This window comes from Pogona vitticeps, chromosome 1 (genome assembly GCF_051106095.1).
Source record: "Pogona vitticeps strain Pit_001003342236 chromosome 1, PviZW2.1, whole genome shotgun sequence".
NCBI classification, from domain to species: domain Eukaryota; kingdom Metazoa; phylum Chordata; class Lepidosauria; order Squamata; family Agamidae; genus Pogona; species Pogona vitticeps.
In genome coordinates, this window is record NC_135783.1 from 37,237,522 (window position 1) to 37,525,879 (window position 288,358).

Consider the following 288,358-nt stretch of genomic DNA (forward strand, 5'->3'; position numbering starts at 1 on the left):
ATGATAGACCACAGTTGCTGCCACAGGAAAATGCATGCAGGTGTAGACTTTAATTGTTGCAATCTACAGATGGACTGTGAATCATTAGATTGTAACTGTAGCTGTAGTTTAGATGGGGTTTATACAAATGCAGAACCTAGCACTGAGAGCACCATTGTCTTCATGAAAGTGGCAACAAATTATTACTGTTAAATGAATACATATACATCATAAAACAGGGGTTGATCAGTTAATACAGGAATGTTAAGAAGTACCAACAGATCTGAGTCCAATTTAAGAACACAACGTTGTTTTCATATTTTTGCCTGCTCTGCAGTACAAGGACACTATGGACCTAAGGAGTTTCTGTCAAACTTTTGTCATGACTATATGTAGTATTCCTTAAAAGACTCACTGTGGTCACCATCAGCTGTGAGCACAGCATTCAGCTATTGGCACATTTGCTGGATGAGAGATTAAAAACGTTTAAATGTCTTTTTTTTGTATATCTGAAGTTATATGCCTAGAAAAGAATTATCTTAGTCTGAGAAGGCCTACTGTCATGCATCACTATACAGTGCATTGTTTGCTTTTGCCATGTCAGATTTTATGAAAAGCTAAGGTGGCTTTTCCTCCTCTTTTCTTTCTTTCTTTGTAGTAGAATGAAGACTAATTTGTTTTCTACTACTTCATAAAGTACACTGGACAGTTAGAAACAGCACAAACCAATAGAATTTTCAATTTCTGTTTGTGTGATGCTAGTGCCAGAAGTTCAAATCCATGCCAAGAACTACAGGTCTATAAGTATGATCATACTATACTCACTTTGTAGCTCCCCCTCAAAAAAGGAGGCAGCGCAACTGCACCTAAAGCAACAATGTTGAAGACAGTACCCTTTGTTCCAGCTGCCCTGTCTGTCAAGAATTAAGAGATTCTCTGTTCTCAGAGTCTTCTGTCTACCCAGTTACTAGGGTAGTTACTGCAGTTACTGCATTAGCTCTTCAAATGTTGATAGAGGGAAGGGAAAAAAGTGAGTGGGTCACTAAAGCACTTACAATCCAATCCACACCCAACTCTTGTGCTTGGCCTCAAACCCAAGGAATGTCCCTATCCAGAGGCAAAATTCCATCTTCTCTACAACAGTGATCTTCTGTGATTTTAACATTTTTTCATTACATTTTGACTGTCCTACCTTCATATCTCCAATTCAAAGCAGAGCTGGGATGTGTAAAAATTAACAAGTCCACTACTGTTGTGAAGAATACATAAAAGTGGTTGATTGCATCAAGAGGCATTTGCTCCTGTTTTGAATGACAAAAGCCAACGATATTTACTTTGTATACCAGCCATCAAATAACTATGCTATCACCTTTGTAAATGTCATACTGCACAAAGAAACTGTAGGGAAACTTTTGAAACACTTTCAATGGAAAAAACTAGCAAGCACAGACCAAGCAAAAGGTTTGCCCAAAGTATCACAACTGCAGAGTTGTGTGGACCAGCATATTTTTGCTGGAAATTGCCAACGATTCCAACTGCATCATAACAGGGACAATCTGTTTAATCAAGTAAGAATGATCTCAAACGAGATGTTAGGCTACTGTTTGGTACAAGGAGAATGCCTCTTTGTGGTTACCCATAATGATTTCTTTCCTTGGAAGCTTAAAAATATTTTTAAAATATTAATAACTATTATTAAAGCAATAAAACTGAATGCCCAAACAGGTAAAAGTCCAACTTCTGCCAGCAGAGGGTCCTTACACATAGGTTACCAAATGCTGTTTTCCGAAGAGCATAAAGTCTTATGGTTTATTTATTTATTTATTTATTTATTTATTTAATATCCCGCCTATCTGGTATATTCTACCACTCAGTTTAATTAACTGTTTATAACACATCTGTCAGAGATCTACTATTTCACTATTCCCACATATTTTCAGCACACATCTGTAACTTACCTGCTTGATATTAATCTGTTGAGATTCTCTTATGCCCTCTACTTGTACAAAGGTGATTACAAGTTACACTGCATTCATTGAGTCTGTAATTCAGAGTCTGTTTGACCTAATTAATGACTGATGTTATATTTCTAAATTAAATTTCTAAATTAAGTATATATGGGTTTTTAAATTAAGAATCTATTCTCTCAAATTATGTAAAAAGTATTACCTAATATGTGAGAAACAATTACATTAGAAGCCTGTTTCCAGATCTATTTTGACAACAGTGAAGTGTAACAAAGCAAACAGTGTAAACAACAGTCTAGCTGGAATCCTGTTGCACAGTCCTACAAATGGTGCAAGTTTTGGGAGTGAATTGTTATGTTCCGAAATCTCTATAGTTGTTATCACATACTAAGTTATGCAAGTCAGTATGCAACAGATAATGTCTACTGAGATTTCTTAACTGAGAGCAATTTGCTTCCAAAAGTTATGCCCTTTGTGTTACTGCACAACACTATTTCCACCTTTGTTTTTTATTCAACACAAGATGGCAGCAATGGAAAGAGAGGATGGGGGAACATAACGTATTAAGAGAAACTCACTGATCAGATTGGAACAAAGTAAATTATACAAACTAGGATTTCAGCAAAAGATATAATTTTTGATGGCTTGTATAATCTGTATATACAGTACTTTCTAAAACACTGGGGAAATGGGTAAAGAGATTCAAAGCTGAAAAGCAACTTTAAAAAATTCTAACAATTTACTGGATTAGGCATCAATATTGTAGTTGAGCACTTTCTGTTATATTCTTTGTGGAGGCAGAACTTTCAGAATGCTATAAATCTAGAAGAGCAATAGAAACAAATTATTGTTTTGTGCCGTAAGTCATTTCTGACATGGCAATGCTATTAATAAATTTGAAAAGGTCCTATTATGAACAATTCTGCTCAGGTCTTGCAAACAAAAGGTTGCAGCTTGCTTTATTGATATTACACTAAAAGTAATATTTTTCCCCCAATATGACATCAAGTTGTAAAAACAATAGCAGCAGCATGTATATATTGCAATTTTATTTCATCTGCTCAAACAAAACAAAGTTAGCATTTAAGAAATTTTAAAATGACACAGTATGGTAAAAATAGCAAAGAATTAACTGAAAAACTCAAAAGGAGGTAAAACTAAATGCATGAAAATTCAACATTCATTAGTGTTTCATCTTCAGTTTTGATTGACACTTGATGCTTGCAAAACCTTTTGAACAATGTTGCATGACAACTCTGAAGAGATTTCAGCACCAGCACTAAGATTTGTACATTCAGTTTTTATGCAATTGACTTGTTAGCCACTTGTGTATGGATAGGACAGATTTATCACAGATCAGATCACAGTGTTGAGGAAAGCAGTACCTTCCTTGAATTAAAAGTGATCCCCTAAACCATATTCAGCTTAAGGCATCCGCTGTACAAAAGACAGGAACCATCATAACATTTTAAAAGAACAGTAATTAAAATAACCTATTAACCGGTAGCTAATTTTGATTACAAGAACGTCTGACAATGGTGTTGCTGTCAGTACAACAGCCTTAATTTACAGTTTAACTAAAAGTAGATTTTCCAAACAGTCCAATTCAGGGTTATGCAACTATGCATGTAGAAAGAATTAAAGAACTTTTGATTCTTTTTCCTTTTACACAGAAATCATGTTAACTTTAGACCAAGGCACAAAATGTTTAGTGCATTAACCAGTTTCGTTCACAATCAGTAACTTAATTTTCTTACCTTTGGACCACTTATAACATTCTGCTAGACAATCTCTGAATTTTCTTTACAAACAAAATCAAACATGATTTCTGACAAGAATAAGTATTTAGTATCACATGGTTTAAAGAATTTAGTTTTAAAAGATGAAAATGCTTCCACTTAATTTTGGAGCAACATTATTTGCCTTGAGATTTAAATGCCTTCAGCTAATGCATGCAGAGAGAACATTTTAAAATTAAGCACTGACTCGGGGTTACACTTTATAAGCCGTATCTTGCAAAAACAGGGGAAGTGACAATTTCCTCATTCAAGCATATAGGCAGCAATAATAGTTGTTAGTTTGCTTTGGTGTACAACACTTGGGAGGATGTGCTAATTAAAGCTCTTTATTAACTAAACTGCATGAAACTAGGTAATTAAAAAATAGTAATTATGCCAAACATGTTATTTTAAAATCAGTTTAAATTGCAAAATATGTATGGCACTAATATAGAATGGAGAATTTAGGTTGTAAAGGACAGGTTAAGATTCAGTTGCACATTATTTGTCAAATCATAAATTCAATTGAAAGAAGATTCTCTTCCTTTCTCCTACTCAGGCTTACTTTTTGAAAGTCTGCACAGGAATTTATGTAAATATTCAAATGCTGGATCAGAGATGAAGCCAAGTAGATGAAGTCCTTAAAAATATACCTTTGCCACCATTGTTCTTAAGACTTTCCCTGCATTGTGATTCCGTGTGTATTTGACTGCTAATTATATACTGTAGGTTCAAAGCAGGAGCAAGCTGTAGTGTGCATCATCTTCCATCTTGAGCCCTCGACTGATATGTTTTAACATACCATACCAGCTTTAGCCACTGTTAAAGACTGCATTGGCACTAACTGCTTTCAAATCCTCATAAAAATAGAAGCTTACTAAGGCTGAAGCTAGCAGTAATGTAATCACTATTCAGGAGGTGAGAAAAAGGCAAGAAGAATTTTTCCTGGGGAGAGGATGAGGATACAACAGCCCATGATCTCATGGCTTTTATCAATCACTTAACCTGGTGGGAAACATGTGGCCTTCCAGATGTGGGAGCTCTTGTCATACTTACTGGCTATGCTGGCTATTGCTGATGAGTGCTACAGTCCAACAACTTAGAGAACACCACAATTTGTCTGCTTCTAGATTAAAGGATTGAGAGCACAATATTTGCACTGATTAACATCAACATCTCCCCAACCTTCAATTAAACAGGTTTAAAGAACTTGCCTCAATTCATGGTGCAAGGAACTATTATGAGAAGTATTCTATTACTTTTATATGCCTCTTTTAAAAATCGTATCTACGGATAATCATGATGCTTAATTTATATCAAGTTAAGAAAAGAACAGAACCAATTGATAATGCTATTACTGAAGCATTATTAAATTTGAAATACGAATGTAATGATACAAAAATATTAAGTACTTGGTTCTATTTAACATGGTTACTGATAAGTCACAACATTTTCCTTATTATTACACATGCATGCAATATAAGGAAAAATAGTGCAGCAATTAATACAAACTTTTTAAATAAAAAAGTCACCCCCTGTCCCAACCTTCCAAGTTGCCTGGGCATTATCTAGGCCTTACTGTAAAAAGGCTACTTATTATTTGTGGCATGCAAGGATGTTTTAAATTAAAAAGCCAACTCTGTGGTTGTGTTATATTACAAAAAAGTCTACATGCATAAATCTTAAAAGCTCAAAAATCTATGGTAAGTGTCTAACAATCTAACAATTTACATTTGACCACTGATTTGTATTCTGGAGAATCCTTGAATTTGGTAAAGCATAACATTTTAGGAAGGCATCTACATCTTTATGTTCTGGACAGCATTTGCATTTTTCTCTACAAAACAGTACGAAGGCTAACTAGAGAGGCTTCCTATCATAAGATTACAAAACACACATCCTAGATCTCTCATTCACCAATACTGTGTTTCACAACACACTCTCCTATCTGTTCTAGTTTGTGAAGCGAAGTCATGTTTGATCTTTAATTCACAGAAATATTCAACATGATAGGAAGACTAACCTGAGATACATTTGTACAGCATAACTTGCTAAATCCTTCTTTAAGAAAGCCTCTCTTAAAAGCCTCCCCAAGCTTTTCTTCTCTTTTTTGTCTTAATAAACTGTGCATGTGCAGCTTCATCTTGATATGAAAACATTTCAGTGTACTGTGATCTTGTCCGACTGGTATATGATTTTCTGCATAAATCATTATCGCAATTTAAGACTATTTTCCACCCTGTTGAAAGTCAGAAAACAGCAGCAAAGGGAAAGAGTATCACCATAGTGATGTCTGAACGTTTTCAGAATGTCGCTCTTTCTTCTTCTTCCTAGTGTATTTTTCCATTTTCTTCTAACGGCTCACAAAATGTAGTTGGTTTTGTGCCAAAACTGGTGGTCATGATAGCTTAGTTCTAATTTCTCTATGCTGTATTTGACTTGCCCAGTTCTTGCCGGATTGCTGTTTTAATAAGGAAAAAAGGTGTTAGGTTTCGTTTGCATTATTATCTTGTAAACTGCCAAGAGAGTGCTCTAGCACTATGGGGCAGTATACAAGAGATGAAACAACGACAACAAACTGCCATACTGAAGAACAAAACTTGTTTTGAGACAAGTTTTTTCAAAGCAATGTGTATTAACTAGCATCCAGTATATTACAGCATTATAGTGCAGAAATCACTTCAATCACAATTTTGAAGAAACTTGAACTGGAAGTATCCCAAGTCATGGAATATCTGTTTTGAAATTCTGGATGAAGGGCACTATATGTTTTAATGACTTTGTTAAATATTATTTTTTTCATTGTACACTCAAAAGATGAAAAGCCATTACAGATAGTATACAACATCTAAGAATCAGGACCAAGGAAAATGGCAAGTTAGAGGCATGAAGGTGTGGTGGGAGGAAACAGAAACATGGCTAGGACTATAAAAAGAAATAAAAAGTCCTACTGAGCACTAAAAGAGCAGAATAATGGAAGAAAAATGTTGTAATATCATTGCAAAAGAGGGAAGGGTCCTATGAAATATTTATATAGTGCAATATTTATTTATTTATTTGTTTGTTTGTTTGTTTGTTTGTTTGTTTGTTTGACTGATTTTTATCCCGCCTATCTGGACCAACGGTCCACCCTAGGCGGCTTCCAATATAAAATCATGGGTAACCCAGATGTTTCTGGACTCTTAACTCCCAGAAATCTTGGCCAGCAAAGCTGGTGGTGAAGGCTTCTAAAAACTGCAGTTCAAGGACATCTGGGTTACCCAAGGTTGGGCACCACTGATAATGCGCAATATTGTTAACATTTACAATACAGTGGTGCCTCGCAGAACGAGCGCCCCGTAGAGCGATGAATTCGCTCTACAGTGACGCTTTTGCGATCGCTAATGCGATCGCAGAGCGATGCCTCCAATGGGCGAAAATCGCAGAGCAAAGGTCGGTAAGCGGTTCGCTTACCGACCTTCGCTTTGTGACCCGCCGATCAGCTGTTCTGCGGCTTCAAAATGGCTGCCGGAACAGCCAAAATGGCTGCGTGCAGCGTTTTCGCGCCCTCCCCTCGCTTACCAAGGGCGCGAAAACACTGCGGCCGGCCATTTCGGCTGTTCCGGTGGCCATTTTGGACCCACCAGACAGCTGATCGCAGCCATTTTCGCGCCCTCATTCAGCGAGGGGAGGGCGCGAAAATAGCTGCCGGCCATAGAGGGACATCGCTGTACGGTGAGTAAATCAGCCAACTGGAACGCATTAAACTAAGCTTAATGCATTCCAATGGCTTTTTTCTTTCCGTACAGCGATGTTTCACACAGTGAGGGTTAATCCGGAATGGATTAACCTTGCTGTGCGAGGCACCACTGTATTTATTTTGCCATTTTACAGATAACATTGAGACAGGAAGTTATTTGCTGTTAATTGCAAGACAGGATCATAAATAAAAAATAGAAATGGAAGTTGGATATCATCATCATCATAGGCATCCTTCAGTCTTGAGAGACTATGGTATCGTGCTCTGTATGGAGGACTTGGAACAGCGTCTAGTGTGGCTGAGGAGGCCAATTCGAGAGTGACAATCCCTTCCACACTTAGGACAAATACAATCTGTAACCCGTCTAGCTCCCTGATTTTGCTGCTTTCGTGACTGCCTCTTTGCCTCAGCCTGCTGGGCGAGGGTCTCTTCAAATTGGGAGAGGCCGTGATGCACCGCATGCCGCCAGGCTGAACGCTCTGATGTCAGGGTTTCCCATCTGTTGAGATCCATTTCCAAGGCCTTCAAATCCCGCTTGCAGATATCCTTGTATCGCAGCTGTGGTCTCCCTCTGGGGCGATTTCCCTGCATTAGTTCTCCATACAGGAGATCCTTTGGAATCCGACCATCAGCCATTCTCACAACATGCCCAAGCCAGCGTAGGCTTCGCTGTTTCAATAGTGTATATATGTTAGAAATTCCAGCTCGATCTAGGACTATTCTATTTGGAACTTTGTCCTGCCAGGTGATACCAAAAATACGTCGGAGGCAGCGCATATGGAACGTGTTCAGCTTTCTCTCCTGCCGTTCTATGGATAAAGTCCATAGAAATCCACAGCTAAAAAGTAGAAGGGCACTAAGGCACAGAGAATAGGAACAGATTGCAGTGAATATAAAGGAAGCTAGGACTGTTGTTTTCTAATCAATTTCTACTAATTGGAACATACCTATTCTACTCAATTATTAATACATAAACAATTACTAGCCTGCTTTACATCCCCATACAGTAAGTTTAAATACTCACCATCAATTAATTCTTCTTTTAGCTTTGTTAATTCCTTTCTCATTTCATCTAAAATATCCTACAGCAGCAGAAAAAAACAAGTTGAAAAGTTTAACCAGTAGAATTCAAAACATGTCAAAACTAAACAGAAATTAACACACTTGCTTGTTAATGACACTAGCCAATGCTCCAAATGAAGTATTCAATATAGTTTGCATTAACGGTATATTTAATACACTGTTATCCAATTCACAGCTTCTGGGACCATTAAGAAAATCATGTAGTATCGTTCTATATTCTTGTCATGAAGAGGAAATCAGCAGGCATTACATTTTACTCTATTTTTTTCTAGTTTGAATTATATGTAAGTAAACCTATATGGCCTAGGACAAACTAGATGGTCCCAAAGCAGCCCCAGCAGGCTTTCTCAGTACCTCCGAGAATTTTATACCTAGAAAACCCTGAAAAGGATTTCAATAAATTAGGGCAGATCTGATGCCATGAAATTCTTATTCTTATTTTTATAAAAAGTGCATGATTAAAACTGCATAATTTGAAAAATGGCCAGAAATCTGGTTTAAGAAAAATATATTAAAACATATTCATTTTTGTTATATCTCATGCAGTAGACTGTAACAACACAAGAAGACTACTCTCTTTTCCACAAAAATACAAACCAACAAAAACTCTGCTTCAGTCCATGAGTGGCTGACAAAAGGTACTCTTCATAATATGCTTCTGTTGGAAGCATGTTTAATCACTTGTTGGCAGTCCAACATCTGGTTAACACATTTTTGGTACATACTTGTGAATTTAATATATTTATTTATTTATTTATTTTATTTACAATATTTTTTAGCCACACCATTGCCAGTGGCTTCTGGGCAGCGTACAACATCAAAACCCAAAAACATTAAAAACATTTTAAGAAACAGTATAAAATACCATATATTAAAATATTTCTTAAAACAATTAAAACATTAAAATTAATTAATTAAAATGCTGGGTGAACAGAAAGGTCTTTGCCTGGCGCCGAAAGGCCAAGAGTGTCGGAGCCAGGCGGATCTCTCTCACTAAATGTGATTTATATCATTTGTACAGTGCTGATTTAGGTTCTCCATATATGGAAGAATGAGCTGGAGAAATAAATTGTGTTGTCCACCAAAAACAGTCATACAACATTAACAAATATCACAACTAGGACTTGAAGTTCCAGCAGAAAATACTTACTTGTTTTAATCTGTCATAATCTACCCCTTCTGACTGTACTCCATTAGTACTGGGCTGCCCAGAAGATGCAGATTTTGGTCTATAAAGAGCAAGCGGACATGGGTCTTTCAAGACAATGATGCTACCAAGCATTTCCCATCAAGATTTGACTTTTCAAAACAACTATGCCTTAACAGGGCAGTAAAAAACAAATCAACCAAACAATGCCTCTGTAAATTCCATCGATTCAAATGGGCCTATTCTAGTTGTGACATATTTTAGCACAGTAAATCACAACCAGAGTAAGTCCATTTGACTCAATGGAATGCACAGAGGAGTTGTATCACCAAAACAATGCTGATTCAGTGGGCCTACTCTAGAGCAATCTACTACACTAAGCAACAGGATTTCAACCAGTATTTTAGTAAGTCTATTCAAGTAGTAATATGGTGGCCATCCTAATGTATATCCAGAACACAGCCATATATAATGTGTGAAGTGTAACAACGTAACCATGTTTTAACAGCACAGAGATAAAACAGAAGAAGGCAAAACTGGGTTATGTGTCGGTCTATGTATAATGATTTCTAGTACTGAAATCAATGTACTGTAGGAATTTCTTTCAACACATTGAATCCCATGACTGCTGCACAGTAGGAAATACCTACACTGATTTCTTAACTTTCAGCAATTCACTAACAGGTTACACTGATGATAGCATGCTTATGGGCATAACAGATTTTTGGCCATAGTTTCTCAAGGTTTTGGGGATAAATATTTGAAATAAAATAAATACAGTAATATAAATAAACATGGCTAAAAAGGAACAGGAGCAGAACTGTAACCAGCAATTTTACCGCTTGGGGCAAGCAGCACAGCCCCCCACCTATGGTACTCTGAGGCACAGGCATCAGCCCCCCATGAAAAGAATGAGAATCTGGTGTCCCCCACGAAATAGGAATGTTTATGGTTTAAAAAAGAGCAACATGAATTGAGCCATGTTTTACTGCCATTTTATTTCTTCACACTCAAACAGCAGACTTAACTCTAAATGCTGATGCCCTGGGGGAAATCAAGAGCCTAAAAGGGTAAATGGATCATATTTTCGTCCTCATCCTCATTGCCATGATTGTATTCAAAAGAATGGCATGCAGGTCCACTGGGCTGAATGGTCAAAAAGATAGGATATATTTGGATATTTAGCTGAACTTGCCATAATTCATACTATATATACAGTATCTACAGATCAAATTGGTTTACTTGAATGAATGATATTAGCAAAACAGTAACTACTATGGCCAGAATCCTACTGGCTATTTCATAGACTCACATAATTATAGAGCTGGAAGGGACCCCAAGAGTCACGGAGTCCAATTCTATACCAAAGCAGGAAATACTCAATGAATGCATCCCTGACAAGGAGCAATCTAAGATCTGTTTGAACCCTTCGAACAGAGAGGCCTTTTGAGGAGAAAGGTGGGGTAAAAATATTTGAAAGAAAGAAGAGTCCACCTGCCTCCAGGGCAGTCCACACAAATGCTGAACAGCACTTAATGTCAAAAAAGTATTTATAATGTTTAGAATTTGAATTATTTCATTTTTTATAATTTCAATTATTTCATGTCCAGTCCTCAGGAATGAAAACAAGCTCTCTCCATCTTCTATTAAACTATTTGAAGATGGTGACCATATTGTCTCTCAGTCTTTTCTTCAGGTTGCATATATCAAACTTTTCCAATCATTCTTCACAAGACTAATTTTTCAGACCTTTTACCAGCTCTAGCTGTCCTCTTCTGAACACTTCCCAACTTGTCAAAACCCTTTTTAAACTGTGTTGCCAGAACTGAATATTTTAGATAAGGTCTGACCAAAGCAGAATAGATATGAGGATGTAGCTACATTAGTGGCAAGGAGTGAGCTAATGTGGGTCAAAAATGGAATGGTCAGGCTTGATTATAGCGATCTAATCAAGCTCTCCCATTCACACAGAAATCACTTCTGCCAATATTGGTGAAGTGGCTTAATAAGCAAGCTACTTTAGGATATTGTTAAACTAATCACTTCCTCTGCTCCTTGGCAGAAGGGTAGAGGAAGGGGGGGAATTTTCAGACTGCGTATTGATGTGTTGCATCAGTTATAAAAAAAAGAAAACTAAGAAATCTTTTCTTTATCTTCTCTTAAAGGGCTGGCTGAGAAACTGCCTACAGTCAAAGTCATTTGCTGTGATTTGACTGTGGGCAGTTTCTCATCCAGCCCTTTAAGAAGAGGTGAGATATATATATATATATATATAAATAAATCAGAAATAGTCTATTATTCAATAAAACTATTCAGTTCCCCTGCCCTTCTGCTGAGGAGCAGAGAAGATGATTTATTTGCCAATATGCTGAAGGAGCTCACTTATTAAGCCATTTCATTATATTGGCAGATTCAAACCAGAAGGCTTTCTTTGGATCGGTCCTAATGATCACAAGGACTGGAACTGATTCAGACCAGAGCGATTCTATCAGCACAAAAAAGCAGAAGCCCCTGACAGTGGCTTGGAAAGGTATGATGGCTAGGACTGCTATGGGGGCAGGGTGATTTGCCCCAAAAAAGGTGTCATCTGATTGCCATCTTTAAGAGTGAACCAGCTTGTTGCTCTAATGAATCAGACAGTGGGCTAAACATCTATGTAGTCAACCTTTTAGTTCCATTGATCAGGTTTATTTCTGTTGATGCAGCCTATTTTTGTTGCCATATCTACTGACTAATGTTTAGCTTGTGATCTACTACAACTTCTAGATCTTTTTCCCATATACAGTACTATATGTATTTGTGTCTCTGATGTTTCTTGCCTAAATGTAGTCTACATTTTTCCCCTTTCAAAACTCATTTTCTTTGTTGGGCCTGCTGTCCAATCTGTGATGGTCATTTTGAATCCTGATTCTGTCTTTTCATGGATTAGCTACCTCTATGGTCTCATTTGCAAATTTGATGTACGTACATCCTCTCTATGGCCAGAATGTTACTGGTGACTTCATAGAATCATAGAATTAATAGAGCTGGCCAGAACCCTGTGACCCAGGAGAACCAAATTCATTTAAAGTCTCTAGATGTCCCCATATTGCTCTCTATATTGAGCAGGTGCCCTGTCCCTTCTCCTTTTATCCTATTTGCATTAGGCTCATTGTTTTCCTTTTGGAAGAAGATGGAGGCAAAGTCAGTGTTAAGCTGATCTATCTACCTGCCTATTAAAATTTCTCCATCCTCTTCACACAGAAAACCTTCCTTCTGAATCTTTGCAACCAGGAACATGACCTGTACCTTTTTAATTAACAGCAATTCCCTACCACAACTTATGCAATTTGACTTACGCATGCATAAACTCTCACTAGGATTCTGGCCTTTGTTCTTGAAAACAGTAATATACATAACATTTCTTTCTAATCACAATTTGTTGTTGTTTAGTCATTTAGTCGTGTCTGACTCTTCGTGACCCCATGGACCATAGAGCAAGTTGCCAAAAAAATTAAAAATAAAAAAATCTAAAACATTTGAATCAAAATGCAAAAGGTTTTTCTGCTACCAAATACCCAAGTTTTCAATGCCAAACTACAAGGAAAACAAAAAGCAGTTTCTTTTTTTTCTTTCTGGGACTTTTTATATCTCACTGAAAGATCTTACAATACCCCAAAATAATATGAAGAGAGCAAAAATCATGGAAAGGCAAAAAGGAATGTTACTCCTTGCCTGTCAGAAATTCATCTAATGCATATCTTTATGTAAATCCATAAAACAAGAAGCAGAACTGACTTTTACATATAAAAGTCTTTATATTCTTACATTCTAGTTAAATCTGGAGAATACAGTCTGTTCATTACAAATGAGGAAAGTACCTTGAGATAACAGGTGACTTGCTTCCATTCACTGTATTTGTTCTTTCCCAAGGCTTTCTTGTCAGTTCTGCAAGATACAAAAGCACTGGATATTAAGAGTGACATACAATGCACCAGGGACGAGGTGGCGCTGTGGGCTAAACCGCAGAAGCCTGTGCTGCAGGGTCAGAAGACCAGCAGTTGTAAGTTCGAATCCACGCGACGGAATGAGCACCCGTCGCCTGTCCCAGCTCCCGCCAACCTAGCGGTTCGAAAGCATGCAAATGCGAGTAGATAAATAGGGACCACCTCGGTGGGAAGGTAAACAGCGTTCCGTGTCTAAATCACACTGGCCATGTGACCACGGAAAGATTGTCTTCGGACAAACGCTGGCTCTATGGCTTGAAGAGCGGGATGAGCACCGCCCCCTAGAGTTGGACATGACTGGACAAAAATTGTCAAGGGGAACCTTTACCTTTACCTTTACAATGCACTACACTCCCTGTAGAAGACTCCCTGGCTCTTAAGATCTTAGAGGAGGCTCTTCTTGTGGTCCACGCCAACCTAATAGGAACCTTTAGTGAGGACATGAGGGAAGGCCCTCCTAGGGGACGATTCCAGATTGTGGAATGCCTCCCCTCATGAGCCTACGTTGGTCCTCTCCCTCCTGTTTTTCTGGAGACAGGTGAAGGCCTTCCTTTTTAGACAGGCTTTTAATAACTGAATTGGTCAATGAAGAGTTTTTGATTTTGGAATGTTACATATTATAGTCACTAATATTATTTTTGTGTGTTTTAAAATGTTTTAAAGTGTTTCAAACAAATTGTTTTAATATGATTTCAATATAATTTATTGTGTTTTAGTTGGCTTGTTTCTAAACAATTTGTGAGCTGTTTTCAGTCCCTTTGCCAGGAGAAAGACAGCATAAAAATGAAATAAATACAGAAATGTATTCATGCATGCATATAGTAAACAATGAAGTGACTATGGGAAGTACCAAAGGGTGAAAAAACCCCAACATTCTCTCACTCATATATCCCAGAAACCAGTATTCAGACATATCTCCTCTGAAACAGAAGGTAACAGTGACTAGTAATATCCTGATCATTAAGATATTTTTCTTGAGTGACTCCAGATCTGGGAAAAGTAGCTAGAAGAGTATAAGTACTTTCAATATAGTTATTCCACAAATCCAAACATTTTTACTGAAATACTTAGCATTTTACATTCCATTTATTTGCTAATAAACTTCTACTGGGTTTTAACTGAATTTAACTACACTGAACAATATATTAAGCAAATATTTTTATTGGCAGACCATTGTGTCCTGAATGTCTTTCCAGAGTAGTCACAGCCAATTCAAGTCACAGGGTTAGGATATTTCAAGAAATGTATTTATTCTTTTAAAATGAAGTTTAGATTGTAAAAAACTGAATGACCGTATTTTTCCATTTATAAGATGACCCAATGTATAAGACGACTCCCCCTTTCCTAACCCCAAATTAGAAAATTTGATCCCTGCTTTTCCCTTCCTTTTGCAAAGCCATGGGGCTTAGCAAAAAGGAAGGGAAGGCTCCCTTCAGGTAAAGCAGCGATGAAAGGGCTGCACAATCGCAACCCTTTGATCCTGAAGCCCTTTCATGGTTGCTTTACCCAATTCTTAAGCCCTACGGGGCTTTACTTTGGGTAAAGTATAGTCCCGTTGCTTTACCTGAAGAGAGCCTTCCCTTCCTTTTTGCTAAGCCTCATCGCTTCGCAAAAGGCAGGGAAAAGTGGCTGCCTTCCATGTATAAAACAACCCTCAATTTTTTTGTCTAATTATTTAAGGGAAAAGTATTGTTTTATACATGGAAAAATACGGTAGTTGCCACAACTGCACTTTATATTAGGATGCCAAACATAGAATTTTATGTCAATTATGAGCATGTCAAGCTTCACAATTTATACAGAACTTACCAGGTGTGTTTGTTGAAGGAGGCTTGGATGCTGAAGGCTCTGGTTCTTCCTATTCAAATGTGATTGAAAATGCAGTTATTTTGCAGTTCTCGTGAAAATTATAGTTTAATAAACAGAACCAGACAAACCCAAGAAAACAGAAATGAAATATTTCAGTGTAATCTGATTTTGGTGCTAGTGCACATCCTTATTTATTCAGACATCTACATTAGGAACCTCTTGTATTTACTGCCCCAATGTTCAGTATCTGAAACATATTTATTCATTTTGTATTATGATGAAAATGCCAATGTATTGTCTATATAACAGCACACCAGTTCAATAGCCTTTCTATATAATTTAAATACACTATTATCAATAATGGAGTCTATTTACTGCAAAACTAAACTTTTATTAAGCACATTAAAATGCAAATACTACATTGCAAGTGTACAACTATCAGGTCATACAGATCCTCAGTTTGCAACAAGATGAAAACACTCTTTTGTCAATCCTGATGAAGCACCTACATTATCTGTAGTATACAGTGCCTCAATATAAAGCTGTCCATATACACTGTATCACTAAATTCTATCTAGTGCATCTTACCCACCAGCTGCTTTGTATTTCTTCTATGGGCTGCTTACCATGATTGAGCAAATGAGTTAACACAGCTGCCATTATACAAGTCATGTGGTTAGCTGGACCATCATATTGGAGGCAACAGATCTTGTTTTCCAGGCTTTGTAACCTCCACTGGTGAACATTTTGTTCAACATAATTTATGTGCTTTTAGTTATTGAATTTTATGTAAGTTTGCTACTTGTGGTTTTTGGTTTTGCCTAAAGACTGGAGATATGTACACTGCTAACAGAGTGACAAATTTATAACCTGAGATAGTAAATGGTCAGGCAGGCAAAACATTCCTGGAAGAAACAAGAGTACAGACAAAACATTTCAAGGTTATCTGTCAAATTTAAAACACTGAAGTGGTTTTTCCTTTAGAGGAAATAGTAAAGTCAATCATTATAGTAGTTTGGTCATAGAATTATACCACTTTTATGCCAGACTCATTTGGTAACTTACATTTTTTTCTTCTTTCTGTTCTGGTTCTGAAGTCCCCTTTTCAGCAATTCTTCTCCTGCAAGGAGGGACAAAGGTGTATTCCGTTACATTAGCTAATATAGCTTACCAATGTATGTGCTGTGTTTCCAAATCTAAAAAGTTGCCCTCAACTAGAGTAAACAAATGCCAGTAACACTTGTTATTAAATGCTTAATCAAGATAAATCAAGTAAATGAGTTAATGCAAAAAAATGCATAACATGTTTTCATATGCAGTTCAGGCGAAAATTACAACCTATCAAACTTATAAATGATGAAATCCAGTTGGCACAACTAAGTTCATAAATACAGTGGTGCCTCGCATAGTGATCGCTCCGTATAGTGACGAAATCGCTTTGCGATGGATTTTTGCCACTGCAAAAGCGATTGCTTTGCGATGGTCCCTATGGGGCAAATACGCTTTGTGATGATCGCTTCCCTGCGATCATCGCAAAGCCCTCATTTTCAGACAGCTGATCGGCGGTTTCAAAATGGCGGCTGGGTAAACAAAATGGCCGCCCGCTGTTTTCAGTCACGGATACCTCACTTTAGATGCACCAAAAATGACAGCGCTATGGAGGATTTTTGCTTAAAGGTGAGTTTTTAGCCCATAGGAACGCATTAATCGCGTTTTAATGCATTTCTATGGGCTTTTTATTTTTGCTTAGCGATGTTATCGCTTAGCAGCGATTTTTTCTGTACAGATTAACATCGCTAAGTGAGGCACCACTGTAGTAATAATGTCATCACTCAGTGGCATTAATCTTTATTTTAGTTAAGTTTAAAACTTTGCATTCCCTTCTCTGAGTTTTAAGGCTCCCTTGGGATCATTTTCACCCTGGGGAAGTTTTTGGGATCCTTGGTTGGGGTGTCTTTAAAATCAGACAATCTTTGCTCTAGATCCAACAGCAAATAGGGATCACCGTTGACAGTCCTGCACTGATCTCCAGCCCCCCCCCCCGGCTCCTAAAAGATTCCACTGGGCAAATGAGGTTTAGGGAGCCTTTGAAACTGAAGAGGGGTGATTGGGATAGGAAGCTTCGTATTTAATTAAAATAAAGATTAAATGTGCAGATTATTATGTCATCAACAATTTACACAACATAGTTGTACCAACTAAATATCAGCCATAGAGTGAACTATGTAAGATATTTAAAAGTAATCCTAAATCTACCACAAAAGCTAAGTAAAAATAAAACAGTTTGCTGTCCTCTGAAGATGCTGGCCACAGAGACTGGCGAAACGTTAGGAAAAACCACCTTCAGAACACGGCCAAGAAGCCCGAAAAACCCACAACAACCAAAAATAAAACTACTTACCTTCTTGCCAACAGTGCACTCATTTCTTCCATTAATCCACTTCCTCCAAGGGGAAGTGGCCCATTTCCACGACCAGTATCTGTTTTCGGAGAAGCAGAACTTGTTCCTCCACTCAGATTAGGAGATTCTTCATTCTGTAATATGTAATGTACAGAAGTAATGACATGTGGAAATTACATGCTGAACAACATACAAATAATGAATCTGAAAGGCCTAGAAACAATTCAAAATATTTGAAACATGAGCTTTAATTTCATAGTAGAAAAACTTAACCACAGATACTGGGTTGCATCTAAATATTGTACAGTATATTATACTAAATTCTGATTAAATTACATTTAGCTATTTTAGAAATAATTCTTGGCTCAGTATCCTTGGTATTGTACTCACTGCAAGCATTGATTGTGCAAGGAGTTTTATATTTTTGGAGCTCACATAAGAAGATGTCCACAAACTCCCTGCAGAAGCTATTTTCTTTTCCATCAGCCACATATCTGCCTGCCCATGAATCAAGATGGCTAGTTACTAGCTTGGGGAAGGCAGCTGTCAGTCAGCTATACTAATTTAGGTAACAGCTCAGCACGGTTCCTGCCACTCTGGAGTGCATTCCACCCAAGTACCCACATAAACAGGCTAGCAGATTTCTGCTCTACTGCTATTATACAAAATCCTCGCCTTGGCCACTACTGTAGCTACTAATTATAGAAATTAAGCAGATGGAGGCTTTAATTTAAAAGGAAACAAAGTTTTAACTAACAGAATTGTATTTACCCGTGATACTTTTCTGAGTTTGGCTCCAGCAAGGGCAGCTGCGAGTCCTGTCATAGGACGGTAGTCTTCGTACATCAATCCTTTGGAAAAACCAGTGGTGGGAAGAGGAGGGGCAGGAGGAGGAGGAGGAACCTGGTTAGGAAGGGGAGGTGGTGGTGGTGGTGGCGGTGGCGGCCCTGAAGGTGGAAGAGGGGGTGGTGGAGGTGGCCCAGTGGGAGGTGGGACTGCTGGTGGAGACTGGACAGGACCAGGTGGAAGAGGGGGTGGGGGTGGGGGTGCAGGTGATCCTTGTACAACACCTAATTAAAAACACACATACGCACACACACAAAACCAAATACAAAAATTGTGACAAGCTGTGAACACTCAGGAAACCAATTCTACATTTCTTTAAAGAAAAAAAGTACACATATCCCATAGATCTGTTTCAATATTGGTCCATAAATATATCCCCAGTTTTAATGTACCTCTGTGAAAACTAATGAATCAACAATTCACCTCAAAGAAATACCTTGGAACTTTGTTAGAGGAAAATCCTGAAAAAAGTCACTCTGACTCTTGGAAAGGTATGATACTAGGCTAGCCTATACTGTGCCCACTAAAGAGACTACTCCTTAAAGAAATAAGTATACAATAATATTAAAATTAAAACCTGAAGGCTAGCCTGTGTCCTGACAGTAAGCCTTAGAAAAGCATATGTTTTAAAAAATAAAATCAGGACATTTCAGTTTTATCTGTTTTATTGATTGATTGATTGATTAATTGATTGACTGACTGACTGACTGACTGATTGATTGATTGTATTTTTACCCCGCCTATCTGGTCAGATCTTTAGCAAGATTATGGGCAGGGGTATGAGGAACAGAACATTTGTGCCTTTTTTAATAAAGCATACATTAGTTGGTTAGAAGTTTTAAAAAACTGACACATTGTCCATCTCATCACAACAGCTAGAAGTAAATATTTATGCATGCCCCGCACGCCTATACACCACTAAAGAAGAGTTGCTCATTAATACAGATAACAATTTTTGCATGTGAATATATGCTTATTTTCCTCTGGCTCTTTAGTGAAGGAACATTTAAAATTAATATGGGGGTTGTCTATTCCTCAGCTGTGAATCTGACTAACAGGCTCCATAATAATTTCGCTCTAATTTAGAAGAACACTCTATCAATCACCATGTTGTTAGTCTGATTTTACAACACAGTAGGCACATGATCTTTGGATTCCTCAGACGTTTCAGCTAAGCACATTGAACAAATGACACATTGGCAACTTAAACCTGTTTGCATACTGAATCCAAGTAAGTTCTAGTACTGAAATATAGAACTGTACACAAAAAGGTCAGTCATATGTCCTTGATTAGTTTTATTAACGCTGAACTGAGAAAAACCCAATCCACAAACAGGTATTTTAATTTAACTAACAACTCACTACTATGCTTATTTCCAGTGAGCCCCACCTAAACTCCTCCAGAAATTAGATAAGCTGACCTTCAGGTAAATAAAATAATGAAAAAAAAGCATCATACATGGTTACATTTGAGTCAAAAACATATCTAATACAGTGGTGCCTCGCAAGACGAAAGTAATTCATTCCGTGAGTAGCGCCGTCTTGCGAAATTTCCGTCTTGCGAAATTTTCGTCTTGCAAAAAGCAGTTTCCCATAGGAATGCATTGCAATGCATTCTTATGGAAAACCTCACAAGATGAATGAATTATTTTCGTCTTGTGAGGCATCGGTCTTGCGAAAAAATCGCCTTGCAAAGCACGGCCATAGAAAAAGCCATCTTGCGAGTCACCAACACGATCGCAAGGCACCACTGTATAACTTTGTGAAAAACCTTTGTTGGGACATAAAGATAACTGCGGCATTCCACAGGTTAATTTTTCACAACAAATCAAAATCTGGATGCAAATTAGTTTTGAATTCATTCCTGATTAGTTAATTAGTAGCAATAACAGAAACCTTACCCTGCTGGGACGGAGGTTCAACCGGCTGAGAGGCCGTCTGCAAGACTGGCTCAGAAGCAGAAGAGTCTCCCAGCACAGAGTTTAGAGAGCTCTCAACAGAGGCAGGGGGAGCTGCAGAGGGAGAAGGGAGAACACTAGGCTTGGATGAGGGAGCTGAGGCAACAGGGGAGCTTGGAGAAGAAGCTTGAGGTCCGGAGACTGAAAGAGGCTGAAAGGAATTTGGCGGTGGTGGTGTTGGACCTGAGGTAGGTGGTGAAGGAACTGGGTAATTTGCCAGTTCTAGAAGACCGTTGGGTGCAGTAGGGGATGGTGACATTTGCGATAATTGAGCAGTAACAGGAATTGGAAGAACAGGCTTTGGACCAGTGGCTTTGCCTGGGGGACTGCTAATCATCACAGGAGGAGAAGGGGGAAGAGGAGCAAAACTAGAAGCAGACCAGGTAGTGGATTTTGTACTTGGGGGCAAAGAGGTAGGGGGGTTCACAGGTGAAGGTGGTTGAGAATTTTTGTTTATTGGACGAGGAACTGTGGCATAATGGGGAAGAACAGGGTGAAAGGCAGAGCCCAACGATGTAGCAAAACGTGATGCAGAGTGCCTTAGAGGTGGTGTAGGGGGAGAGGCAACTGGTTGTGCAGAAGTCACCACCGCATAATCTGGAGTAGAGTCTGACATTGCTTTAGCATATGAAGGAGGTGGTGCTGAAGGAGGCTGGCAACTGGAGTATTCAGGAAGTGAAGTACTATACAGGGAGTTGTCGTAAGATGAAGCTGGACAGAAGAAGGAAGGAAAGAAGTAGTAGAGGCAGGATAAGAGGAGAGAGAGAGAGAGAGAGAGAGAGGAGAGAGAGAGAGAGAGAGAAAGGGAGCTAATGAAGCAACAAAACCAGCATTCGAACAGAATTTATAAATGTAGACTATAGTTAGTTTCAGGGGATTAGGCACAAGAAAATTATTGTTAGGAGAATTTACATACTATCAACAGAAGCTTCTGGTTTTGCCATATAGTACTGTGTATGTATTTATGCTGATATTTTAATTTATAAGCACAATCTGGAAATGTAAAAAAAAAACCACAACACAACAAAACACTAAATTCACTGCAGAACAAGCTCACAAAAGATAATCAGCAAAATTAATCAACTGCAATCAAATCTAATGATAACAGTTGTTTTTTTTTAAAAAAACCTACTGAAAAACAGTATCATATATGAATAGTGCAAACTTCTACATCTTTATTCAGAACTAAGATCCACTGAGTTCAAGAGGATTATTCTTCAGTAGGTAAGCATAGCATCTCACTATTCCACTCTATAAAATCAACACTGCATCCCAAATAAAAATTCCATATAAAAAGGAAGTTTAAAAAAATTCACAAATGACTAGGCTCTTGCATGAGTGTCTGATTTACTGATTGTTGATTTTTTACTTAATACCATAATAATAAGAAACTAGGAACAGAATACTGTAGCAGAACAGCTGCAAATTTATGCTGTAAGTAGGTATTTGCTTACTTGCATATGACACTTGAGAACTGCCTCTGGGCTACGAGGCAGGACCCAAATTTTGCATACTGGGAGACAGTTTGCTCTTTTAGGTCATTGGCATGATTAATGTGACATGATTAATGTGTGCGGACAAGCACCAGAAAAAACTTTCTAGGTTAACCTATAGACTTATTACAAGGCTCCATAAACTAAATATATTTGTGTGTTGCTATACAGTCATGGCCAAAAATACTGCCACCCTTGCAATTCTGTCAGAAAAGGCAACCCTTCTCTCAGAAAATTGTTGCAGTTGCAAATGTTTTGGTACTCTCATGTTCATTTCTTTGGTTTGCGTTGGAACACAAAAAACAGAGAAGAAAAGTCAAATCTGATACAACCCCATACAGAAACCCAAAAATAAACTGGCCAAAATTATTGGCACCCTGTCTAAACTGTAAGAAATAATTCCTTTTCAAGCATGTGATGCTCCTTTAATTTGTATTTAGACACACCTGTCACAAGTAAGAAGTGTGGGCAATATAGTAATCACACTTGCAACCACTTAAGATGGAGAAAATTAACTCTACCTTTGTGTTGTGTGTGACACTGAGCATGGAGAAAAGAATGAAGTGTAAAGAGTTGTCTGTCGATTTGAGAGAAAAAATTGTGGAAAAACATTGACAATCTCAAGGCTACAAGTCCATCTCCAGAGATCTTAATGTTCCTTTGTCCACTGTGCGCAATATCATCAAGAGGTTTATAGTCCATGGCACTGTAGCTAACCTCTCTGAATGTGGACAGAAGAGCAGAAGTACTGAAAGATTACAACAAAGGGTTGTTTGAACAATGGATACAGAACCCAGATAAACTTCCAAACAAATTCAAGCTGATCTGCAGACACAGGGTACAACAGTGTCAGTTCATACTATCCGTCGCCATGTGAATGAAAATGGACACTATGGAAGGAGACCCATGAGGACACCACTGTTGACACAAAGACATAAAAAAGCAAAACTGGAGTATGCCAAAACCTATGTGACAAAACTACAATCCTTCTGGGAGAATGTACTGTGGACAAATGAGACAAAAGTAGAGCTTTTTGGTCAAGGACATCATGACACTGTTTACAGAAAAAGAAATGAGACATTCGAAGAAAAGAATACAGTCCCTACAGTCAAACATGTTGGAGGTTCAAAGATGTTTTGGGGTTGTTTTGCTGCATCTGGCACTGGATGCCTTGACTGTGTGAACGGTATCATGAAATCTGATGATTACTAAAGAATACTGGTCAGTGTCAGAAAGCTGTGTCTCCACCAGAGGGCATGCATCTTCCAGCAGGACAATGACCTGAAACAAACACACTTCAAAAAGCACTCAGAAATGGTTACAAACAAAGCGCTGGAAAGTTCTGAATGGCCAGCAATGAGTCCAGATCTGAATCCCATAGAACACCTGTGGAGAGATCTCAAAACAGCAGTTGGGAGAAGACACCCTTCAAATCTGAAGGCCCTAGAACAGTTTGCAAAAGAAGAGTGGTCCAAAATTCCAATAGAGAAGTGTAAGAATCTCATTCATGGTTACAAGAAGCAATTGATTTCAGTTATTTGTTCCAAAGGGGGTGCTACCAAATATTAATTTAAGGGTGGAAATAATTTTGGCCAGTGCATTTTTGGCTTTCTGTGTGGAACTGTATCAGATTTGACTTTTCTTCTCTATTTTTTGTGCTGTTCCAACACAAACCAAAGAAATGAACATGTGAGTACAAAACATTTGCAACTGCAACAATTTTCTGAGAGAAGGGTTGCATTTTCTGACAGAATTGTAAGGATGCCAATATTTTTGGCCACGACTGTATATTTGTAATTGTTCCTAAATTCTAGGTTTCATTCAAAGGGAAGAATGTTCCTGAACTATTTAATCATACAGAAAAGATAAAGAGAATATAACTTTCTGATCACATAATCAATCACATACTCCAAGGATCTAATACTATTAAGAACTATTGGATGAACTCTTTCCCTTTACCTGTTACAACAACCACATTTTAGATGCAAATGCCTGCTCTTTGGAAAGAAATTAACATAGTTCAAGTTTTTCACGTCACAATTCTTCTTTCAGAGCCGTACTCAAATAATGAACCAAGAATTCAGGAAAATCTTGGATCCATGGGGCTTTATAATTTAAAATATTTTTCATACAATTTGATACAAAATTTTGTGCAAGGTCTTTCTAGAAGCATTATTAGACTTTCACATCAAAGACCAGTTATACACACAATGGGCTAATGTAACTTTTAAAGATTTCCTTAGTTACAAAGTTAGGTGGTAAAACTACCAGAGCCCCTGGCTTATATAGCTGCAGCTAAAATGATGAAGAATCTTCTACCAGAAGCAATGTACTGCAAATACTGTACACTAATTTTGTTTCAAATGCCAAATCTTTTACTCCAACCTTTCAAAAAGAAAGGAACACACTCAAGCTAGCTTTAGTGAAAGATAGAACAGACCAAGGCTAAGAAAAAAGGGATGTATGAGCATAAAGGAGGGCAAAAACAGAAAGCTGAGTTTGGGAAATAAAGCACTCTACAGAAACAGAGGCCCCAACAAGAAGAGAATTTAAGCTTTGGTATTGGAATTAGTACAAGGGACAAGGATGTTGGACAGGTGAAAACAAGTCTATAGACATGGAACAAACTGTCAGATATTTTCGAACTTAGAAAAACATATAGCATTACTATCTTAAGGGACTGGTTAATAAATATACATCAGCCTGAAGGCTGCATAATTCAATTTATAACTCCAGTGTCATTTTTTATTTCTCTGTGAATGAGATGCCTCTGTAGTTTAAGATGTCAGAATGCCCATTACCCAGAATATCACCACTTACGTTAGTAAGTATTATTTTTAACCAGTCATAAACGATTGTGGGAAATTAAAGGCCTAAAATACAAAATGTTAAAATGGACTTCAGTAGTTAACGTATGTGCAGTAAGTAGATCTACCCTCCTTCCAGCCAATTGTTCCCACAGTAGGTATGTATTCCACAGCATACCTAGAATCTCTGTCCATCTGAATTTAGTTCCTGTTGAACACAGTTTTGGATTGGCACAATTCCTCACTCCTTGACATGTCTCAGTCACACTAGGATTCCAGCACAATATACTTTCTTTCTCATGTAAGGCACATATTAAGTATGAATACAAACTTAACTGCCAATGGTAAAAAACAAAACAAAACATAATCCATCTCCAGGACATATATGCAAGCCAGAACACTACAATAAACCAGGAAACAAGATACTTGTCAATAGCTATCCCTGTTTCCATGGGGCAGGATTTTTTGTGAACACCTTATAAGAACTCATTGAACAGTCATCTATGCATTCACATGGGGTTAGTCCTGTGCCTACACAGACATCACAGGATCTTGAATGGAAGTGAAAGCTTTTTGGCAGGAGTCCTGCTCTCCTGCCTGATATGATAAATACAGCCTCATCTCAGTTCTGGAAGTCGACTCTTCATCAGGGAAGAAAGCAGGATGTGTGAAAGCACAGATGAACACTCGAAGAACCAGAGTTACAGGTAAGCAACCTGTTCTTCTTTGCCGTGGTCACTGTGCATCACACATAAGGGTAATTACCTAGCTGACTTACCAGGTGGTGGGTGTCATCGAAGCATTGAAGATAAAACTGTAATCTTGAAGATGGCCTCCTTGCACACCCTGAGATCCATGCAATAGCACCAGTTGAAAGCCATCAGTGGACACTAGGTGGCTGCCTGGTAGAAAGCATCTAGTGGAACTCCATGCATCTGGTTGAATAGGTGTGGAGACCCATCAAATACAGAGCAAAGGTACCAGGTCATAAACCAGGGTCGTGGCAGCTATGACTCATTTGGAGAGGCTTTCAGTGAAAATGGAAAGGCTCTTATTTTGCCTGATATAAGCCAAGAAGTGACTGGCTGGAGTGTACAGATGAAAACTGTAGGGTTCAATGTTGAGCAGCCTGCTCCAATGTCTGTAGGGCCTTTTCCCAAGAAGAGTCCCGTAGACACAATTGCTGGCTTTGAAGTGCTGATTTTGAGAGATTTTGGCAGTAGCAGCTTTCCTCCATGGTGTGGTCTTCTCTGAAGCAAAACAAACACTTGAAGCCAGTACGCACAACTTTACTGCCCCACTGGGTGCACCTTTTGAAAAAAATCTCTTGAGGCCATAGTGCACGGGTATAATAATATGAAACCAAAGTCAAAGACAGAATTCAGGGCCAAAAGAGTGCAATGAAGCCAAGAAGAAGTCCAAAAGTGAAGTAGTGTAGCAGGTGAAGATAATCAGAGAAAAAGTTAATAGCAAAATAAAGTTGGTAGAGCGAAGAACTGTTCCAAGGCTGCTGCTCATGCAGCAAACAGAAAAGAACTGAGGGTGAAATTTTAATTCAGGAGGGTAAGTATGACTTGATAGGAATAACTGAAACTTGGTGGGATGACTCCCAGGACTGGAATACAGCAACTGAGGGACATAAACTGATCAATAAGAATAGAGAGAATAAAAAGGGAGGTGGAGTTGCAGTATATGTCAAAAATACTCATTCCTGCACAGAAATACAGGAGAAGGAGAGTGGCTGCCCCAGCAAGAGCATCTGGATAAAAAACAAAAAGAACTTGGTAGTGGGAATCTACTACCACCCGCCCAATCAAAGAGAAGAAGCAGATGAAATTTTGAAAAACAAATTGCAGGGTTTTCAAAGAGACACGACGTAGTAGATTTCAATTATCTAGATATATGTTGGGAAGCAAATTCTGCCAAATATGGCCCTTCCAAGAAATTCCTGGCTTGTGTGGCTGATAATTATACAAAAAGTGGAGAAAGAAACTAGAGGATTTGCTATCCTTGACTTGATTCTAACCAACAAAGATGACTTGGTGCAGGAAGTGGCAGTAAGGCGAACTCTAGGTGAGAGTGACCATGTCCTTCTAGAATTATTGATTTCAAAGGAAATGAAAGCAGAGAAAGCAGAGACACAGGTCTGCTGGATTTTTAAAAAGCCAATTTTAATAATCTCAGAAGGATAAGTAAGGTCCCATGGCAGGAGATCCTAAGAAGGAGTCCAAGAAGGGTGGGAGCTTCTAAAAAATTCTAACGGCACAACTACAAACAATTCCAACAAGAAAAAAAGGGAGGAGGCAGCAAAAAAGGCCAGTGTCACTTCTCAAAAAGCTCAGGGAGGACCTAAAAACCAAAAAAGAAATGTACGGGAAATGAAAAGAAGGCCAGGCCACCAAGGCTGAGTAGCAAGGAAATGCAGGGATGGCATTAGGAAGGCAGAAGCTGAGAATGAGCTGAGGTTAGCTAGAGACACTAAAAGCAATAAAAAGCATTCTTCAGGTATGTGAATAGCAAAAGACAAAGAAAAGACATAGTGGCACAGCTCTGCAATGGAGATGGAAAAATGATAACAAAGAAAAGGCAGAGGTGTTCTATTCCTGTTTTAGTTCAGTCTTTTCCCATAAGACAGACTATGAATTTCCAAACAAATTGGAAGTGCAAGTGTGTGTGGGGGGGCGGGGGGGGCGGAAGGACAGAACTGCAGTTGAAGATAGATTAAAAAAATAGTCAAGGAATACCTTACCACCTTGAACAAGTTCAAATTTCCAGGGCTGAATGAATTGCATCCAGGAGCACTGAAGGAACTGGCTGAAGAACTCTCAGAACTGATATCCATTATTTCCTTGAAATCATGGGAAACGGGTGAGGTGCCAGAGGATTGGAGGAGGGCCAATGTTGTTCATGTCTTCAAAAAGGGCAAAACAGAGGAACCTGGGAACTACAGGCCAGTCAGCCTGACATCAATCCCAGGCAAAATTCTGGGACAGATCATGACACGATTATTGTGCAAGCACCGAGAAAACAATGCAGTAATAACCAGAAGCCAACACGGATTTGTGAAAAACAAATCCCGCCAAACTAATTTGATCTCGTTTTTTGATCAGGTAATCTCCCTGACAGAGGGAATGCTGTAGATGTAATATATCTTGACTTCAGCAAAGCATTTGACAAAGTGCCCCATGACTGGCTACAGAGGGTGATGATTAATGGGTCCTTCTCTAACTGGAAGGAGGTAACCAGTGGGGTACTCCAAGTCTCAGTCCTGGGCCTGGTGCTCTTCAATATTTGTATTAATGACATGGATGAGAGAGTGCAGGGAATGCTTGTCAAATTTGCAGATGATATCAAATTGGGCAGAATAGCTAGAAGACAGAAACAAAATTCAAAATGACCTTGATAGGATGGAGCACTGGGCCAAAAGCAACAGAATGAAATAGGTACAAAGTATTACACCTCAGAAAAAGAAACCAACTGCACAGTTACAAGATAGGAGATACCTGGCTCAGCAAAACTAAGAGTGAGAAGGATCTTGGAATTGCCATAGATCACAAACTAAATATGAGTCAACAGTGTGATGTGGCTATTAAAAAGGCTATTGCTATTTTAGGCTGCATTAATAGAAGTATAGTTTCCAAATCCCGCGAGGTGCTAGTCCCTCTCTATTCAGTGCGGGTTTGGCCTCACCTTGAGTATCATGTCCAGTTCTGGACACCACACTTCAAGAAGAATGCTAACAATTTGGAACAAGTTCAGAGGAGGGTGACAAGGATAATCAGGGGGCTGGAAAACAAGCCTTATGAGGAAAGGCTTAATGAATTGGGCATGTTTAGCCTTGAGAAAAGAACACTGAGGGATGATATGATAGCACTTTTCAAATATATGAAAGGCTGTCATACAGAGGAAGGGCAAGTTCTGTTCTCGATCATCCCAGAGTGCAGGACACGCAGCAATGGGCTGAAGTTAAAGGAAGCCAGATTTCAGTTGAATATCAGGAAAAACTTCCTAACTGTTAGAACAGTATGACAGTGGAACCAGTTACCTTGGGAGTTGGTGAGTGCTCCAACACTGGAGGCATTCAAGAAAAACTTGGATAATCACCTGGCAGATATGTTTTGATTGTATTCCTGCATTGAGCAGGGGGTTGGACTTGATGGGGATGTGGTGGCGCTGTGGGTTAAACCGCAGAAGCCTCTGTGCTGCAAGGTCAGAAGACTAGCAGTTGTAAGATTGAATTCACGTGACGGAGTGAGCTCCCGTCACTTGTCCCAGCTCCCGCCAACCTAGCGGTTCAAAAGCATGCAAATGCGAGTAGATAAATAGGGACCACCTTGGTGGGAAGGTAACGGTGTTCCGTGTCTAATCGCGCTGGTCACGTGACCACGGAAACTGTCTTCGGACAAACACTGGCTCTACGGCTTGGAAACGGGGATGAGCACCGCGCCCTAGAATCGGACACAACAGGACTAAACGTCAAGGGGAACCTTTACCTTGGACTTGATGACCTTGTAGACCCCTGCCAACTTCTATGATTCTATGTAGCAGTATCACATATTTATCCTGCCTGGCAGGAGGAAAGAGCTTCTGCCAAAATGCTTTTGCTTTACATCTAGATGATTCTAAGATGTCTGTGCATGTATAGGACTTACCCATATGTGTAATGCACAGGGACAGTAACGAAGATTAACAACTTCTTTGGAAGAACAAAAAAAATTCCAGCCACTTCTGTCTTGGAAGATAGCATCTCAACATACATTTTTATACTTCTGAATTACAGTTTCTTTTCAGCTGAAAACAATACTGCCACACATTTGTGGGAAATAGTTAATTCATAAACACAGAGAATATGAATAACTGTAATCTTCAATTACTCTTGGTTACTCTTTAATTATACATCAAACTTACTATAAATGAGTATATCAAAATTCTTACCAGCATTTGATAGTTTTCTTTCCCTTTCCCATTCCAGCTGTTCTCGTTCTAGTTGTTCTTGCCTTTCTCTTTCCTGCTTTTCCCAGTCTAATCTCTCTCGCTCTTGTCTTTCTCGTTCTTGTCTTTCTCTCTCTAGGCGCTCTTGCCGATCTTGTTCCTGCCGCTCCCTCTCTTGCCGCTCCCTCTCCAGTTGCTCTTGTTCTACTCGCTCTCGTTCCAGTCTTTCCTTTTCTAGTCTCTCTCGCTCCATCCTCTCTCGTTCGAGCCTTTCCCTCTCCAGTCTTTCACGTTCCATTCGGTCACGCTCCATCCTCTCCCTTTCCAACTCCTTTTGTCGCTGCTGTTCTTGCAGCTGTCTACAATAAAGAAAATAAGAAACACTAAAATGCAGAAGTGAAACCAAAATAATAATTAATTTTAAATGGTGAGACAATAATTGATATTTAGGGAACTAGTATCTTACGCCTTACACAATAGTCTCGATACTATTTCAGTATGTTTTCTAAGTGGTCTTTTAACCCAGAAGAATCCCCAAGATAGCTCAAGTACACCAGTAATTTAACAATCACTGAGGGACTGCTTCTACCCTGGAACCTAGCATTGCCCTGGAATAGAGAATTTTTCTAAGGCAGCAGCAGCATGTTATGGATGAGCTACTGAATGACTGCAGATGGCCATAGAATGTGAGCTTCTCTTCTGTGCAATGATATCGTTGAAAATTACCACTTTTATCTTCAAATATTTGTAAATGAAACATTAATCATATTGGCTTAGAACTACCTGGGATACACAGTTTATCCATGTCACATGCATAGCAAGTCAAATAAGTAACTAAGCATAGAAATGAATGAATAAAAAAGAGATGTCTAACTCTCTAATAGGCTCCTACATTTTGTCTGAGATAAACATTTCAGCATGGTAAAGCTAACTACAAACACCATTTGACCACTTTCACACTGTCTTTCCACAGTCTTTTGGGAACAATTCAAGGAATTGGCTTTAATGTACAAAGCCTTAATCCCATTAGCTCCTGTATACCTTCAAGAATACTTTCAGTACCATAGCAGCCTGCTCTCAATTATTCTTCCCACAAGCTTGCAGATAAAGGACAACCACTGAGAGCTGATCTCAGCAGGTGTCATGTAACAACTATCAGTAATCAAACCGGGATTTAATGTGTAAAAAACAGCTTCAGTTATCTGGTTGGAGAAGTTGTTTACTACATGCCCCGGGTCATTGCTCATACCTGATCTTCACAGAAATACCGAAAAAAGGAAACTGGTGGGAAAAAATCCAGAGAATGCAAAGGCATTGTGTTGGGACTTTGCAACCCCACAACCCCCAGTTGTGAAGTGTAACTTATTGTTATGTTGAACTCACATGAAGAGATATCCAATATGTCCTTTCACACTTTTTTCTCTATTTCATAAATTGTAGCTCTGCTGCTCAAGAGCTGGGAAGACTGACGGGGGTGGGAAAGAGCTGAAAGCTCTGAAGCTCATTTGAACACAGCTGAACACTGCTCTAGCTGCCACCAGAACCTCCATAGTCTCTATCCTCCCAGAGCTCCTGTGCAAGTACTGTACACTGGTGGAGCTTTTTACTCTGCAGTATCATGATGGATTCAAGGCAAACAAATCAAAATACTGGAGGGAGCAGAGGTGACTTTCACAGGTTCTGCTTTCATTTCCTAGTTCCACCTCCACTGTTATTCCTAAAGACACCCAGGATCCTTCAGAGTGACTTTTCAGTGGGAAAGGAAGCACCCTGTAAAACTGATGAAGATTGCTTCCTCCTTTCCTCCAACAGGAGAGTCCAATGGAAAGAACAAGGCAGGCAGGGGAAATCTTAAATTGCATTTCTGTAGTAACAAATAACACACAATTCTACTCAGGGTTGATTTGGTTTAAATCATTATTCAGGTGTATCTGATTTGATAATGCGATTCCCTCCCTCAAAAGTGCACTCTTGGTTGTCATAACATTCATATACATGTTCTACAACTTGGAGATACAATTGGCACAGTACAGAGAAGACTTTCCAACATGAGGTACTTGCTCTGCCACCTCTTTTTTCAAAATATACCAGCTAGTGTCCAAGATCCTGGCAAACCTGGTAAGATTCTTGTGGCACCGCAGAGCAAACGAACAACCTGTTGTGGGAGTTCAGTCAGAGCTCTAGGATATTACCCAGCATCCCATCCCTTGTATCTATTTGTCTGAAGCAACATTTTCTTATGCAAGCCAGAAGAGGTGCAACCACCCTCTTATTCTACAATACCTAGCAACAAGCAGACAGCTTTTTGTTCAGCTGCTTATCCCCATTGCTGAAATGGTTGGAACCCTGCTTGCTGGGACAACAACTAGACCAGCACCTCCTACAGCAGCATTGTTCCCAACAAGAATAGGAACAGAATGTGGATGAAGATAATCTTTACTCTATGATTAGAAACATCAAACTTATCCCTCCCTCAGTAAAAGAGGGGTAGTTAACTTCTATCTGGATTGTTGACCCACTTCCTGATACCCACGCCACAGGCTGTGGCTCTAAATGAAAACTGGACTATGTCTATGGATGAGCTGGATAGAAATTCAGCTGCCCATATCAGTTTGTTAAGTGTGGGAAACTTCTGCTTAAAGGTTGTAGCTGCATTCTGTTCCACTGATGTGCACAGATGTTCCATTGATCCTTCCTGGCAGGAAGTGGCAACTGCCAGCAGGCGGGGTAACCCCTTATTCTGCCCTTTCGCTTAGAGTTATAGCATAAGATCAAAGAGTTATTTAAGCCAATCCTAGTTGCGATTAGGTAACTAGTATCCTATCTGAATTCTAACAATATACTGTACTATGAAATCATGCTAAGTAAATAAAAGAGCTCTCAGGGTGTTGCCTGTAGGGTCCGCTGGCTCGGATATCTGTTGTCGACTCCTTTGTTCTTTCTCTAAGGCAATTAGACTTCCTTTGTTCCATGATCACCAATAGTTAAGACCCTTCAGAAATTAGTAAACATCTGCCAGCACCTCCAGGAGGACGAGGGTCTTAGTCCACAAGATGGAAGCATTGACCGTCAGTAAGCTGGCTACTAAGCCGCAATTGGTCAGGGCACATATCTCTGTGTCATGCTTGTATTCCACAGACTTCAACCAGGTACTGCATCATTTTTATGACCCCTTGCCCTGGAAGTCAAAGCTACCATTGGAACATCCATGTAAAATATCTTTAGGTAATCCACTGCCACAGCTGGGGAGTGAAGCTTTGGTCCAGAGGCAGGGATGACTTGTAGTTTAGCTCAACATTGAGAACCCTGCGGGGAAGGGACCGGGAAGAACTTAAGAAAGGGTATTACAGTATCTGTTGAAACATGCACAGGAAGCACTCCAACACCCATGGAGACTAGGATGGCCTGAGACTTATTGAGGTTCAACATCTCCAAGATTTTGTTGGGAATAGTTGGAAGCAGCATGAGCTTGAACAGTCAGTCTCCTTTGAGGGGAAGAGGCCAGAAGACTGATCCCCTTCAGAAAGCTCATGCTCTTCCCCCCCCCTCTCTCTCTGTGTGTGTGTGTGTGTGTGTGTGTGTGTGTGTGTGTGTGTGTGTGTGTGCGTGCGCGCACGCGCACGCGCACGCGGCGTGTGTTTAGTCGTTTAGTCGTGTCCGACTCTTCGTGACCCCATGGACCAGAGCACGCCAGGCCCTCCTGTCTTCTACTGCCTCCCGGAGTTGTGTCAGGTTCATGTTGGTTGCTTCGCAGACACTGTCCAGCCATCTCATCCTCGGTCGTCCCCTTCTCCTCTTGCCGTCACACTTTCCCAACATCAGGGTCTTTTCCAGGGAGTCTTTTCTTCTCATTAGATGGCCAAAGTACTGGAGCCTCAGCTTCAGGATCTGTCCTTCCAGTGAGCACTCAGGGTTGATTTCCTTTAGAACTGATAGGTTTGTTCTCCTTGCAGTCCAGGGGATTCTCAAGAGCCTCCTCCAGCACCACAATTCAAAGGCATCAATTCTTCGGCGGTCTGCTTTCTTTATGGTCCAGCTCTCACTTCCATACATCACGACAGGAAAAACCATAGCTTTGACTATTCGGACTTTTGTTGGCAAGGTGATGTCTCTGCTTTTCAAGATGCTGTCCAGATTTGTCATCGCTTTCCTCCCAAGAAGAAGGCGCCTTTTAATTTCAGGGCTGCTGTCTCCATCTGCAGTGATCATGGAGCCCAGGAAGATAAAATTTGACACTGCCTCCATATCTTCCCCTTCTATTTCCCAGGAGGTGATGGGACCAGTGGCCATGATCTTAGTTTTTTTGATGTTGAGTTTCAGACCGTTTTTTGCACTCTCCTCTTTCACTCTCATTACAAGGTTCTTTAATTCCTCCTCACTTTCTGCCATCAGAGTGGTATCATCTGCATATCGGAGGTTGTTGATATTTCTTCCGGCAATCTTAATTCCGGCTTGGGTTTCTTCCAGTCCAGCCTTCCGCATGATGTATTCTGCATATAAGTTAAATAAGCTGGGGGACAATATACAGCCTTGCCGTACTCCTTTCCCAATTTTGAACCACTCAGTTGTTCCATGACCAGTTCTAACTGTTGCTTCCTGTCCCACATATAGGTTTCTCAGGAGACAGATAAAGTGGTCAGGCACTCCCATTTCTTTAAGAACTTGCCATAGTTTGCTGTGGTCCACACAGTCAAAGGCTTTCGCATAGTCAATGAAGCAGAAGTAGATATTTTTCTGGAACTCTCTGGCTTTCTCCATAATCCAGCGCAAGTTAGCAATTTGGTCTCGAGTTCCTCTGCCTCTTCGGAATCCAGCTTGTACTTCTGGGAGTTCTCGGTCCACATACTGCTGAAGCCTACCTTGGAGGATTTTGAGCATAACCTTGCTAGCGTGTGAAATGAGTGCAATTGTACGGTAGTTGGAGCATTCTTTGGCACTGCCTTTCTTTGGGATTGGGATGTAGACTGATCTTTTCCAATCCTCTGGCCACTGTTGAGTTTTCCAAACTTGCTGGCATATTGAATGTAGCACCTTAACAGCATCATCTTTCAAGATTTTAAATAGTTCAACTGGAATGCCATCACCTCCACTGGCCTTGTTGTTAGCCAGGCTTTCTAAGGCCCACTTGACTTCGCTCTCCAGGATGTCTGGCTCAAGGTCAGCAACTACATTGTCTGGGTTGTCCGGGATATCCACATCTTTCTGATATAATTCCTCCGTGTATTCTTGCCACCTCTTCTTGACGTCTTCTGCTTCTGTTAGGTCCCTCCCATTTTTGTCTTTTATCATGTTCATCTTTGCGCAAAATGTTCCTCTAATATGTCCAATTTTCCTGAACAGATCTCTGGTCTTTCCTTTTCTGTTATCTTCCTCTATTTCTTTGCATTGTTCATTTAAGAAGGCCCTCTTGTCTCTCCTTGCTATTCTTTGGAAGTCTGCATTCAAGTTTCTGTAACTTTCCCTATCTCCCTTGCATTTTGCTTCCCTTCTCCTCTCTGCTATTTCTAAGGCCTCGTTGGACAGCCACTTTGCTTTCTTGCATTTCCTTTTCTTTGGGATGGTTTTCGTTGCTGCCTCCTGGACAATGTTACGAGCCTCTATCCAAAGTTCTTCAGGCACTCTGTCCACCAAATCTAGTTCCTTAAATCTGTTCTTTACTTCCACTGTGTATTCATAAGGGATTTGGTTTAGATTATACCTGAGTGGCCCAGTGGTTTTTCCTAATCTCTTCAGTCTAAGCTTGAATTTTGCTATGAGAAGCTGATGATCAGAACCGCAGTCAGCTCCAGGTCTTGTTTTTGCTGACTGTATAGAGCTTCTCCATCTTTGGCTGCAGAGAATATAATCAATCTGATTTCGATATTGCCCATCTGGTGATTTCCATGTATAGAGTCGCCTCTTGTGTTGTTGGAAAAGAGTGTTTGTGATGACCAGCTTATTCTCTTGACAAAACTCTATTAGCCTTTGTCCTGCTTCGTTCTGAACTCCAAGGCCAAACTTCCCTGTTGTTCCTTTTATCTCTTGGCTCCCTACTTTAGCATTCCAGTCCCCTAGAATGAGAAGAACATCTTTCTTTGGTGTCAGTTCTAGAAGGTGTTGTAGATCTTCATAGAATTGTTCAATTTCAGTCTCCTCAGCAATGCTGGTTGGTGCATAAACTTGGATTATTGTGATGTTGAATGGTCTGCCTTGGATTCGTATTGACATCATTCTATCATTTTTGAGATTGTATCCCATTACAGCTTTTCCCACTCTTTTGTTGACTATGACGGCTACTCCATTCCTTCTACGGGATTCTTGCCCACAGTAGTAGATATGATAATCATCTGAGCTGAATTCGCCCATTCCTGTCCATTTTAGTTCACTGATGCCCAGGATGTCGATGTTTATTCTTGCCATCTCCTGTTTGACCACCTCCAGCTTCCCAGTGTTCATAGATCTTACATTCCAGGTTCCTATGCAGTATTTTTCTTTGCAGCATTGGATTTTCCTTTCACTTCCAGGCACGTCCACAGCTGAGCGTCCTTTCGGCTTTGGCCCAACCACTTCATTAGCTCTGGAGCTACTTGTACTTGTCCTCCGCTCTTCCTCAGTAGCATGTTGGACGCCTTCCGACCTGAGGGGCCCATCTTCCAGCGTCATATCTTTTAGCCTTTTGTTTCTGATCATGGGGCGTTCTTGGCAAAGATACTGGAGTGGCTTGCCATTTCCTACTCCAGGTGGATTGCGTTTAGTCGGAACTCTCCACTATGTCCTGTCCGTCTTGGGTGTCCCTGCACGGCATAGCCCATAGTTTCTCTGAGTTACTCAAGCCCCTTCGCCACGACAAGGCAGCAATCCATGAAGATTGCTTCAGGTGCACGCGGCACCTGAAACCAAATCAAGACAGGAAGGCCTCTCAGAATGCAGTTGACTGCTAAACCTGGACTGCACTCAGAGACTTCCTACCTTGATAAATGATGCCTACAGGAAGCAGGAAGACATCATTGGTCCATTTTACCTATTTATCCAGAGGGGAATATGTTGCAAGTGGATCCCTATGACTCCTAGTACTGACCGCAATATCGCAGGCAAGCTTGTGTTCAGCCTGCAGCAAGAAGGTGCCGTAAGGAATGGTGTTATTTGCAATTTTTCTTCCTCGATGGGAGACAAAGTGAACAACAAAGAAGAGGAGGAAGATGAGATAAGAAAGAATTAAACATTTCTCTTCCTGTTACTTTTCTTGCCCATCAGGCACAGGAGGTCTTCTTGAAAGGAGGAGTTAGCAGCCCCTGTGAACACTAGTGTGAGGAGTTGTATATGGTAATGCTAAAATACAGAAACCGGCCTAAGCCTTCAAAAGAAAGGAAAACTGAAAATGACTTTTTGAGCCACTCACCTAAATATCCTGCCAGTGAAGAACCTGGAAAACTCCCATGCTTCCTCAGATACTGCATCAGACTGATCATCCAAGAGAGGGCAGCAAAATCCTTCAGATCTTATTCATTTGCAACACCACTGTTCATTAGTTAACCTTATTTCTCCCAGTCATCTCAAACAGATTTGTTTCCTTTTATAATGGATGCAATATAAATCCTTATCTTCTCTTCCCTCTCCCATTTTCTTAACAGTCTTTCTATCTTCCTATTCACCATACAGTGGGGTCTCTACTTAAGAACGTCCCTACTTAAGAACAATCCAACTTAAGAACAGCTCCATTTGCTAAATTTTGCTTCTACTTGAGAACAGAAATCCAAGATAAGAACAGGAAAAAAAACCTTTCGTGCTCTTTTTTTAACCTTAGGTCATCTTAGGTTAAAAAAAAATTCTCCCCCTAGTGGTAGAGTACGTATTAATCAGCTTTGCATTAGTTCCTATGGGAACTAATGCTTCAATGTACGAACACACCTCTACATAACAAAAAAACAGCCAGAACGGATTAATTGGTTTTCAGTCCATTCCTATGGGAAATTTTGCTTCAACTTAAGAACGTTTCAACTTAAGAACACCATTCCAAAACGGATTAAGTTCTTAAGTAGAGGTTCCACTGTAGTTTCTATGGACGGAAAAGAGCAGATACGGATTAAATGGTTTTCAATGCATTCCTATGGGAAATGCAGATTCAACATAAGAACTTTTCAACTTGAGAACCACCTTCCAATACGGATTAAGTGCTTAAGTAGAGACCCCACTGTACAATCTTTGCCTTGCAGGGAATTACAACCGTTCCTCACATGTACAAAAGTATCTGTTACCTGTTTCAGTTTAGTCTGGACTCTATATGGAGATGGCTATTGGGACAGAAGTCTCCCCCTCCCCCACAGAATTGAAGAGTTCGTTTTTAAGATGAAAAATGATTGTGGGGGTATCATTTTAACAATCTGTGTGGTCTGAAATATTCTCTCCTCTTCAAGAAGCAGCTTTTATTGCCTGTCTCCAATGCCTTGGAACCCTTCACATTCAGGATTCACCCATATATTTAAGCTGAAGTACAGTGGCGCCTCGCATAACGATGTTAATTCGTTCCGAAAAAAAAAGTTATGTGAAAACATCGTTATGTGAAGCACCATTTCCCATAGGAATGCATTGAAAACCGGTTAATCCATTCCAATTGGAACGGATTATCCGGTTTTCTCCCTCCCCCGCGGCTTGGATCTGACCCACGGCAGCTACCTCAGCCATGGCTGGACTCCCTAGAGTCCGGCCATGGCTGAGGTAGCCACAGCAGCTCGGATCCAAGCCGTGGGGGGAGGATGGTGGGATTGGAATGCCTTTCAGGCATCCTGGGCTTGGATCCCACCCGCCGCCGGTTACCCAAGGGTAACCGGCGACGGGTGGGATCCAAGCCCAGGATGCCTGAAAGGCATCCCAATCCCACCACCCTCCCAGTCTCCCCCCACGGCTTGGATCCAAGCCGTGGGGGAAGGCTGGGTGCAGACACCCCTCCACCTTGCAGCCGCTGCTTGAAGCCTCCCCGTGTCGCTTTCCCCAGCTGTTCTCGGACTTCCAGGCGTCCGAGAACGGCTGGGGTAGGCGGCGCGGGGAGGCTACCGGTATCGGGGACAGGGTGGGGGGATCGGGAAGGCTTGAAGCCTACCCGCGCCGCTTACCCAGGCCATTTTTGGCTTCAAGCCTTCCCGATCCCCCCCACCCTGTCCCTGATGCTTGAAGCCTTCCAGAAGTCCGAGAACGGCCGGGGGAGGCGGCGTGGGGAGGCTGCCGGCGGCGGGGACAGGGTGAGGGGGGGTGTCTGGAAGGCTTCCAGGCCTTTGCCTGGAAGCCTTCGACACCCCCGTACCCTTCCCCCGCGGCCGCTGAGAGCCTTTTGAGCTCTCAAAGAGCTTTCTCCAATATCGGAGGGGGCCCTTTGAGAGCTCGGAAGGGAACTGTCGGCAGGGGACGGTGGCTTCGGGGTCCTTCCGAGGCCGCAGCCCACTGCCGACATTTTCCCCCAGCTGAGCGGCGGGGCTTCAAAGCTCCCACCGCTCAGCTGGGGGAAAATGGTGCCTATGGGGAAAAATCGCAAAGCATAAGTATACAGTGGTGCCTCGACTACGAACATCCCTAGTTACAACCATTTCGAATTACGATCAGCTCTGGCCAAAAATTTTGCTTCTACTTGCAACTGGAGCTTCCACTTACGAATAGAAAAAGGCAGGGAAAAAAGGATGGGAAATTCAAATTGCTAACTGTAGCTGGCAGTGAGGCTGCTTCTTTGTAGTTCTTTCACCCCAGCATTAGAGAGTGTGGGTCGGCATCGGAGCCTTGGGACTGCCTCCTTCTGTTTCTGAGTGTGTGTGTGTGTGTGTGTGTGTGTCTCTGCAGGGAGGCTTCGGGCTGCCTTGTAAGGTAAGGTGCTGTTTTCTGCTTTTTAAAAACTGTTCTAGTTGTTTTTGCAGCGTGGTTTTGAGCTGGGGGAGTTATGATTCTGTGCTGTAATGGGTCTTGGGGGGTTTGTCCCCCCCCCATTTCCAATGGGTCTTGGGGGGTTTTGTTGCTTTTTGGGATTTTTCCTCCATTTCTGATGGATCTTGGGGAGTTTGTTTGTTTTTTCACTCCCCCATTTCTGATGGGTCTTGCGGGGTTTGGTTGCTTTTCGGGGGTTTTCCCCCATTTCCAATGGGTCTTGGGGGTGTTTGGTTGCTTTTTGGAGTTTTTTCCCCATTTCCGATAGGTCTTGGGGGGGCTTGGTTTCTTTTTGTTTTTTTTCCTCATTTCCGATGGGTCTTGCGGTGTTTGGTTGCTTTTTGTTTAGCTTTCTTTGCATTCTCAATGTGCTCTGCTTGCTTCGCTTGCTTTCTGCTTTGCTTTCTTTGCATTTCCAATGGGTCTTGCATGCTCCACTTGCTTTTTGCATTGCTTGCTTTGCATTTCCAATGTGCTCTACTTGCTTTTTGCTTTGCTTTCTTTGCATTTCCAATGGTTCTTGCATGCTTCACTTGCTTTTCTCCCCCCCCCCCTTGACCGGAAGGGATTAATTGCATTTCTGGTGGGTCTTGCAGTGATTTTTTTTTTTTGCTGATTTTTTTTTCTGCACCCAGAACAGATTAATTGAATTTCAATGCATTCCTATGAGAAATGATGCTTTGAGTTATGACCATTTCGAGTTATGACCAGAATTCCGGAAGCACTGTGCAGTGGTGCCTTGACTTACGAATGCCTTGACCTACGAACATTTTGAGTTACAAACAGCTCCGTTCACATAATTTTGCTTTGACTTGTGAATGGAGTTTTGACTTACGAACCCAAAAAAAAGGCAGGGGAAAGGGCGGGAAAGTCAAATAACTAACTGTAAGTGGCGACGAGGCTGCTTCTTTGTAGCTCTTTCACCTCGGCAGTTAGAGAGTGTGTGATCTGAGGAGGCTGCCTACTAAGGTAAGGTGCTCCTTTATACTTTTAAAAAACTGTTCTGGGTATTTTGCAGCATGGCTTTTGGCTGGGGGGTTATGTTCCTGTGCTGTGATTGGTCTTGGGGGCGTTGTTTTTTGTTTTCCCCCCATTTCCGATGGGGGGTTGGTTGCTTTTTGGAGTGTTTTTCCCCATTTCTGATGGGTCTTGGCGGGTTGTTTGCTTTTGGGAGGGTTCTGTGCTTTTGCAATGGTTTCTGCATGCTTCCCTTGCAAATCAGAGAAGTTTTTGCAAGGGTCTGTGCTGGCTTGGTTTAAAATATGTTGGTGTAAAGTGTGTGGGTTTAGCATGGGTTTTAGACTCCAAACTCTCTCCCTCCCCCATTGTCTTCTCTCTCTCTCTCTCTCTCTGTCTCCCTCCCTTCCTGCCCTTTTAAAAACCTAAGTCATCTTACATTTAAACAAAATTCTCCCCTTAGTGGTAGAGGATGGGTTAACCGGTTTTGCATTAGTTCCTATGGGAACTAGTGCTTTGACTTACAAACCGTGCCTTGACGTAAGAACTAAAAAACAGCCGGAATGAATGAATCCGGTTTCAATGCATTCCTATGGAAAATGCTGATCTGACTTACGAACACCATACCAGAACGGATTAAGTTCGTAAGTCAAGGCACCACTGTACTGAATTTGATCAATATCTGCATTACAAACATAGACACCTTTCTAACAACGAATCTAGAGGAGGTATTAAAAATGTTTTAGAAAGTTACATTTTCTCTCAAAATATTTATTTCTAGAAAAAAAGTTACTGAGGCTATTTCTGTATTCTACTTTTCTCTTTTTAAAACCTACAAATAAATTTTCCTTCCTAGTTCTCTAAGAAAACCTAATCTAACTGGTTCAGAAAAAAAGTTATTTACTACCTGGAAATTCAGCCTCTGTTCTCCTTTAATATCCCTTCTTTTCAGGTTTTTAATCTTCCCTTAACAGAAACTTTGGCAATTTAATCTGGTTTCCCCAGTTTCACATTAGCGCAGTCTTGGACTAAGCCCAAAGGTGCTGGATAAACCATCCTATCCGTCACAACTAAGGAGGACAGAGATCTAAAGTATACCAGAATCTTGTACTGAATATAAGCCAACATTTCTTAGATGATTATCAAATGTAAAATATTGTACTGTGTCTGCTATAATTCCCAGCTATATTTCCTTACTAACCAGTGCCACCTCACAAACCCTACTGGTGATTAGAGAAATACATTACCATGCTGCTCCTACTTCTTACCTATAGCCTGGGATTAATTTAGCCACCATTCATTGTTATTCTTTACAGAACAATGCTTTCAGGGAGGGGAACTGATTATCAACAGAGTCTGAAAGGTCATTGCCAAGTGTGAAATACTGCACTATCAACAACCCAGGAAATAAACAGTCTCTTCGTTTTGGGGCCATGTATAAATGTATAAATATTTGCCATGTAGCTTCTGAGAACGTGGGCATGTCCACAAAAGCTCACATTAAAATACAGCAGTTAGTCTTTAAGGCGCCACAACATTTTTGTCTTTATTTTTTTTGTTTTTGCCTGATATCTTGCAGCAACTGCTCTCTAAAGAAGGCTAAGAAGGCACCTTCAAGCAATTTGATCAGCAGAAATTACGACAAGGGTCTTTTTTCCTTATTAGTTTACCTGCCAACAAAACAGCCAAATACTCTTCCTTGGTTATCTACAGGCACTTCTATACTGCCACAGATGAATAATCATTTACAAACCCGGCTTCTTTCAGCCAAGGTAAAGGCTTTAAATGGAGCTTTCAAAATCAGAAACAGGAAAGTTGATTGGCAGTTGAAAGTAGTTAAATTCTACTCAAGTGTATTTTTCAAGTCACTGCAGAAGAACTGTAAGAATACAATAATCACTGTGTCTTTTTCTACAATTATATTACAATGATGAAATGCATGGCTGCCCAATTATACATTTTTTCATTACTCTGTATGTGAAGGAGATACCAGGCTAATCTACTGTGGAAAAAAAGGTGCAGTACAAGAGGTAAACAATATATTTTGGTTACATATAATCCTGTTAAAGTACTACAGGTACATAAAAATACACATTCAACAGTCATTTCACTCCAACGTTCTGTTCAAAAGTAATACATTTTGAGCATTTTTAAGTTAAACTAGGTAGGGTGTCTGTGTGAAAATGACTTAACATTAACTCATTTTTTAAAAAATAATAAAGATTACTTACTGCAGAAGCCGGTCAACCTTAGGTCCATTATAACTCTGAATGATAAGAGGTGGCCTATACACTTTCATCTTTCCTATAGTACTTTATAAGCTTAATAGGTTCTCCTCTTTATACGTTCTCCTCTTTATAAGCTTACGCATGTAGTAATTACTTTATTTATAGCCATTAACTCAATGAGCTACCAATGGATACCAATGGATTTATATTCATGACATTTGTACTACTTCTAGCTGTGATGATGCTATATTAACATCATGATTCATTCAAAGGTATAATACCAGCTAATGTTCTATTTAAACCACATCTTAAATGTGCTCAAGATATTATAACTAGCAGAGCAGGCCTCTCAACCGTATGCGTGCAAAGTGTATTGGCATAAAACTCTCATAACTCCTAAAGGCTAATCACACTGTTTGGGGATGATGGGAGTGTTAGTGTAATCAATCTGGAGAGTAGTAGCAGGTGAAGCAAGGCTGCAACAAGGAGTACAACAGAACTAACTGTCCTAGAACATAGTCAGAGAACATATTATGTAGCAAAGCTGATTTGGCTAGGAAATGACCTTGGAACATCATGTAAGCCATAATGGAATAAATCAGAGATGTGTATGTATATGTAAGCCATAATGGAATAAATCAGAGGTGTGGGTGTGCGCGCACACACACACACACACACAGACACACACAAAACCCTCACAAAGAAGGGGGGACCCTTAAATAGTAAAAAATCAATTCTGGATCACTGTTGGCAGCCCTGATCCTAATGGCAGCAATCTGTCTGCAATTTTTGATTATTTAAAGACTCCCCAGCCCCATCCTGAGGCTCCCAAAGAATGCCCCAGGGCAACAAGGACCCTCAGAACATGAAAAGAGGGGGCAGGGAAGCAAATTTGGATCAATTTGTTTTAAATTAATTATTTCCGGCACCTGGATCTAGTTTACACCAACAAGATTGTGCCCAAAGTCTCTTGTATCATTTTAAACTACTGAATTTTTGTCTATTCAGGGGTCTCCAAACTACAGCCCACAGGGCACATTCAGACCGTGTTGCCATTTTGTCCAGCCTGTTGTCGTTCTATCCATGCATGCGGGGCACATGCACATCCACATATAGCACTGCCTTGTAAGAATCTCTGCACAACCCCCATAAATCCTTTCCAATGGTCAAATTAAACAGAAATTTAAGGAATCATTGCAAAATCTTAAGGGGGGCGGATCTAAGATAAATTACTTTTGTAAAGTTGCCTAACCAATGAATAAAGTGTACTAAAATATAGCTCTGGCTACAACACACTCCCTCCCAAAAGATTTTGTCTGACATTTTGATATTTAGATTGCAGGTATTTATAACAATGGTCTACAATTTTTTAGCAGTTGTCTGCTTCAGAGATAAAATGTGCTGTTTATTATGTATTTTGATATGATGAATTGAAATATGACAATTAAAACAACTGATTGGCTGTCTCCAAGATATTTAAGATTTTACATTTTATGTATATTGTGTATAGTACAGTTTTCTGGTGAAGTTTCTCACCATGCTTGTCGCTCACTGCTCCACAGTTCAGTGGGGGAAAAAAACTACATAAGAGTGCAAAAAATATATATTTAGTGACTTGTTGCAACCAAAGCTTTTGTATGCCTCGAGGAGGCTTTCCACCAACAATTTGTAGTTCTCTGCCTTGTTTCTGAGAAAATGTACTGTCACAAACTGGAAGGCTTTCTATGCCGTCCTTTCTTTGCCATGCAATGGATAGTCCAATTCATCATCTTGAAGAAGTTAATGAATCTGAGGACCAACAAGGACACCTTCCTTCTTAGCTTCACTTAACCTTGGAAATTTTCCATGGAGATATTTGAGTGTTTTGTCCATGACATTGACAAAGCTCTTCATCAGACACAGCTTGATGTGTAAGGTTTGTAAAAAAATCTTCCGTGATTCCACAAGTGGTGGATGGATGCTCAACACTTTTCCTCCCAGGCTCCAATGACTGCTGGAGTGGCCAATCTATATTGGTGTAGTATTTATTTATTTATTTATTGGACTTATATACCGCCCCATAGCGCTACAAGCACTCTCCGGGCGGTTTACAATTTTAATTATACAGGCTACACATTGCCCCCCCAGCAAGCTGGGTACTCATTTTACCGACCTCGGAAGGATGGAAGGCTGAGTCAACCTTGAGCCGGCTACCTGGGATTTGAACCCCAGGTCGTGAGCACAGTTTTAGCTGCAGTACAGCGTTTTAATCACTGCGCCACGAGGCTCTTAATGGCCGGCAGATGGTCTTTGGCTCCTTCTGGGTGTAGGCACGATGGTCTGGTGCGGTCCCAGGAGCAGCTCCGGCCTGAAAGCTCTCTCTCCCCTTAGGCCAGGTGGTTGATGTTGAGAGGGGGTGAGGCAGCCAGGAGCAGCAGGCCGCAAGGCCTGTAACCATGGAGGGAGATCCAGTAGGGGCCCAACCACAGACTCACTGCCTCTCACACAGTGAGCTATGGCTGGCAGATGATCTTTGGCTCCTTCTGGGTGTAGGCACGATGGTCTGGTGCGGTCCCAGGGGCAGCTCCGGCCTGAAAGCTCTCTCTCCCCCTAGGCCAGGTGGTTGATGTTGAGAGGGGGTGAGGCAGCCAGGAGCAGCAGGCCGCAAGGCCTGTAACCATAGAGGGAGATCCAGTAGGGGCCCAACCACAGACTCACTGCCTCTCACACAGTGAGCTATGGCCGGCAGATGATCTTTGGCTCCTTCTGGGTGTAGGCACGATGGTCTGGTGCGGTCCCAGGGGCAGCTCCGGCCTGAAAGCTCTCTCTCCCCCTAGGCCAGGTGGTTGATGTTGAGAGGGGGTGAGGCAGCCAGGAGCAGCAGGGCTCAAGGCCTGTAACCACAGAGGGAGATCCAGTAGGGGCCCAACCACAGACTCACTGCCTCTCACACAGTGAGCTATGGCCGGCAGATGATCTTTGGCTCCTTCTGGGTGTAGGCACGATGGTCTGGTGCGGTCCCAGGGGCAGCTCCGGCCTGAAGGAACCTTGCACAGGTATCCCATTAGCAGAGAAAACAGCAGTACTTTATGCACCTGGTCTGAAGACCAAACAAGAGAGCAACAACCTTCACATCGCCACAAAGCGATGCCACTGATGTTGGTCATAGTTTATGTACAGTGGTGCCTCGCATAGCGATCGCTCCGTATAGCGATGAAATTCCTTTGCGATATACTTTTTGCCATCGCAAGAGCAATTGCTTTGCGATGGTCCCTATGGGGAAAATTCACTTTGTGATGATCCCGGGGAAGCAATCATTGCAAAGTCCCCATTTTCGCACAGCTAATGGGCGATTTCAAAATGGCCGCCCGCTGTTTTGCCTCGCTTTAGAGGCACCGAAAATGGCCGCCCCTATGGAGGATCTTCGCTTTAAAGTTAGTTTTTAGCCCATAGAAATGCATTGAGGGGGTTTCAATGCATTTCAATGGGCTTTTTAAAATTGCTTAGCAATGAAATCGCTTAGCAGCGATTTTTGCTGCACTGATTAACATCGCTAAGCGAGGCACCACTGTATCTCAAAAGTTGTTTCATGTTGTCCATGCATTTCCTTCACATGAACTGCATGACCAACTGGAATTGATGGCAAAAAATTGCCACTATGAAGCAAAACAACTTTAAGACTCTTCTTCGACGAATCAATGAACAGTCTCCATTCATCCAGATAATGAACAATGTTGAGGGCTGCCATCACACCATTGATATTGTTGCAGGCTAAAAAGGTTCTGCCCAAAAACAAGTACTGTCCAAACCCAGTCAAAGATGTATTTTGGTTATTTCTGGTTTAAACTGAGATCCCTTTATAACTCACTTATCCTCCACCATTCCAAGTCAAGGGTCGCAGATACTAACCCAATAGCATATCTTGAAAACTACAGCCTATCAATAATTTTAAGCATCATTTTCATTTTCTATGACCCAGAAGTAGTAAAGTTTGACTTTTGAAAGCATTCATTTCGAAAGCATTTTGGCTATGGACTTGTGTAATGCAAGCATTACGTAATATCCTATTTGATCAAGGAATAAAATACAAATACAGTGGTGCCTCGCTTAGCGGCGTTAATCTGTGCAGCAAAAATTGCTGCTAAGCGATTTCGTCGCTAAGCGATTTTAAAAAGCCCGTAGAAACACATTAAAACCCCTTCAATGCATTCCTATGGGCTCCAAAACTCACCTCAAGTGAAAATCCTCCATTGTGGCAGCCATTTTCGGTGCCTCTAAAGCGAGGCAAAACAGCGGGCGGCCATTTTGGAACCGCCAATCAGCTGTGCGAAAATGGGGGCTTTGCAATGATCGCGGGGAAGCGATCGTTGCAAAGCCCCCATTTTCGCACAGCTCATCGGCGGGGCTTTGCAACGATCGCTTCCCCGCGATCATCGCAAAGCCCCGCCGATCAGCTGGCTGAAAATGGGGGCTTTGCGATGATCACTTCCCCGCGATCATCGCAAAGCGAATTTTCCCCATAGGGGCCATCACAAAAACAGCGTTGCAAAGAGATTTCTTCACTGTGGAACAAGAAAGCCATTCTCACAAAACAGCAAAAACCTTCTCAGAACTAATCACATGTGAACATAACAAGATGTTGAACACAGGAAACTTTTATATCCAATATGTGTAAAAATGTGAAATATTATTCAGAACATTCTGCAGTGTAATTCCCAATATAATATAAACGCTCAATGTTCATGTCTTTCATGATGACATGAACACCATGGCATTTGTAGATGGTAGAAAGTACCAGAATAGCAAGAGCAAAAAAGGCAACTGCTCACAGACTGTTATCTGTTGTTACAGGAAAAAGAAGCAGAAATGACACGGTGCTATTGTTGATGTAATTTGTTTTGACTACTTTTACATCATAAAGAAATATATGTAATGTTCATTGTGTGAGGCAATGCAAATAAAAATCAATGACCCACAAATAACGGTGCAACTCTGTAATGGGTCCGGGTTACCGGGGACTGTTATTACCGATGGACAGGTGTCGCTATGTGACTGCAGACTACATTAGGCTGCATTGAGTGCTTTACTTTTCTTTTATCCTGCCATGCATACATCACTTTGATTTATTTGTGTGTGTGTGTGTGTGTGTGTGTGTGTGTGTGTGTGTGAGAGAGAGAGAGAGAGAGAGAGAGAGAGAGAGAGAGAGACTTCGTATTAACTAAGTGCCATTGATGTGTGTGTGTATGTACAGTGGGGTCTCAACTTACAAACGGCTCGGCATACGAACGTTTCGACTTACGAACCACTCTCATAGGAATATATGGACTCGACTTACGAATTTAGATTCGAGTTACGAGCTCTTTTTTTCCTTTTTTTTAAAGCTAAGTCATCTTAGGTTAAAAGGAAAAAAGAAAAAAAATATCCCCCTCTAGTGGCAGAAGGCGGAATAGCAGCTTCCCATTGGTTTCTATGGATGAAAAGAGCAGATACGGATTAAATGGTTTTCAATGCATTCCTATGGGAAATGCAGATTCGACTTAAGAACTTTTCGACCTGAGAACTGCCTTCCAATACGGATTAAGTTCGTAAGTCGAGACCCCACTGTATGTTCCGCTGGGCAGCAACTTTAAAAAACTTTTTTTGAAGTGTTGTGAATGCAGCGCGCTGGGACAAATGTCTGCGTGTGCCCAATAGAAACGAGGCAGCCAGGCAGGCATGGAAGAAAAAACTCCATGGCAACATTGCTGTAATTTTCACTCATTGAGAAATGTATCTCTGCTTGCATCAAGCCCGGCCGATATCCCGCCCCCAAGAGCCATATACCCCACCGTGACTGGTAGGTTCGTTCAGCTCCGCACACAAGACCGTAAAGTGCCATACATATCAAACCCGCGGGCCGCACTAACATTAAACTTTCATATTAAGGCAGGGGTCACAAACTATCATCCCGTGTGGCGCAATTGGCTTGCGGGCCACAAGTTTGAGACCCCTGTTTTAAACCTATGGCCTGGCTCTGCATTGTATGTGCAAACCAAAGAAATAACAGCCACTGTTAAAAATACCCCAAAGATAGTTTTAAGCACTTGTTTGAGCTTTTCAGTTTACAGGTTCTGACAAATCTGTCATCATCATTCCAAGTGTGAAAGCAAGTATTTGTCTGGAAGCTGGTAATTTGATTATATGTACAATTTTGCATTTGATACATGGTTCTTTTTTTGCCACATGCTATACAATTAAACTGATGCATTTTCATGCATAGAACGTCTGTATTATAGATTTTTTTCCAAGCTGTGGGAGCTGCCATGTGATATATTCATAGGAAGCACCATAAAATTTTCAGTGATTAGGGCCACTAAAGGTCTTAATCTGGCCCTAAATGTGATTTTATAGTTTCTGTTTGTTCATGACACTAAGGAACATATCATGCTTTAATTAGTCCCTATCCTTAATCTCTACAGAAAATACCAGAGTGGCCACCACTTTGAAATCGGCTACAGATAACAATTTGAAGGACTTTTTAAGATGTACTCAATAAGACGTAACATTTTAAGAACGCACATAACATACGAAGAGCCCTGCTGGATCGGGCCAAGAGCCCATCTAGTCCAGCTTCCTGTATCTCACAGTGGCCAAAACTAGATGCCTCTGGGAGCACACGAGACAACTAGAAATTTGTCTCCTGATACGCCTCCCCTGCATCTGGCATTTTGAGATATCTTCCTTTTAAGCCTGGAAATTACACATCACCATCATGGCTTATAACCTGCGATTGACTTTTCCTCCAGAAATCTGTACAATCCCCTTTTAAAAGCATCTAGGCTTTCTTTTGGAGCTTTGTAATAATCTCAGTACCTCTCTCACTTTCATAAACATACTTTGTCCTCCTCTGTCAAAGGAGCAGAAGGAAGCACAGGATGTGTGGAGGGGATACTAGTAGAGGTGGAACAAGATGACCGGGAAGTGCAGGAGCATAGAGAAGTGTGTCTGGCTGATGAGAGAGGGGAGGAGCTTGATTTAATTGTATGGGAGGATATAAAGGAGGACGAAAAGGCGGGAAGTTTCAGAGTGGTGAGGAGTGAACCAGCGGATAAGAAAGATAGATCAGCTCAGACGGAATGGAGCATGGGACATGAAAGTTTTCTGAAGCTACTCAAAGAGTTTCCGAATCTGCAGGTGGATGGAGGATTGTTGCTGGGACCTCCAGAGTTCGTTGTGCGCGGTCAGGAGGTAGACCCCTTGGAATGGACTGTGGTGGTGTACCCATACAATCAGCGTGGCGGTAGGCGGGTGATCCGTCCCAGTCCCTCTTTGCTTCAAAACCAGCGGGAGGGGGACTGGGCGCGACACCCATGTTGTGGGACAGTTTGCGCGGTGCGGACCACTCCGATCCGCCCTATGACCGACAGGGAGCGATTTGGTCCAGCCCCCCTGTAAGAAGGAAAGATAAAGAAATAACCACAAGAGTTCGAAGTTATAAGTTGTTACCCGAGTTGAGTTTAATGGATCCGTTTGAGCCAGATGAGTTGAGTTTGTTTACAAATAAAGCTGATTCTGTTCGAAAAGAACAGCCTCCTGTCCTTTTTCCCGCACTGTGACCCATAGTCACATACTTTAAAAAATTCCCTTGCTTTCTAAAAGTAAACTGCTAAGGGAGAACAATGGAAGGGAATGGGCAGTAATGAAACTAAATAAAACCCTGCAGAATTTAGCAACCAGTTTCCAGGATTGTGACAATGAAAAAGAAACTACCAGCACAGCAAGACTGAACTTTATAAAACTACTAAAACGTACTGCTCAGTCGACTGATTTTAGTTACAACAGTGTTTTATTTCTAATGGGCAGGTAGGCTCCTTATCCTCATTATTCGTTTCACTGCTCTCTAGTAATGGGAATGACAGATTTCCCACCAGTCCAGAGCAAGGTAGTCTCCCTGACATCACTCACAAGTGTGGTATAAAATTTTGGGTCAACATCCCAATCATATTTAATCTGGATTACAACTGAGTTTGACAGGGCGTCTCTCCACTAAAATGAGGAGGCATGATCCCAGTCCAGCAGAAATGTATGGATTCCCATGTGCAAACCATACCATCATTTTGTTTCACATATCTAATAGGCATCTAAACAGAAAATGCTATTTCTAGTGAAGAATGGTATAGGTCACTTCAATAAAACTAATAGCTCTCATAATCATCATTATAATTGTCTTTTAAAAAGAATAGAATTATACTAACCTCCTTTGCATTTCTAAATCTTCTTGAGATGGGCCATTTTGCACTTGTGGAGCAACTTGTGCATTTTGCCGAGGCAACGTCAGACCTAGGAAAAGATACATTCTACTTCAGTTTTTTAAAATAAAATCACTTGTAAAGTCTATGGTATGTATTAAATTTTACACCGGATGGGTAACTCTATTAGAGTCAAAACCAGCAAGTAAATTTTACATTAGCAGAGGGATGGACTACATAATCCTTATGGTTCCTTCCAATTCTACAATCCTAAAATTCCATGAATTATGTGATCATAAGACAAAGTCACCAAACTGCTTTGACTAACGTATTTTATTTCCAATAACCCCATAAAATGTATACACCACACCATATAAACTGGCCACCACCCTCAATAACACTTAAAATATTTGTTTTAACAACTCCAAACGAGATTGAGACATGGAATGAGCAGGGAGTTGAATTTAAGAACCAGCCTTCACTTCCCTAAGAGGCCTGTGCACCTGTATTTACCAAGCAGATTTTGGGCTTCTTTAAAACAACTGTTTTCCTAAGCATATCCAGTTAAATCTTTATTTAAGAAGTATTTGGGAGTGGTAAAGGGCAAGGGCTGTGGTAAAAAAGAGTATTCTCAAATGGATCAGAGGATACTGAGAATCTATGTTTTCTAACTTTGCCCTGAATAACTAGCTGAATCCAAAACAATAATTAATTTATCAGCCACTGAATGCATTATCTCTACACTGCAGAGGTTTTACCAGTTCCACTCCCCTAGTCAGTATCCATGGCTGAGTGGGGATTCAACCCTGTTCTCTCAAGTCCTTGTCCATCACTCTCTCTACTACACCGTATTGCGAACTTCTTGCCTCCTGATTGAAAATAATACTGTAATTCTTAGTACAGTACTAAGGAGAACAGTTCAAACGCCTTGAAACACTGAAACAACAGACTGGTAAATCTTTTGTCTATAAATTGTTCCTACAGCAAACATGTACTTTAAAAAAGTATATCTTTGTATATCTTTCATTGTAGTGTATCATAATCTAACAGTATAAATATGAATTGCTTTAAAACAGCTCCTATACCAATGTACACGGTTGCCACTGAAATTTTATTTTTCATTTCCCTGACCAACATTTGTCAATTTTCCTGACCACCATTCAAATATAATCAGTTTAAAAATGAATACATTGTGCTGTCTTAATGAAAGGAAGATAAACACTGGTTAGATATTGTGTGGAAGCTTTATGACAATAATCGTTCCCAAAACGGACCACTAAATCCATCTGTCCCCTTTGAACTATCTTATTCAAAGTTTCATCAAATAGATAACAACCGTTTGGCACTGTTTCAGAAAAAGAGCAGAGAAATATGGTGCCAAGTCAAAAGCAACAACATACAGTGGACCCTCGACTTACGGAATTAATCCATATTGGAACGGTGGCTGCAGGTTGAAAATTCCGTAGGTCAAGGTTCCATTTCCGATAGGAATGTATTGAAAACCATTTAATCCGTTCCAGAAAGAAAAAAATCCCAGGCTTCCAAAATTGCACCTGCTACCTTCTGCCTCCTGTCCCCGCAAATAGGAACTTTCCAAAGCTGGGAAAGTTTCACTTTCACTTTCTGGTTCCAGAAAGTGTAATGAGAGGATAAGCAGCAAGAAAGGAGGTGGAGTTTAAGTGCCTGCAGATAATTTCTGCAATCTAGAGAAGCAGACAACCCTTATTTGCAACCTTTATGCACGGGAGAAGTCAGGGAAGAGGATGAGAGAGCTGGTACTCTGTAAACTCCAGCAGGAACAAGGAATCACATTTAAAAAATTTACAGTGGTGCCCCGCTTAATGATTACCCCACTTGATGATGAATCGGCTTCACAATGATGTTTTAATGGGCAAAATCCGCTTTACGACTATTGGTTCCCTGCTTTGGGAACTGATTCTTCGCATTACGACGATCAAAACAGCTGATTGTCGGGTTTTCAAAATGGCCACCGGCTGTTCAAAATGGCTCCCTGCTGTGTTCAGGACGTATTTTTCGCTACCCAGGCATTGGAAAATGGCCGCCCTATGGAGGATCTTCGCTGGACACTGAGGTATTTCGCCCATTGGAACGCATTGAACCGGTTTTCAATGCATTTCAATGCGCTTTTTTATTTCACTTGATGAGGATCTTTATATGTAAGTTAAATGCAGTACAAGAAGGTAGGGATTAAAACAGTTAGATGTTTAAAGTTTGTATCTTGCTCAATGTTTAAACTAAACTTGCTTTGCAAATGCTACCAGCAGACCCTGGAAATCATGCAGGGACAGAGCTCAAAAAACACATTAGGCTAGTTGATGGGGTGGAGCCAAGAAAAAGGTAGAGCTGGGAAAGGGCATCATTATGTTTTACTTGTATTCTGCTACTTCTCTATTCCAGTTGCCACAAGAAAAGATCATGCTCTTGCAGCGGCCAGTAAAATCCACTGCTTCAATATATTTTTAATCAGAATTTCTCTGATTTTCCCTGACTTCAGACCAATTTCCCTGACCAATTTCCATTTCCCTGACTTTCCCGAAAGTGGCAACCCTGACTTAGCTGTTAGCTATCCCAGCTGTCCACTACCCCAGAGAGATAAGTGATGTTTGTTTGGGTTTTCTATAGCACACAGAGTATAAATATGGGAAATAAATTGCACACTTGCATAAGGCATCTTATCCATGGGGGAAGAAAGAGCATGAAAAATAGAATGAAACTGATGCCAGGTGAACATTGTTAGAGCAGCAGAGAAGATAATGATGCGTCAAAAGAAAAACAACAACAGAATTTACATAGTTTGGCTGGGTGATCTCTTTTATATTTAGAAATGTTTTTCTGTGTGTCTAAACATGCTTATAGCTTAGATTTAGTGCTACTAAATGTAGGTAATGAAGGGGATAGATCTGGGGAATAGACTTTCTTTGCTGATTGTGGAGCTTCAACAACTATTTTATTATTACTTATGAGCTGTGAAATCTGATGCTCAGTTTTGAAGTTGGTACACACACAGTGAGTGACCATCTCCCTCTAATTATATCCCCATCCACTCAGAGTCAGGGTACCATGTGGATTATGGACCACAGGCAGAAACAAGAACATCTAGTGGGAGATGGTCAACTAAGGTGAAGTGCTGTTATATTATATGGCAGTCTCAGAGTAGGGGATTCACTTCTGACAACAAGATCCCCTAAAAAGGTGCTGGAGTTGTATCAGAAAATAGTTACATCTTTACAAAAGTATCTGATATGTAACAATTTGTAAGACTGAATGCCCCTTTTTGTAGATCTATATCTTGCTTTGACCAGGAATGTCTGGATATGAAGAATCTACTAAGAACTTATAAGAAATATAAGGAATCGAATTTGTCATTTTTACCACCTGACCGTTTTTTTTTTTTTTTTTTTTTTTTTGCTAAAGAAGAAGTATAATAAAAGACTAATTCAAGATAAAAAGGAATTGGCACAGAGAATGAATTAACAAAAATTAATTTTTGCATCAAAGCTACACAATCCAGTTACTTTCTGGAAGATAGTTTCCAGGGGGCTAGATAGTAAAGTAGGTCCAGCAGATTCTTATATCCCTGTTAAGAACTGTGAAGTATATTTTACCAGTCTGTATGCTGCAAGACAGTCTGGGTACTCAATTCCACAAACAACATTCCATAATCTCCCTGACCCCCCTCTTCCCATTTCCGACACTAGTAGGCTTATTTCAAAGCTTAAAGTACTAAAGCATGGGGGAGTGATAACATCCCTCCTGAGATGCTAGGAATTGGTGGGCCCAATTCCTAGCAGTGTTATTTACATGTATTGACCAGCTTGCATGTACAACAGAGGCATGGAGACTTTCTATTATTATTCCAAGTAAAAAAAAAGGAAAAAGATCAAACCTGAATTACAGGCCAATCAGCTTGCTAATATTGTCACTCAGTTGTACGCCCATCCTCTAACTGAAAAATTATTAAGCTGGATAGAAGGAGAAAACCTCTTGCAGGATGAGCAAGCATGATTCAGACCACGATACTCTACTGGAAATAATTTATAGTTCTACAGCATTGGATACATATTCATCCACAACCAAGGAGGCACTATGCACAGATTTTATTAATTTTAAGTCTGCAATTGGTATGGTTCCACAAGGCAGGTTGTAGTAGAAACTAGGGACAAGTAACATTGATAGGCATCTGCTAATTTTGATTTACAGCCTCTGCAAAAACTTGGTTGAAAGCAAGATGCAACACAGTAGGGCCATCTCTTCAAAGCCATTTCAGCATATGCTAGTTTTAAACAAGACTGTGTTATAGCTCCCATTTTGTTCAATAGCTATATTCACTCTCTGTTAGAAGTCTACCTGGAAGAAATGTGTACCCTCCTAACTCAGGTAGAGTCTGTCAACTCCTCTACATGCAGATGACATGGTACTTTTCTCCATAACTTGTGTTAGCTTGCAGCAGTTATTAAGAACCGTGGGTAATTAGTATAATATTGAAAAGTTTGTAATTAATTACAATAAATCTAAAGTTCTATGTTTACCAAGAAATACATCACACATAATTGGCAGATAAATGACCACCCAATTAAGCAAGTTAAATCTTACAAATATTTGAGAGTAACCTTTCAGTCTTCTGAAAAGTTCAATTATTTCATGTCACTGCAAATGCTCAGAGAAATACTGTATCAAGTCACTTGCACCTTTTTTCCTTTGTCAAAGCAAGTCAGTATGAACCAACAACCATTCAGATGATAGCGTAGATGTTATACTAGCAAAACTTTATGCATTACCTTCAACTTTGCTGGAAGAAAGATTTAAAAATGTGTCTTATGATACACTTTTTTGCCCTTATGAGGCTGGCATAGTGGAGACAGTAAGGCATGTATTGCTTGTTTTATGGTGGTTTCTGTCATATTTTTATTTACAGTGGTGCCCTGCAAGACGATGTTAATTAATTTAGCAAAAAACGTCTTGTGAAAACATCGTCTTGCAAAACGCGGTTCCCCATTGGAATGCACTGAAATCTACTTAATGCATTCCAATGGGAAAATCGTTGTCTTGCAAAAATCGTCCATAGAAAACATAGTCTTGCGAAATGCGGTTCCGCATTGGAATGCATCGAAATCTACTTTAATGCATTCCAATGGGGAAAAATCATCCATAGAAAACACCATCTTGCAAAGTGCAACAGCGATCGCAAAAACTAATTGTCTTGCAGATTAATCGTCTTGTGAGGCAATCGTCTTGCGAGGCACCACTGTACCCAGTTCTCTGAAATATTCCTTTGCTATTTGTTGGTGAACCAGTACCCATTGGTAATAATTGAAATGGCCAGCTTTTGCACAGCAGTATTGATTTGCTGGTGAGAAATGATATAATAGAATTTTATAATGATTATCTTATCAAATTTCTGTGGAAGAGCCCCTATGGATAATCAAGTCCAGCCCCTGTCAAGGAATCAAACTCACAACCTCTGCGGCCAGATACCTAAACCACTGAGCTATCCATCAGTTCCATGCTTAATTTGCATTTAACAATACCCATTATTATATAATTTTCTTACCATAATTCTATCTGATCTGCTGATCATAACAAAGACATAACATATCAATTGTATGATATTTTTAAGATATCCAAACAATTATTAATAGATGTATGGCTAAATACGTACTTCAGAAATTCTTCGATATTCAATACAGCCAGCATTTGGACATTATGTGATAACAACAGCTCTTCTCTGCAAATTAACATTTGTTCAGTCATTGTAATTATCTGGCTTTTAGCCATTCCAGAAAGATGGGTACAAGCTAAACATTTGTCAATATAATTGAATTTAATCATGATTAAAACAGGATACAGATTTATAGATAGTTTTTGTTCTAGTTTTCTTATGGAGTTAACCAATTTATAATCTCTTTTTTGAGGTCTTGTCCATGTTGCAATTGAAAATTCATTATTTTAATGTTGGACCTTCTAGAATTGACTTCAAGATAAATCAGATTTTTGTTTGTTTCGCTAATTCTCTCATCCGAGCTGCTTATCCTGATTTCATTTGCTTCTGTCCTGTCTCCCAGTTCTTTAACTTTCTGTTTGACAATTTTCAACTCCTCTGTCATTCCTGCAACTTAATCTTGAAGTTTGTTAATGTTCGTTTCAATAGACTTGGCTCGTGTCACTGCTTGCTCAAACTCCTGACTCATTTTACAGGACATGTCCTTCACAATCTGTGTCAGTTCGTCCATTGCTTCCTGGTTATCTACAGCTTGGGCTGGTGGGACTATCACCTCTATACTGGATGAACAGGTAATAGAGTTCATTTTGTTGGTAATCCTAAAAGCCCAAGAATAAGACCAGTGGTGAAGTTTTTTAATTATACAAAAAGCAATTTATGAGAGAAATTAAACAAAAACAAGACCAGCTGGTCTACAGGAGCACTACGCTGCAGATTTTCCAAGATTGAAGCAGTGATTATTTGAATTGGAGAAAATCTATGAAGCCTGTTACAGCAATACTGATCAAAAATAATCTTAAATACCTATGGGGTCATCCTGTTTTTTGGAAAATTTGGAAAGACCAGGTTCTGTTTAAAATCCACTCATGTGAAGAAGCTAAAGACCTGTTGAAGGCTTGGAAACTGTGGAAGGAGGAAGAGGGAGGTCAGGAGTTAACCCCGACTTCAAGCAAAAAACAGAAGGTTGAAGCAGAAAGGACCAGATTCTTGAAGGAGTAGAAGATGGACCAGCTATTGTCTCTCCCCCTTCCAAGTCTTTGAATTTTTTTACTTCTACTTTTCTTCTCTCTTTCCTTCATTTATTTATATCAATTTTTTCTCTTTATTTTTCTAGTTTAGTAATAACTATACTTATTATATTAATATTAGATAGCAACAGTAATAACAAAACAAAAATTATTAATAATTTTGGATTTTAATTATTTCTTTACTAATAATTATAGGGGAGACAGGGGTGGAGAAGGGGGGCTCAATGTTATTAAATATTAAGAAGAAATGCAAAAGTTTAATAAAAAGAGCAGAGGCAAGTTTCTGGTTGCAGTTCCACCAGACGGTGGTGCCGTCCTCCCCCACCTTGTACCCTCTCTAGTAGTTATGGTGGAAGACTATGGTGGGGTGGGGAAAAAGATTAATGTTCAGAGGGTTGTTAGAGGTAAAATATTGTATGTTTGGGTAATGTTGAGTTTAATTATTAGTGTATTTTTGTTAGTTTGTTGGGGGGAGGGGTTGCACATGGGGCCTGTTAGGAGGAGAGATCTTGAATTCAAATGGGTAAGAGAATAAGATAGCTACTTTAAACGTGAAAGGCCTGGGATCAATAGTGAAAAGAAGAAGAGAAGCATTGTTGAAGAAAAATAAGGTGTACACTGCCTTTCTGCAAGAGACTCATCAGTCATAAGATGGAACCAACGAACTTAAGATGAATAATATAGACGTTTATGAAAAAACTTTAGAACGTCTAAATCTAGAGGTGTGGCAATTACAATTTTTTAAAATTGTGAATTTATAGTGAAGCAGGTAGTAAAAGATTGCAATAGTAGATTTATTATAATAATACACGGTAAATGAGTTTGGAAGAATATACTTTGGTTAATGTGTACACATCTAATAATAAACAAGGAGATTTTTTGACACGGTTATTAGAGAAATGGAGAAGGTAAAGAAGGGTTATGTTATTATGACAGGGGATTTTAATATGGTTATGGATAAGATAAAGGATAATACTTTTTATGACTGGAATGTTCTTCAATGAAACACAAAATCGAGCAAGAAGGTAAAAAATAATCACTTGAAGGATATTTGGAGGGTAACAAAAGGTGATGAAAGAAGACATGCTTATTTTTCAGCAGTATATAATAGTTACTCAGAATAAATTTTATATTCACATCTCAATATTTAATTCCTAAGATAGTTAATACTGAGATCAATTCCATAAAAATAACAGATCATGCTTTCATGTCAATGGAGATTGAGATTTAAAAAGATTATAAAGACTCTAAAAGATGGGGAGACCGGCTTGACACAGCGACGAGACAGCAGCAGGAGGACAGAGCTCTGTTCCCTGGGCTGAATCCTGACCTCTTTGGGACACCCCAGGGTGTTGAAACCACCCCGAAGAGGTGGTGAAATGGGGGGGGGAGCCTGTTGAACATGGGGGGGACGGCGGTCAGCCCCATTTGACCCAGGAAATTCCCCAATCAGCCAACAGGCAGAAAAAAGCAGCTAGGAAGCTTGCTTGAAAGTCATTGGCAGCCGGCAATAAGAGAAGCAACAATCAGCTATTCAACATCAGTGTTTTTATCGGGTGAGATATATTTTTACAACTAACTGCTTATGATTACCCCTGGAGAAGGCAATTCCTATATACATAAAAAAGAATATTCTATCAATCTCATCATTTGTAGAGCGGCAGAAAACCTGGAGAGAGGAACAGTTGATGCAAAGAAAATAATTTAAAGATTAATGGGACTAGCTACTCATTTAAATACATTTAAAATATATTTTAAGAATATTATAATTCAGCGTTATAAATCTTAAACTTTTCTTGTAAGCTATTATCAGTCAAGCTGCAAGTCTGGAGTTATTATCTTATGTTTTGGCTATCTGAAGTCTTTTGGCATAATGCCCAGAACAGTGACCTTGAGCACTCTACTGCTGTTTAAAGCTTGGAAACCTGTTTTTTAATTTCCTTTTGATGTTTTCATGCCTGGCTGGAACATAGACAAATTAACCCTAAAGTGGATCTTTTTAAACTGTACTTTGGGAATCAGTATATTGGGCCAGAGCGGGCTTTTTGGAACCATCTCCAGGAACTTGGAATTTCAGTTTTGGCCGATGCATAACTGCGAGAACTAGGCTACCAGGACATGGATACAAACACTGGATTTGACTGTGAAATTTGGGGGTTTTGAGACTCAGTTTAAGCCTATTTGGTCAAAGTAGATCCTCTGAAACTGCCCCAGGAGCTGGAAGTGTTTGTGTCTGACTAGCTGACGTAAACTTGTGGGAATTAGGCCATCAGGCCACGGATATAACCACTGCATTGTACCTTGGTACTTTGGGGGTTTAAATTTTGGTTCAGGTCTATTTAGCCAAAGCTAAATTTGAACTGACTCTGGAGACTTGGAATATCTGTTTGGCTGGCATCAATCTGCCAGGGATCAATTAGGCCACAGATACAATCATCAAACCGGACTGTGATACTTGGGGGTTATGAATCTTGGCTTAAGCCCTTGGGCAGCTGGAACAGAATGGCACAACAAGGACAATTTCGGGATGAAACAAAATCTACCCTTCAAACAATCCTAGAAATAGTGAGATCCCACTACCAAGAGGCAAAATTATTCAACGAACATCTGAAGAGGAATTATAGTCAACAAGAGACAGGGAATAACGAAAAAAGAAATGAGAGAGTGCCGGATGATGTATGGCAATCAAAAGAGGAGCTGAAGGAAATTAATGGGGAAAACCTAAAAGAAACAACTTCAGTCTTGGATTCGAGGAGAGAATTAAGGGAAGACAAGGGGAGAAAGTCAGCAAAATTGATTTTAAAAAGCCTGGAAGATCTATTGAAGATAGACCAAGTGCATAAAGATCTAGTGGAGATAAATCAGATGCACAAAATGGTTTCAGAGGGCATGAAAGATGGCAGAATGCTTTGAGAGTCAAAAACAAAAAGTGAAAAAAGAGAAATAAGAGAGGGAATTACTTAGAAAGATGAAAAAGGGGGAAATAGGAAGGGGGGCCTTAATGTTGAAAAGCATGTACAGTATATATCTAACTTCGGGAATCGTAAAGGAGCATATCTTTTATATTAAAAAAAAGAATTAAATTTAAACGCCTACTCCCACCAAGATCTACCCGTGTCACTCGTGCGAGCCAGGAGGTGAGGCTGAGGAGCCTAATGCCAAGGGAGGCCCGGAAGGAAAAGACAATAAATCAGGCCTTCTCAGCGGTGGCTCCTCGCCTCTGGAACAATCTCCCTCCTGAGATTCACGGGTCTCCATCGCTGGGTATCTTTAAGAAGCAATTGAAGACATGGATGTTTGGGCAGGCCTTTCCATCACATTCCTCTTGACCTCCCCCTTTCCTCTTTACTGTTTTGTTTTGCGTTTCGTGTAATGTATTGTAATGCTTTTATTAATTAGAATTGTTTATTTATATTGTTATTGTATCGTTTTACTGTTGTTAGCCGCCTAGAGTGGTCCTCACCGACCAGATAGGCGGGGTATAAATAAAATAAAATAAAATAAAATAAAATAAAATAAAATAAAATAAATAAATAAATAAGAAAGCACTAACCAGAGTAAAGACGTAATATGGTGGGTTTTCTTTTTAGGTAAATTAAACTAGATATAAGGTTGGGGCTTGGATCTGGTACTACTTTTATGAAGTACCGTATTTGCCGGCATACAAGATGACTTTTTGGGCCCAAAAACATGCCTCCAAGTGGGGGGGGTCGTCTCGTACGCCAGGTGCACTTCATTTGGGCTCGCTCACCCGCCACCCACCCATTTCCCTTTTCCTCCTCCTCCTCCTGCCGCCCCCCCAGCTTCTTGCCCTCTTCCTCGCCCTCGGCCAGAGCCCGCCACCCCGAGCCAGCGGCGCACTTGCTCACCCGCCACCCCCGGTTCCCCTCTTCTTCCTCCTCCTCCTCCTCCTCCTGCCACCCCCCTTAGCCTCTTGCCCTCTTCCTCGCCCTCGGCCAGAGCCCGCCGCCCCGCGTGCGCTGAGCCAGCGGCGCACTCGCTCGCCCGCCACCCACCGTTTCCACTTTCCTCCTCCTCCTGCCCCCCATGCCACCCCCCTCAACTTCTTGTCCTTGTCCTCGCCCTCGGCCAGAGCCCGCTGCCCTGCGCGCGCTGGGTCGCCCACCACTGTATTGGCAGGGATTCATTAATGGATTTTGTAACCAAGGTAAGAAATCAAGAATAAATAAAAGATATTGGTATAAGGCTCAGAAAATTGGAGGTTTAGGTATTCCTAATATAAAAATTATTATATAGCAAGTCAGTTAAGATTTATTGGAGATATTATATACAACAAAGGAAGGTTAATTTGGTGGGATGTGGAATCCTTAGAAATTAATGGGAATATTGAAAAATATTTGTTTACTATAATAAAAATACAATAAATCAGGTGAACAACCCTTTTTAAAGAAACATGTGAAATATTTGGAACAGAAATAAAAAGAAGTTATGTCCCTTTACTTCAGCATTAAAATTAGTGACTGAAATAGAACATTTCCCAGCAAACTTTAAGAGTTTAGCTGATTTCATTGAGGACAAAAAGTTGCCAGATTGAAGGACTGGATGATTAAAATGAGATCGAAGGATCAGATTATAGTTAAACTAGGAAGGAGGAAGGAAAGGTGGGGGCAGCTCCAGATTACCACCAGGTGCAGGAAACCGGTATGCTCCCTGCCCATCCCTGGCACAGGCCTACTCATGAGTAAGGCCTGCCGAAGGCACAGGTCTACTCATGAATAAGGGTGGCAGAATGTGTGGGTCTACTCATGAGTAAGGCCCGCAGAAGGCACGGGTCTACCCACAGGCACAGGACTGTGCTGAAGTGCACAGCTGGGAGGGTCTCCTCTGTGGAGCGGCGGCGGTGTAGGAGGAGGCTCCCCGCCAGGAGTGAGTGCCATCGGAGGCTTCAGTCTGCCTGGTAAGGTGCTGCTTTTTCCTTTTTAGAAACTTCTTCATGGGTTTTGCAGGGTGGGCTTCAGCTCGGGGGGGGGGGTTATGTTTCTGAGCTGTGTTGTTTTCTGCAGTCCCAGCGTGGGGATTGCTCGATGTTTATTTAATGCTCAAAGGAATTGATTTCCTATTTTATGACAAGTGCTAGAATATTAATAGCTAGATTCTGAAAATATAAAAATGATATTAAATTAGAAGATTTGTATAATGAAGTATGGGTCATTGCATTAAATGATAACTACTGAGCTTAAGATGAAAAGAGGGGAAATAAGTTCAAATATTTATTATGCTATTGGGGTAGATTTGTTGAATTTGTATTAGTGAAAGGAAAGGGGAAAGCCTCTAAACAACAATCAATACAGTTTTGGAAAGGAGGTTCGTAGCACTGTGGTTTAGATTGTATTAGTAAGTACAGTGGTGCCTCGCATAACGAGCACACCGTTTAACGATGAATCCGCATAGCGATGCAGATGTTTCTTCGCATTGTGATGGGGGAACAGCTGTTCGGTGGTTCCAAAATGGCCGCCGGAACACCCAAAATGGCCGCCGGAACACCCAAAATGGCCGCCGGAACACCCAAAATGGCCGCCGGAACACCCAAAATGGCCGCCGGAACACCCAAAATGGCCACGGCCGGATGGGTAACATCGCAGAACGGTGAGTTTTGGGCCCATTTGGAACTTTGGGCTTTTCCGTTCCGTTTAGCGATGTTTCCCCATAGCGAAGGTTAATCCAGAACGGATTAACCTCGCTATGCAGGGCACCACTGTATTTTGTATTTTTGTATTTGTTTTGGAAATTTAAAAAAATAAATAAAGAAAAAAGAAATTACAATTGGCTACAATGTAAAGCAGTGAGTATATAGCTTGTATAATTGTAAATGTGCTGTCCCCTCAAAATAATGCAACACACAGCCATTAATGTCTGAACTGCTGGCAACAAACATCACTACTATTCCACCAAAATGTCATCTGCAGATTTGATAAGTATTCCCTGCAAAACTGTGGCTTTTCCATTTTATCTGGAAGCTGCTTCCCTTGGAGAAGTCAGGTCACAAATGAGTTTCCAATATGCCACCTGAATATAGCATAGCCTCTAGTTCCATCTAGTAGCCAGTCCTGGTAGTACACCTTGGGAAGGCGTATTCATGCAGGGTTTATAAAAAATTTATTTTATTATTTTCAGGCAGTGAATAAGCAAAATTGTGGGTACTGATTCCATGGATATGACAGTCCTACTGTACTGGGGAACAGCAGCCAGTGGCCAGTACGTAAAGGGAGCCATGAGTCAAAAAAGTCTGGAAACAACTGTCTATAGAGCAGACAAAAAACAAAAAAACCCACCTTGATTTGAATGTGCTTTCTTAAGATTTAAGACATAAGACATAAGACATAAGAAATTTATTTGTCATTGCGCTCACAAGTGGGTGCAACGAAATGAGGTGCTCTTCCCCAAGGTAAAACTGGACAACACTACAAAAAAAAGTTAAAATATACACAACTTTCACCATCCAAATATAGATACCCCGTTTTCTCTCAGCAATTAAAATCCACCAAAAACCTATGGCCCCACATTTAAACTCAATACTGCACTTGGGTAAAAACTGTTCTTGAATCTGCTTGTCCTTGCTTTCAATACCCTGAATCTCCTTCCTGATGGTAATAGTTTAAAGAGCTGATATCCCGGATGAGAGGAGTCTTTCAGTATGTTAGATATCTTCCTCTTACATCTGTTCTTATACAATTCTTCCAAAGAGGGGAGTGAACAGCCAATGATGTTTTGGGCCGTCTTAATCACCCTTTGAATTGCCTTTTTCTCTGCCACTGTGCAGCTCGTGAACCATACACAGAGACAGTAGGATAATGTGCTCTCAATCGAACTCCGATAGAAGGTGATTAACAAACTCTCAGTCAATTGTTGCTTTCTAAGAATCCTTAGAAAATACAACCGTTGTTGTGCCTTCCTGATTAACGCAGCGGTGTTTGCACTCCAAGTCAGGTCATTTGTTATGATAGTCCCAAGAAACTTACATTCAACCACCTGTTCCACACAAACTCCATCTATATACAGCGGCTGAATGTCTGCTCTTTTTTTCCTATAGTCCACTATGAATTCCTTGGTTTTTTGGATGTTAAATAAAAGATTGTTTTTTTTGCACCAGCGGGATAGCTGTAATACCTCGTCCCGATACGCAGACTCATCATCCCCAGAGATAAGTCCTACTAGTGTAGTATCGTCTGCAAATTTGATAATCCTATTACTGGGATGGTTATTGGTGCAATCCGATGAATAAATGGAGAACAGTAGTGGACTAAGGACACAGCCTTGTGGAGTGCCAGTGCTGAGTATCTTGTCAGTAGAGATGTACTCATTCAGTTTAACCCTTTGTGGACGATTTGTTAAAAAATCCAAAATCCACAGACAGATAGAATCTGGAAAATCAAGATCTTTAAGTTTGTCTATTAATCTGTGGGGTATAATGGTGTTAAAAGCAGAGCTAAAGTCCGCGAACAGCATTCTTACATAATTCCCTTGTGTTTCCAAGTGGGATAAAGCCATATAAAGCACAGTATTGATCGCATCCTCGGTTGATCTATTTTCTTTATAAGCAAACTGAAGCCCATCAAAGGGATGAGGAAGGCAGGAGATAATATATTTCCGAACTAACTGCTCAAAGCACTTCATTAAGATTGAAGTTAGTGCCACCGGCCTGTAGTCATTCGGACTGTTTGTAGGCAACTTTTTAGGCAGTGGAACGATGACGGAAGCCTTGAGACAGACGGGAACTGCGCATAGTGTCAGGGTTCTATTAAAAATTACAGTCCATATCCCGGCTAGCTGATCAGCACAGTCTTTTACCACCCGACCAGGAATTAAGTCGGGTCCATCTGCTTTTCTGGAGTTAACCACTTTCATAGTCTGTCTCACATCCTGCTCATTCACAATGAAGGGGAGACTCTGCTGAGTAAATGATGGCAAACGAACAGTTTCAGTTTGATCGATTTCGAATCGAGCAAAAAAGTTGTTCAACTCCTCAGCCACCTCCACACCTCTGCCTGAGGAAACCTTTTTTGCTTTGTAGTTTGTTAGTTGTTGAACCCCCTGCCAAACTTGCCTCATGTTATTGCTGAGAAAGCAGTCTTCAATTCTCCTCTTGTATTCGGCCTTAGCTTGCTTAATGCCTCTTCTCAAATTCGTTCTTGCTGCACTGTAGTCTAGATCATCCCCAGACTAGGGGCATATAGTCTATCTCTCATTAACTCACTATAATAATATTAAATAGTTTAGTTGAAATACTTAACTGATATTTCTATTCCAACTAGAAATATAAACTGCAGTAAACTGGAACCATTAACCACCTACATATCTTAATATTTTGGGCAGCCTTACCAGAGTCTTGTGAATTTAACACTTCTAAGGCATGCATCATGGCACTTGCAAAGACATTGGCATCTTCTTTGCTGCCAAAGTTGAGTCCATACACTTGTCTAGCATCCCGCCACTGGTGAAAAGTCTGTGTTGCTTGATTATATTTCAGTCCTTTTGGAATGGCACAATTTATTACCACCTAAACAAATAATAAAGTTACATTATTATGTAAGCATATTTTACAATATTTTAATATACAGGTGCATACTTTTCTCTCAAAGCATTTGACAGCATTGCATCTGATACTCTGCAAGTTACTTCCAGATATCTGCATAAGGTCCTATATTCACTGACTTCCCTAAACAATATTGTTATAATTGTTAACTATCGAAAATCCTCAGTATTGATTGATAAAATTAAGATGGGGAAAAAAGGATAAAGACTTAGTTTTCATAAAAGCAAAAAAATATAGAAGACTGATGAAACAAATAATTGACAAGATTCAAAAAAACTACATATCTCATGTACAGTAGTGCCTCGCACAACGATGTTAGTTGGTTCCAAAAAATTCATCGCTGTGTGAAACCATCGTTCTGCGAAACACCATTTCCCATAGGAATGCACTGAAAACCAGTTAATCCGTTCCAATTGGAATGGATTGCCGTCCTTAAGCGAAAATCGCCATAGGAAACATCGTTCAGTGAAACCCGGTTCCCCAATTGAAATGCACTGAAGCCGACTCAATGTATTTCAATGGCTTTGCGAAGTCCTTTTTCGCTCCTGTAAAAGTGTCTTAAACTGTTAGAAACCTGTTTTAAATGCTTGCAATCGTTAGCCCACCTCCTGAACCCTATGCAACTTAATTTGGTGTTGTTCTGAGTCGTCGTTAATTTTTGGTGATTTTTTAAATTCTCCATTGAAAGCCTTTGAACGGTCATGCTCATACAGTATTACTTGCTTTTGGTGGGACAGATATTATTAGCTTTGTGACTGAACTGCATAGAAAACTCTAAAAATAAGCTCAATTTTCAGTAAGAAGTTGTAGAATGGGTAAATATGTTAGTCTATGCAAGCATTATAGGTAAAAGCAAAATATAAATATAATTCAAAAGTAAAAAACAACAATGAAATGTGAAAGCTCAATGTGAAAGCTCACAATGTGAAAGCTCACATTAAAAACATTAAAGTTAGTCTTCAAGGTGCCACCACATTTTGTCTTTTTTACTTTTGATTTTTATATTGCTTTTACCTATAATGCCTAAGTAAGAAAAATGTGGTAAAGGAAATGGTTTGGATCCGAGAGTACTGCCCTTTGGAATCTTTGGATCTAACCCACTTAAAATACAATTTTAATTGCTTCAACTCACCTGATGATCCTGAATTTTTCTACCAACTACTCGAAACGTATTGTTGCCTGTATGATGATATATATGAACTCTGCTGAACCCAGTAGACCCACCAGCTGGTACCCACTTCTTATTGGCATCATCATAGACCATTACGGCAGCTCGGGCTTGGCAGATACTCTGCTCACTGTTAAAACAAGGGGTGAAATTGTTAAAAGGAAGGCTCTTAAACATTCAATATGCATTGCACCTTTCTAAGACAAAGGGAACAATATGGGATTTATTCCCACCCATATGTTCACATGCAGCCTCTTTAGAAGTATCAGTATTTTGAAAGAGTTCATAGCCTAATTTATGTATCTGAATGGGCAGGGAAAAAGGAGAACTAAGCAGACTAAAATTATTATCTTTTGTAAAGTTCACCACTCTATAACCTGTATACTTAGTTAATATAACTTAGATTTATTAGAAATCCCAAAGTGATTAACATAAAGATGCAAAAAGCAAAAAAAAAAAAAAAATACAAAGAAGTCAAACAAGTTTACTAAGACTGCCCATACCTGCAAGTAGGTACGTCAATACAGCAGGAATAAAAACATCTCATCCAATAAAGAATAATTTAAAAACACCACTGTGGCGGTCACCCCACTTCACTCCTATCAATCACATTCAGGGTCTCATTTACATGAGCCTATGAGAGGAGTGGAGGGGCGGAGTCACCAGAGAAAGAAGTGGCTGGGCAAGAGAGAGAAAAAGAGAATCGTGGATGGTTGTTGAGAGTGGTGGAGAGAAATTGCAGAGAGAGAGAGAGAGAGAGAGAGTAATAAGAGATAATTAAGAGTAATAAGCTAGTTAAGATCAATAAATATAGTAGGTGGTGACTGTTCATGTGGAAAGTATCTGACACTTAAATGGGTTGATTATATGAATTAAATAAAGAACATCTGTGATCCTGAGCAACTTTAATACACCTTAATAAATAAATAATAAATCACTTTTGTTGTCAGTAATCAGACAAGTGTTTTTCTACAGTTCTTGGTATTGTGGATAAAAGAAAATCCACTGGTGGCAGCGATAAAAAGAAGAACCGTCGCAAGTGGTCAGAAGGTGTAGCGTGAACTCTTTGTGCAGTGAAGCAGGCAGAAGCCATGAAGAAAACCTCACAGCCACACATGCTAGACAACTAAACTATACCCAAGAGAAGAGAAATGTCTTCAGCTGGTCCAGAAAAATAACAAAGTTAGCATGAGGTAATCTCTCCTGGGTCAAGCAGACCAGTATCTCAAGAGGCTATAACAGGCACCACTTATCTTGGCACTACTTTGAACAAGTGCCAGAAAGGGCATGAAGAGGAAGGACACAAATACTGACTCAATGTTCAGGGAGTTTCAAAGGGGAAAATACAGTCCTTAAGGCACTGGGATCCCCAGCCACAGCTTTGTAACTTGATCAGTGCCATGAACTGGGTTTAGAAACAGACTGGTGGCCAGTATAAGCATCCCAGAATTGCAGCTATACATTTAAAATTCAATTTTCCAGTCAACATTGTGTTGTCCACATTATTATTCTGTGATAAATCATGTTCAAAAATGGGCCAAGGTAAAAAGAAATAATAATTAGTGCTGTACAGTTGAGTTCACTCTTTGTCAAACCTCTAAGCATATTCAGAAGTGGCTTACCAGCCCCTACTTCTGGTGATGTTTTTGACCATACAGCTTGCTCAAGGCTTCACAGGCTAATTCCTCTCCGAGAAGGAGTGGTGGGAAGATCAAACTCTCAACTCCTCTGTCAAACCATGAACCTATACAGCCAGTAGTCCAAAGTAAAGCTCTTTAGAATTTGGAGAGCACAGCTCAGCAAAGACAGATTATCCCTATCCATAAAAAGTTGCAGCTAGTCTACTACCAGACACATTTAAAAAATACTCCCAAACTACATACTTAATATTTCAGGAGGAGCATGACCCCATTCACATCTGTCACCGTCTGAACTATGGAACTACACAATGTTGGTTTTTTTACATGAATCAAGCTTTACTTTACATATTATTATTGAGTCTATTACTATTATTACTATACTGTACTCATATGGCCATGAAGCAGAAGAACCATGGAACTGTGAACTGAAGCCAGAAATATTATTAGGGAACAATGCAAAAAGATAGTTCCTGTAATAATAAAACCTAGATGCATGATAGAAAAAATACAGTACTTAAAAGTCAAACAGATTGACAGAACGACCAGCGCTAATGGCAAAAAAATTATACTGGCACAAAGACAAGCTCATAGAAATTCATATAAAATTGACTGATTTGGAGGATAGAGGATGGAGGAAATTAAGTGGATTTCCAGAAGGTGGAGCTGAAGACTAAGAGATTTTTCTGGAAAGCACAGGCAAAAAGTATGAATGAAAAAGGGACAATAAACAAAATTTGTAGGATATTATTGGAAGTTGAAGATCAACTTTGTGGGAATATGTTTGGGGGGAAGAAATAAGTATCAGTGTTTGCAAAAAACATATGGAATATTACAATATTGAAATCTATGTCAGTAAAGATAAAAGAAAAATACATAAATTAGTTTGGAGATGGTAGTTAACTGAAGAGAAACTAAATCAAATAAATGCTAATTTTCCATTATATGTGCTAGAGAGGGTGCAAAATAGCAAGTACTTATTTTTATATGTGGTGAGAATGTGAGACTACATAAAAATTATGCTAATTATTAAAACAGTGCTTTTATCAATATTTGAAAAAGAAAAATGTAATCGGACAACTAAAGAATTTATTTCCAACCTGTTAATAGTGGTGAAATTGATAACAGCTACAGCTAAAAATAGGGACGTGGTGGCACTGCAGGTTAAACCGCAGAAGCCTCTGTGTTGCAAGGTCAGAAGACCAAGCAGTCGTAAGATCGAATCCATGTGACGGAGTCACTTGTCCCAGTTCCTGCCAACCTAGCAGTTCTAAAGCATGTAAATGCAAGTAGATAAATAGGTACCACCACGGTGGGAAGGTAACGGCGTTCCTGTCTAGTTGCACTGGCCACGTGACCATGGAAACTGTCTATGGACAAATGCTGGCTCTACGGCTTGGAGACAGGGATGAGCACCACACCCTATAGTTGGACACAACTGAACTAAATGTCAAGGGGAACCTTTTCCTTTACAGCAAAAAATGAGAAAATAAGCTATAATTTCCAATTAAATGACTGGTACAGGAAATTTTGGGATATAATTATTGATAACATTAAAAAGGGGGGAGGCTAAGTATGGATAACTTTACAGATAGCTGGGCAAAATTTATTGAGTTTGCATTAATAATACGGAAGGGACAAGAACCTTACAAAAACATTACAATTTTGGAAGGACATCAAGGCTCCATGGAGGTAAATGGTTACAACTCCCAGTTGGTTCCCAGATATATGGGGAAACATTAGGTTTAGTAGATGTTTGCTAATTGTTTATTTGAGAATTTTGTTTATGTTAATATTTTTATTTTAAAAAGTAAAAAAAGTTTGTCTCTTCTCTGTTTTATTAAACATTTCATATGTGTTTAATTTAATACATGTACACATATATTTAGAAATCCAGATGTAATGTAGTGTAACAGCAGTGTATACATTCTAAACAGATAAACAGAACTAGAGTGCTGCAATTCCTTGCAATCTGATTCCTCAGTGACTTTCCAATATCATCTTCCCACTAATATTCCTCAAAAGGAATGATTCTACCATTCCTCCTGCAAATGAAAAAAGAAGTTACCATACAGCTCAACCAGTGAGAAATCCAAATACACCAAAGCCCAGACAACAAACTTCTGAGCTTTCAGCACTTGTGCACAGCTGTTTGCAATCCTGATAAGTCAATTCTGCAACCTCTGAACTAATTCAAACATTATGGCATCCTTGTAAAGAACACTAAAATCTTATATGCATGCACGCACAGACACACTTTTTCTTCCCCATTTCTGGCAGCTATCTAGAAAAGTAGAATAGGTATGAGTTAAGTGCTGGAGGTATGGTGGGTTAGATGGTAATTTTTTTCTTCCTGTAGTCATTGCATTAAAATGTAATAAAATCTACTAAAGATAAATTAAAGCTGTATAAATTTACACATTCAATTACATTTTGCTCTGAGATATGAGCAATTTATTCTTTGAAGTATATGCAAGTGCTGTACAGCTGATTTGAGCAACCGCTGGAAATACAACAGGTAGAAATACTAATTTATTACACTCATTTAGTTGTTTTAACAAACTTTATTCTGGAGGTGCAAAAGACATCCTAAACTAAATAATTTCTATTCCAGTTGGTCATTCCAATGACTATTCCTGGCACACAAGAACTCACCTAGAAGTGCTATTTCTCAAACTTGAATTGAACTGAACTCTTCCTCAGGTCTTCTGTGAATTTGCTTTTCTATACTGGGATATTGTCTCTTTCATATTTCTATTTCTCTTCCACCCAAACATGCACAAATATTTGCCTACTCAGAAATAATATACAGGCAGCAAGTCCACAAAGCTTACGCCAAATAAAACTTGCTAGTCTTTAAAGACTCATAAGGTACTACTTGTCTCCCTGTTGAATTCACACCTTAACTTGATTCAGGTGTTTGAGTGTGTTAGGAAGGCTAATAGGAATGCTATGAGGAAGCTGGAATCCAAGCAGGGCCACCCAGGGAAGACTGGTTAAAGTTTAGACACAGATGCATCCACTCTTGTCAGAACTGGCAGTCATATCAACAGAAGAGAATGGATACTCTTGGAGAAACTCCTGAAGGGCAGGCTACTAGGTGGCGGCAGCAGCAACAACGGAAAGTACCAGTGTCAAAGATCTTTCACAAACAATGGCAGTACTGCACAGAAGTCTTATGATGAGACAATCTAAAAGAAAGAATAGATAATGCTGGACGAGGAGATTCCCAGGTTGGAAGGCACTGAGCTATTGGGGGAGAGCAAAGGATAACTATGAATAGCATTGTGCTTAATAGAGTACACAGTACAGCAAAACTTTTGACTGTGTAGATCATGAGAAATTATTGTTCTGAACAAAAAGGGTGCACCCCAGAACTTTATTGTCCTTATGTGTAATCTGTATTATCAACAAGAAACTACTGTTAGGGCTTAATAAGAATAAACAGAATAGCTGCCCATAGAAAAAGGTGTCAAGACAAGGGTATATTCTCCCTGCTGTTAAATCAGCACACAGAACATATCGTACAGAAAGCCAGACTAGATTCAGATGAAGGAGGAGTGAAAACTGGGAAACAAATATCAATAATGTAAGATGTGCAAATTATTTTTATTCTATATTTGGATGCCTACATTGAGCAGGGGGGTTGGACTCAATGGCCTTATAGGCCCCTTCCAACTCAATTTTTCTGTGGTTCTATCGTACCACATTAATAGCAGAAAGAAACAATGACTTGAAAACTACTTCTGATGAAAGTGAAAGAAAGTGCAAAAGCACAATTACAACTGAATATTAACAATACAAACATAATCACTACAGAAGTACACCAGTTTATTGTTAATGAAGAATCTGAAATTGTTGAAGATTTTATGTACATTGATTCAATCATCAATTCAAATCGAAATTGCAGCCAAGAAATCTGAAAAAATCCTAAGATTTAGAAAGATAGCTAAGAAACCACAAAGATCAAAAGATCAAAAAGTCCAAGATGACACACTATTATATTACCAATTACTGTACTATGTACAGATGTGAAAGCCAGACAGTGAAAAAAAGCTGACAGAAAAATTCAAATTCATTTGAAACATGATACTGGGCTATCAGAAAGATAAATAAGTGAGCTGTAGATCAAATTAAGCCTGAACTGTCTAGAAGGAAAAATTACTACTTCTGTCATACTCTGGGCCCATCATGAGAAGACAAAACCTGCTGGAAAATACAATGCTGTGAAAAAGTCAATGCAACAGAAAAAGGGAAAGACTAAATATGAGATGGAGTGTCCAAATAAAAGAAGCCACAGCCTTGAGTATGCATGACCTGAGTAGGGCTGTTATGACAGAAAGTCTGGGAGGTCCCTCACTCAGTCAACATAAGTCACAGGTTACCTGACTGCACTAAACAACAACAAAGATCCTTTATTATTTTTCTGCAATCAACATGCATGGCTATCCCCTCGAGTGGAAAAAAGCTACACACAAATACAGTATTTATTTTGTTCTTAGAATGAGTTGGTTCTATACTCCAATTATTCATAGTAGTCAAAATAGTTTTCCACTCTTTTTCAAATTCTCTAACTGACCTTCTGTTTACATAATTTGTGAGTTTTGCCATTGTGGCATATTCAGGCATTTTATCTCTCCAATTTTCTTTTGTCAGATATATGTCAATGTTCCACTTTGTCACCATTACTACGTTAGCTGCCATCAACATGTAATTGAAAAGTTCTTGTGAAGATTTTCCCAAATTATCTTGTATTGCCAAATACATGGTCTCTGGTTTCATTTCAAATTCAAATTTCAAAATCTTTGCATTTCAGAACGAATGTCTTTCCAGAAGGTTGGGTGCCCAGTAGAAGCTTGGGGGGCTGTACTGGGTGTCCTAGGAAGCGACATGTGGCTCAATGGCTCTTCTATGTCCATCCCTGATGTATATTTCAGCAAATTTCTCTCTTCCTATGAAACCATCCATCCCTTGAGATATGAGAAAGCCTCTAGTCCATGTGATAGAGCAGGATGAATATAAATCAATTATTTTAAAAAAAACAAATTGTTTTAAAACACTATTTAAATTTTAAAAATCATTTTTACTTAAATAATCAAAAATGTATTTTTAAAATTTAAACTGTGACATAAATTGTGGTTTAAGTTGATTTGATGTAAATCAAATCCAGCCTGTGATAGAATGGCAGATACCTATAGAAAGGGCACGGCCCACAGCAGCAGCCAAGACAAAACATACTGTATTTCAATACAACCCAGCCTATACTTAGAGATGGGAAATATTCAGGTCACATATGTATACAAATTTTGTTTTTTCTTCTACATAATTCTGGATTTTGGAATAGGCTAATTAAGCAGAATTAATGTTTTTTAATTAATCGAAACATTCACCTTTCTAAAAAGCATACAGCAATCAATTCTCGTCAGACAGTTGTTTCATAAATATTGTTTCCATTTTTATAATTCTGTGACAAGGAAAAAAGGATAAATTATCTAATGTGTGCATGAAGATGAACACATTTCAGATTAGCTCTTGAAATGTCAAATTCGTAACGGTACCGTCTGTACCTTTTCTGTTGTGCTGCTTTATTTAATTGCCATGGCTCCAAACCTACAATGGCTCACTGGTGTTCTTTTTTGTCAAAAAGTTATTTAAATTAATTTTTTTAGGTCATACCAACAAAGAAAACTTTTTTGATAAGTGGTTCAATTCACATGCCACAAACCTTATCGGACCATCAGGAATGTGCATCCATTAGCACTCATCTACCTTCAAACCAGAACCAAAAACCTATTTCCAGTTGTAGTCTCCAATTCTGCTCTGGATCCATACTATGATAAACAATAACCATCTGCAGTCACTCTAAGAGATACCATTAAAAATGCAGGCATCAGGTGGGATTTGTGTCTCCAGAGATAAAAACTTGTCTACCACAATATATAGAAATTGACCAAATTGTCCAGATTTGCCAAATTTGACAGAAATTATTCCAATCCTATTTATTTATCTATTTAATTTATTTATTTAGCTTTTATACCGCCCATCTAGATAAATCTACTCTGGGCGGTTTACAGTCCAAAAAGGCAATAAAATTAAAATCATCAATTAAAAGACTAAAAGAAACAAAAAACCAGTGGAAAAATTAAGTCATGACAGGAGGGAAGGCCTGGCTAAAGAGCCAGGTCTTCAGTTTTTAAAATCGTAGAACTTATTTTCTGCTCCTAACATAATACAATGGTGAAAATTCTTGGCAGCCATATTAAAATTTCCAAGACTGCTTTCAACAGTTTCCCAAATAATTATGATTCCATTACAGTAGCAATCCACTGCAACCTCTGTGTCAACGAAGTGAAGCCCTTACCAATCTCTCTGTGAAAGTGCACAATTTTAGACAATGGAGGCGTCCGTGAATACAGAATTATTTGAGGTGTAATTAATCTGGGCAAGAAGACTGTGAAAAAGTTTGAGCAAGCAAGAATGTACTTTCATGGAGAAATCACATGATTAAATCGAGATCCCAGGGTAGTGATTTAAACCAGGTTGATTTCAAATAATCCCATGCCGACGGGTGATATTGCCCCTACTCACTGTCCTCCTTAAAAATGTAAACATCCTGTCTTATAACTTCATATCTAAGCCAATATATTACTCACAGTATACTATAAACTCTGAACCAGAACAACAAATAAACAAAAAATAAATGTCCCACACTATTTCTGGAACTCAGAATGCAACAGCTAGCCCCAACGAGAACTACAAGAGGGATTAGTGTGTCTGATAGTTACTTCAATGTGTTGGGTTTTTTTATATTGAATCTATACTGTTGCAAATTTCTGATTAAAATCAGATACCTCCTGATGAGCTCTCACATGTGAAACTGCTTTTTTTTAAAAAAAGAACAGCATTGTCCAAAGACTGTGCATCTATGTTTAGAGCTAATCTGCTTTAGCAAATCATGTTAAGTCACCAACTGTTTATTTGTTCCCATAGATGTCAGATAAAAGTGATGTGGAGTCAGATGGCAGATAAAACTGATATAGAAACTGACAAGTGGATTGGGCATGCAAAACAGTAATCAGAAGAAAATGCAAGCCAAGATTCCACACTGAAACCGTAGATGAGTAATTCAAAGCTTTAGGTCTCTTTTGAACAATTTCTGGACCATTGTGAAAACAATTTCTTGTTACAATCATTGCTACTACAGGAAATTTAGCAACTCATGAGCAAAGGACTGCCTTTCATTTTAAAAGAAACTACTTTTCATTTTAAATTTCTTAGAAGACAGGGAATGATTTTATCCTAATCAAGCCTGAAGCATCATTTAGCCACGTAAAATGTCCAAATTCTACTTTACTGGTGTGGTACTTTCTTTATTTTGAGTTTCGGGCCATATCCTTAAAGCCACTGTGAATATGGTTCCTGACGCTATAGTAAAAGGTATACAAAAACTTTCATTAAGCCACTCCAAATAGCTCACTCTGTAAACTGATCTAGTTCACATTGTTACTTCTCAGTTTATTAGGAACTTGGAAGTTATCTCTTGGACCTTAACCCCTCTACCTAGCATGCTCATTAGCCGTATTGGCTGAAGAGAGGCATCTGGCAGTTGTAAACTCAAAAGGTAATATTTCCAAGGAGTAAAATTATTAAGCCACAATACATACAAGAGCTCTGCACATGCAATCAATCACTTTGATCCTTCCATCATACAAAGCAGAATTAAATCAGGAAACTTCTAGTCCAAGTTATGCATTTTATTTGAACTGGAAAATTCATTACCAACTTTGAAGCAAGTCAAGACAGATTTCAAAATGTCAGTCTGTTCTGAAGTTAATTTTCCTAGTTCAGAGGAAATGGAGAAAAAATTAATTCCCAGTTTTGGTGAAGTGTCCCGGTTTAATCAAACAAGAAGCAAACAGTATGGCTGCATATAAAAGAAGTTTAGTAAGTATTCGTATACGAATACCCCCCCACAGGTGGAGGTAACGAGGGTCCAGACCCCTGGGGCCAGACTGACCACTCACAGTTGCGCTGCTGCCGTGGGCTGTGCTCCCTTCTTATTGTTCTAGAGCTCGTGGTGGATTAGCCACTCTTCGACCTGGCACAGAGGCTAATCATCCTGCCTCCTGCCAGGAGTGACTAATCCATCACGAGCTCTGGAGCAACAGGAAGAGAGTGCAGAACCCATGGCAGCAGTGAAACGGTGAGTGGACCCTCGTTATCTCCACCTGTGTGTGTGGGGTATTCGTATATGAATACCCCCATCTCTATTAATAAGCTAAACTAGTGAACAAGTTGGTGACCAAGGGTATAGGATTGTGCCTGACATGTAAGCTCCGGTTCTGCTAATACGACTGTTGTTTCAACTATCTCTTCAAATTCATGTATGCCACAATTCAGATATACGTCATCATCTACTAAAACATCCCAAAAAATAAATGCATTTATACGGCAAACCAATATTACCATGTTTCCCTGAAAACAAGATAGGATCTTATATTCATTTTTACTCCAAAAACCAAATTAAGGCTTATTTTCAGGGGATGTTTTAATTTTTTCATGTACAAGACTATATTTATTCAAATATAGTCATCTTCTGGTTTCTGCACGATGAGTCCCTGGTGGACAGCGGGTTTTCACTTAACTGGGGCTTACTTTCAGGTTAGGGCTTATTTTGGGAGAAATAGGGTGCTTATTCACTGGCCAGAATAAGTAGATAAATACTAAAGTCAGCTGCAACTGGCAGCTCTTAAGAATTTTCAAGCTACAAATTTACTGCCTCAATTTTGTACTGAATGTTTAAAAAATACAATGAACAAAAGATACATACATACATACATACATACATACATACATACATACATACATACATACATACATACATACATACATACATACATACATACATACATTACACTTATATCCCTTCCATCTAGACATTGTCTACTCTGGGTGGCTCACAACAGACAAGATAAAAACAATTAATATATAATAACAGTTACAGCATTATACAAAGAAAACAATGGTTCAAGACCAGTAGAAGTGCCTGGAGGGAAGGCCTGTTTGAATAACCAGGTCTTAAGTTGGCTTTTAAAAATGCCCAGCGAGGGGGCCAAATGGATCTCGGAAGGGAGTTTGTTCCAAAGAGAAGGAACCACTGCAGAGAAGGCCCGATGTCTTGTTTTTTCTTTCTGGACCATCCTTGTCATTAGACTCCTCAATCGCCGCTCCTGACTGGATTGAGTGGTACAGGTAGATCTAGGTGGGAGGAGGCGTTCCGTCAAGTATAGGAGCCCTAAACCATTTAGGGCTTTGTATGTAATCATTAAAACTTTGAAATCAATGTGGAAGCATACAAGCAACCAATGCAACCGATGACCCCACCCAGCGGCCTCATATATACAGTGGTGCCTCGCTTAACGGGCGCTCCGTTTAACGACGAATCTGCATAGCGATGAATTTTTGCCATTGCACTGCGATGGTTTAGATAGGAAAAAATCGCTCTGCAATCATCGGTATCCTGTTTCGCATACCGATCACTGCATAGCAATGATTTTCCAACAGCTGATCGGCGGTTCCAAAATGGCCACCCACTGTGTTTTCGCCCGGATTCCTCACTTACCGGGCAGCGAAAATGGCCGCCATATAGAGGATTTTTGCTTAAAGGTGAGTTTTAAGCTCATAGGAACGCATTGAAGGGGTTTCAAAGCATTCCTATGGGCTTTTTTAAACCGCATAGTGACGAAATCGCTTTGCAGCGATTTTTGCTGCACGGATTATCGTCGCTATGTGGGGCACCACTGTATATTAAACAGCACTGGGGAGAGGGTCGAACCCCGTGGAACCCCACAATTGAGGCTCCACGGGGCCAAGTCCCCCCCAAGCTGAACTCTCTGAGGACAGTCCTCCAAATAGGATCAGAGCCAGGCAGATGCCAGGCCACCAATTCCCAATTCTGAGAGCCTCCTCAGGAGGATACCGTGGTCAACGGTATCAAAGGCAGCTGAGATATCGAGGAGGACCAACAGGGACATTTTCCCTCTGTCAGCCTCCCTCATCTAACAGGGCAACCACGGCCGTTCCTGTACCACGGTGCGTCCTGAAGCCTGACTGGAACGGATCCAGGGCGTTTGTTCCATCCAAATGTGCCTGAAGCTGATTGGCCACCACCCTCTCGACTATTTTACTGATGAAAGAAACATTGCTGACAGGCCTATAGTTGCCAATATCGTCCGCCACCAAATTTGGTTTCTTTCTAATGGGCCTAATGAGTGTCTCCTTGAGGGCAGGGGGAACCCCACCCTCAAGGAAAGACCCATTATCACTGTGGCTCATTCAGTTGTTATAGGCCTGGCTGCTTTGATTAGCCAGGCCGGACAAGGATCAAGAGATGAGATGGTGGCCCGACAGCGGTCTAGCGCTTTGTCCACCATATCTGGTGTCACAGGCTGAAAGAGATCGAGACTCACTGGGCAAGGCGGAGTACTGGACATTTTTGCTCGATCCACTGTATCCAAAAAAGGAGAAAGTTCCCAGCAGATGGTGTCCACTTTTGATTTTTAAAATGCTGCAAATTGGTCGGGAAAGATACTAGAAGGAGGCCCATCACTTAGACCAATTCTGGATAGGTTGCGGACTTTATGGAAGAGTTCCGCCTGATGATTTGAAGCCTCACTCAGCGAGGTGAGTTTTACTAGCAGCCCTTATCTTGGCAAGGTAAAGGTTAGTCGCGACCCTGACAGCTTCCTTATTATATTCCATCGGTTTCCTTCTCCACTCTAGCCTTCTCCCAGTTTGCTTCATCACTCGTAGTTCCTGATTAAACCAGGGCGCAGGCCGAGCTCTGCATTGGAGAGGGCATTTAGGAGCGATTGTGTCAACAGCCCTAGTGGCAGCTGTAAACCAGCCTTCAACCAGAGTCTCGACAGGAGCACCAGCCAGGTCTGCCAGAATCCCTCTGTTGGTATCCTGGAATCCTATAGGACCCAGTAGCCTTTGAGGAAGGACTATTAAAATAGGTCCTTGCTCTCTGCGAGGTGGGAGGGCCACTGAGAGGTTACATTTTATTAGGTGGTGATTGCACAAAATTTTCCTCTAATATCTCCAATTTTCCTGAAGAGACCTCTGGTTTTTCCTTTTCTGTTATTTTCCTCTATTTCTTTGCATTGTTCTTTTAAGAAGGCCCTCTTGTCTCTCCTTGCTATTCTTTGGAAGTCTGCATTCAATTTTCTGTAACTTTCCGTATCTCCCCTGCATTTTGTTTCCCTTCTCTTTTCTGCTATTTGTAAGGCCTCGTTGGACAGCCAATTTGCTTTCTTGCATTTCCTTTTCTTTGGGATGGTTTTTGTTGCTGCCTCCTGTACAATGTTACGAGCCTCTATCCAAAGGAAAAACCAGAGATCTGTTCAGGAAAATTGGAGATATTAGAGGAAAATTTTGTGCAAAGATGGACATGATAAAAGACAAAAATGGAAGGGACCTCACAGAAGCAGAAGACATCAAGAAGAGGTGGCAAGCATACACAGAGGAATTATATCAGAAAGTTTTGGATATCCCGGACAACCCAGACAATATAGTTGCTGACCTAGAGCCAGACATCTTGGAGAGTGAGGTCAAGTGGGCCTTAGAAAGCCTGGCTAACAACAAGGCCAGTGGAGGTGATGGCATTCCAGTTGAACTATTTAAAATCTTAAAGGATGATGCTGTTAAGGTGCTACATTCAATATGCCAACAAGTTTGGAAAACTCAAAAGTGGCCAGAGGACTGGAAAAGATCAGTCTACATCCCAATACCAAAGAAGGGCAGTGCCAAAGAATGCTCCAACTACTGGACAATTGCACTCATCTCACACGCCAGCAAGGTTATGCTCAAAATCATACAAGGTAGGCTTCAGCAGTATGTGGACCGAGAACTCCCAGAAGTACAAGCGGGATTCCGAAAGGGCAGAGGAACTCGAGACCAAATTGCCAACATGCGCTGGATTATGGAGAAAGCCAGAGAGTTCCAGAAAAACATCTACTTCTGCTTCATTGACTATGCAAAAGCCTTTGACTGTGTGGACCACAGCAAACTATGGCAAATCCTAAAAGAAATGGGCGTGCCTGACCACCTTATCCATCTCCTGAGAAACCTATATGTGGGACAGGAAGCAACAGTTAGAACTGGATATGGAACAACGGATTGGTTCAAAATTGGGAAAGGAGTACAACAAGGCTGTATATTGTCACCCTGCTTATTTAACTTATATGCAGAATACATCATGCGGAAGGCTGGACTGGAGGAATCCCAAACTGGAATTAAGATTGCAGGAAGAAATATCAACAACGTCCGATATGCAGATGATACCACTCTGATGGCGGAAAGTGAGGAGGAACTAAAGAACCTTGTAATGAGGGTGAAAGACGAGAGTGCAAAAAAACGGTCTGAAACTCAACATCAAAAAAACTAAGATCATGGCCACTGGTCTCATCACCTCCTGGGAAATAGAAGGGGAAGATATGGAGGCAGTGACAGATTTTACTTTCTTGGGCTCCATGATCACTGCAGATGGAGACAGCAGCCCCGAAATTAAAAGACACTTGCTTCTTGGGAGGAAAGCAATGACAAACCTTGACAGCATCTTAAAAAGCAGAGACATCACCTTGCCAACAAAAGTCCGAATAGTCAAAGCTATGGTTTTTCCTGTAGTGTTGTATGGAAGTGAGAGCTGGACCATAAAGAAAGCTGACCGCCGAAGAATTGATGCCTTTGAACTGTGGTGCTGGAGGAGACTCTTGAGAGTTCCCTGGACTGCAAAGAGAACAAACCTATCAATTCTAAAGGAAATCAACCCCGAGTGCTCACTGGAAGGACAGATCCTGAAGCTGAGGCTCCAGTACTTTGGCCATCTCATGAGAAGAGAAGACTCCTTGGAAAAGACTTTGATGTTGGGAAAGTGTGAAGGCAAGAGGAGAAGGGGACGACCGAGGATGAGATGGTTGGACAGTGTCATCGAAGCAACCAACATGAATTTGACACAACTCCGGGAGGCGGATAGGAGGGCCTGGCGTGCTCTGGTCCATGGGGTCACGAAGAGTCGGACACGACTAAGCGACTGAACAACAACAGGTGGTGATTGAACCATGACAAGGGAACCAACTCAAGGTCAGTCACCATCAGACCATGCTCACTCCAATTGGTGGAAAAAAACAGGTCTAGCATATGGCCTCCCATGTGGGTCGGGCCGTTAACATGTTTGGGAGATGTTCAAGGAAGCCATGGTTTCCAAGAGCTCAAGAGCCAGACCAGAAATCTCCGCCTCCGCATGGATCTTGAAATCACCCAAGACTAAAAGCCTCAGGGATTCCAACAATGCCGCGGAGACAAGGTCCATCCAGCTCTGGTAAGGAAATGGCTGGATCGCAGGGAGCATTTAGTGATCTGTGAACAGGTGGGAAGATCTGCTGCACCTGTCTTGTCACCATATACTACAGCTGCACACTAAGAAATAAGTGCTCCTAATTATATCTCAGTGAAACTAGTTACAATGTATTCAGGATTTTTCCTTCAGCAAAAGACACTGTAATTCTAAAATTCTTCTCAGATTGAGATTTTGCACAAACAAACGGTTTTGCTGATATATAGTATAGTTGAAGAGTATATAAACATCTACGTGCAATTTCACACTATTATCTATTTTGATAAAATCAAATTTGTAAATTAATGCTGTTTCTAAACTAACACAACATCAGATAACAATTCAGAATAAAATTTCCATGGATTCTATTATGGTTGGTGGAATCTGAAGCAATTTTAATAGCTCAGTGAAATACAAATCAACTGCAGCAGGTTGTGTGGCAGGAATGAAAAAGTCCAAACTTGTCAATGAATGCTTGTATGGCATACAACAACAGTAATATCAAATATCACTATACCATCAAGCTAATATGCACAGTTCTGGTAGTTTCCAAAGTATTTCCACTGCACACTATGCATCTGTGTTAAATTCAGGGTCATTAAGACAAAGAAGAGGCTTCCCTCATCACAATAAATTTATCATGTTTAGTATGTGTATCACGGCTGAAGAGTGGAGACCAAATACAGTGGTGCCTCGCTTAACGGGCGCCCCGTTTAACGACGAAATCACATAGTGATTAGGATTTTGCGATCGCTTTGCGATGGTCTGAATGGGTTTTTTTCGCTTTGTGATGATCATTACCCTGCCTCGCTTACTGATCATCGCAAAATGATGATTTTAAAACAGCGGATCGGCAGTTCCAAAATGGCCACCTGGTAAAAAACATGGCCGCCCAATGTGTTTAGAGACGTATTCCTCACTTACTGGGCACCCAAAATGGCTGCCGTATGGAGGATTTTCGCTTAAAGGTAAGTTTTTACCCCATAGGAACGCATTAAACAGGTTTTAATGCATTCCTATGGGCTTTTTTATTTCGCATAGCGACAAAATCACTTTGCAGCGATTTTTGCTGCACGGATTATCGTCGCTATGCGAGGCACCACTGTAAATGTAAACAGAATGAAATTCTACTTTTGTAGCCTTGAAATATGCAATTATGCTTTTTGGCTAAGTACAAAAATTAAGTAAAACTGCTTTCCTTAAAAATATGTACCAGTTATTAAATCATCCATTGCCAAGTTGGGTTTCTTAAGGATGCGTCTTATTATGGTTTCTTTTAGACAGAAAGGCACATATCCTTCTTATAGTGATTTATTAATAATATGAGTGGCCCATTCTATTATTGTATTCTTGCCAGATTTTGTTGGAATTCAGCAATCTGCATATTGCGCCTTTAAGAGGTTTGGATGGGAGGGACTTTGGAATTGTATGTTAATCACACAGTAGCAGCCACTTGTTCCCTGTCTACCTCAGATTCCTTTTACCGTCTTTTTACTCAGTCAGGGTTCTGTGTCAGTTAGCAATGCTAGAGTCTGACAGTTACAGCATCTGCAGCTAGAGTCTGGTGAAATGTTTATGTAACTAGTCAATTAGTCAAATAATGAAGTTAACCACTTAGGATCTCTTATTACCTAACAAGTGATTTTTAAAAAATTCTTTCTCAACACCAGTGTCTCTGACTCAATCTATTGAGACTATATTGCCAGTTAAGGTAAAACTAAATTAACAATAAGGAGTGGTACACTGAAGGAAATTTGTAATTATAATAATCTGCTCTGTAGGTCCCTTTCTGGATTTTACTCTCCGCTGCATAGCTGGAGGTTTTAAGCCAGCAATTTCTACACCCTGTCAATAAATTTAAGTAGCCAAGATGGGCATGAGGATTTTAAGCCAGCAATTTCTACACCCTGTCAATAAATTTAACTAGCCAAGATGGGCATGGATCTACTAGAGATGGTGCCTTCACATCTAGTGCATTGTCTACCTCCTCAGACTTTACTGATTGAAACTGATCAAAAAAAAAAAAACATGACAAAACAATATAGTGGCGCCTCGACTTATGACCATAATCCGTTCCAGAAGATGGACATAACTCAAAATGATCGTAAGTTGAAGCAGCATTTCCTACTGAAATGCATTGGAACGCGATTAATCCATTCTGGCAAAAAAACGACCAAAAGAAAAAAGACCAAAAAAAGAAAAAAGGGAGAAAAGCACACAGCAGCCCCATCGGAAGGCGCTTAGGCTTAAAAAAAACAACAACACCAAAAATAAAATACACAGCTGTCCCGTCAAAAGGCGCTCAGGCTTTTTAAAAAAAACACCAAAAATAAAGCACACAGCATCCCCGTCGAAAGGTGCTGGGGCTTTAAAAAAAAATAACACCAAAAATAAACAGCACAGCAAGCCCCATTGTAACGTACTGGGGCTGAAAAAATAAACACACCAAAACACACAAAAATCACATCACAGAAACATAACCCCCCCCCAGTCCAAACCCACCCTGGAAAACCCTGTAAATGTAGTTACTCAGAACCACAAAGCAGCACCAGGCAGTCCCAAGCCTCCTCCGACGCACACACTCTAACTGTTGGGGCGAAAGAGCTACAAAGAAGCTCTTCCCCGACCAACGGTTAGCCCTCTAATTTGAATTCCCCACCTTCTCCCCCTAACTCTTTTGATCGCAACTCAAAGCTCCGGCTGTAAGTCGAAACAAAATTTTGCAGCCGGAGCTGGTTGCAACTCAAAATGGCCATATGTTGGGACGGTCGTAAGCTGAGGCACCATTGTACATTGGACATCTCAATCCCATCTACTGAACTGAAAAAGGAGTCAAGGTCCATTGGATGTCCTCCTTCTTAGATTTAAAGTGGGCTGCGAGCTGGATGCAGTTTTCTATATCCGGATGTAGTATCTACACCTGTCTGTCACTGATGAGGCTGTGGACAACACAAAAGAGTTCCACCCGTTGGTTGGATGCCTCATTAATCTTATTGATGTTATAGGCTTTTTCCTGCCTTTAATACATTACAATATTTGCCCAATATTGCCTGACTGCAAACTGCCTGCATTTCAACAGAGCTTTCCTCCATCAGCACATGTGTGATTGTATGACTGGCTGATCTCCTGAAAAGAAATATAGGAATATATATTCTAACACTGTGTTATACACCTTATATCTTTAGACTGAAGTACTCTCCTATTATTATTGTTGTTGCAGTTGTTGCTATTTAAATTTCATCATATTCTTCCACTAAGTATAAAAGTTTGAAGAGACATACATTTAGTCCTTCTTGAAAGTAGTGAAAATGGGAACTGAAGGCAAGTCTAAAGGGCATGTGTTCCATAACCTGAAAGCAACACAAGAAAAAGCCTTTTCCCTCTTGTCAGTTAAACGGGTTTCTAAAAGTACTGGCAGGCCTCTGCAGAAGATCTTAACAATGAAACAGGTCAATAACAAGGAATGTTGTCCCTGTTATATGGCTGGACCATAAGTCATTCAAGGCATTAAAGTTAAAAACAACACTTTGATTTGGGCCTAGAAAGCAATCAGTAACTAAGTGCAGATTTCTCAATATCAGGAATAACATAAGTTTAGTATTTTGCACCAGTCAGAAGCTTAGCTGTTGTACACCAACTGAAACTCTCACATATTCTTCAAGGACAAACATGCACCAAGAATGCTGCAGTAATCAAAATATAATGTAACAAGGTATTATTGTCAAGTCATATCAACTCAGGTAAGATTACAGCTAGTACACTAAATAGAGCATAGGTCGGGGAACAGGGGTAAATTACCCCAAATGGGGTAAAAGTGAAAATCCTGGGGGTAACGAGCATGCTGCTACCCCCACCCTCCCACCCACCCCCACCCTCTGCAGCCAAAGCTTTAATTGTAAACCACCTGCCCTGTTACTTCCTTCGTTGCAGCAGGGCACTTCTAAATGCTCTGTTTGTTCAGAGATCAGGGAGATAAGCTTCCCTAATTGGTTGCAGCTGGGGATTAGCCCCGGGCAATCAGCCAATCTGGGGCTTCTGAATGACTGCGTCCTCTGGAAGTGACTGCAAAGAAGCAGCAGGAGGGAAAGGAGCAAGCAAGGGAAGGAGGGAAGAAAGAAAGGCGCGAGAGACCGAGGACTTCATCAAGCTTATTTAAATGTACAAAATGGAGGGAGGGAGGGAGGGAGGGAGGGAGGGAGGATGGATGGGTGTGTGTGTGTGTGTGTGTGTGTGTGTGTGTGTGTGTGTGTGAGTGAGAGAGAGAGAGAGAGAGAGAGAGAGAGAGAGAGAGAGAGAGAGAGAGAGAGTACTCAGAACTGAAAATGAACAGGCAGGCAAGCAAAAGAGAAACTGAATTAAGGGGGGGGGAAGGGTGACTTTTTAAGGTGCTGTCTAGGTTTACCATTGCTTTCCTCCCAAGATGCAGGCATATATGAATTTCGTGGCTGCTGTCTCCATCTGCAGTGATCATGGAGCCCAAGAAAGTGAAATCTGTCACTGCCTCCATATCTTCCCCTTCTATTTGCCAGGAGGTGATGGGACCAGTGGCCATGATCTTCCTTTTTTTGATGTTGAGCTTCAGACCATTTTTTGCACTCTCTTCTTTCACCCTCATTAAGAGGTTCTTTAATTCCTCCTCATTTTCTGCCATGCTTTTGCATAGTCAATGAAGCAGAAGTAGATGTTTTTTTGGAACTCTCTGGCTTTCTCCATAATCCAGCGCATGTTAGCAATTTGGTCTCTAGTTCCTCTGCCCCTTCGAAATCCAGCTTGTACTTGTGGGAGTTCTTGGTCCATGTACTGCTGAAGCCTGCCTTGGAGGATTTTGAGCATAACCTTGCTAGTGTGTGAAATGAGTGCAATTGTATGATAGTTGGAGCATTCTTTGGCACTGCCCTTCTTTGGGACTGGGATGTAGACTGATCTTTTCCAATCCTCTGACCACTGCTGAGTTTTCCATTGATGATGATAAAAAAAAGCACACTGGTCCTTTGATATTGGGCTGTGGCACCAGGGTGGATGACGTGACCTTTAGCCTGGTTTGTTCCTTTTTGCACACCACACATAGTATGATTAAAGTGGTAGGGAACCCCCCCCCCCCCAATTCTGCGTTGGCTGTCTCTAGCAAGCATGTCATTGCTAGCACCACTCTGGCAGCCACTAATGATCCTCTGCAAGCTAGCAAAAATTTAATGCAACTTGCTAGGCACGTTGGACACCTTACTACTCCCTATACCCCACCATGGCTAGAGTGCAATGTGTTCCAGCAAAAATAGTGCACATCTTTATCAAATTTGGTGCATCCTGCTAGTTCGGTACACAGCCTGCGTAGATTCAATAATATTTTCAATTCAAATAATGTATGATTTCCTTCCTTTCGAATCAAGGGGGTAATGTCTGCGTATATAATTTTTTTTGGGGGGGGGGGGTAAAAGGTAAAAAAGTTCCCTGACTCCTGAAATAGAGCCATGTAATAATAGTAATAATAACAATAATCCTATAACTGCAGAGCTGGAAGGGGCCTCACGGTTCATCGAGTGCAGCCTGTAAAGGAGGCAGTGGGGAACTAAACATCCAAACCTAAGCCAACAAGCAATTCAGCCAGATTTGTGGTTAGAAACCCCAAAATCCTCCAGCCAGTTTTGTAACTAAAAAGCTCTGTCTGTGATAGGAGACTAATATAGAGATTATGCTAGTCCACATGATAACTATACGAGATTTTAATCAGGATCAATGCAGGTATTGATTAATCTTTCTCACCTAATTTGTCCCCCATTTCCAGCAACAGCTTTAAACTTTTAAAACAACTGCCACCAGCAGAACACAGTTCAGACTTTCTATGTGTGTTGCAGTCATTAAGGGGATTTGGATGAATTTAACCATTAAATTCATTGCATGATCTTTGGACTCATCATACTCTTTAATTCCCTACAGCAGGGGTCCCCAACCCCCAGTCCGTGGCCTAGTGCTGGTCCATTACCATGGCAGGACTAGGCCATGGTTACAGATCTCCTGCCCCCCATACACACTGCCCCCAAACGCATGCATGGGTGCCCTGCTCACTCATGAGTGTGCCCCACCCATGCACGCATGCATGCCCCACCCATCCATGCATGCGCACAAGCACGTCCCACCCATCTGCAAGCACACCCCGCCCATCTGTGCATGCGCGTGAGGTTGCCCCCCCACGCACGGACCCCATCTTCTAACCAGTCTGCAGTTCAGAAAATGTTGGGGACCACTGCCTTACAGGGTTCCTGTGAAGATTTATTTATTTATTTATTTTATACCCTGCCCATCTAGACCAAAGTCTACTCTGGGCGGCTAACAGCAATCCAAATATCAGTATAAAATAAAGCAACATCATTAATACAATTCAAGACAGCAATAAATAAATGAGGTAATATAGAGAGGAAGACAGCCATGTATGGTACAGTGGGTTCATGGGAAGAAAAGTGGGTTATAAATGAAGCTAGTGGGTGCATATATAAATAAATGCTAAATGCTAAGTAAATAAATGTGTATGGCTCATATTAGTCATTATTTAATGTAATGTCACTGTCTAATCTACTATGCAGGAGCACTCACGTATCAGTGTAACAACAGTACAATAGGCTGGTCTCATGGATTTTAGGCACCTGAATAAGAAAGATTATTTTTAAAGACCTCTTTGCCACAGTGGCTACCCTGATGTCCAAGAACTGCACAAGGCCAGACTATAAAATTGACTTTTCCAAGACAGAAAATCACAACTTACCAAATCAGAACTGGTTGAATCCCAATTCCTGAAACAGACTTTCTACTGATAAGATGCACTTCCATCTTTTCAGACTTCAATTTCATCTTGCTTCTTCTCATCCAGCCTATTGTCAAGCCCAGGGAGCATCCAAAGGTACTGACTACATCCTTGGTGTTAAGCAACAAGAATAAAACTGGGTATCATCTGCATGTAACACCTCACTCCATACAGACACTGAACACAGGACCATGGCTTGAAAACAATACTGCTCCTAATGCCCAACCTAGTTAGGCTGTCCAGAATGGTGGTGTGGAAAGCCAACAGGGTGAATATTTACTAAAGGTACATCAGCCTAATCTGCTCCACTATCATAGTTCACGTCAAAATCCATAAAACCTCTCAGAAACTGCTCAATCCTGTTTTAACACCATTCTACATCTGGCAAATGAGAAACAATTGCTGCTCAAAACAATGAAGTTGGTATTACTTAAGATCAAAGGAAGTTGATTAAAGACAGACTTCTACTGCCCTACAAGTATTAAGGCAAGTAATAAATGAAATTACAGTGGGGTCTTGACTTGAGAACTTAATCCGTATTGGAAGGTGGTTCTGAAGTCAAAAAGTTCTCAGGTCAAATCTGCATTTCCCATAGGAATGCATTGGAAACCATTTGATCCGTATCTGCTCTTTTCCGTCCATAGAAACTAATGGGAAGCTGCTATTCTGCCTTCAACCACTAGAGGGGGATATTCTGTTTCTTTTTTTCTTAAGTCAAGAAAGGTTCAGGGAAGGCAGGGAAAATACAGTCCAGGCAGTATCAGGCAGTCTGAAGACTCCCAATCCACTTTCTAAACGGTGGGAGGAGTGAGGAAGCAGTCACCCTTTTCACTGGCCAACAGTTAACTGAAAGTTCAAATTTTGCACTTTCCCTGCCTCCCATGTGGTTTTTTTTCAGTTCTTAACTCAAATCTAAGTATGTAAGTCAAGTCGGTATTTTCCTATGAGAGCGGTTCTTAAGTCAAAATGTTCTTAACTCGATCCGTTCTTAAGTCAAGACCCCACTGTAAAAGCTAGCACAGTGCTTTACCACCACCACCTGGCTTCTTTCTTAACTGTCTATTTGCCAATTAGAATAATGAAGTAATGAAAATGTGAAGATAGACAATCTAAGCAAATGAGAAATTTCCTAAAAGTCAACACCTTCATCTTACTTCTATCAATTGCCTTACCCATACTAGTACTTGACAATGCAAAAGGAAAGAGTCAAACTTGCTAAGGTAGTATCACTGACCATATTGATCAAATTCAATGTATGCTGACCGCACCAGCCAGACACTCAGCCAACCATCTATCATCCTGCTAGCTGCTAAAGAATATTCTTCAGTTTTCTTACACAATTTCTTCCAACATATAACCATGCATGCTTCAGAAATTAAAATACATCATAAGAACCTTTTCCTTTAAGCTAAGCCTTTCAAAGTCACAACCTCTGCACATAAATCAAAATTGGTTTAATGGCACACAATTATTATAAATTGATTATTACTGCAGCTCACGTGCTTCTTACTATTATTTGGAGGAAAAGACTTAGCACACGCTATTTATGGTAGCACCCTGAATGAAATTGGGACATTAAAACAGCACAGCAAAACTTTAGGAATTCTGAAGCTGTAACGTAAGCTTCTTTAAAGCAGAAAGAAAGTAGCTTCAAATTATAAATTATGTTCTAAATTTGCATTCATTTTCTCATAGAGTGGCATGCTGTTCCACCAGCACAGGCTGTTGCTCAGCTATTTGTTGTACTATCAGTTCCTTCCTCTCTGAGAGCAACAGTAATAATTCCAAGTCTGGCAGGAAAACTTTCCTTCCTCTATTAGAGTTGGTGTTCCTGCTGCCTCTGTCTCATCCAGCACCACAGCTGGGTGGCTGGGAGTTCACTAGGCTGAGCTGCTGGTGAAGGCTTCTGGGAACTGCAATCCAAGAACACCTGAGTTACCCTAGATTGAGAAGCACGGTTCTGTATCATACCCCCAGACCTCTTCTCTGTCACCTCTTCCACTATCACATCAAGTAAGAGGGCTCCCATTTGGTTGACTTCTTCCACCCTCCCCTTCCCCCCCCCCCAATTTTTTCTATTCCACCTAAGCTTTCCCTTATATCTCCTACTTCTTGGGTTAATTTGCCTCCATTCCTTTAGGCCAGGGAGACCCAACCCCTAGTCCACAGCCCAGTGCAGGTCCGTGGCCTTGGCTGGACTGGGCCGTGGAGACAGATTTCCCGCCCCCCGCAGGCACTCACCCCCGTGCGGATGCCCAACACCCGTGAGCATGTCCTGCCTACCTGCAAGCATGTGTCTTACCTGCCTGGCCCGCCCACACATGTGCGAGCATACGCCCCACCCACCAGCACGTGCAGGGGTGCTCCAACCCCATACACAGACTGCACCTGGTCCACGGTTCGGAAAAGGTTGGGGACCACTGCTTTAACTGTCTAGCAAAGAGAGACAATAGTCCCAGGATGTGAAAATGGGTATCAAGATTTTATCAAAGATAAAGAGACCTCCTGCCCTGCCTCCACATGCACTCACCCCCACACAGCCTGTTTGTGCCTCCATGCAAGCGTGCGAGGAATACCAGGAAAAACGTCCTGTTAGAGCAGTACGACAGTGGAACCAGTTACCTCGGGAGTTGGTGAGTGCTCCAACGCTGGAGGCATTGAAGAAAAACTTAGATAATCACCTGGAAGATATGCTTTGATTGTATTCCTGCACTGAGCAAGGGCTGGACTTGATGGTCCTGTAGGCCCCTTCCAACTTCACTTTTCTATGATTTCCATGATTTCATTCCTAAACAAATTTTGCAGTATGGCAGAGAGTATTATCCTGCTGAAAGAAAACACTGTCATCAGGTAATGCTACAGCCTTGAAGGGGTGTATGTGGTCTGCAACAATCTCTAGGTAGGTGGTATGTGTCAAGGTAAGATCTACATAAATGCCTAGATTCAGTGTTTCCTAGCAGAATACTGCCCAAATAACACTGCCTCTGCTCATCAGCCTTCTTCCAATCTCTTCGCCAGGTAAACAATGCACATGTACCCAGCCACCCACCTGAGCTAAAAGAAAATGTGATTAATCAGACCAGGCAGCCTTCTTCCATTGTAACACAGTTCAGCTCTCATGCTCATGTCTCCACTGTAGATGCTTTCAGCAGTGGACAGGGGTCATCATGGACACTCTGACAGTCCCACATGCCACTGTTATTCTACATAATGCCTGACCACTCCCTGGTATCAGGGTTGTTGGTATCCAGCGCAGGTGGAATGGCAGCATATGGAGTTCATGTATGTGTTTTCTTGAATCCCTATACAGTATTTCAATTTGCCACCTCAACTGTAAACAATTGGCTACTGCTGGTGTAGTAACTCAACATATAGTCAAAAAATTAAAATGGACATTTCTATTGCTATTCCTGGGACAGCAAAATATACCTCCTGTAAATTAGTTTGGCAAGCTGCATCATTGTTTTGACTAATAGGTGTTTATACTTGCTAAGCCAGGAGGTTATCTTGGAAGTAAATTACTAAAGAGTAAAATGGGGTAGAAGACATTTCTGGATCAGCAAATGCCACCTGTTGGTAATGTTAATACACTGCAAAATGTTACATAATATAAGCTAATTTATGCCAGCTACATTTCAGGACTCTAGTCCCCTCTTTGTTTATTTTCAGGCTCAACTGTCAGCCGTGAAAAAGATTCTTTTGCAAGGCAATGTAATTGTACAAGTGACTCTGCTTCTAGACTCAGCTGGAGAGCTGGCTGGATGTTTTGTAGTGGCTTTTACTATATACCATGTTTCCTCGAGAATAAGAAAGGGTCTTACAGTGGTGCCTCAACTTACGACCATAATCCGTTCCAGAAGATGGAGGTAACTCGAAATGGTTGTAAGTCGAAGCATCATTTCCCATAGGAATGCATTGAAATGCAATTAATCCGTTCCGAAGAAAAAAAATCACTGCAAAAAAATCACTGCAAGACTCATTGGAAACACGATTAATCCCTTCCAGCCAAGGGGGGGGGAGCAATCAAGCGTGCAAGCCCCATTGGAAATGCACAGAGAATAAAGGGGGCGGGTCAGAAATGCAAAGAAAACAAAGGAAAAGGCAAGGGAAGCATGCAAGACCCATCAGAAATGGGGAAAAAACCCAAAAAGCAACCAAACTCCCCAAGACCCATTGGAAATAGGGAAAGCCAAAAAACAATCAAACCCCCCAAGATCCTTTAGAAATGGGGAAACCCCCCCAAAAGTAATCAAACCCCCAAGACCCATCAGAAATGGGAGGGGGAGCAAAAAAAAAACAAATCCCCCAAGACTCATCGGAAATGGGAAAAAAACCAAAAAGCAGCCAACCCCCCCCAAGATCCATCAGAAATGGGGGGAACAAAAAACACCCCAAGACCCATCAGAAATGGGGAAAAACACTCCAAAAAGCAACAACTGCCAACACCTATCGTAAATGGAGGGGAACCAAAAAACAAACAACCCTCCCAAGACCCATCACAGCACAGAAACATAACCCCCCCAGCCCAAAACCACGCTGCCAAAACACCCAGAACAGTTTTTAAAAAGCAGAAAACAGCATCTTATCTTACCAGATAGCCAGAAGCCTCCCTGCAAACACACACGTGCGCTCACTCAGCAGAAGCGAGGGAGTCCCAAGCCTCCTCCGATGCACGCTCTCTAACTGCTGGGGCAAAAGAACTACAAAGAAGCAGCCTCGTTGCCACCTACAGTTAGCAATTTGAATTTCCTGCCTTTTTTCCCCTGCCTTTTTCTGTTCGTAAGTGGAAGCTGCAGCCGCAAGTAGAAGCAAAATTTTGCAGCTGGAACTTGTTATAACTCGAAATGGTTGCAAGTAGGGACGTTCGCAAGTCGAGGCACCACTGTACATTAATTTTTGCTTCAAGAAATAGGACTTATTTTCAGGGGATGTTTTATTTTACAGTCATGTCATCTTCTGGTTGCTGCACAATGCTGGAGGGCGGGGCTTCACTTAACTAGGCCTTATTTTGGGAGTATGGGCTAATATCATCAGCATCCTGAAAAATCATACTAGGGCTTATTTTCAGGTTAGGTCTTATTTTCAGGGAAACAGGGTAGCTATTCAAACCTCATTTTTAAAGTACAATAAAACACATTTTAAGGGCTGCTTCTTCTACAACCCCCTTGTTTTAGCACTCTATACATTCAAAAATGTCACATCCTGTGCTAAAAGATCAATGAAAGACATCACATTATCCCTCAGGAACAGTTGGTAACAGGTTGGATAAAAATCAATATACATACAGTATTTTAAAAAACTGATTTAAATCATAATTTAATTTGCCAAAAAAAATCCAATTTCTTTCATTTAAATCATGATTTAAATCACATCCACCCTGTTGTTATTGCCATAAGTAAGCTGCTTGATTTTTCAGAGAAAGCTGTTCCAGAACAGGCTCTGCATCCCTGCAGGTCAATTCCTCTCCCTTCCTCATTAGGAGGAACCAATAACATTTTTGTGCCTGCACATAATGCCCTTATTATGGAATTTGGTTCTGGATGCTGAAAAAGTGCTCACAGCCTTCCTTTCTGACCCCATGTAAAGCATCGGCTTTATGCCAATACTTACAGTAGTTTTTTGTAATCAAATTTCCTAGACTAGTAGACTTCTCATTGAGGTCAGTAAGGGGCTATTCCCCTGATATTCCTTGCGATAATCTGAAAAAGGCCCAGGAGTCATAAGCCCTCAGGAGACTCCAATTCCTAATAACTTTTATACAGATACAAAGATACTGTAGTTAAAAGATATATACCAGGGGTCTCAAACATGCGGCCCGGAGGCCATTTGTGGCCCCCTAGATGATAGTTTGTGGCCCTCGCCTTGCCTGCCCCCCCAAAGCGCCCACATATCCTCTGCTGCCAAGAGTAAAAAAAAAAGCCTTGCCTCGCTCGCCGGCTCTCTCCCAAGACAGCACCTCTTGCACCCTCCATCCACAACTGCAGCCTGCCAGCCAGACCACCTGTCTGCCGGCTAAGCAAACTCCTGGGTGGCTTCCTCGGGCTCTTGTTCCGCTTGGCCTCACCCAGACTCTGCCTCTAGCGGCCCCCAGGTAAATTGAGTTTAAAACCCCTGATATATACATACAATGCAACAATTGTTAGCTATTTAAATAGCAAACAAAGGAACATATCTAGAGCAATGGTTTCATTCAGTTTTGCCAAACTCTCCAAACGCTTCTCACAAAATGGGGACACTGCAGTGGACAAAACAGAACTGAGAGGAAGACAGGCTGCAGCATGCACTAAAGAAGTGGGATGACGGGCAGGCAAAGCTCTCAGTCTAGAATTTTCTGAAAGAAGTGGCTCTGTGCAGATGAAGACCCAGAGAAAATGGATAAAATCAATGAACAGATCGGGATGATGAATACGCAACTCCAAGATATTCAGCAAAATACTATAAAGAACCAACAAAGAATTGGAAAATTGGAAAATAAGGCAGAAGAAACAGAGAAGAGACTGGATGAACTGAAAAGAGAAAACCACGAACTTGTTCAGGCTAATAAAAATTTACAAGACTCAATTGCAGTGATGGAGATGGAAAGAGCCTCAAACATTCTTAGATTTCAAAACATACCAGAAGATAAACAGGAGGACTTACCAGAACTGATGGCAACCATTTTGGCAGAGACACTGGGAATTGAAAAAGAAGAGTTGGAAAGTGAGATAGACCAAACATATAGATTAAATTCAAGCTATGCGAGAAAGAATAGAACACCACGTGAAGTACATGTAAAATTTGTGAAAAGATCGACAAGAGATGAAATACTGCGAAGGGCCAGTGAAGAACCAATACAGTACCAACAAAAGGAAATTGTGGTATTGAAACAGATACCTTGGAGAATAAGAGAGGGGATGAAACAATATCAATTTTTGACCACTAAATTGATTAGGAAAGGAGTGAATTTCAGATGGCTGGTACCTGAAGGGATCCTGGTCAATTGGAACTCAAGAAGACACAGACTTGACTCTATCCAAAAAGCAAGAGAATTCCTTGAAAGACATATAACCTTCTTTGAAGAAGAAGCACAGGGGCAAGATATAAATGAAAGAGAAAGTAGAAAGAAAAGAGAGAAAACACCAGAAGAGGAGAGTGAGCTAAGTGAAGAAGAGAGTCAGAAAAAGGATACTGAACAAGATTTGAACAATACACAAAGAGAAAAAAGGAACACTAGGGCAGTAAAACCTAAATACAAGTAAACAAGATGGAGAATGAAATTGGGATCTTCTCAGTGAACATTAACGGTTTGAACGCACCAAGAAAAAGAAATCATGTTTTTTCAAAACTAACAAAAACCAAAGCAGATATAATTTGTCTTCAAGAAACAAACATCAAACAACAGCATTACAAATATCTGATCTACCCGAAGATTGGGAAGCTCTACTACTCAGCTGCACAACAAAAGAAAAGAGGAGTAGCTTTGCATGTGAAAGAAAAGTTAAACTCTAAACTTATCTATTCCGATGAAGAAGGGAGAATCTTAATGGTAGAAATAACAATAAATCAAAAAAAGGTCTTGATGATAGCAATATATGCACCTAATAGTAAACAAGAAAAATTTTATCGTAAGCTATACAAAACAATATTGGAAAAAGAATACCAAAACAGCTGCATATTAGGTGACTTTAATGCAATTGTACATGAGAGATTAGATTATAAAAATGGCAAAAAAGGGAAAAATGGAAGATGCCAAAAATGTTTTCTTTCAGATGGCAGAAGAACTAGGACTACAAGATATGTGGAGAGAAACAAATACTAAAAGCTCTCAATTTACCTTCTATTCAAATAGACATAAATCCTGGTCGAGAATAGATATGATCTGGCTATCCTCAGAATTAAAAACTGAAATACAGGAAGTAGAAATAGAAACCAATATTTGGGCAGACCATAATCCAATGAAAATGCGGTGGAAAGGAGAGAGAAAAGAAAAGACAAGATGGACTTTAAATCAGGAAATTTTGAAGGATAAAGAATTTGTGGAAAGAACTAAAAAAGAAATGGAACTCTTCTTCAAATAGAATAAAAAAGAGGAAACATCCCTGCAGACAATCTGGGACAAAGCTAAAGCATACTTCAGAGGATTGGCCATATCATATATAGCCAAGAAGAATAAAAGGAAAAATCAACAACTTACAAAACTGAAAGAAGAACTCAAAAAACTGGAGCTAGAGCTACAAAAAGAACCGCAGAAGAAAACTCTTAAAAAACAGATGGAGATAGTGAAACATAAATTAAACTTAATAGAATCAGAAGAATTAGCTCAAGTCAAAAGAGCTAAACAAAATTTCTTCGAGAATGCCAACAAACCTGGAAGATGGCTATCCTATAGACTGAAAAAAGAAAAACAAAAAAGACTGATAATGAAGCTACAAGATCAAAACGGAGACCTCCAATATAAAAGAGAGCAAATAAAAAAAATAGCTAAAGAATATTATGCTAATCTCTATGACACTCAAGAAGTTTCTCTTGAAAAGATAATACAATATATTAAAAAAGCAAATCTCCCTAAAGTACCAGAAAACATTAAAAATCTCCTAAATGAGAAAATAACAATGATGCAAGTAACTGAAGCAATTAAAAAACAAAAATGATAAGACTCCAGGACCAGACGGATTACCAGTGGAATTTTATAAATCCTTCCAAGATATAATAAGCTTACCAATAAAAGAGGTCTGCAATGAAGTCCTACTAGAAGCTAACATACCCAAGACATGGCTAGAGGCATATATCACGTTAATACCAAAAGAAGATATGGACTCCACACATATAAAAAATTTTAGACCAATATCACTGTTGAATGTGGACTATAAAATCTTTGCAGTAATTATAGCGGCAAGATTGAAAAAGTTTTTAATGGAGTTCATTCACTAAGACCAAAACGGATTTTTGCCAAAAAGACAACTAAGGTATAACCTAAGGATAATTTTGGACATATTAGAATATTATGAGGTACATTCAGAGAAGCAAATGGCATTAATCTTCTTGGATGCCCAAAAAGCCTTTGATAATGTGAACTGGCAATTTATGATACAGCAAATAAAAGCTATGGATTTTGGCAAAAACTTTACAAATGTAATTGAGACAATCTACAATGAACAAATAGCTAAAGTAATTGTAAATGGTGAACTGACAGATAATATTAATATTAAAAAAGGCACAAGACAAGGATGTCCGCTCTCTCCATTGCTATTTATATTAACTCTGGAGGTATTAAATAGGAATGTGAGGAATGACCCAGAGATTAAAGGTACCAAAATAAAGGACGAGAGCTACAAGCTACAAGCATTTGCAGACGACTTGGTGTTTATATTGGAAGACCCATTGGAAACAACATTGAGACTACTGGACAAAATCGATGAATTTGGGAAAGTAGTAGGATTGAAGATAAATAAAGAAAAAACTAAAGTAATAGTGAAAAACTTAACAGCCAAGCAAAAAAATCAACTCTCAAAGATGTCAGATTTACAAATAGTTAAAAAAGTTAAGTACCTAGGAATATATTTAACTGCTAGATGTGTAACTATAAAAGAAGATAATTATATGAAACTATTTAACCAAATAAAAATAGATCTAGAAAAATGGAAAAACTTACAACTATCACTATTAGGAAGAATTGCAACAATCAAAATGAACATTTTGCCAAAGCTACTTTTCTTGTTCCAAACAGTGCCAGTGAAAATAGAGAAGAAATATTTTGACGATCTAAACAAAGTGATACTACAATATATTTGGCAAGGGAAGAAAGCTAGAATCAAACTAAAAATGCTCCAAGAATCCAAGGAAAACGGAGGATTTGGTCTACCGGACTGGACCTTATATTACCAATCATCTGCTCTAACTTGGCTGAAAGAATGGATTAGCCTGAAAAACAAGAGACTTCTGTATTTAGAAGGACATGATCTACAGTTGGGTTGGCATACCTTTTTATGGTATCAGAAAGCCAAATCGCATAGGTATTTTCAAAACCATTATATTAGAAACTCCTTGTACAGTGGTGCCTCGCTTAACGAGCGCCTCGCTGAGCGATGAAATCGCTTAACGAGGCGCTCTGGGCCATCACTGGAGCATTCGCTCAGGGATGGCCCCTATGGCGATTTTTCGCTTTGCGATATTCGCTAAGCGATTCGCTTAGCGAATATCGCATAACGAAGCCGGGGAGAACAGCTGATCGGCGGTTCCAAAATGGCCACCGGAAGGTCCGCGCCGCATTTTCGCGCCCTGCCCTCGCTTACCGAGGGCGCGAAAATGGCGGCGCTATGGACGAGCCTCGCACAGCGGTGAGTTTTCAAGCCATAGGAACGCATTGAACAAAGTTCAATGCGTTTCTATGGCTTTTTTATTCCCGCACAGCGATGTTTCGCTATAGCGAAGGTTAATCCGGAACGGATTAACCTCGCTATGCGAGGCACCACTGTATATAATATGGGGAAAAAATAAAAATGAAAATATACACGAAAATACCAGGATGGGTTTCACCCATAGAAGCATTTGTTCATCCCAACCTTTTGAATGTTAGAAAAATTTTGACTTATACAGATATTTTAGACAAAGATAGGCAATTAAAGCCAAAACAAGACCTTATAGACCAGGGGTTAGATGCATCGTGGTGGTCTATAATGCAAATACAATCAAGATATGAACGGGACCTAAAAATGTACGATTTTTATAAAGAACAGACAACTTTTGACCAAATAATGTTAACATCAGATGACAAATTAATTAGGAAAGTATATAAATACGTTCTAAATTGGAAAATGGAGGATGAACAGGTCAAAGAACGATGGTTCAATGGGCAAAAAATTTTGGGTACAATATTGACTTAGAAAAATGGCAAGGGCTGTGGTCTAGAAACTATAAGATGGCAATGGCAACATCTTATAAAGAGAATCTATATAAAATGTTTTATAGCTGGCATTTACCTTCTGATAGATTAGCTAAGATGTACTCTAACAGGTCAAGTAAATGTTGGAAATGTCATAAAAAAACTGGAACCTATTATCACCTCTGGTGGACTTGTGATAAAGCAAAAAAATTTTGGTACAAAATACATACATGGCTTGTTAAAATAATCAAAAAACATGTAGATTTTAGGCCAGAGCTCTTTCTGTTAGGTATAATACCAGAAAGTGTTGATAGACAAAATGTATATTTAATACTGCATATTCTAACAGCGGCGAGGATTACTTATGCACAGTACTGGAAAAATGAAGTAACACCTACGGATCAAGAAATAATTAAAAAGATATTGGACTGCGCCGAAATGGACAGACTAACACTGAAAATCAAAGGAAAAGAAGATACAAAATATTACCAAACATGGGACTTATTCTATCAATGTATAGATTAGGAGTATAATGTGTGTAGTAGTTGTTTTACAAATGATTATAAGCTGTACCCTGGTGACACGATGTTAAACCAATATGGATGGATTTATATAATAGAAAAAGGTTTTTTAAAAAATGGTTGTGGTGGCCATTTTGGAACTACCGATCAGCTGTATGAAAATGGGGCCTTTGGGAGGACCAAAGCCCCCATTTGCACACAGCCGAAGCACCCGCGGTGAAAATGCCACAAAAAAACACACACACAAACCACAAACATAACCCGCACAGTCCAAACCCACCCTCCAAAACCCACACAGAATTTGTTTTTTTAAAAAGGACTTACCGGTCCGAAGCCTCCCGGCGCTCTGCTGGCTCCACACGGCTGGGGGCGAGCGGCCAGGGGCCCGGCCTGCTCTAACCTCCCGGCCCTCCACTGGTTCTGCGCGGCCAGGGCCCCGGCCTGCTCTAGCCGCCCAGCGCTCCACTGCCTTTGGAGCTTTCTAAGGGCTTCCTCCAATGTCGGGGAAAGCCCTTTGAAACCTCTGAAGGCACCGACTGTGGTGGCAAGGACCCCCAGGGAGGTCTCCCATAGGAAACATCGCAAAGTGATCGCTTTTGCGACTGCAAAAAACGAATCGCTATGCGGATTTGTCGTTAAATGGGGCGCTCGTTATGCGAGGCACCACTGTATTGGAAATGAACAAACTACAAAGGATGGAATGAGAAATTCTATTTCATGAGCACTATTTATTAAACTACACCTGAAAATAAAAAATTTGCTCATACAACCAGCATTTGAGAGCCAGAGACTGAAAAAAATGGGCATGTTTAGCCTTGAGAAAAGAAGACAAGAGGGATGATACTAATTTGGAAAAACTTCCTAGCTATTAAAGCAGTACGACAGTGTAATCAATTACCTCGTGAGGTGGTAAGTGTTCCAACATTGGAGGCATTCAAGAGCAACATAGACAACCATCTGGCAGATATCCTTTGATTTATATTCCTGCATCAAGCAGGGGATTGGACTTGATGGCCTTACAGGCCTCTTCCAACTTCACTATTCTGTGATTCTATGAATTCAGACAGGCCTATTGTAGTTGCAACTTACTTTAGCATAGTAATCAACAGAACTTATAGAGGAACTAACATACGAAATCCCTACTGTTTCAATGCGCATACTGCAATGTGACTTACTATGCAAAGCCATAGGATTTCTGGCCCTGTTGCTTGGCAACAGGAATCTATACTAAGTAGAAATCCTTTCTGTTTCTTATTTCTGAACAATGCAAACTCAAGCAGTAGAAAACATCAATTTCCTTACCTAGTGCTTTAATTCCCAAGGCTTGATAAAGCCTGCAATATATCTGAACAGCTGACTGCAGACTGCCTACTCATATTTCTTTTGATTCTCCCCAATGTATCCAGAACTACCAACTTTTCAGTACTGCCAGGAGACTGCATTCTGATAATTTGAATCTTACTTTGACTGGAAAAAATTCTAAAGAATATTCCTCTGTGGTAAAATAAAATTTCCAAATGAATATTTGAGCCATAAGGGCAGGGGGATGTAATGGCTGTTTGAGGAAATACACATTTACGCAAGATGTAACTTCTGACCAGTGCTAAACTTAATTTTATTTCCCCATCAGTAAGTCTATGACTACATTCTCAATTAGCAGATATGATTTTGTTGTTCTAAATTTCATAAGAAAGGTATGTGTAAGTATGGCTACCTCAGTTTCATTCAAACTGTTACAAATACATAAAACATCTGCCAGAGGCAACATCAAAGTGATGCAACTGAAGTTATCTAAGCACTGTCAGAAATTAGGGAACGATCAATATTATTTTAAAGAGGTTTTATTTTTGGATTCAGGACTTGGAAACAAAAGGCTAAACCTAACATTATAGAAGCATACTGCCACTTGCACTACATGATGCTCCTTTCCCCCTCCTATTTCCTGTACACCTCCCGAGTCTCTTCTTTGAGTCCCTCAGACAGTTGTAAATTTGGTGGCTCTGGGGAAGGCTGAAAAAGGGAGAAAGGAAACTCATCTGCCCCTCCCATTCTCAACTGGAAGAACATGTGTACAACAAAGTCAACACTTCCCCTCCAGATGATGCTAGCAACATTAAAAGCTACATTAATAGGCAGTTAGCTATGTCTACTAGGGCAGGGTCCCCAACCCCCAGTCCGTGGCCTACATGCTGGTCCCCACCCACCAGAGACAGACCTCCGCCCCACAAGCCCACCCACACGCATGGCCTGCCCAACCACACACACAGGTGCTCAGCCCACCCACACATGTGGGCAAGCACTTCCCACCCACCTGGGAGCGCACTCCGCCCATCCGCACAAGCGCACCCTGCCCACCCATGAGCGCGCCCCACTCACCCATGCATGTGCAAGCATCCACCCCGCCCATCCACGCATGTGCAAGAATCCACCCTGCTCACCCACAAGCACACCCCACCCATCTGTGCATGTGCAAGTGTCTACCCACTCTCCCACAAGTGTGCCCCACCCTCTCGCAAGCATGGGGGCTGACCCCCAACACATAGAGCCCACCCAACCCCAACCAGTCCACAGCTCAGAAAAGGTTGGGGACCATGTACTAGGGGATGTGTCATTTTTTTTTAATTACAAATCACAGAATTTTCCAATCTACAAGTCTCATCTGACAGGTAAAACACCTATAGACACCCAAATATGGCTCACTCAGGAGAAAAATCTAAGCTGGAACGGTCTGCCTAATTTCCTGTTAAAAAAGGAAATTGACCCATTGATTGGTGGGACCTTCCTTTCTTTAAACAGGAAACTACGCTAGGCAGAGCAATGCATATGCTAGACCATAAAGTCTTCCAGCTTAGACTTTCTTCTAGGTGAGCCACATTTCAATATCTATAGAGGTCTATCTGTAAGATGGAACTCCCAGAATGGAGAATTCTGTGATTTGCAATTTAAAAAAAGAGATACACATCCTTAATGTCTACATTCCATAAGCAGTGATCTCATCTGAAAATTGCTCCCAGCGTCTTTGAAAAAGATAAAACTAGTGCAAGCCTATAAAGCAGCCATTTTGACTATCAGTCAATCTTAGTATAAAATTAAACTTCTTAACAATGATTTCTTCTGTAGTGCATCACCAGCACATATATTAAGGACATAAAGAATACTCACTAAATAATTCAGTTAATTTAGGCTGTTTCGCCTCAGTGGACACGTGATGAGAAACTTAACACTCCTGCAAGATTCCTCACCTCCAAGTGAGACCAAAACAAGAAGTGTTATTTTTTTTCTTGTCCATGCTTTGCACAAACCATCCCTGCGTAAAACTAGTGTCTTTTTTCTTTGAAAAGCAAAGCACCAACAGTACAGAGCAAGGACAAGACTGAATTACTATTTTAAAAGACGGAAACAACCCAAAAGATTATTAAATCCTTAAAACCCAGTGGAGCAAAGAAACAACTGTTTTGTGCAAGTTACATTATTCGAACTCCGATTTCAAACCTCCACTGCCTTGTGGCTATATCCACTGATGGAAAAGGCTTCAGGAGTTAACCTCAAGGCAAAATCCAGAGCCGGAGTCCTGGAGGCAGTTCGTGTTGTTCTGGCAACTCCTGTGACGTCGCTGGAACGAGTTGTATTGGCTCTTGTCTTTCCATTGGACTATTTCACTGACATGGAGAGGGGGGATTTGCTTCTTGGATAACAACCTATTCTCCATACTATTTTACCTTCGTGCTCTGGAGAGGACGCTCCAGCTTCCCGTAAAGTGTTGAAATAACACGGGAAGTAGCAGTTACTGGTTATACGTCTTTGCTCGATTGGCATAAAGCATGACACCAGGGGCTACTACCAACGGTGGGAGAAGTCACTGCCCCTCACTAGGTAGGGTGAAAGCTGACAGACATGGGATCTGTCAAAGAAAAAAACTTCTCATTCTTCTGTCTAGGTTTGTCATTGCTTTCCTCTCAAGAAGCAGGCATCTTTTAATTTTGTGGCTGCTGTCACCATCTGCAGTGATCATGGAGCCCAAGAAGGTAAACTCTGTCACTGCCTCCATATCTTCTCCTTCTTTTTGCCAGGAGCAAACAGACTAGATGCACACTAGATTCAGTTAAATACTGGGCTCGATATTGGAGGTGGTGATTTGATGACTAGCAATTTGGGAAAGTGGAAGAGGTTGGAATACTACCAGGTATCCTTGGAGGGGGAGAAGGGGGAATAATCTCCAATCAGGGAGTTGGGAGAGGACAGTAACGCAGATGGAGAAGAGGAGGAGAAATCTTCCTGAATGTCATCAGACAGATCCAAGTCAATGTGCGCTTTGCCCAATGAAGGTTGCACTGATGAAATAGCTGGCAGTGACATAGGATGCTATCGAATATATCTGCATGTGGGCTGAGTGGGTGAAAGAGCTGGGGGCACTGTAGTGACAACTGTAGAGAATGAGGATGATGGTGGTTGAACAAGGTTGTCTGATGTGATGGTATGGTTTGGTTGCGGCTGGTCAAGATTGGTGCCTAATAGTGAGATAAGAGTAGGTGTGCAATATAGTGGAGAAGTAGAATGGCCATAGCCCTAAGGAGAGTGTCTGCCATAAACATGGTATTCATAAGCATAGTCATACCAGTCGATGGGGGAACATAAAGGCCGGTGGTCATGTATCATGCCTAGGAGTACTGGTAAGAATGGTAACAGTGTCAATATGGTGATGAATAACAGTCTTGAGCCCAAGAGGGCGATAGAGAGCAATGTTAGTGTCTTGGGAGTGACACTTCACTGAGGGTGAAGGAGACCTGTCACAAATGCCAATATCGTGGTTGTCCCAATGTGGATTAGAATAGTCATAATGTTGATACTGGTGCACAGGGAAGCTCCACTCTTGAGCTCCATGCTGTACAAAACAAAAACAAAGGATTGGTAAATGGAGGGGTACAATGGATGAAAGACAGATTTTCAGTATTGACCCTAGCATTGAAAGCTGTTGGGTCAGTACTCATTAGGTGCAAGTTTGGTACTATGTCAAGATGTGCTGCAAAGCTCTCCTTCCAATACTGAGTCCAAGCAACCATTTGTTCAGAGTTGGCTGACATCTCTATGGGTTGTGGTGGAGGTTCAGTTTGGGCAGATGGTTTTGTTACAGGCTTGAGCAGTCAGTATTAGAGGTATTGGAGGTGAAGCTGAAGTTGATACCAGGGGTTACTCAGAGGCAGGAGTGTGTTTGTTCAAATTCTTGGCCAAGTCCTTCAGTACCACTTACTGAGTCTGGGTGAGATCCCTCAGTATTGACTTATCCAGGCCTTTTGATGCCAAGAGGATAGCATCACCACAAGCTGCCACCACCACCAATACGTTTTTCAATGTGGTTTTGCAAATCGGGCCCAAAATTGTCATTGGATAAATGGAATCAGCAGCCTAAAGGGATTGCTCCCAGAGGAAGAGTAGAAACTCTACTGCAGAGGCCTATTTTGGTGACGCCTCAACAAATAGGGCAATGAGTGATCTTATCACCCCCTCCCAAACTGTAGAGATATTATGTTTGTTACGTAGCACAGGAGAGCTTCCAGCTGCAAGCAGCAGATTTCTTAAAAAGGTTTCCTGGGGCCATAAAGGACAGGAAGGGGGTACAGCATAAACAAAACCCTTTTTTATGTTTTTATTTTTTTAGATGAAGAACAAAGGAAAACAAATGGGGATGGGGTAAGAAAAGCAAAACTATTTACATAAAGTAGGTAGGTAGATAATCTTGCTTTCCTCCAGTGAAGCTGCTAAGTGCTGCTTTTGTGGCAAAAAGAAAGGAACTGAGGGGGCAACTGCAAATAAAAGCATGTGAAAGAGTGGAGCCAGAGAGAAGAGCTTTTAATTCTAGAAGCTTCAAAACAAGGTTTCCCACAGGTGCTACAATCCACGTGTGAGCCACAGAGACCACAACAAAGAATCATGCCCACCATGAAGAGAAGGGATACTTAATTTGGTACTCCAATCATTTTTTCTGAATGCATAAGGCTTACACATAAAAAAGAGAATCTGACCACATGTGCTCTCAGTAACCTCTTGTGCCAATATAAATAAAATCATTAAAATGTATGTGCCAGTTTAGAAGTTGTATAAAATAGAGGCTATAACACCTTTTGAGATGCAGCAGCAAACTATGAGTTCTAAACTATTTAATGACAGATAACATTATTATTTGTTACCTACAATGCGATCCACAACAAAAGGTAACTGTGTGGGGTACCAAGTACCCGTATAACCAACCAGCCATACCATATTCCAGGGCCATGATTGGATTAGGGATCTCTGCAAGCACAAAATGATAACAGACAAGAACTCCCTGCTATCCCAAGCTGGAGATAAAAGCAAATCATTTGGGAAGCTCCATTGATATCTCTGATTGTAGAAAGCAGAGACTCTAGTGAACAATTTTAGGAAGGTATTACTGGTGAATCTCAGACAGGCTTGCCTAAGGACACACAGGCTGGCTCTACTTACAAGACACACAGTAGGGACTCAAACTCCCAACCTCTGGCTCTGCAGCTAGATTCCCAAACCACTGAGCTATCCAGCCAGCTCAGTCACCTATTATGACAACACTTTCCCAGTAGTCTTTCTTCTCATTACTACATTGTTTCCTTGACCATATCTCACAGCTTCCCTTTACTGGAACAGGTCTCTCTTTGCTCGCTACTACTTCACTTTTATCTCTTAACTCATATGATTATTGTCCACTTATATCATGTTTTAATGTATACTCAGCCTGTCCCTATTTAGACAACATATTTGGAAACGTTTGTACAGTACTTTCAGCCCTTGGGGATGATTCAAACTGAACTGGATTCTACTCAGCTCCTGTTGGCTTTCCCCCAGCGTCCAGCTGAGCAGTTTTTATGTCATCTTATCCTGGTGAATGAAAGCTGTCCTTTTTGTACAGCTTGTCTAAAAATGTTCCCTCTTGTCTCATAAAGTCCTCCTCTCCACAACACTGTCTCATTCATGCATTCAAACTTCAATGTTCCCTAGTGGGCCCTGTGTCTGGAAAAGATGGCATTCTGAAGAAATCTACCTTGCTTTGAACTTTTCTACTTAGCAACTTCCTACCTAAATTTTAGTTTACAGGGCCTTAAAAAGCCCTGGGTCCGATGGCAATTTTATATATATTTTAATTGTATTTTAATTGTTACATATCTTTATTGTATTTAAAATCCTGTAAGCCGCCCAGAGACCTTTGGGTAGTGTGGGCGGCATATAAATTAAATAAATAAATAAATAAATACATTTCATCAACTCCAACATGCACCCCAATCACAGACTCCACCCAGCAAAGTAACAATCAGCTGTCTAGAATAATGTTGTGTGGAATGAATAAATCATTGAACATATTATTGCCAAAACAGAAACACGTGTAGCATGTTACCAGGATTCCAACATGCCCTCTGCATTCCAGAAGATATAAAAGATGGGAGGGTTTAGGGTGCATATAACACATATATGTATTGTGAATGGTAGGCAGATGTTTAATTTATTTATTTATTTATTTGATTTATATACCGCCCATCTGGCAGCCAAGGTCACATCCTTAAAACAGGATTCAAAATCACAACTTATATGAAAGCATTTTTCCACAACATGCAGACCAGTTCTAGCCTTCTGGTTTCTACAAGTTCTGGACATATCATCTACAATCCATCACACCTGACTCTACACCGGACCTTGATCCTTGTCTTCAACTAAGCAAATTTTCTTAGATTCCTTGTATAAAGCTGTTCGAGGACTTTAAATGGCTAGGTATAAATGTAATCAATTGCTAAATACAGTGGTGCCTCGCAAGACGAACGCCTCGTGGGACAAAAAACCCGCAAGATGAATGGTTTTTGAGATCGCTGTAATGCAATGTGGGAGAAGACTATCCCTAAAATCTTATTCAAAAGGTTAATTTTTAATAAGTTTTTAAAGGCTGGGAGGAAGGGAGCCAGATCTCTACTGGAAGCCCATTCCAAAGAGATGGGGCCACTACTGAGAAGGCTCAGTTCCATGTGGAAACCTTTTGGGCCTCCCTCAGAGTAGCCACCTGTAAGAGACTAACCTAGGTGGATTAAGTAGTCACAGGCTGATTTTCTTTAGAGAAGGCACTCCAACAGAGTCCCAAATTGTTAAGAGCTTTATATATCAGTACCAATATCTTGAATCTGACTTGGAAAAACACAAGAAGCCAGTACTGCCAAGCCTGCACTACAGAGATATGACCACACTTAGCAACCCCAGATATTAACCTGGCTGCCACATTCTGACCTGTTACAGTATCCGAGTCAGCTTCAAGGGAAGCCCCACATAGAGCATAACTGTGCCACTCTACTCTCCTCTGTCATAACTGTACCACTCTATTCTCTATTCAAGTCACCTGGAATGATGTATCTCTTTGGGGCACTACAGTTCAGGAAATGTGTCCAGGGGCTGAAGACCAAGATGATAAAAGCTCTGGAAACCAACCCCTATGAAGAATAGTTCATGGAGCTGGGTAAGCTCAGCCTGAAGTAGGGGAGGCAGAGAGGAAATATGACAGCCATCTTTAAATATCCAGTGGGCTATCACATGGAAGCTGGAGCAAGCTTGGCTCCTGTGGCTTCACAGGGAAGGACCCAAAATTCAAATGGATTCAAAGTAAAAGAAAGAAAATAGCATCTGAATATTAGGAATGACATCTTGGCAGTAAGAGCTGCTTGACAATAAAACAAACGATTTCAGTCAGTGGTGGATATCCCTCTTTCACTGGAATTTTTTTAAATACAGACACTGACATATTAATGTCAAAATATTTAAATTAAAATAGTATGGAAAATTAATTTTTCATTTTCTGAAACCTAAAATGCACTGTTTTTGATAATGTCATTTCTCACTCACATATGACAAAAATAATGTTCACTTTTATTTTTTCACTTCATTTTTAGCTGACATTTCATTTATACAGAGGACCAAATATTTAAACATGACCTCGAGTGGTAAGAAAGAGCTTATTACTCTAAATAACCATACAGAAAGATTTAAAGTGATCCAATTCCACAATATTACAGTGAATATTTGTAATTTTGAAAATCCTTCTTTCAATTAATTGAAGTAGAGCATTTGGTAAAGAAAATGATATGGCATGTTGTTTGCTCCAGAATACAACTATGACTTAGTAATCAATCAAATTTCAGTTGGAAAGATGATAAAAACCCTTGACCATTTAACTAAGAATGGTCAACCTCAAGAGATCCAAGGGCTGCACACAACTCCACACGGACCTTAGGCAGCAGCACTCACTTCTGAGCCTAAGAATACCAAACCATTTTAAAGTATTTTGAACTAAAAAAGCCACTTCATGCCCTCTAGTGGCCAAGCTTTTTGTTTTTGTTTTTAAATTACATTATCAATTTATATATTGCCCCATTAGTGCAGATAAAATCAAATCATAAAAATTCCAAAACTTGGACAGCACAACATTTCGTAATAAATTGGCGGGCACAAGAAAAAAATAATTAAAGAATGTTTAATAGAAATTGTCTCCCTTTAAAAGTCATAAGTAGACTTTTTTTAGCAGAAATATTTTTTAATGTTTTTCTGAACTGGAGTGTGGAGGACCAAACCTGTTGTGCTCTTATTTCTGGATAGATTCCCATTACAAAGAATATTCAATCAAAATCTAATGCGTACAATCACAAAAGAAGCAACATACATGCTCTCTACAGCAAAGTGCGACATAACCAGTCTTAATAATAGAAATACATGTCTTTTTATAGCCTGTTTTTAGATTTAAAAAACTAGTAAGTACAGTCAACCCTCGATTTATGAACAGCCCTAGTTACGAACATTTCAATTTACGAACCGCTCTGATAGGAAACGTTTGCCTCAACTTGCAAACTTTGCTTCGAGTTACGAATGGAAAGGTTGACTGCAATGGCCCATGGAACGGACCATTCTGGCTGGTGCACTGGCTGGTGGAGGGAGGGAGGAAGAGGAGGAGCCTTGCGGTTGCCCTCAGGGTTAAGAGTCTCCCCCCCCCCAGCGGCCTCACTCTGTTGTTTCTTTCAGGTCGAGATGACAGGGGTGAGGGGATGTGTGGGGAGCGCAGCTGTTGTTGTGGTCGGCATGCGCAGGGGGAGATTGTTTCTGTGTTTGGTCGGCCAGGAAGGAGAGAATGGGTGGAGGTGGAACCAAAGTGGCTGGTTCGCTGTCTGGTGGATGGAGGGAGGAAGAGGAGGAGCCTTGTGGTGGCCCTCGGGGTTAAGGAAAGAGTCTCCCCTTCCATCTCCTCCTATTCCCCCCACCGTAATAAGCTGCAAAAAAACAGGGTGGGCAGTTCCTCTCCCGCCCCTTCTCTCCCGGGAGCTGGGAGCACGCCATGTGGATCCAAGTCCGCACCTTCGAATCCAGACCATCAGGCAGCGCCTTCTCTACCGGGCAATCAGGAGAGCCGGCCGTGACACTCCCCTCTCTGAACTTTCTTATTCTGAACTGAGATAAGTGGAATGCAACTTCTCTTCCCCCCCCGCTCCCCCCAGCTGGCGGTTTGCATTGCCTCAGCTTCCACCTGCTCTTCCTCATTGCCTCCCGCATCTTCCTTTCAGCTTTTGTTTAACTCCTCCCTTACCTGTGGAGAGAGAGAAGGAAGTGGGCAGAGGATGCCTTTTGTGCTGAGGGAAAGAGATGGTGGCAGCGGTGCAGTTTCAGTCTCTCTTCTCCCCCCCCCCGCTGGCTGGCGGTATGTATTGCATCAGCTTACAAACCAGGGCACACTTGCTCAGCTTCGGGTTTTGTGCCAAGGGAGAGACGGTGGCAGCGGTGCAGTTTCAGCCTCTCTTGTCCCCCCCCCACTCCCCCAGCTGGCAGTTTGCATTGCATCAGCTTACAAACCGCCCCTAGACCTAAGAACCAAAAACAGCTGGAACGGATTAACTGGTTTTCAATGCATTCCTATAGGAAATTTTCCTTCGTCTTATGAACTTTTCGGATTACCAACGTCCTTCCAGAACGGATTAAGTTCGTAAATTGAGTAACTGAATGGAACAGTTACAAAATGTGGATTGAAAATAAAACCACCATCATTATAATGTTATTGTACAAAATGATAAGGCCGCACCTGGAGTATTGTGTACAGTTCTGATCACTGCACCTCAAAAAAGACATAGTGAAACTGGAAAAGGTGCAGAAGAGAGCAATTTAAATATTTGATGCAGTGGTTATGGCAGGTCATTACTGCCTTGATGGTACAGGGGAAATATTTTAATCCAGTGAGCACCAGCTAACTTCTGCATTAGAAGATCTTTCTTTATATTATAAAAATAACCAGCTGAAGCTACACCATTTAAAAACACAGCTCTCAGTCTTCCACTTGAAGACTAGAGAAACAGAGAGAAAGCTCCAAGTTAGCTGGGAAGACAAGATATTGGAACACTGTCCTACCCTAAAGTATTTGGGTGTCATTCTGGATCAAGCCCTGACCTACAAAAACATTAAAATCTAAACATCAAACAAAAAGCTGCCCTCGGATATAAGTTACTTAGAAAACTGGCTGGGTCAGACTGGGGTGCATATCAACAAACAATAAGGACAATAATTTTGTCCCTGTGCTACACCATTTACAGCACAGCACTGCATGGTATAAAACAGTACATATCAAACAAGTGGATGTAGCCCTTAATAAATAATGCACAATTATTACTGGCTGCCTGAAACCTATCCCCATTGAAAAGTTATTGGGCTGGCATTGCCCCTTTGGAAGTACACTGAGAAGTGCTAGCATATAACAAAGTAAGAATAAGCACAAAACCCATCCACTTTATCCCCTAGGCCAGTGTTTCCCAAATGTGGGTAACCCAAGTGTTCTTGGCTTGCAATTCCCAGAAGCCTTCACCACCTGCTGTGATGATTGGGGTTTCTGGGAACTGCAGTCAAAGAACATTTGGCTTACCCAAGACTGGGAGACACTACCATAGACAATAGCTGATATCAAGGAAGCATTCTGTACACTTCTCAAGCTCTAAATATTAAACCAGATGAGGCTAGAAATTCTGGCCAGCACAGCTAGTGGTGAAGGCTTCTGGGAATTTTAGTCCAAAGACATTTGGAGACACAAAGTTGGGAACTGCTGCTGTAGGCCTTCAGTTAAGATATTGTGTGGTCTCTTAAATCTATTTTTGATTTAGAAAGCAAAAGCAGAGATGTGTTAAGGATCCCTGTAAAGGAGGTAGGGCTAAAAGAGACTACCTAGTGTGGAGATTTATACTCCCATCTTTCCAATTATAATCCAGATGTCTAACTCAAGGTTGGCAAGATATGTTCTCCATACGCTATTAAATAGGCTGACTTAGAATACCAGTGATAGCGAACCTATGGCACACATGCCACATCTGGCACGCAAAGCCCTTTCTTCTGGCATGTGAGTGAGTGGTCCACCCACCCACCCTTGTGGAAACAAACCTTTTGAAGTGGCTGCAGCTGGGATTCCAACTTTCTCTTCCTGCTCTGGGTCCTTTAACTTCCTTTCTGTCCCCATGATTCCCTTTTAACTTCCTGTCCGTCCCCATAATTCCCCCTGAAACTGCCACTTCCTGTTCTGGTTCTGGTCTTCCAGGCAGCACGGCAGCCACTGGTTTCTTCCCCACCCCCTCATTTTGGGCACTCGAGCAGAAAAAGGTTTGCCTCCACTGGCATAGCCAGTGGTGAAGAATGCTGGGCATTAATGGAAGAATATTGTTTGTCTATACCTGCTTTATTTGTATCAGAGTATTGCACAATTTAAAATTATGGATGTATATAAATATAAATAAAATTCAAACAAATTATAATATTAAAATGATTAGACTGTTTTTGACCAGAAACAAGCTACTTTAATATCATTATCTTGGCCAGTTACTAGATTTTTTCTGTACACATGGTAGGGCATAAATTAGATGCACATATGTGCTGCATTGACTGAATATCTCCACATTAACAGGAAAATTGTCCTGATGGGAGATTTCAATTATCAATTATTGTTGGGAGACAAATTCCGCAAAGTATGGTTCTTCCAAGAAATTTCTGGCTTGTGTATCTGATAATTTTCTCCTACAAAAAGTGGAGAAAAAAACTAGAGGACTAGCTATCCTTGACTTGAATCTAACCAGCAGAGACAACTTGGCGGAGGAAGTGATAGTAAGGGGGAACTCTGGGCGAGAGTGACCATGTTCTATTAGAATTCTTTATTTCAAAGGAAACCAAAGCAGAGTGTAGCCATACAGAGATGCTTTCAAAAAAGCCATTTTTAATAGGATAGGATAAAACTTTATTACGGTCAAAGACCAGCCTAAATAAAACATTGTTTCTGAAACGTATTATGGTCGTAAGTCGAAGCACCACAGTACTTACATCAAGTCATGGTTACTAATTAATTTTACGAAATAATGTGAAATGTTGTTGCTGTGTAAGGCTGAAGAGAGCCCCAACAGTAGTAGCAGTTTTTCAGAAATTAAGTATTTCCAACTACTGTTCCCGAAGTTCCCAGGGCTCCCATATACTCCCTTCCATTGTCAGGAAGCCATAGAAACCGCAAGATGGGAGGATGAAGTCTTTCATTACTGAAAATCACTGCTGCTGGGAAAGTTATTTTGCTGTCAATAATTTTCGGTAATTAAAATTTTTTCCCTCCTGTCCCACAGTTTCCAGTGCTTCCCAGCTATGAATGGCATTACATATGTGTCTCAGACCTTCAGAACAGAACTAGGAAACATTCGATTTCCAAAAAAAATCACAACATCTTATGATATCATTAGCATTTTGCAGCCTACATTTCAGCAAGAGGATTTCAGTCACTGATTTTTAGAAATGGAAAAGGTTTCTGGAAAGTTACTAATCCCACTCACCCCCATTGTGGCAGAATTTGTTCTTATTTGGAAGCATAAGTTATTAAGTGACACTGAGTACCTCTAACATTTGATGGAGATATTATGAGAAGAAATACATTAAGTGTTCCAAAAGAACAAAATTATTTTGTTAATATTATCTACCTCTTTTCATGTTTGTGCCTTTGGTGAAAGCCTCTCAAAACATTCATCACTAGCAAGAGAATGAGATAATGAGCTAACACAATTTATTATTTATCAAGAAGATGGGGGTGGGGGTTGAAGGGATATATCATATTATCACACTCTCTAGTCCCATGACCAGCCTCTTTATCTGTCCACACCACAACAATCAGAGAGGGGTCTGGGAAATATGCACCATATCCTTGACCTCCTTACACCTAGTCAGGATTTCATGCTAGGAAGAAAGAAACAGTAAGAGACTATATATTCTTGCATACCTACTGTCCTTACAATTTTATTACAGTGATGCTTCGCAAGACAAATGCCTCGCACAACGAAAAGCTTGCAAGACAAAAGTGTTTTGCAATTTTTTTGGTGACCCGAAAGACAAATTTTTCTATGGTCGTGTTTCACAAGACGAATAGGAACACATTAATTACACTGTCATTATATTTCAGTGCATTCCTATGGGAAACTGCACTTCACAAGATGAAATTTTCGCAATATGAAATGACTCGCGGAACAAATTATTTTTGTCTTGCGAGGCATCACTGTACAGCAGACCAGTAAAAGACAACTGGGAGACTTCATGTGATGTTTTACATAGCACTTTGCCGTTCCAACTGTTCCCACATATGTACAGTGGTGCCTCGCATAACGTTTTTAATTGGTTCCAAAAAAAAAAACCTTATGCGAAAAAAACTTTATGCGAAACACCATTTCCCATAGAGATGCATTGGAAACCGGTTAATCCGTTCCAATAGGCACGGATTGCCGTCCTTAAGCGAAAAAACCCATAGGAAACATCGTTAAACGATACAATGTATCCTCCATTGGAATGTATTGTAGCTGACTCAATAGGTTTCAATGGCTTTGCGAAGTCAATTTTTGCAAAATTAAGTGTGTCATAAAAGGGTCAAAAATGGTTTTAAATGCTTGGATTAGCTTCTGCACCCTCTAAAACGGATGCAAAAGTTAATTTGGCTTTGATCTGACTTTTCGTTAATTAATGGTGAATTTTTTTCCCCCCAACTTTTGACAGCTGTCAAAATCTGACAGCTCCATTATTTCCTATGGGGGAAGAAAAAATTCACAAAAAATTAATGAAGACTCAGCAACTGTTCTAAATTCTTGGGTTCGTTAGAGGACCCCCTAAGTTGTGTGCAAACCTGATTTGGCTTTGATCTGAACTTTCGTTAATTTTTTGTAAATTGTTTTCTCCCCCATAGGAAAGCATGGAGCTGTCAGATTTTGACAAGTTCATTGGTTCCTATGGGCCAAAAAACAAAAATTCACAAAAAATTAACGAAACGTCAGATCAAAGCCAAATCAGGTTTGCACATGACTTAAGGGGTCCTCTAACGAATCCAAGCATTTAGAACCGTTTTGGACCCTTCTAAGACACTTTTTAAATTGAAAACAAAAAAAACGTTAAGCGAAGCAGGGGACCTAAAACCAAAAACGTTAAGCGAAGCATGGTCCCAAAAACGCTATGCGAAAATCGCCCATAGGGAAAAACGTTATATGAAGCACAATCTGCCTCTGAAAAAATAAACGTTAAGCGAAAAAAACGTTAAACGAAGCAAACGTTAAGCGAGGCACCACTGTATATTGAATAGAGGAGAGTGGGGATTTCAGCAATAAAAATTACAGTCATTAATTCTATTATGTTACCCATGTACTTGTTATATCATGAAAAAAATAATTTAAGTTACAATTCAAAATGCTACTTGCTCCTGACAGGGAGTAATAATGGTATATGTGGCGAGCGCCGTGCCGCTGTTTGTGCATGCGTGCAAGCGCACGCGTACCCAGACAAGCGCTGCAACACCATTTGCACATGAGCGCTTGCACACATGCCCAAATGAGTAATAGTCCACCAAGGAACAGGGTGGAATAACCTGCCCTTTAATGGTTTATGTTTAAACTGCTTACCGGGGCTAAGACGTTTTCTCTACAGCTGCTATTGACTGTAACTGTGCAAGACCTATATTCCTCTGAGTGGAGATTTATACCTGCAGAAGTAGAAGGGGGATACTTAATAAGCTAAATCGGTGGAGTACAACCATGGTCACCACTAGGACCAAAAAAACATGCGGCAAGATTTAAAAAGCTCCCAAAAATCCAAACCAGAAATCAATAGCAGACCTCTGTGTGGCCTCAGATCACATCAGCCAATATGCTTCAGTGAATATGCTTCCTCTCATAAACAAAGGCCACTGAGGTAATATACATAAAATACCCCACTCACTACGGACAATGTAAGCATAAGTAATAAAAAGACACATCAGAAGGTTGCAGCCAAAACCCCACAGTCTGGAGAAGTAACTGGCAATTGGTCTCTGGACCCAGAACTCCTAGAGAAGGCTACAGAGTGACTCCATAGAGGCAGAGAGAGGAGTGAAATGGGGTACCAGACATTCAACACCTAAGCCTATCAACACCTGGACCCAAGGAGAATCATATGGAGGGAAAAATAGGTCCCCCAGGTGCTCAAGGGCTCAAGAGTGAACAAACTATGATTATTTACACCCAACTACGCAATCAGTGCTTCCTCTCAGCCAAATCCAATCAAAGCATGTTCAATAAGCTGCATGTTTTAAAGGAAGAAATCGCTGATATTAAAGCAACACTACAATGCATTGCCTACATGATAAAGATGGGGATTTTAAAAGCAGAACCCCCCTCAAATCTGAGGACCTCAGGCTAAAAAGGAGCTGGGCACAAAAGATCGAACACAAAAAGATAACTCCCCAGCCTTTAAAGGTCAGAGATACTCACAGTCGTTAGAAAAAACAACTCAGGATCAAATGCCCATCTCTGAGCTGACCCCAAAGGCCTGGGCAGACCCATATGACCTAAGTAATGCCACAGAGGGACCTGGCTTATCCTCTAATCCAGAGTTACTAACTATATAGACAAATGGCATGGAAATACCCCAGAAGAACCCTATCCCCAGCATCCACTTGCAGTGACAGTATGCAAGGAAAATATACAGACAGAAAACCCCCAAGGGACAGTTACATCCGATAGTGAAGAGCCCACCCTGGCTGAAACCCCACCACCCAAATCCGTGAACCATATCATCTTCTACAATTGGCCACTAAGAAAATCAAATAGCACCTGGGCCTCCAACTCATAAATATTGCAGACGATAACAGAAATACTGGGTGAGGATTGGCATGCTCAAACAAACACAAAATGCTACTGTATATATCCCAGTAAACCTGGGCAATTAAGAGGCAGGGTGCACATGATGTTCGCCAATAGTAAACAGGCCCATCATTTTTGGAGCCTGTTATACAAATTTGAAAAAAAATAGCAGTACCCTTCAAATGGGTAATACATACAACCTACTCAACTATCAACCTCGAACCAATCACAAAATTGGACACTTACAATTTTTTTAAAAAATCAGAGAAATTCAGGTTCCAAAACAAAGAGATGGCCCCTCAGCCACTCTCATAAGGAAAAGAACAGCCGAGAATATCAGCTATGACCCTCACAGATCTAGGGTCGAAGCTTCCACCATTTACAACAGTTCACCTTCAAAAACTAAGCCAGGTGGCAGAGGAAAGGAAGAGCACACTAATTTTGCAACTTTCCAAACAGTATCCCAATTAACAAGCCCCGTGATTTTACAAGCAAAATAAAAAACCAAAGTAATCAAGTGAAAATGCTCCCAAGGCCAAGGCTTCTTTCAAAAGGTATTCAACCCCCCCCCCCAAGAAATGGCAGAATACACAATCCATACAAAGAGAAGATACAGCCAGCCTGCAGAATTGGAACTATCTCAGATTCTATCCCCGAGTGACTCATGGGCGATAGATATGCCCCTTCAGTAGTTTTTTCCCCAGAACTATCCGCAGGCAAAAGACAAAAACAAATGAAGAAGCCTTCGCCTTGGAATACTGCATGGAGGGAAAACAAACAAAAAGTCCAACTTCACGAAGATTACATAGTCCCAAATGTAACAAAGATTACCTACCCAAGTAGAGCTGAAAGATCTTCCTTTATTAGAGAGACACAAAGAAACTAAAATAACAAAGTCTGGGCCCATAAAGATATCCTTTACCCACACCAGCTGCTCCCCTCACCTACAGAGGATGTCAGTCATCAGGTGTATCTCAGCCTGCTCTGGAGAAGCTAACAAGGAAGGGAACCCCATTAAAATCCTCTCTGCCACAAAAGGGGAAATGACCCCAAAGGTAGACAAACCGAAGGTTCAGGAGCGAAATGGGGTACCAGACATTCAGGCATGTCGGTGTGCTCCAGAAAGCAATCAAAAATCTGCATCTCAAGTTAAACTTTTATCATGGAATGTGGCAGGCCGGACCAGATGTATCTTCCATACCCATGATACCCCTCTCTTCCGCCATAAATGTGACATCATTCTTCTGCAAGAAACCTGGTCTGACAAAGATAAGACAGGAGGACCTGGAATGCTCTGGTCCATGGGGTCACGAAGAGTCGGACACAACTAAACGACTAAACGACAAAGATGGTTTAAACTCTTTCATGGTAAGAGCAATCCCACGGCGTGGACCAGGGAGACTGAAGGGGGGGTGTTGGGTATCAACAGCTCTGAAAGTGAAATCTACAATGAAACTCCCCTTGAGACAGCTGGCCATGGCAGTAGTACTAATAGGGAGTATGAAAACCCTACTGATCATAAACATATACTCACCTCCCACATCTAGAAAAGCAGAAACAGAAGGAAATTGGATAGACCTTGAAAACTATACAAGAGAGCTTATCATGGAACATCCGGACACTTTGGTCCTGATTGGTGGAGATCTAAATGCCCATATGGGACCAGATGACGACTAAATTTAAGATGATAGCCAATATAAGAAGTGATAGTGTGGGGACCCTGAATGAGGAGAGGGCATCTAAAGATCAATGTGCAAACTATGCTGGGGCCTGTCTGTACAAATCTGCCTACAGACTGGGTCTCTCAGTTTTAAATGGCACAATTATAGGTGATACTCCAGGAAAATTCACATTTATGGCAGCATCCAAAGCTAGCACAATTGACTACATCCTGGTGTACAGGGCTCTCTTTTCCATGGCTGAAACTGTCCAAGTACTTCCTTACATGGAGGGGGATCACTTCCCTCTACATCTAAGTTTTCACCTAAATATTAGAAACCTAAACAAAGAACTGAGATATCATACTGAAATTACAGCATTTGAAAGAGTGGGCTACTGAGTAATATGGTCACCTAAACAGGCACAAAATTCAAAACAGCTTCTAACCTCAAAAAATCTGATTGACTCCCTTAATCCAGTAGGAAGCCAGCCAATCCACCAGAATCCTATAGATATATATGAAATTCTCCTACAACAGCTAAATCCACACCTTGTCCCTTCATATAGTAAAAAACTTCAGAAATCATATAACCAATCCAAACCTAGGTTCAATCAAAGCTGTAAGACAGCAAAACAATTAGTAAACCAGACATACCAGGAATACCTGAGAGCAGAAGACCATGTCAAAAAAGATGCCTTCCTAAAATTATCGATACATAAAAAAGAATACAAACAGCAGATACACCACAGTAAAAAAGAACACACTAGAGAACTATGGAGGAAGGTGATAGAAGCAGCAAAAGACAAAAATCCATCCCTTTTCTGGAAACTAATTTCAGGAAGACTATCGGAGCCCAAACACCCATTATCCTCCTGTATCCCCGCAGATAAATGGGTATTCAAATAGGTGGTGGTGGCTGTTCCACATCCAGTTTGAGAGCCATCCGAGCCACCATTTGAGAGTAAGACGAGTAGTCTTTCGATGGTGAGGATGGATGTGGATCACCTCCGTCAGACTCTGGAGTTCTACCATCTATAAGGGATTCTTCAGAGGCGTCAGATGGAGGATCTTGTTCTTGATTAGAGTTAAAGGTCAAAAGACAGTCCTCTTGATCAGAAGGTGAAGGAATTGGCACTTTAGATATTTTTCCTTTGGTGGTAGCCCATTTAGGAGGTTGTTGTACAGAAGACTTGGCAAGTTGAGGCTGAGCAGTGGTAGGAGTCTTACATGTGGATGCCAGCTGTAAAGATCTGGTGTCCTTAGGTTGAGGAGTGTCTCTAGCGATTTGGGAACACTTGCTATGTGTAGAAACCTGAGTCTCGACATCGTGAAGTCATTGATGTCGATGTCGACCTGGCAATGAGGAGGAGGAAGACGCCACCGAAGCGTACACGTATCAGACGCGCTTCCTCCGACTATCGCCGTCGACATCCGATGAGTTGGTGTTGGTGTGGGGATCTCAACGTCGGCGATGGTTTCTACGTTGATCTATTTCTATGTAGATGGGTTCTTCGTATCTATCCCTTGCTCAGTGTCGTTTGGAGCAAGGGAAGACGATGATCTCTCTACAGGATCGATGTCAATCCAGAGACAAGTGTTTCCTCTTTGTTAGCCGCTTTTGGGGTGGAGACTACAGTGCCGATGAGATGGATGGAGACCACGGCAGAGGTGATGCCCGCCCAGCAGATGCAGGGCTATCATGGGCAGAATGCAGGCTAGACAAGACCACATCTTCTAGCCTGTCAGGGCTGGGTGACCGCACCAACCGAGGAGTTGGAGCGTGAGCCCGTCAGGGTGGAAGAAACCCAGTGGCATTGGAGGCAGACTCTCAATCTCGAGAAGAGTCATCTAGGATGGGTGAAGGGACCAACGTTGAAACAGGCGGGATGTCCCTGTGACGCTCCTTTAAAAGAATCTGTTTGGTCTTTTTGTCTTTAACATTTTGTTTCTTCTTTTTCAAATTCTTCCTGGAGGCATCTACTGGCACAGAGGTAAGACTCTTTGTGGAAAAAGAGGACTTTTTGGAAGTTTTCTCAGCGGGTTTGTGGGAGGCTACCAGAGGTAGAGAGCCAGATGAGCTAACACGGGGATAGCTGATGGTGAGGAGGCTACCTCTATGTCGGTGGTTTAGAGGCTGAAAGAGTTTTGTCCCACAAAAAAAAGCCCTATTGTGTGCATTCACAGAGGCCATGAAGAAGAACCATCCCTTTTCTGGAAACTAATTTCAGGCAGACTATCAGAGCCCAAACACCCATTATCCTCATGTATCCCAGCAAATAAATGGGTATTTCACTTTACAAGTATTTATGAGGATGTCATTGTACCACCCCTCCACTAACACTTGGAAGCACTTCCGAATGACCCCGACTCTTCGTGACCCCCATGGACCAGAGCACGCCAGGCCCGCCTGTCATATATAGATATAGCTCATATAGAACACTTGAAAAATGGCAAAGCCCCAGGCCTTGACGGCATCCCACCAGAACTCCTAAAAGAAAATAAGACATGGTAGGGCTCCTTTCTAGCACCTCTTTTCACACATATCAATGACTCAGGCCATATCCCAATATAATGGAAAACGGCCATAGTGGTTCCATTCTACAAGGGAAGACCCAGCCAACTACAGGCCAATAAGTTTGCTGAACATTATAAGCAAACTATACGCAAGGCACCTACTAGATAAACTCCTGGATTGGCTCGAAGTAGAAAATATCATTGGGGCAGAACAAGCAGGCTTTTGGCCAGAGAGATCCACAATAGGTCAATGCCTAATTATACAACATCTTCTTGAGAAATACTTGGCCAAAGGAATAACTTCATTCTATGCCGCCTTTGTGGATTTTAAATCAGCATTCGACTCTATATCTAGAATACACCTCTGGGACAAATTAACAAACTCACCCACAGACAAAAGACTTTTATATTTAATCAGGGCCCTACATGAAGAAACATACCTGAGAGTCAGGTGCAACAGACAAGGACACCTCACAGAATCTGTGCAAACGCACAGAGGTGTTAGACAAGGCTGCCTACTGGCACCAGCATTATTCATCCTTTATATAAATGATCTATCAAACTGGCTTACCACCACTGATCTCCATTTCTCTAAACTTGGAGACAGAACAGTGCCCGTTCTGCCCTGTTTCCCCAAAAATAAGACCTAACCTGAAAATAAGCCATCATGCAATTTTTCAGAATGCTTATAATATAAGCCCTACCCCAAAAATAAGCCCTAGTTAAGTGAAACCCTGCCCTCCACCACTGTACAGCAACCAGAAGATGACATGACTGTAAAATAAAACATCCCCTGAAAATAAACCCTAATGCATTCTTGGAGCAAAAATTAATATAAGACCCTGTCTTATTTTCAGGAGAACACGGTACTCTATGCTGATGACACAGTAATTCTATCCAGAACCCCCATAGGGTTGAGGACGGCACTTAAGAAGCTCACCTCCTACTGTGAAAACAAATCCCTGACTATTAACTATCAGAAGACCAAGATAGTTGCCTTCGGACGTAGACCTAAGATTCAATCATGGCAAATAAATGGACACGGTATTGAGCAGGTGAACAACTTCAAATATCTGGGTGTAGTTCTACAGACCTCAGGATCTAGTCTTCAGCATAGTAAATATGCGGCAGATCAGGGAGAAAGATCGGCAAATAGTACAGTAAAATTCCATCTCTCCCAAGGAGGATCCTTTATACCAATAGTCCTCAAACTCTACAAAGCAAAGACTTTACCTCAGCTGTTGTACAGTTCATTCATGGGGCCACCCAGCTCTCACTTTGCATCACAAGAAATAGTTCAATCTAAATTTCTAAGAACTATACTCCAGGTCCCAAGATGCATGTCAAATGCAAGGATAAGGCTAGAAACAGGATGTCTTAAAGTAGAAGCCTGGATTAAGATCCAATCTATATATATGTGGCTAAAGGGGCAGTTACATCCAAAAGGCCTATTTTCTTTGATATTTAACAATAATTATCAATCAAAGTGGGTCAAATCTGTCCAGGGTTACTTGGGAAAAATTGGCCTCTCACCCCAGGCATTTATATCTTCTGGATTACAGCAGGCAAAACAAATAGTCAAACAAGAAGAGAGGACAACGAACATCAAATAGATCTCTCTAGCATTCAAAACATGGCTGTAAGGAGCTACTGTACATCAAAAACTGTATGGAACTGGCCAAACACTTAACATCTCTGGAAATTAAAGGAACTAGAAGAGCCTTTACCTTGATAAAGTATTTGGCCCTCCCCTCTGCTGTACTAGAAGTATAAAAATACTCCCTTTGCTGAAAGGTTATGTTCCTGCCACCTGAAGGAGATCAAGACCATACAACATATGTTTTTCACCTGCCCATTGTATGACATAGTGTGCAAAGAGACTATTACCCACTTAACAGAAAGAATCCCAGGACGTTCAGAGGGAAACAGGCTTGAGTTCCTTCTCTCGGATGTTGATACGCAGATCACCTGTCAAGCTGTGAAATTCTGTGCAGCAATACTTTGATTGCGGAAGTCAAATTCTGTATGCATGCTAACATGTTCTAATGCAGGGGTCTCAAACATGTGGCCCGGGAGCCATTTGCGGCCCACCGGATGATAGTTTGTGGCCCCCGCCTTGCCTGCCCCCCTGGAGTGCCCACATGTCCTCTGCTGTCAAGAGTCAAAAAAGCCTCACCTCACTCACTGGCTGTCTCCCAAGACAGCGCCTCTTGCACCCTCCATCCAGAACTGCAGCCTGCCAGCCATCTCACCTGAGTGTGCCTTTTTTTGATGAGGGGCCTCAGAGGAAGGTTGCTGGACCTCTGTGTGTGTGTGTATGCGCGCACACCTGTGGGGGCTCACCCCATTCTGTCTAATATTGCGGGTACCAATGGAGGCTTTTCTCCTTTGGCAAGGTGTTTCTGTAAGGTTTTAAAAAATTATGTCATGCCCTCCTCCCCCCGTCGGTGCTCCCTTCCTTCTCCGCTTCTTCATCCTGCTGTTGCTGGTGGTGGTGGTAGTGAAGAAGGAGCTGGAGGGGGTCGTGGCTGGTGACGAGGGCTCGCGCGCCCCTCCTTCTCCTCCTCGGAGCCCCTCGGGCTCTTGCTCCGCTTAGCGGAAAATCTGATGCAGCCCAGCCTCACCCAGACTCTGCCTCCAGTGGCCCACAGGTAAATTGAGTTTCAGACCCCTGTTCCAATGGAATATTGAAAGTTAGAAATTATAAGGTTTTATAAGAAGACTCCCTGGAAAAGACCCTGATGTTGGGAAAATGTGAAGGCAAGAGGAGAAGGGGACGACAGAGGACGAGATGATTGTACAGTGTCATTGAAGCAACCAACATGAATTTGACCAAACTCTGGGAGGCAGTGGAAGACTGGAGGACCTGGCGTGCTCTGGTCCATGGGGTCACAAAGAGTCAGACACGACTTAACAAGTAAACAACAAAATACATATGTCACTGGTCTAAATATTGTAAATAAACTATTATATTCTTAGAACACCACATTAATGTGATCATATCAAAAGTTATATTCACCAAGAATATAGTATACTGTACTTCAGCAAGTTGACGTTTCAATACACGATAGCCCACCAGCACTAGAATACATGTTAATACATCTTTTTGTCATGTGTTCAACTCATTATAAAGACACCCTGTACAATTAAATGAAAAACCTTTTTAAAGGGGATTTAAATGTGTCTTTAAATATGCAAAACAAATAAAAACAGTTTTGAAGGAACTGTGCAGATACACATAGCACAAGAAAGTAATGCAAGGTTTCAAAGACATAAATAAGTACTATGGTGACTAATTCCATATAGAGTGACTGAAATGCTTTCACAAAACCAAGTATTTAAGATACTGTATTAACTAAAATCAGTTAGAAGATACAGGTATTTTCAAGTAGTCAAAATGTATATGGTTTCCTAAGTACATCAATAAGGTCTTGGGTCTCTATAGCCCCATCTCATACACACATACTGTATATGATAGCCAACAACTTATGACTGTATGAACAAACCAGATTTACCAAAAAAAGCATGAGAGGTAACTAAACATCTCAAGGATTCAAGTTATAAAGACTGTGCAGCTTGCACGGTAAAAGAATACGGCTCTAAAAAAAGTTTAGTACAGAGCACCTAGTTTCTAGTGATTTCAAGGCACTTGACATTTTGTCTCAGCAGAACTAGTAAGGGGCTATATCTGGGCCATTTGTGTGAATGTAAATACACCCTAAAAGACTTGACAACTACTGGTTATTAATCTTTAACACAAATGAAATTCAAATAGTGACACACATCTGAGGTGGACGGGATAATTCAACCACAATCCCCATGGTTCAATAAAATGTTCAGACTTCCCTGATGAAACAGCCTATAAGGTCTCCTTTCTTAGTGCTGCGTCAAAGAAAAATGTGGTTACAGCATGCAAAATAGTTTTTGAAGAAAGCGTTTCTAAACGAAAGCCCTCCCCATAGGTTTATCATGAGAGAGGGGAGATCTACTCCTACATTGACATCAAAGTAAAAACATTTTAAAATAGGAAATATTTCACCGTTGCTGAGACGCTGTATACGTGTGTGATTTTTTTTCTCTCCTATTTATCGATTACACAAAAGAAAAACCCAGCAGGGGCTGCTGCAATGCAACACACGGCGATTTTAGAGAAACGCTTTTTCGCGTCTCCGCCTTGAATTCTCTAGCTGTGGCTAACACCTAGGTGATTGCAGATCTTGTTTTCCAACACGAATAAAGGACACTGGAAATAGCCTAGGCTGCCCCCTTCTCTTTCCGGCCCCGATAGTCTCCCCGGCAAAGAAAGAAAAAGAAAAGAAAAAAGAAAAGGCTGAATCTCACCCCCTTTAAACGAAGTGGTCTCACCTCTCTCTGTCTCCCTCCTTCCCTCTTGCGCACCCCCAAACCGTCTTTCTCAATCCTCGTTTGCAACAAAAGCTCTGCACGCCAGATGAGCCATTATTATCCCTATGGACACACACACCATCCGCGCAAGCCCATTCCCCCTCTACCGGCAAACACATACAGACGAGCACAAAAACTTCCCACACTTTCTAGGGAACTGAACAATTGGGGGACAGAAAGAGAGAAAGGAAGCCGACGACAAAACCGTGGGAATTCAATGGGGAGGGAGAAATAAATGCGTGACGGGGCGGGAAGGGGGGAGGGACCCCGGGGCGCGCGTTCCCCACTGCGGCTCCTTCCCTCCGACCCTATCGGCACACCCCGGATCCCGCCCGAGGCTTCCCCCCTCAGGGTCTCCCCCCTTCCCCAACTCGTCAGGGCTTCCCCCTCCAGCTTCATTGAGAAAAGCCCCCTTCCGTAACGACCCATGAGGCTTCTCCATTCTCAAGCGCCAGCCTTTCCCTTCCTCCACCGCCACAACCCCCCACCTTTAAAAGGGACACATCGAGGGAGTGAACAAGGCCCCCCTCCTCCTCCATAATGGCTTCCCTCCTTCGAGGGAGGGGGGAAAAAGAGACACGGCGAGAGCCCTCCCCCCCTCTTCACCTCATGTTGCTGCCCAAGGTCCGGGGGGGCGCTCTCCCCCCCCCGCCCCACTCCTCGCACTCTCCTCTTCTCCGAAACCGGCTGGGTCGTTTTCAAGAGGCGACGTCGAGTGAGGGAAGGAAGGAGGAGGAGGAGGAGACGACGACGAAGGAGAGGGGAGGGGGGTGTCCTCCTCAGGCGCCAGCCAGTCCCTTGCCTTGGCAACCCTCGCAGACTGACTCGCCCGCCTGCGCCCTCCGAGTCGGCTGCTCGGCCCAACCCGACCACAGCGGGGAGTCAAAGAAGTCAAGGAGAGAGGGTAGGGAAGGAGGAATGCTCGGAGCGGAGCGGGGTGGGGAGGGGAGGAGGAGGAGAGGACCCAACGGACACGCCAGACTGACGCGGGGAAGGAGGGGAGAACAAGACAAGAGGAAAGAGAGTCAGAGAACAACGCGCAAGCAGCTCCCTCAAGACACCGGCTCGGAGAGGGGGAAAAACCAGGCGCGCGAGGCGGGAGGGGGGCGCGTACGCCGCGCGGTGGCGGCGGCGGCGGCAGCAGGCACGCAGAGGGGACGCCAAAGGGGGCGGAGCGAAGAAAGCCGCGCCTACTTTGCTGGTCTGCATTCCCTAAGCGTTCCATGCGGGTTCTAACGCCGAGGGAGGGAAGGCAAGCAGGCAGGCATGGAAACGGGGCTCGCTCGGCCAACTAGGGAAGAGAAGGACTATCCCCATCATCACCACCACCGCCGCCTCCGGGATGAGCGAATGCTCTTTGGCGACCCCTGCTGCTCACCTCGCCAGTGATTCCCTTGCACCCCTCGGCGTGTCTGTGTGCGTGAGGGGGACGGGCTCTCTTGCCGTCCCTGTCCGCTCTTAGTACGCGGGGGTTCCTTTGCACACCTAGGTGTGTGTCGTCTGTGTGGCACGCCAGTCACGCTCCCCTTTCCTCTTTGGTACGCGATGGTCACACTCCCCAACCCTGACAGAAGCCTTAAATCCGCAGAGGGGCTATTATTCCTGAATAAATTGTGCGTTGTTATGACACCGGTGTGGAGGAGGATTGCAGAGTTCCCTTTTTAAACCGCGTTTCCATCCTCTTTGCCTGACCTTTCTTGCACTGTATATACTTCATTCGTTAATAGCTGCCAGCCGTTTGGGTTACTAAGGCCACGTGGACTGCATATATTACTGCTTGAGCCTCTAGTTACTATTCAATCTTTTCTCCAAGAGACCTGCCTTGAATTCCTCATTATCAAATCATCCCATTGTTTTTCTGCTTACCTGCAGATCGTGCCCTTTGTAATTCAATTGGCATTAAGACTGAATTTCTGGGGGCGATCTTGGCATTCTTCCTCCGTATACCTCCTATACATACAGATCCGAAACTAGCCATTTTAGAAATGAGGGCATGCGGCACATCTTCTATTTACTTTGCTGCAAAACATGGGCATGATGTCCCCATGAAAAAGGAGGAGAATGCATGATGGTCCTCCAAAAAAAAGTTTATGCCTTCAAGAAAAGGAAAGTGATTAGGTCAGGAGGTGTTGCCACTTATTTTCCTAACATTCAGAAATAGATTCACCTTTAGACTTGGTGTCCCAGTGGCTCCACCTTAGTGACATCCCTGCATACATACCACTATCCAACTAAAAGCTTCCAATGTCAAATAGGATTTCTGTTTCAGCTCTGATCACCTTGGTTTCATTTCTGTGGCATAGTCTGTGAGAAGTGCACATTAAAATAGAGACACTGATGCATCTATATTTAGGATAATATGCTACGCCTGCAGCAATGCTGAAACATTTGTTTGGACATCCTCATTTATTCCAATAGGATCCATTCATAGTGCCTATACTTAGGTTCACACCCTGCAGTGCCATGCTCCTAAACTCAGTGGTAGCAAGGCAGCATCATTGCTATAAAGAAACTGCATTTGGTTGCATCCATATGTTCCAGTTTATATACCAATTCAGTGTTTCTTTTTTAAAACAATTGAACAGACCATGCTCCCGAGTAACTACACGAGGACAGTTATATAAAAATAGAAAAAAAACACTGTCCACAGAAGAATGAGTCGTTTTGTCTGAAGTCTAGCAAAGGTGTTCTAAAAAGTGCAGACTATTGTGTCTTGGTTGCAAAGTTGACTTAAAAGTCTAATTTTAAGCCATGAATAATTCATACTTTCTCTCCCTCCAACTCATCAAATTAAAAAAAAAAACGCTCTGATTGATATTTACTCTGTTTTCTGTATGACTGTGTAAAAGAATGGCATATGTATTCTTCAAGGAGAAAACCATACCAGCTGTTTCTGTATTATTGCTCTACAATAGTGCAGCAATAGATATTGTGCAACCAAGCAAATCAGCATTCCGTCAGGCAATTCTAAAAATGAGGACATCCCAAACAAAATAAAAAATCTAAACTTTGAAACTGGACCTCAGATCACCACCAAATCTGGCACACATATAACAGACAATATGCTGTTGCTCTGTGGCAAGATATGGGGGCAAGAGGGGGGATTGGACAGACAGTTTTTGAGTTATTATTTTTAAGTAAATCTGTTTTAAGCCCCTATCGAGACTCCAGTGCCTTTTTTGTCTGCAGACTTAAAACAAATCAAATACATTTAAAATACCAAACCTACTCATCTTAAGAGAATGGTGAATTCCAGGTGCTTTTTAAACATTTATTTGAAAGGAATCCCTCGTTTAGTCGTGTCCGACTCTTCGTGACCCCATGGACCAGAGCACGCCAGGCCCTCAGGGGCTATAATACTAACTGTGAAAAATCCATTTCAAAGGGGGAAACCCTCTCTGGCTTTCTTATAACAGAGTGGTTATCAGCACCAACCTTCTGAAAAACAATTGTATCAGCTTGAGAACTGTTAAGAGATCTGAACTTTTGACTCTGCCAGTCATGACCAAGTTAAATGACTCTCAGGAAGAGAACTTTTAAACTCTTTCCTTACAACATAAACATTAAAACTAGTTTTTGTTTCTGGCATTAAAATATTTTTAAAAATATTTTAAAAATAGAGAATAAACATTCAGAAGCTCACTTTTTTAATCTGTGAAAATGGATTTTTTTTCTTTGTGACCAAAGATAATCTTACAAAGCTTTGGCTCCTATTCCACCCATCTTGTGGAATACTATTGTTTGGTAATTAAGAAAAAACCCTCCAAAATGCTATGTACCATCAAGTCACTTCTCATGTATAGTGACTAAATGAATTAATGATTTCTGAAATGCCCTATCTCTGCTCAGATCTTGCAAACCAACAGTATCTCATGCCAAGTTGTTCTCTATTCCTATCGTCCTGCCTTCTTACCAGTATTGTCTTTTCCATTAAGTTCTGCTCAGAGCTTGCAAACTAACAGCTGGTGTTTCCTTTGTTGAGTCAACCCATCTCATGTTAGATCCTCCTCTTTTCCTACTAATCCACCCCACTTTTCCCAGCAATATAATCTATTCTGTTTACAGTATTTCTTTATTTCCATTATATGTGCATGGTACATTAGTAGCATGGTAGGATAGGCTCAGTTTACTCAGTTTTGCTCTAGTGAAAGTACAGGCTTGACTTGATAGAGCACCCAACCTTTCTGTTTTTCTGGCTGTTTGTTGTTTATGTACAGCTCTTCTCCAACACTAAATTTCAAATGAGTTGATTTTTGGCTGTTTCTTTCACATAGCATGGATGAGTTAACCTTGGTTTCCAGTGACGTTCTTTGTGAAATCCAACTTCTTCCTTCTTTTTTTTTAATTTCAAAAGGCAAAGGGACATCTTTTGGAAAACATGCCTACAATATGTCCATTGAGCTTTTGATACAATGTTTTTTCAGCCTGCCTGACTCAAGCCAGAGTTTGAAATTGGAACATACAGTATTTTTATAGTCTGTATTCTGCAGAGCAGGCATGGCAACATTAGTTTACCCAAGATGTGTTTGCTTATCCATTGCATGTGTACCTACTCATTTCTTTAATTCACCATTTGACGAAGTCCAAAACAGCTTTTTAAAATATTTTGGCACAGAGGGACTGCAGCCACAATCAACCTCTTCTTCTGTTTTCTCCCAGTAACCATAGTACAGATCGTGAGTTCATCTTCTGGAATCCTGGCTCTGCTTGTTGGGAAGCGATTGATAGGGGCTTATTTATCTTTGTAATTGAGCATACTTATGTATGAATTGGGGACATGGTGTGGATTAAACCGCAGAAGCCTTTGTGCTGCAAGGTCGGAAGACCAGCAGTCGTAAGATCAAATTCATGCAATGGAGTGCGTCCCCGTTGCTTGTCCCAGCTCCTGCCAACCTAGCCATTCGAAAGCATGCAAATACAAGTAGATAAATAGGTACCACAATGGTGGGAAAGAAACGGCATTCCGTGTCTAGTCAAGCTGGCCACGTGACCACGGAAACTGTCTATGGACAAACGCTGGCTCTCCGGCTTGGAAATGGGGATGAGCACCGCCCACTAGAGTCAGACACGACTGGAAAATACACACGCACACACACAAAAGAATTTTCTTTGTGGTGTAAACCTTGAATCATTTATTCTCAAATGCCACATGAATGTTCTTCAAACTTGATGTTACAATGCCCCAAGCACTCAGTGTTCAGAAAACTCAAAGCTATGTTGGACATAAATCAACAAAGGTCCATTGATTTCAACAAAGTTATAGTATCTTGCTCTAGACCAAAATTGTCATCTAGATCATAAAGCAAAGCTAATATAGGGGTGGAATGATTCTAAGTGGGGCAGGGGAAGGAGCGAAGTGGTAAATCATGCAGCATTTCCCACTGGTTAAGGCAAGTGTTGGTGTGTGTGTGTAAGAGAGAGAGATTAACCCACCTTTTAAAGCCTCTCTGGTGGATGTCTTTACAGTATATGTTTTCCCTGTCAATTTCAATAGAAGACAGTATACCTGCACCAGCTTGGCTTCAGTGATTGGCTAAAGACTGGGAATCCTGAGGACTATTGAGAGGCCTTGAGTCCAGCAGCATCTTTCCATCTCCATAATGCCTCAATTTAGGATATATCACTAGAAAAATTACTGCTAAGAATAGATCTGATCCTGCAAGAAGATTCACAAGTGCCTCATAGGCTGCTTGGTTAGACATTTCCCATCTCTAGCAGAACTCTTCTGGGTCAATGGAGGGCATTATCCACCAACATCCGAATCCTGTCCAGCCAACAAACCAAGTGTTTTTCTGCCTCAGATTTTATACTTGGCTTGATGGCTGTCAGAGGTTGTGTCACAATCAGATTTATTTATTTATTTACATACTTATTTAGTTTGTTGGTTCTGACCTCCTATGACTGAGCATTTGCTCCTTCAATCTGAATACTCCTGTTTGGCTTCTGCTGCCATGGGCTCTGCTTGTGGTTTATTTAGTGTGATATCAAAATGCAAAACCCTGGCTTGTTCCTGAGAGCCAAAATTTCTTCTGGGATTATTAATCAGGCTTATTAGAAGAGTGTCATGCTAAGCAAACCATGGAGAGACCTGCACTTCTTTAGCCACTTCTGCTGGCAGGTGGAAACAAGCAGAAATAATCAAGCAGCATGAATCAGCACATTTGGCTGCTCAAGTTAACTGAGATATTTGTTTTAATTGGCCTATTGTGGTATCTGAACTTCTAGTCTGTATTTTGGCACAAATTATTGGAACAGTTTTCCTTTCTCTCTGAGATTTCTGCATTCAGTTTAATTTTTGTTATGTATAATTTAGTTGGACATCTACTTTTGGGTTGATTTATACGCCACCTTTCCACCTGTATTAACTTATAATATAAAGTATAGGGCTATATCTAATTATTACTCTCAAACAGAGGAGACTTAACTGAATCAATAGACATAAATATATTTTGGCTTAAGAAATCATATTCATTTAACAGGTCTACTTTAGTGGAGACTTAACAAATGGTTTTTAGGCCATATCAGTCTATAGCATTCCAACTAAAAGAAACATTTTTTCAGAAAAACTTTTAGATCAAAGTGGCGGGGAAAACACCAATATTGAAGCAGACAAATCCAGCTAGTGGAAAGAGAGGTTTCTTTTAAAAGCAATAAAAGAAACACAAAAAGATATCAAAATACTCTCATGCAGGCAAGTTCCTTTTCTGTGTTCCCATTAAAGGTGCCTTGGATACTCTTGCAACTTCCAAGAGAACCTCTGTTGCTGATTTCAAAGGACGGGCAGGCTCCTACAAGAAGACCTGATCCTCCAGGTATTCTCGCCCTAAGCCATTTAAAATTTTAAAGATAGTCTTCAGCACTTTGAACTGAGCCTGGAAACAGATTAGCAGTCAGAGCCACACTGTTTATAACTAAAGCATGGGTTTTTGTCATCAGTCCTGCTTTCTAGAAATATACAGATCTGCTATGTGAAGGAGCCAACCCTCTTCTCCTCCCCAATGTCAGCATGGGCCTTCAGGTGGATTGAAAGACAGAAAAAACCCTAAGCTTATACTGTAATTTGCTGTTCTTACTTATTGTTCCAGGAGCACTTCCATTTTGTCCAGATTTAGCTTCCATTTCCTTTGCCACTCCCATAAAATAATTAAAAGTTTCCAGGTACAGAGGCTACCTCCTTATTGTTAGAAAACTCACTAATCAAACAAAGCAACATCTCTTCCCGCTTGGCTCTACACAGTAATTATTTGGGAATATCTTTGCCGACTGTATTATTATTTTTTATCATGCTTGATGCATGGCCTCCTATCAGTTGAATCGATCCTCACCCTAGCAAACCTAATGGCAAAGCAGTAGTTTGACTCTGTCATAATCTCTAACACATCTTATTCTTTAGCATGTAATGAAGCTTGAATGCATTCAGTAATCTCACAGTCATCAGTGACCAATAACATTCTGGAAATTGTGGTTCAGAAAAGTAACCTTTCCAAGCTCTTTCTGCTCCCCTTTGGATGGCCATTTCAAGACCCTTGGGCTACTGTGTCTGGGTTTCTGCACCTACCTGTAGTGCTGAAACATATCAGTCATATATGTGTATATGTTTCAGGTATAAGATTACATGCAGAGGGACTTAATTCAGAGTAAAAGTAAGACCGCACTGTAAATTAGACATGCTTTAATCCTACTGAAATCAGTTAGCTGCATCAAACAGAACATGACTAACATCATCTGACTCAAACTCTGTATTATAGATTATTGTTAGTGGACAGCAGATAAACAGATGCAGTATAAAATCTGGACAGTCACCCTTGTTTCCATAGACTAGACTCAGAAGCAGACTTCTGGCTTCCTTGGATATTCTTTGGATATTTGCTAAAAGCTCAGTGTCCACTGGATGAAGCTAGGTGACAACAGTTATAAAGGAAGTTGTTATGTCAAACTCTACATTATACAGTATTTCTATTAGGCTCAATATTAAAATAAGGATTTGTTTTCTGGAGAATTTTCATGTCCTTATAAAAGAAATCTTAGCTGTCCTCTCTCTTCTCCTTACACTGCTCCTCGCTCTACTCAGACTTCTGCTTCCTCAAATCTCTGCCTCATCTCTTCTCCCTTTCTTTGTTGCTGGGTGCTTCCCTCCAACCTCTACTGTCTTCTTACTTCTTCCTCCAACCTCTGCTTTCTTGTCATTGCACTTGGTAATATGAATATACCAGTTTATGACACCAGTCGCAGTATCCATAAAAATGGATTTTTGACTCTGGGTGAAGCATTAGCTAATATTGGAAGGATTGTAAAAACAAGGGAAATGTAAAGCAAGACATTGTAAATTGGAGATCCCCTGTATATCATAAGAAAAGCTCTACTATAACAGGAGAAAAAGAATAAGGGTTGGATCATGTATTGAGACGTCACTTCTATGGAACCCATTAGAACAATTTAGAATTCAAGGAAAAGAAGAACATTTCCTTCTACCAATGTGTTGGCAAAAGGTGGTGGGTTCAAAAACAAAGCAACATATCATGGCATTTTAGCAAATTTGTTTCAGTGTGAGCTTTCATGGATCAAAACCCACTTCTTGAAGCATAAGTGGATTTTGATCTGCGAATGCTCACACTGGAACAAATTTGTTAGTCTTTAAAGGGCCACAGTATTTTGTCCTTGCCCACTTTTTCCTCCCCTCTTCTGTCCCCATTAATGTTTTCAACATGCTGAGGCAGGCTAACATAGCTACTTCTTTGGAAACACTTCTGGCAAGTTTCAAGGATTGTTCTGATGAGGGAAAAGAAGCCTCAGAGACTGACTGACTTTCCAAAGAAGGAAAAGGAAGCACGGTAAATTATTTGATACCATTATTTGTGGATATTAACAATTCAGAGTAAAGTCATCATTTCTTTTATCTCCAAAAATAACCCCTCAAAACGAACAAAATCCAATAGAATGATCAGGAAGAGCCACGTTCCACAGTGGAGACAAAATTCAATGAATATAATTTAAAAATCAAAAGTGAGAGTGAAGTCTAGAAACTGAGGGAACAGCTTAGCTTTTCTAGCCCAGAAATGTTTAAAGTCTACTCAAGTTTAATACCCTGAGGATGTCTCAGCTGCAGGTAGTTACAAATGCCCATAAACCTTCCATAAATAATATTTTAGAAATCAAGAAGCTATGAATCCAAGGGAACTACCTAAATGACTCAGAAGGTTTTAGATCAGATCTCTTGCCTGCATGTGAGTGTATGAATCATACACACCCTCTGCAGCCATTTATAGGAGTATGTCCCATTGTTAGAAGCAGAGATGAGGAAAGTCACTTTGAATGTCACTGCTTGTGCTGGTTTGGAGTATTTCAGAATTTGTTGTCCAAAAAGGTAACATCTCATCTCTGTGTACAAGATGATCTTGATTTTAGCAATACAAAATCTGAGAGAACTGAACTTTCAAGTCTATAGTATCCTATTTAGAATAAATAAAACTATATCATTTTCTGTTTCTGCTCTGAGCTCTTTGATGAGTCCCCAATAAAGGAAAAAGTCAAACCAGTAAAGTGAAGTCTTACGTAGGAAGTCACTTTTTCCCTCAGACTATGGCAGCTCTTAGCATTTATGGATTGCTAGTCCTACTCCTACAACCGTAGTGAAATCACTGTGGGAACAGATCATGCTGCTATTAAAATAGCCTTTCAACAAGGAGAAAGCCAGATAATTGTGGCTTTTTAATTACATTATTTTATTATTATTGTATTATTTCCAGCTGTTACTGTAATTGTACTTTTTTTCCTGGAAAGCCATTTTGCATTATTTGTAAATAAAAAGCGGAATAAAATGCTATTAAATAAATAAATAAATAATTTCTGTTAAAAGACAGAAGAGGAACAGAGGTCGTATGTGCTCTTGGGCCAATGAATAATCTTCAAAGAAAAATCCAGCTAAGTATTTTTTTTGAAATGGCAAAGCATTGTTGTGAAAAAGAGGTGCAGAAAGGAATGCAAAATTAGTACAGAGAATTCCAGCATACTTAATTTTAAAAGTGATGCAGAGTGGACCGTTGGTCCAGATAGGCAGGATAAAAATCAAATAAATAAATAAATAAATAAATAAATAAATAAATAAATAAATAAATAAATAAATAAATAAATAAATAAATTTACTTTAACCTTGGAAAGGAAGAGTTTTCTTTAACATAATTGATTTTATCCATTAGGATCCCATTACCTTTTAGCTGGGTGCAGTACCATGATGATTTTGCTATTCTGCCCAACTGTGGCTTTAGATGAAATTCCTACTTCAGTGAGAAGAGTTGCTGGGTGCACATTCAGGTTCTGGAAAGGGAAGCAAAGAGAAGTCCAATCAAAACACAGATGAGGATCAAATAAGGCAAAGTCCAGTAAAAACAGGTAACACTCTTCGTAAGTCCATGTGCCTGCCTAACCTAACTGAAACATTACTCAAACAATGAACCTAGACAGAGCCTTAAATAGAGCTACAACTCCATCTGTATTGATGGCTCCACCCTCCAGTCAGCAAAGTCATACCAGTTAAAGGACCCTATCTTGTTTCAGTGGGTGATGGCAGGAAGAGGTCTGTGTTTCTGTTGTGGCCAAGGGACTGAAGTCCATGGGTAGCAATATGATCTCTTGAAACCAATTATGCTAGTAATATCAGTTTCTCTTGAGCTGGAGCTTCTAGGGTAGCATGAGTTCTGAGAGCAGACCTCAAGTCTAAAGGCCAAACTGTACATTATAGATAACTCACCATTAGAGCTGAAATCCTATTAGTGTTCTGGAGATATGATTCTAGTAGATCTTCATGTCTGAGAAAATCAATTTGCAAAGAAGGTCAACGTACAATCACAAAACAAGGCAAGATGATTTGCAAACTACAGGAGGCAGGAAAAAATCTTGTGACAGTAAGATACTTCAGCAAATAAGGAATTCCCTTTTCTGATAATAGGTTATCTAAAATATATAGTTTGACCATAAGACAGCTTCTGAATCCACAATCTTGTCATCTGAATATGGGGTCTACACTGTCAGATCTTCTCTACTAATACTGTCTTTGCTGAAGGTTATTGTATATCTCATTCACAGTTTCATCTTGGGTGACAAGTTATGTGGCAAGATAGCACAACATTAAAAAACAGAAAAGAAGGTTGTGGGAAAGAAGAATAAATAAAATATCCTCCATGCAGTTATCACTTAGAGCAGCCAACCTTTTTGGAACCGCGGACCAATTGGGGGGGCTCCATGGGGGGGACAGGGGCACCCCGATGCTCACAGGTCAGTGTGTTGCACTTGCGGGTGGGCATGTCACACTCACCGGGGCCGTGTTGCACTCGTAGCGGCGTGTTGCACTCATGACACTCCCACCTGCGTGGGCGACACACCTGCCTGAGAGCATGACACGGCCACCCACTAGCACAACACACCCACCATGCATGCATACAGGGGGGCAGAGAACTGTCTCAGCAGCCCAGTCCTGGGAAGCCCACAGAATGGCACCAGGCCGCAGACCGGGGGTTGGGGACCCCTGACTTAGAGTAGTGTTCGCAACCTGAGATCCCCAGATCTTCTTGGACTACAACTCCCAGAAATCCTGGCAAGCACAACTGGTGGTGAAGACTTCTCAGAGTTTTTGTCCAAAAACATTTGAGGACTCAAGACTGGGAACCACTGTCTTAGAAAATTGACATTCTACATCTACATGCTTACCTTGCAACTTTCTCCACAATCCTAGTGAAAATGCAGCTTTTTCACCACTGTCTACATGTTATGCATGGGTAGTAGGCTGCTATTAGTGCAAGTAACAAAATGGATGACTTTCAACCAGAGCTTTTAAGAATTACTTTGCTGGCTATGGGATTCTGGACTTGGAACTGTAGTGCAAAAACATAACATTTCTAAGTAATGGTTTCAAGATCCTTACTATTTAATCAATTGCCTACTCATGATAGCTAATAATTCAGGCTGACATGCTGGTGAGTTTGCTCCAAGGTAGACCTGTTACCTTGAGTTCACAGAATGCTTACTTGACCAGTCCACCCTGATATCCAAGCTATTATTTTTTTTTAAACTACAACAGTCAGAATCCCACAACTTGTACTGTATAGACAATAACTATGAGAGCTATAATTTATAAGCAAGAGAGCCTGTAGTGGATCAAGTGTCAGCATGGAGTGGCAATGATACACCACTCCTTAAACATTTCACACACTACAAAAACCCTATGCAGGTCATCATAATTCAAATGCAATTTGATGGCACGTAACATCAAATAGTCAATAACTGAATGTCTCTCATCTTTTCAAGCTGCTTACACTAGGTAGTATCAGCTTATGCCCGAAAAGCTGTGTCACAGATGTTCCCAATCTGCTTGCTTGTTCTTGGATGTAGCTGGTGTGACTAAAGCATTCAGCACATGTCCAAAAAGAAAAGAAATGTAGTAAACCAATCATGCATATGTGTGATATTTTAGACAAGTATCTGTTATAGGCAGTGAAGCCAGGTAGAAGAGTGCATCATGCCCTCCAACCTCATAGTGCTCTTTCCAAAATAAACCCATGGGAAAATAGCCATCCATGGGCATGATAACACCTTCTCATTGCAGCCCTCTGATTGTAGTACTGTACTCCAGAAGAGGCTGAATTGCTTTCTTCATTGATTTTGTAGGTGGATGCTTAAATACACTGTGATTGTGCCAGACTCTTAATATAATCCCTACAAGGCTGGGAATTAGGTTTGTGTGGGTTTGTTTTTAATATTCACTAGTTTCCACAACTTTGTTTAATTGGTATTTTAATGTTGTAGCCTGTGTGGTTATCCATATGGAAGCCAAAAGACAGGATACTAATGATTTTTCCAGACAAATTAACCATACAGTATATGACATGGCAAAATAGTCCTTTGCCCCTTACCATTCACACAAACCATGTCAGGACTTTCTGGGACCATTGTTCTCTATTACTGATGTCTGACTCAGCTGTCCTTCCCAAAGAATGTCAGTAGGAATGTGTCCTGAACTGGCTCAACCAAAGGTGACAATACTAAAAATAACTCATGTCATGTTGTTACACTACAGTTTATATGCAGTACTTTCTGTACTTAGGCAGATTTGGTAATCATTCTCCTAATATATCTTCCAAGGATTCCATTGTTAAGAAGAGCTTGTTGATGTCAAAGATTTTTGAAGTATCAGACTTAAACACATGCAAAGAGGCAGAGAGAGAAAGCAGCTGTTACAATATTTTGCACTACGGTGTTCATGGCTAGACTTCTCTCTTCAAGTTGCATTAAAATAATTCTGCCATCATTTATAGCAGTACTGTAGTTATGAACAATCAATTGAAGGGGAGGAAAGGGAAGGAAAAGGTGAGGTAAGGGACGACAAGGGAGAAACTACATGGCAGAACAGCAGTATTCTCATGGAATAATACTTGTCAGCCCCGGCATATCAGATAAAATATGATAGTCGTTTACTGCTTTTTATATATTGTAATGATTTATTATTTGGCTTTTAACAGATTCCAGTACAGTATTTGGAACTGAAAGCAATGCTACATGATTGAGGCACATGCAAAAACAGGGATGGGATCCATTTACAGAGGCAAAGTTCTGGGTTAGACAACATCTGTTTATATTGAATCAGGATTAAGTTACATAAGGAAAGCTTTTGAGTTCTACATCTGTAGCACTATCTACATCACTGTTCCTAGTGTGGCCTTGTAGTTTTGATTTAAATTAGAAATCTCCAGTGTGTTACATATGAAGTGCTCTCTCTAGCTAGGGTTCTTCCAGCAGCACTCCTGGTGTTCTTGCTGTCTGTGACTGGATAGCAGGGTTTGGGTTGGAGGAAAGACCTGCTCCATGATATTGCTAACTGTTCTAGTAATGGAATGATTAGAAACATCCCTTTACAATACAGACCTGAATTCTTGGAGCTCATCTTTTTTCTCCTTCCTTCCTTCCTTCCTTCCTTCCTTCCTTCCTTCCTTCCTTTACCCCAACATGGCTCTTGTTTTAATTTGGCTTGGTTCTCTGACCAGACATGCCAAAGCAGGATAGCCAGTCCCCCAATTTCTAGTGCTAGGTCTCAGTCTCCTACTCTTGGCTGCCTGCATTATGGAGGGAGCCACTGTTCTGGTTGCCTTTGTTGATTGTCCTGCCTGCTCTGTTAAAGAGTTTTTCATTTTCTCGGGTTGTCCTTCCTTGATACAAAAATCCACTCCTAGTTATCCCAAGGTTTTCTCATTTCAGCAGTGTAATTTAGTGTGTGACTCATTTTTGTGGCTTCTTTAAATACAAACAATTACAGTTGTATACATTTTCTACTGGCAGACTTCCCACAGGCATCTATCTGACCATTCTGTGAAGAGACGATTGCCTCAGACAGGCCTTTGGTCTGATCTGGTAAGGCTCTTCTTCTGTTCTTATGAGTCACAAATCTTTGTCAATCCACTGCACATCACTCTAAATCAGTAGATCTAACTCTGCCTTGTGTCTAACTGTGAATTAGAATATAGCTTTGTGTTGCTCCGGACAGCAGTGTTAGCACAACTTTATGTGTGTACTCTTATGGCACAAGCCCTTATTTATTTATTTATTTATTTATTTATTTATTTATTTATTTATTTATTTATTTATTTATTTATTTATTTATTTATTTATTTATTTATTTATTTATTTATTTATTTATTGTGTGCATGAAAATTCCCATGCCGTACCTAAAAGTACATGTTCAAAGACCATGTCTTCAGTTGTTATGTGCCATCAAGTTGTTTCAGATTTACAGAGGCCCAATGAATTAAAGGTCCTATAATTTAAGGTCAAAAGGTTCTATAGTTAAGAGCTCTGTTCATGTCTTGCAGACACAATGCTGTGGCTTTTTTTATTAAGTTCATTAATATCATGTCACCTCTCTCTCATGTGCATGCCTTCTGCTTTTCCTAACATTATTATCTTTTCCAGTGAATCTTATCTTCTTACATTATTTCCAAAATAAAATAGTCTCAATTTAGTTATTTTAGTTTCCAATGAGTGTCCAATTTTGATAACCTATTTAATTGTCTTTTTGATGATCCATGGTGTCCATAAAAGTTTCCTCCAACAGTTCCTTTCAAATGAATCTATTCTTTCCTGTGATCTTTCTTCACTGTCCAGCTTTAAAATCTGTATATAGTAATCAGGAATATTACACTGTGGATTATTTTGATCTTTTGAGTCCTTACTCTTCGGGGATCTTTTCTAGTTCCGCCATTGCTACCTGTTTGACTTGTAGTCTTCTGATTACTTGACTGCACTTTTCATTTGGATTGATAATTGAACTAAGGTATAGAAAACCTTACATTTTTTATTCAATAATTTTTATTCCATTATTGTCAGCATTAAGGCTGTCTCACTCTACCATACTCATTATTTTCTATAAATTCTTCTAATGTTTTCGGCAAGTAATACGGAGCAAGACTCAAACAAATACTATATTAAAATGGTTGTTGTAAAATCATGAGCATCTCTTTGCTTACTTATGTTGCTAGCTTATGTTTACATGTTAAATTAATGCCTTTTCTCCCACCAATATTCACTCCTTCATCCAAATCTAATCTGGCTTTTCTTTTGAAATGTTTTGTGTACAGATTAAACAGAAAAGAAACATTACATTTGCCTTTGCCTGACATCTTTACCAAGTGGAATGTTCTGTTTCTCAATATTGTGTCATAATATCAGCTTCTTGTCCACAGTGTAGGTTATACCTCAGAATAATCAAATGTTGTGGCAAACCCATTTCTTTTAGAAAGATCCACATATTTTCATGTTCTATCCATTAAAAATCCTTGTTATATACACTGACTGATTTTCTTCTGAAATTCATTGATACACTCCATAGCCAACATTTATTTGCAATACAGTCTCTAGTGCCTTTGCCTTTTCTGAATCTATCTTGATCATTTGGCATGTCTTACTCCATATATGGTAAAAACCTTTGTTTATTTAAAATATTTTTATCCTATCTTTCTCTTTAAAAAGCTGCTGTGTTTCCCCAAAAATAAGACAGGGACTTATAATAATTTTTGCTCAAAAAAACACATTAGGGCTTATTTTCAGGGGATGTTTTATTTTACAGTCATGTCATCTTTTTTTGATTGCTGCAAAATGTTGCACAATGGTGGAGGGCAGGGTTTCACTTGATTGCGGTTTATTTTTTTGGTTAGAGCTTATATTACGAGCATTCTGAAAAATCACACTAGGTATTATTTTCAGGTTAAGTCTTATTTTTGGAAAAATATTTTGAAAGACTCAAACAAATGCTATATTGAAATGGTTGTTGTAAAATCATGAGCATCTCTTTGCTTGCTTATGTTGCTAGTTTATGTTTATTTGGTGTTTAATTTTGATTGTTATTGGGTTTATTGGTTCATATTATTCTTTATTTGTTTTTAGTTGCTACATTCTTTGGGATTCCTTTTCTTTGGAATTGGAATGCATGTGGGCTAGTGTTTTTCAATCTTTTTGGCATAGCCTTGTTATGATTTTGATAGATAAAGTCTCTGTAGCTTGCAGTAGCTCTCTTGCTAGTCCATGTGTTCTTGGCAGTTTATTTCTTTAATGTGCTTTAAGTGCAGGTCCCATGTCATTCTTTAAGTAACTGTTTTCCAAAAGATTCTTCAAGGACTATGTCATACTTACCTATTTTTTATGTAGTCCTTCAATATATTGTTTCCATCTTCCCTTTATTTAACCTGATCATACCAAAGATTCCCCTTGGATCTTGCAACAATGGTTTGAATGGTTTAAATTTCCTCTTGATTTCTTGGATCTTAAGAACAAGATCTCTTGTTTTCCTATTTTTCCCCTATTTCTTTGTGGCAGTCATTCTGACAGTTTGTTTTGTCCCTACATAGAAGTTACTGCAAAGTTGTGTGCAGGATTCTGACCCTAAAGACTCTTCTAAAGAAAGTAGTCTACAATATTTATTTTTATATAGTTAAGTACAGTGGACCTGTTGTATTTCATTTCTATCATTTTCATTTACAGAACCCATACATTCAAGGTGTGTGTGTGTGTGTGTGTGTGTGTGTGTGTGTGTGTGTGTGTGTGTGTGTGTGTGTGTGTGTGTGTGTGTGTGTGTGTGTGTGTGTGTGTGAAATTAGCTAATTGAAACATGATTGGAATCAAAGCATTCTGATTTCTAACTGAGGGAAATGTTGCCAAACGTTGTCTTATTATGCGAAAATAATTAATTATAAAATGTATAAAGAATTATAAATAGGTCTGAATACTACTGGAGGCAAGAAACATCTGTTTATCACCATAATTATTTGTGACTGAAAAGTTGGCCAAAACCAACTGCTTATATCTGAAACTATAAATCCCACGTATTGAATTCACTAGTGAGGCATCTATTATTGTAAACATTTACAACCGTAGGCCTTTCAAGGACAGAAAGAATGGTGCTAATATCTTCCACTGGCATTGTCACAATGGCAATAACCCCATCAAAATCTCATTCAGAATTTCTACAAGCAAATACAAACAACTGTTTTAGCATGTTGTCTGCTAGATTACTGTATTCATTATTCTAATGATGTAGGGGGAGAAACTTGATAGTTGAAGAAGCAACCCACTCAATCAAGGTGTCTATTTGAGTATAGGCACTCATCTATATGTGTGGACTCACCCAGAATGATTGGACATTTCTCAAACTTTGGAAAGGTGGTGCATGCTTGTGCTGATCAATGAAACTAGTTTCTGTCACCCTTCTACACACCATTATGTGTTCAACAAACAGGTGTAGGCAGTTGTGTGTATCCTGCTTAGAGTTATTAGTTCAGTTAGTTTTTTAGCTGAGCTTAGATCACAGGCTTGAGTAATCCAACATCCTTTCTCCCACAGTGAGCAACAACATGCCTATGGGAAGTACACAAGCAGGATAGGAGGTCAGTAACAACCAACTGCATATACACTCTGGCAGCTGGCATTCAGGCACATACTGCTTATGATGCTGGAGGATTAGAACCCAGGCCATATAAGTCCAGCCCACAAAGTGTTATAACACTTTGTTCACAACACCAGTAGTCTTCATTCTTTCCAGATTAGGGAGCTTTGTTGTTGTTTAGTGGTTAAGGCGTGTCTGATTCTTCGTGACCCCATGGATCAGAGCACGCCAGGCCCTCCTGTCTTCCACTGCCTCCCAGAGTTTGGTCAAATTCATGTTAGTAGCTTTGATGGCACTGTTCAACATCTCATCCTCTGTTGTCCCCTTCTCCTCTTGTCTTCACACTTTCCCAACATCAGGGTCTTTTCCTGAGAGTCCTATCTTCTCATGAGATGGCCAAAGTATTGAAGTCTCAGCTTTAAGATCTGTCCTTCCAGTGAGCACTCAGGGTTGATTTCCTTCAGAACAGATAGGTTTGTTCTCCTTACAGTCCAGGGGATTCTCAAGAGTCTCCTCCAGCACCACAATTCAAAAGCACAAATTCTTCAGTCGTCAGCCTTCTTTATGGTCCAGCTCTCACTTCCATACATTGCTACTGGAAAAACCATAGTTCTGACTATGCAGGCCTTTCTCGGCAAGGTGATGTCTCTGCTTTTTAAGATGCTGTCTAGGTTTGTCATCGCTCTCCTCCCAAGAAGAAGGTGTTTTTTAATTTCATGGCTGCTGTCACAATCTGCAGTGCTCATGGAGCCCAAGAAAGTAAAATATGTCACTGCCTCCATATTCTCCCTTTCTATTTGCCAGGAGGTGATGGGACCAGTGGCCATTATCTTGGTTTTTTTTTATGTTGAGCTTTAGACGATTTTTTGCACTCTCCTCTTTCACCCTCATTAAGAGGTTCTTTAATTCCTCCTCAGTTTCTGTCATCAGAGTGGTATCATCTGCATATCTGAGGTTGTTGATATTTCTTCTGGCAATCTTAATTCCAGTTTGGAATTCCTCCAGTCCAGCCTTTCACATGTTGTATTCTGCATATAAGTTAAATAAGCAGGGAGGCAATATACAGCCTTGTCGTACTCCTTTCCCAATTTTGAACCAATCAGTTGTTCCATATCCAGTTCTTACTCTGCTTCTTGTCCCACATATGGATTTCTCGGGAGATAGATAAGGTTGTCAGGCACTCCCATTTCTTTAAGGATTTGCCATAGTTTGCTGTGAAGCCTTGGGAGAGGGAGCTACATTTCTTGAAATATATGACTTGTGTTCAGTCCATATCTGGCTCATGAGTAAGCAGGGGACATACCCCCTGAAATTTTGCCCCATGTTCACAAGCCACTCCAGTTCAATTATGTAGACGTTCTCCATCTCTGTCTGCCTTTGCTGTTCCTTCTCTTTTTCCCCCTCCCCACCATGGAGGCCCTGGTGATGTTGGTCCTGGTACAACTCACTTTTGAACAGTAATCCTGTGCTCACTTAGATGGAAGTAAGTCCCTTTGAACCACAGATAGGAAATGGAGCTTTCTGGACTACAAATCCCAGAATACCACTGGAATACCGTTAGCTGAAGTCAAAAAAGGGAACATTTCCCACTTTCGCACTGGGTCTTACTGAGGTTATTTCTGGATATGTCAGATTGCACTGTCAGTTGCAGTTTTTGCAGCAGCCCTTCAAGAACAATGAATTACATATGTTGTGTCCCAGTATGTCCCAATAACACACCTTCAAACACAACCAAATGGGGCTGTTTCCAGATTTCACTTTCTCTTTGAACTCGCATCCACCTGACTCATGTCTCTGTACTTGATCCCATGGTAGTTATATGTATAGTTAATATTCAGACCTGCTCCAAGCAATGAAGCTTCAATCAGATGTCACAGCTGTGCTGTTCTTGGCTCTCAAAATTGGGATGGGCGCCAACAAAGACAGCCTGACAGAAGACAGTTGGAGCCACTTGTAACAATAGAGCATTATGGGACATGTATTATAATCAGCAGTTACATCTGACAACAGCTGTTACACCGTGAGCTCCTGCTACACCTCTCCCCTCCCCCCATCATTGCCCTTGAGCTTCTGGCATTATCTGCTAGGTAGCCTAGGTGTTGGTGCCAGTTCTGGGTTTCTCTGTTCTCTCTGCTTGGTAATGTGGAGAATATACGTTTCTCTACAGGAGGTCTGCAACATAAAGAGAAAAGAAGCAGAAGTTAAAAATCTCTTTAATGGGGATGGGGGGTGAGTGACAGCTTTATACAGATGTTGTTTGATGGCTGAAGGGATTATTTTCATATGATGTTTTAAAAATTACTACTCCTTACTTCAGACAAAGAGAATTGACATGAAGAATAAACTTGTTAAACATGTTTGCATACGGGGCCCATACTTGTGGCCCATTGGTAGCAAGGGATTCGTCCCCCTCTCCCCACATAACAGCATGTATCTTTTGCTGCTGCATGTTGTATGTGTAATTTTACCAGTGGTCATTATCAAAGATCATGTAACACCTTTCTGTAGAAGTGCTTAGTACTTAAAACCTAGTAGGAGTTAAGTAAGGCATACTTTTCAAATTTTTGATTCTTCCATTTTTCATTAGCTTCATCCTCCAGTGTAGCACATTGCAGATTCCACATGTCATTACTTTGTTGCTTCCCATGGTTTACATCAATATCTTAATTTAGATCTATGGTATCATTGACCTCACCCTTTCACTTTTTAGGTCTGACCTTTTTGTTCTTTTTCTTTCTCTTAATGGTACTGTTTACCAGCAGTCTGTTTAGTATGCATTAAGGGATGCAATTTCATCCTTTAAGTTACAACAGTGTTGATTTTTCTCCACATTTGAAGGACTGTCCTCATTTATACCGGAGATGTGGTTTGGCATCCAACTGGACAAAGATTAGGAGAAAGCTATCTTTGCCACTCCACATATTTAAAGTATATTATTTGGACTTCTTGTGTTCCACAGTAGACATCAGATAAAGGTTCCCCATCTGCCCCAAGAAACTGAATTTGGACTACCTAGGACAATTGTTGGGATCCATTTGGCAATCAGAATTTATAAAGGGAAAAGTCAAGCAGATGATTTTATAACAGATGAGTGAGGGAAAGTAAGAGAAGGGTTTTGGTGGACTGAGTGGGAAATTAGCTTTTAAAAAAATGTATGTACACATTGCCTTATTTTCGAAACTCAAAAGAAATGAGGTGAGGGAGAAAAGAAAAAAATAGATGAGATGTTTCTACTTTTTTCTGCTAAGACATTCATGTGAAAAGTCCCCAGTTGAATTCCTAGAAGCAGACCTGTCACATGATTAAGCACACAACTTGGAATTCAATCAGGGACTTGTTCACTCACAGCTATTTGTGTTCTTGGCCTGCAGCTCCCAAAAACCCCAGTCAATATAGCTGGTGGTGAAAGCTTCTGGGAATTGCAGTCCAAGAACACCTAGATTACCTAAGGTTGGGAACCACTGACCTAAATCATTTGGGGCAGTTATTCTCAACCTTTTTTTGGCCCTAACCCTTTTAGGACCCCTTCTAAGGTTCCAGGGCCCCTTGTTAAGCAAGGATACATGAACCGATGAATGGAAAATGTGTTAGAATTAAGAATTAGTCAAACCCATGATGACTGTGCTATGAATGGTGCTATACAGATGAATAGAAAAAAAATAATAGAAACATTTTCAGTCAAATCAGCCTGGGGAGCCCAGAAGGCCATATGCCCCCCCCCCTTTGAGAATTGCCGATTTAGGGCTTTAAGGGCCATTCCCAATGCTTTGAATAAAGATGGAAATTAATTTATATAGATAGGATAGTTACTTTTTTAGAGTACAACTCCCAGTATATCGCAGGCAATATGGCCATTGGACATGCTGGTTGTGATATTTTGGGATCTGTAGTATGAGAAAGTAAATATTTATAGTATGAGAAGGTTCCCCTTCTTTGCAAATTAGTAATCAGTGCAGTCCAGATTGGTGTGGGAGATGGTGAAGGGACCCTTCCATCCACAGAAGACTCAAGGGATCAAAGATCCTTTCCTGAATGGGAGAGCCTTTCCTTTCCTATACGTATATGCCTTCCTGCATCATCTATACAAGTTAGGTTTTGAAGCTGGCAGGGTAATTAACAGAGAGGGGGCCTTCCCAGTCTCCCCATCTCAACCCACTTACAGAAGTTTCCCCATAGGTATTTGCCTAGCAAACACATGGTTCTCCCCTCATTGCCATAGGATTGTTTTGTACTTCTGGATTTTTTAACATTTTTATCATACTGGATTTCATGTTTGCTTGTGCATTTTTATTGTGCTGATCTTCCATTGTGTTTTAAGTTGTTTGCATTTTACTGTATTTGTTCTATGTTAAAATAATTATACAGTGCCTTCAGAACTGATTTTAATATTCATCATATGAATGCAAATGATAAATAAAGAAATAATGTCCTTGGATACAAATATATACAGTCACTACTAATCTGATGCACACTAAGCATACAGAATTTTCTATACTGGAGGGATATCTGTGATATAAGAAATCTGTCTTGGGTGAAACAACTCCTGGATTAGAAAGGCAGAAGATGGTAATTGCTTCTTAAGCTCTTGTATCACTGCAGCATTTGCTTCCTGGCAGCAACAATAGCCAAAATTGCCATTTGGATTACAAATTTAGTAAGTGATAAATCATCTTCATGATGCAAAATACACAGAGTCACAATGGCAAAAATATCCTTTTAATGTTTTAGGAGGAACATAGCAAACATGTTGCCAAATGAATTAATATTACATCTATAAAAAGATAAAAACACTGCTATAATATTCTATAACCTTAGCACATTTAAACAACTTTGGCAGGCACAGGGCCCAGTTTCCTATTCCCCCACAATTCTCTAGACGTTACGTGGACCACCCAAACTGTTGGAGGTTTTAGAGTCTTGCATGCTGCCTAGAGAAGGTGTGGCTAGGAGGGATCTTTCTGGGTTAGGGTGATTGTCAATCTATCTGGCACTGACCCATTTTCCCCTGCCTGCGTCTAAATTTAAAGAGAGCTCCACTCCTCTGCTGATTATCATTTTCCCTAAAGTCTGTCAAAGTTTGCTGAAAGCAGTCATGTTTGTCAGTTTGTTGTTTGATCTGTTCAGAACTGTAAGTAAAGAAAATGGGTTTTATGCTTTCTACTACTAACATCTGAGAGTGAGTTACTGAGACTGTGAGTGCCAGTAAATGAAAAAGGGGTGGGGAACTTAGAGCTATTCTGCTCTGTGAATCCCTGTACTTCAGCTGCACAGCTAGAGGAATTTAACCACAAATTCAAAACTCAGCAACAAAAACATATCCCAAAAAATGTGTCTCATTTTATCTTCCAACCTTTTTCAAAGGTGAGTTGCAGCTCTTAGAGACTTGCAGAATCTGCAATATACAATACCTTGTGGGGGAGTGATCTGGGGAGTCGGTGACCAGAATAACAGCTTTGGAGAGGCATGTTTGGTCCCAGGGCCACACATTGCCCAGCCTTACTCTAAGGAAAGGTCCAACCCCAAAAGTAAACAAATAAGAGTACACAGCAGACCTCTCCTTCACACATTTGAGAATATGATACCATATTTTAGTGACCCTAAACTTCTGAAATTTTATTTCAACCCCCCACTAAGTATTTACAGTGGTGCCTCGCATAACGAGCGCACTGTTTAACGATGAATCTGTATAGCGATGTGGATTTTGTGATCGCTAATGCGATCGCATACCGATGCTTCCAATGGACAAAAATCGCTTTGCAACGATCGGTAAGCATTTCGCTTACCAATTTTCGCATAGCGATTTTTTAAAACAGCTGATCGGTGGTTCCAAAATGGCCGCCGGACGCCCAAATTGGCCACGTGCAGTGTTTTCGCACCCTGCCCTCGCTTACCGAGGGCGCAAAAATGGTGGCGCTATGGAGAAACATCATTGAACGGTGAGTTTGGGCCCCATTGGAACGCATTAAACAAAGTTTAAAGCGTTCCAATGGGTTTTTATTTTCCGTATAGCGATGTTTCCCCATAGCGACAGTTAATCTGGAACGGATTAACCTCGCTATGTGGGGCACCACTGTATTCTACATTGCATTTAAGAGTATAGTCCTGTGGTTCATGATGACATGGATGCCACTTCAGCTTTTGCTTGCATCAGGGTAGAATTTGAAAAACTTACTTTTTTAGACTATGAGTCCCAGAATTCTATGAGGGTTAGGATTTGTGTCCCAACATAGTAACTTTTCTAAACTCTGAATCAGGTAGTCTGCCCATTCATCAGAACTGAGCATAAAATTCCATAAGAGGAGCCTTATGAGTCACCTTTGAGAGAATGAACATTGTGCCCTGAATGGGGTGGGAGGAGGTTTCACACACAACCACTCCTTTTTTAACATCATAGATCACTGGTCAAATGCCCTGGCAAATGGCAGTAACAAAGGAGTATCTATGTCTTGACAACAAATTATAGTTTCCCTGTCCTTTGTTCCTTTGATGACACACCACATTTAGGAACCATCTTCAAAACTTGAAATGGTTAAAAGTTACTTTTTCAGATTACCACTCAGAATGCTGCACTCAGCATAGCCAATTGTTGAGGGGTAGAGGGAGTTGTTCAGAAAAAGAAACTTCCCTCAACTCTGCTGAAAAGTGCAAGTGACAATGGCCCAAAGCCCTCCAGCTACCTATCAATGGAGATCCAGAGCACAGAGTTTAGGAGTAAGTTTTTTTTAAAAAAAACTTTCAGATTTTCTCTAAGCTTCCTGTTTTTGTTTATACTTTCGTATCTATGAGCTTTTTCAATTAAAATACTCTCATATGTTTTCAGTTGGAAAAATGGTGCCCTTTTAGATATCACCGCCATCACCATGTGCTGTCAAGTAGACTTATATTGATCCCTCCTAGAGTTTTCTGGTCATAGAGTACCCAGAAATGCTTTACAATTCTTCCTTCAGCTGGAGTTCTGGGACTGTGTTGCTCTTGTTTCCAGAAAGACAACAAGAAATTAAGTTTCCAACCACTGGCTCTGCAAACAGGTACTCAAATCCACTGAACTACCCAGTACTTATATTAGGGCTCTCCTGAAACCATTTTCATCACAGCATCCATGAACAACACTGCTCACCTGAGGGTATCCTAGGACCTGGCAGCCCTACCTGCAACATGTCTTCCTTAGAGTTTTTTAATTATACCATCCTCTCCAAACAAAAGGAAAGGAAAGGCCTCTATAATTTGTGACTTGTCAAGGTTTGTTTGCCATCATCATCCCCTCTTCCCCCTGCTCCTCTTTTGTATCGCCATCACCACCACCACCACCATCATCACCATCACAATTTATACCCCACTCTTCCATTTAGAAGCTTAAGGCAGCTAACAATCTACATTAAAAAAAAAAAACTTTAAAACAACAGCCTACAAACATTTAAACTTATAAATTACAGATGTCTAAAATAATAAATTACAAATATCTGCTAAAGAAAAAAACTTGCTTATTGCAAATACAATGCTAAACTACCTTTAACGTTCTCATTTACAGGTTTTTCAGACCCACTCTAAGACCTCCTCAAATTTAATTTCAATACCTTAAAAAACATGAATGAGCATTAAAAGTTGCATACATTAACATTAAAATGGGCTTTTGCCCAGAAGACAGTGCATAATCTAAATCAGAAATTTCCAGGGGCTAAGCCCTGTTGGAGCAAAGCCAAAAAGGAGCAACTTAAATACTAAAAAAAATTATTTGGCATTAGATTTTATGTATCATACTCCACTTCTGAACTGTGGAATGAAACCAGAAATATAATTAGACTATTCCTGTAGCAAAAAAGAAAAGCCTCAGTGGATGACTGATAAAACTCATAAAATTGTACATGACAGATGAGAACCAAAAGGGTGACAGAAATAAGGTCAGAATCCTAAAAGCAACTTTTCAACAACTTGCATGTAGGGACAAACAGAACTTTTACAGTAACAACTGCAAATATATTAAAAAGGACAACCAAAAGGCAAAAACAAGAGATCTCTTAAATATTATCAAATAAATCAAATGGACATATAAACCAAGATTAGGGATACTTAAAGATCAATTGAAGAGTATTTTATCCGATCAGAATAAAATAGAGACAATATGGAAAGGATATGCAGAAGACATGCAGCTGATACCATATTACTAGCAGCAGGCATTAATGACTTGGAACAACTATTGAGAAAAATTAAAGAATAACGTGCAAAAACCAGATTATCGTTGAACGTGAAATATGCAAAATTATGACTACATAACAATTCAATAGTGTTAATGTTGATGATGAAGAAATTGAAATTATTGAAAATTTTCTATACCTTCATTCAATCATCAATCCAAGTACAGTGGACACTCGACTTACAGACGGCTCGAGTTACAGACTTTTCGAGTTACAGACTTCTCTGGCCGCAAAATTTAGGTTTGACTTACAGCCTGAGAATCGACCTACAGACCAGAAAAAAACCAAAATGGAACAAAAATGGAACAAAAACGGTCGGTTACGGGATTAATCGGTTTTCAATGCATTGTAGGTCAATGGAGACTCGACCTACAGACTTTTTGACCTGCAGCCACCGTTCCAATACAGATCAATTCCGTAAGTAGAGGGTCCACTGTAGAGGTTGCAGCCAAGAAATCAGAAGGTGAGTCAAAAGGGTAGTTATGAAGGAATAAGAAAGTATCTTGAAGTATAAGGATTTGCTAGTGGGGAACAAGGCCATCTGCAGTACGATACTCATGACTGCTGTCTATCACTGTAAAAGCTAGATAATGAAAACAGCTGACCAAAAAAAGAAACTGATATTCAAAACGTAATGTTAGACAAAAGCTTTATATTATCACCACCATCATCATAGAACTGAAAAGTCGGAAGGGACCTATGGATCATTGAGTCCAGCCCCTGTCAAGAGAACACGATGAGGAATTGAACTCCCAGCCTATCACTCACAACCAAATACCGAAAACACTGAGCTATCCAGTTTTTATGAATATCACCAGAAAGATGATCTGTGAACTCTTAGCTTGAATTCTCACTAAAAACTAAAATGAGGTTTGATTTCTTTTTGAACTATTGTAAGAATACTATTTAAAAAGATAATAGTGCTAAGGAAAATGGGAGATAGTAGGAAAAGAGGAAAACCGAACAAGATATAGGTTAGTCAAAGAAAGCAGGCCAAGGTTTGCAAGACCTGAGCAGCGCTGTTAACGAAGGGACCTTCTGGAGGTCATGAATTCACAGGGTCATCGTAAGTCAGAAACGACTTGACAGCCCATGACAAAGTCTATTTCTTCAAATGCAACCTAAATTAGAACACAGGCGATGAAGATTGACAACTCTTTGCAGTATGATCACCATCTTCCCAAGGTAATACAGGAAAGAAAAGTTTCCTTTTTGGTCTGTAATGTGAAAGCTTTCATGAGTTGCTCCTCCTTGGGTGAGAGCCGTTACATTTTGTTCTGTCTTGTTAAGGCTTTCTGCTCCTCTTGAGTGGCACTGAAAAGTCACACTTGCTCAGCACTCCACCTCTTTAGCCTCCTCTCAACTCCTTAAGATCAAGAGGGACATTGTCAAATATGTAATGTGGCTCCACATGAAAAACAAGATTGACACAGATTCAGTGGCTGAGATCCAAAGGAGCTCTTTAAGTACGTGTATCCAGAGACTTGGGCCTATCTGCTAGCATTTGAAAAAAATCCTACACCCATGAAACGGTAGAGTTGCAAGCCTTATCTCACACTGCTTTTGAAAGTTCCTTCAGTTTCAAAATATATATTCCATATAGCACACAGAGCTGCTATCCAAGACACTCAACCCAAAAGGCAGAACCAGTTGGGCAAGTGGCTGGATCTACCCCAGGTTTTTCTGTGTGAGTAAGCCAGAACAACTTTCCATCACCATAGCTGCAGAAAAGATGTTGCTATGCTAGGAAGATACAGAAGTCGTACATTGAAGGGACATCATGCTGGCTGTGTGTGCCAATTTACAATACCATTGCCCCTAAGGGATGTTCTAGCAATCAGTATACAGTACTTAACTCTGGTGACTGTCTGAACATACTTAACTCTATAACTCTCAAGAGAAGTTGCCTTTAGCAAAGGATCTTGGAACAGTAAACCATTCATTCCCCAGGAGCTGTTCCAGGTGTGGGGATAAGAGGGTTGCCAGACTTGAAAAGTCCAGAAAGGGGGACTTTTAACTTTAAAATAAAATTCAGTTTTAAAATTGAATCTATAGTGGAAGACGGCCTATCAATTTGTTGATCTTTTGCATTCTACCACCTACTTGGAAGTTCATGATCAGCCTGTGCTGGCAGAGATTAGAAGGGAAGGCATCCAGCACATAGCTCCAAAATGTTACTGTTTTCAATCATAGCTCCAGAATCCCCCAGGTAGCATGCTCCAGCCATTCTCACACTGTCTGGGGAATTCTGGGAAGCTGTGGTCCAAAACAGAACCATTTCTGAGCTCTGAATGACTGAGTGGGAAGAAGTGTAAAAAAATTGTAAATATCTACACTATCATGTTCTGGACTATGCATTCTGTTTTGAGACCAACAGATATTTCAAAAAGTACTGCTGGATTGCTTTTTCAATGTGAGGCAGACCTGTCCATGGAGGAATGGATCATTGCCAGGGGAGTCACAAGGCCTCCCACTCACCTGCTGTGGGCCAGAATACTATCTCTCTGCCTCAGACCTGATAAAGCTGTACTTGAAATAACAAACTCAGAATTAGGAACTAACCAATGAGGTTGGAATGTGTTGCAGACCTTGCCAAAACTGTGGCCTCTGTTCTTCCCATTCACCCCCATGCAAGACCTAGATTATCATCTATACCGCATGGATTATGCAAATTAATGTTTACAGCTCCTATCATCAAAGCATGGGAATTTAGGCATAGGAAGCTAATTTAACTACACTGTGAATTACAGTGAAATATGGTTAAAAAGAAAGTGTTCTGTAAATCCTGTAGTTTGCAATGACCTACAGCAGTTGGATGTATTTGCTTAGGATATAGCTGGTCCAACATTGATACTGCTAATTTAATAACTTGTGTCCTCTTGGTTTCATTGTCTCAAAGGACCCAAAGAAAGACCCACAACCTTTCCATTTCAGTTACTTTGCATTTTGCTTCTGTGGTCATGCTACTTCTCAGGCGGATTTGAGCAATGTCCCAGGGTCAGATCCGGAGATTAGCAACAGTACTATATACAGTGGTGCCTCGCTTAACGAGCGCACCGTATAACGATTAAATCGCATAGCGATCCGTTTTTTCGGATCGCTAATGCGATCGCACAACGTTGTTCCAATAGGGAAAAATTCGCTTTGCGAAGACCGGTAAGCGTTTCGCTTACCGATCTTCGCAAAACGCCCCCCGCCGATCAGCTGTTCGGCGGCCAAAATGGCCGCCGGAAGCCGGGAAATGGCCTAAAATGGCCGCGCGCAGCGTTTTCGCGCCCTCGTTAAGCGAGGCGAGGGCGCGAAAATGGCTGCCGGCCATCCTGAAGCTTCGCTGAACGGTGAGTATTTGGCCTATTTGGAACGCATTAAACGATGTTTAATGCGTTCCAATGGAAATCGCTGCCCCGTTCAGCGATGCTTCAGCATAGCGAAGGTTAATCCGGAACGGATTAACCTCGCTATGCGAGGCACCACTGTACAGTGTATTCACGAAGGCTTTCACGGCCGGGATCTAATGGTTGTTGTGGGTTTTTCAGGCTCTTTGGCCGTGTTCTGAAGGTTGTTCTTCCTAATGTTTCGCCAGTCTCTATGGCCAGCATCTTCAGAGGACAGCACTCTGTGCTCTGGTGTAGTTGGCTTGGGAGTGACACCCATCAATCACAGTGACAGATAATCTCTCTTCCTTATCACAACAATACACCCACAACAAGACACACTAACCACCCATCTTCAGAAAAAGACAAAAGCCTATTTCACAGTCATAAATACTCCACTCCCAAGCCAACTACACCAGAGCACAGAGTGCTGTCCTCTGAAGTTGCTGGCCACAGAGACCGGTGAAACATTAGGAAGAACAACCTTCAGAACACGGCCAAAGAGCCCAAAAAAACCACAACAACCAGTATATACAGTCATGACCAAAAATATTGGCACTCTTGCAAGTCTGTCAGAAAAAGCAACCATTTTCTCAGAAAATTGTTGCAGTTGCAAATGTTTTGATATTCACATGTTCATTTCTTTAGTTTGCATTGGAACATCACAAAAAAACTGAAAATGCAAACTAAAGAAATTAACATGTGAGTACCAAAACATTTGCAACTGCAACAATTTTCTGAAAAAACGGTCGCTTTTTCTGACAGAATCTCAAGGGTGCCAATATTTTTGGCCATGGCTGTAGTTGACTTAACAACTCAATACATTTTGTCTACTGAGTTACAGTGGTTAGGGGAGAGAACAATTTCAGGGCATATATAGCCAGAAAGCACACCATTTCATTTGGAACTGGAAAACAGTATTGCCTGGTTTTCAAAAGTGCAGGCTTAGATTACTTTTGCTTTTTGCTGTTCCGAATTTGCCTTACTTCCACAAAGATCCTCACAAAGCCTTCTTCCAATCAGCCATCTGAGCTCTTGAAATACAAATGAGATGCCCATTTGTATTTCAAATATGCTCAAAGATATTCTACTCAAGTTCTGTGTGCCACTAGAGTGATTTTTTTACTTAGCCACTGGTTATATTAAAACAAACAAACAGTAGTAACTTTTCCAGTCACCTGCTGCCCACAATCATAAGTCTGTCTAGCAGGGCCAAAGCATAGATAGAGTACATTTCATTCTAGTGTTTTGGAGGGAAGGATGAGACAAAATTGTGTTGCTCGTGTTTGGTGATTTTTATGGGCGTTTATCTACCTGTACTATTGTCCTGATTTTGTGAGATTTGCTCAAACCAATGAAAACAAGACATATTTTGAAGAGTTGGTTGCAGGTCCAGGTCATCCCCTAGAACAGAAAGACTGTGTGTACCACTGTTTTAGTTCTATGGAGTTATCTTCTTTACAGGAGTATTGCAAACACCATTGTGTTTTTCCAAAATTTGATCCCTCACGTAACAAAGCAACAACAATAAAAGAAGACAGCGTAAAACTGGATGCTAGAAATTTTACACCTCTCATTCACCAGTGTTGGTGAATGAGTTCCATTCATCAACTCATTCACCAGTGTTGGTGAATGAGTTCCATTCACCAACACTGTGCCAGAGTAGGAGTTGCTTGAAGTTAAAAATGAAGCATACTGTACAAATATCTTTCTCAAGCAAAATGGGACAGGAACAAAGCTCCAGATATCTTTATTGCTCAAAGCATGAGATCTGCAACACAAAGGAAACAGTTTCAGGTGTACAGTCATTAAAGACCTAAAATAAAATACAAATTCAGATACAAACACATGAATTCACACTTCTAGTGCCCCTTCTGCACAAATGTACTGAAATTCTACTGCTTAAAGTGAAGTGGTAAGGACCTATTGGCATCCTCCAGGGAAATAGCAGTTCCTGCCCTCCACAGCTATCCCTCTCTTTTTCAACTCAAAATTTGAATCACAGTCCCTTCCTAAGATTTCTTAACCCACTGGGGATACACAGGGGATACATATCCATGTGCACTAACTAGGACAAGTCCATTTTAATTAGGACCTATAGTTTGAGACACATAGATATGCACTTTTTTATGTGAACCTGCTCTTTGAAAAACTCTCAGTCCCAGAGTTGCTTGTATATAGGCAAGAGTCAATAGAGATGAAACAGGAATTTTCACTTCAGGTATAGTGAGAGCCAGTGCTACTGGTGGGATTTACAAATTTATTACATGTGAATAAAAGTCTATTGCACACATGCATTTCTGTAATGCATAGGATGGGAGGGGCTCATGTTACTGGTCTATGGTGAGTGTACCATTTGTGCTGGTGTAATATAAAGTTATGCCAGCATTAATGTGCCAGGTGTTACATCAGCCAACAAGGAACTGCACAATCAGTTGTGCATCCTCAGCATGACAGGTTGCTAAATACACCCATGGAACTGCTTCAGAGATACCACTCCTGCCCCAACAGTGGTACTACTACTGCACACACAACCTTGAGTAACATGTGAGTACTTGAGCAATGGAATTTTGGCCTATAGTTGGGGAAAATTGGACTAGTTATTTCTAGTACTACAACTGCCAGAATCCCCGTTCCGGCTGATGGGATCCTGGGAGTTGTAATCTAAAACTTTACTTATCCTACCACTGATACTGGGGCCCTGAAACGGTGTCTGGGCCTGACTCTCTGGGCATCTAGTCCCACCTTTTTAAAAATCTTGCTTGTTAAATCTATGGACTGAACTGTATATATGCTATCTTATGCAGTAAGATAGAAGCCTAATGTAGTAAGATAGAAGCACTGAATATAGGATAAGCAGAACTTCTTGCTAATTGACTCCATTGTGACTCCCATATCATTTCTTTGGCTGCTAAGTCCATAACAGTCTGATAAACTGTCACTGGAATAGTCAAAGCCTGACAATTCAACAGCCTCATGTTAGAGGCCAATGAAGAGGAAACAACCTCTTTCCCTACTCTAGACTATTCTTCTGCACTTTTGTTTTGAAGTTGGCAGGAACAAAGGAGCCAAACAGCAGCTTCCTTTGCTCTTAAGCCTTTCAACGCTATGCTGCCCCACACATTCCTTTCGCTCTTGTACATTGCTTCTTTTTTCTCTCAGCCACAGCCACATGATAGGGGATATCTAAAAGCAAGTGTGAGGCTAAAATAATCCGTCAAAACAGATTTAAAATAGAAAGTTTAGCTCATATTAAAAGCAGCCCTGAAACAAAATCTGCAGTCAAAATGTCTCCAAAGTATGTGCAAATAGCACATGTTTCTTGTTTCTATTCTATTCGGATTTAATAAATGCACAAGTATCTGTCTCACTGAAGGTCTAAACAAAAGAACCTTCTGCTGCTTGTCTTCCCACCATGTATCCATGCTACAAAACAGATATACATGCATCCATCACATTGAATGTCGTCTATTACCTTTGCTTTATGGAAGCACTATCCATGTAGACCAGTGGTTCCCAAACTTTTTTGACTTGCTGCTCCCCTAGACTTACTAGCCACTGACCATGACTCCCCAATACTATACATTGGGTGGGAACCCCAGCTTAAGGAGTACTTCTTTTTTTCTCTTCCTGAAAATAATTTATAATTATGAATATAACAAAATAAAAATATGTGTGTTTAGTCGTTTAGTCGTGTCCGACTCTTCGTGACCCCATGGACCAGAGCACGCCAGGCCCTCCTGTCTTCTACTGCCTCCCGGAGTTGTGTCAGGTTCATGTTGGTTGCTTCGCAGACACTGTCCAGCCATCTCATCCTCGGTCGTCCCCTTCTCCTCTTGCCATCACACCTTCCTAACATCAAGGTTTTTTCCAAGGACTCTTTTCTTCTCATGAGATGGCCAAAGTACTGGAGCCTCAGCTTCAGGATCTGTCCTTCAAGTGAGCATTCAGGGTTGATTTCCTTTAGAACTGATAGGTTTGTTCTCCTTGCAGTCCAGGGGACTCTCAAGAGCCTCCTCCAGCACCACAATTCAAAGGCATCAATTCTTCGGCGGTCTGCTTTCTTTATGGTCCAGCTCTCACTTCCATACATCATGACAGGAAAAACCATAGCTTTGACTATTCGGACTTTTGTTGGCAAGGTGATGTCTCTGCTTTTCAAGATGCTGTCAAGATTTGTCATCGCTTTCCTCCCAAGAAGAAGGCGCCTTTTAATTTCAGGGCTGCTGTCTCCATCTGCAGTGATCATGGAGCCCAGGAAGATAAAATTTGACACTGCCTCCATATCTTCCCCTTCTATTTCCCAGGAGGTGATGGGACCAGTGGCCATGATCTTAGTTTTTTTGATGTTGAGTTTCAGACCGTTTTTTGCACTCTCCTCTTTCACTCTCATTACAAGGTTCTTTAATTCCTCCTCACTTTCTGCCATCAGAGTGGTATCATCTGCATATCGGAGGTTGTTGATATTTCTTCCGGCAATCTTAATTCCGGCTTGGGTTTCTTCCAGTCCAGCCTTCCGCATGATGTATTCTGCATATAAGTTAAATAAGCTGGGGGACAATATACAGCCTTGCCGTACTCCTTTCCCAATTTTGAACCACTCAGTTGTTCCATGACCAGTTCTAACTGTTGCTTCCTGTCCCACATATAGGTTTCTCAGGAGACAGATAAAGTGGTCAGGCACTCCCATTTCTTTAAGAACTTGCCATAGTTTGCTGTGGTCCACACAGTCAAAGGCTTTCGCATAGTCAATGAAGCAGAAGTAGATATTTTTCTGGAACTCTCTGGCTTTCTCCATAATCCAGCGCAAGTTAGCAATTTGGTCTCGAGTTCCTCTGCCTCTTCGGAATCCAGCTTGTACTTCTGGGAGTTCTCGGTCCACATACTGCTGAAGCCTACCTTGGAGGATTTTGAGCATAACCTTGCTAGCGTGTGAAATGAGTGCAATTGTACGGTAGTTGGAGCATTCTTTGGCACTGCCTTTCTTTGGGATTGGGATGTAGACTGATCTTTTCCAATCCTCTGGCCACTGTTGAGTTTTCCAAACTTGCTGGCATATTGAATGTAGCACCTTAACAGCATCATCTTTCAAGATTTTAAATAGTTCAACTGGAATGCCATCACCTCCACTGGCCTTGTTGTTAGCCAGGCTTTCTAAGGCCCACTTGACTTCGCTCTCCAGGATGTCTGGCTCAAGGTCAGCAACTACATTGTCTGGGTTGTCCGGGATATCCAAATCTTTCTGATATAATTCCTCTGTGTATTCTTGCCACCTCTTCTTGACGTCTTCTGCTTCTGTTAGGTCCCTCCCATTTTTGTCTTTTATCATGTTCATCTTTGCGCAAAATGTTCCTCTAATATCTCCAATTTTCCTGAACAGATCTCTGGTCTTTCCTTTTCTGTTATCTTCCTCTATTTCTTTGCATTGTTCATTTAAGAAGGCCCTCTTGTCTCTCCTTGCTATTCTTTGGAAGTCTGCATTCAAGTTTCTGTAACTTTCCCTATCTCCCTTGCATTTTGCTTCCCTTCTCCTCTCTGCTATTTCTAAGGCCTCGTTGGACAGCCAATTTGCTTTCTTGCATTTCCTTTTCTTTGGGATGGTTTTCGTTGCTGCCTCCTGGACAATGTTACAAGCCTCTATCCAAAGTTCTTCAGGCACTCTGTCCACCAAATCTAGTTCCTTAAATCTGTTCTTTACTTCCATTGTGTATTCATAAGGGATTTGGTTTAGATTATACCTGAGTGGCCCAGTGGTTTTTCCTAATCTCTTCAGTCTAAGCTTGAATTTTGCTATGAGAAGCTGATGATCAGAACCGCAGTCAGCTCCAGGTCTTGTTTTTGCTGACTGTATAGAGCTTCTCCATCTTTGGCTGCAGAGAATATAATCAATCTGATTTCGATATTGCCCATCTGGTGATTTCCATGTATAGAGTCGCCTCTTGTGTTGTTGGAAAAGAGTGTTTGTGATGACCAGCTTATTCTCTTGACAAAACTCTATTAGCCTTTGTCCTGCTTCGTTCTGAACTCCAAGGCCAAACTTCCCTGTTGTTCCTTTTATCTCTTGGCTCCCTACTTTAGCATTCCAGTCCCCTAGAATGAGAAGAACATCTTTCTTTGGTGTCAGTTCTAGAAGGTGTTGTAAATCTTCATAGAATTGTTCAATTTCAGTCTCCTCAGCAATGCTGGTTGGTGCATAAACTTGGATTATTGTGATGTTGAATGGTCTGCCTTGGATTCGTATTGACATCATTCTATCATTTTTGAGATTGTATCCCATTACAGCTTTTCCCACTCTTTTGTTGACTATGAGGGCTACTCCATTCCTTCTACGGGATTCTTGCCCACAATAGTAGATATGATAATCATCTGAGCTGAATTCGCCCATTCCTGTCCATTTTAGTTCACTGATGCCCAGGATGTCGATGTTTATTCTTGCCATCTCCTGTTTGACCACCTCCAGCTTCCCAACGTTCATGGATCTTACATTCCAGGTTCCTATGCAGTATTTTTCTTTGCAGCATTGGATTTTCCTTTCACTTCCAGGCACGTCCACAGCTGAGCGTCCTTTCGGCTTTGGCCCAACCACTTCATTAGCTCTGGAGCTACTTGTACTTGTCCTCCACTCTTCCTCAGTAGCATGTTGGACGCCTTCCGACCTGAGGGGCCCATCTTCCAGCGTCATATCTTTTAGCCTTTTGTTTCTGATCATGGGGCGTTCTTGGCAAAGATACTGGAGTGGCTTGCCATTTCCTACTCCAGGTGGATTGCGTTTAGTCGGAACTCTCCACTATGTCCTGTCCGTCTTGGGTGTCCCTGCACGGCATAGCCCATAGCTTCTCTGAGTTACTCAAGCCCCTTCGCCACGACAAGGCAGCAATCCATGAAGGAGAAATAAAAATATAACATTTGTTTAATACATATTTCATTGGTTAAGAAACAGTGCAATATTAGCAACAAAAATGTTTTCATAGGCTTAAAAACCTTTTTAAAGGTTGAGATTAACCACATGTTGTACATTCTGTACTTGGTTTTTCATTCCTCATCCTCTTTTTTTCATTTCCTGTCCCTGCCCTGCCTCCTCCTCTGATCAGATGCCTGCATGAAGAGGTGGGGTGGGTGATCTGGAGCATCCACAAAATCCATGTAGAGCCAAACTAGGCTCAAATCATTAGCTGAGATTAGAAACAAAGGAAGGAAGGTAGGAACCTAAATCTCAAAATATGGTAGATTGTCGGGCACTAAACAGACAAAGAGAAACACTCTTGTATCATGTTCTCCTTTAAAAAAAATTTTACATTAAGGTGTCTCCATGACATAAACAGAAACATAGATTACTTTGCCAGGTAACTCAATTGGGGCACTGATTTCTTGCCTTGTGGCTAGAAATGGTAGTAGAGGCCACACACTCACTCCAGCAGAGATTCAAGTACTGTATGCTGGTATAGAAACCTACTGAACCTGAGTCAAAGATGATACCTTAGTTCACTTAGATGTTAAATGTTAAGGAGTTCTACTGCAGTGTCATTACAAGGGAGAAGTATAAGAACAAAATCAGAATTTGCTAGCTCCACCAACTGTTGACTTTATTTCCCTTTCTTTGACCCCATGGTGCTATACATAATTATCTGTGCCAGTATGGAGCTGCCAGTATTAAAAATAATAAATGTTCTTCATACATTTATCCAATGTCATACATGTTTCCCAGTGAGATCCCTTGATCCCATGACTTTGGTTTCTGCAGCAGTTTTCTATTTGCCATCCTAAATGATCTGAGCTAATTTATAGCCACTGAGCTCTTGCAAGCATAGTATTCTCTCATATTCTACTAGGCTCCTTTTACAGAAGTATTTCCAGAATACAACATATCCAGTGTATTGTTTCTGCCAGACATGCCTGAATTTTATGCCAGTGCAGCCCATATTCTGTGCCAAGAGAAGCTGAATTTTGTTGGTTGTATAATTTGCACAGATTACGTTAGTTTGATTATTGCCCATAGTGTATGCTGGCTCAGCTGATCATGAAAAGTAACAAAAGCCCTGCTGTAGGGAAGACTTTAATATCTCTCCAGACACATACCTGTTCTGATTTTGCCGATATGTCTCCAAGCCTGTCTTAACAGGCACGTGGACTGGAAACTGGCTGATAACAAAATGAAAGTAGAGGGAATCAAAATGTTGAATTTATTGCAAGGTACCAGAACTGTGCTTCTTCTGAGTGCAGAACTGCACCCGGCCTTAATTATATCTGCCCTTAAACAGACTGGTTCTGCATTCCAGTTATCATTTTATTTGCAGGTCCAGTATAGTTCCCCCTCTCTGTCCTTTCCACAGTCTACAAACCCATCTTTCCTCAATGGAATTCTCATCATTTGCTTATTGAGCATAGTTTCTCTAATCATTTTTCTTTCTGTTCTTCCTAGCCAGTGAATCATCCACTGACTAAAAATGTTTAATATCAGTCCTTGGAAATATAGGGTAACACACCATGTTAATTTATTTATTTTGGTATTCTTGCACCAGTTCCTAAGGTCATCTAGTCCCTCTTTATAACTTCTGCTCTTGCAGCTGTACCACTCTGTATGTACCCATTCTCAACTGATGTCAGAAGCTAAACAGGATCAAGCCTGGTAAGCATTTAAATAACAGGCCACCACGGAATGCCAGGGGATCACCAAGTAGGGTATGAAATAATCCTGCCTGAATTGTGATTTGCTTGATTGTTAGGTAAAAAAAGGCAGTGTTGTCAAGTCCTGAGTGTGCTGGCCATGGCCTTGTATAGTTTAAAATGCCACTTCTACATTAAAAGTTATTGAGTTTGAACATGGAATAGAGGAAGCCATCTACCAAGCCACTGTGGGTCAAAGTTGACAATACTCAACTGGAGGGTTCTGAGTTACTACAAGGCAGCATTCTACGTTGTCACATTCTCTTTAAAAACAATGGAAGACAATACAGCGAATAGTTAAAGAAGATCTGTGTGCTCTGAGAGAGACATGGACATAGTTACTGTGCCATGTTTTCTCTCCCCAGAATTAAACATAAGAGAAAAAAGGTCCTACAGGAAAAAAAGCTGTACACTATAATGATAGATTGAGAGCTGATGATGTCACAACTATGCATTCCCTACTATTTCCTTGAGTAGTATTTGAGCTTTATAATTATGGGTTTGCCTTGCTTTGAAATCCTCTTGTGTCAAATTCAGTCATCCTCCTTAATATAAATGTAGCACTCCGAAAATATAAGGTGGTCAGCACACCCCAAGAACCTTCTAGCCAACCATACTCGGGGGGGGGGGGGAAAGTTCTGAGAGCCAGATGTCTTCGTAGTCCAAATGTAGCCCATATGCCTCTATATTCCAGGCACATCTGAAGCATGGAAAGGGGGCAAAAAGGTAGAGGAAATCCTTGAAGGCTTTTACGACCAGGATCTGATGGGTATTGTGGGTTTTTCAGGCTCTTTGGCCATGTTCTGAAGGTTATTCTTCCTAAGGTTACTCCAGTCTTTCAAAAAAGAAGAAAGTTTCGAATTCAACAATGCCTGGCTCCCAGCACTGAAAAATACAGCCTACAAAAGGTCAACAAACTCTACCCAGCCACAAGGACCAGTGATTACTGCACACAAAAGACCAGCTAACGACACCCATCAATCACAGTGACATAATCTCTCCCCCTTATCACAACAATACACCCACAACAAAAAACACTCTGATCATCATAATCACCCAATCTCCTGAAAAGGACAAAAGCTGATCCCACAGCTATAAACACTCAACTATCCAAACAAACTGCACCAGAGCACAGAGTTCTGACTCCTGTCCTTTGAAGATGCCGGCCACAGAGACTGGAATAATGTTAGGAAGAACAACCTTCAGAACACGGCCAAAGAGCGCGAAAAACCCACAACAACCATAGAGGAAATCACTGGGTGGTGTAAAAACAGGTAGAATTGTTGTCCATATCTATGAAAGGTGTTCACAAGGTAGTCTTATCCCAAGGGACAAAAAAGAAAATTGCTCTGGCTCCTCTTGATTTCACGTTGGAACTCATCCTCCCTGAATCCATCTGTGTGAAGGCAATTAAAGCACTGAAGCATTGGGATCACGTCATATACATCTTTAATTATAAACTTCATTTGAGGCTGTAATATAAATTACAGATTGTAGACAAAACCCCTGGGTGAAGTCATTTGAAGATTTGGGATGAGGCGTCATTGGAATGAATATGATACACAGCTGTTATCTTTTGCTGCTTTTAGATCCTAAAGCAGCTTTCCTGATGCTGTCCAGATCTGTTGGACTACAGACTCCACCACACCAACTAGTGACCATGCTGATGGGGATGACAGAAGTTGTAGTCCAAAGCATATGGAAGTTACCATGTTGGGGAAGAGACTGCTAGACAGCTAGTGGAAACCCAGAACTGTTGTCTAAACAGCCCTTTCTTGGTGTTTTCCAGTCTCCAGTCTTTTGTATTCAGAGGATTGTTGTTGTGTTTTTTTTTTTTTATTGAGACAACAAGGTCAGCTCCCATTCCCTCATATTCATACAAGCTTCCTCTGCATTTATGAAAAATCCTCACCAGTTGGACAGGAGATTGTTTTTTCCCTGCAACAATATACTTGTAAGCTATTCTTGTTGTAAGGTAAGGTACATTTAAGTGGCTTGGCAACTGAATTGGCAGTATAGTATCTGCCTGCTCCTGATAGAGGTAAAACATGGATAAATGCAGAATAGAGTAGACCTTGTCTAGAGGGGCGGGGTAGAAATTAAATAAATAAATAAATAAATAAATAAATAAATAAATAAATAAATAAATAAATAAATAAATAAATAAATAAATAGAATATAGAGGACAGAAAATGCCTATCCTATGACAAGCAGATGTCATTTGAGGGGAAACTGTTCTAAATACAGTAAGTGCTATACATACGTACCATCTAGTTTGACCCTTGGAGTACTTCTTGCTGGCTTGTGCCTGATATTAAATTGTCCTTGTTGGTATACTAGTTCCAGTCTTTCCTAAGCAGACTGATCTGATCCATCCATGTAATTAGCTCAGTGAGTTAGGTATCTTGCTGCAGAGCCAGAGGTTGCAGGATGGGTTCCTCAGTGTACCCTCCAAGAGAAGAGCCAGCCTATGTAGACTTGGGTGCTGAGAGCACTCCCCAAAGAAGGGAAGGATAATTACTTCTGAGTATTCTATGCAAGCCATTCTCAACCTTTTTTTGGCTACAGCCATAAACATAATGTGAAATATAGGCCACATTGTATAAATTGCATAACAAACCCTATGAGTTCGTGTGTGAAGAATTGTTTCCACTCTGTGGCCCCCTTCACATGTGCCAGGGCCCCCTAGAGGACCATATGGCCCCCACTGAGAATGGCTGCTCTATACCAGCAAACCCTAGAAAAGGGCTGTCGTAAGTTGGAACTGGCTTGATAGCAGCTAAGTATTGTTATTATTAACCTCTGCGTTGAAGTGATATAACATACTATATGTGGGACTGCCTTTGGAAAGTACCTACTGTATATACTTTGGTTTATCTAAATTGCTGTTGTCAGAGTTTAGCCCAATGGAAGATACAGCCGGGATAATGCAAGCATTCTGCCACTAGGTAAGCCACTGTGGCATGTTACATGTGGCATCTGATAAAAAAAAAATCTTCAGCCCAATTAAAGTGTTGTTTTGATAAGGTAGCTGCTTGCTTCTGCTTTTGTAGTTGTTGCTTCTTTTAATAATTGTGTTATTTTTATTTGATTGATTCGTTTCAAACAATTCAAGTTTACACAAAGAAAAACAGATTTTTTTTCTCTCTCTCTCACACACACACACACACAGAGAGAGAGAGAGAGAGAGAGAGAGAGAGAGAGAGAATAAATAAACCTGCATACTATTTTTCTTAGCAACAGTTATGGAAAAAGGTCCTCGGTATGGATGCCCGGAGCCACAGCGATGATCAAAGTTGTGCACAACAGAAGAACAAACACTTGAGTCGAGGAAGGCAACATGCTGTTTATCACCAACATATTCGGAGGTTCACTCTGATCTTGCTGTTGAAAATAAGGTAGCTGCATTTGCTTGCCTTCTCAGTACTTATGGTCAAGAAAACTTCCTCTGTTAGCATATTCAAGTCAAGGCAATAGACCTCTGACCCACTTTAAAATGATGACTGCCTGAAAGAGAATTTTGTTCCAGTGCCATTTTCTTTTCTATTCTTTTCGACAGCTGTTTAATCTTACTTATTGGTCATCTGTACAAAGAATAGGACAAGATCCAACTGCTTTATTGCATTTGTAAAAATTGCTTTCTTTAAGAGAGGTTGTGGCTTCATTTTGAAGTAGAGGAATTTATGAGTGATGGCCCCCTACATATTGTTGGAGTCCAGTTTCCCTGATCCCTCACCACTGAGTCTTCAGTCACTCCTGCCATGTCAAGTACCTCAAGGCTCATGTGTCCCATGTCCTCCCTTGTTTTCCAGGGTGACTACAAGGAGGCAAACAAACCTTTTTTGTTTTCATTTTCAGCTAACTACAGGTATGCATTATATCTAAATCAGATGAACTTCTGCTTGTAGACTTATTGTCATAAACAGTGGTGCAGGGTAGAGGGAATGCAGGGCAACACATCTCTAGGATGTTTTTCCCAGCACAAGCAAAGACATCAGCTGCCAGAAACCAAAGCAATTGACAGGCCACTTGCCCTGGCAGGTGAATGGGGTCAAGTTTTACTGCTTTTCGTTGTTTGTGACAGATGAACAAAGAAGTTAAAGAATGAAAAAAGAATCAAGTGGAGAGAGGATCAGATCTTTTCTTTTTCTTTTGAGAGGATGGGGCATCCTACTTCATACTGGCAATTTTAATAGTAGCTTTTTCTGGTGAAAAAGTTTGCATGTTTAAGTAAAACCAAAAGGCTGTGTAGCTAGCTGAAGATCTGTTGGTCAAGCTCAATGTATTTTGTAGATAGAATGGAAAGGATAGAAACATCACTATTTTTAACTGCATTTCCTAGACTCCTCCAGCCAGCATGTCCACTGGCTGTGCTGAATGAGTGATTCTGGGAATTATAGTTTTAAAATAATAATAATAATAATAATAATAATAATAATAATAATAATAATAATAATAATAATAATAATAATAATAATAATAATAATAATAATAATAATAATAATAATAATAATAATAATAATAATAATAATAAAAAGATTAACCTTTCCAGCCTTTGGCTGAACCTATGCAGTCAGAATTAATCTCTTCTGAGTTTAATGGCACTTACACCCCAGCAACTATGAACACAGTTGCAATAATGCACCATAAATATAATTGTAAGATATTATTTTAGTGGTTTGTTTGTTTGGGATATCTGTATTTTACTATGGAATTTTTAATGGGAGTGTTACCCTAAGTATAGTTGAAGTATAAAGAAAAGAAAAGTAGAATGAATACACCACATACTCCACCAGGGGCAGGGCTACGGATTCTCCTCAGGAGCACCGCTATGGGAACTGTCATAGTGAGCGCCTGTTCTTCAGGTGATTACAGATCATAACACGACATCGCTGATCATAACATTTAGGAAAAGTTGTAATGTGAGGATTCAACTAATGAAAGAAATGAGCCACAGTTTTCTAACAGTCACTGCTACCCTTATTTTTCAGAAGCAAACATGGAGCGGAACATAAACATGTGTTCAATATGTGTGGTCTCCATTAGTATACGTGGCCTGTTGTAGCTGCGAGCTGGACCTCTAACTGAAAAGCGGAGAAGTGAAATGACAACCATTATGTCTGCTAGCCTCCTATGACAGTACATATTTATTCTGTGTCACAGATAATATCAGGCAGATATATTTCTGCACCACATAATTGGTATAAATATGGCCTTAGGAAAGCCTTCTTCACCTCATGCCCTTTCACTTACACATCAACAAAAAGAGGACAAAGGAAGATGTTGATTTGCATGAAACTGCATATTTAGTTTATATGAATGAATGTAAACTCTCAGATGATTTTACAATTTGAAATCACCCAAGTGGGAAGGACTGACTATGTAGCCTGGCTGCCCTTCAAGTCCGCTGTCTACGTACTGCTAACTGTGGATGGGGAGCTCAAGCCCTCTGATCTTTCTCCTTATAACTGCAGCAACACCAGCAATGACTCTTGTGGCGCCTTGGAGACTAACATGTTTTATTTGTCAGCTTGTTAGTTTTTAGGATGACACAAGATCTTTTGCTGGTTCTGCTGTCACAGATTTCAGGCCAACGTGGCCATCCCTCTCATAGAAGGTGGTTACATTGCTAATTTTTTAAAAAAACCTATTTAATTGGGGTTTAGCCTCTTTTGAATTGCTTTAAAAATGACTGAGTACACAATGCATGTGTAAGAGTGGATTCGTTGGACAGCAAATTGTGTTTTTTGGAGTGGCAGCTTCTTTATTCTGCCAGAGTTCTGTTTATTTTAATTCATATATAGAATCAACTGATTTAAATTGATTCCTTCAATGTGAATGCCTCTGTCCATCAGCCACTTGCCCCTGCTGCTGTTGTGTTAAGAGTGGAGTGGGGTGAGGGAGAAGCCTGGCTGCCATCAGCCTGAAGGAAGCCCCTGCTGCTCACTCAGTCACCCAAATCTTCTTCTAGCCTTGGGGTGTGGAAATGGATAAGGCAAGATCAGCCCAAGGAGGCATCTCTTTGCCAAGCTGGTGTACAAATCCACAAACCCCAGAACCAACAGCTGAAAGGCAGGCAGGCACAATGTCGTCGCCACCCCTCCCCCCCCAAGCCAGCCAGTTTCAGCCCATGTCTCCTCTGCCCTGGCTACGTGTGTGTGTTTGTGTGTGTGTGTGTGTGTGTGTGTGTGTGTGTGTGTGTGTGTTTCCATGTTTGCAGTGTGGGTCAGCTGCCCATTGCCACTGGGCTCTCCCGCAAGCCAGCATCACAAGGCAACATTGTGTGCACAAAGGCTTTTCTAACATGGTTTGCTTGTTTCCTATTGCACTTCCCTCCTCTGGGCGCGCACACAGGTCCATATCTGCCCCCCCCGCCTCTCTGAATCTCAGCCTTAGATTGGAGAGAGAGTACATACATCTGGCAAGGATATAACTTCACAAACACCAGATTAAACATTTGTTTTAAGAGAACACAAACTGTGATTCAAACACCACATGATGCCACATGACTGGGAATCGATTTTAATTTACACTGACACATATTTCGAAGTACAGTATTGCTTTAATGTAAACAAGCCCATAGTTACCTATCTTTAAATCAGACAAGAACTGGACACACTTCAGGGGACATTTACCAAAAGAGGAGTACCCTCTGGCTGCTCTTTAAATAGAGGACTGTTCTCTCCAACAGAGGACATGTGGCCACACGAGTGCTTGGCTGGCTGTGGAATACTGGGAATTGTAGTCTTAACATGTTGGATACAGCTGCTCTGGAGTGTTTCCACATGTCACAGGGAGAACATAGTTTACTTTGACAGCATTTAGTATGCTTTCTGTAGCATGTCACTTTAAACAAAAGGAAGCACTTGTAAAAGAAACCGACAGCTTTGATCTTTTCAAAGTGGAAATATACAAAGGGAAAAAAATTGAAATATGGAAATAAGGTCAGCATATGCAACAGAGCCAAAATCAATACAATTAATACTTCATGCTGGAAAATCAAAAGAAATTGTACTGACTCATTTGGGATTCGCAAATATGACTTCTAATTAAGGAATTATTTATGGGACTGTCTACAAAGACCTTTATTCTCTTCCACTCACATTACAGCACTGAACTAAGGCTATTAGGTTTACTACTGAGGATAGGAAGTTTTAGGTTTTATATTGCATGCCTTTTATGAGATTTGTAACTCGAATGTATTCCATGTATTCTTCAGTACAAGTATATGAGTCTTTTGTATTAACAAATTTCCAAAATAACTTGTAATAAAAACTATCAAATTTAAAACAAACAAACCCATTAATGCAGTAGCAGCCAGAACTGGCAAAACTTTAAAAAAGAACAACACTAAGATTAAATTAATCCTACCGAACCATAATCACACATTTGTAAGAACTAGAGAACAAAAGGGTCATAAACCTGACATTTTAAAGAAACAATCTTGATTCTTCATGGACCTGTCTGATGAAAGATTTTCCCCATTTAGAGGTATCGCCAACAGGAGCACACTTCCCTATTTGCCCATCCTGCCCCGGTGATCAGGACCATCAGCAGCAATTTTCGGCACCTTATCCTGAGGCTCCTAAAGGCTTCCCCAGGTCAAAAAGATCCTGAGGGAGACTCAGACCCTGGGGGCAGAGTTAGGAATATGAATCTTTTAATGAGCAATAAAAGCTTGTAGCCAATGTCATCAGCTTGTGCAGGCCTATATTCATGCAATGTAAGGATTTGGCTTATGTATCATCTTGCTGAAGTCTCACCTTGCTAAATTTTATCTTTTACTTTAGTCCAGCAGTGTGTGAAGCTGGGGTGGGGTTGAGGAAGGGATACAGAGGGACACAGAGCACAGGAAAAAATTATCAGATCATTCACTGGAGCTGCATCCTTTGCACATACACTTGAATAAATCAAATTAAAATGGAGAGATCTTGCTCACAAGTGAACGTGCATAATATTGGAATGCATAATGTCATCTCATTTCTTTTTACATTAATTTGTTGGTGGTTTTTTTTTAAAAAGTAGGGCCATTGTGAGAAATTGCATTCCTTCATGCTTCAAACTGATCTCTTAAGAATAATCTTAACAAGGACTCTTTTACACAAAAAGAAAACTGTGAGCTGAAGGCTTTTTGTGCACAGAAAACATGCAGGTCTGTGTCAGACTTCTATGGTATCTTCACTGTCATCAAGGGTACTTTGAGAATGGCCCTTTCTTCTCCACAACTGAGAGAGATAAATGGCTGGTGGTTGAGCTAAATATTCTCAGTCAAATACACATTCTTCTCAACAGCTTTCAAAACCTTTGCTAGGTATAGAAATTTGAGCCTGACTCCGCTTTACTACACAGATTTCACAGGCACACAACTCCATTGAAAGTGATCAGTGTAACAGTGTGTGACTGAGGGTGAGAGCTGGGAATCAGACCCAAGGAGTGATAGTTTATGGCTCCTCAGCAGCACTAAACTCTTAAACTGAAACATATACTTGACAGCAGTGTTGGCAGCCACCTAAGCGGCCCCCTGCCTGACAGACTCATGAGTAGTAAAAATATTGCTTAGGGTCACATACTGCACAGATTTAATGAATGGAATGCATGATGTGCTTACTAAGCTCAGCTGGATAAACATGGAAAAAATCTAGTGGAGCTGTGTTGCAGACCACAATGGTTACATCGGCTATGTAACTGGAAGAAGAAATGCCTTTGCTATGTATCACTTACTTTTTATAGAATACTGTTGATGAGTATGTCATAGCTGTTAATGATTCACTGATGTCCACATGCATGGATTATATATATTCTTGAGTATGATTACAAATTAGATGAGATCGCCACATTCTTATGTGGTGTCACAAAATCTTCCAATAACAGCTTTCCTGTTGTTTCAGAGAAAAACCATACTGTATTTGTATATGCTATGGTGTCTTTGACTGTTGTCATTATAGCCAAATCTATTGTTCCTTCGTTATTCTCAACATTGGAGATCTTTTACGATGCATATATAATGGATGTCTACTTTTGGTTACTTATTCCTGACAAGAAAGATAAGTTAGGCAAAATTTAACTTCCTCTCCCTCCCTCCCCCTCCCTCCTCTTCCTCTTCCTCCTCCCCCTCCTCCTCCTCCTCTGTTGCTTGCTTTTCTCTGTCTTCCATTCTTCTCCTTAATTTTCTCCTTCTATTCTCATTACATATATCAGGAACTCTAGTACTTTTAGGCAGTTTACACAAAGTCTAAAGCCGGAGAGGGAAAGCTTTGGCCCGTAGGCATAGTTTAGTCAATTTCAAGCTGGGAACTCTAGTACTTTTAGGCAGTTTACACAAAGTCTAAAGCCGGAGAGGGAAAGCTTTGGCCCATAGGCATAGTTTAGTCAATTTCAAGCTGGGGTCCATCCTGCAAAGGTTGGAAGGATGCCCCTCCTTCTCCCTAAAATCTCATTCCCTTAGGAGGGGAAGGAATCAAGCTGTTTTCTGCAATCAGAGATGAGATAATAGTGGAGATTTTCTCTCCCTCTTCCTCCCTCCCTCCCCCTCCCTCCCCCCCCTCTCTCTCTCACACACACATACACACAGAGTGAGAGAGAGAGAGAGAGAGAGACAGAGAGACTTGTCCTTCTTACTGGGAATCCAGTGTTACTCAGAGGAATGTTAATTGTTATTTCCAGACTCTGAGAGCGCATGTACATTTATAGCAGGTGAATAACATTTTAGCTGCCATGACTTCATTCTAGAAAATCCTAGGATTTACAGAATGGGGAGGGCATTAGAATTCTCTACCACTCTCCCCTGAAAATACAGCAGATAATTCTATGTTTCTCACCAAACTAGAATCCAAAGATTAGGTAGGATGATACCATTTAAAGTGGTATCAAACTACTGTAACTGTATAGTACAGATACCAGAGAGATAGGAGACAGCCCACAAGCAAATTTGAGAGGCATGTAGGCTGCATAAATAAATAAATATCAAAGCATTCCTGTTCTGGATATGTTATGGTGTTGCAGAAGAAGTCCTCCAAGGATGAGTTGACACCTCCTCAATTAAAAGATGTGTGTGTGTGTCCCTTGCATAATTTTATACATCTCAATCATGTCCCACCTCAAGTGCCTTTTCTGTAAACTAAAGAGCCCCAAACTATGTAGCCTTTCCTCATCAGGGAGGTCCCCCAACCCAGTCATCATTTGAGCCCCTCTCTTCTGCACCTTTTCCACTTCTACTATGTCTTATTTGAGGTGTAGCGACCAGAACTGTACGCAATACTCCAGGTGCGGCCCTACCAATGTTTTGTACAATGGCATTATAATGTTGGCTGTTTTATTTTCAATCCCCTTTTTAATGATGCCTAACATGGAATTGGCCTTCTTCATTGCCGCCGAACACTGGGTTGACACTTTCATCAAGCTGTCCACCAGCACACCAAGATCTCTTTCCTGATCTGTCACAGACAGCTCAGAACTCATTAGCTGATAACTAAAGTTTTGATTTTTTGCCCCAATGTGCATTGCTTTATATTTTCTTATACTCAAGCACATTTGCCATTTTGCCATCCATTTTCCCAGTTTGGAAAGATCCTCCTGGAGCTCTTCACAATCCCTTCTGGTCTTCACCACCCAGAAAAGTTTCTTGTCATCTGCAAACTTGGCCACATCACTGCTTATCCCTGTCTCCAGGTCATTTATGAAGAGATTGAAAAGCACCAGTCCCAGGACAATTCCCTGAGGCACACCGCTTTTCACCTCTCTCCATTGTGAAAATTGCCCATTATCTTGGATGAGCTTTTCCACCATCTTCCCTGGAACAGACATTAGGCTAACTAGCCTGTAGTTTCCTGGGTCCCTCCTCCTTCCCTTTTTAAAAATTAGTGTGACATGTGTTATCCTCCGGTCCTCTGGCACTGTGGCCATTTTAAGGGACAAGTTGTATGTTTTAGTGGACTTGTTAGATCCTGGATTGTAACCAGAGTTTGGCTTTGGATCCTCCTCACTTGACTTATGTTACTCTATGGTAGCACTATATTTCTTGCCCTTGGCTTTGTTCTCCAGATTTTCCCTTCCTGGCTCAGGTATTTGTGGCATAGTTTTTTTACTACTGGGGCCTTGTGCATGCAGGAACAGGGCAAATAGTTGCAGTAAAGTACATGACCCATGGCATTTTCTGAAATGGCCTGAGTTGAAGCTCATGTTCTGTCTGTAACCCCCAAATCACTATGCTATCCCTAAATGTACTACTTAATGCCTCAGGGCTGCACTATTTATCAGAGATAATCTGTCATTTGAGAAAGGAATTCTCTAATGGCTGAAAGTGTCTTGATGTCAGGTCAGGAGCTTTTCACATAACTTGCAAATTAACCTGTTTTATTTTTTAATGACTGCAGTTACATATGGCTCTATATGCAGGCTTTGTTTCTTAGGCATCATCTGAGTCATGAGTCTGGAATGCTAATGTAATTTAAGCCACAATGGTGGGATATCTGTAATACATTGTTTGCGCCTCATTTGTATCTTCTTGTCCCCATTTCTACACAATGTTATTCTCCCAGCCTCTCTCAACTGTACTTCTCACTCCACAGAGAATTCTGTCATTGATCTTAATGGCAGCAACTCTGAACCTCTCTATAATCTCAGGGCAAGCCAAGACTGGCGTTCATAAAGCACGAGCTGAAAAAGCAGTTCCAGTCCGGAAAAAGGGTATGTCTGGTTTTCTGGTAAAGTTTATATCCTGAAGGAATAATAACATTGCAGTTGAATGTTGCAAATGGTTGGAGCAACATGATGAGATGTGCAGAATCCACACCATCATTCTGCCCGTGGCCTTCCACTGGCCCTAATAACAGCTTTGTTGTGAAACCTATATAATTTGATTTTTAACAGCATACTAAAAAGCAAGAGCTCAGCACTTTATAGAGCAATACTAGGTAGTTTGTGGGACAAATAGACTCTGGCTGTACTATGATATTATAATTAGCACAAACAGATCAGTATACTGTGAATATAAAAATGCTGAAGTGATGTAGTAATAAGCAAGTAAGAACAAGATGAAGACAGCAAAGAAACTCTATCAGAAAGGCTGTTAAGAGACCAACTGAAGTCAACAGGACCTTGTTAGGAGCAGTTAAACCTACAACAGGGTTTACATGACACTATCCTCTGTGTGTTGGACATAGAGATATCCACTGAGTAATGCAAACAAATATAGTGAATGAAACAGAGGTTCCCATAAAGTAAAAGCCTCTCCCGATCTATTGACTGATTAAGTATTAACTTGATAAGTATTAACCTTACAGAAATCTGGCAGGAGCAGTGCAGAAGAAGCAATTCAGATATAATAGGAAATCCAGCAAAGACAATTGAGACAGTGGTTCAGAAAGATGTAAGGGAAGAGAACTTTTGTATTGGGATGAAGGTGAAAATCACACTTAAACTGACCTCTTAATTTATAGCATTCAATACAGAATCATCTTCAGACCTTAAATACTGTGTGTGCTATGGTTACTTGAATTCTCCCTCTTCAGGTGGTGCAGAATGCAGCGGCCAGACTCCTTACTGGAGTGAGAAAACACCAGCATATCTCTCCTATTCTGGCCATGCTGCACTGGCTGCCCATCCGCTTCCGCATTGACTTCAAAGTTTTAATGCTTACTTATAAGGCCCTAAACGGTTTAGGACCTCGATATCTGGCGGAACACCTGCTCCCACCAAGATCTATCCGGATCACCTGTGCAAGCCAGGAGGTGAGGTTGAAGAGCCTGACACTGAGGGAGGCCTGAAGAGAAAAGACACGAATCAGGGCCTTCTCGGCGGTGGCTCCTCGCCTCTGGAATAACCTCCCACCGGAGATTCGTGGGGCCCCTACGCTGGGCACATTTAAAAGCCAATTAAAAACATGGATGTACATGCTGGGCACATTTAAAAGCCAATTAAAAACGTGGATGTACATCCAGGCCTTCCCTCCTGTCAACACTTGATTCTTTCTTTTCTTGCTATTTATTATTTACCATATTCTATAATGTATCTCACTGTTTCTATTGTAATGCTCCTGTGCTATTTTAATTTATTTATGATATGTTGTAAGCCGCCCAGAGTGGTAGAATATATCAGATGGGTGGGATATAAATAAATAAATAAATAAATAAATAAATAGGCCTCAGCCTATAGTAACAGCAGGGATGCAACGTTCAGTGAAGTACATGTGGAACTGATACACAACTTTTGGAATAATTAAAACAATGTAATAGTACCTAACAGTTCACTAGCACAACATTGGATTCAGTCCTATAAGCATTAAAATGTTTTGAAAAGAAAGTTCTACTGATGGGGAGAGTCACTGAAGGTACAGACCTCACCCAAGGAGCTAGATTTCTTAGGCTGAGCCTGGCTGGTCCTGCAAATCCTAATCCCTGCTATGATAAATCTCTGGGTTTGACTGCTTTATAATCCTTTCTGCTGGTTGTTGAACTTGCTTTGATCTTCCCTCTTCAATTAATTTCACCTGAATTGATCCTTCAGATTGTCTTGTACTCCATTTTCTTTCACATTGTGGGATCATGTAATATGTCTCATCAACTTTGCATTTGGTCTCTTCCATATTGTATAAATATCAAAGTTTTAGTTCTTCTCTTTCCTACTAGAATTCTCCTTCACTGCACTTTTCTCTCTTTTTTCTAGTTATAAATATAAGTTAATTTGTAGCAATACCAATAGTCTTAATTGAAATAATTTCACTCCAAACTTTGTAGTGAAACTGACTGATGAATTGCAGTAGTAGAGGCCAATTATATGCATATTTACTCAGGAATAATTCTTGGAGATTTAAATGGAGAAGGATTTGAAAACCTTATATTGAATGAAGTGTTCATTGAGGTCAGTGTAAACCACTTCTGAGTAATTCACAAGATTAGTGAAGATTAGTCACATCTATAAACTGTAACTTCTCATGCTACCATTTTTGAACTTGATCTTACAGGGCACAAATCATTATTTATATCCCTCATCTGTAATTAGAAGTGCTCTGGTTCACTCCCAAGCACTGACTGGAATATCAGTACACATTTAACTTCTAAACATCTAATACGGTCAGAGCTGGGGAAACAGGTTTTGCATATGTACGCTAAAACACAGGTATACATGTTTGCAGTATTTTTGATCACATCCTTTATTCTGATTAATGTCTGCAAAGTGATTAGATCACCACAGGCCAACATCATATTGAGACAACCATGTGCACAAGGGCAATTGCCCAATCAGTTCCGTTCTCTGGCTTTCCATCTGTCACATGGCTCAGCATGCAACTGGTTATTCAGCAAGCAGGTGCAGAGCAGTGGGACTGGTGTCTGGCTGAAGAGCTAAAATTGCAATTGGCATTATGCGAGCACATAAGGCAACAGGATATACAGTAATGGCCACATTGCTATAACTTGAGATAGTTTAGTAACTGGTGTCTTCTGAAAGAGACTTTTCCCACTTTCTTACTTGCCATCATTAAAGTTGCTCAGTCACAAATAAAGAAGCAGCAAGGGGGGAAGAATCACAAACTGGACTTTGTTCTCCTTGCCTTGGAACAGACCACCTAGAAGAAGAAGGGTTGAACTATACAAGACATTATAAAAGAGCTTCTTTTAAGTTGTAAAGGATTTTGTTTCATCTTAACATGACTTCTCCTCTGCAGTTCCCCAAGTTGCAAATTAGCTTGGATTTTGTTTGGTGATTGCTCATCTGGGAACAGTACAATAGGCTTCATTTGCAACATGACTGAACAGACATGGGCAGCTAATTGCAAAGCTCATCAAATTTGTCCCAAAGCAATGGACAAAGAATTCACAATGTGGCCTTAGGCAAATGCTGCTATCCTGTCTGTAAGCTTGATGCCACGCTAATATCTCCTGAAGAATCCTAGCAACTTAATGAGTGACGGAGAATCTTGTGCTTCCTCTCACAGAAAGAGAATTACAGATCCATCCAGGTTCCTCACATGGAAGAGGAGCAGGGCCAGAACTTGAAAAGTTACTTTTTAAAATTGATTTTTACTATAACTCCCTTTAATGTTTAAAAAGTAATTTTTTAATGATGTAAGCTGCCTTAGATCCTTTTAAGGAGAAGTGTGGGGTAAAAATATTTTAATAAATAATGAATAATAGACAAACTAAAACACATGCCTTGTTAAATCAATAAAATACTTGTTGCATTGCTTTTGAAAAGTAACTTTATTATACTTTCATTATCAAAAAAGTAAGTAGTCACAGGTAGCTATGTTACTTATAACAAGAGATGAGGAAAGCTGCACTGACTGATCCCATCTCCTCTCCGTATCTCCAGGGCCCTCCCTGACCCCCCACCCATTTAGTTATGATTGTGCAACTCCTCCCACTTTACCTTACACTGATCCCATAGATTTTCACCTAATGTGAGGAGCAACATGCAGTGGTTAAGACTGCATAGATGTAGTAATTGGAGGTGACTGGTAAAAAGTGAAAACACAGAAATCTCTGCTGAATAAGAACCAAAGCTTACCCTGTCCAGAATTTTGTGCAGTTACCCATCAGTTTCTTAGGAGAAGTGTGTTGAACCCAGGTCTCCTGGGTTCCAATTTGACACTCTATTCACTACACCTCTCTCTCTCTCTTGTTTGTGTGCGAGAGTGTGTGTGTGTTGTGTTGTGTCGTGTTTATATGTGAATCTGTCTATCAGGACTACTAGTCATAGACACTGATAGTCTCATACTTCATGGATTTGTCTAGTTCTTTTGTAAAGCTGTCACTACATTTTATGGTAGTACGTTTTTCACTGTGCATATGTTCTGTCTCCCAGGTCCTCCACCTGTGAGGTAAAAAAACAAAATAAAGCCAAAGCAGACATTACATAGAAAATGCTTGTAACATTCTGGGATGAAAAATAAGCTTTTGAGTAGAAGTATGTCAAGGCTTGCTTAAGCATTTTCCATGCAATTATTTTTGTGTTTAAAGTATCCCATTAGGATTTTACTTCCATGCATATTAAGTAGTTGTGAGGTGATTTTGAACAGAAAAATGGACAAAGAATGAAAAGTTCACCAGTATCATTGCGCTGTCATTTTATGCTCCTGAGGGCAGCATTCTTCTGTTGGTTTTCACTTTTTCGGTATTTCCTACTTTTTCTCCAGTGAGCTCAAGGTAGCCTATGTGGCTTTTGTCCTTCGACTTTATCCTCAGAACAATTCAGTGAAGTAGGTCAGGCCAAGAGAGACTGGCTGGCTTGGGATCAGCTTTGTGGCTGAGTGGGCGCTTGAATTTATTTTCTTAAGTCCCAGTTCAGCATTCTAACCACTTCATCACACTAGCTCTTTCAACATTGGGATATGACCCCTTCTAAAATCTCCAAACTAGAGGTCTCCTACCTTTCAAGGCTATTATAATGTTTGTGAGGGATTTTGTAAGCTCTATAATGCTGTACAAAAAACTGTGTGATGGCAGCATCCACCAAGGAATCTGTAAAGTTTTTTTAAAAGCCAAACACAATACAATGACAGCTATCCTTCAAACTGCACCATTTTCAGACAATGATGTGACTGAAGAAGTGGCTTATATCCCTGAAAGCTCACAAGGAAACACACTTCTGTTTTTTGTTTCCTTTGGTTGTTCTTCCGGCTGTGTCTGAAACAGACCCAACTAACTACATGTCATAATATTCCTGTTTTTGCATCAGGTTTGCTGTGCTTGAAATTGATTTAAAAACAACAACAACTCCATGACATGCAGCTAGGCATGCATTTTTGGAGGCGGAAAGTGGGTTTTTTAAAATTCTCACAAGGAGACTATTTCAAATTGATTCTGGTCATACTTTTTTTTACTCATTTGTGTGATTGGCTGTGTTAGAGTAAATAGTGTCTCTGGGGCGGTCTGTGGGGTTTTGGACTACAGCAGTGGTGTCGAACTGTGGCCCTCCAGATGTTCTTGGCCTTCAACTCCCAGAAATCCTGGCCAGCAGAAGTGGTGGTGAAGGCTTCTGGGAGTTGAAGTCCAAGAACATCTGGAGGGCCACAGTTCGACACCACTGGACTACAAGATACCCTGTAGTCCAAACTTTTCCTTTTTTTTATCTTAGTGCTCCATTGACCTATTGCTCTGCCAGTTCAAAACATATATTTTTTAAAATTAAAAATTTGAAAATGTGAGGAGACTGATGAAAGACAGCTGATGCTCATGCTTTCACCTTCACACCCTCACACCTGTGCTAAAATCTGTAATTCTTGCTTCCCCAACCTTCTTCAGCACATGATAAAGGGAGCCTTGAAGTTGTCTCCTCTGTTACAGGACATGTCTGGCTTCGTTTCTTGCCAGGAACCTGTTCTGCTCTGTTCTCTTCAGATTGATGCCACTTTCTGGAAACTCCTGATGTCAGAACACAGGACTGCATCCTTCCTCTAAGCTCTGCAGAGTTCCTGGTGGTTGGAGAAAGACAGCTTCCATGAGGACACACACACACCGACACAAAACCATGTGATGTTATATTGATTTCTAAAAAACCTGAACCAGCTCTTATTTAATTCAGCAGTGTAGCTATTGCATAACACACCTAACTCTCTGAACACTGCTGGCTAGAATCCTACACTGACACAATAAATCTGCAAACCTATATACACTTTCCTGCTAATAAACCCCATGGAGCTCATTTGGACTTATTTCTTAGATGTACATAGGAATGAGTTGTGTAAGAGGATCGGCACCATTTATGAGGTTGCTACTTAGGAATGTTCTCTCTCACATGGTAAAATAATTGTGGTTTTAAAATAACATAGTATATGTCTTTGGGTTTTTTAAAATCCAGTTTAGCTAATGTAAATTGGAACATCAAGTATACTTGAGCACTTGTTTACTTAGTGAATTGCATTCCCACTGCACAATAAAAGACATTGTACTCTCTGCCTCCCAGGATCTTCCTTGGTAAGCCTTTTCTACTCCAACATGCTTCGTACAGAAGAGCTTAATTGGATTCAAGTTCTCCTGTAATAATCTCTGCTGGAGTATTTGGACTGTAAACATTGCAAATGAATAATTATGTAAACCCAAATAAACTCTTGCTTAACATTTGGGAGTGGGAAAGAAAAAAGTTATTGAAATATTTCTTCTCTTGGAGCACATTTTCAGGTTTTCTGGCTTTATGTAATCTATTTTTAGCCCTTTTAAGACTGCAAGATCAGTAGGCCATCCAGTTATTAACACTATGAGAGCATACTGTATCTCACACCACCACTTTCAATGCAGGAGCCAGTGTGATCATGTCATAAGACTTGGATAACAGGGAAAATGTTCATCTTAGTGCAACGTTCTTGGCAAAAGAGAAGAGGGAGGACCCCAAATATTGAATCAATTTAACAAATTTAATTTACTGTGAGCTTTTGGGGATCAAAGTCGACTTCCTCAAACGTGGGAGTGCAAACCTGGACAAGACAGAGATCCTGTGGGTGGGGGGGTCCTAGTGTCTGTGGATCAGAGTGGTCACTCTCTTCACTAAGGATGAGGTTCACAGCTTGGGCATTCTTTTGGACCCAACACTATCAACGGATTCCCAGGTAGTATCTGTGGTTCATTCTATCTTTTCCCAACTTAGTCGGATCACCCAGCTGCATTCCTACCTTGACATTGGGTCCCTCACCATGCACTGGTAGTCTCAAGATGCTCTTTACGTGGGGCTACCCATGAGGCTGCTATTGAAACTTGAGCCGATCCAGAATATGGCAACCAGACTATTGTGTGGGGTAAATAAATCCCAACACATCTCCCACATTCTGGCCGCTTTATACTGGTTACCTGTCTGTTTCCATGCCAGCTTGAACATGATGACATTACCATGTAAAGCCCTAAATGGTTTGGGACCTTGAGACCTGCCAGAAAGTCTCTTTCTAATAAGATCTTCCTGATCTACTCAATTATCATAGGCAGGGCAGTTGAGGTCCTTGACTCCAAGAGAGGCCTGGAAAGAGAAGGCTAGGATCCCAGCCTTCTCCGCAGTTGCACCGCATTTATGGAATAACCTCTCATCTGAAATTCGCCTGGCCCCCACACTGGGGATTTTCAAGAGACATCTTAAAACATGTTTTGGTAGATAGACCTGCCCAGATTTTACATCTACAAAGTGCAATAGCGAACTCAACACTGAAGACACCGATTCCACTTTCTTGTTTTATGAATTGTTTTATGTTGATATTGTTTTAGTTAATTCATGATATGTTTATTTAATTTTGAGTAGTTGTTATTTTAATATAATTATGATTTAATGTTTGTTCCCTTTGTTGTGAACTGCCCAGAGCGGCCCAAGTAGATAGATGGGCGATATATAAATTTAATGAATGAATGAATGAATGAATGAAATATTTATACACATACCCATGACTAAGTGAGGATACAGATAAAAGACAAAGTGAAAATAGTTTTCTTAACACAAGAATGGGACTATCAAGCTGTTAGTTGTTTCCAGGCTATAATTGTAGGCCAGGTAAATGTGACTGTCATGAGAATGCTAAGAGATGCTTCTGAGACAGAGATTGGAGTATATAAAGGGGAGCAACTGTTTAACATTCATAAGATATTATGGAAAGCTGACTTATTAATATATGTCATGAACTAAGAAGCCTTGATCTCAAGTGAGACCCTTAGAGATACCCTGGAACTTGTTTAAGTAGCTTCTTTCTGCTATCTCCCTCTTGAGTCTCCCTTTGTAATCCTTCATTCCAAAAGAGCTATTTTGACATCTGTAACAGGGCGTTCTGGGAGGTTGAAGTGTTCTGAAACTCATTTCTTTGTGTTGCCATTCTTGATATCAGAACTGTATCTGTTCATTCTTCAGATGGTCTTGTCTGTTCTATGTAGGAAGCAGAGAGGCACTGCTGGCAGAAGATGGCATAAATCAAATTAGAAGTGTGTGGTAATTATTCTGCACAAAATAAAATTCCCGTAGAACATTCCTCTATACCAGTGAAATGCATTGGCAGGCAATTGTTCTACTTTCTCAGGCAGCCTCTGAAGAACATCTTTGTTACCTGCTCCATGTGAGGAAAAATAAGCTGTCAGGGCCAGCTCAAAACATCTGCTTGAAGAGAAGAATAAGATTGTGTTCCTCTTCTATATATACAAGCTGGTCAGTCTGACAGCTGAATGTTCAACAGCTGGCTGATGGCATCATTCATCTCATCTGAAGGCATTAGACTAACTAGGGTGGTAGTGGGCAGGTTGCATGACTTTTCCTCTCAGCACCCTGTTGAAACTCCTTACTTACCAGCACTTGCCATTTGAGGCAACCGCCCACTTCGCCTGTTGACTGGACTGGCCCTGAGAAATACCTTGTATCATGTCATTCCATTGGTCTTTCTAATCAGTGCTGCCTGCTCTGGCTGGTAGGATTCCTCCAGAGTCAGGAAGGACTTTTTCTCATGGAATCATTGAACTGTAGAGTTGGAATGGCATTGAGAACAATCTACTTCACACCCTGCTAAAATAAAAATCTACAGCTAAAACACTCACCAACAGCGTATCTCATCATCTTTAACTACAGAGGCCCAGCACGGAACAGTGATCACTTTCACTGAGTGACAGCACTTTCCTCCTCCCCTACCTTTTGTATCATACTTTAAAATGTAATTATATGCCTTTGAGTCAATTCCAACTTACAGCGACTCTCTCCAGGGTTTTTGTGATATAGAATACTCAGAAGTAATCTACCATTCCTTTCTTCTTTTATTTTATTTATTTTATTTATATCCCACCTATCTAGCCACTTAAGACCACTCTAGGCAGCTTACAACAAGCATAATTACAATATGATTAAAACAATTTTAAATAAGGGGAAAAACTTAGACAAGATGGGACAAAGACGAGGGGAGAGAAAAAAGAGGAAAGATCAGGAATTGGCAGGGAAGGCCTGCTGAAACATCAGTGTTTTTAATTGATTTTTAAAAATACCCAGCAAGGGAGCCGTGCAGATGTAAGGGGGAAGGTTATTCCAGAGGCGAGGAGCCACCGCCGAGAAGGCCCGATTTCTTGTCTTTTCTTTCCGGGCCTCCCTTGGCATTAGGCTCCTCAGCCTCACCTCCTGACTCGCGCGAGTGACACGGGTAGAACTTGGTGGAAATAGCTGCTAAAGGATTGTACCATTTGACCAAGGCCATAACTGCTGGCTCTTCTTCTATAAGGCACAGCAGAGAAGCAAACACACAATCCCTGGTATTCCAACTCACTGAGCTATTCAGTCAGCATGCCTTGATTACTTTTGATTAATTAATTACAGCTTTGTTGTTTGTTGTTTAGTCGTGTCCCACTCTTCATGATGCCATGGACCAGAGCACACCAGGTCCACCTCCTCCTGGAGTTTGGTCAAATTCATGTCGGTAGCTTCGGTGACACTGTCCAACCATCTCGTCCTCTGTCATCCCCTTCTCCTCTTGCCTTCACACTTTCCCAACATCAGGGTCTTTTTCAGGGAGTCTTCACTTCTCATGAGATTGCCAAACTATTGGCGCCTCAGCTTCAGGATCTGTCCTTCCAGTGAGCACTCTGGGTTGATTTCCTTCAAAATGGATATTTATTTATTTATTTGATTTGTATCCCGCCCATCTGGTCTATGCGACCACTTTGAGCGGATAGATTTGTTCTCTTTGCGGTCCAGAGAACTGTAAAGAGTCTCCTCCAGCACCACAATTCAAAAGCATCAATTCTTCAGTGGTCAGCCTTCTTTATGGTCCAGTTCTCACTTCCATACATTGCTACTGGAAAAACCATAACTTTCACTATGCGGACCTTTGTCAGCAAGGTGATGTCTCTGCTTTTTAAGATGCTGTCAAGGTTTCTCATCACTTTCCTCCCAAGAAGCAGGTGTCTTTTAATTTCATGGTTGCTGTCACCATCTGCGGTGATCATGGATCCCAAGAAGGTAAAATATGCCACTGCCTCCATATCTTCCCCTTCTATTTGCCAGGAGGTGATGGGACCAGTGGCCATGATCTTAGGGGCTTTTTATGTTGAGCTTCCGACCATTTTGGCACTCTTCTCTTTCACCCTCATTAAGAGGTCCTTTAATTCCTCCTCACTTTCTGCACAGTAATTACAGCTACTGGGTCTTTAACTTGCAATTTCTTTAACTTTCAATCCTGTTCAATACTTTGATATCTATCGTACTATACTGTAAATAAAATTAAGAATAAGAGATTCCATTAGTTGGTTGTTGTAGGTTTTTTCGGCTGTTTGGCTGTGTTCTGGAGTTTTTTCTTTCTAACATTTCACCAGTCTTTGTGGCTAACATCTTCCGAGGACAGGAGTTAGAACACAAACAGACTTCTAACTCCTGTCCCCTGAAGATGGCGGCCCCAGAGACTGGTGAAATGTTAGACAGAAAAACCTCCAGAACACAGCCAAACAGCCCAAAAAACTTACAACAACCATCAGATCTTGGTTGTGAAAGCCTTTGAGAATACAGATTCCATTAGGTTTTTAAAGTTTTTTTTTTTAATGGTACAATAATCAGTTGCTATTTATTTTTCCCTTATTTTCAACATCCTCTTCATATTGCCAATGGGAATATTTGATTTAGCATAAATTAGCAGCTGGCACCAAGTATTTTTAGGTAAACCATATCTTCTACGTGATGCCTACAAATGCATGGATTGCACAATCTGCTTAATGAGCTCACTTTGCTGATGCTTACTGAAAATGAAGCCTAAGGCTGCCATCCTGTGCACAAGGGATTTGCCTAAATCCCAGCAAAATCAATGGAATTTAAGCAGCCTAACTCCAGGATAGCAGCTTTTGCTTCGAATGTAAGCCACTGTGGTGTAGGGAGCATTGTGTTTGGATGTGAATGGCAGAAGATGAAAGCCATACTGAGCAACAAAGATCTTTTGGTAAAGACATTATCACTTGGACTAATCTACCTTACAGGGTTGTTGTGCAGGATCTATGATAAATGGATTATAAAACAAAGTGCTTTATAACAGGAACTCATGTCTGGGGATTTTACTGAGTGACAAAAGGATTCGGGGGGGGGATATTTTAAGTATATTTTAAGAGCCTTAGTTGCAGCCACTCTTCTCATATCTCTCAATAATAGCAAGGTCAAGTACAAAAGACAGTCAAATGGATCTTATTTTGAAGAAAGGCCTATGGCATGAAAGCCAGATGCATAATACTGTTTAATTGTTTATAACAACAGCTGAAGTGTGTAGAACCAATGGGCCAGAAAGAATGGTAGGTGCCCCTAATTTTAAAATAATGAATAATACTTGTTTTGAAACATGTACTCTTGCTATCCCCACATGTTTGTATATGTCATTCCCAGGTAGCAGCTGATAAACATAAACGATGAATTAAAACTCATGTTCTTAATGAGAACTACTTTTTACCCCATTAATAGTCAGTTCACTTCTGAATGGAAATTTCGTTGTGAATTTCGTTGTATGGTATACTGTGTATATACTTACAATGACAATAAATTATATTATTATATTATTATTATTATTATTATTATTATTATTAAATGACAATTTTAAAAACATTATTAAATTTGTACCACCATGATAAAGAACTTTTTCATTTTTAGTCCTTATTTATACATTCCCACCCAAAATAAGGAATGAAACAATTTCTCCCCAACATTTCCCAGACAGCCCTTTGCAGCTTCGTAACTTTTTCATCAGTGTGTTTAATCACTTCCAATCACTACTGAGATTGTACAGAAGTTGCCCTCCCCATCTTTCCCCTTGCTTGTATTTCACATTTTAGTCCTTGAAGGTTTCTATTCAGTAACCAGCAGAACCTGTTTCCCAGATGGTAAAATCAGAATCCCACTTGGGCTATTGTATTCTTCTTTCTCGCTTCTCTCAATCCCCTTTGTGCTGTTAGGACTTTGCTGTTGCTAAGCTTACTGCGATCTTGGCTGTCTTCCAGGGTAGGTAATTATATCCTGGCTGGTCTAAAAATTCCTCCTGTTGTTTCATCTGAAGAAGCAGATCTTCAGTTTCTGTCCTCTGTGGTCGCTGGGTGTCCATAAATGAGAGGATACTTCCCCCCCCCCGTCCCATGGGACAGTATACATTTCAGTACTGGATGAATGAAGCCTTTTTGAAGGAAAGTGAAAAGCACAGCAGTTTGCACAGAAAAATATGTACCTTGTGAGACTTCTTACCAGTCATGGTATGGAAGGTGGGGAATGAAGACTGGAGAGGAAATCAATGGACAACTAGGTGGCAGGGCTGGCCCTACTATTAGGCAGAGTGACAAGACTGCGTCAAGCGACAGATGCTGGGAGATAGTTGCTCTTTGTCAGAGAAGAGAATTGTGTGCCAGGTGAAAATGATGGGTCATGAATTGGATGGGAGGGTACTCCCTGAAAGTTTGGGGGTGAGGTGGCCCCCTGTACTTGGCTCATTAACTATCCACACAAGGTGATCTGTGTTGTACCATCTAAGCAAGACTACTACTACGAAGGAGGATGCTTGCCTGTCATGAATCCAGTCATCTTGTGTGCACACAGAATGGGATGCAATTCTTATTCTTCGCTTCCATCAGAAAAATGCCTTGGGCCACTCCTGGTTGGTGGGAAATAAATGGGAAGATGTCGTACTAGCAACACTAGTTATGGCTCTAGATCTCACTGTGTACCTGGAAGCTGTGTATCTTAGATATAAATACAGTGCCATTTTTCACCACTAAGGTTATCCAGTCAGCTCCCAGATGTTTTAGGTTAAGCTTGCAATCCTCTACACCTGGGAACATATGCCTCATAATGTTATTTGACTACAACTCCCATCCTTTTTACCCATTGGTTGTGCTACTGATGCTAATGGGAGTTACACTCTGTTAGCATCTGCAGGGCCGGATGTTCCACTATTATGCATTAAACTTTTAGAGATCTGAGGGCAGACATTAAATTCAAGCACTGTGATGAATTTTTCTGAATAGATTCCTTGTGGAACTGAACTCAATGCTTACTAAGATGTGCAAGGAAAGAGGCTCTCAGTCTCTGGGAATTGTTATGTTTCTCCGGATCTCCAGAGAGGGAGACAGATATTATGATAAGTAATGGAGAAGTGGAAAGCTTGATGTTTGTGTGTGATGTGTCTTTAAAAGTTAGGTATCCTTCCTCACTTATTGCTAGCTAGCCTCTGGGCTCACTTGATGAGTGCAAAGATATCTGTGTTGAGCTTGTCCCTCCTAAACCTTGCATACTCCATTTCTGTGATATCCCAAGAACTCTCTACTGTAAGCAGTGGAGGGCCCTCTCCTATGATATCACAAAGACCCACCCCAACTCTGAAATGTTGTCCCTGAAACCTCAAGAAATGGGATGTCACTGATCTGGCAGGGAATTCATTCTGAAACCTATTTTAAATTGCTATTTTTAGTTTATGTATAGCAACAGGTTTTATGTGTATGTTCTTTTTCCTTGCAGTTCCTCATGTTGTGAAACCATTTTGAAAGTAGAAGAGGAATACACACAGAGCAACAGAATACAAATAAGAAATCTACCTTAACTGAGCAACTGTTCCATCTACGTAGCTGCAGAGCAGAGGGAGAGCAGAGATACAGGCTGATTGCTCTGCTTCCATCTGCTCACAAGCCCAGCTGCTCCTGTCCCCTTTGCAACTGTCACTCCTGGCAGCAATTTAGTTTCCATTTCCATCATATTGCCTGAGATGTTGCCATGTTATAGGACCATGTGTGGGAACTGCAGCTTTAGAAATCATCAGTTTATGTTCTAAAAGGAGGGGGAACCCATAAGACTCATCCACACAATTTTTGTTTGTTTATTTCCCACCTTTCTCCTAAGGGATCCAGCAAATCTTACAGTATTAAAGGAAACAAAGTTAAAAGCCAAATAATACAGTATTACAATATTTTTAAAAGCATTAAAGAAGTATCATATTAACTTATATTAAAATATATCTTTGATCAAACTAGTCATTTAAAGCAGCGGTCCCTAACTCCTGGTCTGCAGTCTGGTGCCAGCCTGTGGCCTGGGCCAGACCGGGCCACAGAGACAGAACTCCCACCCACCCCACCGTCTCCCCCTCCACACAGCCCCTCTGTGCATGCGTGCAAGTGTGCGCACACCCGTGCGAGTGCCCCCACCTCTTTGTGCATGCACGCAAGTGCTCCCCAAATGTCCCCGCCCTTCACACATGCATGTGAGTGTGCACACACCCACATGAGCGCCTCCCCACCATTTCATATGTGTGTGCGCATGTGCAAGTGCCCATGCTCCTTTGCATGTGCACATGAGCACACACACACCCTTCTCATATGAGCGGGGCGCCTTCCCCAACCAGTCCATGGTGTTAAAAAGGTTGGGGACCACTGCAAAGGAAAGCCTGCTTGAAGAGAAAGGTCTTTGCTTGGACTGATATGGGTTGGAACCGTGATACCTTTTCCTAATAGATCCAGAATCACACACTCCAGGTTTCCACATCTGTTAGTCAGTTTTCCTTAAATGTAATCTAGATGCTTCTGAATTGACCTTCTAGACCATAATACATTCCTTCCCCTTATCTTCCCATTTCTCCTTATTCTTCCCTCTCATGGCCTTCTTAATCTGTGCCATGCCTCCACCCATCCCTTGAATGAGAATGCAGTGATTCTGCTTATTCCAGCCACTATGTGTATATGTATTTTTAAATACATTGATAACAGGTTTGTATGATATATGGCCGAGAATGTATGATTAACATATATGCAGAGACTGAGTGCTGGAATGATTGGCAGGTGAGTGACAGAACGTCAAATGCTGGGCTGGATGCTGATTGATTGACGTGGTTGGAATGTGATGTGAGATGGCAGTTAGGTCAGTCTGTTTTGATTAGTCAGTGAGGGTGGTCAGAGAGCATCTGTCTTGGAGAGAATTAATTGTGTGGAGTCTGTAGAAACAGTTAACATTTCAACATTTGAAGATTAAATAGAGTAGTTTATATGGAAATGTGGTTCAATATTGTAAAAGATTTTATCTAGATTATTGGTGTTTTTCTACTTTAGTTTTAACTAACGGTTAAATTACTCTTCCTTTTCTTTTTTAATACCTGTATTTCCCTAATGAGTTCCTTTTCTTTATTTCTGACAAAAGCTCTTCTCATTAGTTATTTTTCAAGTATGAGCTTGAAGATATTTAACAATAAGAAAAACTGAGAGCATGACAACCACATCTGCTCAGGTTATGAAACACCAGAAGTGAAACAGGCAGAGTCTACATTAAAAAAAACCAAATGTTTCAATTAACAACTAAATAATATACATATCAGCTGGGGCAGGAAGGCACTAGCTGGGCAGAATCCTAAAAGGGGCAACCCTAAGCACTTTGGATAGGTTTGGGGGTGTTTGTCCTTCAGGCTAAAACTTAAACTAGTGGCTGGTGAAGGTTTTGGTGAAGGTGCTGGAGAGGTATCTGAAGAGTGTGTAACTCACCAGCAAGTGCTACTAGTGAGAAGGGATGCCTTGCCAGGTACATCACAGGGAGAAGCACAAACTTTCCTTTTACGCATTCTTGAGCCATGGACAAAGGAGGATGGAGGAGTCCCTTTCAGAACTTAGAAGGGAAGAACATTGAAGGAAAGGTACAGGGGAGAAAAACCCCAAGAAAGATTTGCAATTGCACAAGAAATGGCATTCTCTAGAAATTACTGCTCCCCTCATCCCAGGGGTTTGCCAGTGTAGCTTTAATGTGGTTGATGACGACCCTGAACCCAGCAATTCCTACCCTCTTATTCTCACTATTGTGCCCTCCTCCATCTGTCCCGCATCAGGTGGTGGTTCATCCCCATCAGTTAGGGGCCTGAGAGACTTACTCTTTCCCAGGCTCCCCTGAGCTTGTGGGGTGGGGCTAGAGAGGCCAAGGTGATACCCTCACATCCAATAACAAAAATACCTCTATAAAAGAGATAAATATGACATTCCCTATCAAGCTGCAATGAGGCAAGGATGCCATCAAATGAAGGAGAGGTAGTAGATATCCCATAAAGTAAAAGAACACAGCCAGGATGCTATACTCTTATACAGGAGACAAAAGAAAACAATCTTGAGCTAATAGCTATCATTTCTATACTGTATATATCAAGAGAAGCTCAATGTTGTTGACTCCATAATTATATATGAGGCAAAAGTCTGAGGAAAGTGTTTGAACTGCCTGTTGAAGAAAACAACCTTGTATTTAATATATGTGCATAATTAAAAGGCACATTAAAAGAAATAACTTAGATGTTTAGTTTGCCATTGCCATTTATGTAGTAATTCCAATTTCTGAGGTTAGGTTGAGGGACTGCTAGATATTTTCATAATGGAATTAACTAACCACAATAGCCCACTATCCACACTGTTGTGTCCAGTGTAGCCCAAGTACTACTACGCCTGAAGCAGGAAGCAAAGTGCCTCCTTTCCCCCAACATTGCACAGAGTCACTCCTCCTTAAAAAGTCTTACACAGAAAAAGGGAAGAAACAGGATACTGGAGCAGCAGTACCTGGTCCTGACCTAGTAGAGAGGATAAGAGCAAAGCTTGCTACTTCAGTAATCACTCCTCCCCTCCCCACCCTACAAAAAATTATAAGGACACCACACAGGAGTAACTCCTATTACTAATGAATATCATGTGTGGCGGGATTTCCCCAAAGCATACCCAGACCTCCTGACCAAAAAAAGCTATCTAGGGAGTACTTTTTCCATGCATCTTACTGTCTTCTGTAGATATCTAACAAAATTGTCTCAAAGCAGATCCAGCAACAAATAATGTGGGCTGTTAAAAACCACCTCAAATCAGAGGCAAGCTTTCCACACCCCAAGATTCTTCTGTAATTTGGATTAAAAGATGGGGAAGAATTTGTGACTTCCTGCCCTGCCAGTTCTCTCTCATTCTTGAAGGACCTTATCTGTATGCACCACAGTCCCACAATAACCCTGTTGCTCTTCTTATTACCTTTTTCTGCCAGTGAATGCTAGAAATATGGGATTAATATTATGAATCTCAAAATTTATAGGTGTCCTTTCCTACCTGTTAGACATCTTTTGATAAATGCTGACAATCTAATTTTAAGTAACTCCTACAATATATCAGTGTTTCTTCAAGTTATTAGAAACCCTCAACATCCTTTCTGTTGGCATTTGTTTTTGTACAAAGTTTATTATTTCTTCACTGTGGAGTCTCTCTGTCTTTCACCATTGAACAGAAGGAATCCATGTCCAAAGTTTCAGACTATATAGTTGCATCTGAATGTTTGTACATGCTCTTACAAATATTGTGTGCACTCTCTCCCCCCCTTCCCTCCCTCTCCCCCATCTCTCTCTTTCTTATCTAGTGTTGCCTAGAGTTGTAGTTTAAGCGGCTAACAGCAGCTGCCGCTGAATAATTCTGATACATTTTCTCCGATGAGTTTTACAGCTGCCAGACACTTCTTGCTATGGGAGCTCAGACACAAATGGGAGGAAACATAGCCAAGGAGAACGCATTATCTGTTTGCAGTACTGACAAAAGCTTCATTGTGATGGGAGTGAGAAAACAAAGAATTCACCGCATGTTGGTTATGCCCGAACAAATGCTCACTGCAGTCCTTTACAGACAACATGCGGAGAGGTCAAGTTCTGGGGACCAAGAATGCTGTTATTGCAGTTGCTGTTTTCATAGATGAAGGAATCAAAAACTGGAAAACTATTTCTTGGACTACAACTCCCAAAATACCTTATGGTAGGGCTTATGGTAAGTACAGACTGGAGGATTCTAGGAGTTGTAGTTACAATAGCCGTGTTTCTGAAAGATATGCAGAGTTCTAAGAAAGCCAGATTATTTGTCCATCTAATACATCATAACCTTCTCTAACTTACTGTGTCTCTCCTATATCTCAGTTTTTTTCTGCCTTTTGTAACCCATCTCCATCACAAAGATTAAAAAGTTGTGACTACACAGATGTTTGTCCCAGTTTGATGCAAACGTCTCTATGATGTAAATCACTGGTGCAGTTTACACAGAAATTATTAAATATCCCAGGAAGGTATGTTTTAAATGTCTACACATCACACAGATCATCTTCTCCTTCATTCTTCTCTGCCATTATTATCACATCTTATGCATCCCTTACACTGGCCTTCAGATCCCTTTTTAAAATGTTTAGCAAGGGCAATAGTGATGAACTGACAATGCATGGCAATACATCTCAGTAATGTGTCATTTTAGCACTATATCTAAACTAGAAGACATAATATTTTTAAAAATACAATTTACAAATTGTTTTGCAATGGTAGTCTTTAACAGTGTGAGCAGAAGGTAGGCAAAAGGAGAAGGGGTCAGCCTCATGTTACATCCCATCCTGTATATCATTAGTGATGTTATCTGGATATGCCCAACAATGGCCCTAAAGGAGCAATAGAGGTAATCACATGAGCCAAAAGCAAAATAAAATAATATTAGTAGAAATGCTACCAAAACAAAAAACAAACAAAAAATCCAAGCCCTTCTGGCTGAACAAAATATGCTGCACCCTTATGTAAAAAGATCACATCGACACATGATTAGTACTAATGTCATGTAGCTGATGAAATACGTATCAAAAGCAGCTGTGAGGAACACAGCACAGACAGTAGGACAAATACCTATCTAGTCACTTCCTGTCATCCTTTTAATTGGAGAAGCAAGCGATCAAACCTGGAGCCTTTTGCATGCAGATCACATTCCATCACATCCAAGAAGTCCAGGTTATTCTCTGTGCACACAGCACAGTGGGGCATGCAGTCTATCTGCATGATTCTTCATATGGTGCCCACAGGGGGTACTAAGGGCAATCAGCAATTCTATGGTACCCTCTCTTGATCCATTTACGTGGTCCACTGTCAAACAGGCAGTAAAGGAATCTGCCATCTGGATGTAAATATACAAACACCAAAACAAGTTTGTAGGATGCACTGTCGCTAATCTAGTATTTATGGGAAGATAAATGGTTCAGTGAGATAGCACAGGCTTGGTCTTTTGCATGTGAAAAGTTCCATGTTCAATATCTGGATATTCTAATTAAGACTGGGAGATTCAGGCCTCAGATCCTGGGAAATTACTGTCAGCATAGCCTAGTCTTCTCTTAAGATATTTTGCTGCCTGAGGCAAGGAATACATGACACTCCCTTATACTAAGTCAAACTATTGGTCCATCTAGATCTGTGTACAGGCTTGGCAGGATCTCTCTATGATTTCAGCATAGAATTGTTAGAAACTCCATCTGTAGCCTTCTGCTTGCAAAGTATGCTGTACTGCTGAGTCACAGCATATGTTTTTGATTGCATCTGTTCCCATACCACGTATGAAAGCTGACAGGGCTGACAGTTGGATCTTTCTGAAGCGCTGACAGCAGGACAGTGAGATTTGACTCAGTAAGAGCCAGATCCTAACTACTAGACTTTTGTGTCCAAGGCAGCAAGTTAACTGGGGTGGAGAGGTAGAGAGCAGGCTGGGTGACACACAACTCTCTCCTCTCATACCTTGCTGCTCTGCTTAGCATCTGCCATCAGAAGCAAACACTTCCCTCTGCGTAACGTCAGGACCAGTCTTTGTGTAGCCACTACTGAGCAAGATAAGCTGGTATAAATCAGGTTGCTATCATTATAGACTTGCTACCATTGGTCGGCAGGGCCATACCTATGGTGATACAACTGAGGGTGCTGAAATTATTATTATTATTATTATTATTATTATTATTATTATTATTATTATTATTATTATTATTATTATTATTATGAAGAAGAAGAAGAAGAAGAAGAAGAAGAAGAAGAAGAAGAAGAAGAAGAACAACAACAACAACAACAACAACAACAACAACAACAATAATAATAATAATAATAATAATAATAATAATAATAATAATAATAATAATAATAATAATAATAATAATAATAATAATAATAATAATAATAATAATAAGGAACCCTCTCATGCATATCACCTCCATTTTGTGTTTCATCTTGGTAGAAGGAGACACAAAAGAAGTGAGTTCAGAGTGGAAACAGTATGGCGGTTGCAAACTCAGACTAGGTGTTCTTCTCTCTTCCTCTGCTCTCTAAACACATGCTCCCATCTCACATGACCCAAACCTAAGCAGAAGGGTAGCAACTGCCAGAATGGCTAATTACCACCGGCCAGAAAATCTAAACAGTCATGGTGTTAACAACCACGCTATTTGTTCTCAGCATCTAATATTGAGGTGTACACCACTTCTAAATCTGTCGTAAATTTAATCTCTGTAGAGTTCTTGATGCAGCAAATGGCTCCCAGCATTAGTTTAAATAATGCATGCTCGCCCTTTTACCAGATTCTTTCAGTCTCATGAAGAAAATTGTGTTGTCTGCTCTTCGTTTTTTTTTAAAGGTTGCGGTGAGAATCTTTAAGGCCAATGCAACAGTCTAAAGATTTCCAGACCCCTGCGTCTCTCCTTTCATGTTTGAGCCAAAGCTCTTAGCTTCTGCAGCGAGGCCCATTAGTGCCTCGTCCTGAGTATTGCTAACAATGGTTTCCTTACTGGGGGCATCACTAGGATTACATTCCTGGCCAGAATCCTCTGGCATAAAAAATAAAATAAAATCACAGTGAGTCAGAGCCAGAAAATAATTAACCCTCATGATACTTCTCAGATCCTTCTCTGAAGTATCATGAATATATAACAAGCTTTATGGGGTATTGAATTAAGCCTCCTCCTGAGGAAGAGAAATTCCACAGCCTCTATGATGCTTGAGATGTGGATGTTTGTGTACAGAGCAATTCCTTGAACTCCATAATGGTGCTTCCAGTTTCCATTTAAGCAGATCTTTGGAGGTCAAAGTAGGTTAGAATAGACACTTTTTTATCCTGGTTGTGGATTCTGGGATTTACAATCCAAAAATTAACTTTTATAAACTGAATGGAAGAAAGGAAGACAGGCCAGCCCTGTCAGTTCTCCAAGAAGCTGTTGCAGTCTTTCAGAAAAAGAGATCATTTTATGCCTACGTTGGCATTTTTTTCCAAGTTGCTTTCAAGTTTAATAGAGGGGAAAAATATTTGTTGTTCCGCTGCAGGCCTCCCCAGCAATACAAATTAACATTCCTTTATTAGGAGGAGCTTCCCCTCCCAAAATCCAGCAATTTATCTCAAGAGAAATGGAGAAAGAATGTTACACGCTGGCCTACAGAATTCTCCTGAAAACAGGTTCATAGAGAGCTGATGATGTGAAGGAGCCGTCTTCCAAGATACAGAAACGTCATGATCCTTCACACCTCTGCAGGGAGTTAAGTTCACAGAAAACGTGTGTGCATCTTCCTTCACAAATGCTATGCAGGCCTAGCTTTCCCTCTGTAACACTTGCTTTTAAACAGTTCTAGTGAAAGTAAAGATGCACAATGGAGGGAGGAAATACAAATGTGCTATGGTTGTTTGTTTTTTCCCCCTACTTATTGTTACATACGAAAAAGGAAAACAATTTCTTGTTTTTAAATATCGCAACTTGTACATTCAGTGACTTGCAAGGTTCTAGTCTAGGAGTACCAGTTTCACCACTAGAACAGCAACAGAGCTGGGTGGTGCTGGGCCATCCATATCACCCAGCTACTAGATTAGAAAACAGATGCCATTTGCAAGACCTTTATTCCAAAAAATACAGCAGGAGAGATTGGGTAGGATTAGTTACAAAGGACTAGTTACTTATTATCAATTCTTTTTGCTATCACTAAAGCATAATTAAGTTATGCTGTGACTCTAAGTAGGCTTGCCAGATCTAAGGGTATTGCTGGAGTCTCGGGGATTTACTTAGCTTCTTTGAGTCTCCAAGTAAAGAGAATAACCTCTGGATGCTGGTTGCTGGAAGGAGAGAAATTTTAGTTTTGGGGTGAAGTGGCTTTCAAGCCTGGGCACCCTTTCTTACCTGGCAGCAGAGTCCACTGATACATTGCAAAGTGCTTGTATGCTGTATTTTTGCAGGCTCGATGGACCAAAAAGCCAAGAATAAGAAAAGAGGGCTGGAGAGAGAGCCTGTACATGTGCTTATGCCCGTTGGGCCATTTGGATCAAGGCTGCACTGGAGTGAAACTTACAAGTCAGTGTCTGACTTGTAAGCCTTCTTGCACAAGCTTTGGCAGCAGCAGAATAAAACAGAACAAAACAAAAACCTGTGGACTGGTAAGAATCCTTTCACAACCCACAGCAAGAGTGACTAGAAAATCTCACATTATATGTGTAGGTAAGAAGACGCAGAATGGAATTCCTAGTTGGAACAGCCATAATTGATGCTAGTACCGAGTGCATTTTGCTGCCAGTCCAGACACTTAAACATTTACTTTCCCTCCAGCTCTGGTTTGCCATATTACTTGATCAGGGAGCACTTACCCAGATTTCCCTTATGCCCATTTCCATCTGGTCTAGAACTAGTTCTACTTACTTCAACCCTTGCCTGCCTTCCCTCTGTGAGATCAAAAAGGACTATCTCCTGTTTTCAAGTTTTGGCCCTGGAATCTTAAAAAAAAAAAACTTTGCTCCATCATGGTGTAAATGTGACTATTCCAGTTACTCGCATTACTACAGGGGGCTTGTAGCCTTACTGCTTAAGTGTGTTTTGTACTACAGGCCAGTGGCTTGTAGTATTCTGATAGTTTTTCAAAAGCAACTAATAAAAGGTACCTTTTTAATTGGCTCTGTGCCTTCTCATTAGGTAAAGGTAAAGGTTCCCCTTGACATTTAGTCCATTCATGTCTGACTCTAGGGCACGGTGCTCATCCTCGTTTCCAAACTGTAGAGCCAGCGTTTGTCTATAGACAGTTTCCATGGTCATGTGGCCAGCGCGACTAGACACAGAACGCTGTTACCTTCCCACCGAGGTCATACCTATTTATCTACCCACATTTTTACATGCTCGCAAACTGCTAGGTTGGCAGGAGCTGGGACAAGTGACGGGCGCTCACTCCGTCACATGGATTCAATCTTACGACTCCTGGTCTTCTGACCCTGCAGCACAGAGGCTTCTGCGGTTTAACCCGCAGCCCCACCATGTCCCCACACCTTCTCATTACCCAAAGGTAATTAAACAGCCAGTTTAAAAAGGAAGGTCCTATGCTTTGTATAGCTTGGCGCCCAATTCAAAAGACAAACTAATGTTTCAGATTCCTGCACCAGAGAAGACTGATCAAGAAGCAAAGACAGCAGCAATTAATCATGTGAAGAGTTCTTTACTTACTCTGATTGCAGTTAAATGGATGATGTTTAAGATATTGGGAGTCTGGAAGACCATGCATAGCCAGTAGTGCATAAAGAGAAGACTATGAAAAACAAATAGATCAGTCTATGAAGGACATGAAGGGAGCAGAGAAATTGCATGATGGATTTCATGTAAAGAAGGAATTGTTCCATGTGGAATTTACCTGCCTATTAAAAATGTTATACTTGACTTCCAGTTGGACACTGCAATGAGGCAGCAGGAGGAGGATGGAGCTCCATTCCCTAGGTTGAATTCTGACCTGTTTGGGACCTCCCAGGGGGTTAAAGTCACCCCAAAGAGGTGGTGAAAAAGGGGAGAGGCCTCTTGATCACGGGGGACAGCAGTCACCCCCATTTGATCCAGGAAACTCCCCAATCAGCCAGCGGGTGGAAACAAGCAGATGTATGCTTCTATTCTTGAAGGCTCTGTCCAGAGCATGGATAGAGTTCCTACTCCAGTCCTCTGAAGATCCCAGCCACAGAGACTGGCAAAATGTCAGGAAGAACAACCTTCAGAACACGGTCAAAGAGCCCAAAAAGATAGGAGGTTGGAAGATGAGCCCCTCAGGTCGGAAGGCGTCCAACATGCTACTGAGGAAGAGCAGAGGACAAGTACAAGTAGCTCCAGAGCTAATGAAGTGGTTGGGCCAAAGCCAAAAGGACACTCAGCTGCGGAAGTGTCTAGAAGTGAAAGGAAAGTCCAATGCTGCAAAGAAAAATATTGCATAGGAACCTGGAATGTAAGATCTATGAACCTTGGGAAGCTGGATGTGGTCAAACAGGAGATGGCAAGAATAAATATTGATATCCTGGGGGTGAGTGAACTAAAATGGATGGGAATGGGCGAATTCAATTCAGACAATTATCATATCTACTATTGTGGGCAAGAATCCCGTAGAAGGAATGGAATAGCCCTCATAGTCAACAAAAGAGTGGGAAAAGCTGTCCTGTGATACAATCTCAAAAATGATAGAATGACTTCAATACGAATCCAAGGCAGACCTCTCAACATCACAGTAATCCAAGGTGATGCACCAATTGCACCAACCACCCATGCTGAAGAGGCTGAAATTGACCAAATCTATCAAGACTTACAACACCTTCTAGACACCAAAGTAAGATGTTCTTGTCATTATAGGGGACTAGAATGCTAAAGTAGGGAGTCAAGAGATAAAAGGAACAACAGGTGAGTTTGGCTTTGGAGTTCAAAACAAAGCAGGACAAAGGCTAATAGAGTTTTGTCAAGAGAACAAGCTGGTCATCACAAACACTCTTTTCCAACAACACAAGAGGTGACGCTACACATGGACATCACCAGATGGGCAATACCCAAATCAAATTGATTATGTTCTCTGAAGCCAAAGATGGAGAAGCTCTATACAGTCAACAAAAACAAGACCTGGAGCTGATTGTGGCTCTGATCCTCAGCTTGTCATAGCAAAATTCAAGCTTAAACTGAAGAGAGTAGGAAAAATCACTGGGCTAGTTAGGTATAATTTTAAGCAAATCCCTTATGAATACACAGTGGAAGTGAAGAACAGATTTAAGGAACTCGATTTGGTGGACAGTGTGCCTGAAGAATTATGGATGGAGGATCATAACATTGTACAGGAGGCAGCAATAAAAACCATCCCAAAGAAAAGGAAATGCAAGAAAGCAAAGTGGCTGTCCAAAGAATGCTCCAACTACCTACCATACAGTTGCACTCATTTCACACGCTAGCAAGGTTATGCTCAAAATCCTCCAAGGTAGGCTTCAGCAGTATGTGGACCGAGAACTTCCAGAAGTACAAGTTTGATATCAAAGTGCAGAGGCCAAATTGCTAACATGTGCTGGATTATGGAGAAAGCCAGAGAGTTCTAGAAAAACATCTACTTCTGCTTCATTGACTGCGCAAAACCTTTGACTGTGTGGACCACAATGAACTATGGCAAGTTCTAAAAGAAATGGGAGTACCTGACCACCTTATTTATCTCCTGAGAAATCCATATGTGGGACAGGAAGCAACAGTTAGAATTGGATATGGAACAACTGATTGGTTCAAAATTGGGAAAGGAGTACGACAAGGCTGTATATTGTCTCCCTGCTTATTTAACTTATATACAGAATACATCATGCAAAAGGCAGGACTGGAGGAATCCCAAACCGGAATTAAGATTGCCAGAAGAAATATCAACAACCTCAGATACGCAGATGATACCACTTTGATGGCAGAAAGTGAGGAGGAATTAAAGAACCTCGTAATGAGGGTGAAAGAGGAGAGCACCAAAAATAGTGTGAAGCTCAACATCAAAAAAACTAAGATCATGGCCACTGTCCCCATCACCTTCTCATAAATAGAAGGGGAAGATATGGAGGCAGTGACAGATTTTACCTTCTTGGGCTCCATGATCACTGCAGATGGTGACAGCAGCCATGAAATTAAAAGACACCTGCATCTTGGGATGAAAGCGATGACAAACCTCAACAGCATCTTAAAAAGCAGAGACATCACCTTGCTGACAAAGGTCTGCATAGTCAAAGCTATGGTTTTTCCAGTAGCGATGTAAGGAAGTGAGAGCTGGACCATAAAGAAGGCTGACTGACGAAGAATTGATGCTTTTGAATTGTGGTGCTGGAGGAGACTCTTGAGAGTTTCCTGGATTGCAAGGAGAACAAACCTATCCATTTTGAATGAAATCAACCCTGAGTACTCACTGGAAGGACAGATCCTGAAGCTGAGGCTCCAATACTTTGGCCATCTCATGAGAAGAGAGGACTCCCTGGAAAAGCCCCTGATGTTGGGAAAGTGTGAGGGCAGGAGGAGAAGGGGACGACAGAGGACGAGATGTTTGGACAGTGTCATCGAAGCGACCAACATGAATTTGACCCAACTCCGGGAGGCAGTGAAGACAGGAAGGCCTGCCATGCTCTGGTCCATGGGATCACAAAGAGTCAGACACAACTACTAAAGAACAAAAAAGAGCTATAGATAGCAATCCTTTCCTACAGCGCTCAGTGAATCCCAGTTATGAAGCACAATTGAGATACACTGCTCTGAGACGATAACTCATTTCAAGCAGAATTTGGAAATGCTAGGTTTTGAGATGATATTTCCCAGAATCCACCAGCCAACATGGTTATAGGTTTCTGAGAGGTGTTATTTAAAAAAAGCAAATTTCTTGAGTTCTGCTTGTAGCTGAATTTTCCTTATTTCCAAATGGCCAGCCTCCTTTATGGTGCTGGAGTAAACACAGGCTAGGCATTTTTGCTTTTAAATTTACAAGTTTATGCAAAAATCCAGGATGACAGAAGACCAAGTCTATTTCTGTAAAAAGAAAGTCTTGCCAAACACACCCACTTGGTATCTTGGGAAGTTAATATTTTTCCCCAGGAGAAGTTTAAAAATACTCATGAACATGGAAAGAAGCAATTTTACTTAGCAGATTGCCAACATCTGAAATACATATTCAGAAAGAGGGAATCCCCTCCCCTATACATAATGTATGAGCTTTCTGAAGGCCTCTCTTCACATACATGCCTCCCACCCCAGGCTTTGAATATTTAATTTTGCTGCAATAACAAGCTCAGAAATAATTTGTTTTTAAAGGCATAAAACCTCGCCAGTGTTAAATGTCCACTGGCTTTCAGCAGGAGTTAGATGTTCTGTTTAGCCAATTATAACTTTCCTATAAAGGGAGCAAGCATATCTTCTGTCAAGAAGAGCTCAAAATAAATAAGAGTATTATGCCTAGGTTCTCCTGTGTTGGCACAATGCCACTGTTTCCAGATTGCCTCAGCCCAGGAAACATGAGTGGTGCAGCAAACAAAGCCTCTCAAAGATGCCATCACCCGCATCCATTCTTGAGAATAAGTTCCACGGAACATAATGGATTCTGTGCAAATCTTGGAGTGTTGTTTTTTAAAAGAACCCTGTACTCATTACGTCTGGTCAGCTAAATAATTTTTATTATACATTCAATCATCCACACATTTTAGAGAAGGAATATTCATATTCATTTCCCAGGGAGATGAATATGAATACCATCACTGGTGACCAGGATCCTATAACCAGCCAGTGCACTTACTGCTCACAGTTCATGGGGCCATCATCATTCGCGCCATGTCAGTGGTGGAAGTAGCTCAGCCAATGCTTCTCCACCTCCCTGTGTTGCTGACTACTCAACAGCTGAGCAGGGAGACTCATCATCCTACCTTCTCACTGGAGTGGCTGGCTGTGCAGGGAGGTGGGGAAGCACCAGCCAGGCTAATTCCATGACTGGCACAGTGTGAACAATGGCTGCACATGCCATACCATAAGCGGCACGTGGACTGCCAGTTCTGACAGATGGGTCCAAAGGGCCCAGCCACCTCTGGTGGCGATATCCATATTCATCTCCCCCAGGAGACGAATATGAATATTCCATCTCATGTTGTCAGCAGGACGGAAAAATACAGGGGAGTACACTCTGGTTCCCTCTAGTGGCCAATTCTGATACCACCCTTTGCAAATATTTATAAAAATACAAGACAGAACAAAATACTTGCCTTTCCACCCAGGCCTGAACATTGTGTTAAGCCTGAACATTTGTGTCAAAATACCTTTAAAATATCACATGGAAATAAATCTGTTAAAGATGGTACAATACTTGTTGGGTTTGTTGTATTCTTGGGAATGTTTCAAAGTGCAGTATCAGGATTGGCCACTAGAAGGAACCAGAGAGTGTTTCTCTGTTTTTTTTTGGGGGGGGAGCTGCAGGTAATGACAATGCAGCCTCTTAATTAGTAAAACTCCATCTCCTTCTTGGCAAATAATAAATAACATGGATTCATTTGAAAAAATAACATTCCAAGCTGTGCAAAGAATCTTGTCCTAATATATAAATCTAGGGTTCCTATGGCTACTATGGTCAAGCCACTTTGAAAGTGGCTTGTATCCCAGTGTAAGTATCCCAGTGTAAGAAAGATATCACGTTAACCATATCCACACAACTGAATGATGTCACCAACTTTCAATTTTTTTAAAAAAATAATCTTCTTCAGGTGCCTAAAATCTATGAGATCAACTTATTGTACTGTTGTTCACATTTATTTACTTAGTATTTAGCATGTATTTATATATGTGCTCAGCAGCTTCATTTATAACCCACTCTTCTTCCCATTAACCAATAGTACCATACATGGCTCTCTTCCTCCCTACTTTATCTTCACAGCAACTCTGTAAAGCAAATTGGGTTTAAAGAGTACAATGAGTCCAGATGCCATGCAATGAATTTAATTGTTTAGTTGGGGCATCCAAATTTCAGTCCAGTATTCTTAATGGCCACATCACACATAGATCACAATATCTTTTAAAGGCCTTGCATCACCTTTCTATCAGTCTCCTGTCAGAGAAAGAGCTTTTGGGCTACAAAACTGGCTGGAGGATTTTGGGGGTTCTAACCACAAGCCTGGCTTGATAGCTCAATGGTTTTGATATCTGGTCGTGGAGCCAGAGGTGGGGAGTTAAATTCTCCACTGTGCCTTCCGAGAGTAGAGGTCCCTTTGTGCAGCTCCAAAGACTTTGATTGAGTCAAAATGTACAGTAGTCTAAATACAGAAAGAAATGCACATTTTGTTTTCTCAAATGGGCTACTAATGTAACCAGGATACAGTAGTTGTAAACCCACTCAGGACAGAGGATACGCTGAATGAAAGGACTGTGTATTGAAAATGTTTCCCTTAATAGGAGAACCTCAGATACTTTCTCTATAGAGGGTGGATGTGGAGACTTCTTAATAAAACTAGAGATATCAAGAAGTCATCTTATAAACTCACCAATGTTTCCATGTGGAATCTGTTTTTGCATACAAAGCAACTTACTGTTTTCAAGTCTAGAATATTGAATAACACTTAAGAGAACTTCTGCAATGGTGGAACAATTCAATGGCTCCTATGTCTATTGAATACAGAGTGATTTGATTTTCTAAAGAGTTTCATATAATTTTTCATTGTTGTTCTGGAGATGGAACATAGAAGTTGCAGGGATCTCAGGTGAACTCCATTTGGTAACCTTCTCTGATTGTCTCATCACCCAGTAGTCTGTGGTGGACAAATCCTACATGCTAGTGAACAGGCTTGGTGTCAGGATGATTGTTGTTTTTGCTGGATTTTGCCTAAGAAAGTGTTAGACCTCTGGATCTGCTGGGCTTGATATCTCAAAATGGGCTTTCTATCTCAACATGTTCTATGATGATGATGATGATGATGATGATGATGATGATGATGATGATGATGATGATGATGATGATTGTTGTTGTTGTTGTTTTATTATTATTATTATTATTATTATTATTATTATTATTATTATTATTATTATTATTATTATTATTGAGAAAAGCAAAAATGCAAAATAAATAAATTATCACAAACATAACAATATTTTCATTAGTATAAATAATATCTCTTAAGGCTCAATTATTCTTATTGTTAACATTTAGTGCTTCCACCCCTACAAGACCTTTTGAGATATACCCATTTAGTTATTCGTTCCAAGCTCCTTGCCCTTTCCCAAACTGTTACTTTCCTTGTGCTGGTGCCTTACTTTTCCCTTTCCCCCAAAAATATATTCTATAAAATCTCCATGTATATCGTGAAATCTATTCATTTTTAACAAACCCTTTTGTCCATTATTGAGAAGGATCGATGGGATTCACAAAACAAGAATTACAAATCTAATTATAGCAGCAAAGCTAATTATAACAAAATTTTGGAAAGTTAAATATAATTTTCAGGTAAGTTAATGCTTTTAAAAAGTATGGAATTTAGCTATCAATGACAAGTTCACATTAACCACTGTGTTCTAAAAGGTCTGGATTCTCTATCTCTGAAGTAAGATTGAGGCAAACAAAAGGATTATCTCCATGATCTATTGACTTCCTTTTTAGCATGAAAAGCAAAGCTGCCTAATCCTTGGATTCTTGTTCTGGCCAATAAAATGACCTCCTGTCCTTAAGTGCCATCTCATGGGACTCTACAAGACATTGTTCCAAACTCAGCTGAATGTGGAAAAAATGGGGGGGGGGGCAGTGAGTGGCCTTTGCTACTCAATCTCCTCCATGTTCAGACTGATTGAATTGTTGGAAATGCCTGGAACTTCATTTCTCAGAAAGGGGCATCCAGAAGGAAAGAAAAAAAAAATAAGAAAAGTGGCTGTGAGATAAACAACAAACTGAACAGAATGAAGGTAGGAGCTATACTGGGGAGCTTGGATTGTCCCTACTCACTAGAAGGTGCTCCAGATTCAGGTCCTGAGCTCCCTCCCACAGGAAGCCAGGCTGGCCCCATCCTTGCTGTCCTTCCACAAGCAGGCAAAAACCTTTCTCTTCAGAAAAGGTTTTTGTTAGTAACTGGCTGTCTAGGAGAGGTTTTAAAATGAGATGGTTTCCATTTTGTTGCTTCTAAATCTGCTTTAGTAATTAATGCTTTATCTAACATTTTAAATATACAGTAATGTTAATTCATTTAATATTCAAATAATTCACTGTTTTTAGCTTTAATATTGTGTTTTAATTATGTAAGCTGCCTTGGGTCCTTTCTTAGAAGAAAGGGGAGAGTTTTAAAATGTTTTAAATAAATAAAATAATAGTACTAGCTGTGGCCTTGGACATGCTTCAGCGTCTCACCCACCCTGAAGAAGGGAATAGTAAACCACTTCTGAATATACTGTACTCTACTTAGAAAACCCTGAACAGGCACAGGATTATTTTTTTCATTATAACCCAAACTGAACTTTTTCTGGATAGCAACCTCAGAAGCTCTCCTGCCCACATCTTAATTATCTGATGGGAAATAACAAGAAAAATGATTTTAAGAGTGGTCCCTGCTCAGGAATGCTCTCTTCAAACATGGCTACTTGGTAACCACTTTGTAACTTTTCTAGCACTGGTTAAATCCTTTATATTCCCCAATTCCTTTAAATTATCTTTTAAACTATTATGCAATTAATTTTATGCTGCATTTACCACTTGCTGTTTTACTATTGTAATTTTTTTACTGTTATTTTATTGATGACATATTTTTAATCTGTGTTTATAAAGGTATTCTTAAATAACTGCTTGCAAAGTGTGGAATAAAATTCTTTTAATAAATGCATTAGTGAGCAAATTAATGAATAAATAATCCCCCTACATTTTTCCTAGTTGCATCCCAAGAGAGCCTAATTCTAAGACATACTCCAATAAACAAGAGCCAATGAAGGAGAGATTTTAGACCAGGAGCCAATGTTTGGGGCCTTCAGCTTCCCTCAGTTGCAGCCCAAAATGTCTGAAAGTTGTCCACTTTAGTCTTAAACAACAAGGTACTCTCCAGATGTTTATACTACAGCTCTCATATATCACCAGGTGTCTTCCAGATGCATTGGACCTCAGGAAATATAGCATATAGCAAAATATGGCATGGTTACTAGTCAAGAATTATGACAAGCTGTAGTGCAGGCATCTGGAGTAGATTAGACTGTATGGGAGGTGAAGTCTAAGATATTTGGAAGGCCCTAGATAAGCTTCTTTTTGTAGTCACAAGGCCAAACTAAGTCTGAGAAGGCTTAGGATCAATTCTCCATGTAGCCATGAAGCTCACAGTGTAACTTTGGCCTACTTTCTGCTTCTCAGCCTGGCCTTCCTCACACCCTGTATGCCACCTAGTGAGTTTGTAAGCAGGTAGCAATGCAGAACATAAAGCTGTACAGGAAAGACAAGTAGGAGGCGTCTTTGTCATTGCTGGGAGTACAGAGTTCTGTGCTTTAACACTGAAGTGCCAGAATTGGCTACTGCTATTCAATATGAAAAGACACTTCTGGGAACTGTAATGAATGTTCAATGGATAAAACATGGCTGAAATCCTACATCCATTTTCCTGGCACTAAGACCCAGTGAACTTGTTGGGATTTTCTTCTGAAACAGCATGCAGAAATTGCACTTAGACTGCATGCAGGAATGTGTGTCACCCAAATGGGAAGGACAATGACAAATGTGCCTGCTGAGTCTGTTGTCCAGATGTTCCCTGCAAATGGATAGTGTACATCGAGGTCCCTGATCTGGGGTTGATCTTGTGTGGTTTCCCCTTGAGCCTTTGTCTACCAGAGAGGACTATCTTTTCATGTTCCTCTTTTACTAGTCCATAAAACAAAATCATGGAAACTGAAGTTGATGAAACAGAGCTATTTCCATTTCAATCCAAGATATAAAAATGTGATGATTGCAGAGCAGAAGCTGCCATGAAAGAGCATGTAAAAGTGCCAGGCAAGAGGGAAACTATTAATTATGCACACGTGGGCTGGATGGTAGACATAGGCTCAAGGGGAAACCACACAAGATCAGCCTTGCTGCAACAGTGTTTATATGGTAACATACAAGGTTTCACCATGGGAGAAAAGCCTAAAGCGGAGAGACCATTATTTTGTGGTTGTAGTAAGTACAGGAATAACTATAGCTCAAGGCACTTGAAAAAAGACAGAAAAGGAAAGCTGAGCTCTGGAGCTGGTAAAACCATACAGAGAGGGAAGCAACTGAGTTTTCAATGCCAGAGGTTAGAAAAATTACTTTTTTGGACAACGCTTCTTAGAACCCCTTAGCTCCATTGATCATGGTGTTTGGGAAATTCAGGGAGTTTCTGTTTTTTTAAAAAAGGTGACTTTTTAAAGTTCCGCTTCCCAGAATCTCAGAGAGAAATGAGAAAATGTCAGATTCTTGGAGAAATGAGAATACAAAGGATAACCATTGTAACAATGTATATAGAATCTAAATCAAATAGTCAACGAGCCCAATGCTCATTGTAAATCTAGTACAGTGGGGTCTTGACTTGAGAACTTAATCCGTATTGGAAGGCGGTTCTCAAGTCAAAAAGTTGTCAAATCTGCATTTCCCATAGGAATGCATTGAAAACCATTTGATCTGTATCTGCTCTTTTCTGTCCATAGAAAATAATGGGAAGCTGCTATTCTGCCTTCGACCACTAGAGGGGGATATTTTGTTTCTTTTTTTTCCTTAGGTCAAGAAAGGTTCAGGGAAGGCAGGGAAAATACAGTCCAGGCAGTACCAGGCAGCCTGAAGACTGTCTCCCAATCCACTCTCTAAACGCTGGGAGGAGTGAGGAAGCAGACAGGCACCCTTTTCACTGGCCAACAGTTACCGTAACTGAAAGTTCACATTTTGCACTTTCCCTGCCTCCCACGTGGGTTTTTTTCAGTTCTTAACTCAAATCTAAGTACTTAAGTCAAGTCAATATTTTCCTATGAGAGTGGTTCTTAAGTCAAAATGTTCTTAACTCAAGCTGTTCTTAAGTCAAGACCCCACTGTAATAAAATACTGCCGTAGAATACAAGTGTTTAAGTAGGATCAGCTTATGAGCCAGGATGGGGGGGTGCCTCACCTAAACATTGCAGTGGGTGCTACCCTCATATTTAAGCACATAGTTTATTCTGGTGCTTCTTCCTTGCAGATGCCTGAAAATTAGATTTAAATAGCACTTTTCCTCTGAGAACCACAGTCTGGAATCCATTCTTCTCAATTTTGTTCTCAAATCAAACCTGTGATGTAGGTCAGAGGAAGAGAGATGGTGACTGGCCCAAGATCACCAATCTTCATGGCTGGATGGATATCTGAATCTAGGTCTCACCAATCCTAGTCAAACATTCTGACCTGTGCATCTGGTGTGGAAGATCAGCAGGAGTCTGGAAACCACTGCTGGGCCACGTGAAGCCCTACAGATATTGTTAGACTACAACTCCCAGCATTCTTCATCCTTAGCCATGATGGCTAAGGCTAATAGGAGTTGCAATTCAACAACATCTCCAGGGACACATGCTGCCCACTCTTGTTCTAAACAGTCCCTCTTGCCTCTTAACAGATAACATTTGCAGTTTCATGACCCCTCTCCCAGCTACAGATGGCAACTCTCTTCACATGCATACAATTTTTAGGCATGCAAATGAGCAATGATCTTTTGCTTCATTTGGGAGAGGTGGCAGTGCTGTTGAAGCATATTGCAGCCATGCCAAAAATTACCGTTCAGAATTTCAACAAGGCCTGTTTCACATAACTGCTACTAATAGCAAAGTTCTCCAAGTGCCTTTTGTTATGGAGCCACCACTTATAAACATACGGGGAGTATCAGATTTTGAAAGTGAAAAAAAAAATGGGAAGGGAGAGGACTCAACTTTTCCCATTGAGGCCTGAGCCCATTCAGTGGCCATAGTATACTGGAATGCCAGAAGCTGCGGGTTGAAATTGAAAACCAGGCAGGAAGGAATGGAACAGTGTTGTGTACAGATCCCCTGATCTGATACAAAGGCCCATTCAAGACTTCCATGTAGATCCCAATCCAGGCTGTAACTATTGATCAAATACCACAGGATTTGCTGAAATTAGGCTGCGGTCACACCAGCAAAATATTTCTAAATTACTTCTCATGAACTCCAACCTCTTTTTTGGTTCAGACAATGCAAGGACATTATCAATTCTTTTGTTCTCCCTCCATGCTATCTCCACATCAAAACCTGCCCGCTGGGAGGCTACTACTATATATGTTCCCCATTTCATTGCTCAGTATAACCAACATCCCATTGAGTGTGTACTCCAAAACCATCTCCCTCATCTACTGTCATTTTACTCCCTTAATTTTTTTAATTAATTTTCAAATGCGAATGTTACCATGTTGTTAAATACGGGGCATCAATCTCCCTACTGTCTTTTGACTGCCACTGCAGTGCATTGTGGTTTCTAATCCACAGAGGATAGTGAAGCACAGAAATAGGATAAGGAAGCACAAAAATGCCCCAGATCAATACGTGGCCAGCAAGGGCATTTTGCCAACACATCAATGTACCCACACATTTTTTTTTTAAAAAGGGAAGGGGAGTACAGAAAGGCACAAGAAATGAAAGGGGATATGTCCTGCTTGGGGTGGGTAGATGAATGTACAGTGGTGCCTTGCTTAGCTATTGCTTCGTTTAATGATGTATTCGCTTAGCGATGAGGTTTTAGGAGCGATCTTGCGCTCTGTTTAGCGATGTTTCCAATGGGGGAATTTCACATAGCGATGTTCGGGACCATGCCTCACATAGCGATGACAGTTTGGGTCCCCCTGATTCGCTTAACCATGTCCGTTTTCGCTATTTTTAAAGTGTCTTAAAATGTTGCATTGAAACCTATTCAATGCATTCCAATGGGGGGACCGCATTTCGCTTAGCGATGTTTCCTATGGCGATTTTTGCTTAAGGACGGTAATCCGTTCCCATTGGAACGGATTATCCGGTTTTCAATGCATTCCTATGGGAAATGGTGTTTCACTTAGCAATGTTTTCCCATAGCAATGTGTTTTTTTTTGAACCAATTAACATCACTAAGCGAGGCACCACTGTACTACATCCAATTCATCCCGCCTAAATGGAACAGTTAAAAAACATAGGAACCACTTTCACTGGATACTGTATATGTGATGTCACCACAACGTGTGACTATACAAGAAGCAGAAGACACAAGAAAGAAGGGGAGAATTTCTCTAGTTTGACTGTGGAGTTGTAGAGTGGGTCAATTTGAAGTATTTTTTTCCTGATCACACAATGCAAAGGCTAACTCAAATTGGTCCAGCCTTTATTGTTCCCAGCACGGCTGTTTTTCTCTGCCACTTGAGGGCTTCTGCTTTTTTCAAGCCAGACCATGTGATTAGTTAATTAATTCTTATAAAGACTGGGGACATCTCTGTGGGTAGTGTTTCAATAATGTAGAGTGTTCTGGACAAGGAAAAAAAATTATGAACACAACAAAATCAACCCAAGTGAAATAAAATACATTCATATGGTATGTGGCATTTCTGTACAAGTTAAGAAGAAGTTTGGAACACTGCCACCTTTTCCAGAACACTTTCAAACCCAAGTGGTTTCCACTATGTTGAAGAGACTCAACCAAGAATTCTTTGGGAAGGAGGAACAGTTTGGTGGGCCAATGCAGAGCAGGGATAGAAAAAACAGCCTAAAAGTTCTCGCTCAGCTCCATAGCATCTTCTCTCCCTGATGGCTCTTCAGGCAAAAGACCACCATTTTCTGTGTAAATTACAATTTAACTAGGAACCTCTCAAATTAACCATCTATCCTGCACCTTGTTAAGCGGTGGCTTGCTGTTTTGGCGGTACACCTGCACAAACTTAACCTATGTGGACAAACCGCTACCAGAGTTTAGCAATCACTGGAATGCACCCCACCCCCAATATCACTTTACTGCTGGAAATATAATCCGCTACTAGCATTTCTGCTCCCGCAACAGGGCCATCCGAAGATCTTCTGCTGCCTGTGGCAGAGCAGGAAACAGAGCTCCCTGCTAAACCAGGATAGGATGCACAGTTTCCCTGTCAACCAGATTATTTTGGCACATGAGGCAATAAATCACACAAACATCCTTCCCCATCTCTGACAGTAAAAACAGAATATAAAAATAGATTTGCTGCACTTTCATTATGCCTCAGATCTATCTGATGGTAGGCCCAGGCCCTCTCTCACAATTTCCCCTTCCTCTAATCTACATCCCAATCTTTTGTGGCCAATAAACCCATGGCTGCAGTTTCTTCTTTTGCTGCTAGCAGGAGCCCAGAGTCGCTGTTCTGCATAATTCAACTTCTGGTTGGCCGAGCTATTCTGTGGGTTGTTTTGTTACTTGTTTATTTGGCTGCCCACCACGGAGGCTTGTTCTTTCAGCTAATCTAAAACAGCAGCTTCCATTGTGATTCAGATCAGGAACTTCGTTGGGTTTTAAGTGCATCCCCCTAAGGCAGATAACAGGAGCTCGCTATTTTTCGTTTGTTATACTATGGCAATTATATCAGTTTTTAAAGCGGGCAAAAACAAGGAAGAATCTGGGCTCTGTTTGTAATTATAGAACAGCATCAATCACACATCAGTACATTTACATTTTGTTTAATGTGGTGGTGGAGACTTCATAATTTCCTCTGCTCTTTCTCCAGATGAATTTTAACCATCTTTAACTGATGTTAGGAAATGTAGAGTTTCTATAATTGTTTGACCTCCAGCCTTTCACTGAAATGAGCGGCTTTCATTTCAGCTTTAGACTACCACAATGTCTTTTCATAGGCAAGCCTCTGGAATAGCTGTGGTTGGGTCTAAGGCATCTATCTGCCTGTAGAAGAGAGAACCCTGTGTTGTTGTTTTCAAGCGTGTGGGTTTGTTTCCCTTTTTTAAAAGGAAAAGAAGGCTTCTTTGGAGATGGTCATGTTCTTTTTAATAAGAGATCTTTCTGTCTGGAAACCTTGAATCCAGTTTAAAATAAAAGCTTTTCCTCCCCTGGTTCACGGAACATTGTAGCTCTGCCTCTGTGTGCTAGTTTTTAAGAAGCAGAGCAAGAGAAAACATGTGTATCCATTTCTTCCCCAAAGGTCCACCCTATTCCAGTTGCCTTCCCTATCTGCATCTCTAATTCATCAACAGTCTTGTTGTCTGTCAAGTGCACATCAGGTAGATCTTGAGAAAGTTCCTTTTTTGGAACACAACTCCCAGAATGCCACAGATAACATAACCACTGGTCAGTTGCTATTGTGACTAGCTTGTATTGTGTTTCAGTTATCGGTGTGCCTGACTACATGGACATGACCAGACAACATAGGTTCCAGCACAAACCAGCCTACTCCCAGACATCTCAGTCACATAAGGTGCAGTGTGTTTTCCTGACCTGAAACCACCCAATCTTGCACCACACACCTCTGTCCGAACTTAAGCAACCCTATTTAGCCTGATCCTGCCCATTCCAACTTGGTTATTTAGCCAAGTTCTGTCTTTTACTTTTACTTTTTTTAAAAAACTTTTATGCTAGGAACTGCTTTGGGAAAGCTTTGCACAAGCAAACAAACTTCATTTTGAACCTTATAAATACTTTAACCAATTAATATTGTAGTTGTGTTTTTAAAAACATATGACAAATGGCTGAAATTTGAGGACATAATTTACAACACATTCAGTGCCAGTATGGTAGAATGTCTGCCTTCTATAAATCTGTATTTATGCCCACGGTTTAAGATTGTCAGGAGAGGCCTTTCTCTCTGTCCAACCACCTTCACAGGTGCATTTGATGGAGTCAAAGGAGAGGATTTTCACTGTTGCTGCTCCCAGGCTTTGGAACTCCCTCCCACTCAGGCAAGATTTCTTTTAATGCTTGAGTGGGGTTCTTAAATGGATGGTTTTGCCTTACTGCTTTTAATGTGTTTTGATGTTGCTTCTGTTCACCCTCCTTTTTAGTATTTGTATACTTATTGTTTTTAGCGTCAAATAACTATTGTATTTTAATGATGTAAGCCACTTGCGTTCTTCTTAAGGAGAAAGGTGAGGTAAAAATACTTAAACAAACAAATAAATGTGTGCAATGAAATCGGACTTTGGAGGATGAAAATGTGTAAGCTAATGTCTTTTTAATGTCTTTTCTCTTTTTAATACACCACTTTTGAGACACGTACAGTACTGGCCAGAATCTTTTTGGTGCTGGCACAAGGCTTGCTTAACTTGCTGCAGCTAATTGACCAGGTTAGGCAGCTGGGCAAATGTCCAGGCATCTTGCTGATTTCTCACAATTACTTGTGCCAAGGTATGCACACCTTATGTGAACTTCAGTAGGATTCTGTTCATGTTTAGTTATGGGAAGCCTTACAGATACTGATTAAATAAAAATCATAAGCATAACTGAATTTTATTGCTTGAACAAATTTCAGTTTTTCAGGAGTAGAAAACAAGGAATGTTCTGAAGAAAAGAAAAATATTCAGCAAAGATCTACAAACTGAAGTAAAGTAAAGCAGAATCCACCGCTTCTTAACTGTCCGACTTCTTTCAGATTGGACAAACCAGCGGCCTTTCAAACTTTAGGGGCAAATAGTTGCGACCGCCCGAGATATTTTGCCCCTTCCGACCATGAGGGGGCACTGCGAACTCAGAGAGGCTTCGGAAGCCGGTTATAGTCTCGCCGTAGCATTCTTTCGCTCTCTCTTCCCTCGCCACCGCCTAGTTCCGGAAGAGGCGGGGACAGGAGAAAGCGAATTCTGAATAACGGGCTGCGGGATTGGCGAGAGCCCTTGGTTAGGCCAATGACGATGCTTGTTGCTTGAGTCGGGAGGTTCTCAGCTCGCCATCTTTCTGCTTGGGGAGGCAGAACGCTGAGCTGTACATTCCTGGTGTATGTGGACCAGCCATGCCGCATTATCAGACCTGGGAAGAGTTTAGCCGCGCTGCTGAGAAGCTCTACTTGTCTGATCCCATGAAGGTGCGGGGATGGGCTTATAGGCGTCGCTTGGACCAGGCAGCGACTCTGAAAGGAGCCGACCGAGCCTGGCTGAAAGAGCCGTGGAAGCAGATGGGGGCCGGGCTGCTGTTGGGGTCGCCTGACAATTCGGTGCACGTATCGTAGAAAGGATGGGGAACGGGTGGCCCTCCGGATAGTGTTCGGCTAAAGTGGCAGTGGCAGCTGTCCAACAGTGTCTGGAAAACCTTATGCTCCTTTCTCTTGTGTTACACCTTTATTCTACCTAATATGAGTGATCCCCATATTGTGATGATGTCGCTAATCCTTAAATAATACCTGCTGGCTGTTCTGTATTTGTGCTGGTTTGTGAAATTGTTGGCCTCCACTCCAAAGTGTGTGTGAGACTAAGATGGCTCTACTGAGATTGGGCAATACTTAGATGATTGCATAAAGAAATACACCCAAAATCGTAAGTTTTCATAGGTCATTACAGCTGGCATATTATATTCCAAGCGTTTATATTTTTCTTGCTTGTTCCTGTGCCTCCAAATCGACAACTTTGATTAGATTTTGAAAGAACTCCCTAATTTGTTTTATATTAGGCAGTGATCTTGTCCTGTATGGCATGAATGGGGTGGGGGAGCTTTCTGTGTTCACAGCTTTCTAGAAGATCTTGGTGACATTTACAGTTGAAAGTATGTTACAGGACATTCTCTCTGAACATCAGGATTTTATCCTGAAACTACTCTGAAAGTACTACATCTCATAGTAATAATTACTGTTATGTCTTGAGTTGTCCTGAATTACAAGTGGAGCAAAATACTTATTCATCTTGCTAGATGTGCCCTCTCGCTATATATGGTTCAAAGTTTAAACTTCAGCCTCTCCATGGAACATTTTCCAGGGCCTAGCTAAATTTGATTCTCTTTTTTCTTTGGGCCAGTTGGATTAACGGAATTAAATAAAAGCAATTTCAGAAACATTTCAGTGTTACTGGATTAGAGTGGATTTATACATGGCCACAATTTTGTGCACCAAGGGAGGTTCACCTTCAAATTGAGGTGGAGACACACTTTTTCTCAGTCCACAGACCATCCGTGGCCACTTGTCTAGATATGTGTGGCAAATACAAATTGATAGAAGACAATGAAATGCTACTGTATCCACATGTGTGTTATTTTCAGTCTCCAAATGACTACGGCACATCTGTTTGTGCAGATGTACCAGTAAAAAAAGAATGAATGGGATGCAAACTAAGTTTCAGTGGTAGATCAAAGAATTGTACTTTATAAGCCAATAAGATTATTGTGTAGAGACATTGGACATAGAGATGTCACTTATTGAGCTGTAAATTGATGCTTTTGTTGTTTTAGGTACGTGTGGTACTCAAATACCGGCATTGTGATGGAAATCTGTGCATCAAAGTAACAGATGATGTTGTTGTAAGTAAAAGATTTGCAGCATGACTTTTGCAGTGTAACTTTCTAATAGTCATACCAAAATATTTGTAAGAACAGCATTTTAAACCTCTAGATTCATCTGAAAACCAGTGCTGAAAGTTGTTTATGCAGAATGTGTACTTAACCAGTTCTCTCATTTGTGTGCTTAAAATCTCACTGCATCTGCCAAGCTTCTTTCCCACTTTCAGGGAAGAGATCAGGGTGTCAGCTCGTTCATTCAGAGGTGTGCGTTGATGGTAAGTATTGCTTGTGAAGTATGATTGTCTAAATAATAGGAAAGTGTAAAGCAACTTTCAACCTTCAACATTCTGCTGTTCACTCTGCTGAAACTGGAAACTGCCTTGTGCTGTTTTTTTTAAATTGTGTTAAAACAAAGAAATATTGATGGGTTTTGGCAGCAGCTCACATATATTGTCTCGTTTACCCTGAAAACTCCACAAAGAAGCAAATTTGTGGGCACAGCTGATGCGTTTTCCATGTGTTGTGGCACTGGAGTGGCAGAAGAAAAAGTTCTATATCTTGAAATTGAGAGTGTGAAACACTACCTCAGAATTGATGTGTGAATTTTTATAATACTAATGTTCCTGCTCTCTGTTTTGTTCTTTTAAATTAACTTACTGGTATTGGATGATACAGTCTCTGTGTATTGTACATTGAAAGCTATTTTAATAAATTCTTAATAAGTTCACAGGAAGGCCAGTTTTGCATATGGTTTATTACATAACAGCAATTTTCCATGTCTGATGACATGTGCATCCTACCCAGTCCACTTTCTGAAAGCAGCCAGCCAGGTGCTTCTGGAATTCACAGATTAAGGCATTAAGTTGGTGGGTGTTCCTCTTTGTTCCTGTTATCTAATATTTGAAAGGAGTTGCATCCAGTCATAGTAGTGCTTGATTTTTGATGGTTAAAACTACCATAGAACAATCTACAGATCTGTGCTTGTCTATTTCCCTAATCCAAATCCCAGTTACAGCACAACAAATAAGCTGTTCTAAGAGAAAAACTAAATGGAAATGCTTCACCCTAGCAAAACTGGTAAACCAAATGCAATCATAAAATCAACTGTAAATGAAGAACATATTTTGAATATGTTTCTTGTACTTCTGGAGAATCAAGCTCTAGAAGACGTAGAAAGAACAAAAATCTGTGTGCTCTCTCGATGATATGTTGATTTTGCTTAAAAACGTGTGATGAGTTGACAACAACCTAAGTAAATTTTATTTTCTGTTTTTAACAAGGTTTATTCTGTATCAAACTTTCTACTGCTGAAATTGGAAAATTTACTACCTGCTTTCAGCAGGGAGCATTTGTGCTTTTTAAAACGCAATCCTAATTTTTCATATTAGGGTTTAAAATTCAGTGGCCAAAATCCTGTTGTGCAGCTACATTTGCCCAACTTGAGGTTGCACCCATGGTAGTTGTGCTAGCACCAAGGCAGAAGTGCTGTCCCTGAAACAATCTGCCAATGCATTAGTTTGCACCGGGGATGTGTGAGCGATTGCACAATTGTATAATGTAGTTCTTTGTTGCTGGACATATTGCATGGCATATTATGCCAGTAGATTTTTGTTACATTGGCATGAACAGTATTTTACCTATTGAGTACAGTTGAATTTTAAAAGGACAGTATAACATAATTGGCCAAAGCTCAACAACTATTATAATTTAGTGTTTGCAGTGTTCTGAGCTAAAGAAAGCAGATATTTTAGATTAATAAGAAAATTATAATAGGAAATAATTTCTCTTTTAATTATAAATGGTTCCTGTCAGCATCTTGACTTCAGCATTTTGGACCCACTGGAGATTCTGAACACTTTACAAAGGCAGACCCATGGACAGGACAGGACAGTAATATAAACCAGATGTAACCAAGCATGTATCAGTTTAGCCAGATCAGAAGTCTCCAGGACTGAATGCAGCCGATGTTCTCATTTGAACTGTGCAAATGGCTGACCTGCCTGCAGCTAAGATTTGGGCATTCAGGCTCAAGCTTGAATCCGGTAGAATGCCTAAGTTGTGAAGCTTAGTGTTCGGAGGAAGTATAGCTCCGTTCAGCACAGGTGGAATCTCTATTTTCTGATTTGCCTTTAGACTGACCAGGAGCATCTACTACTGGTCTAGAACAGAGACTGCTTCCTCAAATTTGAAAGGAAAAGAGAAATAGAGTTTGGTTGTCATCTGTGTACTTACAGCAACAAACACCAAAACTGAACAACCTCTTCCAGTGGTTTCTAGTATTTGCTGAATAAAACGAGGGACAGAACAGAATAGCACCACCTTCTAAGATCTTCCAGGGAGGACTGAAACCACTGCAAAACATTGCCTTCAAGTCCCATGCCAAAAGGATCATCAGTGGTGTTGATATCTCCCAAGAGGTCCAGCAGAATCAACAAGGACACACTCATGGTGTCTTAATTGCCAACAAAGGTTATCTACCAAGGTGACCAAAGCTGTTTATGTCCTATATGTGGGGCTGAAAGTAGACTCTAGTGGATCTGGATAACCTGTCTCATCCAGGAGCCTATGGAGCTGAGAAACTACCAAAAGCTGAGAAACTACCAAAAGCTCTGATGCCTTGCCTATGAATGGAGCATTGGAAACAGTATTTGTCCAATGTGGAGGGATTTAAACGGGGCATTTTAGCAACAGTCTTATTAGTGTCTCTTTTAGACATTCAGGAACTCTGCCTTATTCCAAGGAGGCATTTAAGACTCTCCTTACCTGCTCAAATTAATCCTCTCCAGGCTGGTTTTATAAGCTATGAAGGACAACGATGCTGCATATATGTGGTAGCTTTCACCTGTTGAAAAGATCTTTGGGCTGTACCAACTGAAAAGTACCCATTACAGTGGTGCCTCACATAACGATGTTAATTGGTTCCAAACAAAACATCGTTATGTGAAAACATCGTTATGTGAAGCACCATTTCCCATAGGAATGCATTGGAAACCGGTTAATCCGTTCCAATAGGAATGGATTATCCGGTTTTCTCCCTCCCCCCGTGGCTTGGATCTGACCCACGGCGGCTAACTCAGCCATGGCTTGACTCCCTAGAGTCCGGCCATGGCTGAGGTAGCCGCCGTGGCTCGGATCCAAGCCGCGGGGGGAGGGTGGTGGGATTGGAATGCCTTTCAGGCACCCCGGGCTTGGATCCCACCCGCCGCCGGTTAGGGTAACCGGCGGCGGGTAGGATCCAAACCCGGGATGCCTGAAAGGCATCCCAATCCCACCACCCTCTCAGCCTGCCCCCACAGCTTGGATCCAAGCCGTGGGGGGTCGCTGGGAGCAGACACCCCCCCCCCACCCTGCAGCCGCCGCTTGAAGCCTCCCCGCGCTGCTTTCCCCAGCCATTCTCGGACGTCCAGGCGTCCGAGAACGGCTCGGGTAGGCGGCCCGGGCAGGCTTCAAGCGGCAGCTGCAGGGTGGGGGGGGTGTCCGGAAGGTTTCCAGGCTTTCACCTGGAAACCTTCCGGATTCCCCCCCCCCCCCTGTCCCCGCTGCTGGTAGCCTGCCCGGGCCGCCTACCCGAGCCGTTCTCGGACGTCCAGGCGTCCGAGAACGGCTCGGGTAGGCGGCCCGGGCAGGCTTCAAGCGGCGGCTGCAGGGTGGGGGGGTGTCCGGAAGGTTTCCAGGCTTTCACCTGGAAACCTTCCGGATTCCCCCCCCTCTGTCCCCGCTGCTGGTAGCCTGCCCGGGCCGCCTACCCGAGCCGTTCTCGGACGTCCAGGCGTCCGAGAACGGCTCGGGTAGGCGGCCCGGGCAGGCTACCAGCTGGGGCTGGCTGACGCTTCGGAGGGGCCGCGGGGAGAGGCCTCCCCGCGGCCCCTCCGAAGCGCCGGCCAGCCAGCCAGCATTCTCGGGGCCGGCGCTTCGGAGCTGCCGCGGGAGAGGTCTCCCCGCGGCCGCTCCGAAGCGCCCGCCGGAGAATGCCTGCAGGCTGGCCGGCGATTCGGAGGGGCCACGGGGAGACCTCTCCCGCGGCTGCTCCGAAGCGCCGGCCAGCCAGCCGGCATTCTCCGGGCGGGCGCTTCGGAGCGGCCGCGGGAGAGGTCTCCCCGCAGCTGCTCCGAAGCGCCCACCGGGGGACTATGGGGGAAACATCGCTATGCGAGTTTCCTCCATAGACAGCCTCGCTATACGAGGCAGTAATTTCCCCCAGAAACCCCCTCGCTATGCGAATTCATCGTTAAACGAGGCATTCGCTAAGCGAGGCACCACTGTACTTCCAAACAAATGGGGGACAAGATAAAATCCACTGAATCTATATTAGCTACAGTGTCCAAGCCAGAGTGAATCTGAACATTTTTTTTTTAATGCAAAATGGTGTGCTCTTTATGTGGGCTTTTTATTACTTTTCATTCTTATCTCAAGGTACTGTAATATGCCCTTGACTACTTGAGAAAGCTCTGCTTCATTGCTCTGTGCATATGCAGTAAGAGAATTAGGGCTGGTTGCATGATGATTGTACAGTTGGGAGGACTGGGCCCATGAGAGAGAGTCTGGAACATACCTATGGTAACTAGCATGATTGTCCTTGTACAGATGTGTAAATACACTTAAATCTATGTTTTTAAGCTAAAGAAAACCTGTTTGTCTCAGGATAAGACACTGGGTGACAATATAGGCTGCAGTTATTTATTTGTTGACTTGGAGTTAGTCTCCTTAAATGCAGTAGTATGTACTTAGTAGACATGTAGAACACTGCACTGCCAAAAAGTTTTTAAATTATTTTTAATGGTGGAAGAATGTATAAAATCCCTTTTTTTACAAGTAGAGATGTGTTGGTTGGCTAACTGGTGTTTTTCTTATGTTCCATGAAATTCTTGTGATGTGGGAATAGGAACAGGCTAGCAGTAGTGAACCTTCTCTTAAAGGGCTCCAGTATGAATTCATCAGAAGTTAAGGAGATATTTTGATTAAGGTTTATTTGTGTATTTATTTATTTAACATATGCTACCCACACTACCCAAAAGTCTCTGGGTGGCTTACAATTTGAATACAATAAAAAGATAAAACAATTAAAATTAAATTAAAAATACAGTGCTCTAAAAATTGCCATGGTTGGGTGAAAGATGGAGCTTTGTGTCCTCAGATTATCAGGATACAAAGCAAATGACACTGTATTCCAAAATGTATTGTTTCTAAAGCAATATTCAATGATATATTTTCTTGGCATCTGTCTTACAAGAAAATTTTAAAATGAGAGTTATAACATTGAAAGAAACCCTACTAAGTCTCTCCATCCCTCTTTTTTGCCCAGTGTCTGCTATATAGGACAGACCAGGCTCAAGATGTAAAGAAGATTGAGAAATTCCACAGTCAACTAATGCGACTCATGGTAGCCAAAGAATCCCGCAGTGTTGCCATGGAAACAGACTGAATATCTGGGAATAAAATGAACGCTCTAGTTCTATTTTACAAGAGGAAAGTATCACTTGGATTTGGGCAAATTTTGGAACAGAAGTGTTGTGGCAGCAAATGGATTATTAAAGTCTAAGTCTGGGTTTCGTAAGAAGAGTCTACTTCAGAGTGGCTGGGGGACTATATGCTTTCATTTGAAAGCCTCTATTTGTTTATTTTTTTATTTGAACAAGTGAATATGTACAGCCAGTGATGGAAATACTAAAGGTTAACATGTGTTTGGCCAGATTTGTACCCTTTGCTTTTGTAAATCTGCAGCACTCGGTCTAGAACAGAGGAAGCAAGCATGTTCCCCTGAGAGGGTGCAGGATGTTATCACACAGAGGTGTGTTCTTTCTTCTTGAGTTTCATGTTGCTGTGTCTGCTAAATTGAGGTGGACAGTGAATTACTAACATGGAAACTGGACGTAATAAACCTTGATATTCAGCTGGCGAATAGCATTTGCCAAAAGGTAGAATTGGCAATACAGCAAATCCTAGTTGTTTTATGCCTCTTCTCTGCTCCTTTCAAAACACCAGACTGGCCGAAACATCATCAGTATCAGTTGGCTGTTCAGTGATATTCAAAATCTGATATGGAATAATAGGTAATAGGAAAGTATTCATAACAACAAATTTAATATTCTCATTGCGTGTGCACAGAAGAGGCTGCTGAATCACACCATACTTTCGGCCACAAGAAAAGTGTTGTGGCATGGAACTAAAACCATCAGTTGTCTTCTGAGCTTGCCCTATATTGCCTGGCATAACTAGAGTAGGTGCACAGGTTGGAAATAGATGTCACCAGGTTAAGCTCTGACTGCCCCGAACCACAGACAGTATCGTCCCATCTTTCAAGCTACTTTTTGGTATTAAATTGTCATCACCAAATATTCAATATAATGCTATATTGTGAGCCGTTCTGCATACTGTTAGATAGAAGAGTCAAGATGAGGCAAAGTCTACCGCTACAATGAGCATTGCTTATAAAGTTGAATGTACTTGACTGTGTTAGATTAAAAGGAGACGTCTGTTTTAAACTTTTTCTGAACACTGTTTCCCCTTGGATGTTATCCTAATGTGGTTGAGAAGTCATTTTTACTGGTTGGTGTTCATTCATATAGTTGTATTTACTAAAAAAATGATGTATTGGCTCATGTCACTTCAGTAGCTGAGGTAAGCCGAGCAAAATAAAAGGCTTGCTAGAAATGTAACCAACCTCTTCTGGTGTCTTCTTTCTTATAATTTAAAGTGTGTATTAATATAAATACTGTATTTGTATTTCACATCATAGTGATCAACTCTTGCCCTTTGCTAGACTCACAGTCAATAATATAGTGCTTTTCAGCATTGTACTTCTGTGTCCATTTTATTGATCAGTTATCCTTCATATATCTTACGTCAGTTTGTTAATTTCCATTAAAGAGAACCTCTTCATCTGCATCTGACAGGAATGGGAGAGGCAAGCTACATATCTTCTGTAAATTGTGTAATAGTTTTTATGTGGTTTTTATGTGGGCAGTGTACACAAAGTATAGAGAGCAGGAGAAACTTCCTTACTGCATTTACGTACTATTGTGAAGCAAGAGGACAAATCAAAATTATCAGCTCAAGTCTTTGGAGGCTCTTCATCTTAAAGGTAAAAGATCAAGCTGTCTAGAGAAACAGAAGCACAGATTGTTAATATAAATGTGCTCCCAATGGCACCCAGAGTGCATGACCCCTAGAAATACACAATACAACAAGAGATGAATGTTAACATATGGAGGGAGGGATGAAAATGTGTTTTCTCAAAAGTTATAATGAATTGAGATATGGTCTCATCAAGATGGTAAGGAGTCATGGTTTGCAGCCCTAAAAATCCAGAATGTTAGGCTGGCAAGGAAAGGCTTTGGCTTGAGTTTATCATATTTTTGGTAAAATATATCTTGTCCCCCTTCATAGATTGCTGCTTTGTCGTGGCAAAGGGGCTTGAGTAATTCAGAGAAGCTATGGGCTATGCAGTGCAGGGAGACTGACTTAGATCCACCTGGAGCAGGAACTGGTAAGCCACTCCAGCATCTTTGCCAAGAAAACTCCATGGACAGAAACAAAAGGCTAAAAGTTATGACACTGGAAGATGAGCCCCTCAGGTCAGAAGGCGTCCAACATGCTACTGAGGAAGAGCGGGTGACAAGTACAAGTAGCTCCAGAGCTAATTAAGTGGTTGGGCCAAAGCTGAAAGGACGCTCACCTGCAGATGTGCCTGGAAGTGAAAGGAAAGTCTGATGCTGCAATGGGAAATACTGCATAGGAACCTGGAATGTAAGATCTATGAACCTTGGGAAGCTGGATGTGGTCAAACAGGAGGTGGCAAGAATAAACATTGACATGTCGGGTGTCGGTGAACTAAAATGGGAATGGGTGAATTCAATTCAGAATGGGTGAATTCAATTCAATTCATATCTACTATTGTGGGCAATAATCCGACAAAACGGTAGGGACCTAAGAGAAGCAGAAGACATCAAGAAGAGGTGGCAAGAATACACAGAGGAATTATACCAGAAAGATCTGGATGGCCTGGACAACCCAGCTAGTGTGGTTGCAGACCTTGAGCCAAACATCCTGGAGGGTGAAGTCAAGTGAGCCTGAGAAAGCATGGCTAACAACAGGGCCAGTGGGGGTAATGGCATTTCAGTTGAACTATTTAAAATCTTAAAAAGATGACGCTGTTAAGGTGCTACACTCAATATGCCAGCAAGGTTGGAAAGCTTAGCAGTGGCTAGAGGATTACAGTGGGGTCTCGACTTATGAACGGCTCGACATACGAACGTTTCAACTTACGAACCGCTCTCATAGGAATATATGGACTCGACTTACGAACTTAGATTCGAGTTATGAACTCTTTTTTTCTCTTTTTTTTAAAAGCTAAGTCATCTTAGGTTAAAAGGAAAAAAGAAAAAAATATCCCCCTCTAGTGGCAGAAGGCGGAATAGCAGCTTCCCATTAGTTTCTATGGACGAAAAAAGCAGATACGGATTAAATGGTTTTCAATGCATTCCTATGGGAAATGCAGATTCGACTTAAGAAATTTTCGACCTGAGAACTGCCTTCCAATACGGATTAAGTTCGTAAGTCGAGACCCCACTGTACAAAAGATAAGTCTACATCCCAATCCCAAAGAAGAGCAGTGCCAAAGAATGTTCCAACTACCGTACAATTGCACTCATTTCACACACTAGCAAGGTTATGCTCAAAATCCCACAAGGTAGGCTTCAGCAGTATGTGGACTGAGAACTCCCAGAAGGACAAGCTGGTTTTCGAAGAGGCAGAGGAACTAGAGACCAAATTGCTAACATGCACTGGATTATGGAGAAGGCCAGAGAGTTCCAGAAAAATACCTACTTTTGCTTCATTGACTATGCAAAACCTTTGATTGTGTGGACCACAACAAACTATGGCAAGTTCTAAAAGAAATGGGAGTGCCTGACCACCTTATCTATATCCTGAGATATCTAAACATGGGACAGGAAGCAACAGTTAGATCTGGATATGGAACAACCGATTGGTTTAAAATTGGGAATGGAGTACACCAAGGCTGTATATTGTCCCCCTGCTTATTTAACTTACATGCAGAATACATCATGCAAAACGCTGGACTGGATGACTCCCAAGCCAGAATTAAGATTGTCAGAAGAAATATCAACAATCTCAGATACGCAGATGATACCACTTTGATGGCAGAAAGTGAGGAGGAATTAAAGAACCTAGTAATGAGGGTGAAAGAGGAGAGCGCCAAAAATAGTGTGAAGCTCAACATAAAAAAAAACTAAGATCATGGCTACTGTCCCCATCACCTCATGGTAAATAGAAGCGGAACATATGGAGACAGTGACAGATTTTACCTTCTTGGGCTCCATGATCACTGCAGATGGTGACAGCAGCCACAAAATTACGACACCTGCTTCTTGGAAGGACAGCGATGACAAATCAAGAACGCATCTTAAAAAGCAGAGACATCACCTTGCCGACAAAGGTCCGCATCATCAAAGCCACGTTTTACCAGTAGCGATGTATGGAAGTGAGAGCTGGACCATAAAGAAGGCTGACCGCTGAAGAATTGATGCTTTTGAATTGTGGTGCTGAGGGAGGCTCTTGAGAGTCCACCGGACTGCAAAGAGAATAAACCTATCAATTTTGAAGGAAATCAACCCTGAGTGCTCACTGGAAGGGCAGATCCTGAAGCTGAGCTCCAATACTTCGGCCATCTCATGTGAAGAGAAGACTCCCTGGAAAATACCCTGATGTTGGGAAGGTGTGAAGGCAAGAAGAGAAGGGGACGACAGTGGATGAGAAAAGGCATGGATAGTGTCATCGAAGCAACCAACATGAATTTGACCCACTCCAGGAGGCAGTGGAAGGCCTGGCATGCTCTGGTCCATGGGGTCACAAAGAGTTGGACACAACTTAATGACTAAGCAACAACAACATCTTGTTTTTTATTTATGAACTGCTTTTACATAGTTAGTCATTTCCTAACTTTTTAATCAGTCTTTTTATAGTTGGTTCTCTTGAAGACATTTATAAAGTTAGATAATTTTTGATACAAAATTCTTATCAACTTAGTAAGTTTGGAGTTTCTCAGTGCTACACAATAAGGCTTCTTAGAATATCATCATCGACAACAACATCTTGTAATAGCTAGATTATTAGCTTTATTTGGCATAAGTTTTTATTATCCATGAACCTCTTCTTCAGATGCATAGAGTACTGCCAATTTATTAAAATATGTGAAGGTTAGTTAACAGCGAGCCTTGTGGCGCAGTGGTTAAAACGCTGTACTGCAGCTAAAACTGTGCTCACGACCTGGGGTTCAAATCCCAGGTAGCCGGCTCAAGGTTGACTCAGCCTTCCATCCTTCCGAGGTCAGTAAAATGAGTACCCAGCTTGCTGGGGGGGCAATGTGTAGCCTGTATAATTAAAATTGTAAACCGCCCCGAGAGTGCTTGTAGCACTATGGTGCGGTATATAAGTCCAATAATAATAATAATAATAATAATTATGTAAACAGTAGGGAGTACAGAAATGCAAGAAGCTGGTAATTAAATCACAGTACTTGAATTATCCCTGCATTGTTTTGCAAAAAAAATCTGATTATACCCATTTGAAATTGCTAACCCATGTATGCATTGCTAATTCAGGGAACGCCACATGTTGTTGATCAAATGGGGTTGCTTCATGAAAAATTATGTCATGATAGATGTGTCACTCCTTAAGACTCCAGTAAACATTTTTCTCCTGTGGGATAATTGTATGGCTCCCATCTCAGAAACAATATAAGCATGACTGGAATGGAGAGAACCCTGATTCCAAATAGATTGTTGTGACGTTTACCACATGACCCCTGCTTGTTTCTCCAAACAATGGGCTCACACTATGTCATCCCACCAGCAGATACCAATTGGGACTTCCCTCTTTTCCTCACTGCCACCAGTGGATTTCCTTTATCCACAATATATAAAGAACTTTAGTCAGACACTTGTCTGGTTACTGCCAACATAACTTATTTATTGAAATGTATTAAATTTAATCAGAGTCACAGATATTCTTTATTCAATGCATACCATCAAATCATTAACATGCCATATATCTTGCCACATAACTAATCACCACCTGCTCTAGCTGTTTATCTTGACCAGCTTATCTCTATTAGTATCTGTCCTATCTCCCTGACTATATGTCTCTTTCTGCAAATTCTTTATTTTTCATCTCTTCTGCCAAACCTTCTTATATCCACTGACTCCACCCCTCCTCTCATAGGCTCATGCAAATGAGATCCTGAATATGAGTGACAGGAGTGACGTGGGGCAATCGTCACAACTCATATTAGTACAGATAAATTATTTTGCATAATCCACAAAAACTAGTGAATGCTCAGTTTTTGTGCCAAAAGATGCAAATTACACTTGTGTTAAGTATTTAATAGCACCTAAGAAGCCTGTCCATAACTGAAGTGGCCAGGTATTAAGTCAGCATACAAAGACAGGCATCTGAAAACATGAAACATTAATATGAACTTTAATATGAAGAACTTATGAAAATTCTTTCAGCATGGCTGATATATTACACATTGAGTGAATACTGGAATAATTTGATTTCATTCTGAAATGAAGAGAATAAATAGACCTTGGGGAAAAAGTTTTTTGGGTGGCAAATGCCAGAATCTCCCAGCAACATGAACCTTGCACATCAATTCTGGGTGCTGTTAACAAAGTATAGATAATATGTTCTATCAAGTTGCCTTGGACTTATGGCAGCTCTATGATGGAGCAATCTCCAAAATCTCCAGTCTGTGGCTTCCTTGATGGAGTCAGTCCATCATGTATTTGGTCTTTCTCTTTTCCTGCTTCCTTCCACCTTTCCTGTGTTTCTGTCTTTTCCAGAGAATCCTGCCTTCTCCTGGTGTGCCCAAAGTATGACAGCCTCAGTTTCAACGTTTTTGCCTCTGGAAGTACTTCAGGCTTGATCTGATCTAGGACCACTTGCTAGTCTTTCTAACAGTCCAGGGTATCCACAAAGCATTCCTTCAGCACCAGATTTCAAAGGAATCAATTATTTTCCCTGTCACTTTTCTTTACTGTCCAGCTTTCACACTTGTATATGGTGACTGGAAATAAAAGACGTCTTGATCTCCAGTGATACACCCTTACACCTGATCATCTTTTCTAGTTTCTTCATTGCTACCCTTCCTGGTCTCAGTCTTCCAATTTCTTGGCTGCTGTCTCCATTCGGATTGAATGGAGTTGAAACAAGGTCTACAACATCTGTATTTCAATTTATTTGCCAACGTTTTGTAGTTCCACCAGAAAAAAAAAAAACAGCCGCGTGAAGCAACCAGCAGCCATGGGGAAATAATCTAATTCCCTGGCATTTCCCCCCAATGATAAATCCAACGCAGGAAAGCGCACAAACCATCCTCCCGTAATCCTAATTCCCCTCATCCTATTTCTGCGCTGCGAAGTCGACCACGGCGTTTCTGGATACCGTCTTTAGCGGGAAATTTGCCAGTGGGTTGAAACACCTTCGTAGGTCCACATGGAGGATTTACCCGGCGGTCCCTAAGAACTACAGGCCCCAGAGTGCTCCTTATCAGTTGCGGGGCTCAGGCGCTTCCATCGCGGAGCCGGAGGCGGTCGGGGCGGTGTTAGTCCCGTCGCCGCAGGAGAGAGGGCGGGCCCGTCTACCGGCTAGTCGGCTGGCTAAATAATTCGGCCGGTTTGAGCAAGGTCTGTGTCACCCATTTTATTTCTGAGGCGACGGGGCTCGGTGAAGAGTAGCGACGAGGGCTGGCTGACGCGGTTTTGCACGTAAGACTTCTTCCGTTGGTTTATACAGTACTAGAAACCTTGCAGGGACCTTGTGGGAGCAGCTCTTGGGTTTGTCCCGCGTGGAGAGCGCTCGCGCAAAGCGCAAAAAAGCAGCCACCAAGGCGCTTTTCCCACGCGCGGGAAAAGGCTGAGGTGAGAAGGAGACCGCCGTGGTATTTCTTTTTGGCGGATCTGTTGGAGGAAACCTATTTCCCAACAGAAGCCTCTGTCTCCCCTTGGGTCTTTTCCACCTGAGAGCCGCTTTGCTCTTCGGACGTTGTATCTCACGGCCAACGTTCGGAGTCGTTTTTCTCCCTGCCCATTTCCGCAATTAATTACTTTAATTTATCCCTTTTGTTTCCTTCGAGACGAGTGCTGTTAAATATCTTTTGGGACGCTCCGTGAAGGAGGTAGGATTCCAGGGTCTACTCTAGAGCTCACTGACATCGTAACCAGTGAAACAGGTCGGAGAGAAAGGCACCGGCTCTGTTTGCAGTCGTTGGGGATTTGAGGCCAGCTAAAGGTCAGAGTACAGTTGCAGGTTTCCGTTTTTCCAGAATTGCTGGTCCGTTCTAGAAAACGTATGTAGGTATGCATGTCACTATGTGCGTGTGTGATTCTGTGAACACCTTCACTGACAGCCCTGCTCAAGTGATGCAGATACAGGAACCTTGGCTTCCTTTGCAGGTGCAAAGGAAGTTGTGGGTGTATATATGCATATGGGTGTACCACCCTTGATACTTATTCAGTAGAGGTGAGCAATCCTGTGGGGAAGCCATATGCATATGAATTGATCATTAGTAGCTTCTTCAGTAAAGGTGAACAATCCTGTGGGCAATCCAGGGTGTAACTGGAAAGCATCACTGGACCAGATGGAGCCTAACTGAGATGTGTGGACCTCTTGCCACACTGTTGTGTAAAGCTGGGACTAAATGCAACCTTCAAGGCTCTGGCATCAGGTCCACCCCCTTTTTTTACATTGTTTGGCATTTAGCCTGATGAAAAGTTCCGGAGAACTTGAAAGTTTATTTGTTGTTTCATAAAATAGTATTTATCTTATCATTAATTTCAGGGTATAATCCTCAAATGGCTACATTTGCTTCATTTGACCTACACAACAAAGACCTGAGTGGGAGGGGTAGCCCTCTTTCAAATTTTGTTCCCCCCCCCCCCCCGATTGTTCCATCTGTTAGTCCATCTGTCAGGGCAGACTTAAGAGTCGGGGAGAGGAGGAGTTGCCATTTTATCTAAAAATTCCATCATGGTTAGTAAGATTACCACCTTGGCCTGCTCACGGAGTAATGGTACAGTTTGGGTTTAGCCAGGCTGGTCTGGAACATCTCAATATGATCATATATCACCTGTCCTAGTGCATTTGCATTGGCCAGGTTCAAAGATGCTGACATTTCAAGCCCTTAACGGCTTAGGACCTTGCTACTTGTCTGAGTGCCTCTCCCTTAAAAGCATCTACCCATCCCACCCTCATATACTAGAATGTTACGGGTGGCCACCCTGAGGGAGGTCCAGAAATCAACTACTCAAAACTGGGCCTTCTCTGTGGTAGCTGCATCATTATGGAACTCTCTCCTGTTAGAGATGTGACTGGCTCCTTCCTTTCATGGCTTTAGGAAACAACATACAACGTGGCTGTTTATGCAGGCTTTCATAACCTTACCCTATGTTAATTTTGTTTATGATCACCAGCATTCTTGAACTTTGAACTTTTCTCTTTTTTGCTGCCTACTATTGTATTTTTATACTGTAATTTATAACATTTCTTTCCTATTTTGGTATTACAGTATTTTTCTATGTATAAAACAACACTTTTTCCTAAAATAATTAGAGGAAAAATTGAGGATCGTTTTATACATGTTAGTAAGGAGGGGGGAGGGATCAAAGCACTTTGATCCCTGCTTTCTCCCTCCACTTTTTGCAAAGAAAGTGGAGGGGGAAAGCACTTTCCTCTCAAGAAAGTGGAAGGGGAAAGCAGGAATCGCTTTCCCCGTCCATTTTCTTGTGAGGAAAGTGCTTTCCCCCTCCACTTTCTTTGCAAAAAGCTGCTTTTCTCCTTCACTTTTTGCAAGGGGAAAGCAGCTTTTTGCAAAGAAAGTGGAGCGGAAAAGCAGCTTTTTGCAAAGAAAGTGGAGGGGGAAAGCGATTCCTGCTTTCCCCCTTCACTTTCTTTCAAGGAAAGTGTTTTCCCCCTCCACTTTCCTCTTTCTTGCAAAGAAAGAAATGTTGGGATAGAAAAGTGTGGGGGGGTGTCTTATACATTGAGGTGTCTTATACATGAAAAAATACAGTAGTTTTTAAAATATGTACTGATTTATTGATCAAACAGCACATTTGAGTGGGGTTTTATTAGATTACTATTGCTGCTTTATTATTTGTATTATGTTGCTATGATATGTTAGGTGCCTAGAGTAGTGGCCCAGCAACTAGATGTGCTGGAAAAAAAATTAATAAATAAAAATATAAAACAAATTTGCTCGATTCTCTCTTCTTTCCATTTCACTCTGATGAGATACATCCCTCAATACAATTTCTGAGTTTAAAAAAATAAAGTGTTTTAGGATGATGGCAGTGTGTATGGGTCACACCTCACAAGATAGCAGTTTATGCTGGGGATGCATGTATAGTTCATATCCACCAAAAGTATCACTGTTTTGTTTTCATTTTTAAAAAATTATGGTCATAAAATACTTCTTTTGCTGTTCCTAAGTATAAGGCATATGAAGCACAGATAGGGAATAGAAGGGGAATGGTCAAATTAAGGGCTGTCCTTCCATAGGGATTGGGGGCAGAAGAATATTTATTGACCTACTGAATCACATGACAGTGAATCATTTCAGATCTCCACAATCTGCTAGTGTCTATTTTTCAACAGAGAAACTCAGACGTTTCAGTTCTACCACTTAAGACTTAAAACAAAAACATTCTGTTTCTGTCAGGTCTTGAAAATACCTGTAAGAATTGTTGATCAATGTTTGTAAGAAAGTTCTGTAGAAAGAGTTGACAAAAGACTACAGCTGTGCTAGCAACAAGCTACCAGTCAGATATTATACAGCTGTGGAAACAAAATGGTAAAGAAGAAGCCTACAGAAGCTAATCTCCAATTGGCCACAAGGGGCAGTAAAGCTGACAGCCTCAGAACACTGTTTCGTGGGGGTGGGTTGAATGGAGAGAAGGAGGAGTTACTCTGCAGGATTGATTTACAAAGCAGAATTTACCAAGGACTAATTTATGATATGGTAAATGGATTGACGTTGGTTGCTGTTACTTGTATGACCAAAGGACTGAAGAAAGGAGTATTCTGTATGTATTGCTACTGCTACAATATTGCTACAATACAAATTCTTCACTTTACTGCTCTCAATACAATTGTCTGTCTGTTTACTGACACCCTGAATTGGATTAATCTCTGCTGGGGCATAGGAAAAGGCACTGCCTCATCCGTAAAACCCCTCTCAGTTTCACTACAGCTATTGTTTAATGTGATGTTACACATGATGCATTACAGAGAAAGTAGGGTTGAGTAAAGTCTTTTCCCACCTCTCTCATAATATTGGAGCCCAGGTTCACCCTCTGAAGCCAAAAGGTAGAAGATTCCAGGTCAGACAAAAGGAAGTCATTCTGCACACAGTGCCTGCCTGAATTGTGAAATCTACTGTCACAAGAATATTGTGGTACCTTAAAGTCTAATTGCTATATTTTAATATGAGCTTTTGTGGACAAGTTCACTTCCTCAAACAGTGAAAGCACACATTAAAATATAGCAGTTCTTAAGGTGCCCCAATGTATTTGTCTTCTTAATTTTGTTTTCGCCTGATATTCTAGCACAGGCTAATACTGCTATCTCTCCTAAAATTGTCACAAGATATAATATCTGTCAACATGGAAGGCTTCCAAAGTGCTTAGATAAGTTGATGGAGGTTAACATCTTCTATAGCTACTAATTTGTATGGATATAAATACCAGAAGCAACATATCTCTGTATGTCAGTTGCCGGTAAACATTAGCAAAGGTGGATGTGTGAGCTGTTATGTGAATGATGGACAACTGCAGCCTAACAGGTATTGTGGACTCCAGCTCCCATCATTTCAGAGTTGTGCCCGTCATTCTGGTAGATGGGTTGTGATAACAAGAACTGTAGTTAGACACATATAGAGGGCAGAAAATGGGAGAAGAGTGACCTAGATATAGATATGCAATGCCTCTGATGTCTGGACTGAAAAGACAGAGCTGTCAGCTATAGTTTTTCTAGTATTAAGACAACATGAGAAGAATTGCGTAAGATTCAGAATTGTACCTGATGCTTGGGACCACAAAAGTCTCTCTGTAACTAAGTATTTCTCTTTAATTAATTTTGTGATTATTATTACTTTTTCATAGTAATTGTAAATTATTATCCCTAGGCTTAAAGTAGGACACCTGTATCCTTGGGATCAGTATCCACAGCTTCACTTATCCATGGTCTGAAAATATTAAAAGAAAAAAAAAAAACAGAAAAACTACTTTCACATGTATTACCAGAACCAGCGACTAGAGGGAGCCAGAGATTATGCTATGAATAATTGTTAGATAAGAATACATAGCATGGTTTCTGGTTCTCTCTAGTGGCCAGTACTGGTAATCCATGTGAAAAAAATTCTGAATTCATGATCCATCCACTGAAATCTGACCTGCTTTCCCAACTCCCTGCAAAGCAGCACAAAGTAGTGGTGGTTGCTCCTGAAGGCATTAATGCAAGAACTAAGGCTGAGCTGGCAGCCTCCATAAAAGAAATGACAAAGGGTTATAAGAATAAACAACAAGAGAAGGAAGCTCTTGTTCTTTTTTACAACAGGACAGCAGAAGCCAAAGTTCATTCTATCATAGAATATATCCTAGATTTATTGGGAAAAGAAAAGAGAAAAAGTTCTGGTATTTGCCATCCCAAACTAGTTCCGGGTGCAATCACTGAGGAGCTGGGGAAAAAGCAGGTTGAGTACATTCACATTGATGGCTCCACTCCCTCAGCTGAGCATCAGTCTCTCTGCTACAAGTTCCAGTTCTCTGAGAAGCTGGTTCTGGGTTTTTCGGGCTCTTTGGCCGTGTTCTGAAGGTTGTTCTTCCTGACGTTTCTCTGTGGCCGGCATCTTCAGAGGACAGCAACCTGTGCTCTCTGAGAAGCACTCTGTGGCTGTCCTTTCTCTAACAGCTGCTAACATGGGGCTTATTCCCTCGTCTGCTGATCTGGTTGTGTTTGCAGAACTGTTCTGGAATCTTGGGGTTTTGATCCAAGCCGAAGACCAGGCACACCGAACTAGGCAAACCAGTTCTGTGAATATCTACTATTTGGTTGTGAAAGGCACAGCCGATGACTATATTTATGGCTTATGATTCAAGAGAAGATTAGACTGTTAGGTGAAGCTGACCTATATGAAGCCAAGTTCTCTGAGACCTCTGAAGCCAAAGACTACTACTTTTACAAGGACCCAAAGCAGCAGAATATTTTAAACCTTTTCCAGAGGAAATTTTTGAAAGATGCAGATGGATGAAGCCCTGCTTGTGGAAACAGTGGATGCCTGGTGAAGATTCTGGACAACAAACACCATCTCCTGAAATAGAAGGAAGCTTGTTTGCAAAAAGTCCATGCAAGAAATGGTGTACTGATTATTTTTGTTGCAGACACTGATATCACCAAAACTTATGCTTATTTTTATTATTATTTTAAAATATGAGAGGGAAAAAATCAGTGAATGATTTGTTTGGTTCCAATAAAATTAATATCTATTTCTTTAAAAAATCTATTTTTTCTCCTTTTAACATGCTATATTTATATGTAGCGTTCGCTATTATCCATGGTTTTCAGTGTCCAAGGGCTCCTTGGAACCAATCCTCGGATAATATAGGGGTCCTGCTGTATATCATAGAATACTGTATGTATTTTCTTTGTCAAAGTAATAGTTTATCATACTGTTTTGTTCTTCTGACTTATGGTGACCCCTAGTAGGGATTTTGAGGTATGTGAGATGTTCAAGGAGTAGTTTATTAGTGTCGTTCACCAACTGAGTTTCTTTGGTCAAGCAGGTATTGGAACCCAGATCTAATGTGACATCCTATCTACTACATCACACTGGCTCTTTATAGTTAACCACGTAGCCATCTGAAAGTCTAAAAGCCAACTGTATGCTTCCGTTTACATATATGCTTATTTTTAATGTGGTAAACCATGTGAGAATAAATTGTCAGAGTGGAATACATTAAAAACTTCAAGCCTTCGAGAATAAATTAAAAACTATTACATACAATGAATGTAATAGTTGCGAGTGTTCTCAGTAACAGTCCAAATTAAGGACCAGTGAATATTTTTGAGAAACATGCATTTTTAAGGAAAGTAATTTGTTGTTGTTTTTTTTAAAGATTAGTAAGACAGCAATTTTGTGTGTAGCTGGGACTGCAGTTGTCTGATGAACTAAGTACGACTTCTCAATAGGCCTGTAACGGATTTCTTTGCATATTAACGCCTAAAACTTTGGTGGAATGCATAAGCTTTCTTTTGCCTTTGAAAACTGACGAGAATATTTCTTGAAGACAGAAGTCTGTGACCTAGGGACAACTGCTCTTGGAATCTGCATGAACAGTGTTTAATAATATAGCCAGCAGTAAGTAACCAACTTCTTTCTCATCTCTAGCAGTCAGAAGATGCTAGTAGGTTCCAGTTGCTATAATATATCTTTTCAAGGCTGATACACTTACATATTTGCTCACCCCTCCGTCATACTAAGCAGTGGTTTTCTGTAACAGATCAAATATTACTGACAGAACTTTCATGTTAACTGGAAGTCAGTCGCATAATTTCTTCCAACTCAGGAGCTCACAGTCGCTAAAACTTAGTGGATCTGTTGCCATTAATGATACATGAAGTGTGGAACTGCACTTTGTACCTCACACAAGGCTAGTAGATGATCAAATGTGTGTATTTTCACATTATTATCTTCCTGGATTTTTACTGTTAGGTTAAAAAGAAAGTAATCCAGGCTAAACCGCCCGGAGAGTGCTTATAGCGCTATGGGGCGGTATATAAGTCCAATAAATAAATAAATAAATAAATAAATAAATAAAGCTATTTTCTTTCTGAACTTTCTGGGAGTTGCTGGGCTACAGTCAGACAGAAAGCTAGAAAGCACAGAGAATGCTCATTTTGTTGAACTTAATCCCATTCCTTTCTCTATGTAGATAAGGTTACAAAGCTGTGTAGTTAAAGCTTTTGGAAGTCGGCCATGCTCATCACACATCACTAGGTCAGCCTGTAGTGGAAGTTTAGAAAAGAATGCCTTGTGTCTCTTTGTTTTGACTGTATGACAGTGAACAAGAGCTGAATTTCAGGGATATTCTGTGTTTAAAGGAAAGGCCTGTTATCCCAAGCAGAAGTAAGTAAACTCTGTGGCTGACCGCTTCTGGGGAAGGGCAGAGTTGGTTGTGTTGGCTTAAATGGATGTCCTTGCCTTAGCATTAATAGAATGTTGCATTTTTAAAACAGTGTTGTGCTCTGAGAAAAAAAAAGTCAAAAATGGGCAAGCCCAAGGTACTGTACGTCTAAAACTAGTCTTTGGGTCTTGGCCCATATGTTGGTTCTGTTTGTTCCTTTGAGTGTATTCAGATCCATGTTCTTTGTTTGTTTTTGTCTTTTGCCTCCTGGATGTTTAATTCTTGTATAGTTCTTAGTTAATTGGTAATTCTTGTATGATTGTTAACACAATCCCCATGTGTGTTTTATGGCATTCGTTCTTTTAGTTTGTCACTGTAATTAAGTGTTGAAAATAAAAATCCAAATGGAAGAGATGTTTAAAACATGTTATTCTCTTTTCTAGCTTCTTCCTCAAAGTTATCTACTTAGTTATGACTACAGTATGAATAAATTTTTGAACATTCTTACTTTCTGTCTGAGTTCATGAAAGTTCTGGCATTGTTGATTACTGAAGGAATGCATTTTTATTCCATATTTTCTTTGGCAAGTCCTTCTATAATGGCAAGAGTAAGATTGTTTTCATTTGCTTCTCTTCCCAGCATGTTCACATTATAGGCACTTATGAAATATGGATTTTTAACAGGAATATGTGGCAGGGGAAAATATAATTTGAATGGTGTGCAGAGGTGTTGTTCTAAAACTTTAAAAGTCTTTTTAAAATGTGCCTCAGAGAGGTGCCTAAAAAGTGAAGGTATTGAAAAATTACAGCTGGGTACAAAAAAAACACTCTAATAAGGTGGCAGAAGGAAGTTCATTGTGTTTCGTGAAAACAAACAATTATGCTTATGTTATGTAAACAGAGACAAAGAAAAAAATGGAGTGCTTAAGTCATGTTTGCCTATAAAATGAAAATTAACAAAACAGATTTGGAAACCTGTATTGAGAATAACCATATACTGTATGGTACAGAAGAAGTTTTTACAGAAGAGTTTAAGAGGAGTTTTAAGTTTGCTTGTTTGGTTGTTTGTTTGTTTGTTTGTTTTTCGATAAGCCAGTAGAAAAGAAAAAGCGCTGTTCATTTTATACGTTTTAGCCTCATAACAAATAACAATTCCTTTATACAATGTGGTAACAAGGAAGAGTATGAACTCATAAAATATTCAGTAATATTTATGAACAGAACATTTTAAATATAAAAACATGCAACAGTAATTCAGAATGTACTGCTCATATATGGTGTTAAGCAAGTTATTCCAAGGAGGGGGGCATTTGCCTGACTAGGATCTACCTTGGCTACTAGCTGGCTCATACCCCAGCTGAGTCAACCCACAGCTGTCTGGAGAAGCTGGCATCGCTTACCCATAGGAAAGCCAAAGTCTGGCATCATAACGTTTTGTTTAAGACACACCGAGTGTATATAAATAGATCTCTATCATGTTTACAGAACATCTCCAAAAGCCAGGGATCATCCCACAGAGATAATCTTCCAAAGAACATTTCCCAAGAATCTCAACCACCTGCTTTTTGCAAACAAATGGGAAAATGCGTATGGACTGAGAGGAGCCAGGAGATAATCACAGGAATAACATAGATAAAGTCTGAAAAAGATGGGCGAGATTTTCTCTTTTAGAGAAAATGTTTTATTGTGTGCCAATTACATGTTTAGAGCTAAATAATGCTTTTGATTTTGTATATTTTTACTTTTAAGTTTACTTTTAAGTTTAAATACTTTTCGTTCCTGTCATTGAAAATTATAAGACTTTTTGTTTTTTTATGATTTTGTCTTAAGGAGTTTGAATATAGAGATGTATTCTCTGCCATTATAGGCTATGAGAGCCTGTGTTTTAACATTTTTTTACTTTTGATTAAAGCATGAATAAAGTTATTGTCTGGACTTTGTATAGCAGTAAGTTTACAACTAATGTGTATTTCCGAACAAGTATTTGTTCAAAGCTTAAGTTCAGATTTTATGGATTTTAAGTATTTTAAGCCTATTATTTTTGCATATTATTTTTTAATATGACTTTTGAAATTAAGCGTATGTGCATATAGTTTTTTTTCATAGCTGTAAGACTGTCTTTGATAGATTTTTGGATTTGCTACTTTTAAGCATGGAAGGTAGAAATGATGTAAATAAATAGAACTTGCATAGAAATAACAAGTTCTGGCCTGGCCTGGAATGATTACAACAATGAAGACACTTAAAATGAGATACCCAGATGAGGTTATAAACAGCTTGTGACTGATTATTTCGTTTTGTTCTGGTATTAACCCTTTACTGGGATAATGTCAGCTATGACAAATCATGGAATCTGTTCTCTTTGCCTGGGAGGTCTGTAAATCTTACAAGACTCCTAGAGGAGTCAGTTGTCCACATCAAGACCTGACACACTGTTCTTTTGATTCATCAAGTGTGTATAATATACTGTACACACAAACAAATTATTCACATGAAAGCAACAGTATGATCCAACTAGCATAGCTGTCTGAATAGATACATGGTTTAGGTATCTAGTTGAAGATCCAGAGGTTGGGAGTTCAATTATCCACTGTGCCTCCTGGGAGAAGAGCGTCTGATCTCGACCATACTGCATAGTCCCATAGTGCCCGCAGAAGAAGGGAACTGTAAACCATTTCTGAGTACTGCCTGCTTGGGAAACCCTGAAAAGGTCACTGTTGCATCCCCCTAGTGTCCCTTGTTTTTTCTCCCCAAGCACAGGTCCACCCTCAGGATGTGTTGCCTCTTTTTATGCTGCCACCAGTGGATCTAGTCCACACTATACCAAGTATCTTAGACACGTGCTGCCAATACAACAGGTTTATTGATCTTTTAGTTGGTATGTAAATCAGATATAAATCACAGTTGTTGGGGATCATTCATTAAATTGTATTTGATTACACGTTTACTTGGATAGTAACCACTTTAACAATATTCTTTAATCATGTATCTATTATTTTTTCCTTTTAACTCTTTCCTATTCTCCAGAACACTCCAACTTTCCAATCTCTGTTTTAACCCTCTCAATTCAATGTAACTCTCTCCTTTCCATTCCCTATCTCTCTTCCCTTTTTCTCTAACTCTTCAACTGTCACTCTAACTCCACCCCTCCTGTCCTATCATAGGCTCCTGCACTTGAGCTCCATATGATGGACAGGAGTGATGTGGGCATTCCACCACATACCTCCCCCCTTGGAAAGTTTGTTTCATGGGGTAAAACTTACAGTAGTTTACCCTTATGAACAACGTAGGAACCACTTAGCAATATTTCAAATAATTTTGCAATACATTTTTCAGTTACACATTTAAATATCATTTCTACTTACACTTTTACACAATATAGGCATGCATGTTATTGTTGATTATGATTTAACAAATATTAGTCTTATCACTTTATACCGTCAAGCGTTTTTTTCCTATTTAAACATCGCAAAAACATTGTCGTGAAGTGGATTCGACATGGAGCGGGGTAATCGTTAAGCGGGGCACCACTGTATTGCTTTCACTGTAAAAAGGAACTCTTTATGTCATGGCCTTGCAAAAAAGGGAGCAACTTTGGCAGATTTCTATAGCATGTTCTATTTTATTTTGTTTCATTCATAAATTCAGTATTGAAAAGGACATAAATGTTCCCAGTTTTCACTAGGTTTGACATAACTGTAGCCCTCCCTTGGATGCATGTGAGCTCCTCTCTGAAAGCATATCTAGTTCTGCAATATCCAATAGCTTCTTTAATAACTCATCCAACGTTGGTGTCTCTACATTATTCCATATTTTTTTTGCCCATAGTAACCTAGATACTGTGAATACATACAGTAGACTATATTTTATTTTCTTATCAATAATTTCTGGCATTATTAAATTCCCAAGGTCCCGCCAAAATCCATTTAGACTCTTGGGCTTCTGCCTCAATTCCCTCAGGTATCAGTAACGGGAGGGTTTCTTCATCCCCTGACCATCCCCATAGTGGGGATCCCTCTCCTTCATGGCTATTCCACAGTCCAGGTAGCACCCCATCTTCCGGAGCTCCTCCAAATGCCATGCCCGGCGCTCCTCGGCCTCCCTTGCCACCGCCTCCTTTTCCTCCTTCAGACGTCGCCTCCACTCACGGGCTTCAGATTCCCCCCCCCCCAGTAAAATGGGCACTGGGGCAATCCCTTGCGGCGTCTGTAATCAGCCTCCTGTTTGGGAACCTTTACCTGTTCCCACTGTCCCGTCCACGGGTCTTCAAGCCATATTAATTCCCAATCTCCCGGTATGTTGTCCTGGTCTACATTTATATCCCCTGCTCCCGCCTCCACTATCAACCGTCCACTCCCCTCCTTTCCCGCCAAAATGGGTTCTGTTTTAGTTGCCACACGTGTGTCCACTTCCAAATCCCGGGTATCTATGCCTTGATGTACCATCTCAATCTCCTTAGACTGTCCTCCAACTCCCGGGTATCTAAACCCTGGTGTATTACTTTAGGTGGGGTTAGTCATGGGGTGGTCTGCATCCCTCTGGACGCCTTAGGGAGAGACGGCACTCCCAAGAGGACCTCTCATCCCAGGTCTCTGGCTTCACAATTATATTCAATAATGAAGAGCCTCGTGGCGCAGTGGTTAAAACACTGTACTGCAGCTAAAACTGTGCTCACGACCTGGGGTTCAAATCCCAGGTAGCCGGCTTAAGGTTGACTCAGCCTTCTATCCTTCCGAGGTCCGTAAAATGAGTACCCAGCTTGCGGGGGGGGGGGGCAATGTGTAGCCTGTATAATTAAATTGTAAACCGCCCGGAGAGTGCTTGTAGTGCTATGGGGCGGTATATAAGTCCAAAAAAAATAATAATAACATTTCAGATTTAAAACTTATTTTTTGTTGAACAGTCTCTTTTGCCATTTCCCAAACCTGTATCTAAATTTTGTTTGCTTCTTCTCATGACCACCACATATGATAAGTCCCTGGAATTTTTTAGATTTCCAGCAAACATTATTGATCCCTTCTGACATTTTTGCCAATCTTACAGGAGTAAAGTGCCATCTATGAAACATTTTAAGGGTATTTTCTCTAAGATTCATTGGCTTAATCATTTTATGATTCTCTTTCCACATCTTTGTCCATTCATCAGTATCAATATTGTACCCAAAGTTTTGTGCCCATTTTACCATCAGCTCCTTCACCCTCTCATCCTCTAAATCTTATTCTAATAAATATGTACAGTATACATTTTAAAAATTATTTTCTCATTGGTGTAAATCCATAATTCATCCACCTGGACGTTCTCCTCAAAGAAGCCCATAATTTTATCCTCTTTGTATCTCAATTCTTATTTCATCATTGACCACCAATCTGTAACAAGGCTAGTTTCTCTAGATCTTGTTTATCTTTCATATTCTGGTCTTCAGTTAATAAGTCTTTGTACATGAGTAACGCTCCCTTCTGGTTCAATTCTTTCAGTGTAATGCTTCTCTATTTATGCTACCATATTGGAATTTTCTTGTAGGTTTGTATTTGAAACTTTTGCCATACTAAACAAAGCACCTTCCTCAGAATATGTTCTGCAAAATGTGATTGTTCTTTGCATTTCCCATGGCACACATATGCATGCCAACCCATTTTCAAATCATGACTCTCCAATTTCAATAATCTTTGAATTTCTAATGTTATCCATTCTTAAATCCAGACCATGGGACATGCCTTATAATATACAGTAATAACCAATTTGATAATCCTGAACTGCCTCTTTCTTTTAAGTCTTGCAATATTCTGAGTTTAATTATTGGTTTCTTGGCCTTCCATACAAATTTCGAAATCGGGCTGTCCAGGTCCTTGAAGTATTTATAATTTAATAAGATTGGTAAATCTTGAAATAAAAATAACAGTTTTGGTAATATCATCTTTATTATCGAGATCCTTCCCATCATTGAGGTTTGTAGCTTATTCCATTCTTCCAAGTCTCTCTGAATTTCCTTCTGTGTTGTAAGATTTTATTTTCATCAAATTACTTGGGTTTTTTTGTAGTAATAACTCCTAGATATTTCACTTTTTCTACCTCCTTGAGGTATCATGACCAATCTTTCCACATCTTCCTTTATATTTTTAGTCAGGAATTTTGGTTTTTTGATAGTTTATTTTGAGGCATGCTACATCTCCGAATTCTTCTATCGTTCTCACTAATTCTTCCAGACTGTCCAGGGGTTTTTCTAATATTATAGCTAAATCATCAGTATATGCTTGCAGCTTAAATTCTTCTTCCCTGATTCTAAGACCCTTAATTCAGCAGTCCCTCTTATTTGTCTTTTTAGCACCTCTAATGTTAGAATAAATAATAACGGAGAGAGTGCATTGTGCCTTGTTCAATTTGAATGTTTTCAGTTAGATGACCATTGATTTTAATCTTGGTCTTCTGTTTAGTATATATTGCTTTAATTGTTTGTAGAAAAATTCCTTTTGCTCCCATCTTCTTTAATTGCAGCAACATAAACTCCAAGTCGATGTTATCAAAAGCCTTTTCTTTTCATAATATTCCAAAATGTTTATTATTGATCTTATTTTTGATGGTGGTTTCCTTTTGGGGATGAAACCTGTTTGGTCTTTGTGAATCATTTCCATAAGTACCTCCTTTAGCCTTGTTGCCCAAATTGTCATATGTATCTTATAATCAACATTCAGGAGAAAGATTGGTCTATAATTTTTAATTTGTTTTTTTCCCCATCCCCACTTTATGTATTAAGGAGATATGTGCCTCTTTTCATGAATCTGGGATTTCCCCTCTAGGTTCAATATCTTCTATTAATTTCTTGAAATATGGACTTAAAGTTTCTTCCAATGCTTTGTAGTATTCAGCTGGGAGTCCATCTGGTCCAGGGGCATTCCCATTTTTCCCATGCTTCTCCAATTTCATTTGCCGTGATCGGTTTATGTAAATTTTCCAATTGTTGAGGACTAAATCTCCAATTTGAAAGTTTGTCCAAATTTCCTTTTGTTTATATAAATCGGTTTACATCTGAGTCTATTGTCGTTATTGCTTTTGTTTTATCAGTTTTAATTAGTTCAAGTTTTCCTTCTTTCTAGTTGTAAGTTATCAGGTGATCATAGAGTTTAAACGTTGTATTTGAAATGTTCTTTCCTTCTCTCAGTCTGAGTGGTGCGAATTGGGGGGAATTGAGATGAAAAGCTTTGAAAGTTTAGCAAAACAATTTACCCCTCCTTTCCCCTTCTCTGTTGATGTTACAACTGAGACTGTTGGAAGGCAGTTCTTTCCTTCTCTCAGGTTAGATGAAGGGTGGGTTGGGGGATTGGGACAAAGGGCTTTGAAAGTTTTAATTGATGATCTACCCCTCACTTCCCCCCCCCCTTTGTTGAGACTACATCAGATGCTGTTAGAAGTCAGTTCTCTAATTCTCCAAATCCATTTGCAGTCTCCCCTCAGGGCTTTCCTTGCCACCTGAACAGCTTTTCCCCAGAAAGAGGCTTCATGCTGCTTCATCTCCCTGCTTTTACTCCTCTTTAGAAAGGGACTTTGTGTGAAAGTATAGCAAAGATATGGTTCTTGTTTATTTAGTTATTAAGTTATCAAGTTCTCTCCCTGTATATAGTCCTCCAGGGCTAAGGTTCAATTCAGTTACTCACTTTCCTCCCTTGATATATTGATGTTACCTCCAAGGGTGTAATCTCCTGTCGTGGCCATGCTACACAGCTAATTCACCAAAACATGGCACCGAGCTGGATCTTCTCTCTGGGGAGGGAGAGATCATCGAAAGATTGGGTTGCAGCCCATCCCCCTTGAGATCTCTCAATCCCCTGAGATCCAGGGAGATGTTCTTGTACACCTCCCTGTCCCCCAATTCCTTCAGGGGAGTCTTGATACGCTGTATACAGCCAGTCTTCCACAGAGCCCTGAGGAGACCAGCCATTTCGCTGTTCACCCCGCCCCCTTTCCCCACACATGGATTTTGAGGTATGTGTGCCAGATTGGTGTGTGCCCAGAGATACAAGTAGGGACTCATTAATCAACAGGAGAAGCCACTGTAAGTTACACCATTTGCCTTCTGTGTAGGTATTATTAAGCAACAGGATTTTGGCTTATGATTCTATTGCCTTCCAGAAACATGACATTCCAGATTATCTCCCAGAGTTCTGGGAGTTTAGCTGAGAGTATAGATAGATGGTGCTTTCAGAAAAAGTATGCATAGTGAAAGAAAGAAAATGGGGGGAAAGGAAGGGGAGTAAAATTATAATCCTACTTATTAATTTTGATGCTATTATTAAGCTTATGGTAATTGTGAATCTTAAATTTCTGCAGAGAGGTTCAGGCAATGACAAGGAACCAATTATACTTGTATTGGTATAGTTCTATATGTTTACTCAAATATATGTCCTATTAAATAAAGAGGATCTTGCACCAGAAGTAATATGCATAAGAAATTTAAAAACAATTGCTTTACATGGTTCCTCTATTTTATTCTAAAGACACCTCCCTAATGTATGTACTGATTAACCCAAGCAAGGTTTGTGAATAAACAGGGATTTGAATTTACGTCTCCCTGTTTCAAGTCCAGTGCTTAAGCCAGGACACTGTACTGGCTCCCTCAAGATAAATCATTACTGTATAAATAACTGCAAAGCTGAAATATATTGACAGAAAATAATGCAAGTGATTGTGCTTCATTTGTATAAAATGAAAATACAGTGGTGCCTTGCTTAACAAGCGCCCCGTTTAACGATGAATCCGCATAGCAATTAGGTTTTTGCGATTGCAAAAGCAATCGCATTGCAATGTTTTAGATGGCCAAAAATCGCTTTGCAATGATCGGTAAGCGTTTCGCAATTAATAATGAGCTTAAAGACCACCAGTAGTGAATAATTAGTTGGACTGTGTTACTTGGCCTGAGGTGTAGATGTTTGTATTTTTAGTGGGGGACTTCTAGTGGGTGGGGAGTGTTTGGGGAATGTTATGTGTGTGCATGTGTCTGGTCTCTGGGTGTCTGTGAATTTCGTTGTATGGTATACTGTGTATATACTTACAATGACAATAAATTATATTATTATTATTATTATTATTATTATTATTATTATTATTATTATTATTATTATTATTATTATTATTATTATTATTATTATTATTATTATTATTATTATTATTATTTAAAAACAGCTGATCAGCGATTCCAAAATGGCTGCCGGAAAAAAATGGCCACCCGCAGTGCTTTCGCGCCCTTTCCTTGCTTACCGGGCAGCAAAAATGCCGGCCAGATGGAGGATTTCCACACAGCGGTGATTTTTTTCCCCATAGGAACGCATAAAATGTGTTTTAATGCGTTCCTATGGGTTTTTTTTCCCCTGCATAGTGACGAATCTGGATAGCGACGATTTTTTTGGCACGGATTATCATTGCTATGCGGGGCACCACTGTACAAATTAATTAACAGATTATAAAAAGTACAATATGCAAATTGGCATAATTTACAAATTAAATTTACATAATCTACAAATCTAATTTGCATAATTTACAAATTAACCTCCATAGATTTGAGAAACTGGAATATGTGAGCAATGGTACAATTATATCTCACCATATTCAACATAGCTTGCTTCCAGCATCTTTATCTTCCACCTCCACAATCTTGCTGGAGATTTCAGTCAACTGTAACCTGTTGCCACCTATTCCAGAACAACAGTCACAACTATAGCAATCCTTACATGCCTTACTATTTTTTAACTCTTACCAGGCACAATATTAAAAAATTAACAAAGCAATCCCATATTTGTTCACCTTCATATCAATGTGCATTAAGCAAAACACAATAATAATTAATCATTCTATGTGGGTCTTCTTGAAAGTGGTGTGCACCTCTTCTTAATACATGTAAAAGAAAGTGTTTTCTTTTTTTTTTTTTAGCTCAATACTTTTGGGAAAGTTCTAAAATATAAAAAAGCAGGAGGCTGAGATATATTTTAATGAATATCACATTTCAAAGCTTCTTATCGTCTTGGGAATTATTAATTATTTCAAAGAAAATTCCACAGGGAAAACATTCTTTATAACATAGTCTGGTACATAGTCTCTTGTGGACTAGTCCAGAGCTTTATTGGTGTGGTATCACAGAATGGATTCATCGCTTTGGCAATCCTCTATGGAAAATTAGTCACAGAAAGACAACAGTTAGGCTGCATTCATTTCAGTGATGTGTTTAAGAGCACAAGGATTCTTCTCAAGTTTGTTTTTATGCACAAATGGTTCAGAATATAAATGTGGTAGTCTACAGAGTTCTCACACCTTAAGACATAATGAAAAAGGTCAGAGAGCTCAAAGTGAGAGGCTAATTAAAGAAGAATTTCAGAGATGTGCTATTTTCATTGCGATTCACTGCAGGAAAGGCAACAAAGGGGTGTTTCATACCTAAGGCTTAAATCACCTTTGAGCTCCTCTGACCCATTTTGAAGAAACTGTAATGAATTATACAACACCAAAAAGGGAGAATCTCATCTAAAATATGTTCCAATTCAGCGAAAGTTCAGATGAAGCATCTTCAAGCATAAATGGGTGAAACCTGCTGGAAGGCCAAAATTGTCTGCCTTTTGATTAATGACACTCCCCTTTCTGCCCCTTTCCCTGTTTTTTTCCTCTGGTTGCCATTCAGGGGTCTGCAGTGACTTTCCTTTATTTTTTGGTTACGTAAAGTGAGTGATATAGCAATGCATCTACCTTGTATGGTATACATAATACTGCCAATGTATCTCATTTATCTAGAATAGCACTGCATTAATAGGAAAATATCAAAAAAATTAAAGTAATAAAATAGATGAATATAGAGGAGGAGGTTCTCCACCATCCCTGTCAATGCCATAGTCCACCAAATACATTACAGTGTTGTCACCTCAGGTAATACTGTCCATAGTTCTACTTGAGTGTGAACTAAGCATCTAGATATCTACACAGCGTACAGAACGGGATCATTAGGAGAGCTCCAAATTGTACCAAAAAAAAAACACTGTAGCCCTAGCTCTGTGTTAAAAAGGTGTGGGACAGCTCTAAAAAGGGGCGGGCTGGATCATTCTAAATAAAAACACATGTTTACTTTAAATTTGGGGTTTCCTTGTATGTTTAGTGTACTTATAGCATGTATTCCAAATTTTGTTTGATCTACTATTTTACATTAATGTCTTGTGTCATTCCCCCCCCCCATTTGCAAGCCACTTCTAGCAGTAATGATCACATTTTGCTCCAGTTCTTATTTCTTTTTCATTCTACGTATAGTAATTCTTTTTAAGATTTCAACAACCTCCTGGGATAGCTCTCCATGCCATTGAAACCATCTGCTCTCGGTGAAGCATCATATCTCCAGCACACCTGCCACCTTAGGCTATAGTTGTACCTAATTTTAAAAGAGTGCAACAAATTCTGAAGAAGTTAGAAGTTCTCCAGAATCCTGGTTAATTGTTCAGTGTAAATGAGGCATGTCTCATCTCTCCTTCCTTCATTTGTACGCGTTCCACCAATGGTATTGATGTTCATATGTCTATTTAGAAATATCTAAGTTTTGTTCTTAAGATTTTGCTTCTTACATTCTTTGGTTTTAAGAAAGACTGAATATTTCTTCAGCCAAAATGATATTTGCTTGTTTGTTTGTTTGAACATATTGATTGTGGTTTTTAATTTTTTTGCAGTCAATATGTTGTTTGAAACGTTGTTAGCTATGGTCCTTGGGACTGTTATTTATCTGTTCCTGACCAAGAAGAAGGAAGAAGTTCTGCCTATGGGAGATGGATGGTGGGGCAAAGGGCAGAAGCCTGATACTGAGGAAGATGAAACTATACATCCTTTTAAGGTGGAAACTTCAGAGGCTGATATCATTGTAAGGAACTCTCTTTCTAGCAGATAGATCAACAGCAGGAAATGCTAAGTTAGTAACACAATCCTAACATACTTTCCTAGATATAAGTCAGTAGAACTTATTTTGAGTGTCCCTCAAGTGAAGGACATTAAAATTACAACCTAAATATATCAAAATACAAAAATGAACACATTTAGATTTGCATTTCTAACCAGCTTTTCTACCCTCTTGACTTCAAGCTGACTAATTTTAAAAATGTAAAATGAGCTTGTAAGGTGCAAGGAAGGCCCTGGTCACACAAGGGAAATGTTTTCTATGTTCTTCCAATACTTTCCATACCTCTGTTGTACTGAATCGTGGTCATGTGGTTTATATCACAGGATAAACGTCCCAAGAACTTTTAGCGGTACTGATTTATTTCCTCATATTTGTATCATCATGACTGGCTAGACCAGGGCACTGGTTTCTTTTGCTTCAAGGGGCAATTTAGCCCCTTGATTTATTTGTGTGTGTGTGTGTGTGTGTGTACACACACACATGCACACATATATATACATATATATATACCTATATACACACACACACACATATATACACACAAACACACACACATATATATACATATGCATATATACATATACATATATGCACATACATACATATACATACACACGTATACATATATAAATATATATACAGTGGTGCCCCTCATAGCGACGATAATCCGTTCCGGAAAAATCGTCGCTATGTGGAATCGTCGCTATATGAAACAAAAAAGGCAATAGAAATGCATTAAAACACGTTTAATGCGTTCCTATGGGCAAAAAACTCACCATTCAGTGAAAATCCTCCATACGGCCGCCATTTTCGCTGCCTGGTAAACGAGGAAAGGGCACAAAAACACACCGGGCGGCCATTTTTTTAACCCGGCGGCCATTTTGGAACCGCCGATCAGCTGTTAGAAAAAACATCACTATGCGAAAATCGGTAAGTGAAACAGCTTACCAATCATCGCAAAGCAATTTTTCGCTGTCTAAAACATCGCAAAATCTTCTTCGCTATACGGATTCGTCATTAAACGAGGCGCCCGTTATGTGGGGCACCACTGTACATATATTGATACATCAATGTATTTTAAGCAAGTCTAAGGTGCACGACTGTGTGAGTGCACTTGACTCCGCCCCTCCTCATAACTTTCCTCCTTCCCCCTGCACCCACAGATATAATTTCCAGTCCCTTTCATTCCTGTCACAACAGAACACCATGAGGAGTGTGTGTGTGTGTGTGTGTGTGGACCCGCACACAGGGTCATGGAAATTAGAGGGAACATTGATCAGGAAGGAGTTTATGTTTAGGAAAGTGTCCCTTTGTTGCACTAGCTGCTCCTGCAATACACACACTGGACTTGGGATATCCACGTAGTAGAACTGGCAATCACCCCATCACCCTGTGACATTGGCATCCCCCCATAACATACTTTTACCAATGTATTGGGCACGCTCACGCACACACACACACAATTACTTTGCATGCTGCCACCTTGCTGACTTTGATTCTGAAAAGAAACAGGACAGGTCATGCACACAGATAATCCTGGTAAGGAATGCACTGGTACAACAAAGGTACAAAATAAAATGTTCCACAGTTATACCACTAGGTGGGAAAATGACTTGGTCTTGACTCTGCATCATGTGACCAGGAAAAAAATACTGACATGACTGGTGGATAACTACATAACATTTCCCTTGTGACACCAGGGCCAAAGGCATACAAGTTTTCCCTGATTTTTAAACAGAACCAAGAACTGTACAAGCATAGCAATGTGATCTGTAGAGAAACTTTGGCCTGTTGTACAAATGCTAGCAGCAGTTATTTCCTCTTTAATAATAATTGTTACAAGCAGCTTTGTTCAAAGGTCACTGCTGTGTCATATTAATCTGGATGTGACCCTACTGTTGTTTGTGCTGTTACCAGAGAACAATATAATAATGTGTTATAGTTGGCCGAGTCGGTTAATCAATCCAACCTGGACTGTTTTTCCTGTCACACATTGCTGATAATCGCTTTTGAAAATAAAGTACAGTGCACATTGAGTGGAATCTAATTTTAGCAGCCTTTAACATCTGCTGCTGTACTGGTCCTGTGTTTGGTTCTCAAGGGAAAGCATTTGATGTTAAGTTCATTGCAGTGATTTCATCTGTTTCAAAGTTAAAAAAATACTGCTGAGTGTTCACTAAAATTGTGCTCCAAATATTTTTTTCACTTTTTCTCATTTACTGAAGTCCAGTAGTAAGTTACAACTAGAATAGACCCATTGAATCAGTGAGTACTTGGTGAGTCAACACTGATGTAAGTTCCATTGATTTAATGGGCCTACTCTAGTGATCTCAGCTTACTGTATCTTTGTCCAATTGACTCACATGCTTAGGTATGGGTACTGTATCATAAAGCTGGAAATGACTGCCCCCGATGATTGTATAAATGGGATTCATGCAATTAAGTTAATCAGTTCCTATCCAGCCTTTGTTCCAAACTGCCTTATAACTTAAAAACAGAGACTACTGAATACATAGCTTTACAATATTTAAAAATATAATTAATATAGTAATTGTATTTTTAATGATTATATATATTTTATACCAATTTATGTTGTAAGCCGCCCCGAGTAGATATGGTCTAGAGGGGCGGGGTATAAATTTAATAAATAAATAAATAAATAAATAAATAATTTAATAGATAATATATTGAAATTATTCTAGAATTAAAAGCCACTTAAAAGCACAACAGAAAAAAAAGTATAGCACATCCTGTTGTAAACTCTTTTTTTCAGCAGCCAGACAGTCGTAAAAATCTTGAATAAAAAAAGTCCTCACCTCCTAGTGGAAGGTCTAAAGGAAGGACACCAGCTTACCCCTTCTAGGAAGGTACTTCCACAACAAAGGAATAGCCAATACCAAGAACCTATCTCATGTCTTCATCAAATATGTTTTGGAGGGGGTGGGGGTTATCTCCTTTCATTACTTCTCTCTCTTCATTGTTAACTTCTTTTGTTAATACTTTTATTGTAATCTAGTACTTGCACAGAAGACTTGATGACGCTAGATACGCTGAGCCATTAGAAGACAGTTATTTTCATTATGGGTTTAACTCAACTTACCTTAAGAAGGTAGTGTCTTATTGGAGAAATCACTTCAACTGGAAGAAGCAAGTGGAGATCCTCAACAAATTTCCACAGTTTAAAACAAAGATTGAAGGTTTGTTTGATCTCTTCCTCCTTTTACTCTTGCTTTACTTCTTCCTTTTACTCGCTTTTCATTTTCAGGAAAACATTGCATGAGCTTCAGTGTAATCAGTTTGCCTGCCCATTAGTTTATTGGAATAATGTTGGGTTCTTCATCTGACTTTCAGATTTTTGAATGCTGGGGTCTATGACAGGATAGTGTTTGATTTTAAATGATAGCCATACTCCAATTTTGAACTTAAAACTAATAATGGAGTTTGTCTACGTCTTCCCAGCACCAGACGTACAGCAGTTCTGGAAATGGAACATCAAGAAGGGAAGCATAAGTATTTATCCTGCTGCTGTACTTGCAGAGTTGGATAATCCCTTACAAAGCAAGTTACTGGAGTCAGATCAAAACCATGAATGTTTAGAACTACTGAATGTCATGTGTTTATTTTTGGAGTCGTGTCTTCTATTATAGTTGATCTAAGCATATGCTTCTAAGTGGTATTCTCACAACCTTGGTGTGCTGCATCTCCTTCTTATCACCTGACACCTAGTAGTTCATAACTCTTGAATAGATTTATCCAGTGTCTAGTTATTTTTAAAGTAAAGCATTTTTAAAGTAGTGAATATATCTGTATCTTATGGCAATTAATTCCATTGTTGTTCTTTAGTCATTAAGTTGTGTCGGACTCTTCATGACCCCATGGACCAGAGCACGCCAGGTCCTCCTGTCGTCCACTGCCTCCCAGAGTTGGGTCAAATTTATGTTGGTAGCTTCAATGACACTGTCCAACCATCTCATCCTCTGTCGTCCCCTTCTCCTCCTGCCTTCACACTTTACTAAATTCAGGGTCTTTTCCAGGGAGTCTTCTCTTCTCATGAGATGGCCAAAGTATTGGAGCCTCAGCTTCAGGATCTGTCCTTCCAGTGAGCACTCAGGGTTGATTTCCTTTAGAATGGATAGGTTTGTTCTCCTTGCAGTCCAGGGGACTCTCAAGAGTCTCCTCCAGCACCACAATTCAAAAGCATCAATTCTTCAGCGCTCAGCCTTCTTTATGGTCCAGCTCTCACTTCCATACATTTTCTGGAACTCTCTGGCTTTCTCCATAATCCAGCGCATGTTAGCAATTTGGTCTCTATTTCCTCTGCCCCTTCAAAAACCAGCTTGTACTTCTGGGAGTTCTCGGTCCACATACTGCTGAAGCCTACCTTGGAGGATTTTGAGCATAACCTTGCTAGCATGTGAAATGAGTGCAACTGTACGGTAGTTGGAGCATTCTTTGGACAGCCACTTTGCTTTCCTGCATTTCCTTTTCTTTGGGATGGGTTTATTGCTGCCTCCTGTACAATGTTACAATCCTCCATCCATAATTCTTCAGGCACTCTGTCCACCAAATCGAGTTCCTTAAATCTGTTCTTCACTTCCACTGTGTATTCATAAGGGATTTGGTTTAGACTATACCTGACTAGCCCAGTGGTTTTTAGTACTCTCTTCAGTTTAAGCTTTAATTTTGTTATAAGAAGCTGATGATCAGAGCCACAATCAGTTCCAGGTCTTTTGTTGACTGTCTAGAACTTCTTCTTTGGCTGCAGAGAATATAATCAGTCTGATTTGGGTATTGCTCATCTGGTGATGTCCATGTGTAGAGTCCCCTCTTGTTTTGTTGGAAAAGAGTATTTGTGATGACCAGCTTGTTCTCTTGACAAAACTCTATTAGCCTTTGCCCTGCTTCATTTTGAAATCCAAGGCCAAACTTTCCTGTTGTTTCCTTTACCTCTTGACTCCCTGCTTTGGCATTCCAATCCCCTATAATGAGAAGAACATCTTTCTTTGGACTCAGTTCTAGAAGGTGTTGTAAGTCTTCATAGAATTGGTCAGTTTCAGCCTCTTCAGCATCGGTGGTTGGTGCATAAGCTTGGATTACTGTGATGTTGAAAGGTCTGCCTTGGATTCATATTGAAATCATTCTATCATTTTTGAAATCGTATCCCAGAACAGCTTTTCCCACTCTTTTGTTAACTATGAGGGCTACTCCATTTCTTCTATGGGATTCTTGCCTACAATAGTAGATATGGTAATCGTCTGAATTGAATTTGCCCATTCCTGTCCATTTTAGTTCACTGACACCCGGGATGTTGATGTTTATTCTTGCCATCTCCTGTTTGACCACATCTAGCTTACCAAGGTTCATACATCTTACATTCCAGGTTCCTATGCGGTGTTTTTCTTTGCAGCATTGGACTTTCCTTTCAATTCCAGGCGCGTCCACAGCTGAGCGTCCTTTCACCTTTGGCCCAACCACTTTATTAGCTCTGGAGCTACTTGTACTTGTCCTCTGCTCTTCCTCAGTAGCATGTTGGATGCCTTCCAACCTGAGGGGCTCCTCTTCTAGCGTCATACCTTTTAGCCTTTTGTTTCTGTCTATGGAGTTTTCTTGGCAAAGATACTGCTTGACAGTTCCTGCTCCAGGTTGATCGCGTTTAGTCGGAACTTTCCACTATGACCTGTCCGTCTTGGGTGCATGGCATAGCCCATAGCTTCTCTGAATTACTCAAGGCCCTTCACCACAACAAGGGAGCAATCAGTGAAGGGGATTAATTCCATAGTTTATTCACTACTTTTCTAGCAGTAGAAAAGTAGACGGGAAGCTATTCTTATCCTTGTAGCATTCCCTGCTAAGTTAATTAGGCTAAAAGACAATGGCTGAAATGCAATAGTGAGTTCCATCTAGTGTAGACCCAATGAATTAGTGGAATTTACCGAATCCCCAGTTATTCAGCAGGTCAACTGCAGTTGCAAGTTTCTGTCTACTGATTTCAGCCAATATCATATGTATCAAATCAGATGCTACAGATAACCTGTGTTTCCTTCCTTATAAATACATCTTTTAAGAACTTCAGAAATTTCTGCTTCTAACAACACACTGTCTATAGGGTCTAATCTGATTCAGTAATGTGATAGTGATAACGATTTCATCACTATCACTGAGTTCCTCACTATCACAGTTCAACTCCCTGTCACTGAGTTGATCAATGATAGTGATTTGCTCTAGACAAAAGGGAACTTAATCAGACAGCAGAAATTTAAATATAGAATTAGTTACGTCCAAGGCAATGTACTGCACTTTTAACCAATTGACGTTATTACAAACTATTCATTCACTTTTTAAATGTTTACTTTAATTTTTCTTTTTTGTAGGAATTGATGTACATTTTGTACATGTGAAACCTTCACACTTGCTGGAAGGCCAGTCAGCAAAACCATTATTAATGGTTCATGGCTGGCCTGGGTCATTCTATGAATTTTACAAAATCATCCCCCTCTTGACGGATCCTGCGAGCCACTGCCTGAAGGGCGGACATATTTTTGAAATTATTGCCCCTTCCATCCCTGGCTATGGCTTCTCTGAAGCACCTAACAAAAAAGGTATGTTTTGAAGAACATAAGGAAAGCCATGCTGGATTTAAACAGAAGAATATCTGCATTCTCTTTCCACAGTAGATAATGACATATTTATGCCTTTATCCTTGTAGTGATGTGTAAGTAGTCACCATGACTGAGAGTGGGAAAGTGATGAGATAGTACAGATTACCAATCCCATTTGGAAAGGAAATTCAAGAGGTGTGCTGGGCAGACCCTTAGTGATGCAGAGGTTCTTCTCCGCTGCTGAAAGGGGTGATGGTCTACATCCAGCTTGATTTACAAACTTTGCAAACTGGTGTAATACTGGCCAAGTTATGAATAAGAAATACAATCATTTTTTTAAGACTCCCCACTTGTGGAAAATTTCAAGCAGGTGTATTTCATTGTTTACTTGGAAAAGTAATCATTAATATGACCAGGGGGAAATTATTGTCTATGTACTTTGATGATAGCTATAAATCAATAAATTAGTATTTCCAGGAATGTGCAGTCATACTTGAAAAGGCAGTTCCACAGGATTCCTTTTCCTCTTCATAGGCTTTGATGGTGTGTGTGCTGCCCGTGTCTTCTACAAGCTGATGCGCCGACTGGGCTTCCATGAATTCTATATTCAAGGAGGGGACTGGGGCTCATTGATTGGTACTAATCTGGCTCGGATAGCTCCAAGGTCAGTTGACAAGAATCATATAAAAGGGATTTATGATTTGAGCAGCATCTTAAAATAAAGTGTCATCATGATATAGGCAGAACATCTGGAATACTCAAACATCCCATTCCTGGACAAGCTACTGGAGCATGTGATGATTTCTCAGCTCCAGGGATTCATGGAGGAAGCAGATTATCCAGACCCATTTCAATCTGGTTTCAGGCCTGGCTATGGTACAGAGACAGCTTTGGTCGCCTTATTGAATGACCTACGATGAGAACTGGACAGGGGGAGTATATCTCTGTTGGTTCTGCTGGACCTCTCAGTGGCTTTCAATACCATCAACCACAGTATCCTTCTGGGCCGTCTCTCTGGGATGGGACTCAGAGGCACTGTTTTACAGTGTCTCCAGTCCTTCCTGGAGGGGAGAACTCAGAAGGTGGTGCTGGGTGACTCCTGCTCAACACCCTGGCCATTGGCCTGTGGCATTCCTCAGGGTTCTCCTTTTTCGCCAATGCTTTTTAACATCTACATGAAACCGCTGGGAGAGGTTGTCTGGAATTTTGGGGTTCAGTGTCACCAGTATGAGAATGACACTCAACACTATCTGTCCTTTCCACTTAATTCCAGGGAAGCTGTCTTGACTCTAAACCAGTGTTTGGCATCAGTAATGGGCTGGATGAGGGTAAACAAACTGAAACTTAATCCAGACAAGACAGAGGTGCTCCTGGTTAGTCAGAAGGCAGATGAGGGAATAGGGATACTACCTGTACTGGATGGGGTTACACTCCCCCTGAAAACTCAGGTCCACAGCTTGGGTGTACTCCTGGATTCATTCCTAAGCTTGGATGCCCAGGTTTCAGCGGTGGCCAGGAGTACATTTGTACAGCTAAAGATGGTGTACCAGCTGCGCCTGTTCCTTGAGACGTCGGATCTGGCTACAGTGACACATGCCTTAGTTACAACCCGTTTGGTTTACTGCAACACCCTCTATATGGGGCTACCTTTGAAGGCGGTTCGGAAACTTTCGAGTGGTCGAAATGACTAGCTAGGCAGGGTATAAATAAATAGATAGATAGATAGATAGATAGATAGATAGATAGATAGATAGATAGATAGATAGATAGATAGATAGATAGATAGATAGATAGATAGATAGATAGATAGATAGATAGATAGATAGATAGATAGATAGATAGATAGATAGATAGATAGATAGTGGTTGTTGTGGGTTTTTCGGGCTTCTTGGCCGTGTTCTGAAAGTGGTTCTTCCTAATGTTTCGCCAGTCTCTGTGGCCGGCATCTTCAGAGGACAGCAAACTGTGCTCTCTTGCTGTCCTCTGAAGATGCCGGCCACAGAGACTGGCGAAACGTTAGGAAGAACCACTTTCAGAACACGGCCAAGAAGCCCGAAAAACCCACAACAACCATTGGATCCCGGCCGTGAAAGCCTTCGCGAATACAAATAAATAAATACATAAATAAACTTCAGCTGGTGCAAAGCTCTGCAGCTAGACTACTGACTGGAGCCAGCTACAGGGAGCATATAATGCACCTGTTACAAGAACTGCACTGGCTACCAGTCCGTTTCTGAGCCTAGTTCAAAGTGCTGGTCATTACCTATAAAGCCCTATACAGCTTGGGTCCGGGCTACCTGAAGGACCGTATCTCCCTATATGTGCCTTCTTGGCAGTTAAGATAATCAGAGGAGGCCCTCCTCTCGGTCCCATTGCCAGCACAAGCACAGCTGGTGGGGACACGGGAGAGGGCCTTCTCTGTGGCAGCTCCCAGGCTATTTAACACTCTCCTTTGGGAGATCAGGATGGCCCTTTCCCTTTTATCCCTCTGAAAAAGGCTAAAGACCCACCTCTTTAGTTAGGCTTTTAACACTTATAACTGAATCCCTTAACCCCATTTTAGCAAATAATTTAAATCTTTTCCATGTTTTACTGCTTTAATCTTTTAATTGTATTTTAAATCATATATTATTTAATTTATCTTTTAATATTTAACTTACTGTGATTTTAAATTGTGTGAATTTTAATGTTGTTAGCCACTTTAGGTCCCTTGTTGGGAGAAATGTGGCATATAAATAAAACTAATAATAATAATAATACTCACCTCTAAACTGAACACTTTGCTGATCTAAACAGGAATTAACAATAGTTCATTTTTTTACTCAGGAATTTTAACTCTAATTTTATATTATAGAAGAAAGCCTAGTAATCCTACAATATCAGATTCTGGGTTCTGAAATGTAATTACCACGTGTTTTCTTTTTGGGGGGTGGGTTGATTCTGGAAGAGGAATTTATTGTGCAATCGACACTGCACAGACAATGGCTGTGCCGGACAGTCTTGAATTCAGTTTGCAGTGATCCCATTTCTTCCCCTTTGTTTCTTCTGTCTCGCTTCTTTCTCAGAGAAGAAAGGCAGAACAACGTTTGCCTTGTGACTAGCAGGAACCCTCTGTCTGGAAGGAAGAGACTATGCATCCCTTGCACATTACAATTTGGACCCCAGTGGTTTCTCCCCCCACCCCAGAAAAAAAAATTGCCAGATTTTTCATGTGTCTGGTGAAGTCATTGATATGTTCTCCTCTGTCAGTAATAATAATTATAATTCAAAAAGCATCTAAAGTAAGCCGTGCACTGTTGCTGAACTAAAATGTTTATCTTTAAGAAGCAGCAGTCTTCATTTTCCAAATTGGTAGATTCTTTCCTTGCTTTTGATGCTCTTGCTCAAAATGAACTTAAAATGAAGCAAGAGGGCAGGAGGGATTATCAGCTGGAGAAGTACGTCTCTGCTCCTTTCCTGGAGTGCCCTCTCCCAAGAGGAAACGTCTCCCATTTCCTCTTCAGGAGTCAGCTCCCCGAGCAAAGGTTTTACAGAATCTCTAGATATGCCTCCATGGGGAGATGTTTGGAGGCTGGAACGCTACTTACAGCCATGTCCTGATATAGTGCTCTCCTGAGAGCAAGACACATTTAGCCATTGCACATATGGCAGATGCATTTATAAGGTACAAATAAGACAGCTTGTTAGGAAAAAGGGGAAAAGGAGAAAAAATTTCCCAAGAAAAATGCACCATAAAAGGACTGATATTCCTTGTGAGGTTTGTATTGTAAGGAAGCCATCCTGCAACTTTTTAGTTTATTCTGCCCTGTCCATGCAAGCAATGACTACATGCTAGTTCTTCTATCCAGAGGACAATCTCATGGCCTAACATGATAAGCAATTATTATTATTGTTGTTTTTGATTTGTACATCACCCCATATTGCTAGAGCACTCTCTCGGCAGTTTACAACATAATTATTCAAGGAACACTTTGCTGCTGCCACCACCACTCCGTAAATTGTTTACTCATTTTACCAACCTCAGAAGGATGGAAGGATAAGTCGACCTTAATTTAGCTATCTGTACCATTGGGATCAAACACAGGTCATGAGCAGAGGCTTGACTACAGTGCTGCAGTTTAACCACTGTGCCACAGAACTCACCAGTGTGGCTTGCTATTCCTATTTTCAGCAAGGAATGCTACCAAACTAATTGTTTGAAATGAGCAATGTATACAAACAGGTACTTTAGCTATCACATAACTTGTAAATATGAGCAAGCAGCACATTCACATGAGCTCTTCCGCTATAAATAAGTATGGCGCAGTGGTTAAACCGCTGTACTGCAGCTAAAACTGTGCTCACAACTTGGGGTTCAAATCCCAGGTAGCCGGCTCAAGGTTGACTCAGCCTTCTATCCTTCCAAGGTCGGTAAATGAGTACCCAGCTCGCTGGGGGCAATGTGTAGCCTGCATAATTAAATTGTAAACCGCCCAGAGAGTGCTTGAAGCGCTATGGGGTGGTATATAAGCAGCACGCTTTGCTTTAGTCCCCCAGTGGGAACATAGAAGGTATCCCCAGAAAGGAAGATGGCATGTTCTCTCTGGATTCTGCCTGTGTGAAAGTTAGATGCCAGTCACACAGATGGTGATCTCTACTGTCCCAGTGAAAGAGGAAGCATGGTAAACTGAAACACCTTGCCAGCCATATTAGAAGAAACACATGTGCTAGAAAAAAAATGCACATATGGTTTCTTAAAATAGCATTTTCTGGATGCTCTAAGACTCAAGATGTATGCTGTCCTGGTAGTGGCAAAATTGCAAAAGCATACTGCTGAAGCTCTGGTTAGACTAACTATATGGATTTCAATAGCAAGGGGACATCCTGTGAGATTTTAATGAAATATTATTAACATTTTTTTTTTACATTTAGCCACGTGAAAGGCCTTCACTTAAACTTTGTAGCATTGCCTTCCATGAGATGTAAGGTACTTCTCTCTGTTCTGTTGGGAAAATACCTGCCAAGGTTGTTTGGTTTCAAGCCTAAGGATGTTGAAAGGCTATTTCCTTTCATGCCAAAGGTGTTGATCACATTGCTGATGGAGAGTGGCTATTTTCACATACAGGCTACCAAGCCTGACACAGCTGGTAAGAAACATTTACTCTTAGCTTTCTCCTTTCTTCATCTTTACCTGTAGACTGCATTTCTGTGATCAGCTGATAACTGTTTTTGCTATAGCAGTGGCCACCCTCCCTGCTTCCCTAAGTAGCAAGAAATCCTGGTGTCCCAGGCCTTGTTTTTCTTTTGGAGAATAGATCCCTAGAGACGTTGGGTGTTTCTAATACTTATTTATAGAAGCAGAACATAGTGAAGGCACGTATATAAAGTCTCCCAGTGGGCAAGAGATGCACTGCTCTGGCAACTCCTGCATCAGCATCATTGTTAAGCCTTTTGCTTCAAGGTCACTCCCTGCCTTTTCAAAACTGCCATTTTGCCCATACATACATTTCCCTTAAGATCCACCTTCTCAGCAAGGTTGGAAAACATAATCCCTCCAGATGTTGCTACATTACATTTCCCATTATTCCTTAAGATGGGCATGCTGGTTGGGACTCATAGGAGTTGCAGTCAAATAGCATGTGGAGGGCCAGCCATTCCATCTCCCTACTTTTCCATTTGTTGGTAGGAAGGAAGGATGAGTCAGCCTCCTCAAATGGGTCTCCCTTCCCTCATTATTTTGACTTAGTGGCTGTTTGTGGGAGGTGGTGGAGGAAAGTAAATAAAAGCAATTCTCTCTCCCTCTCCCTCCCTCTCTCCCCTAAAGACTAAAGTGCCTGTCTTTGGGTTGCCTGCTCAGGCTTTTAGGGTCTGCTGATGGAGTCACTGCCACTTCCTCACTGCCATAGCCTCCACCCCCACAAGGCAGTGCAGCCCCAGCAGAGACCTGCCTAAGGAGAAAGGTGGGGAAAAGGAGGGAGTTCTGTCTTGGCCCCAGCCTCAATATTTTCCCATCACACCAGTACCACCACCAAGGTCCACTGCTGCTATTACTGCTGCCTCCTTACATAGGAGTAAACCAGTGAGACAAAGACCTTTCTGGACATTTCTCATGGGAGAATAAACATCTCTAGCAAGAATAGAAGGATTGCTCAAGTGTGTGATAAGATAGATCACACTGAAGGTAAGAACCTTTTAAGCCCCAAACAGACCGTTCTAAATGCCCCCATCTGGACAGGTTCTGACACCTTTATATGTCTGTGTTTGAAGCCAGGTGATTTGTGGGACTTGATAGAAGTCTCCTCTGAAAACAACCTAAATAGCATGCCTTGAAACAACTGTCACATCGAACTAAATTTAAATTTTCTGTCTTTATACATTGAACAGTCAAAAGCTTTCAAATGAGCTGACAGTGCCTGGGGGAAACAGTCAAATTGGACTAATGGGTTGTTATCTAGCTATGCAAGTGAATTAGCTTCAGTATATTGTTGTGATTAGGTCTCGAAATGTTTTAAGTGCCTCAGTTTAAGGTTATCTTTTTATAACTGATCAGAAAAATGAATAAGAAAAGAGATCATGCTTTCAAGTGCCTAATGCTCTAAAAATCTTTCCTTGTTCCTCTCCTCTATCCTCTAAAGCAGTGGTCAGGGAACAGGGGTAAATTGCCCCAAATGGGGTAAAAATGAAAATCCTGGGGGCAATGAGGATGATCAGAGCCCCAGTATTGATGCTCTCATATCCAATATGAAGCAACATCATTTCTCCAAAACCTGAAGTTATCAAGTCAGTTCAAGCTTTCAAAGTAATTTTGAATAGATTCAATAAGATTTGGAATTCAAATAATGTATGATTTCCTTCCTTTCAAATCAAGTGGGTAATGTCGGCGTATATAAATTTTTTTGGGGGGGGGGGGCAAAAGGTAAAAAAATTCCCTGATCCCTGCTCTAAAGTATTATGCTTTTCCTTTCCCTTCACCAAAAACATTGTCCCTCCATTTCAACCAGCAAGAAAATCTGTCTGCTGTGCTACCTTATTTGTAATTTCCTTTTCCCCACTTGGAACACTCTGTACTAGTTCTGTTAACTGTAAACCCTGAAACTAGGGGTACTTTCAAAATTTAGCAATTGTTTTGCAGCGCAAACTCCATGTTTTAATTGCCCTCAAAATAATGTAACTTGTAAATTGAGGTTTCTAGATAATACCCCAAAATACAAGATCTTCATTTTCATTGCCAAAATTTTGAAGGATTTTGCAGCACAAACACAATCTTTTGCAGCGCCTCCCAAATTGGTGTAACCAGTGTACACTGAGCACCTCAGAAGCAGCAGTATCAATTTCACTCTAAAACTATGCCAAAGTTCAAGTTTTCTAAATGTTTTATGTATCCACATGAGTACCTGACTAAAAAGAAGAAAAAGAATTGTTGTTGTTGTTTAGTCATTAAATCGTGTCTGACTCTTCATGACCCCATGGACCAGAGCACACCAGGACCTCCTGTCTTCTACTGGCTCCTGGGGTTTGGTCAAATTTATGTTGGTTGCTTCGATGACACTGTCTAACCATCTCATCCTCTGTCGTACCCTTCTCCTCTTGCCATCACACTTTCCTAACGTCAAGGTCTTTTCCAAGGAGTCTTCTCTTCTCATGAGATGGCCAAAGTATTGGAGCCTCAGCTTCAGGATCTGTCCTTCCAGTGAGCATTCAAGGTTGATTTCCTTTAGAATGGATAGGTTTGTTCTCCTTGCAGTCCAAGGGACTCTCAAGAGCCTCCTCCAACACCACAATTCAAAAGCATCAATTCTTTGGCAGTTAGCGTTCTTTATGGCCCAGCTCTCACTTCCATACATCGCTACTGGAAAAACCATAGCTTTGACTATGCAGACCTTTGTTGGCAAGGTGATGTCTATGGTTTTTAAAATGCTGTCTAGGTTTAGCATCACTTTCCTCCCAAGAAGCAGGGGTCTTTTAATTTTATGGCTGCTGTCACCATCTGCAGTGATCATGGAGCCCAAGAAAGTAAAATCTGTCACTGCTTCCATATCTTCCCCTTCTATTTGCCAGGAGCTTCAGACCATTTTTGCACTCTGTTTCACCCTCATTAAGTGGTTCCTTAATGCAGACGTTGTCTAGAGGGGTGGGGTAAAATTCGAATGAATGAATGAATGAATGAATGAATAAATGAATGAATGAATGAATGAATAAATAAATAAATATAAATATAAATATAAATATAAATAAATATAAATAAATACATAATTCCTCCTCACTTTCTGCCATCAGAGTGGTATCATCTGCATATCTGAGATTGCTGATATTTCTTCCAGCAGTCTTAATTCCGGTTTGGGATTCCTCCAGTCTGGCCTTTCACAAGATGTATCCTGCATATAAGTTAAATAAGCAGGGGGACAATATATAGCCTTGTTGTCCTCTTTTCCCAATTTTGAACCAATCAGTTGTTCCATGTCCAGTTCTTATTGTTGCTTCCTGCCCCACATACAGATTTCTCAGGAGATAGATAAGGTAGTCGGGCACTCCCATTTCTTTAAGGACTTGCCATAGTTTGCTGTGGTCTACACAGTCAAAGGCTTTTGCGTAGTCAATGAAGCAGAAGTACAGTGGTGCCCCGCTAGATGCTTACCCTGTTAAATGACAAAATCACTTGACAATGCCTTTTTTGCGATTGCTATAGCGATCACAAAACGATGTTTCCTATGGGTTTTTTTCATTGAACGACGATTAGATCCCTGCTTCGCAAACCAATTGTTTGCAAAACGACGATTTGAAACAGCTGATCGGCAGCTCACAAAAAGGCTCCCCGCTGTTTTCTGGACCTATTTCCGCAAGACAGGGATTGCAAAATGGCCGCCCTATGGAGGATCTTCGCTGCATGAGCAGGTATTTCCCCCATTGGAACGCATTAACCAGTTTTCAATGCATTCCAATGGGGTTTTTATTTTTGCATGACGATGATTTCGCTGTACAGCAATTTTAACAAAATGCATTATTGTCATCATGTGGGGCACCACTGTAGATGTTTTTCTGGAGCTCTCTGGCTTTCTCCATAATCCAGTGCATGTTAGCAACTTGGTCTCTATTCCTCTGCCCCTTCAAAATTCAGCTTATACTTCTGGGGTTCTTGGTCCACATACTGCTGAAGCCTATTTTGTAGGAGTTTAATCTATGATATTTTAACCTCATAGCCTTGCTAGCGTGTGAAATGAGTGCAATTGTATGGTAGTTGGAGCATTCTTTGGCATTGCCCTTCTTTGAGACTGGGATGTAGACTCTGCTGAGTTTTCCAAACTTGCTGGCATATTGAGTGTAGCACCTTAACAGCGTCATCTTTCAATGTTTTAAATAGTTCAACTGGAAAATAAAATAAAAAATCAAAAAATCAAAAAATACAATGGCCCAAATCCTCTTGTTTAGCTATGCCAATGGTATAATCTTTGGAGGCAAACAGGTTCAGATTAAGAAATCACTCTAGATGTTATAAATTGCATGATGAGTTACAACTCATTTTTAACAGTGTTTATGGTGATTTCTTAACTTGAGGTAGTTTGTCTACAAAAGCTATGCCAATTGAATCATGCCAGTGCAACTTGGCAAGAGGATTTTGGCCTGCTCAGCTATGGAAACTCACTAGGGGAGTAGAGTTGATAAAACCATTCCTCAAGTATCTCACTTAACATGAAAGCCCTATGAGGGTCACTATAAGTCAGTTCAACTTGGCAGCACAGAACAAGAACCTATAGTGGCAGCTGCTTCAGACAGCTGGAGTCCGTGTGTACTGTGTATGGACATAGGCTTGTAATTGAGAGGGAGACTGGTATATGAGGTTTGAAACTGAAACTCTGGTTTTCTCTCTTTTTAGGTTGTGGTTTGAATGATTCTCCTATGGGATTGGCTGCATACATCTTGGAGAAGTTTTCTACGTGGACAGATCCCAGCTTTCAACAACTAGAGGATGGAGGCCTAGAAAAGTGTGTGCCCTTAACGGCTTAACCCTTCTCTACACTGTATAGGCACTTGCATCTCTTAACTGAGTTTCATTGCCCCAAATATTAATATAGCTATTTGTTTTATTTTTTTATGTTCTGCCTTTTGATGTATGTTCAAAGGGGGTTGACAACAGCACTGCTCCAATTCCAGTTAGGCCTAACCTTGCACCGAGAGTTCTCCCTGCTGTACTGATGATCTGCAGTTACACTGAACTAAGAAATCAGAGGCTGCTAAAAGGGTGAAAACAGAGATAGTGGAATTCTTCTCATCTGGCACATTTTCAGTCCCACAGTGGGATTTCCTCAGAGAGATGTACCTGCTTTAGCAATTAGAGGTACAGTACAACTTTCAGCTTGCACAGACCAGTCATGAAGCAAGCATGCTGAATTTGAGACCTTGCTAAGTAATTATTGCTAAGAAAAAAGAACATTCCTCACTGCTTGAGGAGCCCCTTGTCTGAGAATATGCTAAGCATATGGTAAGCCTTAGTTAGCAACTGCATTGGCAAAGAATACGGGAATTGCTTATGAATTGGGATGATAATATTCATATTGCTTTGCACTGATGACATGATGTACATGTCAATGCAAATCAGTGCACAGTTTTCCATTTCCTGTTCTTTATTGCCTTCTGTCTGGGCTTGATTCCATTGTGCTAGGGCACTAGGAGACCAGGGGGAGGGGCAGAGAGAAAGGAGTCAGCAGAGAGGAAGGAGGAAATTGCTAACCAGCTCTTCTTCACAACTTGTTAAGATAGCTCTGTTGTAGCCATGCCTCCTGCAACTTTGGACAGCAGAGCTACTTTAACAAGCTGCAGCCAAGGCTGACTGCCAATTTCCTCCTCTCTCTCTCTCTCTCTCTCTCTCTCTGTGCATGTAGTTGTGGTGTTGCATGGCTCATAAATGGTTCTCAGAGGTGAAATTGTCCTATGACCTTCCAAAGTTGCCCTTGTGAAACTTTCTTGTGGAAAATAAGAGCTTTGCAATGTGGCCAAGACCAAGAATGATTTCTAATTTACCCACTTTACAGACACTTCAAAGAACTGCTCACTGGAAGTTGTTATTTCCTAGAATGAGCAGTTTTCCTTACCACTTCCTAAAATTAACCCCTATTTTGTTCCTAATATTTTTTTTTCTTAATTTCTCACAGAAGAGTCATGCCTTCCCAATTCCCATTTTTGTGTCAACCCTCTACCATATCAATCTGATTACAACATGAAGTCCTGTCTGGCAGTTAATCTGTCATTTCCAGCATTCCACATCTCCTCCTTTAGTTGCTGATATACTACAATGTGATTTGCTGAGATGTTTTTAGGAGGCGTTTCAATTAATCTGCCCTCCCTTGCTTTATGAGAGCCAGTGTGGTGTGGTGGATAGGATGATGGATTAGGATTCAGGAGACCTGGGTTCAAATGTGTGCTCAGCCATGGAAACTCCCTGGGGAGTAGCACTTATAAAACCACTCATTGCATACCTTGAAAGCCCTACTAAGGTCGCTATCAGTTGGATGGGACTTAACAGCAGGTGACATAATATATCCTGCTTTATAGAAGAAGAGTTTGCAAGTGGAGCTGCCTGCTTGCTTTGAGTTCTAGCTTAAGTTTACAAAGGGCTTTTCAAACCTGCTTAATAGCACATAAAGCTAGGCCCAAGACTATACATTGCTCTTGGGCCTCACATTACCCACCCTGCTTGAAAGCAACGTTAGAGTAAGCCACATGCTTCTCTCAGCTTCTTTCCTGCCCTATAAATCACAAGGATAATTTAGCTATACTAATTTAGCTATACTGTCCCAGGTTTCATGGCTTCTGACCTTAAAGAAAAAAACACAAGTTGTGTAACACTTATAAGACGAACTAGTTTTTATTTTTCATCAGTTTTTCTGGTTTCTCTTTTGCTACAATTAAGGCCCTGTCCTGACAGGGGGATTTGGAGCGATCTGGTTGGCAGTTTTACAGTTCTTATCTTCAGTGTGATCTATTTTATCGCTCATTTGAGCAATCCTTGACATTCTCCGTGGAGATGTTATTCTCCTGTGAGAAGGGTTGTCGTGCACCGCCAGTGACCCCTGTGTGTTTTGCCCCTCACCCAGGTTCACCTTTGAACATGACTTGTTCTTTTCCCCCTTTTCGCTGCCACCAGAGGATATTATCCTCACTATATCAATTATGAGTCTCACACTCTTGCTGCCAAATAAAACAAGGTTTATTTAAGGATAAATAAGTGAATCACAGAAGGAAAATCATGGATGTTCTATTATCATTCATTCTTTAAACGTGGATTTGATTACTTATTAGCTTGCTTGTACTCATTTACTTTAATCAAGATCTCAGTATTTTTTTGAATGTCAATGTACTTCTAATTCCTTTTAACTCTATTATTCTCTAACTAACCAGCTGTCCAATAGCCTGTCTAAACACTTCACAGTCTTCTCTCTAACTTTCTAAACGCTTCACCATCTTTTTCCTAACTGACCCTCTGTTTCTCTCTAACTGCCTCTCTGGCACTCCCAGTTTGTTTTTTTGTTTTTTACTCCACCCCTCCTGTCCTGTCATAGGCTCCTGCACTGGAGCTCTAAAATGACTGACAGGAGTGACGTGGGTCCACACCAGTCTTTGGATTGTTGGCTTATTCATATGCAAGTTTACCCAGTTTACTCATGGGTAAGGCATTTACATGGTTTACTCACAAGTAAGGAGGCAGCAATGGCAGTCCAGGCACAAGGAGAAAACATTGGGGTGAAGTTTCGGGAGATGGAAAGGGGGTAACACCGCCTTTCTGACTTTTCCCCTCAGATAAGAGTTGTGCTGCCTTGTGGCAGTGGCGCTCATGGAGTCCACTTAGCCCCCTTCCCCACCTTTTCTTGCAGCCATCACTCAGCTGGCCACAGTGGCTTTCCTTTTTTCCTTTTTAATTTTTTATTTTTTTGGTAAATTAAAGCAAGTGGTATGTCAAAGGACCTAACATGGTATTAGAATTTTGCTGCATCAGTTAGGGAAATATATATAAAAAAATTAAAGAAAATAAAAATAGTGGAAGAAGTTTCTTTGTCCTTCACTTTAATGTTACAACCCATTTATTACATTATAGGGTTGTCACCTCAGATAATGCTGCCCGTGACTCCATTTGGTTGCAGGCTAACCAGGTACACAAGAAGCTAATCAGGGTCATGCAGACTGGACAGGCTCTAACAGTGACCTGCTAGATTTGATTGTAAGCCATGGATTGTGGATGCAGTCCTCTGTGGACCTCCCTCATATAAGCCTTTTGATGAAAGGGAGTGGGTTCTCTGTCCTTTGATTAATTTTTATCAGGGCTTGGGCATAATATATGAGTCATAATCATTAGCCATTAGATAATCAGGAATACTTGAAATGTTTGCTCTTCAGACTGTGTTTCCTTTTTACTATTAAAAGTTTTGGTTAAAGCCTTGTGGGAGGATGCACATGTGTGCCTTTAAGGGGTTAAGAATCAGGAAAAGTGTGTGAAGAACATTACATTTTAGTTCCTGCAATACACACCAGCTCCTAACTGTAGAAGAAAAAGAAAAAATCAATAAGCTGCTATGCATCACATTTTACTAAACTGCTATGTAACTGCTTCTCAAATGTCTTACTCAGGAAGTTCTCTCTGGATGACCTTCTCACAAATGTTATGATCTACTGGGTTTCTGGCTGCATAGTTCCTTCAATGCGTTTTTACAAGGAAAATTCTGGGAAAAGCATGAAAAAGCATGAGAAGTAAGAAGTTCCTTTTTGATTATTTAAGCATTTTCTTTTCATACCATGTGCCCCCTAATAGATCCTGTGTCTTGCTACACTTTCTCAGATCTGTTCTTGTATAATATAAACATGCAAAGTTCAAAGAGAGAGAAACACATGAAGATATTCTTGATGACCCTTGGCTGTATATATTGGGTTTTAGAGTCTTTTGAGGCATGTACTGTCGGTAAACAGTAATAAAATGTAACCTCTCAGTGGCACTCCCCGCTCACAGGGAGCAGGGACCTATTTCTATGGTCCGCCCTCAAAGGCTACTGGATCATGTTGGATTCCAGGAGGCCATGAGAGGTGTTATGGCTGACCTGGCTGGTGCTCCTGTCGAGGCTCTGGTTGACAGCTGGTCCATCGCTGCCACTAGGGCTATAGACATGACCACGCCTAAACACCCTCTCCAGCGCAGAGCTCGGCCTGCGCCCTCGTTCAACCAGGAGCTTCAAGCAAGCGATATAGGAGATGGCTAGAGCGTAGGTGGAGGAAGAACCCGACAGATTATAATTGGATAGCTATTAGGGTTGCAACTAACCTTTACCTAACTATGGTAAAGGCTGCATGTCGATCTTTCTTCACTAACTGGATAAGTGAAGCTTCAAAGCAGCAGGCAAAGTTGTTCCGTATAGTGTGCGACCTATCCAGAACTGGTTCAGTTGATACGGCTCCCCCTAGTTTCTTGCCTGACCAGTTTGCAGCCTTTTTAAAATCTAAAGTGGAGGCCATCTACCAGGAGCTCTCTCCTTTTTTGAATACAGTGAACCTTGCCTGGTCACCTTTGATTCTTTTCAACCTGTGATGCCCGACACTGTGGACAAGGTGCTTGACCGCTGCCGGGCCACCACCTCCTCCCTTGACCCTTGCCCGGCCTGGTTAATCAAAGCAGCCAGGCCGATAACAACAGAATGGGCCACAGTAATAATAAATGTGTCTTTCCTTGAGGGCAGATTTCCATCTTCCCTCAAGGAGACACTCATTAGGGCCATAAGAAAGAAACCTAGTTTGGCGGCAGACGAAATTGGCAATTACAGGCCTGTCGCCAATGTTTCTTTCATGAGCAAAGTGGTCGAGAGGGTGGTGGGCGATCAGCTTCAGGCCTACTTGGATGAAACAGATGCCCTGGATCCATTTCAGTCGGGCGTTAGGCCGTGCTACGGTACAGAGACGGCATTGGTCGCCCTGTATGATGACCTGTTGAGGGAGGCTGACAGGGGCAAAATGTCTCTGCTGGTCCTCCTCGATATCTCAGTGGCCTTCGATACCGTTGACCACCGTATCCTCTTGGTGGGGCTCTCTGAGTTGGGAATCAGTGGCTTGGCACTAGCCTGGCTCTGTTCCTTCTTGGAGGACCGCCCCCAAAGAGTTCAGCTTGAGGAGAGTGTCTCAGCCCCGTGGAATCTCAATTGTGGGGTCCCACAGGGGTCGATTATCTCCCCAATGCTGTTTAACAAAATCCTTTCAAAGCAAAGTCTCAAAGTGAGAGAGTCTGACTGTAGAGAAATGATTGAGGAACATATTCACTAAATCCTAGCTGAAAGGAATTAAGTTTATGACAGACAACTATGAACTTAATAGTAGTAGTAAAATCCAGGATTCATATCTGAAACTGGATGCCCAGGTTTTGGCAGTGGCCAGGAATGCCTTTGCATAGTTAAAACTAATGCACCAGCTGTACCCGTTTCTTGAAAGGGCTGATCTGGCCACAGTAACGCATGCCCTAGTTACATTTTGACTGGATTACTGTAATGTGCTCTACATGGGACTGCCTTTGGAAAGTGTTCGGAAACTTCGGCCAGATTGCTGACTGGGGCTGGTTACAGAGATCAAGTGATCCCCACCCCCCACGCTGTTACAGCAGCTTCACTGGCTGCCGATCCATTTCTGGGCACAATTCAATGTGATGGTCTTACCTATAAAGCCCTAAATGGCTTTAGTCCAAGCTATCTAAAAGACTGCATCTCCTTCTGTGAGTCTGCCCGGGGTTTAAAATCATCAAGGGAAGCCTTTCTCTCAGTCCTGCTCATAGAGACATGGGAGAAGGACTTCTCTGTTGCTGCTTCCAGACTCTGGAACTCCCTCCCACAGGAGTTAGGCTGGACTCATAGTTTCTGTCCTTCCTCAAGCAAGCAAAGACCTTTGCTGTTCAGGCAGGCTTTCCATTAATAACTGGTGGTCTGAGAGGGGTTTTTTAATGAATGGTTGTGCTCTGTTGTTTTAAATGTGTTTTAGTATTGATTTTGTAACTGTTTTTAATGTAATACTTGTTTAATTATTTTAAAATATTTGTATACCTGCAGTTTTTAGCTTCTACATATTGTAGATGTAAGCCGCCTTGGAATCCTTTTAAGGAGAAAGGTGGGATAAAAATATTTTAAATAAATAAATTTATTTGAAGGGACAAGATGTCTTACCCCTGTTTCCTGATGGTTTTTCAGGTTCCCTGTGCATGTTCCTACAGGAATTGCTTCATTTCCTCATGAGATCATATACATTCCTCAGGCCTGGGTTCAACAGAAGTATGTCAATATAATTTCATTCAACTACATGCCCAGAGGTGGTCATTTTGCAGCTTTTGAGGAACCAGAGCTCCTTGCAGGCGACGTTGTACAGTTTGTGGAAAAAGTAGAAAAGGGCAATTTTGCTAAATGAAGAAGAAATAACTTTGTTTAAATTGTAGGCTATTGAAATCACTAGCAGAGGAAGATTCCTACAGACTGTGTTCCCCTCCCTTACATAAATTCTGATTATTGAAACCAGAAATTAGGAAAATATTTTCCATTTGAAATAGTTTCTACTGTAATTCTAGATTCTTATGATGCAGTTATGTCTTTTATCCCATATGGTCAGATGAAAATTGAACGAATCCTCTTTGAAGCTGATTTTATGATGAATTAGTGCCCGAGAGGCTGAACTATACATGAGGAAATCTCAGCTTCAGACTTTCACTGTTCATATAGCACCTTCCAGCAATATGGACCTTTGTAAAGCAAACATGGGGAAACTGCTGCATACCAAATGTTGCTGGGTACTGACTCACATTAGCCCCAATCAGCATAGCCAGAGATAACAACATACCAAGGGCCACAGGTTTCAGCTGCATTTATGAAGAATAAAGTGAGTCTCTGCCTGCATTAAACTTACATGATGTTGTATTTGCTAAGAGTTTGCAATCAGGCAAGATTATAATTTCCCTATTATGATGAAGTTTAGGTATGTCATCAAGATCCACATTGTACTCTTAAAATAAACTGTGCAATAAATAAAAGATGGCTATATTTGCTTGGCAGGATACATTCTGTGTTCTTATTTATTTCTTACATTTATGTCCCACTTTTCTTAAAAGGTGCTCCAGGTGTCATCTGTAATTTTCTTCCCTTTTTTTCTTTTTCTCACAGTCCTGGGAAGGGTGGGTGATTGTCCCAAGGTCTCATCCAAGTTGAGATTTGAACCCCAAGCCTCTCAAGTCCTAGTCCAATATAATGTATAATCACTACATCACATTGATGCCTTCCAAGGTGAGGTTTTCAACATGGATTCTTTAATTTCCTAAGGAGGTAGAGATGAAGTGGATGAAAAGTGAGCTTAGTGGGAGGAAGAAGGTCCAGAATGCTGGGGAAAAGGGGAGAAGTCTGCAAAGTAGTGGTAGTGAAGCTGTAAATCTTGAGCCACATGTTCACTAGATTAGAAGTTCTCTCTAGCTTCTGAGCAAATAACAAATGCTATTTTCTGGGTCAAAAGACACCAACTGTTCTCCCCAGATTTTCAGTACTTTCTAAAGTCCCAACTACTGAATGCTACAATTACTTTCACATTAGCCTTTTTTTAGGCACTGCCATGCTATGTTAAAAACTTTCTGTTGAGTATCCTGATAATGGTGTCAATCCACTGTTATTCTCGTGTTTTCTGTGTTTCCTTGCATATTTTTCCAATCCTGATTTGTATTGTTGTTACTGCTGCTGCTGCAATAAAGTGCAATTCTAACACTAGATGTAATACTGAGCCTTCAAAGAACTCCTGTGCCATTAATTGAAGGTCTCTTGTTCTCAGATTCTGTTCCTTATGTTGCTTTCAGTGTGTGTGTATCTAGGGAGATGGCTCATAAATTAAGATTTAATTTACCCACGAATAGCCTATCTTAATTTATCCTTATTGTCAGCCTTAATTACCAAGATCTCTTACCATTATGATGTGGTTACATTTTTAAAGTGAAAAAGCAACCCAGCAATTAAGCTTTTAGCAACATAGGAATATGGATGCCGTGTTTCCCCGAAAATAAGACAGGGTCTTACATTAATTTTTGCTCCAAAAACACGTTAGGGCTTATTTTCAGGGGATTTTTTTATTCATGTACAACAATCTACATTTATTCAAATACAGTCATGTCATCTTCTTCTGGTTGCACAATGGTGGAGGGCAGGGTTTCACTTAACTGGAGCTTATTTGGGGCGTAGGGCTTATATTACGAGCATCCTGAAAAATCATACTAGGGCTTATTTTCAGGTTAGGTCTTATTTTATGGGAAATAGGGTAGATATAGTAAAATTGCCAGAATCTGTGAAAATGAGACTTACAACTAACAGTGGAAAATAGCTTTATTGATGGCCATTTAATTCTAAGTGCTTTTCACTTATTATATGCTGTTTGGAATTCCTTGCTAATTTCAGAAAAGAATGGCTTCAACACTGTTAAGAAGCAATACTGTGGGAGAAACCGGATCCTGAAATAACACATTAACGTGCTCAAGATGCCTGATGGTGTACCAATACCAGACTCCTTGCCAAGAAGGGCAGCCTAGCCTTGACCGTATAAAGTTGTGGAGTGTGCCTTATTTTCTTGGAAGGTTTTAATTTTGGTTTAAATTTCTACTCAGCTGAGGGAAGCATCATTAACTCACTGTCCAGCCTACTTCACAAGATTGTTGTTGTTATGTCAACCTATATACCACAACATAGTGCTGGAGCATTCTCTGGGTGGTTTACAACATAAATATGCAAATAACACTTGTTGTGAGCATAAGGGTTCAATCCTATGTTCACTGAGAGGGATCTAACTGCTTTCCAATGCTGGTATTTCTCCTTGAGTGGAGTTCTGCTTAGAACACTCCTGCCAGAGAAAAGTGTGGAGAGTTTTGCTGTTTCCTCCTTTCCCCTGCAGTTCCCAGTGTCATCTCTCCTACAGTTTCAGAGGACCACTTAGCACTCCTAAGCAGATGGGGCATAAGGGAGTACAGAGGGGGGAAGGGGGAAACTGCAGATGTCACCAGTTCCTTTTATTACAATGGCAAAATTCTGCTTAAATCAGAAGCATCCTACAGACCAAAGAAGCCCCTTAAAGAAGAGGTATGTTCTGGATCCAATCCACTTGCTTGATAGTCATTTCGCAGTGCTGGGCTTTTGAGTTCTGTGCTTAGGTTTGCACTGTAAATGGTGAGTAGTTAAGCATTTTGACCTCTTAAAATTGCTATAGCAATTGACTACCAGCTTAGCCATAAACTATAGCAGTAGTTCTTAACCTGGGCGATATTTCATCAACCTGGGTGATGGAATGAAAAGTGGTGACACGGGGGTGAAGGAACAGAAGGGGGCAATACGGGGCAGTGGAGCTGCTGTGCCGCCACCACCACCATTGAGGAAGTTATCATTGCCCCCCTACCCATGCTGCCAGATCCAGAGCAGCTGATGCTGGCAGTGGATGTGGTGCTGCTGATGCTGCTGATGTGCCGTCGCTGCCACCATTGAGGAAGTTATCATCGCCCCCCTGCACCGCCAGACCGCCGGATCCAGAGCAGATGCTGCTGGCAGCAGATGTGGTGCTGCCAGCACTGCCGCTGCCATTGAGGCAGTGCCGTGCCGCTGCTATGCCGCCACTATCATTGCCCCTTCCCCATGGCAGCACCAGGAGGGGGGCGATGATAACTTCCTCAACAGCTCAAGGGGGCGTTTCTTTCAAAAAGGTTAAGAACCACTGAACTATAGCATGCAATTGCCAGCGGAAACACTGCAGGTATATGTGACTTCTATGTGTACCTTTTATTTGATTGAATGGGTGGAATTCCTTTGCAAAATAGTTGATCTGTAAGCATTTCTGAGAAGAAGAGGTACTTACCTCCCAATTGCTTGCTTACTTTGATTTTTAAAAACCTAATAAGCATCTTGTGGTAATAAATCAATGCATGACTTTGCATTTTAAAAAGTCTCATCTGAGACAAGGAAATGCTTATAGGGGTTTAATCATTAAACTTTAATGGACAAGATCTTCATTGTCATTGCCACAACATGAAAAAGTTGAAAAATGAAATAGCAATGTTCTGGAGAAAACAGTCTTTTATGAGTTCTGCAAACCATTTTAAAAGTGGGAATGTAGACAAGGGAAGAGTTTGTGTTTCCTTCATTTCAGGCTCTTTTGTGATGACATCTTTCATTTTTCTTTTATTTTCATGATTTTTGTGCACAATGACAGAGAAAGCTCTTTCTCTTTTCTCACCCCAAAGCCTTACAGAACCCTTAAAAGCTTTTCCAAAAAAAGCTTAGAGGCAAGGGAATAGAAAATCAGTCTACACCAAAAGCAGGCAAAAATACATGAGAAAGAAAAATTATGCCAAAAATACCTCACTCATCCACCAACCAATTCACAGAGCAGTAAACCACCCATAAATCAGAAGAGAGAAAACAACAAAACCAATAGAAAAGAGAAAACAGTAATATGAGTTCCCTACCACCCACACAGAAAACAAAAATCCTCTGGATCTGAGCAGCACAATAGAAAAAGGCAGGAAGGAGTCTGCCAGCCTGTCACTAGCTGGCAGCCTGGCACACAGCAGAGTAACCAACAACAACACAGTGTCAAAACCATACTAACAAAATAGTCCCCTTTAAGAGAATAAATATATAGGGAAAAAACCAAACATTTTTAAAAAGTCAGTTAAAAAAGGAAAGGACCCCTCCACACACATGTGGGAAAATAGAATAAATAACCCACACAGCCCCCTTTCTAAAACCAAGATAAGTAAGTAAGCAAGGAAATGAAGACAAAAGATATAATCAAACCCAGCTCCTGACCAAAGCTATTAGAATATGGAAAGATTTCTGTCTTCCCTATAGGTTGATGCCTTCAATTCTCTTCTGTTCTGAGTCCCACAGGAAGCAGCAGGAATGGAGCAAAATCCAAGACAGAAGGCACCAGGGCAGAGTTCAGCAGCATAAAGTAATCCCCCACATACGGAAGCAAAGAAGATTATGCAGTGGAATAGTCCAGGCCATTTTACAGATTAAAAATTCTTGCTCCTCCCTCCTAGATGTGCTGAGTGGCTGCTCAAGCAGCCCTTGTGATAGTACTGATTGAAACATTTACTGGGCGATTTAGCAGAAAAGTGTGAAACAAGAGTTAAACAAAAAAAGGGAAGCATGGAACAAAATACAAAACTTTCATGTAATGATCATTTGTTAATAAATATCAGTGATGTTTTCCAAGCTCTGTTCCATAAATCAATGAAATAACACACTTTTAAAAAAAAGAAGCTTCTTTCCTAAATTCTGTATAGATACGTAAATATGACCACTGGGTTAGTCAGGTATAATCTAAACCACTGGGTTAGTCAGGTATAATCTAAACCAAATCCCTTATGAATACACAGTGGAAGTGAAGAACAGATTTAAGGAACTCAATTTGGTGGACAGAGTGCATGAAGAACTTTGGATAGAAGCTCGTAACATTGAACAGGAGGGAGCAACAAAATCCATCCCAAAGAAAAGGAAATGCAAGAAAGCAAAGTGTCTGTCCAATGAGGCCTTAGAAATAGCAGAGAGGAGAAGGGAAACCAAATGCAAGGGAGATAGGGAAAGTTACAGAAAATTGAATGCAGACTTCCAAAGAACAGCAAGGAGAGACAAGAGGGCCTTCTTAAATGAACAATGCAAAGAAATAGAGGAAAATAACAGAAAAGGAAAAACCAGAAAATTGGAGATATTAGAGGAACATTTTGTGCAAAGATGGACATGATAAAGGACAAAAATGAGAGGGACCTAACAGAAGCAGAAGACATCAAGAAGAGGTGGCAAGAATACACAGAGAAATTATACCAGAAAGATTTGGATATCCCGGACAACCCAGATAATGTGGTTGCTGACCTTGAGCCAGACATCCTGGAGAGAGAAGTCAAGTGGGCCTTAGAAAGCTTGGCTAACAACAAGGCCAGTGGAGGTGATGGCACTCCAGTTGAACTATTTAAAATCTTAAAAGATGACGCTGTTAAGGTGCTACATTCAATATGCCAGCAAATTTGGAAAACTCAGCAGTGGCCAGAGGACTGGAAAAGATCAATTTACATCCCAATCCCTAATAAGGGCAGTGCCAAAGAATGCTCCAACTACTGTACAATTGCACTCATTTCACACGCTAGCAAGGTTATGCTCAACATCCTCCAAGGTAGGCTTCAGCAATATGTGGATCAAGAACTCACAGAAGTACAAGCTGGATTCCAAAGGGGCAGAGGAACTAGAGACCAAATTGCTAAATGCGCTGGATTATAGAGAAAGCCAGAGAGTTCCAGAAAAACATCTACTTCTGCTTCATTGACTATGCAAAAGCCTTTGACTGTGTGGACCACAGCAAACTATGGCAAGTTCTTAAAGAAATGGGAGTGCCTCACCACCTTATCTGTCTCCTGAGGAACCTATACATGGGACAGGAAGCAACAGTTAGAACTGGATGTGGAACAACTTATTTCAAAATTGGGAAAGGAGTATGACAAGGCTGTATATTGTCCCTCTGCTTATTCAACTTATATGCAGAATACATCATGTGAAAGGCTGGACTGGAGGAATCCCAAGCCGTAATTAAGATTGCCAGAAGAAATATCAACAACCTCCGATATGCAGATGATACCACTTTGATGGCAGAAAGTGAGGAGGAATTAAAGAACCTTGTAATGAGGGTGAAAAAGGAGAGTGCAAAAAACAGTCTGAAGCTCAACATTAAAAAAAAACTAAAATCGTGGCCACTGGTCCCATCTCCTCCTGGGAAATAGAAGGGGAAGATATGGAGGCAGTGATAGATTTCACTTTCTTGGGCTCCATGATCACTGTAGATGGACACAGCAGCCACAAAATTAAAAGACACCTGCTTCTTGGAAGGAAAGTGATGACAAACCTAGACAGCATTTTAAAAACCATAGACATCACCTTGCCGACAAAGGTCTGCATAGTCAAAGCTATGTTTTTTTTTCCCAGTAGCAATGTATGGAAGTGAGAGCTGGGCCATAAAGAAGGCTGAGCGCTGAAGAATTGATGCTTTTGAATTGTGGTGCTGGAGGAGACTCTTGAGAGTCCCCTGGACTGCAAAGAGAACAATCCTATACATTCTAAAGGAAATCAACCTTGAATGCTCACTGGAAGCACAGATCCTGAAGCTGAGGCTCCAATACTTTGGCCATCTCATGAGAAGAAAAGACTCCTTGGAAAAGACCTTGATGTTAGGAAAGTGTGAAGGGAAGAGGAGAAGGGGACGACAGAGGATGAGGTGGTTGGACAGTGTCATCAAAGCAACCAACATGAATTTGACACAACTCCAGGAGGCAATGGAAGATAGGAGGGCCTGGTGTGCTCTGGTTCATGAGGTCACAATAAGAGTCGGACACGACGAAATGACAAAATGACGTAAATATGACAGCTAATCCTTATTTGCTTCAAAGAAGACTACAGCGGAAATTTCTTACTGATTTATCAGCTTTAGTGGATGCTGCGAGCACTTTTCTTTTCAATCTGGTATGTGTGTTTATTTCATAGATTAATGTAACTGAAATATTAAAATCTTATATAAAAATCTTTTGGCTTTCAAAATCTTCTGCTGTTCTTATGTGAATTAAAATGTAGAATACCAGTTGTAGAATACTAAGGATGGAATTTGCCAGAGTCTGGCATTTGCTGTGGATGGGATTCATCTCTCCATGCTTACAGCCTGAGCATATTGTGCAATGCCATTCAGTGTTCTCCCTCTTTGCTATTTTCCTACTGATATCTTGGCTAAAAAGGACCCCTTGGTTCATAATAGAGCTGCTTTTAAAAAACTTCACGTGAAAGGATTTAATGTTTCTGTTGAGGTAACCATGTCAATGTGTTGCAGCAAAAATAAACAAACAAAAAAAAAACACACAAGAGTTTTGTGGCACCTCAAAAGCTGAGATGTTCTATTGGCAGAAGTTTTTGTGGACATCTCCCGCTTCCATCCAAAAACCCACTTTTTGTAAGCTGGAGTCCAAAAACAAGCTTATATCAGTAAACCTTGTTAAGTCTTTAAGGTGCCACACAGCTGTTTGTTGGGTCCTTTTAAGGAGAAAGGCAGGTAAAAATATTTTAAATAAACAGATAAATAATGATTTAAAAAAAAAAATTTTATCATACCACACGGCCATGGTACCATGTTGTTTGGATATCTCTATACTATGCTTGTTCACTCAACAAATAGTTTTAAATTATTAACTATATCCTTCTGTCATCCAGAACAAATGTGTCTGAAGTGCTGTTTGATTCAGTCTTAGGGAAGGACTGGTCTTTTTTTCTGTGATACCTCTCACACACATACGCATACACTATACAGTGGACCCTTGACTTACAGAGGGCTTGACTTACAGACTTTTTGAGTTACAGACTTCTCTGGCCGCAAAATTTAGGTTTGACTTGCAGACTGAGATTTGACTTACAGACCAGAAAAAACCCAAAATGGAACAAAAACAGCCTGTTACGGGATTAATCGGTTTTCAATGCACTGTGGGTCAATGGAGACTTGACTTACAGACTTTTTGACTTGAGAACCGCCTTCCAATACGGATTAAGTTCTCAAGTCAAGACCCCACTGTACATGTATGTGTATCTATTTGTGTATACATCTTCTTGCTGAACTTAAAGGGTGGGCTTTTTTAAAAACAAAGTTCTCCAAAAGAACACCAGATTTGCAATTCTCCCTTCCAAACATTCCACTCAGTGTGATGCAGGCCACAGGCCTCAATATTCTTAAATGCTATCTCATGAAGAGAGTAGAACAGCCATTTAATCATTTGTATTCTTTATAGATTGCTTTAAAACAAAAGTTATCTGGGCAGCTCACAGAATAAAATCACAGGGCTAAAATAAAGTTGGAAGCTGCTTGGAAAGTTAAAGGGCCTGAAAGAAATGTAAAAATCTTAGGCTGAGTAAATGTATTTGGTAGGAAGAAAGGGGGATAAGAATGCTGTGCTCAGCCCCTAAAGTTGGCAATTTCATCTAAAATAACGAAATAAGAAAAAAAAGATACAGTGAATGACTGTACAAGGCACATTGCTGCTAATTCAGCTACCGTAGTTTTCCATGTATAAAACGACACTAAGCAGGCTTAGGAAGTAAGCAAAATTGCCATGAAAAGACTTCAGGATCTAAGGGCTGCGATTGTGCAGGCCTTTCATCGCTGCTATACCCAAAGGGAACCTTCCCTTCTTTTTTGCTAAGCCCTGTGGCTTCTCAAAGCAGTGGTCACTTTGAAGTCTCCCTTCCTTTTTGCTAACCCCCATGGCTTTGCAAAAGGCAAGGAAAAGCAGTGGTCAAAGGGAGCCTTTGGTCCCTGCTTCTCCCTTCCTTTTGCTAAGCTCCGTGGCATAGCAAAAGGAAGGGAAAAGTAGGGATCAATTTTTCTAATTTGGTGTTAGAAAAGGGGGGGGGGTTCATCTTATACATTGGGTCGTCTTAAAAATGGAAAAATACAGTAATTTAAAAAACTCCCAAAAATCCTCCCCAAAGAAGGAGAGAAGGAATAATAATCCTAAAGAGAGATCTCACAAAAGCTTATAAACCGAAGCAATTGTTGGGTCTGTTTAGTGACAATTATTCAGACCTCAGTACTTTATACAGTATTTTTAAGGGTCTGGGGAACCTGGTGGTGGTGGGGATCCACTGGATGTGAGCTGTGGCATAGACCTTACTTTGCCTATCCCTGATTTAAGAGGAAGCAGAGATCTTGGAAATGACTGCTATGCAAAAACTGTGTAGCAAATCACTGTGGGAAGCCTTGTTTCCTTTTGTAGTTTTCAATAACAGCTCCTGTAGATTGGGCATTGGGTGCAGTTGGGATCCCTGACTGGTGCCCCAAGGAAGAACGCTGCTCCCAACAACAGTTAGCTTGGATCTATTGATGTTTCTGAGCTGGCCTCACTGCAGCAGGCTTTGGCATGGAAGCTGATATTCTGCATGAATCTGGGTGCTGTTAACTGTTGTGCTAGCGCTCATAAATCATTGCTTTTGCCCTGTACATTACTAATTGAATTGCAGGTGGATTCTCAGACTATACAGTAGGACCCCCATATCCATGGGGAATCAGTTCCAAGCTCCCTCCCTGTGGATGCTGAAAAGCATGGAACACTGTTTTAGTAGTGAACACTATATATAAAATGGTCTCTGGCTCTATCTAATGTCCAGTTCTGGTAAATTCATCGTTAAAATATACATATATTTGGAAAAAATTTATTTTAATGTTTTCAGACCGTGGATAAATAAATCAGTGGATCCTGATCCCACAGGTAAGAGGGTCCTATTGTATAACACTGTAATTTTAGTAGTATTTTATTTACACTTTACTTACTGATGCCTAAGCCATTGTGGAATTGTAGATTGGATGGAGGGAATGGGTCCACTTTGCTAAAATCACTCACCAGAAAAGTTACCTCGGTTTTTTTTTAAACATTAGCATTATAGTGTTACAGTGCTATAATATACTCTCATTCATGCACTTTCATATTTTTAAGTGGAAGCACAGTTTGCATTCTGTAACTCAATGGTATAGTCCATGCCTTGCATATAGAATGTTTAATGTTCAGACCCTACAATCTCCAGCTAAAGACAGAAAAGACCTGTCTATAATCCCAGAGCAAGAGGGTAGAATGTGTAACTTTTCAGATGCTAAGAAACAATACTTGCATTACCCCCAACTATTCTTTTTTATGGTTGGGGTGGTGGAAAGTGAAATCTAACAACATCCGAGAACCACAGATTCCCCAGTCTTGCACTAGTACCAGTCAATGAGAATGATACTTAGATAAATCAGTGGGCTAACCTAGCATAAGACGGGTTCTGTTGTTCATATGATGTATAGCTTATGGTCCAATAACAGTTCTACAATAGAGAAATTACTAAAGGAATCTCCATAGCATGTGTTGGTGTGTATAGGCTGCTCTACCTGTATTATTTATCCCAAAGTCTTTGTTCCTTTCTTTGGCTCTTCTAGTGATATTACTTTGCCCTCCTTTCACTCCGTCTCCCATGTGTGATCTCTTATTTCAGGCATGAGGTCACCATACAGCGTGTGCACATCCACATCTGTTGCAGGCAGAGAGCATACGTATATAGTAATTTAATGTTCCCCAGTAGACTGGCCTGTCATAATACAGACAAAATAAGTGGGAAGGAAGTTCACTAAGTGATGTTTGCCAGGTGTTTTTTCTAAAGTCAATGCAGGGCTTTTCACTCTGCTCCTGCAAAGAGGGGCCAGCTGCAAGGAAGGGGAAGCAGGGGTAAGCTACTACGCCCTCCTCTTTTCTTCTGCTAACCACCTTTGGAAGCAGGGGTGGGGGCTAGGAGGTGGAGAAATACAACAGCTGGCTTGAGAGAAAGCTCCCTTTTCATTTAAAGCCCTTTGATCACTTGGCAGCTGTTATGCCATGTAACTGGAGATAACTAAAACCAAAAAAGGGAGCCGCCACAAGGGACATCAATGTAAGAGTTGTATTCTTCAGGTTCTGTCCTTTAGGCAAGCAAATAAGCTGTGTATTCTTAGGATTTATTCCCTGAAAAAGTCATTTCAAAGCCTTTTAGGCTTGTTGAGGATATCTTCCTAATAATTAAAAATTTGGAGGCATGTAAATGGGAAAGCAGCCTTCGCTAACCTAGTATTCTACAGCTGTGCATTCCAAGAGGGCACCAGATTGAGGTGGCTAAGAGGCACCTTGTCTGTGGGCTATGTCCAGACTCAGTCATTATTAACCTAATTTAAATTCTATAGATTTCAGTGGATTTACTCTACACACTGCTAAGTTTGGATCCAACCCTCTGTAAGAGCTAAAATTATTGTCCAGATCTGCAGATCATATTCATATACGTTTGGTATCTGTATTCCTCAAGTTGTGATCTACAGATCAGCATTTCTGAACCTATCTCAGCAGTAGCAGCTGGTACTGTACTTGATTGATACATTGAAATAAAAATCTACCTTGCAGTCTTTAATAGACTGTAAAGCAGGGGTGTCCAACCTTTCACCTTCCCTAGGCCACATTAGAAGATGAAAATTTGGTTTGGGCCGCACATAAATTTGGTTTGGGCCGCATGGGGGGGGGCAGCCCTAGCCATCCTCCGCAGCCCCGCTCCAAGCATGATTACCTGCAGCTGCCATCTCTGACAGCAGAGGCTGCCAGCTTCGACTCCAGCGGCTTTATGGGGCCAGGAGGGGATCCACCTATTGATGGGGATGGCACAATGCAGTCACACAGCCCCCCTTTCCCCTCCCCTCCCCTCCCGCTCCTTCCTTCCTTCCCTCTCTCCCCCCCCCACCGTTGTGACGTGTCCCGGCCGCAAGTGCCGGCAGTGTAACTTGAAACTTTGGAATTTCTTTAAAAATAAAAAAATTGCACTGGGCCACATTACAAGCCGACCTGGGTTGCATGCGGCCCTCGGGCCGCAGGTTGGACAAGCCTGCTGTAAAGGGAGCAATCCCCACTAAGCACTGAAGGACTTGCTTTTAGATAAATATCTGCAGGATTGCAGTTAGTCAAATTTGTCTCAATGCCATCTATTAATGTAAGCATTTGATGTCAAATTTGGAAGGCAAGAGTGCAGGTTTTTCTTTAAAAAATCAATATTTAAAGAACAAAAATAACCCAGAAAAACTACCACTTAAAAATGTTCCAGTTGTACTGTTTTGTCTTTTCCATTTTCACAGATTATATAAGTCAAAAAAGAATTGCTTCACCTGCTCATTGAAGTTTCTTATCCTCACCTTTAAAAAAGAAACCTGTGAGAGACTGGCGTAGGGGTAGGAGAATGGCAAATATCGGAGAAAATGTAAAAAGCACAGAATTGCCAGGTAGGTAGTAAACAGAGGGATGAGGGGAAATAATTGTTTCAGAAATTTCTTAATACATTCCTTAAATGAGAAAACTATATCATGAGTAGTGTACGATATGCAAAGCAAGAGCTAATAGATAAAAAGTGTGTATCACAGAAAAGTAACTTCCTGTGACAATTGTCTCCATGTGGCCACCTATTTGTGTTCACAATATAAGCCATCCTTACAAAAAGTTGAAAAAAATACCCTTTTGGCAACAGGAAGAAACTCATTTCGTGTCACCATGAGCTGGTCAATATGAACTACTCACCTTAGGACACAATCAGTGATTCCTTGTGTTTCTCTGTGGCTGTTTTTATGGATAATGGCCTCAGATAGAACTTGTGTTCTCATCTGGCGAGCCATTAATTGCATTGAGGCAGCATCTCACAGAATCCGTGAAGGACTAGTGGAAGTGGGCACTCTTCCCTTTATATTGCATCATCTGAAGCTCCTGCAAAATGTACTGAATCAGGCAATGCCCTGATTAAAGCTTCATCTGGACCTGTAGTCATTCTGCAGCAGCTAGCATTTTATTTGAAGCTTTTCGACCCAGATGTAAAGAGGAAGGACATAAAATTACAACATCCATGCTGGATAACTGTTGATATTGAAGGTCTGCCTCATTAGGAAAAGAAGAGCTTTCAGACCAATGGCCTATGTGGGCCAATGATCTGTTCCAACTAGGGCCAACCATATTGCACTCAAGCAGGACTTGAGTGCAATAGTGCCCAACCACTTGTCTTCTTCAGCATACTGCCTCTGACACCAAAGGTAGCCATAATGACCAGTATCCATAGATAGCAATGTTTCTAATTCATTTTTCTCCTCCCCCCCCTTTTTTTTGGCCATCAATACTGTATATACTGTGATAATGAAGTCCTTAGTTTAGCTGCACCCTCATTGAAGAGTTATTGCCTTTTATCTGTCCTCCTGAAGCTTTGAAAAGCACCTTTCTGTGCTTGTGTATGGCTTTCCTTTTGAAAAGATACAGTGCTCCTCAGCACTGCAAGACTTTCAACCCACACGTAATGATCTCTAGGAAGGTAAAGAAAGTGGTTGTAGGCTCAACAATCCAAGTAATTTTTTTATCAACAGCCTCTGCCCTTTCTGGTTTGTTGTCATATTTTATGTTCAACATGAAATCAAGAGCACAGGAAATCCTATTGCAGTCATGGCTTCCCCCCACCCCCCAATTAGACAGGAAGAACACATTGAAGGAGATTTATATATCTGGGACCCTTCCAAAAGCCCTTATCAAGGCTATTAACCGCAGGCTGTGTTTTAATTCCATTCTGCTTTTTGTTATACAAAAAGACTTACAACTGTTCAGGTTTCCATTTAGATTGAGTTTTGAGGAGATGCAATTTGAGGAAAAATTTACAGAGCTACCTCTCCTTTCCCAAAACATAGTTTTTAAACACCTCTGCATTGTGATTTCCCAAAATCTGTGCCCTTGTAAGGAACGTATCCAAAACTGAGACAAGTAGTGGAGGGATCTTGTAAAAATAATTGACTCTGCTCTTTCCTAATACAACTGAGGATTTTTCCTACCCTTTTCTCACTAATTAACACCAATAGCATCCAGCCATTTGAGAAATACACTAATTAGTCTGTATGCTTAGGCTTAGCTGCCAGGTTCTCATTAACATTCTGTTCCCATTCAAATGGCTGCTCTTACCAAAGGAGGTCAATGATAGACTCCCTATTGTAGAATACTGAACTTTCATTTAAATGCTGCCAGTGCTACAAGGACACTGTGTAACTTTCCCATTCACTTTGAAAAACTGCACTCCTTGAAGCACACATGTAAGAACAATAACTCTTGTGTTTCTCATGTGCTATCAGCTTACCCAGCAGCCAATGGACTCTTCCAGAAATGCCACCTATCACACCTAGATGTGCTCTCTCTCTCTCTCTCGCTCTCTTTTTCTCTTGGTTAACTCAGATTTTTCATCAATGCTATTTGTTATTTCCACATCGAAATTTGACTCCCAGTCTTTGATTCAATATCGCAATATCGAAATCAGATTGATTATATTCTCTGCAGCCAAAGATGGAGAAGCTCTATACAGTCAGCAAAAACAAGACCTGGAGCTGACTGCGGTTCTGATCATCAGCTTCTCATAGCAAAATTCAAGCTTAGACTGAAGAGATTAGGAAAAACCACTGGGCCACTCAGGTATAATCTAAACCAAATCCCTTATGAATACACAGTGGAAGTAAAGAACAGATTTAAGGAACTAGATTTGGTGGACAGAGTGCCTGAAGAACTTTGGATAGAGGCTCGTAACATTGTCCAGGAGGCAGCAACGAAAACCATCCCAAAGAAAAGGAAATGCAAGAAAGCAAAGTGGCTGTCCAACGAGGCCTTAGAAATAGCAGAGAGGAGAAGGGAAGCAAAATGCAAGGGAGATAGGGAAAGTTACAGAAACTTGAATGCAGACTTCCAAAGAATAGCAAGGAGAGACAAGAGGGCCTTCTTAAATGAACAATGCAAAGAAATAGAGGAAGATAACAGAAAAGGAAAGACCAGAGATCTGTTCAGGAAAATTGGACATATTAGAGGAACATTTTGCGCAAAGATGAACATGATAAAAGACAAAAATGGGAAGGACCTAACAGAAGCAGAAGACGTCAAGACGAGGTGGCAAGAATACACAGAGGAATTATATCAGAAAGATTTGGATATCCCGGACAACCCAGACAATGTAGTTGCTGACCTTGAGCCAGACATCCTGGAGAGTGAAGTCAAGTGGGCCTTAGAAAGCCTGGCTAACAACAAGGCCAGTGGAGGTGATGGCATTCCAGTTGAACTATTTAAAATCTTGAAAGATGATGCTGTTAAGGTGCTACATTCAATATGCCAGCAAGTTTGGAAAACTCAACAGTGGCCAGAGGATTGGAAAAGATCAGTCTACATCCCAATCCCAAAGAAAGGCAGTGCCAAAGAATGCTCCAACTACCGTACAATTGCACTCATTTCACACGCTAGCAAGGTTATGCTCAAAATCCTACAGGGTAGGCTTCAGCAGTATGTGGACCGAGAACTCCCAGAAGTACAAGCTGGATTCCGAAGAGGCAGAGGAACTCGAGACCAAATTGCTAACTTGCGC

General features: G+C 40.7%; 3 protein-coding genes and 2 long non-coding RNA genes across 21 annotated transcripts; 4 read left to right on the top strand and 1 right to left on the bottom strand.

Moving 5' to 3' along the window:
* Window positions 1-2,980: 2,980 nt before the first annotated feature.
* On the bottom strand, window positions 2,981-137,116 carry ENAH (ENAH actin regulator). Of its 12 annotated transcripts, none has more exons than XM_078382995.1 (14): window positions 136,869-137,116; window positions 67,657-67,822; window positions 66,311-66,488; window positions 51,209-51,293; window positions 29,929-30,284; window positions 20,637-20,747; window positions 18,661-18,959; window positions 17,890-18,023; window positions 16,554-16,608; window positions 15,489-15,537; window positions 13,554-13,620; window positions 9,697-9,775; window positions 8,488-8,545; window positions 2,981-6,185 (listed from the first exon to the last, which is right to left on the bottom strand). In XM_078382995.1, the coding sequence occupies exons 1-14, from the start codon at window positions 136,889-136,891 to the stop codon at window positions 6,148-6,150; spliced, it is 1,698 nt and encodes a 565-aa protein (XP_078239121.1). In that variant the 5' UTR covers window positions 136,892-137,116; the 3' UTR covers window positions 2,981-6,147. The 12 variants fall into 12 exon arrangements, with proteins under 12 accessions (XP_078239121.1, XP_020642195.3, XP_020642197.3 ...); XM_020786536.3 differs by having other exon boundaries at window positions 20,637-21,404; XM_020786538.3 differs by lacking the exon at window positions 136,869-137,116 and adding an exon at window positions 127,268-127,488 and having other exon boundaries at window positions 20,637-21,404.
* On the top strand, window positions 127,430-182,703 carry LOC110075356 (uncharacterized). Its single transcript, XR_012083934.2, has 4 exons — window positions 127,430-127,565; window positions 133,383-133,473; window positions 176,379-176,496; window positions 182,094-182,703. It is a non-coding gene; the product is annotated as an uncharacterized LOC110075356 (long non-coding RNA).
* A 33,309-nt stretch (window positions 182,704-216,012) lies between these two features.
* Window positions 216,013-224,325, top strand: SRP9 (signal recognition particle 9). 5 transcript variants are annotated; one of them, XM_020786604.3, is made up of 4 exons: window positions 216,034-216,269; window positions 217,622-217,690; window positions 217,897-217,944; window positions 222,972-224,325. In XM_020786604.3, the coding sequence occupies exons 1-4, from the start codon at window positions 216,198-216,200 to the stop codon at window positions 223,089-223,091; spliced, it is 309 nt and encodes a 102-aa protein (XP_020642263.2). In that variant the 5' UTR covers window positions 216,034-216,197; the 3' UTR covers window positions 223,092-224,325. The 5 variants fall into 5 exon arrangements, 4 of the variants coding, with proteins under 4 accessions (XP_020642264.1, XP_020642263.2, XP_072847037.2 ...); XR_013540363.1 differs by having other exon boundaries at window positions 216,061-216,398; window positions 217,897-218,535; XM_072990936.2 differs by having other exon boundaries at window positions 216,070-216,398.
* A 5,937-nt stretch (window positions 224,326-230,262) lies between these two features.
* Window positions 230,263-273,416, top strand: EPHX1 (epoxide hydrolase 1). 2 transcript variants are annotated; one of them, XM_020786641.3, is made up of 9 exons: window positions 230,263-230,457; window positions 249,557-249,744; window positions 252,797-252,977; window positions 256,152-256,379; window positions 256,914-257,043; window positions 261,291-261,505; window positions 266,230-266,338; window positions 269,976-270,095; window positions 272,561-273,416. In XM_020786641.3, the coding sequence occupies exons 2-9, from the start codon at window positions 249,562-249,564 to the stop codon at window positions 272,772-272,774; spliced, it is 1,380 nt and encodes a 459-aa protein (XP_020642300.3). In that variant the 5' UTR covers window positions 230,263-230,457; window positions 249,557-249,561; the 3' UTR covers window positions 272,775-273,416. The 2 variants fall into 2 exon arrangements, with proteins under 2 accessions (XP_020642300.3, XP_020642301.3); XM_020786642.3 differs by lacking the exon at window positions 230,263-230,457 and adding an exon at window positions 237,669-237,872.
* A 99-nt stretch (window positions 273,417-273,515) lies between these two features.
* Window positions 273,516-275,157, top strand: LOC144585804 (uncharacterized). The gene is made up of 2 exons (XR_013540364.1): window positions 273,516-273,640; window positions 274,790-275,157. It is a non-coding gene; the product is annotated as an uncharacterized LOC144585804 (long non-coding RNA).
* Window positions 275,158-288,358: the final 13,201 nt, after the last annotated feature.

Coding starts and splice junctions, on each gene's coding strand:
- SRP9 (XM_072990936.2), top strand. CDS start 216,198: ATGCCGCATTATCAGACCTGGGAAGAGTTTAGCCGCGCTGCTGAGAAG. Junction 216,399..217,621: donor TGGGGTCGCCTGACAATTCG/GTGCACGTATCG, acceptor TTGTTGTTTTAG/GTACGTGTGGTACTCAAATA. Junction 217,945..222,971: donor TTCAGAGGTGTGCGTTGATG/GTAAGTATTGCT, acceptor TTTTTTGCCCAG/TGTCTGCTATATAGGACAGA.
- ENAH (XM_020786534.3), bottom strand. CDS start 126,780: ATGTGTTTGCCGGTAGAGGGGGAATGGGCTTGCGCGGATGGTGTGTGT. Junction 66,489..67,656: donor GAAAAATTCAGGATCATCAG/GTGAGTTGAAGC, acceptor TTATTTGTTTAG/GTGGTAATAAATTGTGCCAT. Junction 21,405..29,928: donor AAGAAAACTATCAAATGCTG/GTAAGAATTTTG, acceptor TCTTCTGTCCAG/CTTCATCTTACGACAACTCC.
- EPHX1 (XM_020786641.3), top strand. CDS start 249,562: ATGTTGTTTGAAACGTTGTTAGCTATGGTCCTTGGGACTGTTATTTAT. Junction 256,380..256,913: donor TGAAGCACCTAACAAAAAAG/GTATGTTTTGAA, acceptor TCCTCTTCATAG/GCTTTGATGGTGTGTGTGCT. Junction 261,506..266,229: donor TACCAAGCCTGACACAGCTG/GTAAGAAACATT, acceptor CTCTCTTTTTAG/GTTGTGGTTTGAATGATTCT.